Source organism: Myodes glareolus, chromosome 1 (genome assembly GCF_982192425.1).
Source record: "Myodes glareolus chromosome 1, mMyoGla1.1, whole genome shotgun sequence".
Lineage (NCBI taxonomy): Eukaryota > Metazoa > Chordata > Mammalia > Rodentia > Cricetidae > Myodes > Myodes glareolus.
Window position 1 is genome coordinate 29,128,820 of NC_142026.1, and position 287,285 is coordinate 29,416,104.

General features: G+C 43.4%; 5 protein-coding genes, 1 long non-coding RNA gene, 3 other non-coding genes and 1 pseudogene across 17 annotated transcripts in view; 5 read left to right on the forward strand and 5 right to left on the reverse strand.

Moving 5' to 3' along the window:
• The first annotated feature begins 506 nt into the window (after positions 1-506).
• LOC125396912 (U6 spliceosomal RNA) lies at positions 507-613 on the forward strand. The gene has a single exon (XR_007230939.1). It is a non-coding gene; the product is annotated as a U6 spliceosomal RNA (small nuclear RNA).
• Positions 614-14,589: 13,976 nt separating this feature from the next.
• On the forward strand, positions 14,590-61,868 carry Efhd1 (EF-hand domain family member D1). The gene is made up of 4 exons (XM_048428920.3): positions 14,590-14,990; positions 41,723-41,870; positions 49,961-50,095; positions 60,786-61,868. The coding sequence occupies exons 1-4, from the start codon at positions 14,686-14,688 to the stop codon at positions 60,918-60,920; spliced, it is 723 nt and encodes a 240-aa protein (XP_048284877.1). The 5' UTR covers positions 14,590-14,685; the 3' UTR covers positions 60,921-61,868.
• LOC125396854 (small ribosomal subunit protein eS26 pseudogene) lies at positions 22,576-40,680 on the reverse strand (annotated as a pseudogene).
• Positions 61,869-66,794: 4,926 nt separating the features above from the next.
• On the forward strand, positions 66,795-71,690 carry LOC125396896 (uncharacterized). The gene is made up of 4 exons (XR_015004284.1): positions 66,795-66,933; positions 68,171-68,234; positions 69,075-69,290; positions 71,098-71,690. It is a non-coding gene; the product is annotated as an uncharacterized LOC125396896 (long non-coding RNA).
• Positions 71,691-78,414: 6,724 nt separating this feature from the next.
• On the forward strand, positions 78,415-215,720 carry Gigyf2 (GRB10 interacting GYF protein 2). Of its 8 annotated transcripts, none has more exons than XM_085697113.2 (29): positions 78,415-78,530; positions 85,422-85,485; positions 107,590-107,672; positions 117,867-117,996; positions 118,990-119,085; positions 127,440-127,554; positions 132,804-132,915; positions 134,170-134,210; positions 159,021-159,200; positions 162,430-162,647; positions 162,734-162,896; positions 162,976-163,152; positions 167,464-167,660; positions 168,522-168,681; positions 172,946-173,112; positions 175,755-175,846; positions 176,951-177,058; positions 178,350-178,450; positions 180,628-180,728; positions 182,487-182,648; positions 185,222-185,380; positions 190,680-190,916; positions 197,528-197,650; positions 201,150-201,374; positions 201,498-201,703; positions 202,810-202,964; positions 204,382-204,572; positions 211,056-211,203; positions 213,941-215,720. In XM_085697113.2, the coding sequence occupies exons 3-29, from the start codon at positions 107,632-107,634 to the stop codon at positions 214,006-214,008; spliced, it is 3,873 nt and encodes a 1,290-aa protein (XP_085553239.2). In that variant the 5' UTR covers positions 78,415-78,530; positions 85,422-85,485; positions 107,590-107,631; the 3' UTR covers positions 214,009-215,720. The 8 variants fall into 8 exon arrangements, with proteins under 8 accessions (XP_085553239.2, XP_087761258.1, XP_085553251.2 ...); XM_087905132.1 differs by having other exon boundaries at positions 162,979-163,152; XM_085697125.2 differs by having other exon boundaries at positions 162,448-162,647.
• LOC125396906 (U6 spliceosomal RNA) lies at positions 124,544-124,650 on the reverse strand. Its single transcript, XR_007230934.1, has one exon. It is a non-coding gene; the product is annotated as a U6 spliceosomal RNA (small nuclear RNA).
• Positions 138,320-149,618, reverse strand: Kcnj13 (potassium inwardly rectifying channel subfamily J member 13). The gene is made up of 3 exons (XM_048428942.3): positions 149,473-149,618; positions 143,678-144,153; positions 138,320-141,658 (listed from the first exon to the last, which is right to left on the reverse strand). The coding sequence occupies exons 2-3, from the start codon at positions 144,135-144,137 to the stop codon at positions 141,036-141,038; spliced, it is 1,083 nt and encodes a 360-aa protein (XP_048284899.1). The 5' UTR covers positions 144,138-144,153; positions 149,473-149,618; the 3' UTR covers positions 138,320-141,035.
• Positions 171,452-171,561, reverse strand: LOC125396914 (U6 spliceosomal RNA). The gene has a single exon (XR_007230941.2). It is a non-coding gene; the product is annotated as a U6 spliceosomal RNA (small nuclear RNA).
• Positions 215,721-223,044: 7,324 nt separating the features above from the next.
• Snorc (secondary ossification center associated regulator of chondrocyte maturation) lies at positions 223,045-228,658 on the forward strand. Its single transcript, XM_087905163.1, has 3 exons — positions 223,045-223,214; positions 228,195-228,377; positions 228,505-228,658. Exons 1-3 carry the CDS (start codon positions 223,142-223,144, stop codon positions 228,612-228,614), a joined length of 366 nt encoding a protein of 121 aa, XP_087761289.1. The 5' UTR covers positions 223,045-223,141; the 3' UTR covers positions 228,615-228,658.
• Positions 228,659-230,104: 1,446 nt separating this feature from the next.
• Ngef (neuronal guanine nucleotide exchange factor) overlaps positions 230,105-287,285 on the reverse strand; it is a 95,698-nt gene continuing 38,517 nt past the window's right edge. Inside the window, exons 1-13 of one of the 2 annotated variants that reach the window (XM_048428974.3) lie at positions 266,810-267,038; positions 265,960-266,102; positions 260,196-260,494; positions 241,456-241,616; positions 239,832-239,984; positions 238,208-238,337; positions 237,708-237,782; positions 236,150-236,239; positions 234,570-234,733; positions 234,016-234,171; positions 233,123-233,202; positions 232,364-232,468; positions 230,105-231,011 (exon numbers count right to left, since the gene is read on the reverse strand). In XM_048428974.3, coding sequence (XP_048284931.1) covers positions 230,821-231,011; positions 232,364-232,468; positions 233,123-233,202; positions 234,016-234,171; positions 234,570-234,733; positions 236,150-236,239; positions 237,708-237,782; positions 238,208-238,337; positions 239,832-239,984; positions 241,456-241,616; positions 260,196-260,494; positions 265,960-266,102; positions 266,810-266,916 — 1,854 coding nt within the window. In that variant the 5' untranslated portion in view covers positions 266,917-267,038 and the 3' untranslated portion in view covers positions 230,105-230,820. Of the gene's footprint in view, positions 231,012-232,363; positions 232,469-233,122; positions 233,203-234,015; positions 234,172-234,569; positions 234,734-236,149; positions 236,240-237,707; positions 237,783-238,207; positions 238,338-239,831; positions 239,985-241,455; positions 241,617-260,195; positions 260,495-265,959; positions 266,103-266,809; positions 267,039-287,285 lie in introns of those variants that run through there. The other variant, XM_048428973.3, reaches the window with a different exon arrangement.

The window sequence follows — 287,285 nt, forward strand, 5'->3', positions numbered from 1 at the left end:
CAAGGTTAGCCTGTGTTACCAGAGATTTTATCACAGATAGATGAATGGATGGATGGATGGGTGGGTGGGTGGGTGGATGGATGGATGGATAGACAGACAGACAGACAGACAGATAGATAGATAGATAGATGATAGGTAGGCAGGTAGATAGATTGGTAGATGATGGATAGATGATAGATAGGCTGGTAGATAGATCAATAGGTAGGTAGATAAATAGACAGAGCCGTATGGAGAAATCCTGTGTTGAGGAAGGAGAATTTGAGGTCGCTTGGGTTTCATAGCAAGATACTCCCAGAAAAAAAGTGCTCTTTTCTGGGACTGAAGAGATAGATGGCTCAGAGGTTAAGAGCACTGATGTTCTTCCAGAGGTCCTGAATTCCCAGCAACCACATGGTGGCTCACAACCATCCGTAATGAGATCTGGTGCCCTCTTCTGGCGTGCGGGCGTACATGGAGGCAGAGTGTTGTCTACATAATAAATATATAAATAAATCTTTTTTTTAAAAGTGCTCTTATCTGCAGCACATTTACGAACATTGGAACAACACAGAGAAGATTAGCATGGCCCTTGTGCAAGGATAACACAAAAATTTGTGAAGTGGTCCATATTTTTAAAAAAAGAAAAGAGGCTAGGGGTGAGGCTCCGAGCACTTGCCTCGTATGAAAGCCCTGGGTTTGATCCTAAGACAAGCACAATGAGAACCTGAACCCTAACACCTCCACTTTGAATAGGTGCAAACTCTGAAAGTTTCATACATGGGCAAGTGGGGCTGTCTTAAAGCAGAATGTTCAGAACATTTGCTACCCTGCTCACAGTAACTAATGGAATGGAACATTTGTCCCCACAAAGTCACCATGTCACACAAAGTCACCATGTCACATGAAGTCACCATGTGTCCCCACAAAGTCACCATGTGTCCACACAAAGTCACCATTTGTCCACACAATGTCACCATGTCACACGAAGTCACCATGTCACATGAAGTCACCTGTGTCCACACAAAGACACCACGTCACACGAAGTCACCATGTGTCTCCACAAAGTCACCATGTGTCCCCACAAAGTCACCATGTGTCCACACAAAGTCACCATGTCACACAAAGTCACCTGTGTCCACATAATGTCACCATGTGTCCACACAAAGTCACCATTTGTCCACATAATGTCACCATGTCACACGAAGTCACCATGTGTCCACACGAAGTCACCATGTCACACAAAGTCACCATGTGTTCACACAAAGTCACCATGTGTCCACACAAAGTCACCATTTGTCCACATAATGTCACCATGTCACACGAAGTCACCATGTCACACGAAGTCACCTGTGTCCACACAAAGACACCACGTCACACGAAGTCACCATGTGTCCACACGAAGTCACCATGTCACACAAAGTCACCATGTGTCCACACAAAGTCACCATGTCACACAAAGTCACCTGTGTCCACACAAAGACACCATGTGTCCACATGAAGTTACCATGTCACACAAAGTCACCTGTGTCCACACAAAGTCACAAATACCAATTCTCAGCAGCTTATTAATCGCAGACCGAACTAAAAACAGCTCTGTGATCACCATGAACAATAAGCCATTGACAAGCTGTGATGTGTCCACCCCACAGGAAGCCATCGACTAGCTGTGGTATGTCCACCCCACAGGAAGCCATCGACTAGCTGTGGTGTGTCCACCCCACAGGAAGCCATCGACTAGCTGTGGTGTGTCCACCCCACAGGAAGCCATCGACTAGCTGTGGTGTGTCCACCCCACAGGAAGCCATCGACTAGCTGTGGTGTGTCCACCCCACGGGAAGCTGCTGCTCAGGGACAGGAAGGAATCAAGTGGGGCTCATACAGCCAGAGGCAGAGAAGTGCGTCTACCCTGACTGCTTTTGTAGGAGGTGGGAGACTCACTCTTGCCAACTCGTCAGTTCCAGGGTCCCTGTGTCCTCTGAGGCCTGACCTGGTCTTCCGCCCTGTGGCCCAGCAGAGAGTTCTCTCTCTCTCTCTCTCTCTCCCACACACACACACACACACACACACACACAGAGAGAGAGAGAGAGGAGAGAGAGAGAGAGAGAGAGAAGAGAGAGAGAGAGAGAGAGAAAGAGGAGAGAGAGAGAGAGAGAGAGAGAGAGAGAGAGCGAGAGAGCGAGAGAGAGTGCACCAAGGCCAGAGACATTGGATTCCCAGAGTTGGCGTCACAAGTGGTTGTGAGCTAACATGGATGATGGGAACCAGATTCTTGGCTTCTGCAAGAGTAGACAGCGCCCTTAACTGCTAAGCCATCTCTATTCCCTCCTTTGTTGTCTTAATTATTCAAAATAACAATTAACTCCGAGTGGTTCAGTAAGAGATACAGCTAAGTGGTTTTGTGCAATCTAAAGGAAGCTCTCAGCCTTATCCCAAGGGCCTGGTCTTCACCCTCTTCACGTCGAGGCAGAACTAGACTGTGTGCTGTGGTATTGCTACACACACAACAGATGTACACCCAGGCCTAGGCTGGTATCATGTGTATTCACCACAATACATCTGTTATAGTCCTTGTGGGTGTTTGTTGGTGTGTGTGTGTGCATGTGTGTGGGTGCATATGTGTTTGAGATAACCTCAGGTGGTCACATCCGTGGGCCACTACAGGCTTAGGCTTTGTATTTACATAGATGGTGTTTCTTGCTGCAGCTTGCCTGTGCCTGTCTGTCCATGCCCAATCCTGTTTGTCTGGATTTGTCCCTGGGTGGTGCTGTGACGGAAAATTCAGGTTGTTGTTTTTATTCTTGAGAAGAGGCTGTGGGGGGGGGGCTGCATTCTCTGGTAGTGTGTGTCCCCCGAGGCTTTGCAGCAATACTTCGCTGAATGGCACAGTTTCATTTAAGAGCATAGTCGTTTTCTTTTCATAAACTTTTACTGAGGCACAGTATTGTTCCAGGCAACTGTGGCTTAACACAAACACACAAGAGAGAGGGAGAGAGAGAGAGAGAGAGAGAGAGAGAGAGAGAGAGAGAGCACTCTGTAGCGAACCACTTTCTCAGCAGCCAACAGGAGAAGACACTCTGGGCAGATAGATGCCTGGACCAACAAAACACAGTCTGCATACACAGTGGCATCATCACCATCCTTAGAAACAAAGAGAGCCCTGACACAGGTTACAACGGGAAGAACTGTGATGACGTCAGCTCAGAAACTAGCCAGACACTCAAAGGACAGGTGCTGTGAAGTCTCCCTATGTGAGGAACTTAGATGAGCCAAATCCCTACAGACCATATGGAAAATCAGTTGCCAGGGCTGGGGAAGAGGGCAAGGAATTGTTGGTTTCAAAGGTACTTTTTTTGGGGAAGGGTCTCAGGGAGCCTAGGCTGGCTTCAAACGTGCTATGTATCCCAGAATAACCTTCAACTCCTGATCTTCCTGTTTCAGTCTCCCAGGTGCTGGGATTATAGGCCTGAGTCACAATGGCTGCTGCCTCAGATGGCTTAGATAGCGGCTTTACCACCATTAAAAACACAGACCATAAGCGTGGAAGCTCACACCTCAGAAGGCTGAGGCAGGAGGAACACAAGTTGGAGGCCATCTGGGCTATGTAATAAAACTCTGTATTTAAAAAGGAAGGAAGGGCCAGGTGGTGATGGTGCGCACCTTTAATCCCAGCACTTGGGAGACAGAGGCAGGTAGATCTCTGTGAGTTCAAGGCCAGCCTGGTCTACAGAGTAAGTTCCAGGACAGTCAGAGCAACACAGAGAAACCCTGTCTAAGAAAGGAAAAGAAAAAAAAAAAGGAAGGGAGGGAGGAAGAAAGGAAGGAGCTTTGCCGGAATCTCACACGCTCTCAACTTAGGTCTGCTCCATGCACATCTCCCAACGTGAACCATTCCCAACTTCTAACATGTTCTCTTGGGGTGAACTCTATACAAACATTTAGTATGCCCTTCTGGGCTCTTTTTTATCTGCCTTCCTCATCTTGACATGAAGATTATGAGAACTCTTCATGTTTTCATGTGTTCATTTTCAATGTGTAGGATTACACTGTATGAGTTTTATTATTAACAAGCATGTGGGCTGTTTCTAATTTGGTCATTTCTGAATAAAGCCATGGTGAGAGTCACTTGCCTGTCTTTCAGTATACGCCTTTCTGTTGGGCGTATACTGTTGGTGCGTGCTGGGAAATCTACCTCCTCCTTTTCTTCCTCCTGCTTCTCTTTCCCCCCCCCACACCACTTCTATTTATTTGTGTGTGTCTATGTGAATGGATCTCGTCATGTGTGTTGGGGGGTGGAGTTCAGGCAGTTGTGAGCTGGGAACTGAACTCAGGTCCTCTAAAAGAACAAGCAGTGCTCTTAGCCACTGAGACATCCCTCCAGCCCCAGCACTGGATTATTGACAGAGGTTTCTGTCCCACCTGGTCCCACAGCCATTCAGTCCCAAAGAAATACACAGAGGTCTACATTGTTCATAAACTGGTTGGCCTATTAGCTCAGGCTTCTTATTAAATAGCTCTTACATCGTACATTAACCCATAATTCTTGTCTGTGTTAGCCACGTGGCTTGGTACCTTTTGTCAGTGAGGCATTCTCATCTTGCTTCCTCTGCATCTGGGTGACCACTGCAAACTGTCTTTCCTCTTTCCAGAATTCTCCTGTTCTCATCACCCTGCCTCTACTTCCTGCCTGGCTACTGGCCAATCAGTTTATGATTAACTCTGTGTGTTTCTTTGGGACTGAACGGCTGTGGGAGCAGGCGGGACAGAAACTGCTGTCAACTAGATATTTTTTTATAAATATCTCCTCCTCTCCTTGTGAATCTGTGTGAAGTCCTAACTGTAGCAGGACTGCCGTTTCCAACAAGGGTAGCATCGTCTAGTCCCGAGGGTGGGGAAATACAAACTCCTCCTGTCTCAGTGAGATGTGCCATCTCCTCTCCTTGCCTCAGACTGAGGTTGACATCCTTAGCTCTCCTGCTCCTTGGGACAGATCCCCTCGTTGCCTGATCTTGTGGGAACCTTCAGCTTACAAACAGCAGGTCGGCACACCTCTCTGGCCCCACAACCTCCTGATCCTGTTGCTCTAGAGAACCACCACAGTACTGGGAAGCTGCCATGGAAACCAAACTGACAGTCCCCAAGACAGTTGAGCAAAGGAACACCATATTGCCTCACAATTCGTAGATCCACAAGAAACAAAACCAAATGTCTACATGGAAATGGACCATGAACTTCCATAGAATACTCACTGTATTTAGATGGTGGAAAAAACCCAGTGCCCACCAACTAATAAATGATGGCACACTCATCCAGTGGAACAGAATTCACGTGCACACACACACACACACACACACACACACACACATGAGTAGCAATGCATTCCACCTAGGTGGGCTGTCACTGCTCTAGAAGTGGTGGGACCTAAGACAATGGAGCCAAAACATGAGTTGAACTAAAGCTTCATGCAGTAGTCGACTTTATTCAGAGCGTGGGGCAAGTTATTCTGAGGGTTAAGCAGAATCTCACGAGTAAAGTGTACAATCCCAAGGACAAGTTGTTCATGGTGAGAACTGTGTTTTTCCGTAGAGACACAGAAGCACTATTTGAATAACAGGGGCAGGTGATGATGAGCAATCTGAAGTAAACTCACTCCTATCCACTACACCCGGAGGAGCATGAAAACACACTCTTGCTTTGAGGAAACTGAGATCACAAGACTCGTGCCTTGTTTTCTTGGAGTTTTCTCACAAGTACTCGGAATTCTCCCGACATAACTCCGTTCTTGAACTGTGTTTTAACAGTGAACCTTGGAAACAACTTTAAAAAAAGCGAAACAAGTCAAACCCAGGTTCATGTGTGGCACAGGACTTTTTGAATGAAATGCTTAGACTAATCAAATCTGTGGACATAGAAAACAAAGGGACTCTCACCAGGGGGCTAGAGGGATGTGGAATGGCTTCCTAAGAAGCGGGAGTATTTTTCTGGGTAAATTTTGAGACTACAGGGAAATGGTGATTGCACAATGCTGTGAGCACAGCAAATTCCAGTGAACAGTGCATCACCTAAAAGAAAGAAAAGGACGGAGGAAAAAGGTCAGTTGAAGTGGCACGTATCTGCCATCCCTGCACTTGGGAGAGAGAGGCAGGAGGAGCAAGAAGTTAAGTCGTCTTCTACTACATAGTAAGTTCGAAGCCATCCTGGGCTCCATGAGATACTGTTTAAAGGTAAGAAAGGAGGAAAAAAAGAAGAAGAAGAAGAAGAAGAAAAAAAGGCCAGGAGGGAGCTGGAGGTCAGCTCACTGGTGAAGGGCTTGCCTAGCTTCCCTGAAGCCACACACACACACACACACACACACACACACACACACACACATACACACACACACACACACACACACACACAGAGAGAGAGAGAGAGAGAGGCTGTTACTGAATACATATATTGAGCACGTGTATGTTAGTCTTCGTTCAATGAAGCAACCATCTGTGGCTGCAGGCAGGGTGAGTCGGCCCCATTGTTTTGGGGTCTGCAGCAAACCATGGCAGGAATGCTCATAACAGCCAGGAAAAAAGAGAGAGAATAAGGAGTTTGGATCCCACCTCCCCTTTGAGGGCATGCGGTCTCTCCGAGGGACCCAGCTTCTCCAATTGTCTCACACTGGGCCCTGCTGATTTGGTCTTTAACGGCAATCTTTCAAGTCACCGATTTAAGAGGGTTTCTGGGTTTTGTTTGTTGTATTTTGAGAGGTTCCCTTTGCAGTTCAGGCTTGAACTTGTTGTGTTGCCTAGGATGGTCTTGAACTCCTGATCCTCCCGGTTTATACGATTTATACGTCACTGGAGAATACATAAACCCTAGGGCTTTGTGCTTGCCCAGCACAAAGCAATTGAACTCCACCCCCAGACCTCCAGCATTGTTTGATGCTGATCTTAATGAGAGGCAAGAAAGCCAGGTAGGCTGTGACTCAGATCCTCGCCCCAGCACTCAGGATGCATAGTGGGTAAGGGCTCAAGCTTGATCCCATAGAGACAAGACCCTGTCTCAGAAACTAAACCAAAGCCTGTCTTTTTTCCTAAATTTGTTCGGAGGCTATTTTTCTTGATCACGTGATAACTAGACTATGGAGGAGGAGGATGTGTTAACGCAGGATCCAAACCTCTTTCAACACCATACTAGTCCACCAAAGAAAATTTAGGAATAACTGGGTAGCCAGACATGTTGTAAACTTTTAATCCCAGCTCTTGGGAGGCGGAGGCAGGAGGATCTCTGTGAGTTCAAGACCAACCTGGTCTACAGAGTGAGTTCGACGACAACCAGGGTCGGAAAAACTGGAAGAAAAGAAAAGTGAGACTCTTACAGTGGGGATGTGGCTTAACCCAGAGAGGTGTGGAGGGAAGCAAGAGTTGAGGGGCACAGCAACTTTGGAGCGAGTATAGACACTGCAAAGACCAAGGGTTTTCAAAACCCAACAGGCACGGAGATTCCCTGGTGTCTCCAAACCACCCTCCCTGCTTCCGGCTTTCGAAAGCCCAAGGGCTGAGCTGGCTCCTCTTCTGCGTGGCAGGAACATGGTGGGGATCCTAAGACTCTCCCCACCTTCAGCTTGATTCCGTGCCTACAGCAGAACGCAGAGAGCCCTGAGGCTGCAGCTGATTGTCCGCTCACCCCCTGCAAGCCCCTGTGGTCGTCCACAGCAGTGAGTCCTGTAGCGGACATCTGCCGGGTACTGTTCGGTCGCACTCCACCCTCAAAGGCCCCGGTATGATCGCTGTTGGACAGAGGAACAAACCGGACTTCAAAGAGTTCAAGCACTTATTCAAGGGCACAGGGCCACAAAGTGACAAGAGCTGAATTTATAGCAGGTCCCTTTCTCATGTGGCCACGAGGGAGAATTCCTTGTTCTGTTTCTAAAGGCTAGAAAGGAAGGGTAGAGGCAGAGAGAGATTGCAGGCGGTTCGCACTAGTTGGTTTTGTTTGCACTACATGGGCTTTTGCACATCCTAGACTAATGTTTACCACTGAGCGATAGTCCTTACATTTATTTTTGAGGCAAAGTCTCACTCAGAAAGGTATATATACACCTTGGACTCGTGGGACTCCTTCTTCATCCGCCTAAATTTTGGAATTACAGGCATAAATGACCACACCCTGCTAAGGCTTTCGTATTGTTAGGACTAAACAAAGGAGTCTGGCTTGTGCTTTATATAAAAACTGGCAGAGAATTTAGGGGTTTAAATGAAGTGTGTTATCCCCAAACCTATAAAAGAAATTAGGCATGTGCCTAGCACCACACAAACCTTTCAACTTCGGACTAGTCCACTCTGAAGGGAGAGGCAGCCCCACCCACTCTTATGAGCTTCCTGCAGCCGGGGCCCCAGTCTTCAATGGCACAGAATGTCAGGAGCAACAACACCACCCGATTTTTTTTTTTTAACTCAGGTCCAGCATCCACAGAACCCTGGGCACATTTGGGTGGATTTGCACATCGCTGGAGTGACAGGGTCCGGAGGATGCAGAGCTGTGAGCCTGAGTTCACAAGCCTGCCGCCTGTCCCACATGGATGCTGAGCCCTGGGAAATGGCTAGTGTCAACTGAAATATCCTTAATTGTAAAACACACTTTACCCCCCACCCCAAACCTGTTACTGGGGCTCAAACCCAGAGCCTTGTGCGTGTTCTCCATCTCTACCACCGAGACATTTTTTTAAGTTATTTTTATTTATAAATTATGTGTGTGTATGTGTGTCTGTGTGAGGGTGTCCTGCACAGCTGCTCTCGGAGGGCAGTGATTCCCCTGGAGGTGAGTGACGGGCAGTTCTGAGTCACCTGACATGGTCCCCTGGGAGAGCAGCCTGTGCTCTTCCCAGCTGTGTCCCCTCTCCAGCCCCCACTGAACTGATTTACAGCTTATAGTCCACATTTCATAGTCTTAGTGTGGAAGTAAGGTAATATAAAACAGCTTATTAATATTGTTAATATTGATCACATGTTGGGATGATACTATTGGCACATATTGGGTTAAATAAAATATATTAAAATTATTTTCATCTTTTTGTATGTGTGTGTGTGTGTGTGTGTGTGAGAGAGAGAGAGAGAGGGAAGGAGGGAGGGGGGAGTTGCTGGAGGTCTTGGAGGTCTGCTCACGGCCCTGTGTATACTAAGCAAGCACTTAGCTACTGACCACATTCAGACCTTCTTTTACATATTTCGTTTAAGATGACTACTAGAAAGTTTCAAATACTTTGCAAAGCATCATGGAACACATCTGTCATCCAAGCATTTAGAAAGTGAAGGAAGGGGCTGAAAAGATGGCTCAGAGGTTAAGAGCACTGGCTGCTATTCCAGAGGTCCTGAGTTCAATTCCCAGCAACCACATGGTGGCTCACAACCAGCTGTAATGAGATCTGGTGTCTTCCTCTGTCATGCAAAAGTACATACAGGCAGAACACTGCATACATAATAAATATATCTTTAAAAAAGATTAAAAAATAAAAAAAGAAAGCAAAGGCAAACAGCAAGAGTTCAAGGCCAGCTTTAAGCTATACAAGAAGTTCAAGGCGGGCTGGAGAGATGGCTCAGTGGTTAAGAACATTGCCTGCTCTTCCAAAGGTCCTGAGTTCAATTCCCAGCAACTACATGGTGGCTCACAACCATCTGTGATGAGGTCTGGTGTCCTCTTCTGGCCTGCAGACATACACACAGAATATTGTATACATAATAAATAAATAAATAAATAAGTAAGTTCAAGGCTCAGTCTGGGCTATATGAGATACTGTCTCAAAAAAAAAAGTAAAATAAGATAAATTATAAACAAAACAAAACAAAAAAACATGCCTTTTCTTTCTGTTGGATGGTCTGACCATCAGTGTTGTATGCAGGTGGGCAGAGGTCACCTGGGAAAGCCTGGTTCAGAGGAGGAATGGAGGTCGGGAGAACTGAGCCACTCCAGGTGCGGGAATGCAGACTTGATTAACAGGGTTGAGGATGGATACATGGGAGCCAGAGAGAAGGGTTCTGCGAAGTGGGGTAGGACCCTCCTGCAGCCACGCCTGGATCAGGTGAGGTACAAGAAAGGGCATTGTTTACCAACTGTCCTGGTTACTTCTTTGTGAACTTGACACAGGCTTGAGTTACCTGGGTGGAGGAACCTCAACTGAGAAAATGCTTCTAACAGATTGCTTATTGGGAAGCCTATAAGGCATTTTCTTGATTAATGATTGTCATGGAGAGCCCAGTTTACTGGGGTTGTGCCACTGATGAGCAGGTGTCCTTGGGGTGCGGGCCAATAGCAGCACCTCTCCATGGCCTCTGTCTGACTCAGTTCCTGCCTCCAGGTTCCTGCCTTAATTCAGTGCCTACCTTGATTTCCCTCAGTGATGGACTGTGGTCAGACATATAAACCAAATAAACCCTTTCCTTCCCAAACTGCTTTTGGTAGTGGTGTCTTCATCACAGCAGTAGAAACCTAAGACACCAGCTGTGGTGGTCCACATCTGTAATCTCCACACCTGGGAGACCAATCAGGTTTGAGGCCAGTCTATCTATGCCACACAGCAAGACCATGCCACAAATATATATAATATATATATATATACATATATATATAATATATATTATCCCATGTTTTTATTTTAGTAGCATGCTAGAGTCTCCTGGTTTTGTAAATCCCAGCACTCGGGAGGTAGAGGCAGCTAGATCTCTGTGAGTTCGAGGTCAGCCTGGTCTACAGAGTGAGAGGTGCCAGGACAGGCTCCGAAGCTACACAGAGAAATCTTGTCTCGGGGAAAAAAAAAGTCACAGACAGCTGACATCACCCAGATAGTCTAGGTCTGCCCTAGGCTGTGTCCTTGGCATGTCCTTGTGGTCCCTTGGGCCCTAGGCTCTGAGGGTGACCAGAGCCTAGAGATCCCAAGAGGGTTGCATCTCTGGGAGTTGGAACCTGCTGACCTGGCCTGAGAAGCCTGCGGCATCAGGACCCCCAAACTTTTGTTTCCACATTTGAATGTGGAGTTTTCAGAGGATTCCGCTGCTGCTGTGCCAGCCCTGGACCTCAGGAACTGTGCCAGGAACATCACAGGTGCAAGTTTGGCTAGTGGGCAGTGACAGGATGCAAGTGTGAGGAACGCTGTGCTGGCAGCAAGGGGGAGAAGTTGATGCCAACCACCTCCCAATGACTGGCGCTGTGAGCTCGCGGCTCAGTTAGGCCCCCTCACTTCCTGCTGCTCACTACTTAAATGTCACCTCGAAGGTGCCAGAGAATGCTCCCCTGGACCTTTGTTTATTTATTTTAACTTATTTTTATTATTTAAGAGTGTGCATGACTGTAACTTCCAGTGTGTGTGTGTGTGTGTGTGTGTGTGTGTGTGTGTGTGTGTGTGTACCTGAAGAGACCAGAAGGTGTCAGATTCCCTGGAACTGGAGTTACACCATGAGGGTGCTGGAAACTCAACTGTGATCCTCTGTAAGAGCAGCCACTGCTCCGGCTCCATCTTCTCTCTTCGTGTACGGTATATGTTGTGAAGGAGATTCGGGAAGAGCTTTCTCCATAGAGCTCTGCCCCAAGTGTAGATGTGTAAGCAAAATAAATGTTGTTTAAGGCCCCTGAGTTTGACAATGGTTTGTTACAGCAATGGAATTAGATCAGAAGCCTGGGGTCTAAAACAGCTTTATATGGTGCAGGCCGGTGTTCTTGAGGTAGAGGTAAGAAGATGAGGAGTTCAAGGCTATCCTTGGCTACATAGAAGGTTGAGACTAACCTGGGCTCCATGAGACCTTGTCCAAAAACAAAAGAGAAAGAAAAAAAAAACAAACCAATAAGAAACACAATTATTTGATTTTTCCCCTATGAAATGGAGAAACTTCTCAGTCACTCCAGATGACTATTAGCAAAAAAATGAGATGATGGGTGATACAATCAAGACGCTTCCAACTGTTCTAAGCAAAACCATCAACACTCCCTCCCTATATTTCTTCATGGTCAACATTATGTTTCTAGTTCTCTTTCTTTAGATTCATTTTTATCTATGAGTATGAGGGTGTGTCTGCATGTATGTGTGTGCATGTATGTATAGCTGCCCGCAAAAGCCAGAAGAGGGTGTTGGATCCCCTGGAACTGGAGTTATAGGTGGGTATGAACCCCTCGGCATGAGTGCTGGGAACTGGACCAGAGACCCCAGGAAGAGCAGCTAAGTGCTCTTAATCATGGGACTGTCTTTCTAGCCTTGCCTAGTAGCCTTTTGGTCATGGTGTTCACACTTTGATCCCAGTACTCAGGAGAGAGAGGCAGACAGCCTTCTGTGAGTTTGAGGCCAGCCTGGTCTACGTAGTGAGTTATAGGACAACCAGAACTACACAGTGAGACCTTGTCTCCAGATGAGTGTGTGCTTGTCGTGGTAGACATGTGGGAGGGTCAGAGGACAACCACAAGGTAAGAGTCCTACTCAGATTGTCAGACTTCACAGCAAACACCCCATCTTGCACAGGGAGCTCCTTGAGCGGGGGTGGGGGGGTGGGGGGGGTAGGGGGTGGGGGGTGGGGTGGGGGGGTGGGGGGGGTGTTAACAACAACAACAACAACAAAAGAGCTTCAGGAACTTCCTGAAATGGACTGGATTCACTAGGCCACTCCCTGGCAGAGTAAACAGAGCCAAGCTGCAAAGAAGACTCTCCTAGGAGACAAGCTGCAAAGAGGAGTCTGAGACCAGCTGAGCTGCCGCTGTGGGGAGGACACTCTCCAACCTGCTGAGCTGCCTGCAGGCTATTTGGTGTCCTTCAGGCTTCCCAGGTTTTGTGAGCTGTCACTCATGCTGGGGTGGGCCTTGGTGATGCAGTTGTCTTTGAGACACTTCTGCTCCTAAAAGTAATCCCTCACCCATATCCCTGTAAGTAAGCCCCAAAAAACTTGTTGGTTTACTAAGTTGGACTTTGGAGGTATTTGGTTGGTAGCGGATTCCATATCTGGGATGAGTAGACAAGTATGTTTTGTCTCCCCAGGAAAAGTTTTAGCACATAACAAACCTTTACCTACTAGGCCCATTGTGCTGGACCCCCTAATAGCATTTTACACACACACACACACACACACACACACACACACACATACACACACACACTCACTCACACTAACCCAGGTTCTCTTTCATGCCAAGTATAAAGGTCTGCTACTGAGCTGCACCTCTCGTGGTAACCACTCCATCCCCAATAATTGTTTTATTTTGATTTGGTTTGGTTTTTGAGGCAGAGGATCTTAACTGTGTAAGTATAGTATAGTATGCTATGATCCTCCTGCCTCCTCAACCTTCCAAGTGCTGGAATCACAGGCTTGAGTAACCATGCCCAGGAAAAGGATGTTTATTTTAATGACTTATTTTCTTGAATGGAATTTAAAGAACACTTATTTTACTTTGTGCTTGTGAGCTTAGAGATTGAACTCTGGTCCTCCTTCACGTTAAACACTGGGACTCTGTCATTGAGTCATACCTCCCTCCAGTAAATTTTTTTTGCTTTGTTTTGAAACAGAGGGTCTTGCTATGAACCCCAGGCTGGCTTCTGGCCCTGGAATTCTCTTGTCTGAGCCTCCGGAGTGCTGGGGTTATAGGCGTGTACCCCCCACACCCAGCTAATCGAATTACAATTTCATCAGAGCAGATGTAGGCTCTGAATTACCGCTCCCTCCCCCGGGTCCCGAAGATGCACCCGCTACCAGTAGTTCATCCCTTTCTGAGGCGCGCTGGACTCAGCACGGACACATCCCAGTCCTCAGAACACTAGGGTCGGAGCAGAGCTGGTCCCCAGTGCAACCACTACCGTGTTTACAAGCTGTTTCTCCGTGCTTGGCTGACGTAACCCCAACTTCACCATTCTTCCTTAGGGAGAATGACGGCTCTACTCCCTTGTTTTTACTTCAATCTCTTGTTTTAAAAGTTGCCTTATTTATTTTCAAGCCTTTTCTTTCCTCCACAGAGTTTTTTGTTTTTGTTTTTCAAAGCCATAAAACCAAGATACTTGCTGCATTGATCTCACTTCCCAGGAATCGGGAGGGGTTTTTTTTTTTTTCTTCTCGATTTGTTTATTATTTTGTTTAGTATTTTTAATTTCGTGTGCAAACATTTCAGTGCTACTTGAGAAGCAGCCCCGCACTGCCTGGGGCAGCTCATCCTCCAGGGCCTCAGCATGGTGACTGCCCCCTACCCACGTGGGGGCACGGAGGTGTCACTAGGCGTGCCCAGTTCTCCCGCTGCCCAGGCTATGAGCTCCCTGGTTGGAGCGCTTCTGGAGGAATGGAACTGCCTGACCGGTTGCCAAATTTAACTCCCTAGTCTTGGCTACCGGTCCCCTGGGGACCACGAAGTCCCTCAGTTCCCCGAGGGTGGATTCTGGAGACAAGATCAGTTGATTTTAGGGTCCATGCCTGGACTGAGGGACGGGTCAGCCTCCAGTCCCCAGCCTCAGGGAGGATTAGGCAGACGCGACCCCTAGGACGCACAGACACCCGCTTGTGCCCTATCAAACAGGCAACCCTGCTGCTCCCGCGCCTCCTTAAAGCCGCAGCTCCGCCCTGCCCGCCCCGCCCACCCGCGGTTCTACCCAACCGCCGGGTCCCGAGCGACTGCGCCGAGCGTCACAAAGCCACGAGCCGGCAAAGATCGCGCAGCCGTCGGCGTCCAGGTGCTGGATCGCGCGACCCAGCTCCACCACCATCACCCGTCACCATGTCTAGCGAGGAGCTGGCTCGCAAGCTACAGCGCCGGTTGAGACTAGAGGCGATGGCAGAGATCGACCAGGGCGTCCCCCAGCCTACACCCTGCGCTGCCCCAGCAGGGAACCGGGAGCCCGAACTGCCTGTCCAGGCACCCTTGGTCAACGCGGATTCTGAGCTGAGCGCCAAGCTGAGCCGCAGGCTGGACATCCACCAGGGCATAGTGCGGTCCCGCCGCAGCAAGGTCTTCAACCCCTACACCGAGTTCCCGGAGTTCAGCCGTCGCCTCCTCAAGGATCTGGAGAGCATGTTTAAAACGTGAGCGCTCGCTTTGCGCCCCCCGAGGAACGGGAGGCCTGGGACAGGGCGAGGGGCAGACACGCCGCGCATGGGATGGTGAGGGGTGGAGACACACGGGTCCAAGAGGTGCACTGAGCATCTTGTCCAGTACAGCCAGATCGTGCGCGCACGAGTCGATTGCGCGCCATTAGGGACTTAGCCATGCTAGGGATCTGAGAGTTAGGAGCCCTCTTTCCCAGGCAGAGCTCAGAAGTTCCCACTAAAGTTCACTCTCTGGAATCCCCTGCCCCCTCCACTCATTCCCCCCCCCCACACACACACACAGGTCCAGAGATTTGCTCTGAGCAACTTCTAGGAAGCGAGCCCCGGGGCGCACCTCACCTGCCAACCTTAACTTTATCCCTCAGGGAGAAATTAGCTGGATTGGCCTATTATCTTTTAAAACAAAGGCGAAAGTTAATCCTTGTCTCGCGCACCGTGTCTGAGGAATGAACCCAAGGCTGGGAACTTGGTTGATTTCAATTCGGGAAGAGACACGAGCGTCCCTAAGCCAGTGCGGGGCCGAGAGCCACCTGAGGTAGTCGCCTAGTCGGTTACCCCTTCCAGCCGGTTGGGTTGCAGATGCCGCTGGTTCAGAACTGGTTCCTGCTACCGGTCACTAGGATGGTGGCTGCTAGCGTCCGAATTACCCTTCAGAAGAGGAGAGAATACAGAGACCCAATGGGTGTCCTGTCATGTGAGAGGTCTTTTCTCTAGCCTCATTTCCCTACCTGAGGAGGGAGAGCAGTAAAGACCCTTGCCCGCCCCCACCCCCCGTTTTTAGGTTTGTTTTCTTTTCCAGCATTTTGATTTGGGAAGCAGAGGCTAACTATGGCTGCATAGTGACACCTTGTCTCAAAAAAAAAATCCATTTATTTATTTATTTTCGAGACAGGGTTTGCCTGCTTCTGTCTTCCAAGCGCTGGGATTAAAGACCTGTGCCATCGCCGCCTGGCACATTTATTTATTTACTGTGAGTGTGTATGCGTGAGAAAGTACCATGGCACACTCGGGAGTTTAAAGGACAACTTGATCTCTCCCTCCACCATACAGGTGGTCAGAGCAAGTGTCTTTACCGGCTGAGCCATCTCGCCAGCCCCACCTTTGCCTTTTAAGGCCACAAAGTAGTCTGTACACCGAAAATGTCTCACCAAGCTATTAATATGATTTCCAGAATTGGGTTGAGACCGAGAAAAAATGGCTGGGGGAGCGAAGGCCGCTGGCCAGGTCATGCTTGGGCGTCTTTAAAAGCGCTTGGAATGTGTTTGCCCTCCGCAAGGAGGCTCTATTTAAAGGCACTGTGGCGAGCACCGCCTCGCGCCCGACGGAGGTCTGCAGAGCCCGCACCTGCAAAACCCGCCTCTGACACCTTGATATCTCAGTCCCTGGCTCCCAGCCACTGTTTTCTGGGTTCAGTTTGGGCAACCCAGGAAGGTGGAGTTGGAACTAAAGAATGAGACTCGAGCGTAGGTGGTAAAGCCCGGGGACACACAGTATCTTGACAAGAGACCCCAGAGATTTACTTTGGGTTTTACATTTCATAGGGAGGACTACTCCAGCGTGGCCATCCCTCCAGTCCTGGCAGGTTCACTTCACCTTCCTCTGTGGTCTCTCCGTCTCTCTGAGGGCTTCATTTGTTTTTACTGGGAAACCACTCTTTGGAAGATTAAGTTGGTTAGTCGACTGCCTAAGAAGGGTTAAGTCCATCCAGTCGGGAGGTCTCTGGGGCCGGCAGTGTTAGAGCTGGCAAACACCAGGCACTGGCCCACCATCCAGCTAAGGGAGGGCAGCGTGTGAACTGGTCTCCCAGCAGAACCAACAGCCCAACAGTGCAGGGTATTTCTGCAGACCTTTGCCGTCCACCTGAATTCTAGGTTAGACCTTTTGTTACTTGCAATAAAATTTAACATGAACTAAGGGGAGTTATCCGGCTCCTACAGCAATGCCGGGACAGGCTTCAGGTGTGGCTGGATCTGGGAGACTCGGGTCATGCTTCATTGGTCTTTTCTTCCTCTCTCTCTTTCTCTCTCTCTCTCTCTCTCTCTCTCTCTCTCTCTCTCTCTCTCCCTCCCTCCCTTTCTTGGATTTTGAGTTAGGGTCTTATATTGTCCAAGCCAGCCTTATATTTACTATGTAGCTGAGACTAGCTAGGTCCTGGTCCTCGGTGATCTCCCCTCACCCCCTACAGAGGGCCTGGCTTTGTAGTCCAGGCTTCCAGCTGTTGAGGTTACCTACATACAAGTTCAGCACATTTCTTGTTTTCTAAAGCCACCCCTCCCCACACACACCTTATTTTTTTTCTTTTCTGTCCTTATTCTGGTGGCTCCTTCCAGTGGCAGACGTATGGCCACAACTGCTCTAGAAAAATCTGTGAGAAAGAGTAGTCACAGCAGCCTTTTAGTGCCCTTAAGTGTGAGTGTGTGTGTGTGTGTGTGTGTGTGTGAGAGAGAGAGAGAGAGAGAGAGAGACTTTACTATTGTTTATTATTGACTCTTAACCAGGAGTTGTGCTCAGAGTGAATTCCTTGCTCTTATTGGCTAGAACTGAGCCTTGTGCCTTCCCATCAGCTCTGCCTACCTTAGGCTCCCCATGCCTAATAGAAACAGGTTGTTGAGTTCAGACCTTCTAAATGTTCATGAGACTCAGTTGTGGAAGTCACTGTCCCCAACTGAGACCATTTTCCTATGGGTGCTTCTTCTGCGTCTTCTATATCTGAGGCAGCAGGAACTCTATCCTTTCTCCCCCACAGTCAGGTTCCCCCAGGCTGGGGATTTGCTGTCTAGACTCTCCTAATAAACTCTGGTTTTAGCTCTTATCTGACATGCTGTCCCAGGGAGACATGAAGCCCAAACCAGCAGCTGGTGAACACATTTTCTGAAGGGTTCAGCGGTGCCTGTGGTCAGATCTGCCCAGATGCCCTCCCTCCTTGCCAACTGCTTTCTTCCACCTTGAGCTGCCTCAGGGTGGCCAGCTGGCTCTTGGCCCTTTGTATATTCCATCAACTGGTGTTTGCACACACATACAGGTGTGTGTCTGTGCTCTGCCGACCTTGGCAAGGGCGGGCCCTGACTCCTTTTCCACCCTTCTGTCGAAGCCCCTGGGGCTTGGTGATTTGTAGATCTGCTCTGGCCTGGCCATGTCACCTGTCCTGTAAATTCGTTAGTGTTCCTTTTCCTCTGCCTACCATCCTGCATGACTTAATTTTATTTATTGAGAAGGGTTTTTACTATATAACCAGGCTGCCCTGGAACTTACCGCATTGCTCCTGCCTCAGCTTTCCGAGCGTTGAGATTAGAATGTGTGCCATTTGGACTCTGTAGTATTATTATTATTATTTTCTTTTCTCTGAGACAGGATTTCATATGTCTTAGGCTAGCCCTGAACTCGCCATGTAGCCTAGTTGGACTTTGTAGTCCTGCCTCTAGCTCTCAAATGCCAGGACTGCAGATTTGTACCACCCTATCCATTCACACAGTACTGGGGGTCAAACCCAGGGCTTTGTGTATGCCAGGCGAGCACTTCACCAACTAAACCACACCCCTGTCCTTCTACACGACTTTTTAAAGAAAATATAAAACTGCCCAGGTCCTCCTGAACACCCACGTGCCCTCTAAGCCCCACACTTTGGTCAGAGTGTGCTGTGTTGACGGTTAGCTCTGGGTCAGACAAGGAACCCTGCAGAAGGCCTGGGGCTTCTGCAACCCAGACTCCTAGAGACCAGTGCATTCGAATCAACTCTGTTTTCCTGACCCTGAGAGCCTGGTGGTCTGGGGCAAGTTCAGGTTCCCCTTACCACCCCTCTCTGCCCCCAAACATTGTACTAAACAAGCAGGCAAACACAGAGCCTATCAGCCTGTCTTCTATTGGACGGCTTTCTACCTCTCCCTCCTGGCTGACCAACCACTCTGGGAGGTCGCAAGGAGCATGACTACAAAGCAGGATTTCTGAGGTTCAAACCTGGCCTTATCTCTGCTCCCCAGGAGAGTTCCTCTGGGCAGCCAGCTTGAGTGCTCTTTGCTTTGGGGGTCCCCTTCTGCCAGCTGGGGCTGTCCTGTGGTGTGTGGGGAGCAGTTCACTGATGCTTTTTGGAAACACTTCCTGGGTCGGTTTCAGCCACTGACTTTCTATTATTATTATTATTATTATTATTATTATTATTATTATTATTATTTTGGCTTTTGGTAGTGTCTCACTCTGTATCCCAGACTAGCCTTGAACTGAAAGCAACCCTCCTGCCTCAGGATAAGTGCTGGGATTATGGAAAGGAGCTAACACATCTGGCTTTACTCAGAGTTTTAGATGATTACATGGCTGTCATTTCGTCCCCATGGACCTTTGCACTGCTCTTCTTGTTTAACGAGACCATGCTTCCCCAAGTCGAAGGTGACTGATCCTAAGGGGCTTTTGCTTGGTGGTTTGTCCTTCCTCTTCTCGTCATTAGTGGCAGGGTCTCACTGTAAGTGGACCACAGGTCCGCAGCACCACACCCAGAGGCAGCCTGCTCTTTGAGCTGTGTTGTGGTGGTCTGGTCCTTCTGGGGTCAGTAGGCAGATCTCTGGCTCAGTATCCCGCTTCCCTGAGGCTTCCAGAACTCAGTTCCATATCCTGGGTGGCTGAAGACAGGTATACTTTGTTCTTCATAGCTCTGGAAGCCGAAAGTCTGCAATGCAGGTGGGTGTTGGCCGTACCCTGCTTGCTCTGCCAGCTCCAGGCAGGCAGAATCTTTCTGCCCCCTATCTCTGTGTGTCTTTCTCTGTTCCTGTCATTTGTGCTTTCTCTCTCTCTCTCTCTCTCTCTCTCTCTCTCTCTCTCTCTCTCTCTCTCTGTGTGTGTGTGTGTGTGTGTGTGTGGTCTGTCTGTCCGTCTGTCTTCACATGGCTTTCTCATGAAGCTTCCAGTCACTGGATTCAGGGTTCCCTAATTCAGTATAACCTCGCCTTAATTGAATTTATTACTTCTGCAAAGACCCTATTTCCAGTCAAGACCACACTGTAAGGTTCTAGATGAACATGATGTGGTGGAAAGAGGGTTCAATTAACAAAGGAAAGTGAGTGAGACCAGCCATGCAGTCCTCAGAACGCTGTGGACCCGAGATTCAGGAAGGTGGGAATCAGTATGACGCCCCTGTAGCCCCAGCCCCCTCCCCGTGGACCAGCCCCCTCCCCGTGAACCAGCCTTCTCCCCGTGGACCAGCCTCCTCAGAACCTTCCTCTTGTAGGAAAGTGACCCAATGGAGCCCAGCCGCATCTGTGCTGAGAGCACTCTGGCTTCAGTCGGGCTTGCCAGAATTTCACTTTTCAGTAGTTTCTAGATGCTCGTTCTGATGTCGCCCTCTCTCCCTGGGCCCCTCGCAGGGTGTAACCTGATTAGACCAACGCACACAAAGCACACCCAGTCATTGTCAGCAGGCAAGGCTGGAGAGATTCACCCAGACACAGGAAAAATATCCTTTAGTCTTTTATATTTGATTTTCCTGTTTTAAATGGCTTGGCGTAGGGGTTCCTTCTATTTTTCAAAGCTTTCGAAGCCGGGAGAGAGGGAGGGGTTCCCAGCCTGGGAGCTTGCTGGGTTCTTGGAGTAGGGTGTCAAGTGTCCTGAGTTCTAAATGGAGTGCTGGAGAAGAAAGACAACTTTCTAATGAGTGTGGGAAGCCAGAGGCGTCGACAGCCTGGCCAGAGCTATTGCCTCTCTGTTTCCAAGCGTGTAAGTGTGTCACTGGATAGCTGGAGCCGGAATAGTGGCCTGGTTTTAAAGGAAGGGTGAGAAGGGCCCAGAAGAAACTGACCCTATAGTGTGTGTACATGGCTGAAATGCGATCGCAGTTGGCTGTCCCGTCGAGGTCAGACAGGAAGAGGCCCCCGGCGAAGGGAGGGAATGGGGACAGCCACTCGCAGGCAGGACCCAAGCACAGCAGCAGCTCCCGTGCAGCTGTGGTGCCTCTTCAGCACAGGGGTGAGAGCTCGTGTTCCAACTCCCCAAAGAGAGGGCGGGAAGGGGAATGCTAGCCGATAGGAACGCTGCTGGTTTATTAAGAATCTGAAATGCTGATGTCTTGATGCCCTGCCAAGGCCATGTTCCCCATTGCCAAGACACCACTGACGACTGAAAGTGTGAGCTTCCCTTCCCCTCTCCACGTTTCTCCCTCCTTAGTCTGCCTAGGAGGGGGAAGAAAGGAGGGTGGAGTGCGGGGGATTGGATTTTCTTTCTCTCTTAGTTTTGGTTCTGGGGCTAGATCTCATGGCATGTGCGTGTCGAGCTTACCCTCTGTCTATGCGGCCATACTCTCAACTCTTCTAGGCCGGCTGAGAATTTTTCATACAAGTGAAGTGTATCCTCTTACGGCAGGTGGAGGGAGGTGCCCACATGTAGGCATCTTAAGCTTCAGTGTGAATTGGTCCTTGCCATAGGGCAGATGGGAGCCAAGGCATGGGTCATTGGTAGAATGCTCACTGTCAGCATGCTTGAGGCTCTGGGTCACATCCTCAGTGCAAGCACACATACACACACACACACACACACACACACACACACACACACACGATAGGAAGAGTAGAATGGAGAAAAACAAATGGAAGCTAAGGGCTTTTCTGACCCCTGGACTGTAGCCCTCGCCAGAAGTGACTCCCCTTGGATTTGAAGTGTTCTCTCCTGCACTGGGTTTGTATAGTTAACCATCTTGACTTGAAGGAGAGGCAAGAGAACCCAGGACTGGCCCGAATTCCTGGTAAAGTGGCTCTGGACTGGTCCTCTGAGGGTCTTGGTCCCTAGCAGAAAGATGCATGAATGTTCCTCTCCTCCCAGTCCCTTACTTCCCACCTCACTCTCTCCTCTGCATCTCATAGTATGGGAAGTTGAAGGATGCTACCTTAAAGCAGAGTAATGAAAATGGTTTTTAAACCTAAAAGATTTCTGCGATAGGGAAAAAATAGCTGGACACAGTCACTGCTGTGCCCCTTATGCAGCCCCTTGTCATCTCAAAAGCTAGTGCTGAACCCTGGGTCCATCCAGGCCAGTGATCACCCAGGCAAAGGCAATATTATAATGGGTTTTGCCAAGCTGGAGCTAGCTACCCTAGCTACCCTTTCCTATGGCCTGCAATGGGGGTTCTGTTAGTGAGGAAAGAGACGTGGCCCCAACTGTGTATCTCTGGGTCTCTTTTGTGAGATAATGCACCATGATTCTTGTATGCCTACCTGTTTTTTTATGTGTGTGTTTCTTTCTTTTTTTAAAAATTAATTTATTTTTATTTCATGTGCATGTGTGTATTGCCTGCATGTATGTCTATACGAAGATATCAGATCCCCTGAAACTGGAGTCACAGGCAGCAATGAGCTGCCATGCGGGTGCTGGGAATTGAACCCGGATCCTCTGGAAGAGCAGCCAGTGCTTTAACCACTAAGCCAACTCTCCAGCCCCGTGTGTGTGTGTGTGTGTGTGTGTGTGCCCCGTGTGTGTGTGTGTGTGTGTTTCTGTTTATTTATTTATTTTGTTTTTTTTTTTAAGTATAAGTCCCATTTTATTTTTTCAAGATGTTTTCTTCTTCTGTCCTTATGAAGCCACCTCTTTACATGGACTTTGGTGGAGGTTGTGGTGCAGGACCAGCAGGTCTAAATCGTGGTGGGGGTGTTCGGTCCTTCCAAGCTTCACGAGATCGTTTCCTGACCACCTTGCTATGGATAACACAGCTCACACAGTAATGCAGCTTGACCTAGAGTTTAGGGAGCACATAAGCATCGAAGACACTTGCTTCGGACATGTCCCTGACGGCAGCGGCCTCTACAAAGTTCCGGATGACGAACCTCTTAATGGCCTTGTCCTTGGGCACGCAGTGGGTGCAGTTAGTGCAGCGAATTGGTTGCTCATGACCATGGCCCTTTTTGGCCCGACCATTGTTTCTCCTGTTTCTCCTTTTTTTTTTTTTTTTTTGGAGCCAAGTCCCGAAAGAGCTTATTTTGGCTTTTTGAGAGAGGTTTTCTCTGTGTAGCCCTTGCTGTCCTGGAACTCACTCTGTAGACCAGGCTGGCCTCGAACTCACAGAGATCCTCCTGCCTCTGCCTCCTGGGTGCTGGGATTAGAGACCACCACTGCCTGGCCCCTACCTGTGGGGTTTTGGATGGCAGGCCTGGAGGCCAACAGTGAGGCATGGAGAATCCCATCATGGAGGAGGGGTGCTTCTTAGAGTCCCTTCTCCTGGGACACTCATCTCTGTCTCTGCAATCCACATCTGTCCCCATGGTTTTCTTCTTGCCTATGGGTCTCCATAGACCTATCTATGGTTAGAGTACGGGCTACTGTGTGGGGCTGTGTGGGATGCTATGTCCGCTGTCTTCCCAACCTTCTCTCGGGTAGCCCTCCACTGCACCCCTCTGAGTCTGAAGGGCCCAGCTGGACGTGCTCGTCCTCTCCTGCCTGCCTTCTGTTCTTGAGAACGGCTTACCATTGCTCCCCTCCTTCCTTCCCCCCTCCCCCCCAGCCTCCTTTGTGTTCTCTACCAAGTGTGTCTTGGGGGTCATTCCTCTGACTTCCTCCCCTCTGAAAATCAGGCGTGTGTGGCATCAACTTGGCATTCATGGGCCTTGTCCCTTTAGTAGTGGCCTGTAGTTTTGTTGCTAAGGTCTCTAACCCTTGACTTAGAGGCTTTTTTGTAGGCAGTTTTTTTTTTGTTGTTGTTGTTGTTTTTTGTTTTGTTCTGTTTTTTTATTTTTGGATTTTCAAGACAGGGTTTCTCTGTAGTTTTTGGTGCCTGTCCTGGTAGCTCTTGTAGACCAGGCTGGCCTCGAACTCACAGAGATCCGCCTCCCTCTGCCTCCCAAGTGCTGGGATTAAAGGCGGGCACCACCACCGCCTGGCCCAGAGCTGTGTGCGTGGTAGGCATGTGTTTTACCGCTTGAGCTACACTCAGCCCTAGGCTATTTGATTTATTCTTTAATCAGAGCATCATTGTTGTATGTGCGATGCACATGTGTAGAGATCGGAAGACAACTCTGCGGAGTCTGTTTTCTCCTTTCACTTTTATGTGGGTCCCGGGGATCGAATTCAGGTCTTCAGTTCAGTTCTCTGGGCTCGCACAGCAAGTACTCCACCTGCTAAGGCTCCCCTCTTGGCTCCCTTGTTTGTTTGTTTCAGCCTGGCATCCCTTGCTTCTGAATGAAGGCTGGTGTTTTGGTTCAGACCTGGTTTGCTGGTGATCACAGCCGACCTCCTTCTTAGGCTAAGCAGGGCCTTGGGGACAGGGTGGGGATTGGGTGGAGACCCAATGGGGTGGCAGAGGGCTTCTCATTGCTGTGCTAGGGTCTGATTCCAGCCTAGTGACCCTCGTCGCGGGTGGGTGTGGTGGCTGTCTAGTCCCCCTCTCCAAGGCCAGCGGTAGGTCACAGACCCACCCTCGGCCTACTGCCAGCTTGGACTAGGATTGCAGGAAGCAGAGGAATAATGTTTAGGACTTACAGGCCGTTGTGTGCTGGTCCTTCCACCCCTTCCTGGTGGTAAAACACCCAGAGAACCTCCCCAAACCCCCCTCTAGTCTCTCCCTTCCCTCCTCCCTGCCGCAGTGCTTACTGAATACCCATTGTGCTTTGGGAGAGCTCTTGCCAAAAATAGCTCACTGCTGACAGCCCTAGTTCTTTGGCCATGGGGACCTGCTGAGTTCAGTCATGGCCTTGGGGAAGCTGGCCCTGGATCCTGCCCAGTTTGGTCTTGGCAGTGACTTTCTCTGCCCCTCCCTAAGTGCTTCAGACGCCCCTGCGCAGGGTAGCCAGTGAAACTGAGCAGTGCCCCCCGCAGCGGTGTTCTGTGGAGTCACACAGAGTGCCTACTGGATGCAGGCTCAGTTTTAGCCACGCACACACGAGACCTCCATCCTGCCTTTCTGTGCTCTGCATTGGGAGCCAGCAGCACGCTGATGGTACAGCAAGGCAGTGGAGTCACAGAGCAGCCGGACGACTGGCCCCCGTAAGTGGTGGACCTGGAGTCTGAACCCAGACGGCTTGCGCTCTGCTCTCCTGTGTCAAGAGTCTTCTCCATTAATGTCCCTTCTACTCCAAGCCCCAGGCTCTAAGTCGCAGCCACCCTTGACACGGATCACTGCACTTCTTGCCTCTGCAGCCTGCCTGAACTCCAGGTCCCACGACTCCCTCCCCCGCCCCATGTCACACTGGGCCTTGTCCATCTATCATATACGTTGTAGCCATAGGGACCTTGCCTGAGCCCAGATCTCATTACTCACCCCTTTTTCAGAAACCCTTGTGGATTAGAGGCAGCATAGAACATTCCCTGAAAAAAAGCCATAGACTCCTCGTTGCTGCCCCTTAAGGCCCACCCCTCCCTTCTCTCACTGGTCCTTCCAGCCTGTCTCACTGGTCTCTGCCACGCCCTCCAGTCACTTTCCAGCAGGTGATGCTTAGGTTTCTCAGTTACTGTCTCTTGTGTGGTCCCCTCCGCCCCCTGGGAAATCAGCCGTGTGTGTGTGTGTGTGTGTGTGTGTGTGTGTGTGTGTGTGTGTGTGTGTGTTTTGACACAGGATTTCTCTCTGTAGCCCTGGCTGTCCTAGAACTCACTCTGAAGACCATGCTGGCCTCGAACTCAGCCTCCTGCCTCTGACTCCCCAGAGCTGGGATGAAAGGTGTACGCCACCACACTCTGCCCAGAGCCAGATATTTTAAAAGAAAAAAAAATAAAGGCAGGATTTCATTCCTTTCAGGCTGGCTTCAGACTTGGCAGGTAGCCAAGGGTGACTTTGGATTTCTGATGCTCCTGTCTCTACCTCCAAGTGGAGGCGTTGGGCTATTATAGATGTATGCCACCATGCCTTCAGTCCCTAGGGCCACAGGGATGATGGCAAGCTAACTAAGCACTCTACCAACTCAACTGCGTCTCTAGAAAAGGATTCTTTACAGTTGAGGGTGACCAACATTTCTCTGTGGTCTTCCTGACCATCTCGGGGGCATGGACCTCCTACGGCGATTCTGGGCTCAGTCAAGCTGCAGTTGCGTGAAGGCCCTGTACACTGCCAGGCAGTGACTCAGGCCTGTGTGCAACTCCCTGGAGCAGAGCCACTGACCTTCTCGGGCACAAGCCTGTAAGTGAGATGTGGAAAAAGGTAAATGACCACTTCTCAGGTTGTGCCCAAGATCGCGTGACCACTGAGTGTACAGTTGGGGCCTTAATTAGGTCACTGGTTCTAGCTGGGTGCTCTAGACACTGAAGGCTGCTGGGTTTAAGGTGGTGCCAGCCTAGAAGAAGGCACAGGAAGGAGTCTGGTTGGTGGGGAGGAGCAGGGGCAGAGATGGATAGCTGAGGACGGAAGGGTGACAGCCTGTGTGTACTCTCTGCATATTGGAGTCATAAGTCAGTCCTCACCTTACACTAAAGCTGGGACGTGGCCTTTGGCTGTCTCCAAGCCCCCGCCCCAAGCTGGCTGCAGGACTAGCCTTCTCTTAGTGCCTCCCCCAGATCCTTTACTTCCTGACCTGGGAATCAGCAGGGGTGGGTGCTGCCTGACCAACCACCCACCAGCAGGACTGGTTCCAGGGGCACCTCTATCCTGAAGCCCAGCCCAGCCCCTCAGAACTTTTCAAGGCTGCAGCATGGCATGCTCCTTTGGCCATCTTGGTTGGAAGACCCCCTCCAGGTGTGGTAGACAGGCCTGTAAGCCCAGATCTTCTGAGGTGGAAGAAACTCTCAAGTTCAAAGTCCACTTGAGCTGCAAATTGAGGTCAAGACCAGCTCGAGATGTAGCTCAGTGATGGAGTATTGTTTAGCGTGAGAGACCCTGAGCTCAACCACTGGTCACCAACCAAAAGAGAAAAATAATCCCGGGACTTCCCCGTCCCCCCTCTCTCACACACACTGTCTTCGCCTGCTCCAAACTGGCATCCCACAGGCCACCAGAGCCTCTGCCTTCTCCATCTGCTCATTTCCCTCTCCTTTCTGAATGAACCACCTCCAAATTTTCTCACTCTGTTCCCTGTCCCAAATCACAGGCCAGCCTGCCTGTGCCAACTCAGACCCAGCAAAACCCAGACCCCTTTTGCAAAGCACCGTGGGATCATGAAGTGATAGTTGATCCTTAACCAGCTGAGTTCTTTTCTGTGTGCTGGTTGCAGCCGAGAACTTATTTGCCTGCAATCTTTTTTAAAGATTTTTGTTATTTTTAATTATCTGTGTGGGGTTTTTTTTTTTGGGGGGGGGTGGGAGCACAAGTACCCTCAGAGACCAGAAGAGAGAGGGCATTTGGGGCTGGAGTTGATGAGACATTTGATCCTGAAATGTCCCGAAATTTGAGTCCTGAAAACCAAAACTCAGGTCCTTTGGAAAAGAAGGAAGAGCCCTTAACTGCTGAGTCTTGCTTCCAGCCCCTCTCCTGGAAATGTTGGCAGCATCGGGAGAAAAGTAGGGTTTGGATGACCAGAGAAACAAGCCTGTGAAGTACCTGGGCTTTGGTCTGGTGATTCCAGGAGCCTGTGCCTTCCTCTGGAGGAGCCCATTGAGGCTGAATTGTCCCCAGTCACATTTGCATTGTTGGCATCCCAGGGCGGTTCCCTAGGCACCTCCTAGGTGCATGTGTGAGAGACAGTTCAAGTGATGAACTTGTTTGGTCATTTTCATGCCCCTTAGGGTGGCCTTGGAGGCCGCCAAATCTTGTTTCCACATAATATACCTGGCATCAGTGGGAGAATTCACACATAGGCTCCCCAGACTTTGTTAACTTCTTTCTCTTGAGCTGGTTCCACTCCCTGTTAACAGCTTTCTTTGGCAGGTATCCCATGGCTCTGGCATCTCCGACATCTTGGGGTCTTCAAAGTAGTCCAGGCTACAGCTTCACAACTTTATGCAAGGGCCTTTCCAGTCCTCCATTCAGAACACCACTGATACATGCCTGGCCTCAGTGCCTTGCCCTAGAGGAAGATTCTATAACCCCTTTCTTCTACTCTTGACTCAGAACCAGAACCATATGGCCGAAGCTGACAAGTTCTGCTGTTTACTGGGGCTGGAACATGGTTCCTTCATTCAATTACATGTTCATCAACTTTCTGTCTCTCGCTGTCTAAGCTTGCTTGTCCTGAGACTTGCTCTGTACACCAAGATTGCCTCAAACTCAGATCACCAGCCTCTGTCTTCCCAGTGCTGGGACTGAGGGTATGCTCCACCACACCTGGCTCTAAGCTTTTCTTCAGCCCCCCCCCCCAAGTTGGAAACAGCTGTGTGGGATCTTGCCCTGAGGTCACTACTCCCCTTATTCCATTTCTTAATCTGTTTATATCCTTGAACAGAAGATTTAGCTCCATTCCACTTTCTGGTGCCCTTTTCCTCCTCAGATATGTTTCCCTACTTAGCTTGCTCCTTTTCATTATATATCTTCATTAGAGTTTACCATTAATATCCACACAACAGAGTCTATACTAGACTACCTTGAAATTTCTTCTGCCAATGAAATTAATCCAAAATTCTTTACTTTAGCCTCAGGCAGACTCTTAGGACAAAGGCAAAAGGCAGCTACTTCACCAAATATCACCAGAACAATCTCTAGGCAACATACTAAAATTCTCTTCTGAAACCTCTTGAGTGAGCGCCCCCATAGTTCAAATAACTCTTAGCAGCACTGTCTTCCTTGCTTCTACTAGTATGGCCCATTAAGCCATGCTTAAAGCATTATAACACTTTCCAAACCCAAAGCACCAAAGTCCAAATTCCTCCAAACAAAAACATGGTCAGACCTGTAACAGCAATACCCCAGTCCCTGGTACCAACTTCTGTCTTAGCTAGGGTTTCTTATTGCTGTGAAAAGACACCATGACCATGGCACCTCTTATAAAGAAAACATTCAATTGGGGTGGCTTGCTTACAATTCCAGAGGTTCAGTCCATTATTATGATGGAGAGCATGGCGGCATGCAGGCTGATGTGGTGCTGGAGCTGAGACTGGTACATCTTGGCCAGAAGGCTGGAGGAAGTCAACTGACTGTCACCCTGAGGGAAGCTTGAGCAAAAGAGACCTCAAAGCCGGCCCCCACAGTGACATACTTCCTCCAACAAGGCCACAGCTCCTAATAGTACCAGCCTCGTTGGGGGCCATTTTCTTTCAAACCACCACAGCTGGTGTTCTACAGCCTTCAAAAGAAAAAAAATGTTCATCTTTTCCCAGAAAAGGAAGAGAATTTTCCATAAGTTCCCTAGGCACTGACTGTGTAAGAGCAGGTTAAGTAGGAGTTCAAACTTGCCTTGTTCTACTCCACATGCTGATCAACCTCCCCAGCTGTTCCATCCTTGGCTAAGGCTGCCATATACTCACCAGTTGGGTGGTGCCCTCCAAAAATCTATCCTGCGTTGGTACCCAGAGGAGAGGTTTTCCCGAGACAGATGCCTGATGTTGGCTCTAACTTCAACCTCACTCTGCTCCTGCTACCCTGATGAAGTCAGCGCTTCCAGAATGCCTCGTGTGAGTTGTCCTGCCTCTCCCTCTCCAGATTCTTCTGGCACCCCAAAACCATTTAGCAGCAGAAGTCCCCTTGCCGGGCTCTGCACGTTTGCCCCTCGTTGCCTCCTGTGCAGCAGGTGACTCTGCACTGCCTCCTCACAGTGCAGCACTTCCATTGTGTCTGCATCCCTTCTGGGACTGTCTTTGTGCTTCCTCCTGCCTGACAGAGGCCCCAGCACACGGGAGCCTAGCGAAGAGGGAGTGAACGAACGAACGGGAGCTCAAAGAAAGCCAAGAGCTGTGGAACAGAAGTGGCATGAGCAGGCTAGACACCAGAGGTGTTGAGTTAACTCTGTCATTGCGTTCGCCTGCCGAGAGCCAGGGCCGTCCAGAGCCGGAGTGAGCACTCTGACTTTGGGAGCGGTGATAGCACACTGAAGATCTGGTTTCCCAGCCTGCTGCAGTCGGGAAGATGGGAAGGACAGGTGCTACCATAGCTAGGGAGGACTTCAGGGAACTGGGTAGAGGGACTCCAGGACTGTGACCTCAGGAAATCCCTGAGGCTAATCTAGACAGGTACAGTTGGGGCCATCAGATTGGGCCTCTGAGTGGCCACCTGCTGGGGGCGGAATCTTAAGTGCCCTTCCCTGACTCAAAAGTGCCTGGGGTCCCACAGGAGCTGCTGACATGCTGACTCTAATCCAGCTGGATTGGGGCGAACCATGATTCTGACAATCCCACAATGTCCTTGCTCTGTGCTCCCAGCTCTGGTCCTTTGAAAAGATCTACATTTCCAACAAGGCCTTGCTATGTGAGCTTGCAGGTGTACAAGCCTGGGAGCTACATGCACCCGACGATAGCTATGAGTGTGCCCCAACCCAAAATCATAAAACTACTTAAAACAGATTTTTTAAATTTTTTTTTAATTTTTTTGAGGGAGGCAATTATTTTTGTAGCTCAATTGTGAGCTTCTCAAGCATAACTTTGTAGATGCCATTGTGTTACGGTGTCAAAGGATTGTCTTGGCTGAGGCACAGGCCCCACCTGTCTCCAGGCACCACCATCTTCCTGAGAAAGCCCTGAGGGGTCCCTGGAGAGTTTCTGATGGCAGAGCCTCTGCACAAAGGTTACCCGATTTCTTTCTTCATTAATGGCAGGATTATTCTGGTGAGGTGAAAGCCAAGAAAGCCCAGGGGCTCTGTTTGAAGCAAACAAAAGGAATGAGCAATTCATGGGGGCAGGGGGACAGGGCAGGCGTCCAAAATTGATTGTTCTTGTCCCCTTACTGCTATTTTTTTAAAAGCTAGGCCAGGTTGAGTGGGGGCTACCATGGCCAGGGACTTTACCTGCCTCTCCTCACATAGCCTTCATTGTTGCCCAACCAGGAAAGAGTGGAGAACATTTCCCAGTGGACCTGGGACCCTGACCTTGTCCCCAGTGGGCTGGCTCAGAGAGTCTCTTCTGACCCAGAACGGGGAGGCAAGTGGTGGGTTACATTTTCCTCAGATGTCAAAGATAGTGAAAACTGGGGCCAAGTTGATTCTGGGTAGATCTTTGGGGTAGAAGCCTGGAAGCCATTTACTTGTCTTGTCTGTGGACTGTGACTTGTCTGTGGGGAGCGACTCATCCATAAAAAGAGCCCCAGGCACCAGTCATAGTGCCTGCAGAGGATTAGCTCCTTTGGCAATGTCACAGAGCAGGTCAAATCTCTCCCAGGTACCCAGCAGGGTGGGGCATGTGCCCAGGTGCCCAGGTCTTCAGAGCCACCTGGGGGGCCAATGGCACTAGAATTCTCTCAATTAAATCCCATAGAACCTGAAGAGGGAAGGGGCAGAGAAAATGGGAAATATCGCATATCTCGATGAAAGCCTCTGGAAACTGTGGAAGAAGGGCTTGGGGCTGCGCTACTTTCCTCCTCCTCCTCTCCCTCTTCCTCCTCTTTCTCCTCCTCCACTTCCTCCACTCCTCCTCTCTTTAATTTTGTTAGGATTTATTTTCTTTTATATTTGAGTGTTCTGCCTGCATGCACGTGTGTGGAAGCCAGAAGAGGCATCAGATCCCCTGGAACTGGAGTTACAGTTGGTGACAGATGAGTTACCATGTGGGTGCTGGGACCTCAACCTATGTCCCCTTGGAGAGCAACCAGTGCTGCTAACCACTGAACCCCAGCCCTGATGCCTGTGCTGGGTCTTTGCTAGGTGAATCAGGTGAAAATTTTCTGAAACGCTCAGCCGGTGAGACCATTCCTCTGAATGATCATAACGATAGTGCTGTCTTGACCGGAAGTAAGTCATATGCAAGACTCATATGCTCTGAGTCTTGGGTCCCACGCTGTGGGGCCAAACTCAGAATCCACGCATTCCTAGACCTTACAGTTATAGCTCTTAGCTTTTCTGCTGCTCTTCAGATGTAAACTGCAAAAGACATAATTCTGCTAAAAGAAGTAGAATCATTCTTGGAACTGTGAGCAGGCCTTGTGCTTGTCCTAATCTCTTGCAAGTTGAGGGCTTCATAGTTTAAAAGAGGTCACCGGTGGTTCTTGCCTTCCCCGCTACCATAGAAAGCCTATAATCTGCTGCCTGAGGGTCTGGAGAGATGGCTCAGTGGTTAAGAGCACTAGCCATTCCTCCAAAGGACCCAGGTTCTATTCTTAGCAGCTCCATGATGGCCGGCCGACAACTAGCTCTAACTTCAGCTCCAGGGGAATCCAGTGCCATTTTCTGATCTCAGTCACTGCATGCACTTAGTGCATAGATATGCAGTCAAAACACCAATACACATTTAAAAAAAAAAAAACCTGCTTGAGAATCCTGTTAAAACTTGGCATGAGGCTAGTGAGATGGCTCAGCTGGTAGAGGCACTTGCCGCCAAGCCTGACAACCTTAGTTCTATCCCAGAGAAAGGAGATAGCCAACTCCAGCAAACTACCCTATGACCTCTACCCATTGCCATGAATGTGATAATAAATGAATAAGTAAATTATTCATGATGGCTTAAACCTTTGCAAGGCTAAGACACTTTGAGGCTAGCCTGGGCTAAACAGAAAGACTATCTAAAAGAGAGAAAAAGAGGAAGGTGAGAGAAAAGAAGAGAGGAGGAGAGACAAAAGAGGAGGGACGGAGAGAATACACCAGCTTAATTTAGATCCACCTGGCTGTTTTTATCATGCCTTGAGCGAGGCCACTAATTGTCTCCCTTAGTGAGGTAAGGCCCTCGGTAAGCTCTTAATTAACAGCGAGGGCAGGCAGCTATTATTAAGTTGTTGCAGGATTGACCCAAGACCGAAAGGCTGACATTGAGACAACACACGCACCACAGAGCAGTTGGAGTTGCCGTCTTAAGTCCTCTTTCTCTTCTTTTGTACCACTGCTGCGTAAATCACTTCCCGCCTTGTGGGGGCAGCTGGAATGGGAAAATGAAAGCAGGCCTATGAAGTTCTGCTCTCGCCTGCCTTGCAAGTCGAAGCCCTGAAGGAAGTGACTGCTCTTGGGAAGGCTTTTGTAAAGGGTCACTTTGAAGACAGGACCACGTGTCTGATTTTAAACCCCAGCTCCACGGGGGAGCAAGATGTCACTGATGTGGTCACTTTATAGTCCTGCCAGGACTTCAGTAGATGGCACTAGGCGGATGCTTCTAGCAGGAATCAAAGGAAGCAGCCTGACTGAGCACCGGGGCGGGGCTGTGGGGATGGGAAGCTGGTTGGGGCCTCTTTTCGTTCCTGCTCTCTGGACCTCAGAGGTGTCCCTTCGCGTCTATATGTGCTTTCCAGTGTCAATCAGGTGGCCTTCCACAGAATAGAGTCAGGGTTCTCTTGCCACTCTTGGCTCTGTTTCCCACCTGGGATTACAGCTTCTGGTGGGCTTCTGCTTCCCAGAAAATGCTTTTCTTTTTCTTTTTTCTTTTTTTTTTTTTAAGATTTTTATTTATTATGTATACAGGGTTCTTTCTGCATGTATCTTGCAGTACAGAAGAGGACACCAGATGTTATTACAGATGGTTGTGAGCCACCATGTGGTTGCTGGGAATTGAACTCAGGACCCCTGAAAGAGCAGCCAGTGCTCTTTACCCCTGAGCCATCTCTCCAGCCCCCTACCCCCCAGCAAATGCTTTTCAAAGAACCTGAACTCTAATCTCAGTCCCTCTTATCCCGTTTTAGAGTTTTATTGTCATTTTGATTTTGAGACAGGGTCTCTTTGTAGTTCAGTCTGGTTCCAAACTCTTGGTGTAGCCTCAGCCTTGTGTCTCTGCACCCCCAACTGTTGGGATTGTGGGCTTGCATCCCTGTGCCCTGCCTTCTTTATTTAGAAAGAATATTGAGAGGAGGAGGCCTAGAAAGATGGCTCAGTGGTTAGAGCAATGGCTGATCTAGAGGACCCAGATTGGGTTCCCAGTACCCACAAGGAGACTAGCAACTGTCTGGAACTCATGTCCCAGGGGATTTAATACCCTCTTCTGGCCTCTGCTGTGACTAAACACAATGTGACATACATACATGCAATGCAGGCAAAAGACCCATAATTATTTTTTAAACTATTAAAAAGTAATTTGGAAGCTGAGAAGAAGGGTTGGTTAGTGGTTGGTTAGTCACACAAATGCGAGGACCTAAATTCAGAACTCCAGAACCCACATAAAGTTGGACGCAAATAGCTTGTCTGTATTCCCAAGGCTTCCTACTGTGAGCTAGGAGGCAGAGACACAGGTGAGTCCCTGGAAACTCTGTCCACAGTGATAAATGTTAGTAACTCTGCCTCAGGAAGGCAAAGACTAACCCGTCATATTGTCTTCTAACATACACATCATACATACAGACATGTACACACATGCGCATGCACGTGCAAATATAAAAGAAATCAGAATTGTGTTAACCCAAGCCAAGTGCTTAATGGGTCCGTTCTGAACTCTGTGAGCTTTCTGTTAGCTCACCTCGAAGGTGTTTCAGACCTCGGGTCTGTTAGAAGGTTTTCCAGGTCAGAATCCCAGAGGGGACTCAAGGGTTGGTTTTCTGAACCAGTCTCTTGTGTCTAGAGGGGCGCCCCTGCTCAGACTGGCCTCATTGGCAGCGCTCTCTAGTGAGCATGGGGAAGGCTCCCTCCCCTCTAGTGTGGCTGAAGACAAATCTTTGCCTTGTTTATTGACCTTTACTTATCGCCCCCATCCTTACACCTAATCCTTTCAGCTGCTGCTCCCCCTCCTCTGATGGGGCAGCATCAGAACCCTCTGTTAATGCCTGGGCTGATTGTGTCTTGATTGCTCCATCCTCCATGGCTCCAGTCTTCTTTGTAAATGCTGGAATGGGCAGTGTGAACAGAGGACATTGTTCTGCATCTCAGCATCACAGTTACTTTTGTGGGCCCTAACTAGGCCACTCCCCTACCTTTTTGGTGTAGTGTTGGGCATGGAACCTAAGGTTTGGTGCATGCAAAGCAAGTGCCTTGCCCTTGAACCACAACCCCAGTCCCAAGGCCAACCCTTGAATACAGTGTTGCCACCTTCTCCCATGGAAAATTCCCAGATGTGGAAGATTGTGAGCTTGGGATCAGCCTGTGTGATCTGGTTCCCTCTTGTAAGTTTTGGACACATAACCTCGTAGGGATGGAGTTCTGGAAAGTTCCACATTGTAGAGACCTGTTGACTTTGACCAGGACTCTTGTAACAGGGACACCCCGTTCTAGCCTGTTTGTAAGAGCTTAGCTTTGCAGGGTCAGTTCTCAGTGGTTCCCAGAAAGCTCCTCTCTGCATTTGAAGCCATCTCTTGTCACCATGGGGCTCTGAGCAGCCTCGGCAGGCAGCTTTTTGCTCCCTTGTCAGAACCCCCTGGTGCTGTCTACCACTGTCTTTGAGTAGGATTACAGTACTTCCATCTTCCTAGGGTTCTCTCATTGACCAGTATCAACCTCCCTGCATAACATCACGGGAGTAGAGAGAGTGGCTGCCTTTGTGGGGCTTTGAGACTTTGCAGCCTGCCTGGCCATTATTGAGTGTTATCCCAGCCTCCTGGACCCCGCTATTCAAAAGATATCCCAAGTCACGCTGCTGAACTCTGTCTCTCCTGTAACCCAGGCTTGAGAAGTTGACCTGGAAGTGGAGGAAGTTTCAGGACCTTACTTCTTTTTTTAATTAAAAATTTTATATGTATGGGTGTGTTGTGTGTAAGTGTGTCTGCACCTTGTGTGTATGTGTATAATGCCTTCAGAAACTAGAAGAGAGTTCCCTAGGACTGAAGTGATAGATGATTGTGGACCACCACATGGGATCTGGGAATAGAACCCCAGGCCTCTGGAAGGGTAGCATTGCTTTTAACTGCTGAGCCGTCATCTCTCCAGTCGCAGGACCCTTGCTTTTGAAAGCTGTCGTAAGATAAAAGTCAAGAGAATTTTTATGAGTTCATCTGTGCCTGCTTGCAAAAGATCATCATCCCCAACTGGGCTTATAGACAGCATTCCCACCACCTCCATGAGGTCCCAGTGATAAACCAAAGTTTATCGTGGATAGCCAATGGGTTTTTTAGGGTTACTTACAGAGCATAGGTGAGGGCTTTCTGGGCAGAAGTGTGGGTGACCCACTTGGGAGGTCTGCAGCCAGCATGGATGATGACTTCCACATGGTTGTGTAGGTGGATGGCTGTCCTCCTAGTTCTTCCCTACCTGTGTGTTATAGCCCCTCTCGATTCCCAGGCTAGCAGAATAACAATATACAACTGGATATCCCAGTGAGGTCCCGTGTCTTAGTGTTTCATTGCTGTGAAGAGACACCATGACCGCACCAACTCTTTAAAAGGAAAGCATTTCATTGGGGCTGACTTAGAGTGCAGAGGTTTAGTCCATTGTCATGATGGGAAACGTGGAGGCATGCAGGCAGACATAGTACTGGAGAGGTAGACGTGAGAGTTCTACATCTGGATCAACAGGCAGCAGGAAGAGAGAGACACTGGGTCTGGCTTGAGCATTTGAAATTCCAAAGCCCACCCACAGTGACATACTTCCTCCAGCATGGCCACACCTCCTCCAGCAAGGCTGCACCTCCTGATTTCTGTCAAGTACAGTTTCCCAATGACCAAACAGTCAAGTCTATGAGCCTATGGGGGCTATCCTTATTTACACCACCATCTCCCATAGCCCTCCCACCCCTTTTCGATGAGGGAATAGTCCCCAAGCCCAACTAGGATGATATTTTGCAAGCAGGCATAGGTCTACTCATGAACACGGTAGCAGTTTGGCTCAGAGGCTAGTCCTGTACAACAGAAACACATGAAATTGAACCTCCCCTCAACTTAAAAAATGGTGCTTGGGATCAAATCCAGGGCCTTGTACACTCTCTGTAAGCATTCTGGCTTTAAGCATTCAGTATATTTGCACCGTGATGCAGACATCACCACCATGCGACCATGTGGTCCCAGAGCTTATTTTTCTTCAACACTGACAGGTCCCTTGCCCCTCCCCCAGTCTCTGGCTACCACCTCTGTACTTCTGTCCCTGTGACTTTAGCTACTCCAGGTGCCTCATAGAAGTGGAATCCTGCAATGTGTGTCCTATACCATGTTTCACTTAGCATGAGTTAATTCACTAACTTTGAGTTTATAAAAAGTTTATAAAGCTAACATGAGCTTTAGCATGTGCCAGAATTTCCCTTCCATTCTGTTGCATGCATTCACCCCGTTTTGTGCATCCAGTCACGAGCTGATAGATACTTGGGTTTCTTTCTTTTTTCTTTTTTTGGTTTTTTGAGACAGGGTTTCTCTGTAGCTTTGGGGCCCGTCCTGGAGCTAGCTCTTGTAGACCAGGCTGGCCTTGAACTCACAGAGATCTGCCTGCCTCTGCCTCCCAAGTGTTGGGATTAAAGGCATGTGCCACCACTGCCTGGCCTTTGGGTTTCTTTTATTTAACTAGTGTAGATATTGTGCTGAGCCTTAATGTACAAGTATCTAAGATCCTACTTCTATATCCATAGAAAGTAAGATAAATAAATTAAAAAAGAGGGATGAGAATGTGTCTTAGTGGTAGGGCGCTGTTTGGTATGTGTGAGGCCCTAGGTTCAATCTGCAATGGGGGGGGGAGTGTTCTGGGATATTTGATCACACTGTGATACCCCAAGACTGTTAATAAAGTTAACTTTGAATCGGGGTGGCGTAAATGACTAGCTGACTGGAATTAACCATAGAGATATTGGAGAACTTAGGATATGATAGAGAGCCACAGGAAGGAATAGGGAAGGGCTTGGAAAGATTTGCAAGTCTTTTCAATCTGGGAAGCATGGAAAGGAAGGGTCAGCTGGTATGTTTCTCCACTGCTTGCTTGATCTATCGGATTTTTACCCCAGTATCTGACTCCCGAATTTTTACTAATAGTAGAAAAATTTAGATAAATGCTTCATCAGTGGAATTGTTGGATTGTATGGTGACTCCGTTGAACCCCCTGCTGTGTTTTATTCCTGGCCTCAAGTCAATGTCCTTTTCTTCCCTAACTGTATCTTTTGCTTTATTAATGATGTGTGTATATACACATGCATGTGCCCACATACCATGGCGCTCATGTGGCGGTCAGAAAATACCTTGGAAGAGGTGACTGTCTCCTCCACCTCTGTGTAGGTTCTGAGATGCCAGGTTCTTTACCCACTGAGCCATCTCACCAGCCCCAACTCAGATGTTTTGGGCCTAGATCCTTCCCTGACAGATATGGCCCAGCAAGATCTGAGACCACCTTCCTTAGATGCTTATGAACAGACAGTTCCCCTTATTGTCTGGGAGAGTGTACCCTTGAGTCTCCCACAAGTGTCTAATGGAGAGCCTTGCTCACCTGAGCAGTGACATCAGGGTTAGCCTTGGTTTTCTGTCGGACCAGCTTAGCATCTGTATTTCAAAAGTAAATGAGTGTACACCATCCCAGCAGTTCACTTTGGACATATTACAAGCCAACTGAGACAGAACACTTGCACCCCAGCGTTCAAAGTGGGACCAGTTTTTATTAGGACAATGTTTTTTGATGATATTTACTCTCTCCCCTGGCTCCCTCCAGATCCACCTCCACTTCCTGCCCTCCCCTTTTTAAACCCACTGTGGCGGTTTGCATAGGAACGGCCCTCATAGACTCACGTGTATAAACACTTGGCCCATAGGGAGTGACACTGTTAGGAGGTGTGGCCTTGTTGGAGCAGGCGGGTGCTGGGAACTCGATCCTCTGCAAGAATAATAACACATGCTCTTAACCACTGTGCCACATCTCCACTCCCAAAGTGGCATCATCAAAAAAGGGAAATAAACATTTATTTTCCTGGCTCTGGGAGTGTAATTTGGAGCCCCACACAGTGTAGATAAGGGCTGTACCCCTGAGTTATATTCCTAGCCCTAGATCTTTGAATTTTAAGTGAAAAAGAAGGCAAATGAGGTCTATACCGAGTCAGTTTTGGCTAATCCATGGAAATCGTTGTTTGTTTGTTTTGAGGTAGTGTCCCAAGCTGTATAGCCCAGGCTGACCTTAAATTTGCTGAGATATTTCTGCCTCAGCTTTCTGGATGTTTGGGATTCCAGGCATGGGCCACCATACCTGGGTACTTGGCATTATTAAGTGATCACCCATCGTCCTTTGATGCCTTGGGGTCCTGGACTGGCCCATCTGGAACCTGAAGGCATCCTGTTATCGCCAGACATGGGGCACCTATAATATGGATTCTCAGAGGTCATCACCAGTCGCACAGAGATCTTAACTGTCTGCTTTGTAGAGTAACTCTTTCAACAAGACTCTGCCCAGTGGGGGCTCAGAGGGCTTGAGGAAGAAATGGCCAATAAGAGAGGGTGGTGAATTCTGGCACCAGAAAAGGACACACAATGAATGCTACTGGGGAGCAGGAAGGTCACGGAGGAGAGGCCTTGTGTTGGCAATGGGTGGAACAGCATGAATCAGTCACTGTGGCTAGAATGGAGGGAGTCAGTGTGTCAGGGAGTCCTGCCTGGACCCTTCTCCAGCATGACAATGTAGGCTTTAAATGCCACTGCCCACGGTTAGATTTTTAGTTGCCCACAGGCTGCATTTCTTTGTGAAGTGTGATGGTTCTCAACAGAGGTACTTTTTCATTCTGGGGGTGGGAACAGATGGATAGTGGAAAAGACTGAATATAATTTTTTAAAAAACATGGTAATAGGTGCATAACAAAAATGACTCCTTCAAGCTGGTGTAGTTGCACACAGCTGCAGTCCAGCTCTTGGGAGGTTCAGAGTGAGCTTGAAGCTGGTCTGAGCTACAGAGCGGAGCCCTGTCTAAACAGGCAGACACACACACACACACACACACATATATATATATACATACACGCACACACACACATATATATACATACACACACATGCATACACACACACACACACACACACATATATATATATATACACACACACACACACACAGGAGCGGGGAGTGGAATGGTGGATGGTTCAGTGGCTAAGAGTGAGCACTGCTCTTACAGATGACCCAAATTTGGTTCCAAGCACGCACATCAGGTAGTTCACAACTTCCTGTAGCTCCATCTCAGGTTGAAGTGAAGCCTCTGGCTTCTCTGGGTACCTGCACTCATGGGAACATACCCACACACAGATTCACATACATACACATAGTCTAAAATAATAAAAATAGCCGGTTGTCGTGGCGCATGCCAGTAGGATTTGCTGAAGGAGGCAGAGGCAGGAGGATTACGAATTCAAGGCCAGCCTGGGTTACACATTAAAATAAAATAATAATAATAATAATAATAATAATAATAATAATAATATAATATAGCCGGGCAGTGGTAGAGCATGCTTTTAATCCCATTACTCGGGAGGCAGAGGCAGGTGGATCTCTGTGAGTTTGAGGCCAGCCTGGTCTACAAGAGCTAGTTCCAGGACAGGCTCCAAAGCTGTAGAGAAACCTTGTCTCAAAAAACCAAAACAATCGTCATCATAATAATAAACAAAGGAAATAAAATGACCATTTTAACCATTCAAGTGAACACAGTTCGGGGCACTAAGCATGTGTAGTGTTGTGCCAGTAACTTGACCCTTTCCTTTTCACCCACTCAGCCACCTCTCCAGCCCCAGAAAACACCCTTCAACTTTCTGTCTCTAGGAGTTTGCCTACCGTCCTTCTGTGACTGACTGAATTCACTTATTGTGGCGTAGCCCAGGGTCACCTGTGCTGCAGCATGCAGCAAAGTCCTCTTCCTTTTTACCTCCGAAGACCATTCCATTCCGGAACCATTCCATCCTGCGCTGTGTGGGTGAGCGCATTGTGCTTATCAGTCCATCTGACCCCAGCTCTTGCCTGTGGAGACCTCATTGATTGATTCATTCTTTTTGTTTTGCTTTTGTTTTTCAAGACAGGGTTTCTCTGTGTAGCCCTGGCTGTCTTGGAATTCACTCTGTAGACCAGGCTGGCCTCAAACTCACAGAGATCCAGCTGCCTCTACCTCCCTGAGTGCTGGGATTAAAGGTGGGTGCCACCACCTTCTGGCCTCTTATTTGTTCTTTAAAGCAAAATGTTCAGAACCTGAGCAATAAGGGGTTTCTGGGAAGTAGGAAGTAACAGGAAATATAAGAAGTACTCGTTGGGAAGGAGCCACGGAGCCCTTGGGCAGTTCCATGAGGCCGTAGGTGTTGAGAAGGGACCTGGGTAAGAAAGGCTGGGAGGAGTTGCGGAGCAGGCTTTTGAGGACGGCTAGCCCACGGAGAAGGGGTCAAGGTAAAACTATCACTTCATGAAGCTGGTCTTATTTCCAGGCAGCCGTCCTTGGGCTAGAGTGTCAGCCAGGAGAGGGGCTGTCCTCCCCGCGAGGACAGCCACCCACACAGCCTTGAGGAATCAGTCCAGGAGATAAGTGACCCGGAAGTAGAAGCCCGGAAGACAAGCAGGAGAGTGAGGGGGCTGCCAGGAATGGCTGCTGCAGAAGCACCAGGATGGGCTGTCGCTGAGTGTAGCATCTGCTGGGTTTCAGAGTGTGCCCCACTGCACGCCCAGAGTCCAACATCTGGAGGTGATAGGTCTGTGTGGGTTGACTGAAAATGAAAGAGATGAAGGAGATAAAGTACATGAGAATCAAAATGGCGAACGAGGCCCGTTTTGAGCAGGCAAAGCACCAACAGTTCTTGCTAAAAGAGGGGTGTCTTCCGATGAGGTAGCCTTGAGGGGTCACTTACGGTGAAGTGGTCTCAAGAACCGTGCAAAGCAGGCGGCAGTTGAATTACTTTTCAGTGGCTAAAGCCGAAAGAGTCACATATCTGGAAAACCAGCGTGTATTGTTTTGCCCTAACCTTGCCTCCTCTGACCGTGCAGGTATGACGCTGGAAAGGATGGCTTTATCGACCTGATGGAACTGAAGCTCATGATGGAGAAGCTGGGGGCTCCCCAGACCCACCTGGGCCTGAAGAGTATGATCAAAGAGGTGGATGAGGACTTCGATGGCAAGCTCAGCTTCCGGGAGGTACCTATGGCCGGCTGAGCCTGAACAGACCCCCAGTCCTCCACAGCCCCTGAGTGCAAATGGGTTTGCCTCTTGAGAATGCTCTTTGAAAGGATATTTAATCTTCAGCTCGGCTTTTAAATATGTCTTTTGTAAACTGTGTGGGTGGCATGTTCCTATGATCCCAGCTCTTAGGAGATAGAGGAGGATCGTGGGTTGAAGGCTAGCCTAGCTTACATAGTGAATTACATGAGATCTGTCTCAAAAAAAAAAAAAACTTTCATGGTAGCTTATGTCTAGAGTCCCAGTACATGAAGACTGAGCCAGGAGGATCGCTATGAGTTTCTGCCTATGAGCCACTTTGCCTGACTGCTTATATAATGTTTTTCAGTGTGTATAGGCTTTATTGGAAGACTTAGTGATGTTTCAGTTGGACATGATGTCATATAACTAGTGACAGCATCCTAATGACAAGATGATAGAAATAGACCATTTTCCGCTTTCCCGTTGTAGGGTCTGAATCAGCCAGGCCCTTGGGATTGAGAGCAGTACTCTTTTATTTTTTCTTTGAATTCCAACACTGACTGATGACTTAGACATCTTTCTAGCAAGAGCAGTACTCTGAACCACTGAGCCACCTCTCCGGTTTCCTCTCTCCTGTTTCATTCCGAGGCCACCCATAGGTGATCCACCTGAATCTAAGCTGCTTGGCCATCTTTTGGTTAGCTACTGTGTCTCACAGACACGGACAGCCAGGGCTTAGAGATCACTAAAGCAGTTTTGTCAGCTTTTGACTCCTGTGAGAAGCTCCAATGACATTCACATCAATCCTTTGTGAGCTCCAAGCCCTGTCTTGGTCCCACGTCTAGATTGTCCTGCATCTGTGGGCTGTATAAGGACATATGACCATCTAGACCTCCCCCACAAGCTTTACCCTGCTCTGTGATTTGCTTTGCTCTGTATACAACAAGCCACCTGCAGGCAGATTTCAAGCTGTCAGAGCAGTGTGTGTTCCTTGAGAAAGTTCTTTTCTGGGAAGCAGAATCTATCCCAGGCTGGCTTCAGACATTTGATTCTGCTCCTTCAGCTCCCCAAGTGCTGAACCTATAGACTTGTACTACATGCCTGGTCACCTTGGAGTACTGTTTTTTTTTTTTTTTTTTTTGAGACAGAATCACACTCTGTAGTCTAGACTAGTCTAGAACTCACTGTGTAGCCCAGGCTGACTTTGAACACATAACAATCTCTCTATATTAGCCTCCTTAGTGTTAGAGGTTATAGGCATGTATCACCATAGTCCACTGGGGTGTGTGTGTGTGTGTGTGTGTGTGTGTGTGTGTGATATTAGGGGTGAGGAGAGTTAAGACAGGGTCTTAAAGACATTGTTTACAAATTGTTACATGAAGAGCCGGCTTGTTGGTGTATCTGTCTCGTCTGGCACCCCATAGCCGGCATACCCCAAAGAAAATCACACACAGGACTCCATAAGATTATAAACTGATTGGCCCATTAGCTCAGGCTTCTTATTAACTAATTTTTACATCTTACAGTAATTCATAATTCTTGTCTGTGTTAGCCATGTGGTTCAGTACCTTTTCCAGCGGGGCAAGTTACATCTTGCTTCTCTGTGGGTCTGGGCAGGAATGGTGGAATGGGCTTCCTCCTTCCTAGCCTTCTCCTGTTCTCATTGCCCCGCCTCTACTTCCTGTCTGGTTGACCCACCTATACTTCCTGCCTGGCCAATCAGCGTTTTATTAAAATATATGATTGACAGAATACAGATAATTCTCCCACATCACTTCCCCCTCCTTTTAAAAAAAAAAAACAAAGGAAAATATTCATAGTCCATTTGTTGGGAATGTGGGCATAGTATTCCAGGCTACTTCTGGCTGGTTGGGGGTGCTGATAATCTTATGGGGACCTAAAGAAAATTTAGAGTTATAATCAAGTCCTAACTGGAGTATCCTGTGAGACCTGATCATCTCAGGCAGCATCTTGAATCCGTTCTGGATGTAGAACTCAGACATCTGGGTCATCTGTTCCTACTGGAGATTCCTCAGGTGGTCTTTCTTGATCAAATTAGATTTTTCTTAACTCAGAATGAATCCATAGCCTCTCATTTTCTGTGGAAACAAAAGCAAAATCTCTTCTCCAAAGTAATATACCTTTTGACTTCAATTTTGACGTAAAGGTATTTTCAGAATACCTATCTTGAATTAATTCAGCAGCATTTTTTATAAACACATATCTTTTAGTAGCTGTTGTTCCTTCCTCATCTTTTCTGTGTATTTTTCATCTTTGTGTGGTTTTATTTTCCTCTTTTTTTATTTTCATTTTTATTTTTTGAGACAGGTTCTCTGTATGTCTTTGTCCTGGAATAATTCTGTAGACCAGGCTGTCCTTGAACTCATGGAGATCCATCTGTCTCTGCCTCCCCAGTGCTAAGATTAAAGGTGTGTGCTACCACACCTTGAACCTCACCTGGCCCGGACACAGACAGGATTGACCGATAAATAGCTCTTTCTCTATTCCGTGGGTGGTGGTACATGGCTGTTCTTAGTTGATGGAGCGATTTGTCTGGTTAATTCCAATAATGAACAAGACTCTGGCATGCTAACTAGTTATGCGACCCCCGAGCGGTCGGCGTCCCCCAACTTCTTAGAGGGACAAGTGGCATTCAGCCACCCAAGATTGAGCAATAACTTCTCAGAGGGACAAGTGGCATTCAGCCACCCGAGACTGTGATGCCCTTAGATATCCGGGGCTGCATGCGTGCTACACTGACTGGCTCAGCATGTTCTGTCTTCCCCACCTACCTATGTTCTGACCTATCAGGCCAGGCAGTTTTTTTATTAATTAATCAATGAAAGCAACAGATAGATAGAAGACTCTCCTACATCAACAAATTATTATTTTATGATGTCTATATGTACATCTGTATATCACGTGTGTGTCCTGTGCCTTGGAGGCCAACTCTCCCCCTTCTATTATGTCATCCCAGGGCTTGAACTCAGGTTGTCAGTCTTGGCAGCATGCACCTGCTGAACTATTTGGCCAGCCCACCCTTGGGGTCTCGCCATATCCTTTTTCTATAGTGCATTACCATCTTTGTCCTAAAATAGGTAATGTATGTCTGTCCCTTACAAATGAAGAGCGCTAACACGGGAAGTATTATTTGCACACCGCTAGCCACAGTCACGCAGTTCCACATTCCCTCAGTCTTAGGGCAGTGTCCACAGGCTTGTGGCCGAAAGAACTTCTGCACTGTGCTGCCTCCCTCTGCCCTCAGCCTTTGTTCTCCACCTCTCCTTCCCTCCCCCTTTTTCTCAGAGTCACAGCTCGGACATTTTCCAACTCGACACCATGCCAGCCTTTGTGGACTATAAATAGGAAAACAAACAAGGCTGGGCAGTGAAGGAGACCGCCAGGCAAGGCAGTGAGGGACTATAATGGCCGAAATGGGAGTGCCTGGTATGCTGGATGCTTTCGGGTTGAATTGGATTTTCTTTTTCTTTTCTTTTATGGCTGGCTGGCTTTAGAGACCCCCGAGTTAGGATGGGGATGCTGTGGTCATCTGGCAGAGTGAGCTTCCAGTGTCTGAATGTCTTGGACCTCAGGGCTCAGAGCAAACAGTGCCGGGAAAGGCCCAAGGGGTTCGCTAACGTTTCTGGTTCACGATGCCCTTCTGTGAATGTGACAGTGTCACCTCCGCTTACATTTAAAGTTTTTTGTTTTGTTTTGTTTTGTTTTTGTCTACTGTTTCGTGTAAGGGAAGGGGTACATGGGTGCCACAGCACACCCGTGGATGTTAGAGGACAACTTTCTTCACGTGGACCCTGGGGACCAAACTTAGATTGTCAGTCTTGATGGCAAATACTCTGAGCCATCTCACTGGCCCTGCCTCCACTTTCGAGATGGGAAACCTGAGTCTTGGGGAATGGAGAGTCTCTGGATGCTGAGCTAGGACAATGCTCCCTCCTTCCTGAGTCCTCTGCCTGAATCTCTGGGAAGTGTTGCTGTCGAAGGTAGCTCTCCTCCTGGAGACCTCCAGTAAGTGAAGTACTTTGAGGACAGTTAGGTGTTTGGCCTGGTTTCTTTTGTTGCTTAACAGATCAACCCAGCTTGGATTATTTAGGAAAAAAAAAGTTTGTCTGGGCCTGTAGTTCTGGGAGACCAAGGGCATGGATGGCACTGGCTTCTGCAAAGCTCGTGGCAGAGGCCATGTGCAGCTTGACCTCAGGGGGTCGGCACAGGGCAAGTGTGGAGGCAAGGTCATCATGGTGTGAGAACAGGAATGTACAGTCTAAGAAAAGCATCCTCCCTCTCAGTGGCCTATTGGCTTTCTTATGGCCACCACCTCTTCACACTGTTGGATTAGGGACCAAAGCACCACAGGAGCCAGGCGCTGAGGAGCAGGCGTTTACTCTCCCACTGCTCACAATGCTGAGGTCCCCATCTCTAAGGAGAGCAGAGAGAACCATGACAAACGCAGCAGTCGCGGCCATCCCCACCCGCCTGGCCTCCATCCCATTACTGGATGTTGCCTGGCCTCCTTTAGCAGACTTGCTTCCTCTCCAGCCCATGTGCTGGCTCTAAGAATCTGCCGCAGACTGAGTCTTTGCCGGCCTCTAGTGAGAGAGTTGGAAGCTGCAGGTGGGTGAATGAGGTGACATTTCTGTTCATCCTGAGAGCTCCAGGGAGTCCCCGCACATCTCACTTCACCTCTGGGGTTGGTCTTTACCAGTGTCCACAGCAGAGGGAGGACCGAGCAAGAAACGCAGGCTCAAGGCAGGCTTCCTAGCAAAGAGGATGTTGTAGCCCCGGGAGCCAAGACAGTGGAGTCGGGATTTAGGAAGCCTGTTGATGTGGTTGACTATCTTTCAATAAAGGCATTCTTTAGGGAAGAAGGCTGTATTTTCCCTCTGTACATGCTCTCGGTAGCATCTGAAAACCTGGAGAAACCGCTTTCAGTGATTTGGACCCATCCATTTATAAATGGGGGGTGATGGTATCCCTAGAAATTGCATGGTGCTTAGATAAATCTGTAGTTTTTAAAGATTTTTTTTTATTTTATGTGTGTAAACTTTTTTAAAAAGTTCATTTTATTATATATACAGTGTTCTGTCTGTCTGTATGCCTGTGGGCCAGAAGAGGGCACCAAATCTCATTGTAGATTGTTGATGGTTGCAAGCCACCATGTGGTTGCTGGAAATTGAACTCAGGACCTCTGGAAGAGCAGCCAGTGCTCTTACCCTTTGAGTCATCTCTCCAGCCCCATGTATAAATATTTTGCCTGCACGGCTATATGTGTACCTAGTGTTCACAGAGGCCAGAAGAGGGTCTCAGATCCCCTAGAATGGCGTTAGGGATGGTTGTGAGCCACTGTGTGGGTGCTGGGAAAGAGCCTGAGTGCCCTTAACCATGAATCCATGACTTTGTTGCTCCTCCCCAACTTGTAGATTTTTGTGGGGGCAAATCCTGACAACCTGAATTCAATCTTGGGGACACTCATGGTGGATAGAACAATAAAGTTGTCCTCTGACCTCCATGTATAATCCATGACATGCACATATACAAAACGAATAAAATGTAATAAAGTAATTTTTTTAATTTATTTATTTATTCATTTATTTATTATGTATACAATATTCTGTCTGTGTGTATGTCTGCAGGCCAGAAGAGGGCATCAGACCTCATTACAGATGGTTGTGAGCCACCATGTGGTTGCTGGGAATTGAACTCAGGACCTTTGGAAGAGCAGGCAATGCACTTAACCACTGAGCCATCTCTCCAGCCCATAAAGTAATTTTTTTAATTCATAGAGTTTTTGTTTTGTTTTGTTTGGGGCTAGAGTTTCATACTATAGCCCATGCTGGCCTGAAACTCTTGGCAATCCTCCTACCTCTACCTCCTGTTGTGTGTAAACCAGCACGCTAGCTTTATAAAAATACTTAAAGAAGGGAACTAAATAATTAGAAAGTAGCCCAGGTAGAGAGGGTCAGGTAGAGGAGAGACTGGTATTTAAGAATTTATCCTGAATACAGTTGCCCTCTAAGAGTTTCTTTGTTCGGACCACACATTTTGAATGTAGGGGAAGACAGCGGATTACACAATAAATGTGGGGCTTACTAAGTAACTATTTAGAAGAAAATAAGGTTAATGATTACCTTCGCAATAGAACAGAATACATTGCAGAGATTAAATATTTACATGTTTTTTTTTAAGCCATAAAAATACTAGACAGTAACATACCTGACTGTTTATGTAACCTTGGTGTTGGGGAAGGTTTTTCTAAACCTGTCTCTGGTAAGAGGAAAGAAAAACATTTGGCAAATTTTATGTAAAACTTTTCTGAGTTAGAAGATACCATAAAAAAGCCAGGAGCTGGACAGTGGTGGCATACGCCTTTAATCCCAGCACTCAGGGATGCAGAGGCAGGTGCGGCCAACCTGGTCTACAGAGTGAGTTTCAGGACAGCCAGGGCTACATAGAGAAACCCTGACTCGAAAAACAAACCAAAAGAAGCCAGGAATAGCGGCGGCACACACCTGTTGATCCACTCACTCCAGAAGCCAGCGCTGTAGTATCCGGTGAGACCAGCAACATAGTGGGATCCTCTCGTCTTAAAAAGATTGGTAAACAGAGCCAAGTGTGGTGTTGCACACCCTATCCTAGCATTCCAGAGGCCAAGGCAGGTGGATCTCTGTGAGCTTGAGACCAACCTGGTCTACAGAGTGAGTTCTAGGACTATGTAGAGGAACCCTGTCTCAAAACAAAACAAAGACTAAAAACAAATCAAAACAATGGACAGGGTTGGGGAGGTGGCTCAGTGGGTAGAGACACTTGCTGTCAAGCCTGCTGACCTGAGTTCGATCCCAGGGCCTCACACGGTGGAAGGCGAGAATTGACTTACAAATTATCCTCTGACCTCCACATATGTGTATAAACAAATGAAATAACCATAGGCACAGCCTACTTAGATGACAAGCGGCAGAACTAAAGCATTTAAAATAGACGAAGGCCTACAAAGCTCTCCTAGTAAGCCACAAGAAAGGTAGGCAGTCTCATGCAAAAACAGAGCAAGTGAGAAAAACAGAGGTGGCTAAGAGATATTAAAAAGATGGGGTGGGGAGGAACGGCAGTGAGATGGCTCGCGTGGGTAAAGGCCAGGCCTGATGACCTCTTGAGTCTCAGGGACTTACATGGTGGAAGAGAGCCAACTCCTGCAAACTGTCCTCTGACTTCCATCTGTGTACCATGGTACACACACACACACACACACACACACACTGAACAAATGAATGAATGAGAGGGAGAGAGCAAGTCAGGCATATGCCTTCAATCCCAGCACTTGGGAAACAGACAGACAAGTGGATTTCTATGACTTTGAGGCCTTCCTAGTATATAGATAGCCACTTCTAGGCCAGCCAAGTTTGCATAGTGAGACCTTGTCTCAAAGAAGTGAATAAACGCTAGGATTACAGGCCTATACTGCCATGTTCATGCAGTATTTACTAGGAATTGAACCCCGGGGCTTTCTACCACCTGGGCTAATCTGCAGCCTTATTATTTGGATTTTTGAGGTATAGATTCCCATCAGTGGCATTGCAGGATGGGTCAGAGAACAATATTTAATTCAATTAATTTATTTGGTTCTGGGGATTTACACATACTAACCATTGCTTTACCACTGAGCTATGCCCTTAGCCCCTCCCCCCTTTTTGGTTTTGATGATCTGGTAAGGGACAAAATAATTCTCCATGTATACATAGATATAAATGTCCTTCCCAGGAAGGGGAGATGACTAAGGGTGCTTGCTGCTCTGGCAAAGGATCCAAGTTTGGTTCCTAGTCCCCCTATCAGGCAGCTCACAACTTCCAGGAACCGCAGCTCCAGGGGGGCCAGCGCCCCTTCTGCAGTCTGTGGACACGTGCATCCATACATGCACACACACCCCATGTGCACAGAATTAAAAATAAATCTTTTAAAAAACCCCACCCTTTTCAAATGCTTGACAAGAATATCATTTGCTCAGGCCAGAGGGTGTATTGCACACGTGTTGGTGAGATATCTGGGGTAACAGTAACCCTCTGGGCCTCTCCCTTCCGCAGTTCCTGCTCATTTTTCACAAGGCTGCTGCCGGTGAGCTGCAGGAGGACAGTGGGCTGCTGGCACTGGCCAAGCTCTCTGAGATCAATGTTGCCCTGGAGGGTGTCCGAGGTGCCAAGAACTTCTTCGAAGCCAAGGTAAGTGTCTGTTCCTTTCCTACCCAGCCTCCACTCTTCCTTGACCCTGCCCTGGTGACAGGCACTTCCTGTCCCATTAGCTCATGCAGGACAAGATTGTACTAGGAAGTGAGAGTGTGTCCTCACAGAAGACACTGCTCACAGGCTCAGGAGGGTTTGTTGGTCCCAGGCTCCAAGGCAGACTCCCCATCTAGACCTTGATTAATTCCACAGCTCCCTTCTTTTCCATCTTTTTCCATCTGGGGTGGAGTACTGGATCGATGCTGCTCTAGAGGACTGGTGTTTGGTTGCCAGCACCTTTATTGAGCAGCTCACAGTTCTCCTAACCCCAGTTCCTGCAAGTTCACTGAACACTGAGGCACCTACCCAAAGCTAGCTGCTGCCGTCCTTGTCTCTGCAGGGCACACATGCAGACACACACACAGGAGAGCCCCTTTACATCTTCTGCCAAGCACAGCAGGGTGCAGTGAGATGGGCGCATGCCCCCTACCGGGTAGCCTAAGAGCAGCTCTGCCTCTGGTCCTCCTTGCTCCACTGGCATTGTTTCCATTTGTACTGCAGAGATACCAACAGGATTAAGTGAGCTTGCCTGTATAGTGTTATTTTTGCCTGGCTCGTGGGGCGCAGTCAGCATGTAGTCCGAAGTTGTCAGGATTGCAAGCTTCTCCTGTCATTTGCCAGCCTATGGGAGACTTTGAGTTTCTTCCATTAGCTTACCCAAGGACAGAGCAACCTTGGTGACATCCTGGCCTGCTTAGAGCTCTAAACAGAACTCCATTCTCACTTGTCGATGAGGCTGCTCGGAGATACTCTGTTGGCAAAGACCAGCCAGTGCATTGACTTCTGAAACCCAGGAGGAAGGGGACAGAACATTTGTTTGCCTTCCTTGGGGCCCACACAGTGTGGGGAAGAAGGCCATTTACTTGTTGACATGGGAGTAGGGCTGAGGAAGGGGTCCCTTCTACTGTGATGGAGCCTCTCCATCCGTTAGTGCCTTCACGTTTGCCATCTCTTGAGACTTCTTGGGAAAGGTCCTAGGACTGAGGCCCAAGAGTAGCAGGGCAGTTCACTGCCAAGATGCACCAGGCTAAGTGCTCTAGGTGAAGCCCACGGGTCCCTGGGACTCTCTCATCTGGGCACGCAGGACTTGTCATGACTTGCCTGTGATCCTTGTTCCAGCCCCATCCAGTCCTTCAGACCTTGCTGGGAATCTTCACAACCGATCCTCAGAATCTGTAGCTCCCTTTGCCCAGAGCAACCCCTCAAGGCCTCTGTTTGGAAAACTCTTGCTTCCTTTGAACCACCTTCGAGGGCAGCCCACGCCTGCCTATCCAAGCCTGGGAAGGCCCCTGTGCAGGCTGTCCAGCCACAGGTGGAACTGTTTTGTATCTGTTCAAGGTGCTCTTGGACACTTGCAGGGACAGTGTCAAGTTAATATGCTGCCTCTGGAATGTCCCCCCTGCTGAGGCACCTGCGCACTTGGTGGGGATTTATCTGTAACACTGCTGGGGATTTACACACACTGAACACAACCTAAGCCTCGGTTATTAGCAGTGAGTCCATCATGGCGTGACCGTATGTTTGCTTGCTCTGTAGCCATCAAAGGTGAGATGAGGCTGTGCAATATGCGTACACAGATGTCCAAAGGAAATCAAGCAAAATAATATGTGGACACCTGTCTTTAAATACCGAACACAGCCTAGATAATTACGTATGAAATTATTAGTAATAGTTACGTCAAGGGACTCACTTTATACTTCTGGAGTGTTGTAGCCTTGGTGCACATTATTTTTACAAGAAGAAAAGATGAAACGTACAAAACAATAAACCTTTTCCTACTTGCTGTGTTTATAGGTCTGCCTCCTCAACCACACTCAAAGGCAGAGTGGGCGTGTTATCTTTGTAATTACAGCGCCTGGCGTGTAATGGCCCTCAATAAACGTTTGCATGAATGACGAAGGGAGAGAAGCAGCACTTGGATTTGGGAGAGGCCGCAAGGGAGATGACACTGGTGACAGATGCTCTCAGATGAATAGGGATTCACCTTGTAATCAAGGGAGGGAGGCGTTCTGGTCACGGGAACTGCAAGCGAAGGCTCCGAGGCATGGAGGAGGACTGGGAGTCCCAGAGGCTGAGGAGAGAACGTGGAATTGTGTGAGGGGAAAGGGCTGGGGCCACAGCTGGGAAAGCAAGACAAGATGCAAGTATGGAGACCTAGGAACTGGGCCACCACGTCCTACCGTTTGTTATGAGGTAGCTGTCTCTGACTGAGAAGGTCCTTGGAAGTAACCCCCAGGCTGAGGGATACCTGCAGACTGGCTGCCCAGGCCCAACCCACATCTCTTTAAAACTTTTTTGGGTGTGTGGGGGTTGGGAGAGTTGTCAAGAAACAAGTGGTTGGTCCAGCACCGCAGGTGGCGTCAGGCACAGCCAGGCTGGGGTGGTGCAGCTACAGGGACTGGATGGAGAGCCCTCAGAGCTGTTTGGGCAGGTCTCACACTAGGAGGACCGTCGTCCTAGGAGAGGTTTCTACAGGTGCTTGGGGAGGAATATCAGTGTGTCCAGTGTTGTGACAATGGGGCCAGGAACCACATAAAGACACACACCTTTAAAACTTTGGTGCTCGTAACTGCCTTATTGGGAGTTTGGTGAAGACCAGCATGAGGTGTGCATTGAGGAGGGGAGCTGAGATATTTGTATCAAGAAAGCCCCTCCCCCAAGTTGGAGTGATATGAGGAGGAACTTTGAAGATAACTTCAGGCACAGTAAAGACATGGATGAGTTTGCTGGGTATGGTGACAGCTGCAAATGGTCCTCGACCAGTGGCCATATGGAGGCTGTAAAAATATCCATCTTTCTTGGAGGTCTGTGTGTCTTGCGGTGGATTATGAAGCAATTCTTCCACTTCCTATACCCACCGTTGACAATAGCTGAGATGTGGCTGTCCTCATAGCCCCTTCCTGGGGTCAGGAGTAGTGGGATCAGGCTCCACATGCCAGGTGAGCTTCCCATAGGAAGAAAGAAGGGGAAAAATAAGCTCTATGACACCCAGTAACGCAGAGGTCGGAGCCACCTTCACAAGTACATGTTGAAAAGAAGAGAATGGTCAATAGTGGATCCTAGTGGTGGCCGGACTGTGGGGAAGGCTTTGTATTATTTAGGTCTTCAGGAATAAGAAGGAGTCATCAGAGGCCCAAGGGAATACTGAAGAAAAATGTTCATTGCTGGACAGAAGCAGTTTGGGCTTTTAAAATTTTATTTCTGTTAATTATGTGCATGTATGAGTCTGTGACTATGACTGCAGTTGCCCAAAGAGTCAAGGAGGTGTCAGATGTCCCTAGACTTACAGATGGTTTAGAGCCTTCTGATGTGGGTGCCGGGAACCGAACACAGGTCCCTGTGGAAGAGCAGTGTGTGCTCCTGACCTCTGAGCCATCTCTGCAGCTCTAGCAGTTCTTTCCTCCCGCCCCATGGGTCCTACAGATTGAACTCAGATTGTCAAATCTGACAGCAAGCAATCTGGCCAGCCCTCAGTAAAGATGTGTAAGGGATCAGCTTCACCCTATTGAAGTGACTGCTTTAGGATGCACCTAGCAGGAGGAGCCCTGAGTCTCCATTACAGATGCCTGAGCAGGTGAGACGGTAGCTTGGGATTAGTAAGAACATTTTTGTTGACTTTGCAGCCTCAGAGAGAAGTCAGTATGTTTTCCTATCAGGGAGAAATTGTCTAGGAAACATGGAAATAAAAAGTAAGATGACTGAGCAGATAGGTCATGGGGTGGGGGTTTAGGGTCGGGGTGGGTTATAGAACCCAAAGGCAAGATTTGTGGTGGAGGGGATGATAGATTCCTGGGTGAAGAGATGGCAAGTTTCCCTCTTCTGCTGCCCTAGCTAGGAATGGTGGAGGGGGGTGTGTTGGTATTGGATTAGACCCCTCCAAATGCTTCAGGTTCATAGACCAACACCCTGGAGACAGGTGTTATTGTCCTGTTTTTGTGTTTGGCTTGCGACAGAGTCTCCCATAGTGTAGTGCAGGCTGACCCTTTTGATCTTCCTGTAGTCACCACCGTAGTGCTGGGAATACAAGCATTTGCCACTGGACCCAACTGTGGTCTCATCTTGAAGATAAGGATGCTGAAACTTAGACAGTAGTAGCTCCTTGGTAAACATTTAGCAACAAACTGTGTCTTGTAACCCTAGCATTCAGGAGGCAAAGGTAGGAAGGTTAAGAGTTCAAGTCCACTATGTACAGAGTTCCAGATTTGTCTGGGCTACAGGAGACCCCATGTTAAAAACACAAACTGCATATGTTTGTTATAAATTCTATAAATAACATATTTTACTTTATACATCATACTTTACATAAATATTGCTCCTCAGAGGTGCTCTTTCTGGATTCTTGCATCTGTTGTCTGTTGCCAAACTGTGGTTGCAATGGACAAAAGAAAGTAGTCTCTAGGACTGGAGAGATGGTTCAGTGCTTCAGAGCACTGGCTGCTTTCCCAAGGACCTGGGTTTGATTCCCAGCACCTCCATGGCCATTTACAACTGTCTGTAACTTCAATTCCAGGACTTCCAAAACCCTCTTTCAGCCTTTGCATGTGTGCGGAGCACAGACTTACATGCAGGCAAAATAACCTGAATATATAAAAATGGTTTTTTTAAAAAATTGTTTCTGTATGAACGTTGGTTCATAGCTTAAGGAAAAAATTCATAAAGAAAACATGTATACTGCAACTTCAGGCAGGGTTTGATGGTGCATGCCTAGAACCCCAGTCTTTGAGAAGCTGAGGCAGGTGGTTTGCTGCAAGTTTGAGGCTAACCTGAGCTACACAACAGGTACCAGGATTGCCAAAGCTACACAGTGAGGTTGTGTCTCAAGGGGGAAGGTGGGGTAAGTGTCGCAGCTCTGAGGGGAAAGGTATCCTAGCAGTCAGGAGCCAAGGAATGTCGTGAAGTCACACTGCACAGCAAACCTCTCACAAGAGGGTGACTCAGGTGAGGAGCAGCAGGCAACTGAGCAGGAGACAGGCTTATACTGGGTCTCTTGGGGGAGGAGTTTTCCAGGGTGGGGATTGGTGAGATTTCAAGTCCTGAGCTTGCAGCAAGCCCAGAGACAGGTAGGTTTTTGAGCTCAGAGATTGTTTTTTCTTTTGGGGGGGGTATTGAGACAGAATTTCCTTGTATAGCCCTGGCTGTCCTGGAATTCACTCTGTAGGCCATGCTGGCCTGGAGCTCAGCTTGATATTTAGTGCTGTAAAAAAATAGGCAATAATAAAGATTATAAATAATATACATAAATAAAAATGAGCGGATGCAAAAAGATCATGTCATGATTATTTTCTGAAGCTGCTGATTTTGAGAACAAAATCAGACAAGAATCACAGGTCGTGAAAAGTTTTATTTGTTTTGGTTTTGGTTTGGTTTTTCGAGACAGGATTTCTCTGTGTAGCCTTGGAGCCTATCCTGGAACTCACTCTGTAAACCAGGCTGGCCTTGAATTCAGAGATATCTGCCTGTCTCTGTCTCCTGAGTGCTAGGATTAAAGGCCTGTGGTGGCACAGGTGCATTTATTATGTGTACAGTGTTCTGCTTGCGCTCCAGAAGAGGGCACCAGATATCATTACAGATGGTTGTGAACCACTGCATGGTTGCTGGAAATTGAACTCGGGGCCTCTGGAAGAACAGCCAGTGCTCTTAACCGCTGAGCCATCTCTCCAGCCCTGTTTTTATTTTGAAACAGGTTCTCATTATGTAGTTCTGGCTGGCCTGGAACTCTCTGGGTAGAGCAGGTTATCCCCAGACTTACAGAGGTTTGCCTGCCTCTGCCTCTTGAGTGCTGGGATGAATAAGTTATGTGCCACTACAGCTAGCTAAGAAAAAAAAAATGTTCATATTAAGAATTGTAGCTGGGAGGGGAAAGAAGAGGGTCAAAATACATTGTATGAAAAAAGTTTTTAATTAATCAAAAAAGAGAAATGTAGCTGTGCAAATCTTAAATCAGGACCCTGTGTGATGGTGCATACCTATAATCCAGTACTTCAGAGATCTTAAAATAGCAAGAAATAGAATATAATGATAATATTTGGGGAGAGTCACTCTAGCTGTAAGTTTAATGTACAGTAATGAATTTAATAGTAAGAATTACTATTACTGTTGGGGTCTAAAGAGCTCTGTCAGTAAAGAGCAGGTACTGTTCTTCCAGAGATCTTGAGCTCAGTCTCTAGCACCAACATCAGGTGACTTACAATCATTTTCAGCTACCTCTCCAAAGGATCCAATGCCTTCTGACTTCCCACAGGCACCCCCCCCACACATACACACACATGCAACACACACAATTTAAAAATATTTTTTTAATTAAAAAAATTTTGTATATATTTCCTGATACTAGGATTTGAATTCATGGCCTTGTACATGCCGAGCACACAGCGACTTCTGAGTTCTACCTTATACCCAACACCAAACAATGCTTAAACTAGATCTCACATGATAGTAAATCCTGTGGATGGGCATTGGAGCGAGCCCAGCAGTCATTGAAATAGGATGGCTAATTAGAGATAGGACCAGGCGGTGGTGGTGCATGCTTTTAATCCCAGCACTCGGGAGGCAGAGGAAGGTGGATCTCTGTGAGTTTGAAGCCAGCCTGGTCTACAGAATGAGTTCCAAGATAAGATAGCCTCCAAAGCTACACAGAGAAACCCAGTCTCGAATTAACCCCCCCCCCAAAAAAAAAAGAAAGAAAGAAAAAGAAAAAAAGAGGGATAGATAGATGTCTTCCATGTGGGATTTCAGCACATGAGTAATATAGAAACATTAGTGAACTACCAACAAAAGATGCCGAGAACAGCTGGGCCTATGGGATGCCTCTCAAGCTTAACTACTTGGAAAGCTGAGGCTTCAGTTTGACCCTGTCTCAAAATTTGAAAAGAGGTCCAAGGATACAGGCCAAGGGGAGTTGCCCAGTCTTTGGGAGGCTCTAGGCTCAGTTCCAGGTACTGCCAAAATAAATTAATAATACATAAATATAAAAGAAACCTTAAAAGACAAAGAAGTTAAAAATAAATGTAAAAGACAGTTGACTAACCGCTTAGGTAGAATAATTTGAAATCCCTGCTTTACGTCCTCTCCTAAAATAAACGAGGCACTGGAGAGACTTATGGTTAAGAGCACTGGCTGCTCTTACAGAGGACCTCCCTGGCACCCACATGGTGGCTCACAAACATCTGGGACTCCAGTTCCAGGGGATCCGATGAACTCCACAGGCATCAGGAAGGCACGCATGCGGTGCACATATATGCATACATACATGCCGGCAAAGCACTCATACCCATAAAACGAAATTAAAAATCTAAAATAAAAGTGTGTATGTGTGCGCGTGCACACCAAAGAACCAAATTTTTAAAAGTCAGGTATGGTGTCATATATCTGTCATTCCAATATTTGTGAGGTGGAGGCAGGAGGATCAAAAGTCGAAGGCCAGTTTGGGCTACACAGTGAGTTTGAGAGCCTGGGCTACGTGAGCAAAATACAGAAGATCCACGTGAGAAAACCACAAAAGTATTAGAAAGAAATACAGAAAAACGGATTTAAAGTGTTGGATGTATTTAGAACATTGGAGGCCTGCTTAGATGTGATAGAAAAGGCAAGAGTAAACGGTTGATAAATTACATCAAGATTTTAAGCACTTGGGGGCCTGAGTTTGCTTAAAAGACCAGTCAAGGTAGGAAGAGACAACAGAAAGATTATCAGCAAAGAATTAATATTAAGTTATATAAAGAACCTCAAGTTGGAAGAGGAAAATGGCTGAGCGTGAAAGTGGGTAAGTGATCCAAGTGGGTGATTCTCCAGGAAGGAAATGAGAGGAGGCAACGTTTGCCTATCAGATTGGCAAGAAAGCGAGGATGATCGTGGCGAGCTCTGGCCAAGTGTGTATGAGACTGTTTCTGTCTGGTCCATGATGGTGGGGTGCAAACCGGAACAGCTGCCTTCAAGGGCTGCATGGTAGTCTTTGTTAAAATCACACACACACTCAGTGTGCCGTTGAGGGATGGTACCAAATATTTATACCACAGAAAAAAGTCAGTTCTAGAAGGGAGAATTTTGAAACAGTTGAAACATGTCTCGTGTGTCCTAGGCTCTCTTCAAACCGGGTATGTAGCCAGGGATGGCCAAACACTTCTGATCCTCTGCCTCTACTTCCTGAGGTCTGGAGTTATATAAGCTTTTGCCACTGCATACAGTTTTATGTAGCACTAGGGACTAATACGGGGCTTCATGCATGCTAGGCAAGCACTCTACCCACTGAACTCCTGATACGGTATTATTGAAGAGAAATCAAGTTTAAAAAAAAAATCACAGGGGCTGGAGAGATGGCTCAGTGGTTAAGAGCATTGCCTGCTCTTCCAGAGATCCTGAGTTCAATTCCCGGCAACCACATGGTGGCTCACAACCATCTGTAATGAAGCATACACACAGACAGAATACTGTATACATAATAAATACATAAATAAATAAATAAATAACTATTTAAAAAAAATCACAAAAATGTACTCACAACACAGCAAAACCCCGTAATGTTTATTTATTTGGAGATTGGATCTTACACTGTAGCTCTGACTGGCCTAGAACTCTGTATGTCCAGATTGGCTTTGAACTTAAACACTCTGCCTCCTGAATGTTAAGATTGCAAATGTGAGCCACCACACACATACCTAAATATGTAGTATTTTATAATATATGTTACCAAAGCAAGCAAAAAATGTAATATTTAAAAGTAAATTTGTTTTGTTTTGTTTTGTTTTGGAGACAGGGTTTTTCTGTGTAGCTTTGGAGTCTGTCCTGGAACTCGCTCTATTGACCTGGCTGGCCTCAAACTCACGGAGTTTCGCCTTTCTCTGTCTCCCAAGTGTTGAGATTAAAGGTGTGTGCCACCACCACCCAATTTAAAAGTAAATTTAGAATGTCTGACTGAGAGAGGCTTGAAATGTATTTTCTTTTTGTGGTTACTGAGGGTTGAACCCGGGACCTCATGCATGCCAGGTAAATCCCCAGTCATTGAATTATATTCCAGTCCAGAACTAAAATGTTGATGGGAACACAGAAACAGCATTTGAACAATAACTTATGCATGGGGCTGGAGAGATGGCTCAGTGGTTAAGAGTATGTACTCAGCTGGGCCGTGGTGATCTATACCTTTAATCTCAGCACCAGCCTGGTCTACAGAGCGAGTTCTAGGGCAGCCAGAACTCTTTTACAGAGAAAACCTGTCTTGAAAACCCAAAAAATTAATCGATTAACTAGAATTAATCGATTAATTAATTAAAAAAATGAAAGAAGGAAGGAGTGTGTACTGCTTTTCCCAAGTTTGCCTCCCAGCATCCATGTCGTTCAGAAAGCTATTATAAAGATTTCCCCTCGCAGCCCATTATCAGATGCAATTCCAATCAAGACTCCCAAGGCATTTACTTTTGTTCTTCCACCTAGACTGTATCAACGTTAAAAAAATATATTTATTAATTCTTTAAGAATTTTATACGATTTTTTTTTTTCTGAGACAGGGTTTCTCTGTAGCTTTAGAGCCTATCCTGGAGAATTTTATACAATAAATTTTGATCATATTTGCCCCCAATTCCCCCCCCCCTTAACTCTTCCCAAAACTACCTCTTCCCCTCTGCCCCACAACTTGCATCCCTTACAAAAATAAAATAAAATAAAAGGCGGGTGGCCCACACCTTTAATCTCAGTATTTGCCAGTGGATCGCTGTGAGTTCCAGGCCAGCCTGGTCTACAGAGCAAGTTCCAGGATAGCAAGGGCAACACAGAGAAACCCTGTCTCGAAAAACTTAAAAAACAAAACAAAACAAAACAAAAACCCAAAACTATTGACTCCAATTTGTGTTACCCATAATATACTTCTGGGTGTGGGGCCATCCACTGGAGCATGGTCAACCTGCCAGGAGTCACTCCCAGAAGCCATCAGCTGCCCATAGTTCCTCAAGAATGGGGGCACAAAAACCCCTGCTCACTCTACTCCGTGCCAGAACGGTGACGGGCCTGACCATGTGCAGACACAGCGGCCGTGAGCTCTTGAGCACAGCTGTCACCCTTGACCTTTGGTACCCCGACCTCCAGCTCTTCCGGTTTCCACCCACTCTCACGTGATTCTCCCTGAGACTTGGAGGGACCATGATACGGGTGTCCCGTTTGTGTCCGAGCACGCCATAGTCACTTGTTCCTGGCACCTTGGCCGGTGCTGAGTTTCTGTGTCAACTGCTCCTCTATCTGACGCGAAAGGACCTTCGCTGGGAGGTCTGATAGCAACACTGATCCTGGTTCAAGGCTGGCGCCCCAGAACATAGTGATGTTGTGAGACCAATGGAATGTAAATGTCCATTTACATGAGCAATGAGTTTGAGGCAAGAGTTTGAGGAAGTGGCTTCATAGTAGGGCTGGCCTACCGTCATGAAGTAGTGGATACTCAACAGTGCCCTGAAAAAGAATCGAGAACGAGCGAGTCCAGAAAATAGAAGCGGGCAGAAGTCAGTAAAGCAATGGTATGGGCACTTACCTGGACCTCAGCAGCGACAGCTCCATTTGTCCGAGGTTTGCGGGTCCACTGCAAAGGCTTGGGTGCCGGCACCCCGTACGCTTCCCTGCCCTTACTTTGTCCTCTGTTATTTCTCTGCAGGCCCAGGCCTTGTCATGCTCCAGTAAATTTGAAGCTGAGTTAAAAGCTGAGCAAGAAGAGCGGAAACGGGAGGAGGAGACCAGGAGGCTCCGCCAGGCGGCCTTCCAGGAGCTCAAGGCTGCTTTCAGCGCCTAGACCTGCTGACCTGACCTGTGACCATAGCTGTGCCTTACTGACGCCCTGGAGGAGATGACCAGAATTTTCACATTTTTACCCTGCTGCCCTCTGCGTGAATGACCTTCCCCCCACCCCTCAACACCCCAGGCCTGTTTCTTAGTGCCTCTGGATACCTGGAGACTGCTTTTGTCCTTCCCAGGGTCCTGGCCTCTTCCAAAAGACTTGCCAGCTGGTCTTTCCTGCCTTCTCTCCTCTGCCACTATCTGTAGCTGAGACTTGTTTCTTGGAAACCGTCCTTGTTCCTGCCTGGTTCTATGTCAGCGAGTCCTGTTTATCTATGGTTGCCCGATTCTCGGATGGTTTTTCCATTGACTTCTTTTTTAGCGTCTTCCAACCTAGTTGATGGTGGGATTTGAAAGAGGACTTATGGATCATTACCTGTGCCCTCTCTAACTAGGGACTAGCTTGCTGTCACATTGCCTGTCTCCTGGCCTTTAACAGTGCCCACCCTCTTGTTCCCCCTCATCCCTTTCTTTCTATTCCAGCCGTTTCCCCGCTCCTTGTTCCTTTGCTGTAAGAATGAAAGAATTGTTGGAAGTAATATTAATGAGCAGAAGGATATCTGTCACCTGACTCCATGCAAATCAGAGTGGATCCCTGAAATTCTCAAGTGACACACCAAGAGCTTTCGAAATCCCGGAAGTCGTGACCATCCTCCAGTGTCTGATGTCAGCTCCATGGAGCTGAGGGAAAGGTACTGTCATCCACGGGACAGAGTTTTATATATTGTGAGTTCTTGGGATTTCTCACAAACACCAGGGATTGTATTTTTTAACAAAAAATTCCTAATGTCATATTTATTACTTCTCTTTTGAAACTGTTGTCTTTACAATAAAGAAAACATCTGCCCTTCTATCTTACAGCTGTTTCCTTTTAAATAAAATGTGCAAATGATCTTTGCCTTCACACCAGTGTGCTTTTGGTTTTTTTTGAATTAGGAGATGGAAGAACATGGCACTGAGTTCCTAAAGTATGGGTATGGCTGGGCAGTGGTGCTGCACACCTTTAATCCCAGCACTTGGGAGGCAGAGGCAGGCGGATCTCTGTGAGTGTGAGGCCAGCCTGGTCATATATACTCATATATATATATATGAGTAGGAATAGAAGTAGGATGGGCTGGGGATGGAGGTAGCTCAATGGGTGGAGTACTTGCCTAGCATGCATGAAGCCCTGAGTTCAGTCCAAGCACCACATACAACCAGTCATGGCAGTGCATTCCTGTAACTCCAGTACTCGGGAGATAGATACAGAATTGAAGGTGATGGTCATGCTTGGCTATAGAGTAAGTCTGAGGCCAGGCTGAGCTCATGAGACCTTATTTTAAGAAGTCAAACGACAAAAGCAAAAGTAGGACCTAAGTGGGTCCCCGCTGATGACATCATTCTAACACTGTCACCTGCTCTCCTCTTCCCGGAACCAGTGAGAGGGCTTTCAGTGGCTGGTAAAATCTGTAGTTAGATTTGTTCTGCTTGTAGATCCCTTGAAACTCTTACTAGGGCCTGGCTTTAATTCCTAGTACATTGTACCTTGGCATGTCAAATTTAACAAATATTTCACACTAATAAAATGATGGGTAGGGGGCAGGAGGGATGGCTTGGCGGTTAAGAGCATCAATTCTTCTTCCAGAGGTTCTAAATTCAATTTCCAGCAGTCACATGGTGACTCACAACCATCTATAATGAGATCTGGTGCCCTCTTCTGGGGTGCAGGTACACATGCAGGCAGAATATTGCATGCATAATAAATTAATTTTTAAATAAATAAATTAATTAATTAAATAAAATGATGGGTAGTCAGGGCCAGAGTTGAAGAGGTATATAAGGTCCTGAATTTTTTTTCTCAATTTCTCTGTAAACCTAAACTTCTCTTTAAAATACCCTATTGATGAGCAACAAGATGGTCCACCACATACAGGTGCTCACTACCAAGCCTGAAGGCTTGAGTTCGATACCCAGCCCCACACTGTAGAGGGAGGGAAGCAACTCCTTCAGGTTATCCCCTTGGTTCATTTTTTAAAATTATTTTAATTTATTTCATGAGCATTGGTGTAAATGTGTCAGATCCCCTGGAACTGGAGATACAGTTTTAAGCTGCCACATGGGTGCTGGGAATTGAAATCAGGTCCTCTGGAAGAACAACCAGTGCTTTTAACACTGAGCCATCTCTCCAGTCCCAGGTCCTCTGGATTCTACATGCATGCTTTGGGACGTGAATGTCCATACCCACACCCACACTTTAAAAAAAAATTAGGGCTGATGAAAAGACTCAGCAGATAAAGGTGCTCGCTGCCAAACCTGATGACCTGAGTTTGATCCCCGGGTCCTACATGATTTAAGGAGAGAACCAACTCCACTCCCAAAGTTCTCCTGGACATAACTGGGAAGAGGAAATTTTTTTTTCTTCTTTTTTTTTTGGACAGAGTTTCCTGTGAAACAGTTCTGGCTGTCCTGGAATTCACTATGTAGACCAGGCTGGCCTCAAATCCACAGAGATCCGCCTGCCTCTGCCTCCCAAGTGCTGAGATTAAAAACGTGCGCCACCACTGCCTGGCGGAAGAGAAAAACCTTAATTGAGAAAAATGCCTCCATAGCATTTACCTGAGCAAGCCTGTGGAGCATTTTCTTAATTTGTGATCGATGTGGGAGGGCCCAGATCATTGTGGACGGTGCCACCCACCCCTGGGCAGTTGGTTCTGAGGTGTTTAAGAAAGCAGGCTAGGCAAACTATGTGGGAACAAGCCAGTAGGCAGCCATTTTTGATAACTTCTGCTTCAGCTCTTCCCTTGAGTTCCTGCCATGACTTTCCTCCACATTGCACAGTGACTGGACCCGTGAGCTGAAATAAACCCTTTTGTCCCCAGGTTGGTTTTGATCATGGCATTTTATCACAATAGGAACCCTAAGACAGTCAGTTTGAGGCATCGGGGCTACATAAGACACCATCTCAAAAAACCAAGCCAACCGAACAGCCAAACAACCAACCAAGAAAGAAAGAAAAAGAAAAAGCCAAACAGGTAACAGGAAAAAAAAAAAACAAACCAAAAAGCTTTCTCTACTAACAGGCCAAAGTTAGAGCTAAAACTCTCAAGGGATACAAAATGTCCCACAAGAGTTCTTAGGACAAAAGATGACAGACATTGGGCTAGGTGACCACAGAAAGCGGGGGGTATGACGTCTTTGTGTCCTTTTGGTCCATGCTCCATGTCCTACAGAAGCTGCTCCCTTCCTAGCTGTAACCTCTGGTTCCCAGGCTCCATCTTCAAACTCCAGGACCAAGGCCAAAACCCAGCCCTTCCTTTCCTGGTCCTTCCCTGGGGCTCTGCAGTGACCTGACTGGTTTTTCTACTCTCCTATTGCAGGATTGTCCACTGTTGAGCTGGAATAGTCTCTGAAGTGCAATCTGTTCCTAGCATCTCCAGGGCTTCCAGCGTTGACCCTGCTCACTTGTGTTCTGCCCTCCTCCCTCCCCTTTGGAAGGCCCAGAACTGTGAAGCTGTGAGCTGTTCGTGGGAGACAGCACACCTCCAGCCTTGGACAAGCTGTTTCTGCTGCTCATTTGCACTCCCTCCTCCCTCCCACTAGTGAGCTACTTCTCCTTGTTGGCTCAGCTCGGAGGATCTTCCAGAAGCCTTCTTGTTGCTCCTGGGAGGGCAAGGAACACCTTAGGATTCCTTTTTTACCTCGAGGCTTTTCTCTGTTGTAATCTTTAGGCACTTGGGCATTCTTCAGGATTTCTCACTCTCCTTCCCAACCATCCTGTTAGTACCATGACTTTCTAAAACACACATTTGTTTACTATTTATTTTGTGGTGTGTGTGTGTGTGTGTGTGTGTGTGTGAGAGAGAGAGAGAGAGAGAGAGAGAGAGAGAGAGAGATCAGAAGACAACACATTAGAGTCAGTTCTTTCTTTTCACCATGCCGATCCCTGAGATTGAACTCAAGTTGTTGAGCTTGGTAGCAAGCACCTTGCTTTGCTGAGCCATCAAGTTGGCTGAGGACTATGAACCTTTGGGAGGGCAGGAAGTCTGCCCTGTCTGCTGCTATAGGCTTAACAAGTAACTCACAGACTTGTATGTAAATTTCACAAAGAGATGCCAAGTTTGTTGAATAGATGGAGATACACAAGGTGGGATCCTCATCACTGATGTCAGAGAACTTCTAATTACCTATTGTTATAACAAGGAAATACCCGAAGCCAATGAGCTTTGTTAGACAAGTTCACGAGTACGGTGTTGACATCAGTTCACTCTGTTGATGGCTCTCAAAGGAGACCATCAGCCTAGCATGATGGAGTGTGGGTTAGAGGAACCATGGGGCCAGATAGGACTTCCAGAGTGAGGGGGAAGCTATTCTGACTATTCTTAATACTATTTTTATCATAGCCCTCTTAGGAGAACAAATTCATGGGTCCCTGGAGAAAAATATTCAGAAGGCTGTGTTCTCTGTGACCCAAGGACCTCCTATCACAGGGTCTCATGTAGATGTCTCCACCTGTGTACTAGGCTAGATTCCCTGCAAACTGGCCTGATTATAGAAGAACAGTAGTTGAGGGGTTGAGGGGTGCTAGGGGACCAGCTTAGGGTTCCATGATGGAGGTAGCTGGTGAAGATGGCTATTTCCATCCATCCATCCATCCATCATCTATCTATCTATCTATCTATCTATCTATCTATCTATCTATCTATCTATCTATCTTTCCTACCCATCCATCCATCCATCTATTCATCCACCTGTCTAATGAGATAGAGTCATATATTATAATCCATTCTGTCCTTGAACAATCATGGGAATCCTCCTATCTCAGTCTCCTAAGTGCTGAGATTACAGATGTGAGCTAGCACAACAGATGACAGGAGTTTATTAAGGGTCAGTTTCTCATCTTCTTTCAGGGACCAGTCAGTTTTACTGTGTGTTGCCAATGAGAGGGCACATTGCTATTGTCTCCTTTGCTCTCCTGTTTGGGATAGAGTCTCCTTGTATAGCCCAGACTGGCCTGGAACTCATGATCTTTCCTGCTTCGGTCTACCAAAAACTGGGGTTACCAGTGAGTAATCATCAGCTATTGTCTTTTTTTTTAATATTTATTTATTTATCATGTATACAATATTCTGTCTATGTGCAGGCCTGAAGAGGGCACCAGACCTCATTACAGATGGTTGTGAGCCACCATGTGGTTACTGGGAATTGAACTCAGGACCTCTGGAAGAGCAGGCAATGCTCTTAACCGCTGAGCCATCTCTCCAGCCCCCAGCTATTGTCTTTTTTAAAGATTTATTTTTATTTTTGTATTATTATTATTTTAAGACAGGGTTTCTCTATGGAGTCTTGGTTGTCCTGGAACTCACCATGTAAACCAAATATCCAGAGATCTACCTGCCTCTGTCTCTATTTTTACTATTTTAAAATCATGTGTATGTTTGTGAGTGCAGGTATCTACAGAATCCAGAAGAGGGTGTCAGATCCTTTGGAGATAACACGTGGTTTTGAGTCTTCCAACATGGGTGATGGGAACTAAACTCAGGTCCTCTGGAAGAGCATCACTCCTCAACGATGAGCCAGCTCTCCAGGTTTGCTGTTGTCTTTTTGGTGGATAATTTTCAACATTAAAATCTCTACCTGTATTACTTATTTCTGCATTAACAAACCATCTGATGACTTAAAGGCTTAAAATACTAATTAACATTTATCAGCTCCCTGAATATTTGAGGGCGAGGGATTCAGAAGCCGTTTAATTGGGCGAGTCTGACTCAAGGGCTCTCGTGTGGCGGCCATGTGCAGTGCCGTCATCTGAGGCTCCACCAGGGCTGCAGAATCTGTTTCTAATGTGACTCACGCCTGTGGTTTAAAGGTTGGTGCCGGCTGTTGGCAGAAGGCCTCAGTCGCCTGCCACGGAAACATCACTGGGCATCTTGAGCGTCTTCCCAATGTGGCGAAGCACTTGCTGCACCTCTGGCCTTTCCCCAAGGAAAAAGGTGCCTTTGGCTCTCAGTGTCGGTTTGTGTTGATGTGTAAGCCACCTGTGGACAGACTGCCTGGGTGCGGTCAAGGGTTTTATTGTTAGAAAGAACACAGGCTGGGGTGGATTTCAACCCAGCACAACTGCTTCAAGAGAGTACAGTGTAAGTCATTGCGGCCTTTTAAGTTGTCGCTTCAGAAAGCACACTGTCATTTCCCCAGTATCCCACTGATTACATAGGTTAGCTTTACTGAGAAGAATCGGCAGGAGTCATCTCGGAGCTAACCATTATAGAATCAGTCAGAGTTCTTAATCACCAGTAACAGAATCTGATTGAAACAGGAAAGGAATCGATTGAGAAGGCACCGATGAGCTCCCAGAATGACTAGCAGAGGGACAGAGTGGGTATCAAGCTAAGAAAATGGGCATGAGGCCAGGCAACTGGGACGCAGGCCAAGAACACACCCTGGGAAATGGCCAAGGATAGCGCCACTGTCCTAGCCGCTCAGAACTCTGTGGTGTTATGCTTCTTCGGGTCATTTCCTCTGGCTTCAAACTCTGGGGTTAAACTCAGTCATGTGCCAAACGAATTGGGGTTGAGGGATAGCATCTAGGTTTTTCTTTTCTAAAGGGAAGCAGGTGCTGCCAGGTGCTGCTTCACACCGACATTCTTACTTACCTCAAGCATGGGAAAGTATTCCAGGTGCGGAAGTCCCTCGAGAGTGGCGGGTGTTCACTGCAGAGGCATCCCTGGTTTTTTTGTGTTTGTTTTTTGACAGGGTCTCACTGGGTAACAAAGGCTGGCTGGGAACTCACAGTCTTCCTGCCCCAGCCTTCCTGGAGCTATGATAAGAATATCCATGGCTGCTCCCACCTTTCTTCATGACTTTGGACCTTGGAATATTTCCTGTAGGTAAAAGGTAAAAGTAGAGAAGGAAATGCATTTAAGAGAACATCCACAGTAGTCTTCCCTTCTTTAAAAAGATATATTATTTTTTAATTTATTCTTAGAGAGGGTCATGCGTGTATACAATGTATTGATCTTGTCCACTCCCCTGTTACCCATCTCCAGCTCCTCCCCAGCCTAGTATTCTTTCTAACAATAAAACCCTTGACTGCACTCAGGCAGTCTGTCTACAGGTGGATCACACAATCGACACACTGAAACCAAAAAGACATGTTGTTTCTTGGGAAAAAGTTAGGGGTACAGCAACAGGCCTAGTAATGTTGCGTATTTTGCTTGTCTGTTTTAGATGGGAGACATAAAACACTGTCTCTGTCCAAGAAGACCATACGTTTCACAAGAGCGGCAACCAGGTGGGTTTTGGAGTAGCTATTGTATCCCCAGAATGGAGTAGTGCTGAAGACACAGGGGTCCATTGTCCTTGTTCATATACGCAGAATTGGTACACATGAAACTGAGGGAAGGAGTCATGGTGCTATACGCCGGGGTGAAAAGATGTATCCAGTTTTTTTCCCTTTATTTTTTTTTTTGAGATTCATTTATTTTTATTTTATGTGTGTGTATGTTTATGTGAGGGTGCCAGAACCCCTAGAACAAGAGTTACAGACAGTTATGAGCTGTCATGTGGGTGCTGGTAATTGAGCCTGGGTCCTCTGGAAGAGTAGCCCATGCTTTTAGCCTCTGAGCCAACTCTCCAGCCCCCGTTTAGGTTTTGAATTTTAAAAGAATTGTAACTCTGTAAGTAGATATTGCTTTCATACTATAATAATTCCGACTACCATTGCTGCTATCTTTATTTTTCATAATAGAGTCTTTGTATTTCAGGTTGGCCTTGAGATTGACATGTAGCCAAGGATGACTTTTGACTTCTAATTCTCCTGCCTCCACATCTTGAAGGCTAGGATTAGAGACTTGTGACATCATGGTTTGTTTCTGCAGTGTTGGGGATCCAATCCAGAGCTTTGTGTATGGCAGGAAATCACTCTACTTGCTGAGCTACCTCTCCCACCAGCTGCTGGTGTTCTTAGTAATAATGACCCGGATCTGGTACTGGGCATGTTGGCTCATGACATTCAGTGGCAGGAGGATAGCTTCAAGTTCAAGGCCAGTGTTTGATGCAGAGTCCATGGAGGAACAATGCTTACTGACTTGTTTCTTTTAGTGCGTTCAGTTTGTTTTCTTGTACACCTCAGGACCACCTTGCCCAGGTTTGGCACCATCTACAATGGGCTGGGGCTGTTTCCATCAACCATCAATCAAGAAAAATGCCCGAAGACTAGGCTATATAGGCCAATCTTACGGAGGCATGTTCTCGATTAAGTTTCTTGCTTCTGGAGAGAACCAGTTTGGAAGGTATCCTCTGATCGCCACATGCATCATGGCATGAACCTCCTCCCTCAGCATACACAGTGAGTAAATAAATGTAATAAAAAATACTAAAAATAACTCCTTCTTTCCAGATAACTTTACCTTGTGTCAAGTTGACATAAAACTAGCCATCACACTAGCCTGTCTTATCTGGTGTGACAGAGTTTTACTGAGCAAACACAACACATACATGTCTATTCACCTCAGTCAGGGCTCCCACTACAATACAGATACAATGGGTTTTATTGGGGTTACTTACAGGAGCAGAAATTACTCCAAGATGGTTACTTAGGCTCAAAAGGGGTATTGCTGAGTTTTAAGGTAGATATTTGCTTAATTTTGAGAAATTGCCGAAAGCGGCCGTGCCAGTTTGTACTCCCGGCAGTAGAGTTTTCTCTTTACCCCATATTCTCTTAAGCATAAGTTGTTAACAGTATTTTTAATCTTAGTCATTTTTACAGAGATAAGATAAAACCTCAGAGTTTTAATTTGCATTTCTCTAATGGCTTAAGGATGTTATGTTTAAACATTTTTTAAGTTTCATTTCAGTCATTTTAAGTTCATCTGTTGAGAGTTTTCAGTTTAGGTCTATAACATACATTTTTATTGGTTTTTTTTTTTTGATGACTAATTTCCTGAGTTCTTCATAGGTTTTTAGAGTGGATTTATGATAAGTAAAGATCTTTACTTTACTTCTCAGTTCAAGAGGTCTCATTTATTAATTGTTTCTCCCAATGTTTGTGCCACTGAGGCTGTGTTTGAGATGTGCCAAAGTGTACTTCTAATTTTTCTTCTGTGAGGTTCAATGTAATTTTCTATGTTGAAGCCTTTGATTCATTTAGACTTGAGTTCTATACTTGGAGATGGATGTGGATCTATTTTCATTCTTCTACATGTTAATGTCTAATGAGTCCAGCATCCCTAGTTAAATATGCTTTCTTTTTCCATTTTCCTATCAGCTAGACAGACTTGCAACTTAAGAGGAAGATACTTTACAAACTTCTAATTAGATATACAATGGTTAAAGCCCTAGTTATAATATTCTTATGAGAGATATTGAGCCACTAGGTAAAATTCTTAAAGGGAACAATAAGCCAATATCCAATAGAGAGCTTATAGAAGCTGCCAGACAGGTACTCAAGCAGGTAAAGTATAGATCAACAGGTAAAATATACAATAATCAACAAGTACAGTATATTAATTATGATTCAGCTATGGCTAGTGTGTGTATTAAGTACAAAACTTATTCTACAGCAGTTTTATGAAAAAACAAAATGCTTTTTATGGCTACACCTTCCCAGTTTTGCCAGTTAAGATATTAAACTCTTAATTTAGAGCAGTAGCCTATCTGGTACAAAAGAGCAGGATGAAATCTGGAGATGGTCTGAGAGAATATTGACTACGATCAATATTTCTTATACTAAGCAATAGATTAATTAAGAATTTTTAAATAGTAATTGTTGGATAATTGTGTTTACTCAATTCAAGGGCCAAAATAATAATCTTTTCCCAGATGATCACTGCCACAATTCATACAACTATATTTTGCTAATGTTATAGCTAAAAATCCCTTCAAGGATGTTATGCTAAATTTTACACAAGGCTCTTCCAATGGAAGAATTGCATATATGGTTAATAATAAAAAAAAATTGTGAAGCGTACCATGGATTCCTTGAAAACAACTTGGAGGATAAAAGTTGCAGACAAATCTGATACAAACAGATCTGACATGATGGCACCAAGGTGACCTTTACTACAGCAAGGTTAAAAAATCCCTTGCAATGAATTATAAAAAGACCTGACCTATATATATTTGGGGTTGAGGATATGTTTGTACTTTTTTCACAGAAAGAAAATAAATCTGGACCTGATTACATCGTATCTGCAAACACCCCATAAAGGAGTTCCAGAAACAATTGGAGAGAAATCCTTGATCCAGTCTTCCCTGCCCCCACAGAGAGGAGGGCCTGACAGCAGGACCTGCTAAGCCACTCTACACTGCACGGCCATTCTGCCTCCAGAGAGTCTGCACAAAGAGACCCCGCTGAGATAATTGCCAAGATGTGCTTCAGGTAGCTGAATTCTGCTCACCTCACCCAGCAAGGCCACCTGCCCCGATGCTGAGCTGCTTCCAGACTTGGGACACAGACCCAGAGGCCCCGCTGTGACTACAATTTTCTGCGGTTTGAATCCTGTTTGCTTCCGAGATGCAGACTAAATATCTGACTGTTTTAATCTTTGGGACACAGAACTCATTTTGATTAAAATATTAACACCTCTTCACTTAAGAAGGGGGCAGACTGGGGGTTTGACTGTTGCTCAGAGACTGGAACTGGTGTTTGATAACAGCAATGTCTGTCACTGTACTGTTACTGGAATTGACCTAATGGTATTTGTAACTGCTGATAGATGTTGGAAAAAGTTTGACACACCCTGTAAAATGTTTGGGTTTAATGCATATGTTAAGAATTTTAGGTTTTGATCCCTTTGCGCTGCCCTAAAGAAAAATGTTGTTTTTATACTGATCACACCGGGATAGTCAGAGATAGCATGGCTAAGGTCAGAGAAGGATTAGAGCGTAGAAGAAAGCAGAGAGAGCAAGAGGAGGGGAGGTTCAAAACCTGGTTCTCCACCTCCCCCTGGGTCACCACCCTCTTACTTTCCCTTTTGGAACCCCTTTTAGGATTTTTATTATTGATGGCTTTTGAACCGTAGGCCCTTAATATGCTTACTAAGTTTGTTCACCAACAGGTGGACTCTCTAGCATCCAAGCCCATTCAGGTCCATTATTACCAGCTTGATCTGGCTGATCGAAGGCCAGAAGAAGCCCCTTGAGAGCGAGTCTCCTCTTGGAGCCACATAGAACCCAGAGATATGCGTGTCTGTCCACAACAGACATGAGCACCAGCCAAAGGGGTGCGAGGCAAAGCACTGCAGGGAGAAGACCACACATTCCATCTCTGGGTCTCCTGAGGAACATGCCTGATTGCATAGAGGTTGATGTCCAGAGGTATTGATATAAAAACCTAGACCCTCTCCTCCCCAAAAAGAAATTTGTAATTTTGAAAAGAAATTTCTTCTACCAAGTTGGAAAAAAAAATTTCCCCCACCAATTAAACTTAGGAGGATCAGGCCTCTGTTTCTCCCCACTGGTTAATGCCCACTCATCTACCAAGATGACCTTTAACACGCCTCATTCTAACACTTAAAAAAGGCAGACATGCTGGAAGCAAAGACGATCTGTATTTTGTTTACAGCCATCTTAAGTTCACAAGTAAAATATCCACCTATCCCGGACCTAGGAAATTAGTCTAGTGAGACCTGCAGGCTCCAGAAACAATTAGCATTTCCTTTGTCAGTGAACAGTCATAGACCCTCAGTGTTTCCTTATCAACTAGGGATGTCTCCAAACCTGAATTCCAGCAGACCCTACACCATCCCTTCCCCTCCCCTTTACCTGTTTGCTATATAACAGCTTCTGAGGAATAATAAAATTTGCGGCTTAATCAGAAATCCTGCCTTGCTCTCGTTTTCTTGTGTCTCTTGTCCCCTCCATTCCTCTTTCTCTTCTAGGTTTATCAGGGACTCTGTTCGTATCCCGATGGCTGGGATAATGGCCTACGCCAGCACAGATGACATCTCTTGGATGCTGGGGACCTGAAACAGACTACATAGCCTGCAGGCAGCTCAACAGGTTGGAAAGTATTCTTTCTAGGAACTCAGCTGCCTAAGCCTTGTACAGAGACCTCAGTTAGTTTCTGCTTCTTCCAGGAGGCCTGTCTGGTCTGAGAGTTCTTTGAAATTTGTCTTGACTGAGAGCGACTCTCTACAGTCCTTAGTGTTTACTCTTGGGAGGGAGGGACCTAGTGAAACTGCTCAGTTTTAGGGACTTCCTGAAGTTATTTTGAGTTCTTTTTTACGTTCTGTTTTAAGGAGCTTCCCTTAACTATTTTAGCCTTGGAGGAAACAGCTACAGAACACCTAGACTACATGAAACCATGTTTCAACCTTGCACCTTACCACAAAAGGGGAAAAAGAAGACCAGGGAGATGATTTAGTGGATGAATTGCCACCAAACCTGATGACCCGAGCTTTATCCCTAGAACCAACTCCTGATCTCCACACGTGGGTTGTGGCACACACACATGCACACACAGAGTAAGTGTAACACATTTCTTTCAGAAATAAAAAAACAGTCTGGAAGGAGTGATGTACACTTATAATGTTAGCACTCAGGAGATTGAGGTAGAAAGATCTTGAGTTGGAGGCCAGATTGGGCTATGGAGCTCCATGCCAGTGTAGGTTACACAGAAAGACCCTTCCTCCATCTCCTTCCTGAATAGACACACAAATAAAAAAGAGATGGTGTCTGTTTCATTTCCTCTTGCTTGGGATCGAATATCTTTAGGGAGAATTGTTTTCCTCACAGTTCAACACACAGACCATCATGGCTGGAAGTCAAAGCATCAGCTTGAAGCTGCTGCTCACATCAGGAGATGGGGATGAATGAACGCTGCTTCTTAGCTCCCTCTGTCCACTACACAGCCCAGAATCCTGGGCAGTGAATGGTGCTGCCCGCAGTAGGTCAGTCTTCCTATCAAGATAATCCTCTGTAGGCATCTGTAGAGGCCTATCTCCCCTGCCATTCTAGATTCTGGCAACAGTTAACACTAACAATCACAGATAGGAATGTATGACCAGAAATACAACGAGAGGAACATTTCAATTGTGTGTGAGAACTCTGGGATAGCAGAAACACGAACCCCTAAACATGTTTTTGGCAGTTTGAATATGACTGACCCCGTAATCTCATAGGGATTATGGCACTCATAGCTCTATAAGGAGGTGTGGCTTTGTTGGAGGAAGTGTGTCACTGTGGGAACAGGTTTTAAGGTTTCCTATGTTCATAATACTTCTGTGTTTCAGTCAACTTCCTGTCCCCTGCAAACCAAGATGTAGCCAGTACAATGTCTGCCCGCATGCTGCCATGCTCCCTGCCATGATGATAATGACTTGAACCTCTGAAACTGTAAGTGAGACACCCCAATTAAATATTTTCTTTATAAGAGCTGCCATGGTCATGGTGTCTTTTTACAGCAATAAAAACCCTAACTAAGACAATGTTAAAAATAGAGGAAATAGATACTATTGGGCCACACCAGGGAACATGAGGTGAAACAATGCATATCTTGTCAAGATTTTTTTATGGCTTAATTTTCTTGGGATGTTTTTGTTTTATTTTGTTTTTTTTTTTTTTTTTTTTTTTTTTTTCGAGACAGGGTTTCTCTGTAGCTTTGGAGCCTGTCCTAGAACTAGCTTTTGTAGACCAGGCTGGCCTCAAACTCACATAGTTCTTTCTGCCTGCCTGTTTGTCTTCTGAGTGCTGGGATTAAAGGCATGTGCCACCACTGCCCGGCTTTTCTTGGGCTTTCAAAGATTGAAAAAGAATTTTAAATGTCCAAGAAGTTTTATAGTAAAAGTATGCTTTTGTAAAATGTAAAAATGGATTTATTTCCATAGTTATCTGTATGGCCTCTCCTGCTGTTTCCTTAGATCTCTGGTTTGCAATCTTTAGACAATCTTCCTTGAGTTTTCCCTTTGTTTTCTATGTCAGCCCTTTAATAGTCCTGTATCAGCCCATTTCCTTCACTATAACAATATACTGAAGCTTGGTAAGTTTTTAAAGAGAAGAAGCTCACGTTCAGCTCACACTGACCCTGCTGCCTCATCCTTCTGAGTGCAGAGATTTTAGGCCTGGCTTTATTTCTCCATTTTTACAAGGGTGCCAGCCATATTGGATAACGGCCCATTCCAACTTAACTCATTTTATCTTGAGTAAGCTTTGAAGACCTGTCAGTAGATTGGTAAAGTCACATTCTGAGGTACTTGGTGGTTAGGATATCAGTATACCTTTTGGGGAGACACAATTGAATACATAATCATGATGCTCCAGATTCTGCTGCTACGAACAAATGAAGGCACAATGGCTTCAAAGGTCCATTTTATTATGCTGATGAAGTCAATGGATCAGGAATTCAGACAAACTGCCATGAAGGTGCTTGTCTCTCTTTCATGATGTCTTGGATTTAGATGCCCTGGGATGACCTGACTGGCAGGGCCAGATTCATCTAGTGGCTTTTTCCACTCTGACGTCTGGCTGTGGGCTGAGACTCCAGTTGGTGCTGTTGATGAAGAAGCCACACACATGGGCTTCTTGTGGTTTAATCTCAAGGCATGTTTTAATTAGCCTTCATTGTCAGTTTGACACAGCTTGGAGTCATTCTCAGAGGATCGGCTTTCCCACTGAGGAAGAGCCTAAATTAGATTGGCCTGTGGGCCTGTTGGTGGGTTCTTAATTGATGTAGAAGGCCTGGTCTACTGTAGGCAGCAAAATTTCCTGGGCAGGCAGTTCCAGGTTGTATAAGAATGCTAGCTAAGAATGGGCCTAGGAAGAGCCTAGCAAGCAACCCTTTCCATAGTTTCCGTCTTGAGTTCCTGCTTAAATTCCTACCATGACTTCCTTCAATGAAAGACTATGACCTGGAAGTGTAAGCCAAACAAATCCCTGAGTTGCTTTTGGTTAGTTATTTACATCCCCGTCAACAGGGTTTCTCTATATAGCCCTGGTTGTTCTTGAACTCAGAGATCCACCTGCCTCCAGTGCTGGGATTAAAGGTGTGCACCCCCACTACCTGATTAGTGTTTTATCACAAACAAAAATGAAACTATAACAAGTAGTCACAAGACGCTTGGACTTAGTGATAGCTTTGCTTCAAAAGAGACGGGTTAGGCAAACAGGATGAAGCTGTGTTACCCCCTCAAAACCTAGCCCTGGGGAGTCTGTCATCTTACTTCCTCTATCCCCTGTTCATATAGGGACTCAAAGGAAGGGAAGTTGACTCTGCTTCTAGAAAGATCAGGGAAGGTTTTAGAAGAATATGTTGAATGGAAGATTTGGTCAAGGCCATTTTAGAAAAATAGAGCTGGGTGGTGGTGGCACACGCCTTCAATCCCAGCACTTGGGAGGCAGAGGCAGGTGGATCTCAGTGAGTTCAAGGCCAGCCTGGTCTACAAAGTGAATTCCCAGATTGCCAGAGCTGTTACACAGAGAAACTCTGTCTTGAAAATAAAAAAAGAGAAAGAAAAAGAAAAATATAAACTGTCATAAACGCTGAGCCCAAGTTCATTACAAATTACACCCATTTTGGATTAAACTCCTTAACTCCACTGTCATTTATTTGCAAGTGATTTTTTATTACCAATGTCTTATTTCTAAGAATGATACAGTGAAGTGGAAGCTGCTAATTTTTTCTAACTAGAACACTTATCAGTCTACTGGCTGAGAAATGAGTCTGCTGTTGCTCTTTGGTGGACCCTCAGAGAGACAGTGTGGCTAAAAGAAGAAAGGAACATGCCCTTCCTAAGGAGTACATAACGGACAGTTTGGTTCTAAAGGCGTTTGTTGAGCATTTACCATGTGTAAATGTTGCCAAGATGCAGAGCTGAATAACGTAGTATGCACTGTGCATAAAAGCATGGGGTTTCGTCAGCTTTTATCACCAACACCATCACCATCATCACTCCCTAGATTTGGTTCTCGCTTTCTGTAAGCTTTTAAATTAGGAAGGAACATACAGCCCAGGCACTCTGCAAAAGTTTGGCTCCTTCTGATGACGTCAAGCTAACATGATACAGCTGTCCATCCCTTTCCAAGTGAGAGGAAAAAATACCATCTTTCATTGAGAGCCATACCCTTGCTCAGTAGGGTCAGCATTACCTGGAGGCTGGGAGTAATACGGCACTCCATTTGCTCTTTCAGACTGCTGTGTTGCTGAAAGCTATTCTCTGCTAGTCATATTTCCCCTTTCCTTTGTCCTTTCCCATTGTCTGAATTACCTTTCCTGTTGCTGTGATAAAGTATCCTGACAAAGGGCCTGGAGAGATGGTTCAGAGGTTAAGAGCACTGACTGTTCTTCCAGGTGCTGAGTTCAATTCCCAGCAACCACATGGTGGTTCAAAACTATCTGTAATGAGATCTAGTGCCCTCTTCTGGTGTACAGGTATATATGCACACAGAACACAATATAATAAATAAATAAATAAATCTTTAAAAAATTAACTTCTTAAGAGATAAAGGGCTAGCCCAGCATGGTGATGCATGCCTTTAGTTCTAGCCCTTGGGAGGCAGAGGCAGTCAGATCTCTGTGAGTTCGAGGCCAGCCTGGTGTACAAAATGAGTTCCAGAAAAACTCTGTCTTGAAAAACGAGAGGGGGGGAGAGGAGGGGGAAGAGGAGAGGAGAGGAGGAGAAATAGAGAATTTAAGAATATTTGAGAAATTTAATAATATTTGTAAAAAAGAAAAAGTTGGTGGGAAGAATCATGATAAAAGGGCTGGAGGATGTAGTTCACTGGTTGAGTAAAGCCCTGGGTTGATCCCAAGCTCCAAATGAGGTAGAGGGATACGAAAAGACTAATGGCGCCAGAAAGATTGTGATGATTTGAGATGGTAGCTGAACCAAGTTTAGTCACTAGAAGTAAAGTATGTGCAGCTAAACACAAGTTCCAGGACAGCGGATGATTTCTTGCCTTCTGTATTGCTGTGTTTCTCATCCATTATCTAGCAGCCCGAAAAAGGGAGTGCAGTATAAAAAGGGGTTGTAGGCCCGCATGTAGTGGGAGAGAGTCAGAACTTTAAAACCCTTCCCAGCTGTCACATTCCAACACTCCAGAACGAATTCCCCCTTCTACTAGAAGAGGAACTGTTTTGAATTTCAGCCTCACCATTTGCTCCATGATGGACAAACTGGCAGGAAAATGCTAGACCAAGGCTATAGAAAAGTTCTAGCTTGGAAAACCAGCTCCTAAGTGGTGCAGAGATTTCTGTATTGCAAACCGACCCTGGATTGGTTGCCTCGGATAGTGAGTCACGGGGCCTCCGGCCGGGACCCAACTCGGGACGCCTGCTCAACTCTATGGCGGGTAGAAACCTCAATCAAAGGCCCCCGAATGCGCCTGCGCCGCTGCTGCTCCGCCCATTCCCAGCTCTGCATCCGGGTCTTGAGAAGGGGCGTGCCCGACCGGAGGGGCGGTACTCTGAGGAAGAGAAAGCTGTCGTGGGAAGCTGGAGTGCAGGGAGGGAGCGAGGAGGGGGAAGTAGGCGGGCCGGAGGGCGGGGCGGCGCGCGCGATCACGTGATGTGCGTGGCGACGTGTCGGCCATCTTGTGTTGTTGAGGCTGAGGATTGACTTGGGTTCTGAGAGACTCCTGTCCCGGACCGCAGGTAACCAGTGGCTCGGTGTGTCTCCCCTGCCCGCGGCCATCCCGTGCCCAGGCCCTGCTGTGGCGCCCCGAGCCTGCGTGGCCCGGCGCCCACCGTCGCGTCCCCCGCCATTCCGGTCCGAAGCGGCCGCATGGACACACTTGAGGCTGCCCGGCAGCGGCTACGGCCGGCTGGGGGCGTCAGACGTGTGGACAGGGCAGGTGCGGGGTCGGCAGGAGCCTCCTCCAATACGAGGGCCGCCGCGGGGCCAGGGAGCGTTCTGGCCTAGGGCAGCCCCCTGCCTTTGCCCCCGTGGCATCGTGGGGGGAAGAAGCCGTGGCGAGGAGGCGGGAGGCGGGGTGGGCAGTGTCAGGCCGGAGGGCTCGCCTTCCGCTGCCCGCTCCTCGGGGCCGGCCGCCCGCGCAGCCTCGGGGTGCCCCGGCTAACAGCTGCTGCGAGCCGACAGCTGCTCCTGCCGGCGCTCCTGCCCGCACCTGCCCCGGGGAGGTGCGCCCTTGCCTTCTCCACCGAGCATCTGGACTGGCAAAGGCTGCTTCCCCGGCCGGAGGATGGGTCTGGAGCAGGCCCCAGGCGAGGTGGAGTCATGATCTGATCCTGGGACTGAGAGGCTTGGGAAAGTAGAGCCCGGGGCAGCTCCGGGCACCCGAATGTTCACACCGGGTTGCAATGGGCAAGCAGTTTCCCACGAAGCACTCTTGAACACTTCAGTTTTGTAGCTGAAAATAATCAGTCAGTCAAGTGAGCAGGGAAGGGAGGGCAGGAAAGAAGCAGGTTGTTTGACCGCGTTTGGGAAGCAGTAACGTTGCTTTGCAGTTATCAGCACTGTCTCCCCTCACCTCCCGTTTTCTTGAAAGTCAAAGCACTTTAACACACCTAGTGGCTCTATTAGGAAGGTAAAGAAATTAAGGGGCTTGAGGCCCTGATGGCTTTCTACCATATACCTTGGATTATAAGGAGTTTTAGCTCAGAGTTTTATTTAGGGACTAAAGTCTTAGGTAGTTTCTCCTGTTTCGTAACATTGACTTTCTAGATGATAAAATTTATCATCCTTTTTGTACATTTATTTTCATCCTAATTTTGCGACTCTGACTGGCAGAAATTGCCCATTTTGATTAGAACACATACTTTGACCTCAATGATGTTTCCCTAGTGTAGCAGCTTTTTACTTGCTTAAACTGTGATATATACTTTATTGTCACATTAGAAGACACTAAAAAACATTTAGAATTGATATGTATCTGGAAAATATCAACATTGAGGAGTTAACATAAACGAATGTTAGTGATTTACTAAGAAAGGAAAAGACCATACCTTTTTTTTTGGTACTTGACAAAAGACTTTGGGGTGGCTGGGAAAGAAGAGACTGTACTATTTCATTTTTTAAAAATTATTATTCCTTTTTGGACAAACTTCAAGTACGGTGGTGTCTGCTGAGGACAAAAATTTCTGTTTCTGTGGAGCTAATTTCTAAACATCTAAATACTTAAGTAAAAATACACACAAATGCTTCCTGATGTAATGATTGACTACATCCCTTAAACTTATTAAAAGTTGAAAGTTTTGTGAGTTGAAAATGGCATTTAATACAATCAGTCTCCTGCCCATTTTAACTGCAAAACCTCATGTAGAGTCTTGATTATTTCCCCCCTCATGATTGTATGACCAAATTGTGATTTTTGTGGCTCTCTGTTCCTAGCCAGCAATGCCAGGGAGTATTGTACCATATATTGCTAACTCAAGAAGAAAACAAAATTTGAAGAAATGGTTTCCACTGAGCCCATATTGTCTTTACATCATAGTGTGGAAAATCGTAAGTCAAACAATTCTGTGCAGGGAGGGACCATCTGTATAATGTAGGAGTAATTGATGTTGAAAAAAATGAGATAGGGAGACAGGATAATAGTTGTGGGCAGGGTTAATTTTTAAGTTTAGTTGCCTGAGGAGACTTCCAGGTAAACTCAAATTTGAGGAAACACCTCATAGGTAGAAGGCAGATTGCTTCAGTTTAAGAGGCAGAAAAGGCAAAGACCCTGAGACAAAGACATAACTTGGCGGCAGGACCTATTAAGGGCTTGCTGGGAAGAGCATGAGTCTATCTAGTTTGGAGAGACTAGGGTGAGGAAGAAACTGAGAGCAATGTGTCTACATACCTCTTCTTTTTCCCTTTTGACTTTGTGTGCGTGTATGAGAGAGAGAGAGAGAGAGAGAGAGAGAGAGAGAGAGAGAGAGAGAGAGAGAGAAACCCAGGTGCATGAGACTCTTTCCTTTGTGACTTTGTGTCTGTCTGTGTAACCCAGGTGAGTGTGTGTGTCTCTTGTTTTCCCTTCTGACTTTGTGTGTGTCTGTGTAACCCAGACTGTCCTCAAACTCTCCTGTCTCAACCTTCCAAGTGCTGAGATCTATAGAAAATCAGATACTATAGACTTGAGCCAAGATCCCTCCCTCCCATTCATTTGGAAAACTCAGAATGTTCATATATTTTAGGGAAGTCTAATGAATTATTTTAAAAGTAAGTTTTTAGCTGTGTTTTGGTGTTAAGGCTGCCTGGAAATACTTTTCAAAAGGCATGGCCTTTAGAGAAGGGTATCCTAGCTTGATTGAGGTAGAAGCACTACAAGCTCAGGGACTACCTGGTAACTTAGTGAGACACTAAGACTCAGAAGAACTCAATGGTAGACCACTTGCCTAACATGCACGATGACCAGATTCAGTCCTCTGTACTGCCAAAACAAACCAAAAAAAAAAGAATTGGACATTTTAGACTATTTGGAAATGAGTGTAGGGAAATGAGGAATTGCCCTTGGACACTAGTGATTAAGGAATATAATCAAATGAATCAGTATATTAGCTTAAATTGTCCATAATTGATACACACTAGTAAAGAGTATCTTGTAATTCTGTATAGCCCTGCCTGTTTTTAATTGGCTCAGGGACCTGCTCCCCTATTATGTATGGGTATCCCTTATATGATTTTGCTTCTGTTGAGTGTTTTCTATTTTTCCCTTTCAGACTAGTTCTCAAATTGATACGCTTAATAGATTGGGGAAATTTGTTTTTTTCCTGAGGGCCTTTCAGTTTATTTTTATATTCATAAATGGATTTATGTTTTTATAAATATAAATATAATTTATATTTATATTCATAAATAAAAAGATTTAATAATCTTTCATTTTAACTTACCTGATAAATTTAGTATTTTGACTTTTGAAGCCTTTTTTTCTTTTATTTTGCTGATGAATTGCCTGTATGAAAAATAATTTGTAGTAGACTTGCCTCAAAGTCAAGTGAAGATAGGAATTACAAGGTCAGAATAATGAATGGTGTTTTACAGCAACAGAGGACATAGTGATGATAGTGCTGAGGTGGTGTTTTAACTAATTACATCTACATTGTGTTCCCTTGTGAATTTTTGAAATGACATTTCCAAATTATAATATCTCTGATGTCATATCAGTTTATTCATTCTTAATGACTCTGCATTTTAATACTCTACATGTATTTTCTTTTTGTTGACCTTCATAAGGGAAGGTAGCAAGATAAATTTTATTCCTGGTTTTTCTAAAAGATCTATGGTTTGTGCCACTTCAAAAAGCACTATTTTTTTTTTCAGTTCTTCATTAGTCCCTACTTACTTAATTCAATGTACTTTCTGTTTTATTCTGTAGTTGGACCAGTCTCATAGATTGAGCTTGCATATATTAGAGGCAAGTTAAATGTCCTATTTTCCTTCAATAGTTTGAATTTTCTTAATGCTGCTTGTTCATTCTTGTATAAATCTGAACCTTTTAATTTCCCCTTGACCTGCATTAGCAGTTTTTGAAAATTACATGTGTGTGTGTGTGTGTGTATGTGCGTATGAATATGAAAGCATCTATACCATTGAGTGTCTGTGGAGGTCGGTGGATAACTTGTGGAAGTTCTCCTTCCACTCTGTGGGTTCCAGGGATTAAACTCAGGTTATCAGTCTTGGCAGCAGGGACTTTTACTCCCTGGTAGCCCTCTTGTTAGTGTTTTCTGGTGATGTTACAGAATTACCATTGATTTCTGAGGCCCTGAGGAACTGTATCTCTAAAATATAATTTTTTTTCTTTGTAAGTTTACTTTATTTCTTTTGTTTAAAAATATTTGCGAATCAGATGCCTTTAATCCCATACTTGGGAGGTGGATCTCTGTGACTTCAAGGCCAGCCTGTTCTACAGAGCTAGTTCCAGGATAGCTAGGGCTGTTACACAGAGAAATCCTGTCTCAAAAACCAAAAAAAAAAAAAAAAAAAGTTTGTGGGATCAGAGGACAAATTGTGGCATTGGCTCTTCCAACATACAGGCCACTGAAGTTGGGACCCAGGTCATTAGACTTAAGGTCCATACCCGCTGAACTGTTTTTGTAGTCTCCCCCGTCTCCCCTCCCCCATTCTCCCCAAACAAGAGGTCGTGTAGACCAAGCCAGCCTTGAACTGAAGTACGGAGCTGAGGATGACCTTGACCTCGAATATTTCTCTTTCTGTCTCTGTCTCTGTCTCTGTTTCTCTCTCTCTCTCTCTCTCTCTCTCTCTCTCTCTCTTGTGCGCGCGCGCGCGCGCGTGTGTGTGTGTGTGTGTGTGTGTGTGTGTGTGTTTCAAGACAGGGTTTCTTTGTAGCTATGGAGCCTGTCCTGGAACTTGATCTGTAGACCAGGCTGGCCTCGAACTCACAGAGGCCTGCCTCTGCCTTCTGAGTGCTGGGATTAAAGGTGTGCGCCACCACCACCACCGCTGACCTTGTATCTCTTGATCCTCTTGCCTCCACCAGAGTGATTGATTACTAGCCTGAGCTCTCACTCTTCCTCCCCACATGGATTGCTGGAAATCAAACCCAGAGCCTCATGCATGCCAAGCAAGTACTCTTCATTGAGTTAGTTATATATATCTTCAGCCCCAGAACTTAATATTATTGACTAGATTATTATTTGTTTTGTCATGTTCTTATAAGTGAGAAATACATTAATTTCATAGAAATATAAAATGATGCCATTGTTGTTTTGCCTTTAATTTTGTGTGAGGTCATGAGAAAAGGGACAAAATTAAGTTTGTCTCCAAACTTGGGTGGTACAGTCCAGTAATCCTAGCATTTGGGAGGAAGAGGCTAGAGGATCAGGAGTTCAAGGTCATCCTCTACCCTGGTGAGTTGGATGCCAGCCCGGGCTATGTGAAAGATTGTCTGAAAAAACAAGAAGACGAAACTGCACTTAAAGTTACCTCTCTATAGTAAGGAGCACAATTTATTATTTTTGTTGTTGTTAACTAAAGTATTTTATTAACTTGAGTTAAGGAGATACCTTGGATATTGAGTTAAGTCTGTAGGAGAGTTTGTTGTATAATCTAGCTCTACTCCTTATTCCTCCCTCTTTAAAAAATACAGTTTATGGTGCTGAAGTAATGGCTCAGCAGCTCAGAGCACTTGCTCTTCTTCAGGAGGACCTGGGGAGGGGTCAGTCAGTACTCAAATCTAGAGGCTCACAACTGCCAGCCCCAGTTCTGGCATTCTTCTTCTGGCCTTATCAGCAACCTTCCCACGTTATAAATAATAAATAGATAAATAAATAGAGTAAAGAATGAATCTTAAATATAGAAATCTAAGACTTGTTGGATGAACTTGAGGACATTGTAACATGTCTACTTTTGCAGAATTAAAAGTGGAGTGGGCTTTCTCAAGTTGTTTTCTTATAACTATTAAAATTGTCAACTTAATTAAAAAATGACTTTTTAAAAAAATTTTATGTGTAAGGTGTTTGACTTGCATATATTTCTGTATACCATGTGCATTCTTGGTGATTGCAGAGGCCAGAAGAGAATATTGGAGATGGTTTTGAGCTGCCGCGTGGATGCAGGGAATGGAACCTGTGTCCTCTGGAAAAGCAGCCAGTGCTCTTAACCACTGAGCCATCTCTCTAACCCTTTGAGACAAGCTCTTGCTGTGTAGTCCAGGCAAGCTTCAGTGCCATGATCCTCTTGCCTCTCTGCCTTCTCAGTGTTGGGATTACAGGTATGTGCCACCATACCCGATCTTTTGACAGTGTTCTCGTCATTTGACCTTAGCTAAGAAACTGCTTGAAGTTGTTGTACTTCAGAACACTTTTTATAACTACAAAGCCACTTGTGGATTTTAAGGTTCTGTCTCAGCACACCCTGAAAATTAGGCCATAGGCCAGGCCATAGTGATAGATGCCTTTAATACCAGCACTTGGGAGGCAGAGAGAGGTAGGTGGATATCTATGAATTTGCTAGGACTATGTAGTTGAGACCCTGTCTCAAAAACCAGCAGGTTGTGGTTTAGCAGCTGAAGACACATTGAAGGCTTTACTTCTTGGACTTTATGGTGACAGGCAGATCTTGGGGACTCAGATTCTTTGCACAGGAGTCACATTGTTGTGCAGCTGCTGATGTTTTCCTTTCCTTCCATCAGATGTGCTGTACAGGTCAGTACTTCTGACTGTAAAGCGGTTCTTAGTGGAAACCCCAAGTTAGTCACTTCCCTTGAGTCCCCAAATGGTCGTTGTCACTAAAACTACTTAAAACTTTTTTTTAAAGATTTGTAGTTTTCATTGCTCTGTAGAACTTGTGAGATTTTCTAGATGGAATCTAGTTTGTGACTGACTTTTTGTTTTTGTTTTCTGAGACAGTCTTGCTATACTGTTTTAAGTCTTGAATCCCTGTGCTCCAGTAATCCTCCTTCTCTCAGCCTCCCTAATACTCCAGGCACATGTTTCTGTGCTGGGCAAGGGGTCTGATTCACAAACATACCAGATGTTTTAGTATTTTTAATCGGTCTGTAAAATATATTCATGAGAAAAACTTGATTTTTAGTTTAATGAGATTGCTAGATGATTTACACGAATACTTTTTATTATTTGCAGTGTTAAAAAAGACCTGAAAATTTTCTGAAACCTCCTGCAGTGAGATAGCAGAACTTTTGAAGGGGTAAGTTTGAAGAGAAGCACTAAGTTGTGGGTTTTTGCCAGTAGTTCCCTATCCCCTAAGGATTCAAGCCAGGGCCTTGTGTATGCTAGGTAAGTGTTTTACCACTGACCTTTATCCATAGCCCCAAGTGGAGTTGACTTTTGCTTTTAGGTTTCAGGTTTTTTTTGTCCCAATATTTCTTCTAAGGTTACAGATAGAAGACATTTCTGGTACTGTTCAGATCCCTTATGAATCAGAATAATGTACCCTTTCTGGATTGGTCACAGTGTGACTTTATGTTTTAAACTGTTGTAATGCTTTTTTGATGACAAGAAGCAGGAAGAACAGTGTTTTGAGGGCAAATGTGCCGAGAGGTAAAGGTATTTTCAAAGAACCCAAGAGTTGTTGCTTCATGAGGGACTTGAACCAGAGATTGGGAAGCATTTGGGAGACTGCTTCATTCCTGGGGTAACAGATAAGCTTGAGTTCCAGTACCACCAGCAAACTGGTAATTAGCTTAGGGGTCTAGCTCCAGTGAAGGAAATAATAATGGATTGCATTTAGTTTAGTTTTCATTTAGTTGTGGCAAGGGTTGGGCTCTAGAAGGGTAAGAATGGTGAGCTGAAAGTCTTCCGTTTGCCTCCAAGACTAGTGGTAGATCTCAGAGAGTATATAGTGGCAGCCCTTCTAGGGTAGGGTCCAATGGAAACTTCTAGACATTTTTCTGTCCTAGCATTTTAGAACAATTTTTGTTTTTCTTGCTTTTTAGTTTTAACTTAGATGTCCTGAAGATGTAACCTATATGCATCTCTTTTTGGAGAACAAGGCCCAGTAATTATCATGTATCAGTGATGGAATCTTCTAGTTCATTTAAAAAGTTTTTTAATTAAAAGATTATATTTATTATATTGTATATGTATATGACTATGTGTGGGAGTGAATGCCATGGCACTTATGTGGAGTGGAAGTCAGAGGAAAGCTTTTGGGGATTGGTTTTCTCTTTTGACCATACTATGTCCAGGGATCATTGAACTTACTTCATCGGCTTGGCACCAAGCACCTTTTCTGACTGAGCTATCTTGCTAGCTCCAATTAAACCCTTTAATAAAGCTTTATTATTTAGAACTTTTAATAAAATTCTAGATTTGGGGGTGGGAAAGCTCAGGAAAAAGGTTTAAACAGGTGTCTTTTGTGGAAAAATTTGTTATTGATTTTTGAATTTTAATTGTTAATACTTTTTATAGTATTAAGCAACTCATGAAGCTGTATATTTTGAGAGTTCAAAATTTATACATGATCTTCGTTTTATTAACAAAGGTTAGTAGTACTAGAATAGTACTAGACCAACCAGGACTACGTAGTGAGACCCCCATCTACCAAAAACAAAGAAAAGAAACAAGAATAGAGAGTAGTAATAGAGACTTAGCTTTTGGGAAATATGAGTGACATAGTATAAACCTTGGAAATCGTGTATTTCTGTACTCTAGAATTATTAGGAAATATAGAAGTAAATTTGTTTTTAGTGTATTGTTGGGGTCTAGCCCAGGGCATTGGGTATGCCTAAGCACATGCTTTATTACTAAGCTATATCCTTTGCTCCTTAAGTAAATTCTGTATGTGTCTATATATGTTTATGTGTGAGACAGGGTCTCACTGTATAACCCAGGCTAGTTTTGAATTTATAGTCCCCCTTCCTCTGTCTCCTGAGTGTTGGAATTATAGGCATGCGCTATCACACTTGATTTTAAACTTTATTTGGGGATAGGGTGTCATGTAACCAAGACTGGCCTCAAATTTACTATGTAGCTGAGACTGGCTTTGAACTCCCAGTTTCCTGACTCTACCTCCCAAGTCCTGTGGTTACAGATGTGTGACACTGGAAACTTTATAGTCTTTGAACCCCTTCATTGCCTGGTCCTGTTTTTTTTTTTTTAAGACAATCTAATGCTGTAACCCTGCTGGCCTTAAACTTACTATGTAGAATTGCAGACTGGCCTGGGGCTCATGACTTGCCATTCCTCACAAATGTTGGAATTAGCAGGCATGCGATACCACACCCAGTTTATGGCAACTTTTTTCAGTGGAACATTTTGAAGTCTTTGTTGTTGTAACTTATATATTTGTTGACTTCTAATATATATTTTTTAAATTCTTTGTGCATTGGTGTTTTGCCATGGATGTCAGGCGCCCTGGAACTGGAGTTACAGACAGTTGTAAACTGCCATGTGGGTGCTGGGAATTGAATCTGGATCCTCTGGAAAAGCAGTCAGTGCTTTTAACTGCTGAGCTGTCTCTCCAGCCTCTGACTTCTAATTTTCAATAATTTTTTTTTTAATTGCTGGACTTGATTTTGTACACTTTTAATCCCAGCACTCGGGAGGCAGAGGCAATTTAATATCTTGAGTTCGAGGCTAGCCTGGTCTATATAGTGAGTTCCAGGATAGCTAGAGCTACATAGTGAGACCCTGTCTCAAAAAAAAAGTATTACACACACACACACACACACACACACACACACACACACACGAACGATCACCCGCACAAATAGATTAAAACCCTTTTTACATTTAGTTTGTATACATGTGTGTGTTTCACAGTGTGTACATGTAGGTCAGAGGAGAGGGCAACTTTTGGCAGTTGGTTCTTTTTTTTCATCATGTCGATCCTAGGGTTTGAACTCAAGATTTTAAGTGTGGTAGCAGATACTTTTACCTGCTGAGTCATCTCTCCAGTCCATATATATAGATTTTTTTTTTGATGTAAAGCCTAGGGATTACTAATAAAAATAATACTTTTATGTAATAATAGTCAACAGATCTGACTTCTCATCGTACTTTTCCTCAGCTGAAGATGTTTTGGAGGGAGAAAAAGGGAGGGAGGAAGGGAATGTGTATGTGTGTACATGTGTATTGATGCATGTTTACTCGTGTTTATGTGCATGTAGGAGCCAGAGGTTGACATTGGGTAGCTTCTCAATTGTTTTCTACTGTTATTTTTTGAGATAGGAACTCACTAAACCTGGAGCTCATCAATTTGGCTAGACTGGCATATTATAGGTATATCCACTGCCTGACTTTTTCTGTGGGTGCTGAAGATCCAGTCAGGTCTTTGTGCTTGCATAGCAGGTGCTTTACTGACATAGCCATCTCTTCAGGCCAAAGTCTTTTTTATCAAATTATAGCTGAATTTATTCTTAAGGTAGAAGAGTTGTCTCAAATGATCTGTTTTCTTTCAAATGATCTGTTTTCTTTATTTTGGACATTGAGTTAAGACATACTCAAAATTTTTTGAGTTTTTCTTTTTTTTAAAGATTTATTTATTTATTATGTATACAACATTTCTTCCATGTATGCTTGCATGCCAGAAGAGGGCACCAGATCTCATTATAGATGGCTGTGAGCCACCATGTGGTTGCTGGGAATTGAACTCTGGCCCTCTGGAAGAGTAGTCAGTGTTCTTAATCTCTGAGCCATCTCTCCAGCCCCAAGTTTTGTGAGTTTAACAACCACATGTTCTTTGTAAAACTTTTGGTAGTCCCTGTGTATTTCTTTTTGGAAGACCAGGGCTTAAGGTAAGATTAAGATGACATGACCATGTTGATGGCATCTTAGTTTTTCTTAGGATGATTTTTTTTTGTATTGTTTTTGAGACAAGGTCTGGCTGTGTAAGAATTAGCTGTGTAGACTAGAATGATCTCGAACTCAGAGATCTGTTCTCTGCCTCCCTCGGCTGGGCTTAATGATGTACGCCCCACAACTAGCTCTAGAATGCTAAATTTTTAACCTTTCATCAAAAGGAGGACAAAAAAATTGCATATTATTCCAAAGCAGTAGGGAAATGTTAGTAACAATAATGCTTTTTATTAGAGTCATCTTTAATGGCTAACATGTTCTTTTGAGATAAAGTTTTTTTTGTATTCAAGTAGTTCTTGGCCCGGAGGAAGTCTTAGGAGCTCTAGTGTCCAGCATTTTGTCCTTAGATTGTAGAGACTGACAATTATCTTACAGAAATATTCTTTTTTTAAAATATTTATTTATTTCTTATGTATACAACATTCCTTCCATGTATGCCCGCACGCCAGAAGAAGACACCAGATCTCATTACTGATGGTTGTGAGCCACCATGTGGTTGCTGGAAATTGAACTCAGGACCTCTGGAAGAGCAGCCAGTGCTCTTAACCCCTGAGCCATCTCTCCAGCCCCTTGTCTTGGAACTTTCTAATTGGTATATCATGACATAGTTGTGATAGAGGTAGCCAAATGCAAGAACTCTCAATATTTTCTGACTGACAATTGATGAAGCACTGGTCAAACCATGGCCATTGTGTAGATAGATGCAAAGCTATCCTGTAAAAACAATGGTCAGAGAGTCTTAATTTGTGTTTTGAAAACTGACAACTTTTTGGAAGACTTCCAAGCCCCTTACTCCTGTTTCTGAGTTTGAGAACATATTCCTTCTTAAAAGAGGGTTTACTATGGATGGAAAGGTGGGAGTTAGTAATGGGACAGAGTGAGGAATAGCGAGGAAAGGAGGGAAAAATTACTCTAAAAATTGCAAGGAGTTTGGCTGGTGTATTAGGCAGGGTTCTCTAAAAGAATAAAACTAATAGACTGAGTATGTATGTATGTATTAAAAGTGGCTTTGTTAGACTGGCTCATAGGATGTGGTCTGCATAGTCCAGCAATGGTTGTCTCTCACACTGGAGAGACTGAGAATAGAATTGTCCAGTCCACGAGGTTGGATGTCTCAGCAGTCCCAGTCTGGCCCTGAAAACTGAAGGGTTCCTGGAAAGCTGCTGCTCTTGAGTCTGCATTGGAATCCTGAAGAAGTTGATTCTGATCATGTGAAGGGATGCTGCAGCAGCAGGATAGATGAACTTGCCAGCGAGAGTGAGGGCAAGCAGGAAGAAAGCAGAGTTCCCTTCTTCTGTGTCCTTTTATGTGGACTGTCACCAGAAGATGCCACACACACATTTAAGGTGGGTCTTCCTGGTTCAAATAATCTGATCAAGAAACTCCCTCACAGGAGTGCCCAGCAGCTTGGGTTTTAGTTGATTCCAGATGCAGTCAAGATTAGCCATTGCTGTATTGAGGGCCATATCAGTAGATAATGAAAAGCAGAGAGATAATGTGCTTTAATTTTTTGTCACCTACCTACAGGTTACATAGTTAGCCAATTGGGACCTTATTTTCTTAGTTATTAGGTATATCCCAGGAAAATTGTGGGAATTACTGGCATGAAGTAGTCATTTAATGAATGATAGCTTTTATGATCTTTTATAATTATTATTACCATGTAAATAGGTAAATTTAAGCCTAAAATTTTATGTAATTTCTAGAAGTCTAGTGTTTCACATTTTTTTTGGAAAGATTGTGTTTTAAATGTTTTGCCTGCATGTATTTGTTTATACCACATATGTATCTAGTGCCTGTGGAGTTCAGAAGAGAGGGTTAGATTCCCTGAAATTGAGTCATGATTTGGGTTCTGGAATCTGAACCTAAGTCTTTTGCAAGAGTAGTAAGTTCCCTTAACTACTAAGGTGTTTCTCCAGCCCAGAGCTTTATCCAGTGATTGAGTTTGTGGATGTCTTCTAGCATCTTCTTCCTGAAGATGAGGATTAGATTACAGGCATGCGCCACCATTTTAAATTCTATTTTAAATTTGTTTTTTATTTTTATGTGTATGAATATTTGCCTGCATGTGTATGTATGTGCCCAGCACACATCCCTGGTACCTGAGGAAGCCAGAAGAAGGTATTAGAGCCCCTAGAACTGGAGTTATAGATTGTTGTGAACTGCTATGTGGGTGTTGGGAATAGAACCTGAACTCTTTACAAGAGCAAGTATTCTTTAACTGTTGAGCCATCTCTCCAGCCTCAAGCACCATTATTTGAAGTATCTTTTTGTTTTTGTTTTTGACAACTAGGTCACACTATGTATCCTAGGGCATGCTGAAAATTATCATATAGCTCAGTCTGGCCTCAGACTCATAACTGTCCTGCTTTACTTCCCATTAGTTTACTACTGTGTCCAGTATTAAAATTCCACCTTTATGCTGGGTGGTGGTTGAACCAACTCTCTAGCCTGAGAGTTTGATTATTAGGCCACGTTGATCTTTTACGCCCCTTGATAAGCTTTCCAAGGAATGTGTGTGTGCGTGTGCGTACCTGCATTTGTGTGTTTTAATTTATTTTTTGAAAATTAAGCTATGTAACTGTGGCTGACCGGGAACTCGGTGTGTAGCCCTGACTGAGCTGACACTTCCTATGTAGACCAAACTGTCCTTGAATCTGCTGAGCTCCTCCTGCCTCTTGAATACTGAGATTACAGATGTGTATCATCATATGTGACTGTTGGTTTTACATTTATTATGTTTATTTTTTAGGTTTTCCTTTTTCTCTGAGATATATACTAATTTTGCAGTGCTGGGGATTAAACTCAGGGCTTTGCCCTGTGTCCAATCCATTTTGATCTTAAGACCTGCCTTAGTTTGATTTCTGCTGTAGTAACAATAGGTGTGTACCACAATTTATTGGCTCTTGTTTTGCCCTAGGAAGTTCAAGAGCATGATACCAGCGTCTGCTTCAGCTTTTATTGAGGCTGCATCATCCCATGGTAGAAGGCAAGAGGGAGAGAGCAAGGGGAAGAGAGAGAGGGTTTTAAACTTGCTTTTATAATGACCTACATTAGTGATGACTAACCACATCCCTGGTTAATGTTATTAATCTGTTCATGAGAGCAGATTAATCACCTCTTGTGACTGTTGTGTTGGGGAAATTTCCAGTATATGAACTTTGGGTATGTAGTCAACTGTAGCAGGATCTGTTTACTTCCAGATATCACTGAATAATCTCTGTTTTTTCTTGTAGTGTTAGTCTCTGTTCTTCTCTTTGAAAAAACGAGCCAATTCTTTTAACTGTATTTGGCTGTTAGATTTTTTTTTTCCTAATTAAAATAATCTTCCTTGGACAAAAAAAGCATTTGAGTTGATCTCACAACTCTTGAGTACTTGAGTAGTATTTCTTGATGATACTGGTTTGCAGAAGGGGTTAGTGCTTTTCTGTTATTTCCTATTTCATCAAGCAGATTTAAAACATATACATGTTTTAATGGGCAGTGGTGGTGCTTGCCTTTAATCCCAGCACTCTGGAGGCAGAGGCAGGAGGATCTCTGTGAGTTTGAGGCTAGCCTGGTCTATAGAATGAGTTCTAGGACAGGTTCCAAAGATACACTGAGAAACCCTGTTGCGAAAAAACAAAACAAAGCAAACAACAAAAACCACCAAAAAACAAAAACATGATAGTTTTTTTTTTCTGATTTTTCAAATAAGACACTTTTTAAAAGGGTGCTATTTGTTTTGTGATACATGTTCTGGCAATGAAGAATAGACTGCTAGTGTAGTTTGTTGTTACTAATGTGAATGTTGTCAGTGTCAGTGATAGTACCATTATTGAATGGTTAGTACAAGGGCTGACATAGCGTAAAAGGCAAATAATATTTTAAACCTTGTGTTTCCATGTTTCATGTATGCATTAGTTACTGTGTGCTAGGGATTGAACCCAGGGTCTTATACAAGCTAACCATGCTATTATTACAGGTTACATCCCAGAGCCTTCATTGAAGGTTTTTAGGACTGAGTAGGTACAGATTGAGCTATGATTAGTTGATAATTCCTTTAAAAATATTTTCTAGCAAGCTGGGCAGTGGTGATGCATGCCTTTAATCCCAGCAGTTGGAAGGCAGAGGCAGGCGGGTCTACAAGAGCTAGTTCCAGGACAGGTTCCGAAGCTTCAAATAGACCTTGTCTTGAAAAACTGGAAAAAAAAAATTTAGTAAAAACTCTCTAGCACTGTTTAACCAAACTTGTGCTTTGATGGACTGCCCTTCAGTTATTGTTGACCAGTATTCTAGTTATACACAAGTATGCCCATTGAGTTTGGAGATGTGGCTAGTGTGATTGAAGAACTTTTATTTATTTACTTAATAGTAGTTGGTTGTTGAGATTCGTATGGAACTTGATGTGTAGCTTGGGTTGCCCTGAACTTACATCAATCTTTTTTTTTAAATCTTTATTTATTATGTATACAGTGTTCTGCCTTCATGTATGCTTGCACAACAGAAGAGGACACTAGATCTCTTTATAGATGGTTGTAAGCCAAAATGTGGTTGCTGGAAATTGAACTCAGGACCTCTGGAAGCACAGACAGTGCTCTTAACCTCTGGGCCATCTCTCCAGCCCCACTTACAGCAATCTTGTACCTACCTCTCGAGTGCTGAGATTGTCAGAGGGAATATGCTAATCACACCTATTTATTTAGTCATTCATTCATTCATTCATTCATTCATTTATCCATCCATCCATCCATTTATTTATTTATTCATTTGTTCATTCATTCATTTATTTATTGGTTTTTCAATTCAGGGTTTCTCTGTGTAGCTTTGGAGCCTGTCCTGGAACTTACTCTGTAGACCAGACTGGCCTTGAACTCACAGAGATCCACCTGCCTCTGCCTCCTGAGTGCTGTGATTAAAGACATGCACCACCACCTCCTGGCCATACCTATTCATTTTTAATTGTTAAAAAATGGCTGGAGATGTAGCTCAGTAGCAGGGTCAGTCTGGCACGCACAGATCCTGGATTGCATCCTTAACACCACCCAAAAAAAAAAAAAAATCTCCAAACCAAGAGCAGAATACAAAAGTAGTTAACTTTTACAGTTATAGCCTTAATTTCCCTTGTCTTTATGATAGGCTTTCATTTTAAGAACGGTTGTAGGCTTATAGAAATTTGAGAGGATAATATAGGGATTTCTCCCTATTATAGTTAGTAAGCCAGTATTGACACATTGTTAAAATCTATCATTTACACTTTTTAAAAATTTATTTATTTATTTATTTATTTATTTTGTGTACAATGTTCTTTCTGCGTATATTCCTGCAGGCCAGAAGAGGGCGCCAGACCTCATTACAGATGGTTGTGAGCCACCATGTGGTTGCCGGGAATTGAACTCAGGACCTTTAGAAGAGCAGGCAATGCTCTTAACCACTGAGCCATCTCTCCAGCCCCCTCATTTATACTTTTCCTGTTTAATTTTACCTATTTTTTTTTTTTTTTTGGTTGGAAGATAAGATTTGGAATGACATATGACATTTAATCTGTATTTTTATGCTTCTTTGGCTCTGATGCTTCTTTTGTTTTTGATATCCTTGATGAATTTAGTACTGGTCAGGTGTTTCTGTAAAATATCACTGTATTAGAGTTTGTCTTGTGTTTTCTTTACTATTTCTTTGGGGTTGTGGGTCTTTAGGTAGATTACAGAGTAGAGCATGCCATCTCTACCTTAATTATGAGAACACTTAGGAGGTAGAAGAGGCAGATGGATTGCTTAGCTTAGGGTTAGTCTGGTCTACAAAGAGAGTTTCAGGCTAGTTAAGGTATAGTGAGACCCTGTCTCCAAACAAACAAAACAAAACAAAACTCCATGATAGTATGGTTTATCAGTCTTGATGGTCATCTTGATAAATTTGTCCTTTGTAGTTATTTCTTCTATTTTAAATTAAACTGTAGTTACTTGGTTTTTCCTCTCCCCCAACCCTTCCCATACCCCCCACCCTCAAATTTATGGCTTCTGTCTCTTTGTTTTACACACACACACACAAACACACACACACACACACACACACACACACACACACACACAGAGTCTATATAATGTCACTTGTATACTTTCTTGAGGAACTGATTTTTAAATTAAATTTATTTTGGGAGCACTTATTCTAAGTTAAGTTTATTTATTTATTTTTTAAAAAATCAGCTTTTGTGGAAGGGACTGGTGAGATAGTTTAGCAGGTAAAGGTGCTTGCTGCAAAGCCTGATGATCTGAGTTCAATCCCAGGAATCCACATGATAGAATGAGAGAACCAAGTCCTGCAATTTGTTCTCTGACCTCTACACATGTGCCCAAGGTATGCATGTATCTACACACATATGTAATGCAAAATAAGTAAGATCTAATAAAAATTAACCTTTTTGATGGTTGGGGTAAAACCTCTGGCTGCTAAAGTGCTGAGAGTGGTGGTGTTATTTCCAGAACTCATGTTTAAAAAAAAAAAAAACACCAGGAGTGTAATCCTCTAATGCTGGTCAGCTAGCCTGGTAGCTTCCTTAAGCTTTAGGCTAGTAAGAAATCCCTTTTCAAAAGGTGAATTGTACCTGAGGAGCAATACCTGACACTTTTCTGTGACCTCCACATGCATGGTAGTACATGTATTCTCTGTCCCAAATTAAAAAAGCAATTTTTTTAGAGAAATGCTCATTTTTATTATTTTTAGTTATGTGTCTTTCTCTCCTCTGTCTCTGTGTATTTTTTTCCCTCTCTGTCTCTCTCATGTGTGCATGATAATGATCCCCTTGTCTCCATTTTCTGAGTACTGGGATTATTCAGCTAGTCCCTCTCTCTCTCTCTCTCTCTCTCTCTCTCTCTCTCTCTCTCTCTCTCTCTTTCTTTGTATCTGTGTGTGTGTATATGCGCGTTTGTCTAGAATTTGGCTATATAGCCTAGACTAACCTTGAAAATATAATCCATTTGTTTCATCCTTCTGATCCCTGAGATTAGAGATGCTTGTATCAGACTCAGCTTTTTTTTTCATTTAAATATTTGAAATGTTTGAGTACTACTTAAATTACAGTAGTACTCTTTATTTTTATTATTTTATGCTTAGGAGTGTTTTTCTTGTATGTATGTCTGTGTATTACATGTGTGCCTGGATCTCTTGGAACTGGAATTATAGACATGTCAGTCACCATTTGGGTGCCATCTCATCTCTTGTTTATAGCTTATACAAAGAATTAGATTTCAGCATGTTTTTGTGTGTATGTGTATGTGGCTGCATGTATGCTGTGGTATATCTGTGGAGGTTGTGTTCCTATCTGTTTTGAGGCCAGGGTCTCTCTGTAGCTTTTGTGCTTCAAGTGCCAGGCTAGTCAGCCTGCGAGCTTCTGGGAATTCTTTCTGTGCTTCATCTCACTTAAAGAACATGGGGTAGGTACTTTCATGTCCACCCTCTTTGTGTGATTGTCGCCAAGTCTGATAACCTAAAGTTCAATTACTGGGACTGGCATGCTGCCTCCTTCCCCCAACAGGTAAAGGCATGTGATTTCAAAACAAAAGTAAACATCAGTAGTTTTGGATATACACAGGTATGGTCTTTTACAATGTGTTGGATACAGTCTTTATTCTATGACTTCCCCTTAATCCTTATCATGCCTGTTTTTACTCAGTTGCTTTTGCTAGGCTGGAATCTTTACTAGGGACTGTCATTGTAGTCCTTATCCTTAATATGCTCAGATAATCTAGTTAGCTCTTACCAGATAATGTTGTCTGAATCCATTATATTTTTGTATTGTGCCAAAGAAAATACTTTATACATTTCCTGTAGAAAACCTAACCTTAAATATTTCTCTACAAGAATGTTATTCTCTGGAAGTTGGGTCTACTGGAAAAGTGGTAAGAGACTAGAAGAACTTGGGAGAGGGATATCCTGTCCCTTCAGTTAGTAATATGTTCCTTCTGATGGGAAAAATGACTTTCACTTTTTTGCAGTTAAGATGTTCCTTTTCTCCCAAAATAGATAACTTTTTATTGGAAATCAGAAAAGGTGCAAAGTAAAAGAAAAACAAAGTTGTCCCATAAATTTTGAAGATTTGGTATTTTAAAAGTTGTTGACTCAGGTGGGCAGTGGTGGATCTCTGGGAGTTCAAGATAAGCCTGGCCTACTGAGCAACCATTTCTTAAAAACAAACAAACAAAAAAGTAAACAAAAAAGAATTGTTTGCTCATAAGCAACATTTAAATTTTGGATATTTATATTTGCTTTTTAATTAGTGATTAGATGGGGTTTTATTAACTCTCTTTAAAAATATGACTGACTGACTCTCTATCTATCTATCTATCTATCTATCTATCTATCTATCTATCTATCTATCTATCTATCTATCTATCTATCTATCTCGTGAGTGCTCTATCTATACACATGCCTTATACCAGAAGAGAGCATAAGAGCATAAGATCACACTTATAGATAATTGTGGTTGTGAGGAATTGAACTCAGGACCTCTAGAAGAGCAGGCAGTGCTTTTAACCTAACTGAACTATCTCTACAGCCTGGAGTTTTATTAGCTTAAAATTCATATAAAAATATTTGTGACAGGACAGTACAAGAGATAGACCAATAACAAGCACATTAATTAATTAATTAATTAATTAATTAATTATTTTTGGAGCAAGATTTTGTTGTTACCCCAGGCTGGCCCAAAACTCCTGCTCCTCCTATGTTAGCCTAATGAGCTGTAGTTACAGACATGTACTACCATGCCCAGTGGGAAAATAGGTGTTGGGTATTCCCTACAGCCAGTCATTCTCCTCTGAGAACTATTGCTTATATTTCTTGTGTATTCTTTCAATTTGTGTGTATGTGTGTGTGTTGTTTTGAACATATGAACATACTTACTTCTCAGAAAAACTGTTTAATGTTTTTAAGTTAAAAAGAAACTCTTAGGTTAGTCTTCTGTTTTAAAAGCTTTAGTTGTAAGATTGGTCCTGATTCAAAAGAGTTAGAGTGCCACACATACATTAGATCTGCCTGTTATTACAATGTAAGACATTTGGCAACATATCTCATTATAAACTGTCAACTTTGAACATTCAGAACAGTTCAAATCCTGGCTTGTCAACATTGCAGCCCTCTATAGCATATCCTTTATGCAGCAGTTGTAGGATGAGCTACATGTATTGGTTAGTTTCTTAGCAAGGCTTCTCTCTTGCTGTGGCTACTTCATTTCCTGTTGCCACTGTTACTTTTCCTGGCCTCTCATTCACTGAATCTTGTGTTCTGCTGTTAAACTCTTGCTTCTTTTTTGAGAGCCAATGAGTTTCTTTATACACATACATACCTACATACACACACATACACACATTTATTTGGTGTGTATGTTTTGCCTTCATGAAAGTCTATGTACTATGTACATGTCTGGTGCCCACGGGGGCCTGCGATGGTATTGAATCCCTTGGGACAGGAGTTACAGATGATTGTGACCCATGTGAGTGTTGGGAATCAAACCCAGGTTTTCTAGAACACTCAGTGCTCTTAACTACTGAGCCATCTCTTCAGCCCCTTTAGTAGTTTCTTGAATATAGTGCTCCTCAATAATGCAGAACCCATTAGGGACTGGTATTTAGTAGGCATTTGATAATTTTGACTTTTGAATAATGTTGTCATATTGTAATGTATATGTCGTCTTTGTTTTAGATTTTACTAAGTTTCCATCTTTAAACTCTGTTAGCCCCCTTAAGACTTTGGATACTTGCAGATGAGTAGCACTGACTGTATTAACTTTTGGAAACTGATTTGTTTATGTTGACTTAGTGGTTGTTTAGCTATCTTTCGGGATGCCATTGTACTGATCAATAATGGTTCTTACCTTTTTTGTGTGCGTCCTGGAGATTAACTTAGGCCTTCCACATATTAAGACAGGCACTCTTCACCAATTTACATAGTCCTCTTCCTTCTAAAGTCATAATGTATTCATATAATTTAAGTTTGGATTTATTACATTTTTGTGTGAGTGTGGGTGTGTTTGTGTGTGTGTGCACACTAATGTGCCAGATTAATTTCTAGTGTTTACCCTGTTGCTTCTTTCCACTATGAATCTGAATATAGTTTGTCTTTATGTCTTGTCTTAATTCTTGTCTTTATGTCTGTCTGTGTATGCAGGTGCATATTTGTGTGCCATATATGTTTATATATGTGTACACTTACATGTAGATGCCAGAAGACAACCTCAGCTGATGCTTCTTAGGAACCAGTTGCATATTGTTTTAAAATTTATTTGTGTCTTTGTGTACATGTATACAAATGTGTATATATTATAGCACACATGTGGGAGTTAGAGGGCACCTTACAGGATTAAGTTCTTGTCTACTGTGTGGGTTCTAGGGATCAAAATCAGGCTCTTGGGCTTGGCAACAGTTGCCTTTACAAGCTGAGCCTAGCCCACCCTTTCTTCTTTCCCTCCCTCCTCCTCCTCCTCCTCCTCCTTTTCTTTCTTTCTTTCTTTCTTTCTTTCTTTCTTTCTTTCTTTCTTTCTTTCTTTCTTTCTTTCTTTCAGATTTATTTATTATGTATACAGTGTTCTGTCTGCAGTTGTGCCTGCATGCCAGAAGAGAGCTTCAGATCTCATTATTTATGGTTGTGATTCGCTGTGATTGCTGGGAATTGAACTCAGGTCCTCTAGAAGAACAGTCAGTGATCTTAACCTATGAGCCATCTCTCCAGCCCCCCCACCCCCACCCCCTTCTTTAAAGATGAGTTCTCTCATAGGCCTGAGTTCATTGATTAGGCTAGACTGGCTGGCCAGTGAGCCTCAGGATCCATTTGCCTCTGCCCACCCAACACTTGGATTACTAAAGTGCACCATTGATTCTTGACTTTTAAAGTGTGGATTCTAAGGTTTGAAATGAGGTCCTACTGCTTATAAGGCTGACTGTCATCTTACCCTTGTCTTTTATAAACTGATAAAGGTATAAGTGACTAGGCAGTGGTGGCACATGCCTTTAATTCCAGCCCTCGGGGAGGCAGAGGCCAGTCTGGTTTATAGAGTGAGTTCCAGGATGCCGGGACTGTTACACAAAGAAACCCTGTATTGAAAAAGGAAAAAAAAAGGTATTAAAAAAATAACAGTATAAGACTGGAAGGGAGCACCTAACATGCACAATGCCTTTGGGCTTTTGCTGAACACTGCCTCCCTCCCGCACCCCAGGACTTCATCACAAAAATGGCAACATGGAATCTTTATTGGCAGTTATATTTAGTGTATAGTATCTATAATGTTAAACTTACTGTAAAGAATTTGAAATGGGTCGGGCATTTGTGGTGCACGCCTTTAATCTCAGCACTCGGGGGACAGAGGCAGGTGGATGGATCTCTGTGAGTTCGAGGCCAGCCTAGTCTACACAGAGAGAGTTCCAGGACAGGCCACAAAGCTACAGAGAATACAGAGAAATCCTGTCTTGGAAAACAAAACAAAACAAAACAAAAGGAAGAGAGTCAGTGTATTTGCTGATCTTGGTAGTACGCTCCTGTGATTTCAGTACTTGAGAGATAGAGAATAATGAGTTCTGGACCAGCGTAGCCTGCTTGGTGAGATCTTGTCTCAAAACAAGAAATCATTATATTATATGCCATTTTTAAGAAGCAACTGATTTTTGGGAATCTTTTTAGTATTTAAAGCACTGTTCATTCCCGACAGCAAAAACTTGAAGTTACCTGTTTTATAAACATTATATAACTTTTACAAAACTATTACTTGGAGCTTGAGAGATGACTCAGTGATTAAGAGCAGTGTTACTCTTGCAGAGGACCCAGGTTTAGTTTCCAGCATCTACATAGTGGCTTACAAACATACGTAACTCCAGTTCCAGGAGATCTCACCTTCTTTTCTGCCCTTCTTGGACACCAGGAATGTCTATGGTATACATACATACATGCAGGCAAAATATTCATGCATAAAAAATAACATAATTCTAAAACTTCTTTAAAGGGCTAAAAAAATTTTGACTTTATTGTATTTATGTTAGAAATTTGTTTTTTCTTTTTTAAAGATTTATTTATTTATTATGTATACAACATTTTGTCTGGATGTTTGCCTACAGGCCAGAAGAGGGAACCAGATCTCATCATTATAGATGGTTGTCATCCATCATGTGGTTGCTGGGAATTGAACTCAGGACCTCTGGAAGAGCAGCCTGTACTCTTAACCGCTGAGCCATCTCTCCAGCCCAGAAATTTGTTCTTTAAGCTGTACTGAATGTTTCAAAATAGAGGATATAATAGGATTTTCTTTGGAGACACAGTCTTCTGTATCCCGGGGTATTCTCCAGCTTGCTATGTAGCTGAGGATTACTTTACTTCTGATTTTCTGCCTCCATCTCTCCAGTGCTGGGGATTGCAGCATGTTCCATTATGACGTGTTTATGAGACATCAAGGATAGAACCCAGGGCATATTCCATGTTAGGCATCCCTAGATATATAGTGTAATTCTAGTATGTAGAAAATAATAGTTAGTTCCCCCTTTTTACTACATACAGGTGAACATAAAAAGAGGTATGGAGGAACACTTTCTAAATTTTTAACATTTCAGGTGAGAGTAATCATTGGCTTACTGAAAATTATTGTGTTGTGGAAATGGTGAACATGATGACAGTTGTATCTCCAGGGGAAGGAGCTAGAGATGAATTAAGTGAAAGTTGTGAGTTGCAGATGTCTAACCATATGGTCTTTCTCTACTTGTAACCTTCTAGCACAGTGTATATATTGAGACATTTGCTTGACCCCCTCCATCCAGATTTTTTTTTTTTGACAAATGTTTGTGTATCTTAAGCTGGCCTCCAACTCACTTTGTAGCTGAGGCTGACTTTGACCTCCTGATTCTTCTACCGCCATCTCCACGAGAAGCCATAAGAGAGTGTCTAATTCTGCCAAACTGGAGTTATAGGTAGTTGTGTGTTGCTTTTTGTGGTTCCCGGAAATAAAACTTCGGTCCTCTGCAAGAGCAGTTTGTGCTTCTAATTGCTGAGCCATTCCTCTAGCTTTGCAAATTGGATTTCTAAAAATTTTAATTATTTTGAAGATAGGATCTGGTTACATAGTACATGCAGACTAACTATCCTTCAAAACATTTTTTCCTTTGCTTTTGTACTGTACATGCACTACCATATCTAGTTTAGAAATTTTATTCTAATTAGATATGAGTTAAAAGAATTCAGACTATTGAAAGGATGTAAGAAGACTCTTTAAGAGTTAGCAATAATTGAGAGAAAATGATAGGTGAAGGGTTTCAGGAGTTTCACATGATTGGCTTTTTCAGTGTGATTGACCAGCAGCCTTTCAAAACAGTGGTACCTTTATCAAAGCTCCCTGCTTTGAGGTAGGCTTATTTAATTAATTTAGAATGACATACAAAATAATACTATAGAAAAAAAATCAAATTTGTAATTTGGGGCAGAGTAGGTGGGTCTTTTCTCCCAAGCTCTCTTTCCCAGACTAGAAAATTTGTCTTCATTTGCTCGGTGCCCTTTTTGCCATTACACACTTTTGAGCATAGTTCTAGCCACAGGTACTTAGTAGAGACAGCACTCGAGAAATTTATAGTTAAATAAGCCATGATTATTTTTGGGAAAGTTAGGAAGGGAGATACAGAAAAGCTTGGGTCAAAATAGTCCCAGATAGTACTAATCATGGAAGAAAAATTAACTGGTGTGAAGAGAAGGCAATCTAGAGGAACTTGGCTGAGTAGAGTTCGGGGTCAGCTTCAGATCCCAAGTTTTACAAATTCAAAGATGTTCCCCAGAGGTCAGGAGGCTTTGTAGGGGTTTAAGTTGAAAACATTTAACTGTGTAGGGTTTGAAATGATGCCCTTGGGTGTGGTGGTGCATACAGAGCAGACTGATCTCTGTGAGTTTGAGGCCAGTCTGATCTACAGACTAAGATTCTCAGGGCAGCCAAGGCTATACAATGAGATCCTGTTCCCCCCAATCCCCACCCCCTAAAAAAAACAAAACAAAACAAAAGATGGGAAGACTATTCTCATTTTAGCACCCAGCTCTTAGTTTAGGAAAGACTATTCAGAGATAAGGCATAATTTCCATTTCAACTAATTTTTTATAATTCAGAGGAACTATGTAAGATAGTCCTTCCAGAAGTTTATTAAACTCACTCTATTAAATTGGTTGGGAAGAAGTAACTAGGGTCTGGAACTCAGGATTGAGTAAGGTGCTCAATGCTTAAGTTAGATTTTTCTCCTTTAATTCATAAGGAAAAGGATCAGAGCACTCTTCTGTTTGCTCTGTTGATGAGAATTAATTTACTTGGATTGTTCTTAGCGTTCTCCAGAAGTATTTGCACCAGGAAATAATTCTAGGGAACCATGTTATAATTAGTAGCTGGGTTCAAGCTTTGGGGCATTTGGTGTTTGTGAGGTTTTGCAGTACATATAGTGAGGATGATCAGTGTACCAGAACAGGATTTTTCTGCTCATTCATTTGTTTCCTAGATGCTCCCTGTGCTCGGGGCGGGCTCCTCTTACAGCTTAAGACTGCAGTCTGGAATTGAGTCCATACCCAACCCTAGGGGTTCTGTTTTTATTGTGTAACACCTGTGGAGTGTGGTGCTTTGACAACCTGGATGATCATATGTGTTGTAGTAAGTTAAAGAGGAAAATAAATTGCTATGTGATTTTTTAAAGTATTTTCAAGATACTAAGTAATTTTAAATTAGAATAAATCCATTCTAGTTCAATCCATGACTTGCTTTAAGAAATTTAGATCACCTTTGCAGTAGTCAGAGGTCCCCTCAAAGTTCATTTGAAAGCTTTAGGATAGGTAGAGTTTGAAATAGTGGTTTAAAAAGAATTAATATTAAAAAACAAATGGCACATCTTTAATCCCGGTGCTTGGGAAGAATAGGCATGTGGATCTCTGAGTTTGAGGCCAGCCTAATCTACATAGTGAGTTCCAGAATAGCCAGGACTGTGTAGAGACCGATCTGTGTGTGTGTGTGTGTGTAGGAACTCAAAAAGTTGGACAAATAATAACAAAAAGATTTTTAAAATGCATTTATTTTATTTGTTCTAGGCAAAACATGTATGTGTGTGCATGTACCACCATGTGGGTACTGGGAACTGAACCTGTGTCCTTTGCAAGAATAGCAAGTGTTCTTAACCACTGAGCCATCTTTCCAGACTCTAGATGTTTTGTATTACAAAAAAAAAAAAATCTTAACCTGATGCAGTCTATATAGTTCAATTTGGTACCAGGTGTTTTCATATACTTGTACAAAACATACTGAACTGATTGTGGCAATAAGGTAACAGGGCTGATTGGTATGTGGAATACTTGTTTTAACAGTTTCTTGGTCTTACCTAATTACTTAATTTGGGATGTACTGTGAGTTTAATTGGCTCCAATGCACATATCCATTGTAAAGCTCTTAACCTTATGCATTATTTAGAAGAAAACATGATCTGGATGTGTTGATACAAATTTGTAATCTCAGTACTTACGAGGCAGAGTTTGTGTCTAGCCTGGATTACATAGTCAGTCCTTATCTCCAAAAACAAGTAAACAAAAGAAATGATAATCATAGAAAGTCTGGCACAGATTTTTCATATTTTGTGTTTTAAAAAAGAGTTCTTTTAGAGAATTTGGGAGATGGCTCTGTGGTTAAAGTCTTTGCCATGCAAGCCTGAGGACTGGAGTTTGGATCCCCAGAACCTATATAAATATCAAGTGGATGTGGCAACTTGCCTTTAATTCTAGCTTCAGAATCCAGGGACAAGGGATCCTCAGATGAGTCTAGCTAAGGAGACTAGCAATGCTGGTGAGCTCTGGGTTCGATTGAGAGACTCTGCTATAATAAATAAGGTGGAAAAAGATATCAAGAATGATTTCTAATACCAACTAAGGACTTCCACATGAACATGCATTTCCCACAAATGCAGACATGCAAGCTCAAGTACACATACCACAAGAAAAATGAAAAAGAAAAAAAATCTCTTAATTAAGGGAGTTTTGATAGATTTGTATTACACAGTGTATCATTTTTGCACACCTGTTAAAAGGAAAAGAGGCCAGAGAAACCTCTTTTTTTTTTTTTGACCTCAGTTAGTAAAGTGTAAAGTACTTGCCATGCAAGCGTTGGGGTCCAGATGTGATCCCCTAGAATGCTCATTCAAAACCTGGGTATAGTGACACATGCCTATAATTTGAGCACTGGGGAAGCAGAAGCAGGATCCCTGATCTGGCTAATCTAACCAAATTGTCTTGTTAGTCTAACCAACTCAGTCAGCTCTAGCTTCTAGTCTCAAAAATTAAAGTAGAGATTGATTGATGAATATACCTGTTAGCCATCTCTGGTCTTCACATACACACATGTAAGAACACAGTAGTGTTCCACCTTTCTCTTTTTCCCAGCTGTGTAGTAGTAGCAGCATGTCACTCAAAATGTCTGAAACAGTTCCATTTCTATGTATTAGACGAGTCGTTTTGTAATCCAGGTTGACCTTGAACTCAGATCCTCTTGCTTTAGCCTCCAAGTGTTGGCATTGCAGGTATGCTGGGATTACAAATATTCTGGAACTATAGGTGTGTGAATGCCTGGTTCCACTATTATCTGTTTAAAATTTAGTGATGATTTGGTGCTCGTGACAACTTTAAAAATGATATAAGCAGTTTGGACTTTAAAATTTTTGGGGGGCATATTTGTTATACACTTAAGTGTATACTGTATACCCTTGTATGTTCTCTGTGCATGTGTGTGCATATGAATATGATGGCCAGAGGTGAATGTTTGGTGTCTTTTCTTAGTTGATTTCCACTTGTTTTGAGACAGGGTGTCACTGAAGAACCTTTTGCTTACTGGTTTGGATTGACTGGCCATCCAGCAAGTTTCAGGGGTTTTCCTGTCTGTGTACTTTTTTAAGTTGTCCATTTAGCAAAAACGATAGTAATAGGTTCCTCCCTGGTGCTTATGACCTTCTGGGCCACGGACTTCTGATCTAGTTCATAGTATTTGGCATAGATTCCTTTCTTCAGAGCAGGCCTCAAATCTAGTCAGAAAGTACCTGGTTACCTCCGTTACTTTCTTGCCACTATTGTACTAGTGAGCACATTATACCTGGCAGGTTGGCATTACAGCATTCAGGCTTCACTGCTGTATAATACATTGATGCTTTTCTTCTCCTGCATAGCACCTTCTGGCACTGTGAAAATTTCAGGTCGCTTCCACCTTGATTTATGTCCTATAACCAAATGTGTTGTGACTTCAGTAATAGAGTGTTACCATCTTATTCTGGTAGGTAATCAAGAACAATGGCAATAGCCAGTGTTATTTTGGGGGTTTGGGCCCCACTGATATTTTCATTTAATAATCCATGTCTTCTGGGGAAACATTATCTACTCACTCAGGGTTATCTGTGTTCCAAACCCCTGCTCCCCACCCCCCAATTTCACTTTTAAATTAGCTTACAGAGTAGTGGGTTTCTATTTGAATTTTTTTTGTTTGGTTTGGTTTGTCCCCCTCAACCCCCCCCCACCCCCCACCCCGAGTTTCTCTGTAGTTTTGGAGCCTGTCTTGGAACTAGCTCTTGTAGGACATCAAACTCTCAGGGATCCGCCTGCCTCTCTGCCTGGGATTAAAGGCATGTGCCACCACCGCCCCCCTTCTTTTTGATTTTCCTGAGACAGAGTTTCTTGGTGTAGCTTTGGAACCTGTCCTTGAACTTGGTTTGTAGTCTGACCTTGAACTCACAGAGATCTGCCTCCCAAGTTCTTGGATTAAAGGCATGTGTCACACCACCTGGTGGGTTTCTATAAGTATTTTTCTTTCTTTTTTTAAATTTTTAAAAAAAATTTATTTATTATGTATATAGTGTTCTGGGCACCAGCTCTCACTATAGATGGGTATGAGCCATCATGTGGTTGCTGGGAGTTGAACTCAGGACCTCCGGAACAGCAGTCAGTTCTTTTAACCTCTGAGCCATCTTTTCAGCTCTCTATAAGTATTTTTCATGTATTCTTTGTGTTGGTTACTACCTTCTACTCCCATCTTCATCCCCATTAAGCTTATTATTTGCTTCTTGTTACTATCTTCTTTTTTCTTTTCTTTTTTTTTTTTTTTTCTTTTTTGAGACTTTTTACATAGCTCTAGTTGTTTTAGAACTCACTATGTATACCAGACTCTTCAGGGATCCACCTGCTTCTGCGTCCTGAGTGCTTAGATTAAAGATGTTTGCCACTGTGATCAATGTCTGTCTGTCTGTCTGTCTATCTATTCTTATGAGACTTTTTTTTTTTTTACAGCAGTGCAGTTGGCTAAATGAAATGAGTAAATCTGTCCCTCCCTAGATTTACTCATTTCATTTTGCCAGCTGCATTGCTGTAAATAATCATTAAAAACTCTCATTCTTAGGAGATTATAAGCAGATCACACATTGTCTAGCTGTTTGTTCTGATCTGGTATACTTCACTTTTTCTTGAAATTGTTTGACAAAGATGTGTTTCTGTTTAACAGGTTTTTCCACATACAAAAATCTTTTTAAAAATACGGAGAAGAATGGCAGCAGAAACCCAGACACTAAACTTTGGGCCTGAATGGTGAGTTCAGTCTTGTCTTATTTGATATTGAATGACATAATCCACTAGTAAGAGTTATACAGGAGCTGGGTGGTGTATAAATGTGCATATTTCTGTTTCACGTGTATAGTTTAAAAATGTGACTAGCTTATAGTATCTTATATTTCATAAAGGACAACATTCTCTAATTGAATTTTTTCTTGGGTTCGTTAGGTATGGATAATGAAATTAAAACTCTATAGTTCTACCACCCTAGAAAATTATTTTTGAACCTTTGTGTATGTATAAACAATTTTACATAACTATAACAATAATACTTTAATATCTATTTTTCTACTCTTGATTTGCTTATTTAAAAATAGTTTTAATGGAAGCATTTGAAACTTTTTTATTGATGGGCTAAGCAGGTGGTCCAGAATTAATACTGGCTATTAGCAGTAGCCCATCTAGAGCTGAGTTAGCGTTTGCCATAATAACAATTAATTGACCTTTGAGTCTCTTACAGATATGTTTGGACCCCGAATATGGAATTCTCATGGAATTTTGAGATCCATCACATTATAGTGTGGCTTTCCCCCCTCTTCTTTCCCCCCCAAAGTTGGTGATTGAAGATCCTCTCTTCAGTGACGTGAATAATGATAGTTAATTTTCCATTCATACTTGGAACAAACCCCTTTGGTAATGTCAAAGGCAATATCTAAAGGAGGAATTGGATTAGCATCAGCATTCTTTATGTTTAGGTGGTGGTTTGTAAGACTTCTGTAGGAGTTCCTTGTTTGAAGAGTCTTACGAACTTACTCGATCATATACACTTTTTTTGATATGTAATTCCTAAATATTCTTAACCTTCATGGTTAGCATTTGGAGACTGAAGGAGAAAACATTTGAAGTTCTGTGAATTGACACATTGCCTATAGTTTGAGTTTATTTTGAAAATGTTGATCTAAACAATGCTGCACCTGTTTCAGATGTTTTATATTTAAAAAAGAGTTTTTCTTATTTCTAAATCACTGTTTCTAGAAAAATCAGAAATTATAAGTAAGCAAGGAAAAGGTATAAATACCTTAATTTGATCCTTAGTACCCACTGTAAATATCTTGGTGTATCTTTCCAGGTGGTTTTATGTATCTTATTTGTGTATATGTGTATTTATTTTCATAAAATAGGATCAAACTGTGCATTCAATCTTGTAACCTTAACAAAAAAAGCCTAAACCAAACAAAACCTTTTTCAATAAACGCTTTTTTGGTTCTATTAAGTAGTTTCATTGTATGAATGTACTATCATTTAATTCTCCAGATGTAGAGGCTGTTCTCAGCTGTTAGTATTATAAAAACATTTTAGCATTCTTAAGCTAAATCTTTATCCACACCATATTAACTTCTTTAATCAGGTAGATTTAAATTTATGTAGTTCACTTTGTAAACCGTTGTGTGTGCAGCTGTTCTGCTATTATTACTTTTCTTTTGTACTAATACATTCTCAAGTTTTTCTTTGTAAAATCATATTAAAATCACCGAGATACTTAAAGAGCTTTTTTCTTACAGCATCTTGCTAATAATATGTAGTGAAAATGAAGCCAGAAAATTTAACCAAAACCAAAGAATTAAAAAACAAAAACAATTCAATCAAACTGGTGATATTCTTGATTTTTTTTTTTTTAAACATCTTACATCTCTGGTTTGCACTGGAATCCTGTTGGAGTTCAAGTAAAGTTTTTGTGAATAAAGTTTCATTGGAAGACAGCCATGCTTTTTTTGTTTCCATGTTACCTTGATAGTTTTGTGCTAACTCTGGCAGGGATGAATAGTTGTATTAGAGGCTGCCTAGTTCTTAGAGCTTGTACATTTTCTCCTTGGCCCTTTGCAGAAAGTTTGCTGTTCTATGACATGTGTTACTGAACGTCAGATCATTTGCAGGTATCTCTATGCCATTGGCTCAATCTGTCAGGGGTGTTTTACTTGCTCTCCTTATTGTACCCTGAAGTATTTATAAGGTGTTTAATTTGAACTGAGTCAACTTTAGCAGATGGTAGTCATCAGTTCTGTCCTTAATCAGAAACTTCTCGTTGTTACCTAGGTTAATCCTGTATCATTGGTACTTAGGAACCGTTACTGAGGAGTGTAGAGCTGAGTAGGCACAGCCTTAATTATACCATCAGCCAAGGTAGTTTATGGAGACCTTAAACAGCCAAAACAACCCTGTACTAGAAAGTTACTTTGTTGTCACTGGAGACTTTTGGCATATTTTCTTCATGTAATATGTTCATAATAAATCTTGAGATGAGGAACTGTGTTATAATAGTTGAAAATCAAGGAACAGAGTGATTATGTTGAGTCATTTTGTAACTCTGAACCATGCAGAAACATTTAATGACTCTTTATACAGTGCTTATTTAACAAGTGATATATAAAATGACTTTTTTCTTTTAAAAGCTTTTCATCTTAGTTTTAAAAAATAAACTTGTTATTGAAAATTTTCTCCTCCCATCCTCCTCTCTAGACCTTATCTGGGGCAGTTGTGTTGATAGTAGAACATTAAGTCAGGAAGGACCATACCTATATAGCCTTACTAAACCCAACAGAATCATTAGGTTGTGGATTGTTTATTAGAATAAGAAAGTGAATTACAGATTCACCAAAATAGTGTAAAAGGATATGACAGAGTTAGTGAAGAAAATAATTTCTAGGTACAAAAACCACTCAATTTTAAATGCCTTTCTTCAAATGTTACTACTTTTGACTTTCTGACTGTACAGCTTGTATCCTCTCCTCATACTCCCTAACTCCTGTAGTGTGTATATCAAAATGTGATATACTAAATAATTCTTGCTCAGAATGCAGCCTCTAGCTCCCTAGACTGTGAGCTCCATTGTGAGCAGGCATTTGGTCTGGATTGTTGTATAGCTTGTTACTGCTGTAGTTCCAGTGCCTGGCTCGTAGGCACTCAATAAATGTCTATTAAATGAAAGAATGAAATTGCTGGAAAGTAAAGTTGTTTTCAATGTTTTGTTATTGTAAATGATATATGTATACTTCTGAATGATTTTGTTTCTATTCTGATCATTTTCTTTGGATTAATTCCCTTGAAGTAGAATTATTAAATCAAAAGTTTTACTTTTAATTTAAGGTTTAGATGACACCGTACAGATTGACCATCAGAAAGATAGTGATAACTTAATTCACTTCCTCTGTGTGTTTACGTTGTCTTTGACAAAACTTTTTCTATTTTTTTTTTTTTGAGACAAGGTTTCTCTATGTAGCTCTGGCTGTCTTAGAACTCACTCTGTAGATTGGGCTGGCCTCAAACTCACAGAGATCCACCTGCCCCGGCTTCTTGAGTGCTTAAAGTACTATCTTGATAAGTTGTTTTGGTGTTAATACTTTTGATTAAGATTAGGTCTTAATAGAATTTTTTTTGTTGGTTCTATTAACAAGAAAATTTGGAGAAAACAGTACAATGGGGAACAAAACACAGAAAAAGTCTAAATTATCCATAGTCCTACCACGAAAAGAATCTGTTGGTTTATGTCCTACTACTCTTTCATCTTTGCAAATGTGTACTTCAAGACATCTAAAAAAAAATCAGATTTTACTTGAGAAAAATTTAAGGACTGTAAATCTACTCAGATAATTTCAGAAGACTTTATTATAGCGAGAATAATTATAGACATCCTGCTTTCTGGGGAAGACACAAGCTCTCCTAGGGTCTCCTTTGTCTTCATTTTTGTGCTCTCAAGGAAGTCCCCGGTCTTTGTTTACAAAAGAGAGGGAGAGGGTTGCCGCCTCCCCTCCCCTCAGCACTTCCTCTGTTAATACAGTGAACCATTGAGGTATGTCTCTTTTCTCAACATGGTTGCCTTAGGAAAGAACTAATTCTACTATTAAGGACACTGTTATTTCTCAGTGTTGGCCAATCTTTTGAGTTAGTGCACCAGTGATTAGTTAGGCACTCCATAAAGTTTGGTTGAATAAAGGCATTCAGGCTTCATTGGCAAATGTGGCTAGAGGCACGAAAATGTAAGCCTGAGGCTGCTAGATGACTGTCCATACTCGGAGAAAAATACGAGTTCTGTCAGATGGAATGTGTTACTTTTTTCCAGTTCTCAAAAGGGGTTAAAGGGACAGTGAATGAGCTGCTGTCCAAAGGTACTTTAGAAGAGAATATTTGTTTAAAAAACAAATAAAAAACCAAAACCCAATTGTCAATTTCCTGCTGCAGTCTGTCATCATCCCCCCCGCCCCCCATGATCTTTCTGGCTATGTGTTGCTTCTCTTTCCTGTATTTGCCAGTTAACTTTTGTTGTTTCTGGTGTATTTCTTCTTCCCTGTTCCTGACAAAGGTTCAGAAAATATTTAAATATTTCTCATTGCATAAAGGCCATGTTTAAAGACAAGGATGCAAGAGTTTGCAGATTTAAGAAATAAACTTCAAGAGATTTTCCTTTAATGTGAAATGTGGGAAAGGAAGAGGTGAGCTTGGAGGCACTATTTCATGATACTTGTTAAGTTTGTTTGGCCATTGTGTACCAACAAAGAATTGGAGAGTTTTAGTCACATTTGCATTTGGAATGAGAATTGTGGAAGATAGAATAAGAGTAGTTATATTGTTCAAGATACTTACAAAAGTGTGGGAGAAAGAATTAGAAATGGTATGAGAGATTTAGAATTAAGTAAGACATCATAAATGGATATAGAAGATGGGAGAAGGTGAAGTGTGAGTTCTGAGTGTATGTGTGAGTGTATATATACAACTACATATATATATGTATATGTGTGTGTGTGTATATATATATATGGTGTGTGTGTATATGAAGACCCACCTCTGTGAGGGAGGTCAGAGCATGACTAGAAGAAAACCCAAAGCTTATGCAGAAGTAGTTTTTGATTCCCAGACTATCACACAAATACAGACATTCCAAATTGCTTTTTAAGTTGGAAGTGTGGATTTTGAATGGTAGTAAGTGAAAGTTTGGAGAATACAGTAGGGGATCCTTCTGGTCCCTGTCATTTCCAAGTGCTGAATGGTAGGACTTGACTCTGTTGTAGCCTGGGAGATGAAGGCCATGGGATTAGAACATTTCTCTTGTTTTTTTGCAGTGTTAAGGTTATTGATGAACTTTGTAGAACAATGCAGTGGTGAGGAGCCAGGTTGGTTTGGGTTTTGAATTTACAGCAAAGTAAGAAACTTCTGGAATGAGGAAAGTTGAATAGTACAGAGCTAGAAGTGAGATGGTATACTACTAAGTAGTAACTGATGTGTGTGTGTGTGTGTGTGTGTGTATCGTGAAGAACACAGGAGATCAGATTTCTAGAAAAGAGAATTGTGTGGAAGAAATTGTGTGGTGGCCTTTGGAAGGGAGATTACCCACATGCAGTGCAGCTTTTCCACATATCTAAGTGAGAGGGACTTAGAATTGACTATTGAGTCAGATCATAATGGTTATTCCAGCTCAGTGAACAACCCCCACCCCCCCTCCACCCCGCCCCAACCCTTGTAGACAGGGTTTCTCTGTGTAATAGTCCTAGCTGTTCTGGAGCTAGCTCTTGTAGACGAGGCTGGCCTCGAACTCAAAGAGATCCACCTGCCTCTGCCTCCCGAGTGCTGGGATTTAAGGTGTACGCCAATACCGCCTGGCCATTCAATAAACTATCTTAATTGCTTTAGTCTCTTCACAAATACTGGAGAGTAAACTCTCATTGTGTTATAATAGTAGATATGGTGCCTGTAAGAGGTGTTTGCTCCCTTTGGGAAGCCATTGAAGTCTATTGGAAGGGACAGAGTGGTAAATGAATTTGAAAACTTGATATGAGAGCTGTTTAAGAAATAAGGGCTTTGTGGTGGCGCACGCCTTTAATCCCAGCACTCGGGAGGCAGAGGCAGGCGGATCTCTGTGAGTTCGAGGCCAGCCTGGTCTACAAGAGCTAGTTCCAGGACAGGCACCAAAAACTACAGAGAAACCCTGTCTCAAAAAATCAAAAAATCAAAAAAAAAAAAAAAAAAAAGAAATAAGGGCTTTTAATTAGGCTATAAGGGAGTCTCTGGTAATACCAGGTGACTGTCACCGTGGTTTTTATACAAAATGGCTTAGGTGTGCCCTCTAGTGTTAGAAACTATTGGGAAGCATATTGACTTAGTATGACGTGGAAGATATTTAAAATAATTTCTGGTATTTTAAAATTAATACCTGGCAATTAAATTGGCTGTTTAAGATAAAAATTTGGGATCTCATTATTTATAGCATAATTACATTAGTCATAAAAATCCTAGCTTTGAATCTTAGTTCTGTGGTGACTGGTCAGATGCATTAGTCTCCAGTCTCCTTTCTTCCTCTTTTTTTTTTTCTTCTTCAGTGCTGGGGATGGAACCCAAGGCAGTGTCCTATCACTGAGTTTCACATTTCTTATATTTTATATTGTGTTTTTATGAAGCTTAAGTTGGATCAAGTGAACTAACATGTACACATTTTCCAGCTTCAGTTCTGGAGTTAAGTTACCTACTTTTCCAGGACAGGCTCAGTTTAATTTTTTTCTGTGCATTTATATGCGTGTGTGTGTGTGTGTGTGTATGTGTGTGTGTGTGTGTGTGTATGTGCACATGTTCATGTAGATGAGAGTGCACATAGAGAACAGAAGTCAACATTGATGGTTTTTTTCCTTTGCACTCCAGCCCTTTTGTTTGTTTGTTTGTTTGTTTGTTTTTGATACAGGGTTTTTCTGCATATCTTTGGAGCCTGTCCTGGCACTCACTCTGTAGACCTTGAACTCACAGAGATCCACCCGCCTCTGCCTCCCAAGTGGGCACTTCAGCTTATTTTTTGAAACAGGTTCTCTTATTGAACCTGAAACTCTTAGGCTGAACAAACAGACTGGCCAGTAAGCTTCTCCTACTTCTATTCTTCTGTGGAATTGCAGGCAGTTTTTACTACATCTGCTCTTTTAAAACATGGGTGAGCGGGGATCTGAATTCATGCCTTTGCACTTGCCTAGCAAGTTCTTTACACACTGAGCGATTTCCCCAACAGATAGAGCCCAACTTTTGAACTTCTAATGGGAAAGTTTCTTGAAGGCCTTTCATCAGTGGTTGGCTTATTCCTTTGAGGAGTGTTTTTCTGTCTTTAGTATGTCTTTTGGGCATTGAACCACATTCTCTGTCAAGAATTTGAAAAGAAACAAAGACCAACTCAGTAGTTGTGAGTACTCCTGGTACTTCCTTTGGAGAAATGGGGGAATCTGGGACTAATGCAAGAAGTTATATATGATAACCCTGGAACACTTAAAGATTTAGTAGGGGCATGTCCAAAGGACTCATCAGGAGCCATTCGGAGAGTATCTTACTAGTCAAAGATGAGAGAGATAGTGGGAATATTGTCAAAAATAGTTCCACTGTATTTAAATACATCAAGAAGTAATTCATTACTGTTGATTATTATTTTGAAAATAAGACTTTTTTTCTTTCCTGTGTAAACTGTTAACATTGAGTCACTGTTCTAAATAATATAAGAGATTAGTTTCTCTTTGCAGAAATGCTACAAGAAAAGAGGTTAGCGAAGTTAGGTATCTAAACATGGACCGTTAGTACTTGCTAGTAGTTCAGAAAACTTAAGTAGGCATTGTGTGTCTCATGATGGAATAGTATACTACCACAGGGGAGGGATTGCCAAAACAATATAACACATCTTATCAGCTATATCCACTTATTGATTTAAATGATAAGATCAGCAATTTCAGACTTGAAAAAAATCTTTTTGTGATAATTTACATATAAAATAATAGGCCAAAAATTTCCATCCGAATAGCATCAAAGACTTAGTGGCATGGTACAGAGAGCTAGGTTGGCCATGGATTGTTGTTTTGGGCTTGAGTGATTAGTACATTTGAGTTGGTTATATGCTTCTTAATATTTCTTTATATGTTCAGAGTTGTCCGTTATGTTTTTAAAGAGGATAAGAAGATAGAAACATTGGAAAGAACCATTCTCACCATAGTTTACTAGTAGTGTCTATTCTTTTTTTCTTCAGTATTCTGCATGTAAACATGTTTTTATGTTTACCAAGCATGTGCCCTTTTTTGAATAATAGGCAAATATTTATTCTGTTGGTCTTCATATTAATTTTTAATGCTTAGCAATTTTGAGGATATATTTTAGAATATCTGTTGAACTTGTCCATTAGGTTATATCACATGCATTAAAGTAACTTAGTCTATTTCATCCTTTGTATCTGTTACTGCACAAAATTTTGGGTAGCCCCACATTATCAACCAACCAACAGACCTATCTACAACCAATCTACTTTCCTTTATCCCAGGGTTTTTTGTTTGTTTTGTTTTTGTTTTTGTTTTTGTTTTTAGACAGGGTTCTCTGTGTAGTCCTGACTGCCTTGTAACTTGATAGTAGACCAGTCAGACTGGCCTTGAATTTATAGAGTTCTCCTGCTTTGGCTTCCCAAGTGCTGGGATTAAAGGCATGTACCATCGTGACTTGGTAGTAGCTTCTTTTTCCTAGTTTTGCTGAATATCCCCTTCTGTTCCTGGCTCTTTCTCTTTTTATAACATTACTTTGGGCTGGGGAACAGCTCAGTTGTGAGTGTGAATACAGTATCTGGGTTTGACAGATACTGCCTAAAACTGTGCCTGCTTTCAGGCCTGAATGCAAATGAAGGCAGGAGGATAGGAAGTTTAAGGTCATCCTTCGCTATATAGCGGTGAGTTCAAACCAGTCTGAGCTGTGTGAGACATTGTCTCAAAAACAAACAAACAAAAATGAAACCCCAAACGATTATTTTTGGTAGTACTGAGATTCAAACCTAGGAGCAAGCCTGATCTCTCAAGACATTTTTAGCTTACTGTTTAAGTTTCTGCATTTAGCCTTCTTTATGTTCCATACTCTGTTAAATGTTTTAACTGTTACCAACTATCCAAAGAGTTTTTAAATACTTGGCTATTTCAAAATCATTCTTGAAAGTGACTATTGCAATTTATAATTTTTACCCCTCTTCATCTCTCTTTTCAGTCTTGCATGGTAGTCAGAAAGTACAAGAACAGTTTCATACATTCATACACCTTATAATCCTTTAAAAATATTTTTAATTTTGTGTGCATGCACTTGAGCACTGGCTTTGGATCTTCTGGAGCTAGTTACAGGCCCTTGTAAGCTGCCTGATGAAGGTGCTGGGAACCAAACTCAAGTACTCTGCATGAACAGTGCATACTCTTAACTACTGAAACATCTTTATTTTTGTTTTAAAATATTTAATTATTTATTATGTATACAATATTCTGTCTGTGTATGTCTGCAGGCCAGAAGAGGGCACCCGACTTCATTACAGATGGTTGTGAGCATTCCAGATGTGGTTGCTGGGAATTGAACTCAGGACCTTTGGAAGAGCAGACAATGCTCTTAACCACTGAGCCATCTCTCCAGCCTCGCTGAAACATCTTTCTTTAAAAAAAAAAAATAATAATATATATTTTTTCCCCTGAGACAGTTTTCTGTGTAACCCTGGCTGCCTTGGAACTCACTTTATAGTCCTGGCTGGCCCCAAACTCAGAAATCCACCTATTTAATCCCAGCCTACAGAGTGTTGGGATTAAATGCTTATGTCACCATTCTTGGCTTACTTTAAAAATTAAAAAAAAAAAAGTGTGTGTGTGAGTGTGTGTGTGTATATACACACATGTGCATATGCAGAGATCAGAGGACAGCTTCAGAGTTGTTTCTCTTCACCTTTATCTGAGTTCCAGGGATTGAATTATTGTCTGCAGGCTTTTGTGCCCTTACCTGCTGAGCCTTCTTGCTGACCTGTGACTTAGGATCTTATGAGCTCTATTTGAGTGTTTCTGTTGTTTCACACCCTCACCAATACTTGTTATTAAGCTTAGTAATTTTTTTGTGAGTCTTATTGTCCCTGCTTTTGTATTTTGGTTAAAAAAGAAAGTCTCTTCTCTCCAAACTTGAAGCTTCTTAGAGACAACCGTGGCATCTTTAGGTGTTGGAATTGCTAAATTATCACTGATGGTCTAGTTAGCACTTAGTGGATTTCTCACTGTGCTGTGGTGGAGGCTTATATTAATCTCAAAAATCTTTGCTGTGTAAGATAATGAAGTTTTTGCTCTTTCTATGAATTGCAGTGTATCTTATACTGTATTATATAAAAAACATGCAGTGTCAGAATATCTGTCCTTCATTTTGTATTCTCCCTTTTTCCTATTTTAGGCTCCGTGCTCTGTCCAGTGGTGGGAGTATTACTTCCCCTCCTCTTTCTCCAGCCCTGCCAAAGTATAAATTAGCAGATTATCGTTACGGTAGAGAAGAAATGTTAGCACTTTTCCTTAAAGACTACAAGGTAAGAAAATACAAAGAGTTGAGAATTGTAGATGAGACTAGTATGGACGGTGAAACTGATCTGTGTCTAATAGACTCTTGGTTTTTCCATCTTACCCCTTACTTGTATTGAAACATAGAGTGATTAATAGTGACTGAGGGATGTGCTGTCCTTAGAGAAAACCCATGATGTCATTATGCATCAGGAGGCTTGGTGGCAGCAGAACAGTCAGCACTGTTGATACCTCCTCTTTTCTCCCTTCTCCATTTCTTTCCCTTCTCTCTGTGTACCTCTTACTTTCCCTCCCAATCAGGGTCCAGGATTGAGGGAAGACCAGCTTTCCTCTTCCTGCCCTTAAATAGAAAGGTGTAGTACAGAGAACTTTTAAAATTAACACTTGCTTCACTTAAAAAAGGACCAGGTTGAAACAGTGTAGACTTTTCTTATCTGACCAGGGAAGATAATATCTTTTGTTTTTCTCAATATGCTTTATTTTTAACTTATTAATGGATGGGGAATCACAAATTTTAGTTGCTAAGAATAGACACAATTGCTTTGGAATTTCCTTAGCATCTGCTTTAAGCTAAATGTGGAGATTTTTATTCCTCTACTCTGTTCTTTGGAATATCAGACTTAATACCAAGTCCAAAGGAAGTGACTTCATGGGTGGAGATGGTGGGTGACTGGAGTATTGTATTTTATTTATTGAGACAGGGTCTTACTATATAGCCTTGGATAGCCTAAAGGTCCCTGTGTAGACCAGGCTGACTCAGATCTGCCTCCCTCTACCTCCCTCTACCTCCCTCTGCCTCCCTCTGCTAAGATTAAAGGTATGTACCACCATGCCTGGTTGTAACTGGAATTTTCATGTTATAACTGCATAATTAATAGAAGTAAATTGTAATTGAATAACCTTTTTATATTTATATTAGTCATTGCTAGAAAATAGCAATGGTTTATCTTCTTGTAAAGTTGGAGAAATAACAACTTTATGGCCTTGTATTTATCACATAGATACCTTTTGACCTTCTGGAGAAAGAATTCCTGCCTATCCTACAGGAGGATCCCCTGCCACCATTGGCTCTAGTACCCTTTACAGAAGAAGAACAGGTTTGTACTTATCTCTGAGCCGCAGGTCCAACCTTTGTTTTTCTTTCTGTAGTATGGATCTTGAAAATCATTGTTAAGGATATACTAAGGATAGCTACATCAGCAAAGGTTAAACATTCTTACTAATGTTTGGAATGTTTAGGGCTTTGAGTTGCCAAAGTTTTGCTTCAGATTCTGAAAGTGATGAGTACTATGCAGACATCAGGAAATCTTCCTAGATCTTTTTTCTTTTTAATTAAAAAATTAGTTTTTATATGTATATGGATGTTTGCCTTTCATGTATTCTGCGTATCACATGTGTGCCTGGACCCCAAAGAGGCCAGAAGAGTACTTCAGAGTTATAAATAGTTGTATAAATAGTTATGAACCACCATGTGGATGCTGGGAATTGAACCCATGTCTTCTGGAAGATCAGCCAGTGCTCTTAACTGCTAATCTGTCTCTATAGTCCTGTTTCTAGAATTTTAAGGACAGTGGAAACTATCCTTTATAAAATACTCAGATTAAGGGGAGATGTCATTACTCTCCAAGAAGAAAGAGGAAGATCATCTTTGTAGAAAAGCATACTTTTTCACAGGTGAATGCTACCTGAATTCCTGCCAGTGAATTCATCTAACCACTAGAGAAAGAAATTTAAATCTTCAGCTTAGAACATTTCTGATGCCTTTCTGTCAGCACTGCTCTTGGTGGTTCCTTTTTTGTAGGTGTGGTGGTAATGTTGCAAGAAAGATTTTTGGTCTAGAAAGTGGCAGTTTTGTGTTGTGACCTTAATTGTATGTAGGTGAAAGATTGATTTCAAGGAGTTTATAGATAGTGCACTGCAGTGGAGAAAAGAAATTTTGTTGGAATTCTGTATTCCATGTTAAATGAAGAATCCTCTCAGCTTTTTTTTTTTTAAAAAAAGGTATAGTGCCTTTTGTAGCCCAGACTGATTTGAAATGTAGCCAGGGAAGACCTTGAACTCTTGATCCTCTTGTCTCTACCTCTGAGTGCTGCGATTATAGGCATTGAGCAATATGTCTGATTTCATATTTCATTGCATATGAGCAATATGCATTGGTGAGGATTATATTCCGGGCTTTGTACATGATAAGCAAGTGTTCTACTAGCTGAGCTATATCTCCTGCCATTTGACTCTTTTTAAAAAAAAATAACTTTGAGACAAAATCCCCATCATAAAATTGACCTTTTTAAATTTTGTGACAGGGTCTCATGTAGCCTAGCCTAATGTAGCCTTAAACTCACAGCTGAAGATAACCTTGAGCTTCTGAACCTGCCTCCACCTCTTAAGTGTTGGGATTGTCGATGTGCATCATCACATTCAGCAAAGTTTATCATTTTGTGTGTACAAATACACATGCATGTGCAGGTACATGTGGAGGCTAGAGAACAAACTCGGTTGCCATTCATTCCTCAGGTGCTTTGTTCCTTCTTTTTGTTAATTATTAATTTTTATTATTTTGTAATTGTACATATGAATGAATCCTTTGCATATTGACTATTCTGACCTCCCATCTCTCTACCACCTCGTCCACTCTGTCCCCATCTCACAAATCTTTCTTAGATGTTCATGTTTATGATCTGCTAAGATTAACCAGAGACACCTGTGTGACCATGGGTTGGAACTTGGTGGGTTAGAGGGCACACAACTAAAGACAGTGATTTTTCCCCACCTCCCAGAACCTATTAAAAACAATAGTTCAGAGGGAAAGGATAGGGCCCTGTGAGCCATTCCCCTTTACTTGACTGATTGTTGACAGAGCCAGCCTTGTATGGTTCCAGTGCAGTGATTATAGTTGATACATGTTAATGATTTAACATTACATTTTATTGAGTCTAGGGGATGGCAGTTCTTGGCCCTTCAGGCTCTTTTGTACTGGATAGCCCCTCTTCCTCAGTGTCTAAGATCTCTAGGACTTTTATTTTGAAGGCACATTGAGTTTTGTTAAATATCTTTTCTACATTGATTGAGATGTGATTGCTGTTAAGTTTCTTTATATGATGTATTACTTACTAGTTTGTATATGTTGAACCAACCTTGCATCTGTGGAATGAAGCTCACATGGTCTTGATGCTTGGTCTTCTTAATGTAGCTCCTGAATTCAGCTTCCAGGATTTGGTTTTTGTTTTGCAGCATTTAAAAAAATCTACACATTTGCATATTTTAGTAATGAGTAAGAAATCAAGTGACTTAAATGTAAAAATTTACAGGGCTGGGGAGATGGCACAGTGGGGACATTGATTCTCCAGCACTCATAAAAGTTGTATGCAGTGACACATGCCTGCAATCTCATCGTTTGGAGGTATAAAGAGGATCCTGGGGACTTGCTGGCTAGCCGGTTTAATCAGTCTGTGGGTTCAGTTAGAGATCTCAAAACAATAAATAAATAATAAGTAATTTGTAGGGGGAAGGAAGGAGAGCTGGCTCAGTTGATTAAGAGTGCTTCTACAGCAAGCTAGGATCTGAATTTAGATCCTAGTAGCCATGCAGAAGCTGGGCATGTACATGTCTATAATCTAGTGATTCTGAGAGCAGAGACAGGAGGATAACTGGGGCTTGCTGACTGACAGCTTAGCTTCAGTTTCAGTGGGAGATTGTCTCAAGGAGTACGTGGAAAAAGATAGATTGTGATGTCTTTTCTGGCCTCTGTACAAGTATATCCCTGAACATACATGTATGCATGCAACATACATACACAGTACTTGTTTGCAAGTTCTCTCTCTGTCCCCCCCCCCCCCCCACACACAGAGTAATAAAAAGAGAAAAGGAAATAAAACTCCCATGTGTTGACCCGGCTTCTACATGGGTGCACACACTCTACCCCCTTCATACACATTCACATGTGCACAAATACTTGTCTACTCATGCAATAATAATGGACCAGAAAGATGGCTCATCGGGTAAAAAAAAGCTCTTGCTTAACAAGCATGCAACCTGAGTTTGATTCCTGGCACATATGTTAAAAAAATACACATGCAGTGGCACACATCTGTAATCTCAGCTTTCCTAAGGCAGAATAAGAGGAAGAGACAGAACCATTGGGAAGCTCTCAGACCTGCTACTCTGGAATATGAAGCACAATAATAAAATCAAGAAGGCCTAGGAGATGACTCAGTGAGTAAAGGAATTTGCTGCCAGACCTGATAGCCCAAGTTTGATCCCTGGGACCCACGTGGTAGAAGTAAGAATTGAATCTTAGAGTTGTCTTTGCCCTGTAGGTGTTGGTGATGGCACAGGTGTACCTTTCACACGCACACAGTAACTAAAAGTATAATAATAATAATAATAATAATAATAATAATATAATATTAATAAAATAAGAGGGAACCTGTTTTAACAAGGTGGAATGCAAGATTTGGCTCCCTAAAGTTCTTTGACCTCCACACATGCACCATGGCACATGCTTTCCCTGCCCCACTAAATAAATGGATAAATAGTAAAAACATAACTCTATAAGAGATGCTTAAAAATAAAAAATGTACAAAACAGTGTATCATAATAATACAATAATAGAAAACTCTTCAGTCTCTTCCCCCTCTGTGTGTCCTCTTTCCCTGAAGGAAGGGAGTGATAGCAGTATATGTAGATACATGTGTATTTTTTTGGCTGGGTCTCTATATTGCCCAGGTAGTCTCAAACTTGTGGACTCAAAGTATATTTTCTCCCTGTGTAAGGATTACATGTGGACATCACCGTGCACAGTTCTTGTATTTTTTCCAAATAAACACATATTTTTCTTTTTATACAAATGGTACTATTTGCATCACACATTATTCTGCCTTTTTTACAAAAACTTTTATTGAAATAATTCTTTGTACATTTAGAAAAAGTTTCTGTGTGAGTTTGCTCTCTGTCTCTGGTGGTGAAATTGCAAGTCCTTACCATTTATATTTCTCTTACTGTTGTTCTCTGAATTTTTCTTTTATGTACTAGTCTTTCCTTCACTGGTTTGTACTGTTTGTATGCGCTCCTTATATTTTCAAGTCTGTTGGATAGTTGACCTTGATCAATTTTTGAAAATTCTTTCTACATTTGTGATTTTAATTACAGCTTCAGTTCTGGGCAGTGAGCCTAGGGCCTTCAGTGTGCTAGCCAAGCCCTTTACTATTAAGCTGTGTCCAGCCCTGTGCACTAATTTTTATATCCCTCATGTAGATTTTTTATTGTTTTTAATTGAGGTATACATTTTTTTCCCACTCTCCTTCCTTCCTCTCCTCTCTCATTCTACCCTTATGTAGTTTACTGGCATTATTTTGTGAACTTTCTTGTTTGGGGGGTATTTGTACTTATTTGTAATCATAATTTTTTTCTTACAATAATAGTTTTGAGATTTCTGGAGGTGACACTGGCCAGAAAAGCTTTTAAAACATATCGGGGGGGGGGGGGTCGCTGGAGAGATGACTCAGTGGTTAAGAGCATTGCCTGCTTTTCCAAAGGTCCTGAGTTCAATTCCCGGCAACCACATGGTGGCTCACAACCATCTGTAATGGGGTCTGGTGCCCTCTTCTGGCCTGCAAATTTACACACAGACAGAATATTGTATACATAATAAATAAATATTTTTTTTTAAAATATGCTGGCCTTTGAATCAAAAGAATGAGTTATAAATATCCTATAAAATTCCTTTTTCCCTCCCTCTGCCCCTCCCTCTCTCCCTCCTTTCCTCCTTCCTTTCCTCCTTCCTCCTTTCTCCTTTTTCTTCTTATTTGTCTCTTTCTCTTCTTATTTTTGAGACAGGGTTTCTCTATGTAGCCTGTGCTGCCCTGGAACTCACTCTGTAGATGAGACTGGCCTCTAAATCAGAGATCCACCTGCCTCTGCCTCCTGAGTGCTGGTATTAAAGACATGCACCACCACTCCCTGCCCCATAATATTTTCCTTCCTTCCTTCCTTCCTTCCTTCCTTCCTTCCTTCCTTCCTTCCTTCCTTCCTTCCTTCCTTCCTTCCTGTTTTATTTTTGCAATAAAATTCACATTGCACAAAAGTCACTCTTAGCTATTTTAAGTATACAGTTCATGGATTTTAATAGTTTCACGTTATGTTTTCCAGAATATTTTCACCATCCAAATAAGAAACACTATATTTATTTTATTTTTTTGTATTCCCTAGACAATTTTATTTCATAAAGTAAAAGTCAATTATATGCATTTATAAAATCAGCAGAGACCAAATGGGATGGTAGGATTTGATGCAATACAGTTTTTGTCTCCAGAGTAGTTTTTATTAGAATTCTCTAGTTAGACTTAGTGGATTATTATTATTTTTTTAAATTGTTTTTATTGAACTCTATTTTTTTTCTCTGCTCCCCTCCTCTCCTCTTCTACCCTTTCTCATGGTCCGTATGCTCCTGACTTACTCAGGAGATCTTGTCTTTTTCTACTTCCCATGTAGATTAGGTTTATTTTCTCTTTGTTGTCTAGGTTTTCTGGGGTTGTGAGATGTTAGGCTGGTTTTTTCAAAAATAAGGAACGCTTTATGAATTTGGGTGTTGTCCTTGCACAGGGACCATGCTAATCTTCTCTGTATCATTCCAATTTTAGTATATGTGCTGCCGAAGCGAGCACCCATAACATTTTTAAGAAGTCAGAATGCAGTAATTGGTTACATGAATCATTGGGGAAAATTATAAAGATTATTCAACAAATACTACTTTAAAATTGTTGATTAACATTGCCGAACCAGTTACTGGAAATGATTGATGTTGACTTTTTGAACTATGGTTTAAATTAAATACTGTCTCATTCTGTAGAACATTGTAGAGGAGAATTCCAAGCCTCTGTTACTTAAATTAGCCATTATTGGTTAATGTTTAGGTAGCTTTTAGGTTTTGCTTTTTAAAACAGTACTGCCTTTAGTGATCTATTTACTTACGTTATTTTTTACATATGTAAGTAGTAGAATTTTTATGTTAAAAATATATGAGCTCTTAAATATACATTGAGAATTTGCCTTTTAAAGAGATTAAACTAGTTTGTACTTTAGCAGTAATACTTGAAAATACATGATTTTCTCTGTTTTTCCACATGATATATTTGGCTTTATACAGAGGTGTTGCATGGGATCCTAGTATACAAAATGCAGTTGGCATTTATCTTTCCTTTTAGAAAATATTATTTTAATTATATGTGTGTTTTGCTTACGTCTGTGCATCATGTGTACGCCTTGTGCCTACAAAGGTCTGAAGAGGGCACCTGATCCCTGAAACTGGTGGTGAGCTGCCATATGGGTTCTTGCCAGGTCCTCTGCCAAGAGCAGCCTATGCTGTTAACCTCTGAGCATCTCTCTAGCCTTGACCTCTTTTATTTATTTATTTATTTTTTTAACCTCTAAAGTATTGCAACAAATTAATTAAGATTGGGGCTTCATAGATTTGTTTAATTTTAATAATGCCAAGCGGCAAATTTAGTAGTCCACTGATTACTTTATAACAAAAGGTAAGTTAATGTGTTTCAACCATGGTTTATTAAATTTTACTAAATAATAGCTTGAAATTAATGCTTTTTGAGTGAGGTATTTCTTCTTAACTTCTGGTTTTAGTTTTAGTAATGGGCTTTTGTTTTGAAGTTACCTTACTACATGATCAAAGAAAATTTTGTTTACATAGTTCTAAAAGTTACTTGGGTAAATCACAGTGAATAAAATTGAGAGAAAGATAAATGAGAGGAAAAATGGTACACATATTTAAAATTCAGTAATAAAAACAGAATTTTAATCAATTTCATGCTCTTTAAAAGAATATAGTATAGATGCCATTTTAGTAATTTTGGAATTTAAGAACACTGAAGAGTGAAGTAGATTGAAGTTCATAACTTTCTTTCACCTACACATTTTTGTTTTGGATGGTACTGGGACTTGAACCCAAGACTTATGCATGGTAGCCAAACACTGTATCATTGGCCGTTCTCATTCTTTTTTTTTTTTTAAACCTTTGGAGATAGGATCTTATCAAGTTAATCAAGCTGACCTGTAACTTAAAGCAACCTATGCAGGCTTCCTCCTGGGGATCCTTCTGTCCTAGCCTCCTGAGTTCTGAGATTACTGGCATATACTACTTCACCCAGCCTAAAGTTCACATCTTACTCCCTTGCCAAAGGGTTTGGTGACTTTATCCATATCTGTGGTTCATTTCCTTGTTGTGTCATACCCATATACATCTGTGCAAATGGGTACTAGGTTTTAGGTGTACATGATCATTTAATCTTTTGCAGTATTTTTGTTTAAACTCTTTTGCAGAACTTTCTGTTAAATTTCCAGGTTTTTCTATTTTATAGTTTATTTAAAGACTTAACATTTCTTGTTACCTTTTCCTAATTCTTCTTCATTTAATTTAACCAGGTGTGTCAATAGACATATTTTTAACTCCCTGTCCTCCCCCTTTCTCATGTGGATACCCACTTCCTACTCTAATTGTACTTGATTATATTCCAGAGTGGCTCTGGGTACAGTTGCAGGTTTGTACTTAACATGATTTGTGTTTGTACTTATGTGTACTTATGTGTGATCACATACTCACACATACCCACACATAAATTCTTTACATGATTAGCAGATAAATGCATGCACATCACGTGATTGTCCTCATGTAGGTTTTTACTTGACCATTTCTCATTCACTGCTGATTTCTGTGACTCTAGCAAATGCGACTTGGAGTTGCTACCCCACATTTTTGAGTACAATCAGGTTGAAAGGATTATCTTTTTATCATGTTTCCTTTGCTTCAGACCTTTTAATGATAGTCTTTTCTCCTCTCATAAGATGAAGACATTTCAGTACCATTTAAAAAAATGAAATGTAATCACTTTATTATAATGAACTCACAGAAGCATCACACAGATTTTGATAGCCACACAAACAGACATTTGTCCAGTCCTAAACTCCATGGATCTCAGTAAATTTCTGTATTGTTAGAATGTAACTCTAAAAGTACCAATTTAACCTAGCCTCCTTTTACAAAACTTTCTCTGCTGTCTGTTTTGTCTGCATCTGAATAAGAAGAGCACATTTACTTTGCTTTCTTATGTATAGTATTTCCTCAACAAATCTATCTTTATGTAAGGCATTGGTGTCAACTTTGCTGATCTGAAAGGTTAATTTGAAATTGTTTCAAGACTAGCCTGGTCTATAAAGCAAATTTTAGGCCAGCTAGGACTACATAGTGAGACTCTGTTTCAAAGACAGAAAGTAAGAAATTGTTTGGTAACTAGATTTGAATGCTCTTTATATGCCATGAAATTATAATTTTCCATTGCTTATAGTACTTGGATATCATTACATTTTAGATGCGGTGGGAGACAGGGAGAAACAATATGTAGTTTTGTGTGTTTTATCCATTTTTATTTTTATTTTTTGGCAGAGAAACTTTTCCATGTCTGTAAATAGTGCTGCTGTCCTGCGATTGACAGGACGAGGAGGAGGAGGAGGAACAGTGGTGGGGGCTCCTAGAGGTCGAAGTTCTTCAAGAGGGCGAGGTGAGCTATATGAAAAAAATAATCATGGAAGAGGAGGAGGAGGCTGGGGAAATCACTAAATACTTTATTGTCTAATTGAAAATCAAGCTAACTGCTCTTTGATGTTGACTGCAAATGCTTGAACATTTATTTTCTGCAACATTTCTGAAATGCCTTCTCTACAGCCTCTGCTTTGAAGAGAAATATGTTTCTAGCTATATAGGTTGAAGCAGGAGGGAAACTACACAGTCCTGGTTAACTTCTTAAGAGTAATTATTGTTCACATTCTTTATCCCTTGAGCTTCACATTTTGAGAACTAGAGCATCCTGAAGGGTTTTGGTTGCCACACTGAAGTCCCTGTGGACCTGCCTACAATATAGCAGTTCTTTACAAGGGCCATGTGCAGATATTACCATAGCCAGGAGGAGTTTAGTAAGAAACACTTTGACACCTTTCAAGGGCTAGACCTTGTAGTGGGCAGAGCAAAATATAACCAGGTAGTGTCCACCGGTATGTGTAGTTTTATGAATTTATCCTTTTTCTTAGAATGTTTCTGATTTTTTCCCTATTTTGCATTCATTGGTTTTCTGTTAAAACCTTTCTTGATGTTTATAATAGGTATTCTTCCTTCACCATGAGGATTGAATCATATATTAGTCCAAATGTATTGTAATTTTTCTCTAAGAGATGCTTTAGACGTAGAATTGGGTGTCAGCAATGGCCAAAGCCATTGCATCCACATTATGTGTGGGCACAATTATGGATATACCTACAGTTTTTTTGAATTTTATTTCAAAAGATTTTGAACATTATGTATTTCTTGTGAATGATTCATGCACTTTTTAAAATGGAGAATGTATTGTTGGAATACAACTTCCGTGAAGGTTTGTGAACGATGAAGAGGCTAATTAAAATTTCATGTTTTTTCACTAGGTACAATCTATTTTTTTTCTCTGTAGTTTGTCTTAGTGTGTAACAGTAGTTTTTTGCCTGAGTTTTGATGATAGACTCATCTGTAGAACTTAGTAAGAAACAGCTTTACCACAGACATTGAGGTGATGAGAGTTAGGCATGTCTGTTTCACAAGTTATGCCCAAATCATCATCATCTGGGATCTGTGCATATTGGTGTATGGTGATATTTTGAGTTGGAACTGACTTATAATGATTCTGGCCTCTCCATGGGCATTTCCCATGCTTTTGTCCTGTGGGAGGCAGTAAGAAAAAGTTTCATTCTGGCAGCTTTCCCTCCTGTGCTCTTCAGGTTAATTAAACCAGAGAAAAATTTCCTTAATCAAGAGTACAGACCACACACATTCTCCACCTGGTCTCTGTAGGCCTTAGAAAAACCTTACATGTTAAGAAAAGAGCAGAATCTGGGTGTGGTATTGCATGCCTGCAATCCCAGCACTGGGGGGGGGGGGGGTATTATCAGGAGGGTCAGGAGTTTAAGCCCAAATTTCAGCTATGTTGAGAGTTTAAGGCTAGCCTGAGCCACAGTAGATTCTCCTCATTAGATTCTCCTATAGCAATAAAATCAAACTGCCCCCCTACACTCAACAAATGCAGTGTGCCAAAGTAACAACAAATAGAAATAAGTGAAGGAATGGTGAGTTTTCCTGTTTTTTTTTTTTTTTTTTTTTTGATCAGAACTTACCTAAAACCCATATAAAGTACATATGCTGTGACACACAGTAGTAAATTAACATGTTAGTGTTGAAGGGTACAAAATTAGTTAAATGGATATACTCAGCTTTGTGAAAATACTTGGGATGTTATGGTCACAGTGATCTGTGATCTTGTTTAATTTTCGTTTAATTTTAACTTATGATTAAATAATGATTATTGTGGCTTTTCTAAGCTCAAGGAAAAACTCATATGCAAATCTACTGGCTTCTAAACTTCCTGTCTAGAATATCCTGTCATAGTAAAATTTAAGTGAACAAATGGTTAGTGGAAACAATGTAATATTCTTATCTTTTTAAAAATCTTGTCTGGATGCTTAAAAAAATTCATAAACTGTAAATTGCTGCATTAGAATTGTTAAAAGGAAGCCTATTTCAATCTTTTAAAAAGATTAGAACGAAATTTCAGGTAAAAGGATGGCCCTTAAAATTTAGTTAAAGATTGGTTACAGTATGTTTTTCTTGCTTGTTCTTGTGTGTGGGAACTACATTTTACAGATAATTTCAATGTAACAAGTTGGAGCTCTGGAATCTGATCTCTTTCCTCTAATAGTGACTCATTAGTAAAGCTTTAGTCACATGAGCAGAGTCAGTCACCACTGCAGATAATATTTGTGTATGTTTCCACTAATTTTTTTTAAAAGATTTATTTATTTATTATGTATACAATATTCTTTCTGTGTGTATACCTGCAGGCCCGAAGAGGGCACCAGACCTTACTACAGATGGTTGTGAGCCACCATGTGGTTGCTGGGAATTGAACTCAGGACCTTTGGAAGAGCAGGCAATGCTCTTAACCGCTGAGCCATCTTTCCAGCCCCTCCACTAGTTTTTTTTTTTTTTTAATCATTATCTATTTCAAGACTAAACTTTTTTTCTTCTTCCTTCTTTCCTTTCTTTTTTGGGTTTTTGAGATAGTTTCTCTCTGTAGCCTTGGCTGTCCTGGAACTCACTCGGTAGGCCAGGCTGTCTTTGAACTCATAGAGATCTGCCTGCCTTTGCCTTCTTGTATACAGGTGTTCTCAGAGGCAAGAAGAGAGTGCTGGATCCCCTGTAGCTGTAATTAAACAATTGTGAGCCAGGCAATGTGGTTCCATGGTGCAGAACTCAGTTCACTCATGAGCTGTTAACTGCTGGGCCATCTTTCCAGCCTTAACAAAATTATTCTTGAAAAGGAGAGGGAATTTTTTTTTCTCATCCTAAAACCACTGTTGTGGAGGAATATTCTTGTGTTAGAATAGATTATTTTAGGATTTTAAATAAATCTATATATTCTGAATGTGGGGCAGAGGAGAAGCTTCTTCAAGTGATAGTGATGAAACTGGAAGTTAACTTGGAGATTGTTATAGTTGAACTGTGGTTTTGACTTCTACTTTATAGATGTAGTGGACTAATGAAGCGAATATCCATTGTGCCTAAGATTAACTCTGTACAGTTCTGCAGTGTTTAGTGTTTTGTAAGAGTCACAGAAGTATATTTGTTATCTGAGTCAGTTATTGATAGATTATGGTGTACATGGATGCTTGAAATTATTTGCTTCATTGTATACCTTATTTAGAATCTATTCTTTTAGGGTAGGGGATGTATTTTTGTGACAGAGTGACTAGCATTTGCACTCTGCTGGATTTGATACCCAGCACTATACACAAAATAAAGCTCCATCATTTTCTTCTGATCATTTTGCTCTATGGGAGAAATTATGCTAGGGACAGTTGCTAAGGTATTTTTAGTTATAAATAGACCCTAGACTCCCAAGCTGTCTCCAGTTTTCTCATCTGTGTAGAGTACAGCTGATATGTTAATTGAGAAAACTGTACAGAATGTGTACAGCTGAAAGTGCATGCTGCTTGCATATCTGGTACTCAGCTTGTATCCTTGTCTCTTAACTGTGCAGCAGTGTGGACAAATACTAACACACACACACACGCACATTGTTCTTGAGTATGCTTTTGTCATTTAGTAGCAAAGGTTTGAATTTATATCAGTGCCTTATTCTGTAACTTCATATTGTTCTAGGATATTTTGTCAGAATTTATTTAGCCAAACATTATTAGGTTATTTCTAGTGTTTTGAAATTGAATTTTTCATTCTCATATGCGTGTGTATTTATGCCTTATTTAACAGAATACAGGCTAATAAATGCCTCATTTGGTGATTTATTTTTATTTTATTTTTGTTTTTTCAAGACAAGGTTTCTATGTAGTTTTGGAGCCTGTCCTGGAACTAGCTCTTGTAGATCAGGCTGGCCTCAAACTAACAGAGATTCACCTGCCTCTGCCTCCTGAGTGCTGGGATTAAAGACAGCGCCACCACTGCCCAGCAGGTGATTTTATTTTCATTGATCTGTGAGTATTATAACTTACAAAATTTTAGATGGTGTAGGTTAATCACTTGGCTTGGCCTCTTGATGCAGTTAAGAGACAATAATTACAAGATATATGCTGCTAATAGGATATTGTTTTACAGTAAATTTAAAATAAGTACACTTTAAAATATACTATAGATAGTGTTGTAAATCTGCAAATCAGTTACATAGCTGTTCATTGTCACAGTCACATACTGTGTACTACATGTTGTCAAATGCGTCATTTTTTTATATGACTGGCAGAACAGTGAATTTCTTCAGACCGGCATTACCACAAATACTTGAATAACATAAGAAGTTATGTTATTACAGAGTTTTCAGCTCCATTATAATCTGGTTGAACTATAATTCCAGTAATTAATCTATCACTGTTTGAAACTATATGTAGTGCGTGATCGTTTACATACTTGTGAATGCCTCTCCTTTTTTCCTCTTTCCCCTTCTCCCTTTTCTTTTCCCTTTCTGTCCTTTCCATCTTTCTCAGGGTTTTTGAGTCATTCTTGATGTAGTGCAGGTTGGCTTTTGAAATTTTGATCCTCTGCTAAGTTAATAGATATGCTCCACCACACTTGACTCTGCAAAGATATTTCTACTGGGATAAATTATGGTAGAGTCATAGGTAGATATTTAACCAAATGGTCTTCATTAGAAGTGTATTTACATTTGAATTGCAAGGCCTCTAAATCCCTACACAACCTGCTCTGTGGTTTGATTTTAGTGTTGCAATTTTCCTTACTTCAAGATTTGATTCAAGTATGTAGGATGCCTTTTATCCTTTAAGAATGCAGTTCACAATTCTAAAATTGTACAATTCACTTCCACTATTCTTCTGTGATTAGATAAAAGTATTTTCCTGTGCTTGACATTTTCCACTATAGTTTCTCTTTACAAATTCTCCTTATCAAGACTTTTCCAGTAGTTACTGAAAATAATCAGCTAAAACATTCAATTTACAATGGTTTATTGAACTTAGATTTTTTCATTGAAGAGATTCATGTTGATGGTGCTAATTGTTCGGGACTGGGATTCCCTCAGAAGTATTTTGTTTGTTTTGTTTTTCAACCCATATAGAGCCATGAGAGACCTTGCTAAGTACTTAAATGTAGAATCTTGCTTTGTACAGGAACAGACAGAACTTCGCAGAGATTAGCCTTTGATTTTGAACATGTACTGGATGTTGGTTTTGACTATTTCCTCTCCCCCTGTTTTCTTATTTTCAGGCAGAGGTAGAGGTGAATGTGGTTTCTACCAAAGAAGCTTTGATGAAGTAGAGGGTGTGTTTGGGCGAGGAGGTGGCAGGGAAATGCATAGATCACAGAGCTGGGAAGAAAGGTAACTGAAGTGTTCAGATTGTAATATAAGGATTTGTCATTCTAAAACTCACTCCAGTGGGATTCTATAGTGTACTTTTCTGCAATTCCAGTTACTTGGCAGGCTGAGGGAGGAGATTTTGGAGCTTCCAATTTGGAGATCCTTCACAATTTAGCGAACTCCTGACTCAAAATAAAAATGGAAAAACGGGCTAGGATTATGACCCATTGGTAGCTCTCTGGGGAGATTCAGCCCTTAGTACTCCAAACAAAACAAAGCACACTGTGTTCCTTTTGTGACCGGTACAGGGTTGCATGTTCCTGTGATCCCAACACTTGGGAGGCTAAGGCAGAAGAATCATGAGTTCCAGACCAAAATGGGCTACATAGTGAGATCTAGAGAATTACAAAGATTAGGTAGGAAGCTTATCTCCTCTCCATCCCCCCTTTCCTAAGAAAGAACATTCTGGAAACACAGAACTTACCCATTTCTTTCTTTTTAGAGGGCTGAAGCCTCTGTACAATTACAGAATTTCATTCAAAAGTATTAACTATTAAAGAGTTACCGTGGTTAGAAAATTTTAGATGATCCTTATTTAAAGCTATAAGCATGAATAGGTAAATAAATTATTATTGTAAGCATGGATAATTGGTTTGTTGTTTCATTAGCAGTCATTTTGTTGGTATGAAGAATGTATCTTCTCAGGGCTTTTGACTTTGTACGAAGTCTGGCAAGATTTATGAGGGCAGTTGCACAATAAAGGAATAAAAAGGAATGCAAAGGAATAGCCGTTGTAGTATCTATAATATAAAAAATGGAAACTGCCCAAACAGATAATAGTACCATTAAATACTGAAATTTCCACGCAATAGAATATATCGTATAATTAAAGCTGTGGATGAGTCCTGATCTCAAAATAAGGGTAGAAGAGTTAGGGTTATAACAGTGGTAACTGTCTTGTGCAGCACCCGAGACTCTGAACTTAGTACACAGAACCACAAAGGAAATTTAATGACATGGAAGAACATTGCCAAACTAGTATATATAATAGTCTTACCATGTTTCTAACTAAAATGAATAATATTCTAGTCATTAGAAGCTAATTTTTGGTAGGTGGTGTTGTGGAGTGTTTGTTTTCATCATTTTGCTTTCCTATATTTTCTAAACATTAGGTAGCAGAACTACTGTTAAAGGGAGTACAGGAAAGTGAGTATCATGATAGGAAATCTTTGTTGCTTTCCAAGCCTTTTTTGAAATTTATTTTGTTTCTTTTAGGGGTGACAGGCGCTTTGAAAAACCAGGAAGAAAAGATGTAGGTAAGGTTCTTACTGTTTTGAAATATATCCTGGACTCCCTTGTTATTAGTACCTCACAAGGCCCATACAGAAAGATATAAACTTAGTGCAGATTAACTGTTACCTGCACAGATCCAGGAGATGGAGCTGTAACACTGTTGGTCTTGTAGATCGTTAAGGCCTTCCTTCCATGGGTGAAACCAGGAGTGGTGAATGCAATTTTTAAGATTTCCTTGATTTGATATTTTAGGGTTGTGTGTTTTCTACAAATGACGCCCGGTTGGACTGAAATGCTAAATCAGGAACTAATCTGGTTACCCCCTATTAGCATAGAGAATATCTCATGGGTTAGAACAGGAAAGCTGTTGGAACTGTGGCTTTTGTGTGAGAAGGCAAAGGCTAAAACAGTATTCTTACTTTAATCAAGTATTGGACTATTTTTCTTTTATTGTGTATGGTATGTATAATATGTATATGTGGAGCTGAGGGACATATATCACACCATGCATGTCAAGCTTGTGGAGTTGGTTCTGTCCTACCTTCATGTGGATTCTGGGGCTCAAACTCAACAGCACCTTTACCTGCAAGCCATCTTGCTGGCCTAACTTCATTTACTCAGTATGGTTTTTTTTTTCTTGTGAGATGTCAGCTGCCAGATGAATTACATAATAAAGGTATTTATGCAAGAGCAAACTTAATAAGGAAAGATAATTTAATGTTTATGATGATTTAGTTAATTAGTAATGTTAAGATGGGTTTTCTGACTGGTAAATTGATGGTCTGCGTTAATATGTGGTGAGAAAAAGTGCAAAATCACAGTATCAGTACAGATTTGAAAAGTTTCAATTTCTGTATTCCTTTTAATACCAAAAATGTTCCACAGAGTATGATTGTATTTGATAGTGATTAATTTTTTTCATAAGCATGCTAACTATAAGACTGTTCATAGACTGAATTGAATGAAAATGGTTTGTAAACAAGAAAGTTAAGATGACCAGTTTCATTTCACTGTTTCCATGTAAAGCTCATCTAAACATTTTTGAAATTTAGTTTTAGTCATTAATGTGGCATTGGGAATTCTTGGTTCTCATTAATGAAATGACATTAAATGAGTGTAGCATGATGAAGTTTAGGTTTGACTGGGTAACTTACTGTCACACTTCACCCATATTGTAGACAGACCTTTTTGTGGATGCTGTCTGGAGAGATTAGGTAGGACATTTGTTCCTATCTTTTTCTGATTCATTACTTTAAAAGCATTTTTATGTCTATATATGTCTCTTTGTGTGTATATTGTGTGTGCAGGTGCCCACAGAGGCCAGAAGAGGTTGTTGGATTCCTTGGACCTTGAGTTACAAGTCATTGTAAACCACTCTATATTGATGTGGGGAACTGAACTCAGGACTTTTGGAAGAACAGCAAGCAGTATTAACTGCTGAACCGTCTCTTTAGGCCCTGACTCAGTACTTTTACCCTTGATTGTGGAGAGGTGATGAAGGATAGTACAGGATTTGAAATCAGAAGGGCATGTTTATTCTAAACTCTCATATTCCTTATTCTCAAAGTAAAATGTGAGAAGAGTATTTGAAATCATTTATTCATTTAACAAGCATTGTCTTCCTAAATATGTTACAGGCCTTGTGCAGGTGCTAATGTTTTCTCTAGAAGATACTTGCTGGTCAGATTTTCAGATCAGTGTTCAGAGGGAAGTAGTCTATGGAGTAGGAATTTGAACTTCATAACAAAGGCCAAATTTAATGAAATGGAAATTTGACAGCAGAAAATGCAGTCTTACGTAAATAAGCTACAGAATTTAAAGAATGGAGTAGCTCCTTGGCAAAACACTTAGCTTTATTTGAGCTGACCTCAACTTCATGTTAATCAGGGCAGTATTTACTAGATCTAAATTACTACCAGTGAGCCAGAAGATGGAAAGCTCATTGCCTTTTATTAGTTTCAAATTTTTTGTTTATGTGTATGTTTGTGTGAATGCATGTGCCCTCATGTGTGTGCCTATGGAGGCTAGAAGAGGATGTTAAATCACAGAGAACTGGAGTTGCAGATAATTTTAAGCCCCCTGATGTGGGTGCTGGGAAACTGTTCTGCTGCAAGAACAGTGAGTCATCTTTTCAGCAAACACCCCAAACCTCATTGCCTTTTGTAATATTAGATAGTCTAAGCTTTGTGTTCACTTTGGGATCACATCTTGAAAGAAAGGGGTTGTGCCTTGCTGTTGGAGGCCAAGCCACTTGAAGCCTTGTGATTGCAGCTACATCAAGGAAATGGGTTGTGTGGATAGGAGACAAAACTGTGGGCAAGATGGAGCAGGGTTACTACAAACACTGGCTTACAGATCATATGAGTAAGAAATAGGGCTTGACCTGCTTGAATTTAGAAAGTCTAATGTAAGGTTCAAGGAGGCAGGTGTTAAATAGATGCACTTTTAAAATGATTTAATGGTTTCTGAAATTGTTGGGTACTTTGGGGAAGTAGTGAGTTTTCTTGGTGAGATTAGCTTGATTTTTTATTTATTTATTTTTTAAAGGCAGAGTTTTGCTATTTTTTTTCTGGCTGACCTGGAATGCACTATGTAGACAGAGCTAGTTTCAAACCTAGATCTGTATGCCTCTGCTTAAGTTTTGGAATTAAAGGTTAAAGGTGTGTACCACCATGCTCATCCCCTGTATAACTTGATTTTTAACTTTTACATTTCAGTTGCAGGAATAGATAAGTAAAAGTTTCATTGTTATCATTATTTGTAATTACTACATGAATCTAATTAATTTTTCTAAACTGCCTCTATTTTAAACAGTAAAGGTATTTTGTACTCTATGTGGTGTGGTGAATCCCAATTAGGCATAGTGTTGAGTTTAATCATAGCTCTCTGGGAGAAAAAGGGTAGCAGATCACTTTTAAGTCCAAGGCTAGCCTGATCTTAAAAGGTTCCGTCCCTTCTAAAGCTCAACAACAACAAAAAAGAAAAGTTGAACCATAAAAATGTAGTTGTGAAATGTCAGAAGGATATGGTTAAGGAAGGTAGTATGCTGGTTGCATGTATGTTAGACTATAATACAGTGCTTCATACACATCTAATAGAATGCTTTGGTAAGGTGAGTTCAGAATAGCTGTTCAGGATTCTGATCTTTCTACTTTTGTTAGTAATTGACATTTGTTGAAAGTGATGCAGATTAGAATTTGTTAATGATAATTGCAGCACCCTCCAGGGATAGTGGTACTAATTTGTTGAGACAAATTGATATATTGATCAATTGTGACATGTTCTATGATATCAAATTAAGATAATTCAATTACTGAAGATACCAGAATGACTTGTTCTTTTTATTTAGAAATTATTGTTACTTTTGTGTATGTATGAATTGTGCATCTGAGCATGTCTGTGTCTATACCCCTAGAAATGTATGTGGAGGCCAGAGAAGGATGATGTGATTTCCTTATCGTTTTCTACCTTATTTACTTGAGTCAGAGTCTGTCATTGAGCCTGAAGTTGTTTTGGTTAGCCTGGTTAGCCAGAAAATTCCTAGAATCTGCCTGTCCTGTCCCCTACCATCCCTAATTCTGGGGTTACAGGCCAATGAAGACATCTTTTGCTTTTTTTTTTTTTTTTAAAACATGGATTCTAGGATTTGAACTAAGGTCTGTGTGTTTATATTGCAGGCACTCTTACCCGCTGAACTATCTCCCCAGCCTCAGCTTGTTCCTTTTAAAATTAGAAAAGGGCCATACTATATACCCACTCCAATTAATTAATTAATTCATCTATTTATTTATTTTGATGCCAGGGATCAAACCCAGGGTCTTGTGAAGACTAGGAAAGTACTCTGCCACTGAGCTACAGACCTAGCATATGTGTTAGCTTTATATGTGAAGATAAATGGGCAGAATTACAAACATCTGGATAAGAAACATGACTTACCCCTGTGAATACCCCTGGGAGAATAAATAGGTGGGCAAAGGCCTGTAACATTAGATTTGTAAATCCTATTTAACAGGAATTTATTGCTGCACAGGAAAGATTAGTTCCTGTAATCATCTTGTAGTTTCTGTAAGAGTGAAATGAAGATTATCATTAAAGACAAATGATCCTCATGACATCAGTAGGCTCAGTCAAGTATGATACATTATACATTTTTATGTGAAGTATCTGGAAATAGTACAGTACTCTTTGTAAGTCCACCAACATGGATACCTATCAGGTTGAATTTCAAGATACAATATGCATTTTGGTATGAAGTACTTGGAAACACAGTGATTTTGGTTGTTGTTACACTTTTTAAGCATAAATCTAAGTTGAAGATTTTTGGTAACGACTTCTCTCCAGTTTTTTAGAACTTCATACTTTGTTATTGGTTTCCAAGAGTAACTTTACTTGGCTGTTAAGTTGTCTTCATTGTTGAGTACATGAGTTTCCATTGATTTCCTCCTTTCTTCAACTTATATTTCATATTCATGAGGGGATAATGCTCTCTCTGAAGAAAACCTAATCCTCGGAACTCTGATTCTTTGAAATAAATGAAAGAATTTTGGACAATGCTACCAGAATCTTTCTAGTCCTTGAACAATGATTTTTTAAAAAATTAAGTTACTTATTATATATACACTTGCTAGGAGAGGGCGCCATATCTCATTACAGATGGTTGTGAGCCACCATGTAGTTTCTGCAATTGAACTAAGGACCTCTGGAAGAACAGCCAGTGCTCTTAACGTCTGAGCCATCTCTCCAGCCCTCTGAACAATAATTTTGAATTACATTTTTTTTGTAAAATTATTTTTATACATCTGAGTGTTTTGCTTGCATGAATGTCTGTGTACTGTGTGTATGTGTGCACCTAGTGCTTGGGGAGGCCAGAAGAGGGTGTCAGATCTGAAATTGGAGTTAAAGAGATGATTGTAAACTGCCTTATGGGTTCTAGGAATCAGTTTGGGGTCCTCTGAAGAGCAGCTAATATTCTTAATCACAGAGCTATCTTTCAGTCCCTACCAACCAAACCTTTTATTGGGGGGGTGGGGATGAGGAAGTCACTTTTAATTTTCAGATGTTGATTTTCCCTGACTAATAACTATGGAATGAGATTTATCTGACTTAATTGGGGAACATGAAGTGTCTGTAGGAATATTTGAGTTTCAAATGTCTTAATGTATTCATTATCTAATCAGGCAGTTTGATAAAGATGAAATCTGTGTAAATGATGTAGTATTCTTTAGGACGAAACATTCAGGGAGTCTCAGAAGGTTTTCTTTTCACAGGTCAGGTTAATCTTGATAAGGAATTCTGCTATCTTCATCAGCAATCTTAAGTTGATCTGCCTCCCATGGATGAGTATATGCCTGCGATTTTTAAACAGCAAAGCTTCAAAATAAATAGGTTCTGTGTTCTTAAGAGTCCTCTGCTATTATCAGTCTTAGCACACTCCAAAGTTGTTCTTTATTTTCTTTTCCTTTTGTTAAAGAGTAGAAAAATGTGACTTGCTGTTCTCTGTAACATTACTGTTACTTAGTATGTATTTCGAGATGATCCTGTCTGGGTCATCCACCACAGTGAAATTTAATCTTGTACTTTTCCCACTTAATCCCAAATAAGGGAAATGGAAGAGGAGGCATGCAGTTACAGATCTCTTTGAAACCTGATAGTATGTTTTTTTTTTTTTTTTATTTTGCTGGAGGACAACTCATGGTTTCAGTTGAAACGAAGATTGTTTAAAGAAGTATCTTAAGCATGATATTTTAAAAAAGGGTTCATCTTAGTATATATAAAATAAAACCAGGCAGAGACAGCATAATTTTCATGGAATATTAGACTTGGGAAGAAACAATAGAGATCATCTAGTCCAGCCTCCTACTGGTGAATAAACACTCATTTTGTGTTTATAGAAAAAACTATTTGATGTTGGAAACAGGAATTTGGGTTTGAAAATACTTTGTTACCTAATTTTCTGCTTTGTCTATTGGAGATTTTTTTTCCTAGTTTCATTATATCTTAATTAAAGTTTTGTATATATAAAATCTTAAATTCATATTTGTGTTTAGGAAGGTTGTACGACTTTTTTATGTCATTGAATGGGTCATGCATACGAAGATAATGCTTTCAGATGCAAGTAAGAGTTTAAAGTAGTAGAAACACACAGTTTTGCATCTCTTGCCAGAAATACCACCCTGCAGGTTCTGTCTGGGTCAGAGCTTTTCTTACTTGTTTTGAATATTCTACCAAAAATACATGAATATATATACATGTGTTTGGGTAATCAAATGCTTTTGGGGTTATCTATAAATTTATATTGTTACTTTTCTTTTGTATTTTTGTTTCTAACTGTTAAAATTTGGGCGATAGTATCCTAGTTTTGTAGTTTAAAGAATCAAAGGAATGATGTTTGCTGTCTTGAAAAAATAAAAGTCGTAAAAGGCTGTTCACTAAATATTGTGAAATCAGCTTTCCACCCAGGGAGCTAGGCTTGAAATTAGACTGTTGCTTCAGTTTATAAATGAAAATGAGAGCTGATTTTCTTAGAGTTCAGCTGTGTTAGCTTTCACTGTCCATTTTATCTTCCTTATTGATACCATGCTACATCTTTGCAGCTTTGTTCACATGGGTACCTATCAGATTGAGTTGCCTTGGTTTGAGCAGATTACCACTGATAGAAACTTGGTAGCATAGACTGTTTTTGTTTTAAGTAATATCTATAGTTAGCTTAGCCATTTTTTTTTTGTGAGCATAGACATGATGTAATCAGCATTGAGGAAAAGGAAACATGAGATACAGTGAAGGAAAATAGCTGCATAATTGGCTGGATATATTTAATACATTAAGAAGTGGAATGGAATAGGTGAGTCTTATTCTGTCAGCCCTGTTTCAGAGATTTGAAAATTGTCAATGCTTTGTCCATTGATATGAATATCTAGGTCAGTCCTGTGTGGACTCTTAGAGACCACAGGAGTTGGATGTTCAGGAACAGTCTTGTCAAAATTCTCCATCTTGACTTGATACTCACCTTTGGAACCTCGAGTTATCAGAGCTGCAAAATGGTGATGTAACATGATCTCAGAGGGTAGGTAGGATGTCCTTCTTTGGCAGATTTCCCCAGTGCCTTCTTGCATTGCTGATAGGAACACAACTAATTCAAAGTGTTGAGGGTTCTCATGCTGGAGCAGGGTACCTAGAGGACTTGCTGGTGTGATGGTATGGTAGTAGGTCAGTGGGAAGATGAAGAATGGACATTCCTCAGAACTGATGCCATCAAGGTGGAAGTCCACACTGGTCTGGTAGAGTTCACCATTTTCTCTTTCCTGGTATAGTACAGCTGAGACCCGAACACTGGTCAAAGGGCTGGGCCGAGTGTTGGCCACTTGGAAGATAAGATTAGGTTTGCCATCTTTGTGAGCTACTACTGCTAAGTCAGTGAAGCGAATTGAGAAAGCTCTGTTTTTTGGCCGTGCAATCTTCGCCACAAAGGCACCTAAATTAAAAAACATTGAGATATTTTTGTTTTGTTTTGTTGTTTTAAAGAACGGAAAATTTTAAATCTCAATACCTTTTCTGAATGGGAAGAGTATGCCAAGTAGTTACATATTTCTCACTCATTCCACTCAGTCTGCTGAGTAAGGAATTTATACCATTGTTAGTTTAGATAATCTTACTTAGCTGAATTTTTGAGAGTATATGTAACATTTCTGTTAAGAACCAACAAAGAGCCCATGATTTCAAAACAGCTGTAAGAAAAATTTGATTTGTTAGGAAGAAATGTAGAACTTTATCTTGTAAATTACAAAGAGCAAGAACTGATCATTTTCTATATTCGTGTTCTTACTTAGAAAAAAGTAATAGAAAATAAATTCAGTGTGGTAACAATTGTACAACTTTGAGTAAAGAACAGATTCAGAGCTAAGTGATTAGAAAAGAAGAGGGCTGGAGGAAGGGTGATGTATTAAAGAATGTTTAACTTTGAAGTTCCTACTAGGCTGTTTTTGGGAAGCTGACCATCAAGTGATTCAATATATCTTTTAAGTGCATACTTATTGTGTACCACTCACAGCTATAGATTAGGGTTTCCTTAATCGTTCCTGTGCCTCAGAGCCTGTTACCTGGCTGGTGAGACATATTCAATCCTTATAATTATGATAATTATATATATGTGTACATGTATATACATATATCTGTATATAGTTTATATATGTATATAATTTATTTTATGCATAATGAGTGTTTTGCTTGCATGTTTGGTATTTGTTCACTATATGTGTTCCTTGGTGCCCGAGGAGGCCAGAAGAAGGCATTGTTGTAAGCTGCGTATGTTTTCTGGGAACTGAGCTTACGTCCTTCGTAAAAAGAGCAACAGATGCTTTTAACCACTGAGCTATTTCTACAGACCCCATAATTATGTTGTAAGCGCTTAATTGTTAAATGCAAACAGAGGAAGTCAAATATATTGAAATTCAGTTAACATTTGTAGAAAGTTACAGTATTGCATATACTGTATCAGTACATTAACAACATCTAGCAGTGGGTTATACTGTAATTCCGAAGTATTGTAGTTAACTTGAAATACCTGATTCTGTTTATACTACAGTTACTGGTAGTGTGTGAGTATCCATCCACCCATCTAACAATCTATCCATCATCTATCCATCTATTTGTCTCTCTATAACTTAAAATGCATATCATACATATTTATGTACAACTTCATAATTGAAGGAAATGGCAGATTTAGTTAGGGGTTAAGTGCAAAAATTTAAAACATTTCCCATCTAAACACATAGGTTATCTTAAATTTATCTAAGAAAGGAGCCAATGTGAATATACTTAAAGAAGTTAAAAGATTTGTTACAAACATGTAGAGCCAGTTGGTAGCACAGTGGGTCATTTTTCATGATGTTCTGTGCTTATCTACTAGTCTATTAGTGTGCTTTTTTGTGTATGTTACAAAAAAAAACCCAGCATGGTTAGAGGGAAAAGTCTTGTGTGTTACCAGACATATAGGTAAATATTTATGGTCATATTCCCATTGCATTTTGTGTATATATGTAACTTTAAAACATGGTGCTGAATGTGTTGCTGCCGGCTTGTGTTGAGTACCTATTGAGTAGGTGATCTCAGAGGAGAACGTTCTACCATGAGAAAGAAGATTAAGAAATCAGCTTCTTTTGTCAGGTAGCATGACTGTTAAAATTTGTGTTTAATATACTTACTCACATACTTAGCAAGCAAAGTAGCTTCTGTGCGAATTTCTTGTAGGCTTTTTGTTATTAGTTTTGCATAGTATATTTCTGCAAGTTAATGACATGGTCCTTTTTTTCTTACATAGTTCTAGTATTCTTTATATATTTCTGTTGTTTGCCCATAGATTCTTTTCTTTCTCTCTCATTACCTACTTATAATAATACAAATAAATTGTTTATAGCAGACCTGCCTATAACTAACTATATACTTTATAAAAGGCATGTAGTATTTTTTTTTCTTTAAAAACAAAAATAATTACCTGTGATAAAAGCCTCTAGCATGAGGCCTAGGAGCATTTGTATGGCGAGTAAGGCGATTGCACTTGGACAGTCACCACTGGGGAACATGGTACCGTAACCAATTGTAAGTTGCGTCTCCAGGGAGAAGGAGAATGCAGCTGTGAAACTGGTGATGTACTTCACACAGATAGTGTGGTTTTCAGGTGGGTCATCGTGATCTATTTCCAGATCACCATTCATCTCAGCTAGAACGTACCAGAGTACTGCAAAGACAAGCCAGTGGACAACAAAAGAAGCAGAAAATACCAGCATCATCCAGCGCCAGCGCATGTCCATTAGGATTCCCCATGCATCCCGAAGATAAGCAAGACCTCTTTGAGCACCATCCATTTGAAGTGTGCTGTGACCATCTTTTGTGACCATCCTCCGGTATCTTTGACTTAGAAGAGGAGCATTAACTTTACAATTACTGCTATCCATCTCAGACTGCACTTCTCTGAAACAAGAGTAAAGTAGTTAGTCCTTAATTGACTTAGAGTTCATGTTCATGAGTTCTGAAGCTTTCTTATAGTGTTTATGTAAGAGGGTAATTACTGGCCAAACCATTTATTTATTAACTGGTTATGTATTATTTTAGGATATTTCTTCCATTTTCCTTGAGTGACTAAAAATATCATTTGATGCTTTGTTTTCTAAATATATATTTGAATTCCAGAAGATGAGGCATGATTTATGCTTTTTTAATATCTACATTCATCTTTGTACAAAGGGAGACATTAAGTATTTATTAACTAAATATTATTTCTAAATAATTTTTTTAAAAATTTGCTGATAATTATGAATAATAGTCAAACAGATTAAATTTAAATTTATAAGTATTCTATTCTTTAAATAAGTACAATATCATTGAAAGTTAGGTTTAGACTGTCTACAAATACTTTGTTTTCTTGCAGTTGCTGGTAATCCAGAACTCAGGACCTTGGGCTTGCTAGACAAGGACTCTATATTGATCTAGGTCCCCAGCACTCTGCATATGATTTGATGTCAGATTTAGTACCAGGTCAAGATTTATTTATGTTAATCTTTTAGGGATTCACAGGTTCTTTCATCCATCCATCCATCCATCCATCCATCCATCCACCCACCCACCCATCCACCCATCCACCCATCCACCCATCCACCCATCCACCCATCCACCCATCCATCCATCCATCCATCCATCCATCCATCCATCCATCCATCCATCCATCCGTCTGTGTTGTGTGGTTTATATTTGTTATGGGGTAATATGTTTCATGGTGTTCTTTTGAAGGGCAGGAGACAATCTGACAATCAGTTCTCTCCTTCTACCTTGTGGGTTCAAGCTCAGTTCATAGTCTTAATGACACTCGCTTTACCCACTACACTGTTTCACTGGCCCTAGATACACAATTTTAATGTATTCCTTAGAATTAGCCTGTTCAAAACTTTGTGAGTAAGTTTTATTTTGCTTTTATGGATATATTGATATAGCCTTTCTGTCCTGGTTGATGGATGGATAGCTGTGGGGCACACACATTCTTGGTTCATACTAAATCATTACAAAATATGAAATTCCTGCCTGGAACTCATTGGTAAAACACCCATCTAACATATATAAGGCCTTTGGTTCAACCCCAGTATAACTCCTACACCTCAGTAAAAGTCATTCCAACTTGATGTATCCAGATAACACCCTTTACCCCTGGTACTAGGAATGGACTCTGGGGCCTTGTGCATGCTAGGTAACCTCTTTCCTACTGAGCCCTCCTTTCAGCCTTAATAATGGTAGCTTTGAGAATAAGTAAACCGGAAGAAAAAATTTTAAACGTTTAACAAGCAAAAATAAATGATAAAAATTCAGATGACCATTTTTGTGAACAGTTTTCATGATGGGATAGGCTTTCCCCTGTGTTGTTAATAGATATCTAATGTATGACCAACCTTGGACAAAGTAAATATATATATATCTATATCAAGACTTCTTTTAAGTGACTCTCAGGAACAAATCAAGAAAGATGGCCTCTCTCTCGCTAAAGGTGCTTCTTCTGAAGTAGATACCTTGAGAGTGCTGCATCCCCAGTTTGTTCCCCTTCCCCCCATTTTTGTTTCCTTAGGTAGCATAAGTTGGCAAACTCTGGATTCTCCTGCTTTAGTTTTCTCATTTCTAGAATTACAACATTTGCTATCATGCCTTGGTGCTTTCTTCCTTTTGATTCCTAAGAAGGTGGAGTAAGGTTACTTGGGATTTGCTGGATTGGTCTGTCTAGGGACTCTGGGGTTTTAGAGACTTTTTCCGTTATTGGGTTTGGACGTTGGACAGCTTGGCATGTGTGACTTTGTCTTTTGTCCTGAGGCTATTGTAATCTTTATTGGTAAAACCTTGGCTATTTTTCTTCCATATTTTTCTCAGATTTAAGCTACAACTAATTGAACACTGGATAGTTAATCCATTTAAAGAAGCGCTCATTTCAGTTTCATGTGATAGAGTTTAAAAAACAAAACTGTTCATGTTGTATCACTTATTGCCCTATCAAGTTGTCATATCATTGAGTGTATTTTTTTGTTGTTTGGCAAGTGCTGACAAGTGAGCCATACCTCAGCCCATATTTAATGCTCCTTATTTTGCTAGATTCTTAAAATATTTTAGAAGACCTGTCTTCTTACCTTTTAGAAACAACAAAACTTTTATAGACACTGTGCTTGGTGCTTCATACTGTCTACCCCTCTCTGTTTCTTTATAGAAGTCACAAAAGTATATAGCAAGGCAAGAAATTATACACATTACATGAGAGCTTTGGATTATTTGCCTAGTCTGGTTAACAACAGTTAATTTACATTTAATTTTTTCCATAAGAAGCTGTATATTCAGCATTCATGCTATATTATATTCTAAAGCTGATCTTTGATTGTTGCTAACACATTTAGCAGGTGTTCTTCTTGCTTCTGTTACTGAAGTAACTAGTTTAAACCATGTTTGCTCTATACATGATTCTTAATGGTGGTAATGATTTATAATGGTAGCTGATATATATTGTTTATTCTGTGCTAGGTACCATTCCAATTTCATGGGAGGCTAAAAGGCAATGCGTAGTGTAAGGTAAATTCAGTATTAGTTGCTTTATTGTCACTGATAATGCTTCTTAAGTTTTATAGTAATAACTACTGATACCATTCCCATTATGTAATGAAAGTGAGGCACAATAAAATTTCCAAAATCATACATTTAGCAGTTATTGAGTGATATTCTCAAGCACACCAAAATCCAGAATTATTGCTAAAAGCTAAGACATTTGACTCTGGTTAGCCTTTGTGAGCAATACTGTGTTCAAGAATCAACATAGGGGCTAGGAGTGGCAGCACATGCCTTTGCTCTCAGCATTCTGGAGGTAGAAGCAAGAGAATCTCCAGTCTCATCTGCATAGGCCAGCCAAGGCTACATAGTGAATAAAAAAAAAAAGGCAAAAAGAAAACAAACAAACAGAAAAACAGGAGCCACTAGATAGTGGTACTCCAGGAATCCTTATTATGTATAAGAAATAGATCTTTAGTTAAGGAAGACTTCTATTTTAAGACTTAAAAATAAGCCCAATCAGAATTATTGTAAAATACAGTAAAATAAAACAATCTGAAGAGGGGCATCTTATGCAACATTGTCTTGAACATACTTTAGCAGATAAGAAGATAAAAATTATACTGTTAACATATTTTTTTATAAAAGAAATGGTTTTGACACGAGGAAGGCTACAATAGTGGAGCTGTCAGACTTAGTTGTTCTTTCTTGTGTCTGTGGAAATGCCTCTTGTGGGTCTGGACACTGGTAATTGAGCCTTTGGAGCCATTGTTCTAATGAAGTACACTAAGGGCTCCCTACTTTACAGAAGCAGAGCAGATCAAGTTCACCTTTGCTTAAGTCTGACTGCTATAGAGCCCTGTAACTGGAAGGAGAGCCTTTCTACGCACACATTATGCTTCAACATTATTTTCACTTGGGTCTTTATATGATTGCTTTTAGTTATTTCAGGTTTTGTAGCAACATTATCTAGGCTCTCTACAATTTCATTTTTCTCCCTCCAGCAACCAAATAACATGGAAAAAGTCATGGGCAGGGAAGTCAAAAGGCCAGTATCAAAACAGTGAAGCATTTTTAGTTTTGTTTTCCCCCATGAAACATTGTTGACTTTTGTTTGGATCATGTTGGGAAGTAGTTGAGAGAAGTAAAATTTTGATCCTCAGTGGATTACCTTGATGCATTCATATAGTCAAGTCACTGCCGTGTAGTGCAAAGAATAGGGATACACGTAGGGAGGATGGCCTGAAGGTACTGGCTCTGTTTATGCAGAGCTCTGTCATTTTGGGTAAGCTACCATGTCCCCTTGGTCAGATATCTTAAATTAAAGCAAAGAATGTGGTTAAAAAAGATTAAATAACATGTTCCCTTAAAGTCTACCTGCTAGTTTTTAAGTTTATGTCTCGTTTCTCAACTGATATGTGTTTCCTTACGATTCCTTCTGATTTTCTGTGTACTTATATGGTTTAAAATTTTCATTGCTGTTGGTTGATATTTATAGGTTTTTTTCCCCCTTCTTCTAATGTAAATGTCTGACTTGTTGACATATTTCCAAATGATTTTTACATTCTCACAGGCACATGGGGCATAAATATCTCCCTGTCTCCTTCCCTTCTTCCTTCCTCCTTCCCTCCCTCCTCCACCCTTCTCTTTTTGTGACTGGTTTCATAGAGCCCAGGCTGCTCTAGCCTCAGCAAGTGTAGCCAGATGTCTTTGAACTGATGGCTACTGCTTCTGTCTCCGAAGTCCTAGGATTACAGGTATATGTTGCTGTACTTGACTATGAGTGCATTTTAAGTGCATTTGTCTTGATTTTGATTTTTATGTGATTTTCATGAACTGATCACAACAGGAAGTAGAATAGACAAGTTGAAAGTTCATGCGTGTATCTGTGTGGGTGCTGTAAAATACTTATGCATTTATAAATTGTTTGATGGGGAAAATACTTATTTTTAGAAATGGTAGTTTGATAGGTTCATTATTGAAATAACACAGTTACTCTGTCTATTAATTGGTAGCCCTTAAACTTAGCTTTTTCTGTTGCTGTGCTTCTAGAGGAGTGCTGTAATTCCTGTTAGACAGTTAAGATAGAGACTGCACTTAGAAATGTTAAATGAGTACAGTGTTTGCTCATGCCTTATGCAAACACTTTAAAGGCTGTATTGAAAGTCTCATAAGCACCTTTCCTGGCCTCTATAATTAGAGCAAACAATGTGAATTTTAACCCCATTATGTAAGCTCAGAGAATAGTTCATATTTTAATTTCTTATATACAGAATCTATTTCAATTATAATTCCCTGCTTCAAAAGAAATTTTAAATTAGGACACAGATCTTTTTTGGATTAAGACAATTAAAAACATGTTTATTCTTCTGGCATTTATTTCCATATGCTTATATTGAGTTTTTCTAAATCTCTTTAAAAAAACACATTATTTTCTTTTAAAGCCACTGAGTTTTATCTGGTATTCTTTCCTACTTATTTATGTATTATAGCAAGGCATTAGTATGTATGAGAGCTAAACTTTCACTAACGTTTTAACAGTATGGCTCTTTGCCAGTTCTAAAATTGAAGAAAAAAGAACAAACCTTAGCTATGACTGCCTAGGTAATGTCTCTGCTGTAAAACTCTATTGTTAGCAGTCTTACTTTGTCCCTATTTACTGTCAGTATCCTTGCCTATTCCCTAAAAGAAAGAATAAAAATGAAGGTTACTTCATGTACTCACCAGTTCTTTTGTGGGGTCAGCCTACCAAGGTAGGTCTCAGTGAAGTTAGTAGTCTTGTTTATTTGATCAGGTGGTTTTAACCTACAGTGTAGTTTGTAGGCTCTCTTCTTAGACTGGCTTTGCAGCTTACATTCCTGTGTTTATAATGTCGTGAGGGCTGGTTTCAGCTGAAGCTGATGTGATTGGTCACTTAGTCTGCAGGGGGGCCAATTAGCTTTGATCATGTGGAAAAGAATGCTGGTTTGTTAGGAGGTCTTTCTTTACCCAACACAAACCTTAACAACTCTGGAGAAAGCCTCCAGAACTGAAGTGGAGAAGGGGTGCATTTTTTTCCTCTAATCAGGACCGGTTTTTAGTAAGTTTGCATAATCTTATTTAAGAGTTTATTTGAAAGTTCAAAGGGATAAAATTCCCTGCAAGATTTTCTTTCAGCCCTCTCTCCTTATATTGCCTGTTAAAGTGTGAGGTATCTCTTTCAGTAATCTTTTTTCCACCATTTCTTGAGGGGAGATTTAGTTGGGTAAGGATGTTTAGGCATAATTGATGAGTTGATTTTTTTTTTTAACTTTCTTATCAGATCTCACCTCATCAGCATGGCTCCAATTAGTTTCCAAACGAGTAGGTATAGATCATTTAATTACCTAAACAGTGCACACGTCCTCCTTCCTAATGGCAAGGGAACAGACTTTGTTTTTTGTTTGGTTTTCAAGTTGTATAGTAAAAGCTTGACTAGGAATATGATTGTTTGATGCCTTGTCCTTTTCTTTACAGCACCCTGGTGAAAGGAGGAAGGGGTTTTCTTAAGGCTTGCTTTAGTGAACCTTAGCGGGTTTTTTTTTCTCCCCCCCCCCCTCTCTCTCTGTCTCTCTGTCTCTCTCTGTATGTGTGATGAAGTAGAATAAAACAGTATTCATGGTACAGGAACTGTAACTCAGTACTGAAATTGCGTTTTACCTGGAAAATGTCAGCAATCCAGGTTGTAGCAGCCTCCATGTGAGCTGAAAGTATGGCCTTGTGTAATACCTAGTGAGCAGTATTTTCTCCTCCTCTGTTAGCTGCCAATTTTAAAACTTTGATAAAATGTTACACATAAGAGGATCTGGGAAACAAAGACACTGCTTGTTTGAAGTAAAAGCTTGGAAAGGCCTGCTGGGAAAGTTATGAATGCAGACCAATCTAATGCTACTTAGGAAGGGAAATCCGACTTTGTGGATTTCTCTCCTGCCCTCCACAATTTAAAAAATACATTAATTCCTTCTTAGTTTTATTAATGCCAGACATTTCGATACAAGTTTAGGCATAGCCCTAGTAACTTTGACCACCAGAACCAAGGAAAGTAATCAAGGTGAGATTCACATGTAAGATTTATTCCCTGCATTTGTTAGTAGGAACACATTGGGTCATTTTCCAGCTAGCTGATTGAGGAAAAGACCTAACTGAAGCAATAGAAACACTAGAGCAAGTAGTGGGTCATCCCCCCCCCCCAAAGCAGGGCATTAGCATATTTGCCACTATCTTGAAAAGTAGGTAAGACAGAAAAGAGTGTCATTCAATTTAGGAAACCTCTCCCACCTTAAATAAAAAAATTTTTTGGCTCTATAGTCTACTGTGCTTCAACTTACAATTTCCTTGCCTCAGCCTGAGATTATAGACATGTACCACTGTGCCTGACAAGACTTTTCAAAAATACATTCTAGTTTAGTCTGTATTGATACAAAGATGAAATCAATGTCTTTACTAGGTGTGGTGGCTCATATCTGTAATGTCAGCCATTGGTCAACCGAGACAGTAGGATTGCTGCGAGTTTGAAGCCAGCCTCAGCTACACACTGACACCCACACATACACACACGAACGTGCACCCACACATTGACTTATATGAAGTAATTTTCTGTTTCTGGGATACTTCCAACTTGAGAGCCTGCCGTGGACAGTGACCACTGATGGCTGACTTTAGAGTGAGACTTTGACTCTGGGGAACTCAGTATTTTCATGACAGTCACTCAAGTATCTAAATCATTGGAAGATGGTACTATCAGCTTGGCTTAGGTGACATTGGTAATGGCACATGAGATATGCCACCTTCACCTTAAAAGACATAGTAGGTATGTCACAGTAAGGTAATTGGAGTAGAATCTAAAGGATCTCTTCTTTGTATGAACATAAATGTTACTGTTCCATTGATTTTTTTTTTGTTAAGAATTGTAATGATTATGTCTAGTATCACAAACAAGTAAATTAGTGTTTATTAGATCCAAATCTCTGTCCCTAAAGGTACTAATACCTATTTTAGCTGAAGTAGCTTAGTAAATAGTCTACAGATACACTACAGTTTTCTTTAAAATGACAAAGGATTTGTTGGAGTGCAGTATTTTGCCCACTCTCGTATCTGATCTGTCTGACTGATTGCATGTATTCTTAACTTATATAACTATGTTAAAGATACCTAGACTCCAGTTTTGCATGGTGAAAGTTGACAGTCAGTTTCTAGGTGTGCTGTCAACACACTGTGAGCGTGAGAGTTCTGGGGATGGGGACACATGCCCATTGTTTGAGGTAGTTTTTCAGAGACATTCTTACATACTGCAGCTCCCCTAGTTGTCCAGCCAGAAGGCGCTGAGCTTTCAGGACTGTGCTCACCAGCTGAGCAGAGATTAGGCTGCAAAAGTTTAGAGACTTCTAGAGTAGACTTTAAACTCCTATTTTCACCTCTCTGAAATTATAAGTAACTATTGAGAACAAGGGGAAGTAAGTGTCTCTACTTGCATGGGCTTCCCTTTCACTACTTAATAGAGAAATACAAAGTTCATTGCTACAAAAATTTGCACATAAACAAGCTTCAAAAGTCTGTCCCATAATTCCGCTTTTGCTTTTGGAGTTTGGGTACTTGGAAGCTCCAAGTTTCACAGCTGTAGATTTTGTTGGCTGAATGCCTCTGTGCTCCATCTGAAGTTTTCCATAAACACCATTTTTGGCTGTGAGTCAAACATGCACACAGGTGCCCTTTTACCACTCCTTCTCCTTAGGAAGTCCACCCAGAAGACCAGGCAGAAGTCAGCACTCAGTTTTCATTTAATTTGTAGACGACTCGTATTCTGCCTTGATACGTTAAGGGAGAAACAAGTATGTATTGTCATTGGGGGAATACTACTTGTACATAATATACTACATATGTATTTAACAGCTTTTATATGCCTTAAATGACTATGATAAGAGCATAAAATTCTATAGGTAATATTATTTTTTGATACAGCAGTTCTATTTACTATATTGAGCAGAAAAAAATTGAGTTTTCTTTCTTTCTCTTTCTTATATTTACCTTTTGAAGATCTTAGACAGCATTAAGGTTCTGAAAGTCTTAGACTGTTTTTCCTGAAAAACAAAGTATCCTTGGTCACAGCATACTTCCAGTGTAGGGACTCTCAGCCCCAAGCTCATCTTCAATTGTAGCTTGGCAATAGCTGCTTTATCTAGTCTCTCTTTCCAGTGACTGCCTTCATCAGATATTCCAGGCAGTTTTTAGGTGTGTACCAGCAGACAGCAAGCATGAGGGCTGTAGGGGTGGGGGCATATTCCTATTCCCTGAGATATTTTTAAAAAGAAAATTCTGATCTGTGTCTTTCTAATCGGTCTCTAGCCAGGAACTGTACAGTTTACAGACATGCATTTGCAGAGTATTATATTAGAGTTAGATTCACTTTTAAATCATCTTGTTTATAAATTGAATTTTAAAAAGTTACCAGAGTTCTTTACTCAACTTTGTCACAGTTCTGATATATTGCAGAGAGAAGAGTTTGAGTTTGAGTGCTGGGAAGGGCCCATGTGGGTGGCCCTCATTGTAGCTCTAGCCACCATAGAACACTGCAATTATTAGACACAAAAAGAGCATAAGATAGCATCTTTTAAACTGTCTGTGAATAACTTTGATGTTTGTCATTTAAGTTTCATCAAGAATACACAAATGTACCAGGCGTGATGGCACATGCCATTTATCCTAGCACTTGGAAGGCAGAAGCAGGCAGATCTTTGTCCTGAAAATTAATCAAAACAAAAAGAGTATACAAATCTATATTACTTTTAAACTAGATTATACAAGTGAATCTTTTTGTCATTTCTTCTTGTTGACTAAAACTTATACAACAGATACCTACTAATTAGAAAGAATTCCAAACTATTAGGGTAGTTCTTCATTCGATGTCATTTTTAGCTGTTAGGGACAATTGGAAATATATTTTTTTATATTGTTTGAAGCCACATTTCTTTAATTTCTAGAACAAAACTTTTCTATTGGAGAAGTTAACCAATTTTTTTCAGAAATAAATATTTTGAAATTATTTTGGTGGAAATATTGAAATAAAGGTAGTTTCTGCCTATGGATGTTGACATCTCCTAAGTTTTACCAACTGTCGTCCTTTTGGAGCTTGACAGTCTTAAATCCTAGATCTTCCTTTTCCTACCTCAATTTTACTAGAATTTCCGGCCGCTTCCAATGGGCGTAGTTGTGAGTAACCCACTGAGAGTAATGTAGTAGAGATAGGTTAGGAGGTTGCAGGCCTAGGTTCTATTTCTGATTCATGACTCAGCTATGTGATCTTGGGAAACCACCCACAGGTATCCCTTTCCGCACAGGAACAATAGAGATGGTGAGGTTTAACTTAATCTCCTGTGGTTATTAAGACGATCAGGTGAACTATATCAGGACATTGTATCAACTATAATGTATCAGGTCCTTTATTTCCATGTGTATCCCTGGTCTGTGGCCTAGAGAGCAGGCGCTATGTTCAAGTCTGTCTTTGTGATCCTACTTGTGTAATTGTGTCTGTGTATGGAAGAGACATCCTGTTAACTTTTACTCTATGTTTGAGTAAAACAGTCAAATAGCAAAGTAATACCATTTCTTTGGGAAAATATATGATAGTAATCACAAAAGCTGAATATGATGTGTACCCAAAGAAACATATCTCTTTGCTCACTAAAATTTGTGTATAAGAATGCTCATAAATGTACAGTTTATAATAACAAAAAGCAAGAAACAACCTAAATATCAACAATTCAAGAGCAATGCATTGAAACTGTTCATACAGTGAAATCTTGTATATCAGTGTAAAAGAACAAGCTATTTTTCAGGGGTATATTAATATTCCATTTATATAAAGAAGTTATATGTATATTTATATATGGTGATATAGCTCAGTGAGTATGATATTTGCTGTACAAGCCTGATGACTTTAAAATTTAATCTCTGGAATCCATGTAAAGATAGAAGAGAACTAGCCTCACCAAGTTCTCTGTCTTCCACATGTGGATTTTGGTGTGTATGCACCCAACATGCCAAATAAAGCTCCTTAAAATCAATCATCCATCCATCCATCCATCCATCCATCCATCCATCCATCCATCCATCCATCCATCCATCACTCATCCCGGTCAGTTTAGCCTCCCCCAAATAAAGTTTTTTTTTTTTTAAAGTTTTAAAGGGCAAAATTAAGAAATAAGGATATTGTATAGCTTTGAAAAGACTGATGGGGGACTATGTGGAGATTTTTGAGAATTTTTTTTAAAACAAACAGCTAAGATGTTAATTTTGTACAATTGTTTGATTAAAAACTCAGTGAATTGCACATTTTTATGTGTCCACCCAAGAACGTTGAGCTTTAAAGGTTTTTGAAGAGGAGAGTAGGAGAGAGTGAAGTCTATTTACAAGTCCCTGAGTCTTTTTTACCCTTTTCTATGGAAAATGACTATGCGTCCTAAAGGTTAGATGTGGGATTATAAGGACTGTTGTCATATAGGTTTCCTTGCTTTACCAGTAATTCATAATTGAAACCTTTCTATTGTTGATATTCATATGTAATATTTAGTATATATGTATATTAGTGAAAAAGTATATGACAGTTCTTAGAAATTGTTTCATAGTAATAGATATTTAGTAACTCAAGTTTGAATTCTGTTAACTGATTTACTAGAGTTCAGGTAAATTCAGGCTGCTCCATATCAGACCCACTCCTCTCAAATGAAAATGTCAGGATGTAACTGACTTACTGGCCTTACTAGGCGATGAATAATCATAGAGAAATATTTGCTTTCAGAAGTGGAAAATGGGACTATAAGGCAGCAGGACTGTAGATTCCAGTGAGAGTGTTACCTAGGCTCGGCTCTCTGGTGATGATCTATACCCAGTCACTTGAAAAGCAAAAGCAGAAGGGTTATGTGAACCCAACTATTGAAAGCCTGTCTACAACATAGTGAAGGGAGGGGAGAACACTCATCTTGTTTCTATGTATGTTTGTTTGTATGTATGCATTAAATTGTGGCCTAGTTACGTTCCCAGTTCACTTGCTCTTGCTCTCTCTCTCACGTGCTGTCTCCATGCTCACTCCTGTGTGCTCATGCCCTCTCACTTTCACTCTCCTCTCACTATAGTATAGCTCAGGTTGCCTTGAACTTTTTGGCAGTCTTGTTTTAGCCTTCCAGTTTAAGACTGTAACATCATTAATACTTCGGTGATTTTAATTTTTATTTAATAAAGCCTCTAATAGTTTATTCTTTTAGGAAAAGTGATAATCCGTGTTTGGTGAGTTCTGCATTTTGCCATTAGTACTATATTGCTTTCTTTAATGTGCTCACTACTCCCAAGGTTCCATGTGGAAAAGCAGATGATGAAAATGAGTGGCTAGATTAGTTTAGCCTTCTGTAATTAGCACTTTCTGTTTTCACAGCTCACTAGCATTTGTGACCATTTCTCTTTGTTTTTATATTCAAATACATTAAAGGTTTCTTCTAAATTTCTCTTCTGTGAGGATAGCTACATTTTTCATGAAGCCATATAGCAAAAATAGTATTTTATAAAGTATATTAACCCCTCAATCTAAGCAGGAGAGCCTGGGAGGTCCTTTAGTTCAAGGAATGCGTGTGTCTGTACTTTTTTTTTTTTTTTGGTTATTTATTGAGCCTCAATGTTCTCAGTCATAAAATGGGAAAAATTAACTTCCTATAAGAAGAATTGGAAATGAAAAAATCAGTTAAGCGATTATTTTGGTCTTTGTGTAATATTGATGATCCTAGAACTTAGCTGAATCACTTTTGAATTAAGGTCTTATTTGGCCCAGCTGGTTTCAGACTCCTATATGAACTTGTGATGCACTGTCTATCTCCTGATTGCTGGGATTATAGACTGACTTAGGCTACCATGCCATGCATGTTTATTTCTCTGCTTCATTTATTGGCTAGGTGTCTTGGGCTCTAGTGACTCTTGAGAAAGCAGTAGGGGCTGGAGAGAAGGCTCAGAGGTTAAGAGCACTGCCTGCTCTTCCAAAGGTCCTGAGTTCAATTCCCAGCAACAACATGGTGGCTCACAACCATCTGTAATGGGGTCTGGTGCCCTCTTCTGCCCTGCAGGCATACACGCAGACAGAATATTGCATACAAAATTTAAAAAAAAAGAGAGAGAGAGAGAAAGCAGTATAATTTGTCTGCCTATTCTTTAGTCATTTTAAGGTTCTTTTGGGATTGGAACCACTTTAAATCTTACGTTTCTATAAGTGAAGAGCCTCAAGGCTTTGTAGTATGAGCTTCACTACAGTTACCATGGGGTAGCTGACTTTTTTCAGAGAACGATTCTGAGATGCTTGAAGAGAGAGGCCTTTTAAATTTTAGAATCAGAGCTGGGCATGGTGATACTCAACTTTAATCCCAGTACTCAAAAAGGTAGAGGCAGTCCAGCTTGGTCTATATAGTAGACTTCCAGACCAGCGAGGGTTACACAGTGAGACCCTGTCTCCAAAAAGCAACCACCACCACCACCACCACCAACAACAACAACTAAAACAACTTTAGATTCAGAAAGTGACATTATTTTAGGTATATTCTATTTTTTGGCAGTAAGTTCAGCTCACCCTTAAGGGAAAATTACTATATGGATACCAAAGCTAGGGATTATTGGGGGGCTCATGGAAGCTGTGGACCACAGCAGAAAACAAATAGTGTTTTTCCTAGCAGACGATGTCTTTTCTCCCTTCTAAGAGTTTTTTTAATTACATTTTAAGTCAGTTTCTCTCTCTCTCTCTCTCTCTCTCTCTCTCTCTCTCTCTCTCTCTCCTCTCTCTCTCTCTCTCTCTCTCTTCCCTTCTCCCCTCCCCTTCCCCCTCCCTCCCTCCCTCCCTCCCTTCCTTTCCTGTGTGTGTAGTGGGGTGCATGTGTGTGAAGGTCAGATGACAACTTTGGAAGTCACCTTCTACCATTTGGTTGCCAGAGGTTAAACTCAGGTTGTTAAGTTTGATAGCAAGTACTGTTACCCACTGAGCTGTCTAGCTACCCTGATTTTATTATTAGTTGGAATAATTTTTATTATTTAGTTGAAATAATACCTGCTAACAATGAAAAACTGTGTGAACAAACAGAATGGTAAATCTTAGTATATATAAAATGTAATATAACTAGAAACAAGGATTTCCTCATTGAATTCCCTCTTCTTTAAAACTTTCATTTTGGATTAATTGAAAGGATTTGTCACCAAGAGAACCTGTAACTTGCAGATTGAGGGTTTCAGTGTTCTTCATTTTCAACTAGTGTGAGATTTTGTAGGACATTACATATCAGCATATCAGTTTGGCTTACCTTGCCTACATTTTTTTTAAATCAGTAACTCTTGAGACATTGTTAGATAGCATAGCTTTGAATTATGTCCAAAAATCAATTTGTCATATTCCTCTATTGCTGAGTAAATGAGTCTTTACAATACACTGCCTTCACTTTTGAATTTCCAATCTTTTTTAGTAAAACTGGTTGAAATGTATACGTTTTCTGATCTTGGAGATTTAAACCCATGCCAGTTGGTTATATAAGTTAAGGTAATATAATTAAAAATGTCTTTTAAAAAAGTGTATGCTGATAGGGAAAGACTGGCAAAATGCACCATTGGATGAAAATAATAATATTACAAAAGAGTATGTTATCCTCAGGGAATGTGTTTGTAGGAATTATACATGACTAAATGTACACATGGACAGTGTTTGGAAGATTTTATAGGAAACTAATGGTTTCTTTTTAGTTTTGGAGACTAAATCTCTGGAGTTCTTATGTAGAAGGAAAATTAGTTGAATTTTCAGTGTATGTCCTTTTTGGTAAAGGATTTATTTTATTTTATGTGTATGAGTGTTTTGATTCCATGTATGCAGGTTCACCACATTCATGTCTGGTGTCAGCAGGGGCCAGAAGAGGGTTTTGAACTACTGTATGGGTGTTGGGAACAGAACCAGGATTCTCTGCAAGAGCATCAAGTGCTCTTAACTGTGAGCCATCATTCTAGCTCCTCATTGTATGCCTTTTAAAAATTGCACATACTATTTTGTTTATTATTTTTAATTGCTGAATCTTGGAACATTCAGCTTTAAGAGAAGTGTAATATTTATGTATATATGCAGTTAGTTTATTAACATTTTTGAACATTGAAAGGAACAGATACGGAGAAAGTTTGAAATATTACTTGTTTTTCAAAATCTTTACTGGTAAAAGCCTGTATTAACTTACCATATTTTCTTATCTTTATAGGGAGACCAAATTTTGAGGAAAGTGGACCAACATCTATGGGGAGAAAGCATGAATTTATACGGTCAGAAAGTGAAAACTGGCGAATCTTTAGAGAGGAACAAAATGGAGAAGAGGAAGATGGAGGTTGGCGGTTAGCTGGGTCAAGAAGGGATGGAGAGAGGTGGCGCCCTCACAGCCCTGGTAAGAGTTGTGTTGTATAAAGCACAAAGGAACTGAAATGAGAGCTTGCTAAAAATGTTTGGGATTTAATGGAAAAGAAAAATAGTTTGTTTCTTTTTAAAAAAGAAATCATTTATACTGTCACAGCTCAGTCTTTTCTACTACAAAAATATTTCAACAAAATAATTCACCAGCACATCTACTCAGTTGATTGAAATCACTTTTCTATTTTCCTGGGGCAAATAGTGTGGTTTAATAGGAAGCACCTGCCTGCATTTGCAAGCATGGGGAAGGATTTCATTCAATTTGTCTACCTCTTAATCTTTAATCTGTCTGTAGCATTCTTAAAAACTTAATAGGGAATATTAAAAAAAATACTTACAAATGTATAACTGTATGTTTGGAATGTGTATTCTCTTCATGGGTACTTTTTCTAAACAAGAAAGGATTATTCTTCCCCTTTTCTCTCCCTTGAAAATGTGATTGGGGGAGGAGGAGACTTTATTTGAAGAATAAACTTTAAACTTAGGTCAGGAATAATCACAAGTTTATTCATTTGTACTCCTGACCTTAGAAAAGAGAACAAGAATAGTAATGATCAGTAAATTGCAAAGTTGTTTTTTTGGACTCTTAATGTTCCAAGCCATTCTTGGGCATTAGCTATGCCAATAATTGAAGACACTGGTGCTTTGTGAAGCTCCTTTGCTTCAATCCTCATGATGCTCAGATGTACTGTAGTTGGTCACATAAACAGAATGTGTGTCAGCCCTGTGAAGCATAATAATACCAGCTGTATGCCAGAGAAGGTTACCTAAGTAGTGGGTACTATAACACTGTTAGTATTTTTCTCATTTTAAAGTCAAGTTGTTAGCCAAACCTTTAACCTAGCTGACACACTGTAGCAGGCATTTAGTTTGTTACCGAGTGGTATGTAGATAAAAACATAATAAAATTAACCTTTTGATAAAAGTCTGATGGTTATATCAGTTCTTTACAGCTGCCTCTTGGGGCAGATTTTCTGTCATGAGTGGGCATTGTTTATATCATAGGATCCGGGCAGTTCTCATCAGTTTGTATCCTAGGCAACCACGTGTCATAGTTCTGTTCAAGGCATTGCAGCATTTTGTGCTGATCTTGCCTGTAAGGAGAGGGGTTGTAGACTTATGTTCCCAATAAGCATTCAGTGAAGAATGGACAGAATCTGGGCTGAAGGAGAAGAGAAATTCCAGCTGGTCAAAAACAAACAAGGTGAATGTTTTGAAAGATGTACAGTGCCTCTGAGCCCAAGTGTGTGATGTTGAGACTATTAAAGGGAGTTAGGTCAACACTTAGTGGTCGTCTTCTACTGTTGTCCTTGTCCAGCAGCTTAGAATTTGGTCATACAATGTTTTCCCTGTTTTCTAAATCGTTCTTCATTTGTTTTATTGTCAGCCTCCCAATCTACTTCTGCCCCACCTTGTTCATGTATTTTTAAAAGATGTTTTCTGGGATAAAGATAAAAGAGATCTGGAGAAAACTCCTTTTTTTTTTTTTGTGAATATGTTTTACTTTTGAACCTGACATATTTGAAAATCTAGCCTTATTAGTTAGTTGTTATAAGTTAATTTCCACCTCTTAGATTATAATCTTTTATTAGAATTAGAGTAATTTTCAGTATAATATTTTAGATTGATTTATCTTCTGAAAATTTCTCACTTTATTCTAGATGTAAATCCCATATAAAGCTATGGTCAGCCTTAGTAAGTTGTCTGCCTCACTTGCTACATTTAGTTTCATGAGTAAAATTTTACTAACTCTTGGTAAGACAACGTATGGGATGTAGTTTTATTAGAGCGGGTCTCACAGCTGGATATAGCTGGAGATAGGGCTCAGAGGACAGGGAAGCCTCCACTCTGGGAGATGAACTTAGGAAACTCAGTAAGAGGGAAACAGGAGCTGAGTGCCTAGAAGGATAGATTCCTATCAGTGTGCATACTTAGACTGTTTAGACATGATAGCAGTGGACAGCCGACTCTGGAATCTAACATTTGATCATGAAGACTCCTTTTGAGTGATGGCTCTAGCCTTACATTTAAACAAAGCATATGTAAAATTCTGTACTCTCAGCAGGTAATAAATGTTTTACCTATGGAAGTATCTGTTCTTTTTTGAACTTAAGTTCTGTATTTAATGTCTTGTTTTTGACATCTTAATTTTTTCCACAGTATTTTCCCCCCTCCATTCCCATTCCACAGTATTTTTTAGATTGTTTTCTTTTAGCAAATTTGGCCTCAGGAGTAAGAGCATTTCATTTTGGCCTCGTTTTTTCCCTGAGAGTCAAGACAGAACATTCATAAAAACCACCTTTCTTTTGGGACTCTTAGATGTGGATTGGACAGATGTAGCAAGAAGTTCCCTTTTCCTCTTAAAAGAGTACTTTTGTTTTAGAAAAGTACCTTGACTGGGCAGGCTTTTTTTCTTTTGGAAAGTAGATTCAGTAAAAAGTATGCTGGGGTGGATTCAGGAATGCCCCTGGGGCTGTTAGACAGGGAGAAGTAAGAACAGAGCAAAGCTGAAGGGAGGAAGTACGCTGCTGTGGGTAAGCAACCGAGGATGCAGAGCTGGGCAACTCTGCTCTGCCCCTGTGCTGGGAGATTTGCCATATAAAATCTCAGGCATCATTACCTACCAGTGCCGAAATTTCATGAATTTGTTGTTGTTGTTGTTGTTGTAGTAAGTCAGAATTATAAGCAAGAAATTTAACACTAGTAATTAGGTACAGTGAGTTTGATATTATGAGTTGACACAGGAGTTGTTATAATTCAGAATAATATTTTTCTAAGAGGAAAGGTTCAGCTTTAATACCTACCAAAGAGAGGACATGAACTTTAATTCAGAAAGACAGCCAGTGCTCTAAGTGCTCTAAGTCTTGGCTAGGAGTGGGCCATACAAGTAATTAATCAGTGCTCACTGGATTACCTAATTATTCAGAGTGCATATTTTGAATATAGTATCCTTTCAGTGTGCTTTGTTCTAAATTTATTTTTTAAAGCTTTGCTTTGTAATATGCCACAAACTTTGAAGGTAAATACTGTTGCCACTTAGTGATGGTAAATGATCTGAGCTCAGTTCTCCTGATTTTTTTCTTTAGAAGGATGATCTATTAGAATTTGTTCTTAGTTGTCATTGTCTTCTTTATTTCATAACCATTATTTTCTTTTTCAAATACTGTCATAAACCTTTCCTAAGGTTTCTGTCCTTCTCAACTCAGATGGCCCTCGTTCTACAGGCTGGAGGGAACACATGGAACGTCGCCGGAGGTTTGAGTTTGATTTTCGAGATCGAGATGATGAGCGGGGTTACCGAAGGGTGCGCTCTGGTAGTGGGAGCATAGATGATGACAGGGATAGCTTGCCGGAATGGTGTTTAGAGGACGCTGAAGAAGAAATGGGCACATTTGACTCCTCTGGAGCATTCCTCTCTCTAAAAGTAAGAAATTTGTTTTAAATACCATGACAGGCCTTACACCAAAGCCAGATATGCTGTTAACCTTTGAATTTACTTTCTTGCTACAGAAAGTGCAGAAAGAACCTATTCCTGAAGAGCAGGAAATGGAATTTAGGCCTGTGGAGGAGGGAGAAGAGCGCTCTGACTCTGACAGCAGCCATAATGAAGAGGCCAAAGAACCTGATAAGGCAAATCGGAAAGAGGGAGAAAAAACAGACAGAGCAGGAGCTGGTAAGGCCCATTTTGTCTTACTGAATTCCACTTACACAAAAACTTCCCCGAATTCACTTACTATGGCTTTGTGTCCCAGAAGCTAACGAGGAAGCACCTCAAACATTGGCTAGACCAGGTACCCCTTCAGATCATGAGCCTCAAGAAGCACCACAGGTGGAGAGGAAAGATGAACCCAAAGCTGAACAAATGGAAAAACCTGATGAAGAGAGGACAGAAACTATTCTCCCAGTTAAGGTGCCCAGCAGTGGGGATGGTATGTATTTGTGAAAGTAGACCTAAAATGTGATTTTGCTGAGACCAATGGTAACTGGTGTGACACCTTTTACTTAAGTGGTGTGGGAAGTTCTTCTGTGTGTTGCTTTTATTGGTTAACGAATAAAGCTGTTTCAGCCAGTGGCCTAGCAGAATAGGGTAAGGCGGGAGGGAGTTCCAAGCAGATAGAGGAGAAGAAAGTATGCAGAGTCAGTGAGAAGTCATGCTGCCAGAGGAGAAAGATGCCAAGCTGTTGGCTGGAACCTTGCCGGTAGGCCACAACCTTCATGATAAAATGTAAAATAATAGGAATGGGTTAGCTTAGGATGTAAGAACTAGCCAATAAGAAGTTAAAGCTAAAAGGCTAAGCAGTGATTTAATTAATACAGTTTCTGTGTGTTACTTGGGGATTCTGGGCAGCCGGGAAACGAATGAACAGCCTCCACCAACACCATGGAACTGTTTTTAGGGGATCAGTGATTGGAATAAGTATCATTGCCAGTAAATGCAGTCAGATGTTACTTTCCTCATGTCTCCAGATCTCAAAATTTATGGAAACAGGGCTAAAGTTTGTAAGAATGGAGATGAGCACCTCAGTTCCTAAGGTGATGTAGCTATCTTGACTCCATTTGTACATTTGTTTGGTATCCTCTATATTTGTTGGATTCCCATAGCAGATGGTTGCCTTCCATCTAGTGTCATATATTCAACCTCACAGAAAAATACCATTGTCACAAGGAAGCAGGAGGAGGACCTGGGTCAGTGTGGAAGTTGATCTTCACCTTTGCTAGAAAACAAGTCTTTACACATCATCTATAGTGTTAACTATATTTATTTGAATCACTCATACATCTTAAAAACACTATTGTGTATTTCTTTGATTATCCGTGCAAATACTTAAATATTGTATTGCAATGGCTGATATTGAAGGACTCTGTCACAAGAGTCTGCCCTTGGTAACATGGCCTGCTAGACATGGACCTATCTATCATATGACTCCCTTGTAGTTTCAACATCAGCTCTTTTATCTCCCCCACATTGTGCTCACCATCCTAAAAGTGTTTTTGGCCTTGATTTGTGCTGTTTTGTTTTGTTTTTTCTGTTTGTGCTTCTCTGTATAGCTGAAACTTTATTCCCTCCTAGTTAGGTTGTTGTCTTCTGTTTCGTAGAAAGCAGTACTGTTATGTGGTTAAGATAACAATGTTATATGGTATACACCTAACAAAATTATATTGTAAAGATTGAGTTGTATTTCTATCCTCCCACCCCGAGACTAATGTATTGAAGATCTGAACCAAAAATTTACTTTCAGGCTGGGTGGCAGTGATATATGCCTTTAATGCCAGCACTGGGAGACAGAGGCAGTTGGATCTAGGCCAGGCTGCTTTACAGAGTGAGTTCCAGGACAGCCAGAGCTACACAGAGAAAGCCTGTCTTGAAAAACAAAAATAATTTTTTTCAGTCTTTTGTGTCTTGAACAAATTGAGAAACACTTGCATCTGTGTATCTGTGCTGTGGGACTTCGACCTCTTTTTTTTTTTCTTAAATATTTTCTTTGACAATTTCATACACACACACACACACACACACACACACAAATGTATTTTGATCCTGTGTAAATCTCTTGCCCTCCAACCCACTCCAATTTTCTCTGGACCTTCCTAACACATCTCCCTCTCTGCCATACCACAAGCCTCTCCTCCCTCCCCGTCCCCCCTTTAAATAACTCACTAAGACCAGATAGGTCTGCCCATCTGCATAGGTATGTGAAGCCATCCTCTGGAGCATGCACAGTCTGAGTAGTCACATCCCTAAAGAAAAATGAGCAGCTGTCTGCTCATAACTTTTCATCTGGGAGAAAGATTTTCGTCTCTTGAGACCTCTTTGATTCATAATAGTTGTTTCTTGGTGTTTTGTGCCTAAGAGTAGATCAAAAATCTTATTCAAGAAATTCGCAGAGTCTTGATATGTATATTTTGAGAATTCTTACTAAGTGTGTATTAAAGGTTATCATTCTAGAATTTTTTTTGGGGGGGGATCTGGAGTTAAATTGTGTGCCTATTAAGACCTAGAGCAAAAATAAAACTTTACTGTTCGCAGGCTCTTGGGATGGTTTAGGAGCTAGGTAGTCTTAAAAGACGACCTTGAAATAGAATGTAGAATTTGGAGGTATAGATAAAGCTGGATCAATTGAGAGAATGTTGTAGTACCAGGACTACATTGTAGAACAATGAAAGTACAGTGAGAAAATAAGACTGATTGTATAATTGGGCAAGAAACAGTTTTATTTATTACATTTATTCCCTCCCACCCCCACATTGGTATGTTTACATGTTGCATGCACATATGTACCTACAAGTAGAATTTAGAAACCAGCTTCTAAGAGTTTCTTCTCCTGTTCTACCTTAGAGGTTCTGGAAATTGAGCTCAGTCTGTCAAGTTTACTTAGCATGTACCCCCAAACCACTGAGCCATTTTGCTCAGGTCACCCGCTCTCCCTTTAAAAAAAAAAATAGGTACCATGTGTGCTTAAGGTTGGTAGAAAACATGGTTGGAACTTAGATTTGATAGCTTTATGTAGGGTGTCCAGACACATGGGCTACTATGTGATTCGAACTTCTGACTAGACACAGTGAGGTAGTAGGCAGTGCACTTGTAGATTGAGGTAGTGGCAGATGAGATTTTAGTCAAAAATTGACAAACTTAGTTATTGATTATCCATCATGGTAGCTCAGACATTTAGTTACCAGAAAAAAAAAATAGAAGTCGAAGAGCTCATTTGAGAGAGGAATGTTTAAATTCTGTTTAGAACATTCGCTGTGAAGCATGAAGAAGAATGAGAGTTGACCTGAAAAAGTTGTAAATGAGAGGACTATAGCTGGATGGGAGCAGTTTAGAGCCAGGGAGATAGTAAGGATCTAAAGTTCTAGCTGGGTCCATTGTCGTGACACAGGCCTGTAATCCCAGCAGTTGGTAATTAGGAGGATGGAGAGATAGAGGCCATAAAATGAAGAGCACAATGACAAAACCATACAATTTGTAGGGGCGAGGAAAAGAGAGAACCGAAAACAGAAGCTTGAGTAATTCTTAGTTTTAGGTGTGAGAGCCAGAGAATTTCTTGAGAGGCAAAAGTATAGCCTACAAGTACAGGAAGGAGATGGATTGTTCAAGCCTCGAATTGGGATCAATAATGTCTGTTGCTCCATATTATCTAATGATGGCAAGGGAAAATCATTGAACCTAGCAGTTTTGTGTCACTGTGTGTCTTTGACAGGGTGCTTTACTGATGAGAAGGGGTAAATAGAAGTCCTGTCTATCAGGTGTAGGTGGTGGTCACACAAGAGAGGCAGCATGTATAGCCTGAACTTAAGAAAAATTTGGCAATGCTTGAGGGGAGCAAGCATTTGAAGAGGCTCTTTGTAATTGAACAGCCAAGGTTTTAAAGGAGAAACTGCAATTTGACCTAGTTATACCGTCTTCCACATTTGTTTTAGGAGCCTCCATACTGAGAGGTTTTAACTAGCAATCTTGGCAAGGGCTAGAGAGATGGCTTAGCCACTCAAAGCACTGGCTGCTCTTCCAGAGGACCTGGGCTCAAATCCCAGTACCCATATGGTAGCTCACAACTGTTTGTAACTCCACTTCCAGGGCATCTGACACCTTCGCACAGAACATGCAAGCAGAACACCAGTGCATATAAAATTAAAGGGGGGGAGTGGGTGAGAGAGAGAGAAAAGAAATATATTTAAACCGCAGTGGTAGCTCACTCTTTTAATTTCAGCATCCTGGCAACTCAGGAGGTAGAGAGAGGTGGATGTCTGAGTTAAGCCCAGCCTAGTCTACAGAGTGAGTTCCAAAAAGCTCCCCTCCGCCTCCGCCCCCTTCCCCCCCAAAAAAGAGGAAACAAAGTAGTAAGACTCTTAAAACCTACACTATATTACCACTTGAGACAGGTACTTAAGATTATTACAGGGGTTTTCCTTACACATTTTGATGAGATGACATGTCTTTGAAAAGCTTAGAGTATCTTAATCTTTACTATTTAGAGGCCTGCTCTTTCTGAATGGAGTAGATTGATTGATACCACTAATTATTGGCTAGATGTTATAGTGACATTGCGAGAGAGAAGCTTTATGGACTTTTAAACGTCATTCTAGGGACATATACTACATTTTTCCATAGGAAGTAGCTTCAGAGTCGACAAATCAGTCAGGCCTGTACAGTAGACTGTTCCACTTTTTAATGTAGAATTAACCTTAAGATGTCTCCACATTTATAAGAACATTCATTATTCTACATTCTTTCCCTTTAGAAACAGTGCCTGCCTCCCAGCAACCCTCAACACAGCTTCCTCCAGATACAGCCTCTCCTCTCGTCATTCTTCCACCTCCTGTTCCCACTCCTACTTCTGCCTCACGGCCAGTTGAGACAGCAGCCATTGAGGCTCCTGGTATGGGCAGTGTTTCCACAGAGCCAGATGATGAAGAGGGGCTCAAACACTTGGAACAGGTGAAATCAGGTTACTTTATCCTCTCCTCTCAAACTTCCATGTATATCCCAATGCAGAAGTTTTATACACTAGGTCTTAAGTACTGGAAAAGTTGTTTGGTTATTTAATGTTTGTGTGAGTAATTGTCTTTCAGATCATTTCATGCTTTTAAGTTTCTGCTATGTAGTAGTCATTATGTCAGGTTATTTTTTGCTCTTCTGCGATTGCCCTTAGCTGTTTTCTTTTCTTTTCTTTTTGGACATTAATGGAATGCTAAAAATGGTGAATACAAGCAGCTGTGGATGGTTCCTGTGTGTTTTGTGTTCTTTACTTCAAGTACAGCAGGAATAATGGTTAAAAGCCGCAGGATTTTAGTTAACATTCTTATTCACGTCCGTGTTTCCTGAAGATTGTGTATAACAACACATGAGTTGATTTTCTGTAGAAGAACTTCTCTTTCCTTCAGGTTGGTGTGGTTAGAGACAGGCAATGTAGAAGGAAGGGTTAGTTGATGTGTTAGTGAAACTTGTAATTTATTTGTAATTGTATTAATTGAGCCTTTTATTCTCTTAACATCTCTACACAGACATGAAGGTTTGTGAAAACAATCTAGAATGGGACAACAGCTTATTTTAAACCTTTATTTGAAGCGTAGGCTTTGATCCATACCAGTTTGTATTTCAATCTAGTTGGTTTATTTTGTATCTTTGATCTATATATTTTTTTCTTTTCTAAGATGGGCTTAGGTTGTTAATGGTTTTTTTCGTTGCATAATGTCTTTCATAAATTAAGTAGTTCAAAAACAATGATCATTATTACTAGCCTTATAATATTAATTCGAGATCATTTGTTCCCTGAATCCTTTTATCTTCTGTTACTAGCAAGCTGAGAAGATGGTGGCTTATCTCCAAGACAGTGCACTAGATGATGAAAGATTGACATCAAAACTGCAAGAGCACAGAGCTAAAGGAGTGTCGATTCCACTGATCCACGAAGCAATGCAAAAGTGGTATTACAAAGACCCTCAGGGGGAAATCCAAGGTAAACAGCCCATTTTCACTTTAAGTACTGAAGTATCTATGTCACTTTCAGAACCTCCTGAGAAGGGGTATTTGTTTAATGTTTGTTTGCATAATAGAAAAGAAAGTCAACAGAGTTTCTTTCTAAATACAAAGAAAATCACATAGGAAAATAAACACAAGTAGAGAGTGATGACCAAAATGACAACATTGTCAGCATATGCTTTGTGCATTATCTGAGCTCCACACATCCCAGCTGGGTAAGAGGCAGGTAATGATTCTCTGTGCTTTGATACCTAGACCAACAGAAAATGATGGCAGCAGTTTTGGAGAACCTTGACTGATTTGTTGATGTAGACCTGCCATATATAAACAACAGAGAATTACTAAAATGACTAAGAAAAGATTGCATGTATTACAAATGAATCCCTTAAACGATTTGAATGAGTTAGATAAGAGGAGAGAATGCTGTGAAAAGTCTATATAGATTTATTTCTGTTTTTAAAATTGTTAGAGCCTGAGTTGGTTGTTGGTATGTTAATGTCAGTTTTAGCACAACACTTACTGAATATGTCCTTTGAGGCCTCCAGCATGTTAACATCTCCTACTTCTAGTTCTCTTTCCCTGCCTTATTCTCTTCCATAGGAGTTACTCTGTTTATATTTGTTCATTGTTAACATCCAAGTATAATGTTAAGATACCTCAGAACAGCACTTTGTACATACGTGCATTTTAATAAATTCGTTTTATTTGGGATAATTGTAGTTTCACATGAAATTGTACTTCATCCAATTTTTCTCAGTGGCAGAACATCTGGGTGTTGACAGTTGAGATTCAGAATCTTTGCATTTTAGCAGCATTGTTTCCCTTTTATAGCAAAGCATACTTCGTTTCCACACTGCTTTGTTAATATGTGGTAAGCACCAATCTGTTTTACATTTTTATGTTTTATCATTTTAGGAATGTTATGTAAGTAGACTCATACAGCATAGAATGGTGGTGATGGCGCTGTTTAGTATAATCCCTGGAGATTCATGCAGGTGGCTTGGAAAGTCATACTTTGTTTCCTTGTATTACTGAGTCATAGTGAATGATGTCAATTTATGATAGTTTGTTTAGCCATTCATCTGAGGAAGGACATTTGGGTGGTTCAATTTTTTTGACTGCTTCAAATAAAACTGCTGTAAACATTTATGTGCAGTATGTGAAAGTATATCATACCTTCAGTATAAGTGATCAGAAATGCAAGTACTATGGCAGTTGCATCTTAAGTTTTTTAATTCCAGAGTGACTAAACAATTCTATATGCCCTCTAATGACATTATTGTTTCCTTGTATCTGTACCAGAGTTTGATAATAAATTTTGTGGGTTTTTCTTTGTTTTAAAATCATTCTAGCAAGTGTATGATACTTTACTGTTGTTCAGGGTCTCCATGTGTAGCTCAGATAAATCCTGGGAGCTGCTATCTCTCGGCCTCCTGAATGTTAGCATTTTAGACATGTTCTACCACACCTGCTTCTAGATTATATGGAAATGAGTTTTAACTGTTTCCACAGCTTCTGTACTATTTTATGTTCTTTTTTGGTTCTTCTTGTTAGGGTTTCTCTGTGTAGCTTTGGTGCCTGTCCTGAACCCATTCTGCAGACCAGGCTGGCCATCTGCCTGTCTCTGCCTCCCAAGTGCTGTTTTATGTTCTAACCAAAGGTACACAGATTCTAATTTGTCTACATCATTGCTAGCTTTTATTATTATTTTTGTAGTTACTAGGATATTCAGTTGTATGTAAGGTTTTTGTTGTTTGTTTTTTTGACAGAAGGTGTCTTGTTGTATAACCCAGGGTGTCCTCCAATTCTTAATTCTCCTGACTTAGCTTTAAGAGTTCTGGGATTTTGAATGTCCTCCCCCAGACCTGGATTGTTTTGTAGTTCTGATTGCTTTGTTGAGCATCTTTACCTGTGCTTTTGTGTCTAATAGAGATTTCCTCTTTTTCAGCCTCCTTCATCCTCTTTGAGATAATGTCTTGTTGTGTTACACATAGTGATTTCACACTTCTGGGCTGAAGGCCCCTGCCCCAGTCTTCCCAAGTAGCTAGAAATAATAAAGCCAATTGACAAAAATCATTCTATTAGGCATGGTTGTGTATATCTGGGGGTAGATCCTTATCTTTTATAAAGCTTATTATTTATTCTCACTGATTATATATTTGCACGATGTGTGAGGTCAGAGAACAACTCTGTAGAGTTGGTTCTCTCATTCCACCTTTTCATGGGTTCCTAGGGTAGAACTCATGTCACTAGGTTTATGTGGTAGGTGCCTGTGTTTACTGAGCCATCTTGCTTGCCCTAGTCATCTTACATATCTTGTAATTTTTTTCTTTTTATTATTTTTAATTGTGTGTGTGTGTGTGTGTGTGTGTGCACGCACGCAGAGTGGGGTCTATATGCACATCTATGCAGGTGCCTACAGAGGCCAGAGGTGTCAATCCTCGCTGCCTCTATGGAGGTACAGGTGTTTGTAAGCTGCCGTGTGGGTTCTGTTGCCAGAACAGTGAGTGCTTTTTAACTGCTGAACCTATGTGTGTGTAGATGTATAGACATACATACATGTGGTATGTAAGTCAGAGACAACTTGCAAGCATTGTGTCTTTTCCAGTTTTAGTTCCCAGAAATCTTATTCAGATTGTTAGACTTAGTGGTAAGCATGTTTACCAGGCTCTCCCCTCCCCCCTCTTAAAATCTTTTTCTTTTTGGTGCTGTTTATTTCAATTATTTTGGCATATATGAAAGCCAGAATAAATATAGAACACTTTACAAATTTGGGTGCCATCATTGTGCAGGGACTGTGCTAGTCATCTTGGTATCATTGCAGTTGTTTTAGTTTATGCACTGCCGAAACATGTACCCACCCTCCTTAATATTAAAGGGTGTTAAACATTTCTGGACGAGCTGAAATAATTATATGCCACACGTAATGTGGTATAAAATACTGGCATTCCCTTCCTACCAAGTATTGAGATGAAAGACATGCACCACTATATTCAGCTTATTGGTGAATTTTCATAATTTGAATGAATCAACTTTGTATTCCAGGAATTAATTTAGTTATGATTTATACTTAAGAGTATGTGGAATGTACATGCTCTCACGCATACCGTTTTTGCCCATGAATTATTTGGAAGTGTTTTTAGCTTTTAAGCTAGGAATTTTTCTGTTAGTATTGTATTGTTGATTTATATCTTGGTTCTGTGGTGGTTAAAGAACATATATACATGATTTTAATTAACAGTTTAGAGATGACTACTAGATAAATGACTCATAGTTAAGAGTACTCACTACTCTTCCAGAGGATCCAAGCTTGACTTAAGTTCTAGGGGATCTCACACCCTCTTCTGGCCTCTATGGACACCTGGCCACAGGTGGTGCACAGACATTTGTGCAAGGAAAACACCCATTCACGTTTAAAAAAACATTTCTTAATGCGTAATTCAAACATTGAATTGGTATATATGTTCTGTAAATTTTTTAAAATATTTATTTATTTATTTTGTATACAATATTCTGTCTGTGTGTATGTCTGCAGGCCAGAAGAGGGCACCAGACTCCATTACCGATGGTTGTGAGCCACCATGTGGTTGCTGGGAATTGAACTCAGGACCTTTGGAAGAGCAGGCAGTGCTCTTAACCTCTGAGCCATCTCTCCAGCCCCTGCTCTGTAAATTTTTATGTTTAAAGTACTCGATTAAAGAATGCAATTTTTTTTCTCAAGGCCAGATTTAGTCTTGTTGGGTAAATAAGTTATAATTTGCCCTAATTCAGTTGATTATTGCTTATATTTTATATTATTTTTTATCCTGCAATCACTAATCTCCAGCAGAACATAACAAAAATTTGAGACTGTGTTTAGCACTGAACATTTATATTCTCTACACCTCAGTGATGCAAAGTCCACAAGTGTTTATCTGCTCTTCTGTATACATTTCTCAGTTTTCTGATGAAGGAATATTTCAGAGGGTGAGACAGTTGTGCTGCTTACAGTCATTAAAGCATTGATGACAATTTAGGATGTGTAAAAGTGAAGCTTGGTCAAGGATGAAGCTCAGCAGCAGAGCATTTGCTGTGAAATAGACAAAGCACTGTGTATTTCAAAATTTTATTTTTGCTGTATTGAATACAAAACTATTTGTCACTTTCTGAAGTAAGCTACTATAAAAGTTTGTATGAACATGAGACTCAGGGAATATATTTTTCTTTGAACCTGACCAGATTCTTACTGCTCTTGTGTTTAGGTCCCTTTAACAATCAGGAGATGGCTGAATGGTTTCAGGCAGGCTATTTTACTATGTCTTTGCTTGTGAAGAGAGCATGTGATGAAAGCTTCCAGCCTCTTGGTGATATCATGAAAATGTGGGGAAGGGTTCCTTTCTCTCCAGGCCCAGCTCCTCCTCCTCATATGGTGAGTATCTTCCTGATGGCCTGGGATACATAATAGATTCAGAAGTACTTGTTTCTCTTTGAATGACAACCCAGGGTTGCGGTGAAGGAGATAAAAATGGTAGTTTTCTCTTTCTCTTTTCTTTTGAGACAGGGTCTTGCTACAGGCTGGCCTGGAACTTGTTTTGCAGACCAGGTTGGCCTCAAACTTGGTGGTCTTCCTGGTTCTGTTGAGTTGCTATGATTATAGGCATGAGCTGTTATACCCAACCTAGTATTTTCATAGAAGGAAATTGAAATGATAATGGCCACTTTTGAATGGGAGAGTTATATCCTGAACAGTAATGACCATTTCAGCACTTATTGTGCATTTGTGTACGTGCATTATATACACTATACAAAATCTATCTGTGGTTTTTCTAGCCAGTAAAGAATGAGACTACTCTCTTATCCTGACTACTAGGCCCTTTATGATCTGGCTGCTTCCCTTTCAAAACTCATTTCAGAGCTTTTATCTTCTGCGTTTCATTGTGGTTGGCCTCTGTGAATTCCTTAATATCTTTTTTCAGAATGCACATTCTTTTCCTCTCACCTCTGTAACATAAAGGGGCCTGCTTGTTGGGGTTTATGTTCTGCCCAGTTCCCCACAGCCAGCAAGCCCCAAAGAAAATCACACAGAGATCTCCATAAGTTATAAAACTGATTGGCCCATTAGCTCAGGATACTTATTAGCTCTTGTAGCTTATATTGACCCATTATTCTTATCTGTGTTAGCCACATGGCTTGGTACCTTTCTCAGCGGGGCAGCTCACAACTTGCTTCTGGTGGTCTGGGCAGAACTGCTGAGGGAGCTTTCTGCTTCCCAGAACACGCCTGTTCTCATCACCCCACCTCTACTTCCTGTCTGGTTGACCCACCTATACTTCCTGCCTGGCCAATCAGTGTTTATTTAAAACATGATTGACAGAATACAGACAATTCTTCCACACCACACCTCCATTTTTTTTTTAAATTTTATTTATTTATTATGTGTACAGCATTCTGCCTCCATGTATCTCACCTCCATTTCTGTCTTATTTTCATACAACTTCTTACATTTGAGGCTTATCCTAAAATAAGAGCCACTGGTGTGTTAGGAAATTTTGAGGGCCTAAACCTTTAGCTGGGAAATATTTTCTCTTGAGCCTGGCCTTTGCTAGTGGAGGTCTTTAGGTGTTTGTTTATGTAGGCTTTATATGTCTTAAATTAGAGTGAATAGTGGCTGTCCATTGATAAAAATGATCATATTCAATTTAGTGTGAATACTGAATGTCTACAGTAACCTACCATTGATTTATTGAACTATATTGAGGGCTACTGGTCACACCTTCATGGTAGGCTTTTGAGAGGTGAAGATGAATGTGATACAGCCTCTGTCATTAAAGAATTATCTAGGCAGACCATCACTGGCCATCAGCTTTCTCTTCCATGATCCATATGTCATGTTTGAGTCTTGTTTCTTTTAAATCCGAAGAACAATTGTAGTATATCATTACTTAATTTACACGGCAAGGTTTGAGTCTTAATTTTGTGTTTTGAAGTTGAGATGTGTCTTTCATGTATCAGGAGATAAAAGTTGCTCACTTTGTTCTTGGCATGCTCTTATTCCTTGTCTGTTTCCCAACACAGTCTGTTGGGAGTCACAATCTCTTCCTATTCAGATGAGGCTATTCTTAAGCCTCTCTCTGTACCCATTCAGCAGGAACCTTTGGGAAACTCTGCCTCCTTGTTAGCTGTTACCTTTGCCTCAAGTAGCACTGATAAGAGAGCTGACTTCATAAAGCAGTGTTCTTAAAACCCGGGTTCCACGTGAAATGTTGACTAGTACCTAACTCCTGATGTCTCTGAATTTAGGGTGCTTCCTGCCCTAACACATTGTGTATCAGATACTTTATTTCAGGCTATAATCCGTATGTAAGAAAAATACAACTTCATATATGATTTGCCTAGGTTTAGTCTGTTATCATAGGTTTTTATTCTTATTATTATAGATCTTACATTTTTTTATCTCTTTTTAACTTTATAAAACTATAAAATTTTAGCCATCTTACTGGAATTGTCTGCCTGTATTGTCTAACTTTCAGTGTATTCATAACACCTAATTTGAAGGAGTAGTTGCTCAGAGGTTTTTTTTCCCCACATATTTTCAACATTTTAGGATAGTTATACCTTAGTTTTATGAACTGATCATGTGGCTACTGAGAATTTCCTTTCCATCCCATCAACTGTTAGGTTATTTTACTCTTTTCCTTAATGTCCTTATTCTCTGATTTCTATATGACCTTTAAAGCAAGCCACTAAGATTTGGAGTGCTGGGTAATTTCTCAGTTACAATAACAGTTCTGTATAACACTGTTCGGCATTCAGCTTGAAGTAGTGGTGGACAGTGCTGAATAAGGACCTTATGTGACTTATGCTGGAAACCACCTTATTCCACTAGGTGGCAGTGTTTAGTTTTTAAAGATGGTAGGTTTTTTTGTTTGTTTGTTTGTTTTTAAGGTGTTTGAAGGGCAAAAGGTTGGAGTAGGAAGTTAAAGGTCTGGGGTTTACTGTGCTATTAGGTGTGTATACTCAGTGACACCGTCTCAATGCTGTTTATTTCATGGTTCTTTTTTCTACACTCAGGGAGAATTGGACCAGGAACGCCTGACCAGACAGCAGGAACTCACTGCCTTATACCAAATGCAGCACCTCCAGTACCAGCAGTTCTTAATACAGTAAGAGCAGTGATGCAGTAGGATGCACTGAAGCACCAAAGGAGCCTGAGATAGAATCTGCTCCCAAGTCTCACCTTTTATAGTGAGAGCTCAAGGCTTCTGTGATACTTGAGTAGCCTGCTTAGTGGCATGTGTCCCACTGTCCATCTAATTTCAGTCTTACCCTTTTAAGTGCTGGAAGATTGCAGAAAATAATATTTAATTATGATTTTCAGGGTCTTTAGTTGCTGAGGAAAGAGTCAACAAACATTCTAAGAACTAAGTACTTTGTTAGGGACACAAAGAAAAAACAGAGGAGAAGGTGGGAAGAAGTAAAAATCACGCCATTAAGAATGGTGTAGAGTGATGACCAGTTCACTAAAGTTGTTATCTCTCTTTATTTTGTTGTCGTTGAGATAGGATTTAGCTGGGTAGCCCTAAGTGCCCCAAAACTCATGTTTTGCAGCCTTAGTCTCCTGAGCACTGGACTCTGGGGAAAGAAATAACATTTGTGCTGGTATATGGGTTGGTTGGCACTGTCTTCTTGGTGGCCTGCTGCCTCTTTTAAGCCAAATATTATTGGACCACTGACTTAACCTGCTTATAGATTGTCTGTGACTCCTATTAAATCATAAAGGCAGAAGTGAGGAGTTGCAGCTGCAAGCCTGAAGATATTTACTGTTTGTAACTTTGAGAGTTGGTGGAAGACATTACCTAAAAATTTCCAAGCTGTAACATAAAATTTGAGACTTTGTAGAAGTGATTTTATTTTGCAGAGTTCTTCATTTGGAAATAGGTGTTCAGGTTTGCTTATTGTCACAATTTGGGAAAGGATTGGTACTGATCATATTGACATTTGTGATATATGGTATGCATATATTACATCATTTGTTTCGTGTGTGTGTGTGTGTGTGTGTGTGTGTATCTCCTTCAGAAACATCATGTGTGAGTTTTCTCTGGAGTGAATTAGAAAATTTCTTGTGGTTATTAGCACATAGAATTATAAAATATATTTAATTGTTATTTCTAATTGTGGTTTAGGGAAGAGATGAGTTGGATTTTGTCTTTCAGAATTTTATATATGGGGTAGATAAGTCTATTTAATTTTTTCTTTTAATTTTAAAGGCAACAGTATGCACAGGTTTTGGCTCAACAGCAGAAAGCAGCTTTATCATCTCAACAGCAACAGCAGTTGGCTGTTCTTCTCCAGCAATTCCAAGCTCTGAAGATGAGGTTGGTGGTCATTCCATTTGTCACATTCTCTCTCTCTCTCTCTCTCTCTCTCTCTCTCTCTCTCTCTCTCTCTCTCTCTCTGTGTGTGTGTGTGTGTGTGTGTGCTATATAAACTATAGCATACATAGTATATAATATATTATATATAATATAGTATATAATATATATAAAATGTATATATAAAATATAAAAATAGTGTGACTTGAAAATTACTTTGCTAGAAGGGTTTACATATGTTAAAAAGCATTTACCTATAGAGTATGCAATCTTTTGAATCGTAATCTAAGAGTGATGATAACACTTGGAACCTGTAACAAAAGGTCATATACCCTGGGATTTTAATTTCACTTTTACCCATGGTATCGGAAAAAAAAATTTGATCACAGGTTCATGATTTACTGAATTCCTAAATCATTAAGCCATTAATCTGTGGACAAAGCAATTATGAAGGCATTCTTAAATTCCTTCTACTACAGATTTTCATTCAGGGTGCTTGCCTCAGCTCCTGAAGTTGTCTCAGCAGTTGCTGTTCCAAAGTTGTACTGTTTGTCTTAATCAGTCCTTCACATATCTCATGTGAACCTTAGCCGATGCTGTGAGGTAAGCAGGTTAACAGTCAGGCTTCTATTACGTATGTATGTATGCATGCATGCATGCATGCATGCATGTATTCAAGACATTGTCTCTCTGTGTAGCCCTGGCTGTTCTGGAACTCTTTCTGTAAGACCAGGATAGCCTTAGACTCAAAGGTCTGCCTGCCTCTGTTTCCCAAGTGCTGGAATTAAAGACATGTGCCACACCACGCCTGGCTTGGTCTCTATTTTAATGGTAAGCAAAATGTACCCTTGAGATACTGAGGGCTTGATTAACCTGATATATAGAAGACCTTAGAGACAAGTGAGATGCAGTTCTTGGGTGTTGCTATTATTTCAAGACAGGGTCTCACTATATATAGACCAGGCTACCTTAGAGATCTGCTTGTCTTCCAAGAACTAGGATTGAAGGCATGTACCACCACACCCAGTTTTCATCCTTTTAAAATAGGGCCTAATACTAACAAAGCAGAAGCAGATCCATCTCTGAGGCCAGTCTGGTCTATATAGTAAGTTCTAGGTCATCCAGTGCTACATCGTGGAACTCTGTCTCAGTAAAACAAAACAAGACAACAGCAACAAAATGATGGTGTTTCCTAGCCTGACAACTCAGAAACCTACTAGTAATCTAAAAATCCCTCTTTATCTTATTTTTTTAAGTGACAGGAACACATTGACGTTTTATTTCCCTTTTGCAGAATATCTGATCAGAACATCATTCCCTCAGTAACTAGGTCTGTGTCAGTGCCAGATACTGGCTCTATCTGGGAGCTTCAGCCAGCAGCCTCACAGCCCACAGGTAAAAATTGAGCTTTGCTTATAGTGTAACATAAGGGATTTAGAGTGTAATAGTTATTTATAGTTAATTTTTAAATGTCATATATGTCTATTATTACTGATTTTTTTTTAAAGAAGCTTCATAATGTGGTAGATCCAGGAAAGGCTTTCTAGGAAGTGTTTAGTATGTAAACTGTTTGAATTATATGAGTCAGTTTCTGTTTTTATTGTTCTAACTAATGTAGGTTGTTTTGTTTTGTCTTGCTGAAACAGTCTCCAGACCCTTCTGTGGCAGGCAAGGGCTATGTTAATTTTCCATATCTCCAGCCTTGAAAAGTATTTTGTTTTTGATACCTCCGCTGGAGTGTGTGTCGGGGTTTGTGTGCGTAAAGTAATGATGTTCTCTTTGTTGCAACTAAAGATGTCTAACCTTACAGGTGCTGCCAAATTTTAGCATGAGAAATACCCACTTTAAATGAACACCTTCTCTTGTTCTGTGATACTTTGTGTGTCAAATTAGAAAACTTGGTAGTTGAGATTTTTAAAATCTTGGTAATTGGTGGAATAAGCTTGTTTTGTTGCTAAGGTATAATACACACAAAAATGGAGAGTTTGACTGACCAATAATGCTTATAGGCAAGAGTAATTAGCTGATAAATTCTTAAGAACCAACTTTTTTAGAGTTGGTGAGCCATCAAGTGATAGTTTTAGAACTGACCCTACAGAGTAGGCAGTAGAGGGCCTAGTGTCTTCCTTCTGAAATCTTCCCAAAGAGATTAAAGGAAAACTTTCCTACTGTGTATATATTATTCTTATTTATTTATTAGTTTGTTTGTTTGTTTATTTGTGTATGGTGTGTGTCTGTGGGCACAGGTGCCACAGTGCACTCATGAAGGTGAGGACAACTTGTGCCAGTTGGTTCTCTACTACCTTGTCAGCCCTAGGGGTCAAACTCTGGTTATCAGACTTGATGGCAATGAATCACCAATGAATCACCCTGCCAGCCCACATTATTCTTTTTTTTTTGGTATTCATTTATATTTAGGTTTTTGGAGCTTCTAAGTAGCTCAAACAGTTTACATGTAGTCAGGTCCTTTTAAGTACTCAATTGGTTTTATACACACAGTATTTAATTTGCACAGATATATTATAATAGGTATGCAGAAAAATGATGTCTAGGGTTGTAAGTTCAGTGGTAAAATACTTGTCTAGTATGTGCAACACTATTAAATCTCTAGTACCACAAAAAGGAAAATAAGAGAATTAGTGTCAACAAGTTTAACTAACAGTAAAATAATAGACTCCGAAGCCTTAATTTTGTTGTTTTATTTTTCTTTGAGGTAAGGTTTCATGTAGCTTTGATTTAATATGTTTCCAAGACTGACCTTGAACTTAGGATCCTCCTGCGAGCTCTACTTCCAGAGTGCTGGTATTATAGAAATGTATCCCCATCCTTGGCTTGAAAACCCTTATATTTGCTTCTACATTTGGCCATATACTTTGTTTGCCAGGTGTAGAAGTAAATAATAAGGGGTTCCTACTCAAGACTAAGTGTAATTTGTAAGACCTGTCCAGGCTCTCTCCAAAGAGATGTAGCTCACATTACCACCTTAAGATGACCAGCTGAGTGACATTTAGTGTGTGTGTGTATATATAGTGTGTACCCACCTGCTTCTCTACTTGGTGTGCAGTAGGAGATTGTATGGCTACTAGAAATCTCTCCTCTGTGTAATTTGGTATTGGAATTACCATGCCATTTTTGCCCTGTTCCTTTTGAAGTTTTAAAATTAGTTCATCTCTAAAGATGGGGACATATCATCAGGTACTTGTACAGAGCATTACAAGGATGAAATTGGTTCTTCAGTAAATGTCTCATACTTCCTTATCTTCATTATGTATTGAAGAGTATTTATAAGAACGTGCTGGCTCAGTTTCTTTTAAAACAAAACAGCAAAACATGGTGGCATATGCTTTTAATCTCAGCATTTGGGAGACTGACAAGGGAGGAACTCACATTCAGGGTTATTTTGGACTGTATAGCAAGACAGCCCCGCACACTCCTCCCAAAGACAGAACAGTTGTATATGATAGAGTTCATTTCAGGTTCAGGGAACATCTCTTCATTATTACCTCTTCATCTGCGATTATGTGACGACACTATACTCTAGTACCTTCCTCATTTTTGTCTTTGTCTTACAGTTTGGGAAGGTGGTAGTGTATGGGATCTTCCCTTGGACACAGCAACACCAGGCCCTTCCCTGGAACAGCTTCAGCAACTAGAGAAGGCCAAAGCTGCAAAGGTCTGGAACTTACTCTTCATAACTGTGTACCTTCCAGCTGTAGGATGCAAGATTTTATTTCTTTTCTTCTAGCTACTATTTTATTTTTAGTTTATTTATACTTAGCTGGAATAAGTACATTTGTATTCTTGTCTTTTGGTGCCCTCTTTCCCCTCAAAAAACTAAAGACCTCAATTAAAATTGGTTAGTATTAAGTTCCTTAATGATGATCATGGTCAGATGTATATTTTACTTACATTATTCTTGGTATGATTATTCATCATGAATACTGTTAGGAAATATCTGCTACATTGTTATAGTTTCTTGATCTGTGGCTTGCATTCCTCGTATCCTCGGGCATGAAGCTGAAATGTTCAGCATGATCTTTAGAATCTAGAGGAACTAACAATCTTGAATTTTGGTTTAGAACTTGCCAAAACAGGATATCTATGCCAGAGCATGCTATGATTCTAATTGTTCTATTCTCACACCCAAGGAGAGTCACACTTAATGCATCTTATATCCCAAGGGGGTTATGGTCTCTTTATAGAACCCAGAGTATGAAAAGGTCCATGATGAGAGCTGTCTCCATAAATGAGAGAGTGAGTTCTTTACAGTTCTTGAGTTTAGTCTCTTATAGTTCCTCAGTGCTTTTTGCTGAGGATATGTAGGTAAGAATAATATATTTCAAGTAGTTTGCCAGTTCTCAGGTGGGTAGGGAGATGTAGACAAGCGGCAGTTAAACTTACAGGGTGTTCCAGAGTGTATCAGAGAGCTTAGAGAGGTGGGTAATATTTTTGATAGTTAGCAATTCATAAATTACTTTGCATTTCAAGATTTATAGGAGTTTGGTTTTGTTTGTGACATGATCTCACTATTGTAACCCTGACTGTCTTGGAAGTTACTCGGTAGACCAAGTTGGCCTCAAACTTGAGGTGGTTCTACTGCCTCTGCTTTCCAAATACTGGGATGTGTCACCATGCCTCAGCGTGGGTTTTCAGATATGAAAATTAAATTGCAGTTAAAGGAAATAGTGCTGACTAGATGGATTTGAGAACATTCAGGAATCAGGAAATAGTTTAAGTAATGTCATCTGACTTGGAGCCAAGGGACAGTCTGAGGAGTTAAGACGAGCAGGGCTGTCATGAGTGTCTTGAACACTTCATGATAGAATTTATTTTCATGGCAAGAAACGCTGCCAAGTAAGCCTGGCTTCCCCAATCCCTAACCCCCTTTACTGATTAGGTTTTGAGTCGAAGAGACAGAATTTGGGGTGAGAGAATTGGGTGAGACTCTTAGAATATAGGTGAGAAAAGAGAAAACCTGAAGTGTTGTTGATGTTAAACTTTTCATTCATTCCTAACAGCCATGCTGGTAGTTGTTGAAACCTTATAGTCACACTGTTAGATCCCAGTCAGAGGTGTTCTGTAGAGACAAGTAAAGAAATACCATAGATACACTTGAGGATACTTCTGATGTTACTCTCATGTTGGCTACTTTGTGTCCCACATCTTAAAGATGTGGTGTAATGTCATGTTAAGGGAAGAGGTGATCAAAGTGGGAAGAACATTCATGTAGTTTAGAAGAGCAGAAAAGTGATTACTATGCCATCTTGGAGCTTAAGAGATTCGGAGTTTTATCCACACACTGCAGCACAGCAGGGTGCTACTAAGTGTGTATGGCAACATCAACCTCTCACCTCTGAAATTACTAAATGCTTTGCTTCAAATTACCCTATGCTTGCTGTCAAATCAATGGAAATTCTGTTTCATCATCCAGCTAGAGCAGGAGAGAAGAGAGGCAGAAATGAGGGCAAAAAGGGAAGAGGAGGAGCGAAAGAGGCAAGAAGAACTCCGTAGACAACAGGAGGAAATTCTTCGGAGGCAGCAGGAGGAAGAAAGGAAAAGACGGGAAGAGGAGGAGCTGGCTAGAAGGAAGCAGGTATGTCTCTGGGAGCTCTGCACATAAGAGAAGCTTTTGGCTCCTTGGTGAGGGGCTTTGGTGATGTGTTCCCTTCCATATCAAGAGCAGTGGGGAGAGAAGGCTATAATGATGGGACTAGAAAACTCACTCACCTTCAGAAAGAACTTGTTTTCTATCAGTGTCCACTAAAGGGCTAGTGGTCAGTCTTAACTTTTCATAATTTATTCATAACCTAATTAGATTTCAGCTATTCTGAACTTGCTGGTAAAAACATGAAGTATTTTGCTGCACAACATTACTATTTTGTTTTAAAGTCAAATGTGCTTTCAAATTAACCCTTGTGATGACATACATATAAAATTTGAAGTGTACAGTCAGTGGCATCATATATGTTCTTACTGTGGTGATGACTCATTACTGTCCAGTTGAAGAATAGCTCATCTTCCCAAAGTAAACATTCCTTTTTTTAAATATTTAATTATTTATTATGTATACAATATTCTGTCTGTGTGTATGCCTGCTGGCCAGAAGAGGGCACCAGACCTCATTACAGATGGTTGTGAGCCGCCATGTGGTTGCTGGGAATTGAACTTGGGACCTTTGGAAGAGCAGGCAATGCTCTTAACCTCTGAGCCATCTCTCCAGCCAGCAAAGTGAACATTCTTGACCTTTGAAGCAGTGATTTCCATTTCTTTTTCCCCTGCTGTTTACATTCTTCATTCTGTCTCTATGATTTTGACTACTCTGGGTACCTCATGTAGTCAAACAATGCCTACCTATCTCATGAAGAGCTCTGTGTGTACAAGCTGGGTCACTCCTGAGTACCTCTTGTCTAGATTACTTAACTAATCTACAGTATAGATTTTCATGTGTTTTCATTGTTTAATTTCGAGTAATTAGTTGACCTTAACTTGTTTGGTCTGTATTTCTAGTGGAGTACTTATAGACTCCAATGGAAGACTCTCTTCTGGTTGCCTAAAACATAGCTTTTAGTCACAAGTTTGTACTTATTTGCTCTAAGTTGATCTCTGTGAAGAACAGAAGGACCCATGGTAAAATAAAAATGTTAATGTAAGATAACAGTGAAGGACTAGAAACATGATTAAGCACTGGCTACTCTTCCAGAGGAACTGGGATTAGATGCCGATCACCCACATAATGGCTCATAACCATCTATAACTCATGTTCTATGTCAGTGGTTCTTAACCTTCCTAATGCTGCAACCCTTTAATACAATTTCTCATATTGTGATGACCCCAACCATAAAATTATTTTGTTGCTATTTCATAGCTGTAATGTTACTACTGTTATGAATTGTAATATAAAATTTGATATATAGGATGTCTGATATGTGACCCCCCCCCCCAAAGGAATTGCAACCCATAGGTTGAGAACCACAATTCCAAAGCATCCGGTGTTCTATTTTGCCCCCTAAGGCTATCAGGCACTCATGTGGTACACAAGGCAGGTATACATTCAGGTAAAACACCCATACCACATAAAAATAAATAAATCTTTTAAAAATAAGAGACTATGAATTTGAGAGAGAATGAGATGCGACATCAAGAAAGATGATGTAAATATAGTACACATATATGAAATTTTTAAAGATTCAAAAAAGAAGCCAGGCAGTAGTGGCATAAGCCTTTAAACCCAGCTTGGGAGGCAGAGGGAGCTAGATCTCTGAGTGTAAGGCCAGCTTGGTCTACATAGAGGAACCCTGTCTCAGGGGTGGGGTTGGGATTGGGTTAAAAAAGATATGCATTTAATTCTGCAGCACTCAGTGTTCCTTTCCTACATGATTCTATGTTGTACTTATTGGTGGAATTGTTATCCTGCAGAAGATGTTCTCATGACTTTTCTTCACTAGGTTTTGATGTGTATGTAGATTTAGCCTCTTTATCCTTTTTGTCTTTTAGGTGATAAAAAAATAAGGGCTAAAGAGTACCAACAGAGAAAGTAGCACCTGCGTTCCAATATTCTGTCTAGGGTTAGCAGTAAACATGGGTCATGTGTCCAAGCCAGAGTAGACTTATTACTGTTTTGCAGTGTACTGATGTTTTAAATAGTTGGCTTTTTGTTCATTTTATTTCTTTTGAAGACAGCATCTTGCCATATAGATCAGGCTGGCGTTAGAGTTACAGAGGTCTTCCTGCCTCTGTATCTGAGTGCTGGGATTCAAATTCTGCACCACCATGTCCAGCTTCATTATGTTTTTTGTTGTTGTTATTGTTGTTTGTTTGTTTTTGTGTTTTGTTTGTTTGTTTTTGTTTTTATCTGCCGCTCTTCTCCACCCCAACGGAGTTTCTCTGTATAGCCTTGACTGTCCTGAAACTCAGTCTGTTGTCCAGGCTAGCCTTGAACTCAGAGGTCTGCCTGCCTCTCCCTCCTGAGTGCTTGATTAGAGGTATGCATCACCACTGCCTGACTGACCTTTTTTTTTTTTTAAATCATAATACGTGATTACTTCTCAACTTACGTGTACTTTTCACTCCGGATCCTGTTCTATACTTACAGAGACTTAGTTCCTCTTTGAATACTGGCAAGCCAGAGCTTCACACACATTCTACCCACCCTGCTGTTCTCTTTAGGAGGAGGCTCTGCGGCGCCAGCGGGAGCAAGAGATTGCACTAAGGCGGCAGCGAGAAGAGGAGGAAAGGCAGCAGCAGGAAGAAGCGCTTAGAAGGCTGGAGGAGAGGAGGAGAGAAGAAGAAGAAAGGAGGAAGCAGGAAGAACTACTACGCAAGCAGGTGACAAGATACTTACTGTGCTGATTGGTTTTGAAGCTAGGAGTTTGTAGTAGGACGCAGCTCCTCTGAGGTTTCTCAGTTTGCTGACTGTTACCAAGAGAAACCTGAGTGTTCTGAGACTTGTTACTTCAGTCTATATTCTTTACCTCTTCAAATGAACACTTGTTCTCTGAGGGAAACAGAAATTGGTCTTTCTCATTTTCTTCATCTCTTTGTTAAAAGTACAAAAGGTGTAGGGTTTTCAAAATTTATTCTTATTTTTGAGAAGGGGACGGGTCTCACTGTGTAGCTTTCTCTGTTCTGGAGCTCACTACATAATCACTATGTAGATTAGATTACCTCCAATCTCACAGAGCTCTGCCCATTTCTGCTTTCTAAGTGCTGAAATTAAAGGTATACACCACCATTAAAAAATAAAATCCATAATAGCATGGATTTTGGGGCTATTTTCTATGCTTTTTTGGTGGCGTGATTGAAACACTTAGGTTTTGATTTGGTAATTTTTAGGTTTCCCCCACCAATTTAAAGTTTTAGTTCTCTTAGATGTGTAATCTTTATATTCTGAAAATATATTCTTTGTTAAATAAATGTTTTTACCTGTATGCTCCTTTAGACTGTGGTTTGCCTATATCCTTTGTTCTTAATAGTATCTTTGAAATGTTTTTGAGAATTTCAAAAATGAGTATACTCTGTTTACATTATTTCCAGCTCTGTCTATCCTGCTTCCAAATCCTTCTTTCCCTTATTGAATTCATGACCTCTTGTCCTATAACTATTTGTATATGTACACACACAAACACACCTTCCAGAGTCCACTTGTTGCCCATAGATACATTTGTTTAGGGATGACCACTTAGGATTGGGAAACCTGTTGGGGGCTTGTCCCTGGATAAAACTGATTCATTGAGTGCCTATAGCTCTTTATATAGAGGTGAGACTGTGTTGAGATTTTTCTTTATGTTGTTATATTGACTGATGTGATCTTTTCAAGTCTAATTCAATCAACCATACTGTTGATGGGTTCAGCATCTGTGCCATGTCTTTAAGACACTATCTCACAGTAGCTGTCCTAATCTTATGATCCTCCGTGATGTTCCCTGCATCTTAGTTGCAGGAGTTGTGTTGTAGATAACCCTTTTGAAACTGGGTATGTCTTACAGTCAGTAATTTCTCTGCTGCAAAAAGAAATTGCTTTGACAAAGGGTGAGAACTGTACTTATCTATGTCTAAGGATACAGTTGGAAGCTATAATGGTTTAGGAAAATGGCAGTAGTAGGTTCTCCCAGTAATAGGGTTTGACCATTCTGGCCATAGGTTCTTCACTAGGCTTACAATACCAGGTATGAGGTCTATATTATTGAGCAGCCTTAAGTCCAGTTAGACATCTGTTGGTTACTCCCAGAATGTAAGTGCCACTGTTGCACCATTGGGAGTATCTTTCTCAGCTTGTCATTTTTGTGATTTACATATTTTACAGCTGGGTAGGATTGTTGATTACTTTTTTCATCTGGCAGTCTGTGTGGCACCTTCTGGTACTATGAGAGCTTAGTCATTACGGAGGAGGCTTCTAGATTGATCTCTTATTTCTATATTCAGAGTGTGTCATGTCTTTAGCAACAGGGTCTCACCTTCAGAAGGCAGCCAAGGATAATGGTAGTAGTTTATATTACTTTAGGGGGTCTCTTGTGGTCTCCTGACTAACTTGAAGGAAATGTTTCTTGCCTGGAACTTGGGTTTTTGTTAGATTGTGTTGGATAATTCCACTGCTTGTCTGTCTGTCACCCTACCTGTTATCTGTCTAATCTATTGTTTCCTTGTGGCTTTTTCAAGCATGTTCTTCCCTCCCTCTCCTTCTGTATTGCCCTCCCTTCCCCTACTCTAGTTAAGTCCTTCCCCTTTAAGTCCCTCCCTAGTTAAGTTTTTTTTTTCTCGCTTTCCCCCTTCATATCTGTGTCCTACTATCCCCTTTTCTAGAGTTCATTCTTCCCCACTTCCCACATTGTCCTTTTCTACCTTCTGCTTCTGTAATGTAATATGAGTTTTTGGTGTATGATGTGAATGCAAGCACCATGTGTACCACCAAACAAATAATGGAGATCAGAGGACAACTCCCTTAGGAATTGGTTCTCTCGTTCCGTCATGGGTTCCAGGGATCAAGCTCAGGCTATCAACCTTAAATCACTGGTGCCGAGCCATCTTGGCTTTCTGGAGTTTTTAAACATAGCCTCTAAGTTCTCCATGATGGTGTGTCTTGGTGTACATACCATGTATATTTTCAGGCTATCTACTCCTCAGCAATTGAGTATAATCCTGCAAATGATATCAAGGTGATTAATACATTCAGTATTTTATTTTCTTTATGTCCAGTTTTGTCACTGCTAAGAGAGGCATATAAGATTTTATTTGTTCATCTCTCTCTTTAGTTCTGTCCTTTTGCCCTTGTGTTTTAAATTCTGTTACTAGTTGCATACAAATCTACTATAGTTCTATCCTAAGACCTTGTTTGTAAGTTTAGTGGGGAGGTTCAGCTCCCCTTAATGGAATGTTTATGAGAAACACACTGGAACACTGAGGGTGAAAGGAGACACAGCCTAAAATACCCAGATTAGCGAAGCAGCTCTGTTGATTCGTGGGATTACAGATGCTGAGCCAGATTGCCCTCAGGTCCTCATGCATCTCACCTAGCCCTTGTGGAATTTTTGAGAAAATATATAATAAACATTGTGGTTATAAAGCTTATGAATTCTTGCTGTCTTGGAAGGCTTTGTTTTGGTAGGCATTTACCTTGTTGAAGACAATTGTTGAAGCTGTCTTCTTAGTACTAGCCTGTCGTAGAGCAATTGAACACTCTTTCCAGTCTTCCAGCAGTTCCACTTTGGTTCAGTCCCTTAGCACTACCTCATGCAGGTTGGGTCAGCAGCTTTGAGGGCTCATCTCTTACGTGGTTCCTTCCATCATCCCTCTTTGCAGATCTGCCTTCTAAATGTAAATCCATAGGCTGTCCCAGAAATCACACTTTAACCATCTCATGTTACTTAGACTCTGTGAAATCAGATAGTGTCTTCAGGAGAAAAGTTGCAAATTTGCAAATACTATATTTGGTTATTTGTTTTGCAGTGCTGGGGATTAAATCTGGAGCACTGCTGTACTAGAAAAATGCTTTCTCTGACCACTGATAGATTTGTTTCACTTTGGTGTTCTGTTTGTTACTATTATTGTTGTTGTATTACTAATTGGATTGGTTTTGTGTTTGTTTTTGATTCCTTAAATTTTATTTAATGCTTTTAAATTACAGACTTTGGTATAGTCATGGCATTCTACCACTGGGGGAAACCAAACCGCCAAAGCGTTGCATTCTAATATTTAAGATTTTATTTTTAGAATAATTTTAGATTTTCAGATAACTTGGGAAAATAGAAGGCACCCATATATGTTCTGCATATAGTTTCCTCTGCTATTAATATTTTATATTAGTATGGTACATTATAACTGTTAACAGTTATAAGGCCAGTTATTAAAACTCCATTGTTTACTCAGATTGTCTGAAAGCTCTCTAAGCATCCTTTTGAGCTACAGAATTGCATTCTTACTAATCACATTACATTTAGCTGTCATGCTTCCTATGTTCTTGGCTATGATAGTTTTTTATACGTAATTTTTTAAAAAATATGTTTTAAATTAAAATAGAATTATATCACTTTTCCTCCTACCTTTCCTCTTTCTAGCCCCTCCCAGGTACCCTCCTTTGTACCTCTTCCATGCCTCCCACATGCATACAAGTATGTATGCACAAACATTATGTACGTATGTATGTTTCATACAACTTGCTGAATCTGGTATTGTTGTTTATATATATAATTTCAAGGCAGCTCACCGAATCTGTAGGTGATGAAATAAATGGCAGAGATAGTATACTTTTTTGTTTGTTTGTTTGTATTTGTTTTTTTCAAAATAGGGTTTCTCTGTGTCCTAACTGCTCTGGAACTAGCTCTTGTAGGCAAGGCTGGCCTTGAACTCACAGAGATCCACCTACCTGCCTCTGCATTCTGGGATTAAAGGCATGCAGTGTGCCACCACCAAGTTAGTATGCTTTAAAATACAAACACTGAAATACCCATCTTAAAGTGGCTCAAACAGTATAGCCTCTTATGTCATGGAGATCTGACTCCAAGTCCACTGGACACTAACTCAGTAATGCTGGTGGAATTCAGATCATTCGCACACTCTTCGAGCTCTTGGTGGGTTGATTTCTGCTTTTATGTTCTTTATCTCAGGTTGTGACTTTTGGGTGTGACAGTCTTGTACAGCCTCTGTCCAATAAAGGAGTTACATTTCTCTATATTATTTTTGTTGAGAAAGGGTATCTCATAGAATTCTCCAAGCAGATGTCTCATTGAACTAAATCATGATTGTCCAAATGTAACTAGGAAGCTTTAAAGCAAAATGTGTCATTTTTAAGTATCTGAGGTGGCAGGCAGTGTTATTTGCAAGAAAGATGACTGCATCCTTGTTAGGTTGAAACAGGTTTTATTTGTAACAGACTTAGGAATATGTCCTGGACGGAGGCAGGGAGAGGATGTTAGTATGAATGAGGAGTCTCTGAAAGAAAGGATAGAGAGGAAAGCCACCTCCCAGAGGTTCGCAACCAACCTTAGCTTAGGACAGTGTGTTATCTGGACAAGATAGAGCATTGCAGGCATAGCAAACCAACTCTGCAAAGGTGAGGACATGCTGAGCACTGAAGCGAATGAACCAGAGGACATAGTAAACTCAAAGAAAATGAATGCAGGTAAGGGGGAAAGTGTAGACAGGAAGGAATTAATTAGGGAGAGATGTTTTGAAAAGACCCTAGGGCCTATGGGTCATATAGTGGAATTTAGTGATTTTTGAGGAGTCACTCTGGTTCCAGGCCTGGCTGAGGCTTGTTTAAACTATTGTTTTTGCCAGGCCTTAAGACTTCTTGTGAAGAATCCTGGAAAACTTGCTCAACCTGTAGTACTGAAATGCCATTTCTAGGAGATTTTGTCACAGCAGGTGATAAACTACTTTTGAGGTTGGCATTTTCACCATAGACCCAGTGACAATTCTATAATAATCTGTTAGAGTTGGATCCTTGAGCACACTAGGCCTTTGCGACCCCTGTAAAACCTGCTTTTCACTAATGTCATCCTAAGCAGGGTTTTTGCTTTATCTTTTCTTTATAATTCATGATGGAAGCCTTTAAAAGCAATATGGATTATCCTCCCTACAATTAATTTAAAAAAATTTTTTTTTCTCTTTAATTTTTCCTTCTGGAAAGGAAGAGGAGGCTGCCAAATGGGCCCGGGAAGAGGAGGAAGCACAGCGCCGACTGGAGGAGAACCGGCTGCGCATGGAAGAGGAAGCAGCCAGACTTAGGCACGAAGAAGAGGAACGAAAACGGAAGGAGCTGGAGCTGCAGCGGCAGAAGGAACTGATGCGCCAGAGGCAGCAGCAGCAGGAAGCCCTTCGAAGGCTGCAGCAACAGCAGCAGCAGCAGCAGCTTGCACAGATGAAGGTATAATCCTAGACCTAAGAGGAGCTACTTGTGTTAAATATTATGTTGGCTATTTGGTTCATCAAAAATGTATGTGTGTCTGCGTATGTTTTTAATTGAAAGGGACACATATGTGATAAGGATGGAGCAAGCAGTGGCACGGGCACAACACAAGCCAGTTTTTTTTTTATTATTGAGTGGTGCTCCGTGACAATTGAAGTGCCTCCTCTTTACCATCTCAGCACTGCTGACAGGAAAATCAAAGAGATTTGATTTTTGGGTGGAACCCACAACACAGCACTCAAACACAGTTGCCTTTGGGGTCCTACTAAAAATTGCTTAAAGACAGGCCAAGGATGGTGGCACAAACCTTTAATCCCAGAACTCCAGTGACAGAGACAGGCAGACCTCTTAAGTTACAGGTCATTGTGGTTTACATAGCAAGTTCTAGGCCAGCTAGGGCTTCACAAGAAGTATAAAGGGGGTGGAAGTTTTAAAATAACTTTTTGAAGTTGAAAATTAATATTAAAAGTCAGCTTTAAAAGGGGGGCATGGTGATGTTGAGGGTGAATAGGAAGGACCAGTGGGAAAGAACTGCCTTGATACAGTTGGCAAGCCCTAATTTGTTGATTGCCCAGATTTGAAGGTCATAGGTAGAAGAAGCTGGGTGTGGCGGAGCAGGGGATAAGTATTGCTCATGGAGTCAAGTGAATGGAAAGGTTGAGAGCAGCTTGGTAGGTATGCTCTGCAAACTTCATGTTGAGTCTGGAATTAAGTTTAGTCTCCCTTGTCTATAAGGAACTCACAGGATAAAGATGTGTAGTGGGACTTGGAATTCAGTGATGTGAACAGAGAAGAGGAGGTGGTATTAATAAGGCAGTAGTTCTCAGTGATGTCACCTGGATCTTGTAAGACATGCAGATTATGAGTGGAACCCAGCAAGCTTGTGTTTAAATAAACTCTTCAAGGGACTGGTAAAATGAGTCACCATCCCTCCAGGCTACTTGCTGAGGTAAGTCAGCTTCCAAACAGTCTTTTTAGGGATGAAAAGAGTTTTCAAGTTGAACTGTTTGCTGAATGAGGTTTATGAGAGAAGCGTTACAGTGAACAAGGCTTGAAGGTTAGAGATACTCCAGATTCTCTACGGGAAATCTTGAAAGCTGGAGAAATGACTTGTTGGTTAAGAGTGCTTGCTAGCTACTTTTCCAGAGGATTCCCATTGACCACATTACATGGCTCCCAGACACCTATTAACTCTAGCTCCAGAAGCTCCTATGCCTTTTTCTGGAGCCTGTACTCACATGCACACAACATACACACATACACATAATTTTAAAATAAATATTTAAATAATTTTTTAATTTTATGTACATTGCTGTTTTACTTGTATATATTTCTGTGTGATGGTGTCGAATCCGTTGGAACAGGAGTTATAGACAGTTGTGAGCTGCCATGTAGGTGCTGGGAATTGAACCCAGGTCCTCTGGAAGAGCACCCAATGCTTTTACCTGCTGAACCATCTCTTCAGCCTCCTAAAATAAATCTTTTAAAAGTAAATTTAAAAGCTAGTCCAGGGCTGGAGAGATGACTCAGCAGTTAAGAGGACTAGCCACTCATCTAGAGGTCCTGAGTTCAATTCCCAGCAACCACATCGTGGTTCACAGCCATCCATAATGAGATCTGGTAGAACACTGTATACATAATAAATAAATCCTTTTTTTTTTTTTAAAAAAAAAAAGCATGTCCAGAATGAGGAATGAGATAAATATGGACAGGGCCCCTAATGTCATAGCTGTATATACTCTAGCAAAGGGTTCGAACTTAAAGGTATGCAGAACATGGAATAACACTCTCAGATTTGCACGAGAGATAAATGGAGGATGAACTTGAAGGAAACAAGCTGTAGGTTAGCAGACTAACAGATACGAGACAGATGTCCTAATTGAAGCCTGTTTAGTTGGGAAGGAGGAGTTACTGGCAATACCATTAGTTATTGAGTACTTCTTTCTTAGGTACCATACCAACAATTTTCCATGTGTCATATCTCTTCATCTTCAGAGTGTTTTCTCACAAAGCTTAGATGTTGATAGCCTGTATTTTCTGAAAAAAAAGAATGTTAAGAAGCTGAGCCTCCCAGGATTTATCCCTACTGCTCGTTCTGACTTTTTGGAACCCATTCTCTTTGGAGGGATACCTTGCTCAGCCTAGCTAGATATGTTGGGGAGGGCCTTGGTCCTGCCTCAAAGTAATGTGCTAGACTTTGTTGACTCCCAATGGGAAGCCTTATCCTCTCGAAGAAGTGGATGGGGGTGGGGAGGGGAGGTAAGGTGGAGGAAGCAGGAGGAGAGGAGGAAGTGGGAATTGGATTTGGCATGTAAAATGAGAAAAGATTTTCCTAATTAATTAATTTTTAAAAAAGAAGCCGAGTCTTTTGTTGAGCCAACCAAGAGTTGGTAGCAGAGCCTTGTAAAGTTAATCCAGATGCCTTTAAAATAGTTTGAAACTATAATTTGGTTAATTTACAGAGAAGAACAAAGAATTCTCTTTAGAAAACCAGACTTTGAAAGTTCAGGTTTTCAGGACTGAAAGACTCCCGTGGGCGTCTTCCTTCAGGAGAGACCCCGTGCCCAAAGATCAGTCGAAAACACGCAGCCGGATGCAAACAGCAGGAGGTTTATTGGATACACAGGTACCTGGGGGCGACAAGTCTCTCGGAGGACTTGCGCGCCTGCAGGTTGGGGGTGAGGGGTTTTTATAGGAGAGCAAAAAGCAAGGTTTACAGAAGCGAGATGCAGGGTGGTAAATTCTTAACCTAAATAACAATGAGGGGACTACCCAGCGGTTTACAGCCTCTGACTCGTGACGGGCCCCGCGTGACTCAGGCCTTGCCTCGCAATCCTCTCTTTCTTTGTTTCTATGGCTAGTCCATAAATCTCCTGTCTCGCAGCCAGATAAGGCTGTCCTTGCCCTAACTTCAAGTATCTTTGCTCAGCATTCCGGAGGCCCTGAATTCCGGAGGCCTTTAATGGAGCTTGTTATCCGCTCAGCATTCCGGAGGCCCTGAACTCCGGAGGCCCTTAATTAAGCTTGCTATCTGAAAACCTTTGCAAAACGTTATAACTGTGGTTAAAACGAGTTGGGGTCCTTCATTCCCCCATTTTTTTTTTTTTAGTGTCTAGTTCTAATCATAGAACTAGATTTCTTGACCTTACTTGCTCTTTTTCTAATGAAGGTAATATCAGTAGCAGAAGCAAAATTAGGAGTGGTCCCATAAGGGAGGATATCAAAGTAGTCATCCAGGGAGATGTATTTGCATAATCCTCCATCCTTTAAGAATAACAAATCTAATCCCCTTTTCTTTTGTAAGACCATTTCTGAGAGGGAAGTCAATGACCCTTCGAGTTTGGAAACAGATTGTTCTAAAGCCCTCAAATCTTAATACATTGAAGTACTGAGGGGCCTGTATTAGGGCAGCAGTACCTGCCCCAACATCGGCAGCTTCTCTAAGGCCCAGGATTACTGCTAGTGTCAGAGAAATGGGTTCTCGTCGAAAGCGAGATGAGTGCCTGTCAAACTCATACCAGTTGTGCAAGCACACAGTAATCTTTGGTATCATCAAAAATAAGCATTGACATGTAAGGCATCAAGCCTGTATTACAAACCCATCATCTACCTAAACCAGGAACCAAGTACCAGGTGTCAGGAGTCTTAGGGCCCTTAGAGTCTCATTATATAACCTCAGTAAGAGTCCGTCTATGATTAGTCCTCTAAACCCAAGCCTTTTGACTGGTAGCGTTGTCAAAAGCCTCGGATACTGTAGTTTGGGTAGTTCAGGAGCTCGCTTCCTGTGGGAGGCGTGGATCCAGGCAGAGATGCATACTTCTTTTAGTTGTTTTCAGATCTGGTGTCTCTCCATTTCAAGGGCCTTTAGACGGGGAAAATAAGGATCTAGAAAGAATAACATCAGGATTATACATTTTATCCGACTCAGTGAGCAGTGGTGGTTCTCTACATAGGATCTCATAAGGGATGAGTTTAAATCGCCCTGGGGTATTCCAAACCTGGAACAGGGCAAAAGGGAAGGAGGGCTGTCCAGTCATTTCCGCAGGTCTCTTTTAGAATTTTATTTATCCTTTCTATCTGTCCTGACTCTGGGGTCGGTAAGCACAATGTAATTTTCAATTGATCCCCAGTTGGGCGGCCAGTCCCTGACTTATGGGCAACAAAGGCAGGTCCATTATCAGACCCAATTACCTTGGGTATCCCAAACCTTGGGAAGATTTCTTCTTTGATCTTCTTAGTCACCGCATTAGCTGTCTCAGTCCTGGTAGGAAAAGCTTCTACCCAGCCTGAAAAGGTATCTATAAAAACTAATAAGTACTTGTTGCCATATCTGGCTGGCTTAATTTCTGTAAAATATACTTCCCAGTAGGCTCCAGGCCAATCGCCCCTGAGCCTCTTCCCAGGAGCATATATGGAGTGTCCTGCATTAATCATAGCACAAGCCTTGCAGTTTCTGACTACTTCTTCTGCCAAGACAGAGAGTCTGCCATCTGATTTCCTTCAGCCACAGCATCTCAAGCTTTTTGGTGTCTTGGACAAGTATATGTCTTTTCCTGCAGATGTTGAGGCTTTTTCCTCTGCCACTCGTAGAGCTGGTATCAAAGCCGCAAGTCCGGCTTTTTGTGCCAACGTCCTTCAGGGAGGCTATGCCCAGGCCATTTGCTTCCAATCCACCACTGCTGTCCCCGCCTTCCGCTTACCTTCGATCACGAAACAGCTGCCATCCGTACACCAGCTCGGACTTTCAGGCCAAGGCTGATTCTTCAGATCATTTCTGGTGCCAGCTTCTCAGCGCATTGATGAGTAGACGAGATGTCATCAGCCTCAGGCAGTAGGGTAGCGGGATGGAGGACAGCAGGGGGAGCAAAGGTCACTGGTTCAGTCAACAAAAGGCTTTAATCATCTCCAGCCTGGTTCGAGTAAACCGGATCTGGGCCTTCAGCTTTGTTAGCAAGTCTCTTTCTAATAAAGATAGGACACTCGGGGATAACCAGGAAGGAATGAGTCACTTGTCCTCTCCCCAAATCTACAGTTCGTGAGGTGGTCCACAGATATTGTTTCTGTCCAGTTGTTCCAATTATTAAAGTCTTTTATTCTCTCCCCTCAAATCATCCTCTGCTAGGGCCAGTACCTTAAAGTCCCTTCCTTTCTTCTTTGGGCATTTTCTTGCCCAATGTTCTTTTTCTTTGCAATAAGCACATCGTCCTTTGTCCATGGGGTGCCTGTCCATGTTCATCTTTGGTCTTCTGTTGCCCAGGTTCCCTATCTGTCTAGGTTCTATCTTTTCTTTCTCTCCTATCATTGCGGCCAAAATTCTATCAAATTTTTCTTTTGTCTATGATCCCTCCAGTCCTCTTTCTTTCTGCCTCCATCTCTCTCTCTCTCTCTCTCTCTCTCTCGCCAGATAAGGCTGTCCTTGCCTTAACTTCAAGTATCTTTGCTCAGCATTCCGGAGGCCCTGAATTCCGGAGGCCTTTAATGGAGCTTGTTATCCGCTCAGCATTCCGGAGGCCCTGAACTCCGGAGGCCCTTAATTAAGCTTGCTATCTGAAAACCTTTGCAAAACGTTATAACTGTGATTAAAACGAGTTGGGGTCCTTCAAGGACCATGTGTTTATATTCTGTTTTGCTCATTAATGTAAAGGATATATAAAATGGATTGTTGGGTTTTTGTTTGTTTTTTGCTCCAAACCAACTTAATTTTCATGACTAGGGCTAGGACTGCATTGTAGCCTGGTTCTTAGCAGCTGCTCTTCTTCATGAGACTTGGGATGAAAACTGCTTGGCCCCTTCATTCGCTATCTAACTCAGCTTAGAAATCCTGGGCTTTAAATTCACTCACTAGGTCCTTACATCATGTCCTTTGTGGTCTTTATCAATTAAAAATCATGTTTTGGTTTTGGTTTTTTGAGACATGGTATCTCTTTGTAACCTTGGCTGTCCTAGAACACTGTAGAACAAGTTGGTTTTGAACTCAGAGAGATCCACCTGCCTCTGCCTCCTGAGTGCTGGTGTTAAAGTTGTGTGCCACCACTGCTCAATGGATTAAAAAAAAGGTCTTAAACTCTGTTTAGTCACTCTTTGCTACTACCTTATGATTTTGATTCTGTATTACTAGTTGCTTCAATGCTCAGTGTAACAAATTTCCACCCAAATGGGAGAGCAAGCATTAATCATGTGTGTATTTTTTAGTTGTTTTAAAATAAACATAGGTTGGGAGAAATGAACAAAAGAAGCAAGCCAACTTGCTTGTGGCTTATTATTGTGGAAAAGGAATTTTTAAGTGAATTTTGGTTTTTTGTTTGGTTGGTTTGGTTTTTCGAGACAGGTTTTCTCTGTGTTAACAGTCCTAGCTGTCCTGGAACTAACTAGCTCTTATAGACCAGGCTGACCTTGACTCACAGAGATCTGCCTGCCTCTGCCTCCCAAGTGCTGGGATTTTTAAAGTGTGTGCTACCACCCCCCGGCTCAATTGAATTTTGTAAAGATGAGGAAAAATAGAGGCTCTGACTGTAAGTGCTGTCCTTCTTCCTTGTTTGCTGATGCTCTGTCATGTGTATTGTTTTTAGCTTCCCTCTTCTTCAACCTGGGGTCAGCAGTCTAACACAACACCATGTCAGTCCCAAGCCACACTGTCATTGGCTGAAATCCAGAAGCTGGAAGAAGAACGAGAACGGCAGCTTCGAGAAGAGGTAAACAGTAAAGGCAGCCTGGTTCAGTATTCCAGGCAGCTTAGTGTGCACTCTGGGCTAATGACTCTTGATGATGGGTACTGTAAGAATTGCTGTGTGCCTAAATTTGACTCATTGTTTCTAAAACCTGCAGCTTGTGACTTGAAACCTTTGGTATAAATGGATTTAATAGGAATAACATTAAAGTTGGGTGACATAATTGTTTCCTAGAACTTTTTACTCTAGCTTTTCAACTTTTATTTAATTCATAAATAAAAGTAGATAGCCTTATACCTGTGTCTACAGAACTAATAAACTCAGTGAGTTGTTTTTAATAAAAGAAAGGGATGAGATTGCGTTGGCATGGGTGGAGGGAGGTAGATATTACCAAAGTACAGTTTATATGTATGTATGGCGTTCTCAAAGAATAATGAAAACTATTATTAAAAATACATAGTTTGTGCATATTAATAAATATATAGTATTTGATACACTAAAAAAAATACATAGTTTGTTGAGAATTGTGGGTAATTTTGCTCACCCTGTCTTAATTCTTTTATTCTGTTCTCATGTTAAACTACACTTGACAGAAACAACTTAAGGGAGAAAGAGAAGTCATGGCAGAAGGAACATTGTGTCCACAGTCAGGGGGCTCTGCTATTGTGAACTTGCCTTCTAGCTTAGAGATGGGCCATAAAAATTAAGTAAACTATATATATGGTACTTTAGAGAGTGAGAAGTGTCAGAGAAAGAGAATTGCTAGCAGGAACGAAAGAGGGCATGGGAGTTGAGGGTGGCTAGGGATAGAATGGTAGTGTGTCCTGCAAAGGCCTTTAGACACATGAGGTAGTGTATCCATCCTGAAGAACAGGCCTTATGTAGCTAGTGCTTGAGCAGAGTAGTCAATTTGTTGGGGGAATGGAAGCTGTCATGTTTGGGTCTGGATTGTACCATTCACTGAACTAGGCAGCTGCCGGTACACTGAGAGAGATGGGAGTTGTCGCTGTGTATGTGTGCGCACGCAGTGTATGTACTAGCCATCATCTATCTATAATTATATATATGTATGTATTTACATATACATATATATATAGTTTAAAATAATGCATATATTTTAAATAGTGGACATCATCCAGTAGGTTAAAGCATTTCTCTACCTTAAAATTTCTTTCTCACTTTAGTGTAAAAACAAAAGAAAGTATTAAACTTTACTTCTGGGATTACCTTTCTCCAAAAGGTTATCAACAGATAGGTGTCTCAGAGCAAATTATTTGTTTTCAAGGCTAGAAATTGTAATGATTTTAGTCTCTAGTGGAAAGTGAAAAGTTAATGTGAACAAGATTTTATTTATTTATTTTTTGCAGTTCCTGTTGATTGCCTAGATAGATTTTGATTTCTTCTCTTTCCATTGTTTTTTGTATCATTATTGGTGGACACATTTCCTCAGTTTTATCTTTTAGTTCTTCTGTTGAACTTTTAGCTTATACTATCATGCTTTAAATTTCTGAGTTTTTTGGGCTTTAGTAGGTAGTAGCCTTTTATTTTTATTTTTGTAACTGTACCTCCAACTTTCTAGGGCAGCAGTTCTCGATGCTTCCACCCTTTAATACAGTTTCTCATGTTGTCGTGACCCAAAACCATAAAATTATTTTTCTTTTTTTATTATTATTATTTTTTTTGCTCCCCCTCCGCAATTCCCCTAAAAATTATTTTTCTTAGTACTTCATAACTGTAATTTTGCTACTGTTATGGATTGTGATGTAATATCTGATATGCAGCCTATCAAAAAAAATAAAGTCGTTTGACACCCCCCCAAAGCAGTTGAGATTCACAGGTTAAGAACTTGCTGATACATTTAAAAAAAAAAAAAAATAGTAGTAATTCAGACCTAGAGAGATTGCTCAACAGTTAAGAGTGCTTGCTGCTCTTGCAGAGGCCCCAGGTTCAATTCCTAACTCCGACATGGAAGCTCATAACCATCTTAACTTCAGTTCCAGGGTATCCAGTGCCCTTCAGGCCCTGCTGGCACTGTACAAACATGGTGCACATACGTGCATGCAGAAAAAATCTTCATACATGTTAATTAATTTTTTAAAAGATGGTTTCTAGTCAAGCAGTGGTGGTGCACGCCTTTAATCTCAGCACTCAAGAGCCAGAGGCAGGCATATCTCATTGTGAGTTCAAGGTCTGCTTAGTCTACAGAGTGAGTTCCAGGACAGTCAAGGCTGCACAGAGAAACCTTGTCTCAAAACTGTGTGTGTGTGGAGAGGGGAGTATCCTATTTTCTCTTGTTTGTTTTTATTGAATTTTATGTATTTATTTTGGTGCTTGCCTTTTATCTCAGAAGCACATGCTAAATGTCTAGCAATTTGTTAAGGCTCTCAAAAGCTCATCAAAGGTTCTGCTATACATGTCACATTGGTGCTAGTGGTCATTTTCTTGGCTGTTTTGTTGTGGGGAGTGCCTCCGCCTATTGGTGTTCAGTCAATATTAACTACTAATCAGTTTACAATAGAATAGTCTATTAATCTGTGTTGGCCTTTCCAAATGGAAAACTTGTTTTCTGCTTGGGTGAAAGAGACTGTTGCTCAACTGAACAGGGCAAAGGAGGCAGTTTAGGTCTTGCGCTTCTATTTGTAGTCAGCCCTCCTGAGATCCCACGTAAGCACCTGCAGTCCCTGAGCTTTCTGTCTAAATGTGCCTATTTATCAGCTTCCTTCATTAGCTTTTCAGTTGTGCTGCTCTGCTTTCCAGCTTTATTTCTTTCTACCTAAGTAGTTATTTTTATATGTGCATGGAAAGATCAAAGGACAACATCAGGTTCTTTGTTTCCTTTTTTTAGTTTTTATTTTGTTTTTGAAGACAGTATATATCACATCCTGCAGCTTACCAAATAGGCTGCACTAGTTGGCCAGTGACACCCAGGGTTCCGCCTATCTCTGCCTCTGCAATACTGACATTATAGGTGTCTGCCAGCATAATTTTCTCACAGGCTATTCAGGGACCAAGCTCAGGTCCTCAAGCTTGCAGAGCAAGCACTTCACCAACTTAGCTATCTTCCCTAGTCTTACTTTCTGTATTGAAAAATCTTTTCTGCCTTTGTTGCCCTTTACTGGTTTATACTTTTTAAGAAGTCCATGCATATGATCATATGTGAATACCTGCAGTCTGTCTTGGGAAGCTGTGGACCTAGTTGGACTCTGTATAGTGAAACCCCATCTCAAAGTCACACACAAATAAACCAACAAAAATTTATTCTTTGATTGTGGTGGGACTTTGGGAATTAAACATTTACTTCATTTCTGTGCTTAACCAAAAGGACTTCATCATTTGTAAGAAGCATTTCTGTGTTTGGTCTCCTGGTTTTCCCCTAAGTGCCACTTGTATTTTCATCTTAATTTAGCCAAATAATTAGTCCCATTTGGCTTTGTTTAGCTGTTGTGTATTAGTATTATGTAGTGTCCTGTTGCTTGTAACTGATGTAAAAACAAATCCTGAGTTTGCTGTTCTTATCCAACAGCAAAGGCGTCAGCAGAGGGAATTGATGAAGGCTCTCCAGCAGCAGCAACAGCAGCAGCAGCAGCAGAAACTCTCAGGTTGGGGGAATGTCAGCAAACCTGCAGGTACCACCAAGTCTCTTCTGGAGATCCAGCAGGAAGAGGCCAGGCAGATGCAGCAGCAGCAGCAACAGCAACAACAGCAGCAACAGCAGCACCAGCAAACAAACAGAGCCCGGAACAGCACAGTGGGTTCCTGTTACGAAGTACAGTCCTGGGCACTGCTTTTTGTTTATCTTGTCAAGCTTTTCAAACTATTTTTTAAATGGCGCTAACTTATTTTTTATTTTTTATTTTTGTCTTTTTAACAGCATTCCAACCTGCACACCAGCATTGGGAATTCTGTATGGGGCTCTATAAACACGGGTCCTCCTAACCAGTGGGCATCTGATCTAGTCAGTAGTATCTGGAGTAATGCAGACACTAAAAACTCCAACATGGGATTTTGGGATGATGCAGTCAAAGAGGTGGGACCTAGAAATTCAACAAATAAAAATAAAAACAACGCCAGTCTCAGGTAGGGCTTGTAATGATTATACCCGTGTACCTTGATTGGTGGGAGTTGAGGGCAGTGGAAGGGATGTTAGATACAGTGTTTATTTACAGTTTCATTTACAGCATGTAAGTCATAATTGTGGTGATTGCTCTCTACCCAGTGAAACACACTTGATTGTTCCTTGGGCTTATTCTCCTGCTGAGCATGTAACCCCTTTCTCCTACGCGATGACAGCCTGATAATAATAATAATAATAATAATAATAATAATAATAGAATATTTTTGATGCTAATATTTCTCCAATGTTTTCTCTAGGTAACTTAGAGTTTTTTGTTAGCTTGTATTTTTCAACTATATTTATACTAGAATGGACATTCCGAACAGGCTTCTGTAATGGCCTTAAAATTACTTTTAACAAATTCTGTTTTCATCTTCATCTTTCTTTCCTCAGTAGCCACTGTTGTTGATTGAGCATGGGTTTGTTGTTATATTCATGAACTCAGATCCCAGCACTTCCACTTATTAGCTGTGTGACCTTGGGCAAGAGAGAACCTCTTTTGGGCCTCAGTTCCCTCACCGGTAAAATGAAGATAATAACTTTATGAGTATAGTTGTAAGGAGTAACGAAATACACATGAAATAGTAAAGTGCCTGGCGTATAGTAAGTACTTAATAAATGGTAGTATTGTCAGATTCTTTCTGATTGAAGACCTAAAGAAAGTAAACATATTAGTTTCGTGAGCTGCTTTGCCAGGCACTGTTATGCTCCAGACCTTTGTGAGATTGTCTTCATTCTTTATTATAATCCAAAGAAGTGTTGGCACCATTTTGCATATGAGGAAACTGAGGCTTAGTAAATTGAACAACTTACCTAAAGAACATGTAGGAAGAATTTAATTATTTTTTCAAAATAGTAGCCTTATAAACTAGATTATTAGCTGAGGATAGTTACTAAGGAAGTGTCCAATCAAAATATTTGAATTTGAATATTTTTTTCTTGTATAGGACTAAGAATTGGCTTACTGGACAGCTATCCAGTGTTACCTCCACAGTATTTATGGTATTGTAGTATAATCACATAGTAACAGTTTCTGGGAATATAATATCGCCCTATTGTTTTGCTTTAGTAAATCTGTAGGTGTGTCTAACCGGCAGAATAAGAAAGTAGAAGAAGAAGAAAAGTTGCTGAAGCTCTTTCAGGGAGTAAATAAAGCCCAAGATGGATTTACCCAGTGGTGTGAACAGATGCTTCATGCCCTTAATACGGCAAATAACTTGGATGGTAAGAATTGGGGAGGGAATCCCAGCATGTGGATTGACAGAGCAGGACCTAAAAGAGGTTGACAGGTTGGAACAGTAAGCCATGAAATCCCCGGGGGCCAAGTCCTTCCATTAAAAAATTGACTCCCGTAATATTACTTATGAAAAAAGTAAAACTATGCTCAAAAAGATAATGAGCAGTTCTAAAAATTAAATGCTAGCTCAGGCTGCCTTAATGATGTACAGGACAAAGGAAGTCGTAGTTTCCCATTACCCTTTTCATGGGAAACATTTCCCAGCTGCATTATCATGTCTAAGAGAAAGTTAAATGTCATAGTCAGGACCAAGGTCTACTAGGCCAGTAGAGTACCAAAGCCATATGACATTTTCCTTCCTGCCTCGGGAGGTGATGGAAATTGTGATAGAGTAAATAGACTTGCTTTGTATGGGCTGCGACTGTGCAGAAATAAAGGTTTCAGCACAATTTCAAGAAAAGCATGATTGTAACAAGCCATTTACAGAGAGCTAGCTCCTTAGATGAAAGTGAATTTCCAACAGTGACTGTTGATAATACTATAGAAGGGATTGTCTTAGCTGATAGTCCAAGGTGATAACTGGCCTAAAGCCAACAATCTTTAACACTTAACAGTCAAGAATTAACAGGCTCCCTGTTAATTAGCTAAGAGTCTGAAGGCCTTCAGAGGAAATAGATTTTCATAGTAGTGATGACTGCCATCCATTAAGTACCTACGATGTGCTAGGCACTAGCTGGGCTAACATAGTATTATCCCAGTTATTTCTTTTTTACAGTAAATTTTGAAGATACCTTTACAAGGTAGGTGATATTATCCCCATTTTATAAATTAGGAAACAGAGGCTCAGAATGGTTAAGTAACTCATCAAGGTCACACAGCCAGCAAACTTCAGAATTGAATTTTAAACCCATGCCTGTCTAACTCTGGTGTTTGTGCTTTTTTTTCCCCCTGAAACCACACAATTTGCATTTTCCACTAGGTGCTCTCTAAAACACATAATACCCTAATTAATTACAAGTTCCAATAACTGCCATGGTATAACTGGTGTCCATCATAGCACTTAATAAATTGAATTAAAGGAAAAAAGGTATGAATTTTCCAAATTACTTTAGTCTTAGGCAAATAACTGTCAGTCATTGTAACATCTAGTTTCCACTGACATGAGTTAGTGACGTTCGGCATGTGTCGGTGTGTCTTTGTTTGACACTGCTGTTCTGGGTGATTTCAGCACTGTGATGAGGCTCTTTCATCTGTATTAGGCAGGTGCAAGTATCTACCACAGAAGCTGCATAGCTTTCACTTTTATTGCCTGTGTTGGTGTGCTGATATATTAAAACTTGGTGCTTTGTATATGTTTTTATTTCATTGTTACTGTCTTACGTCCTCTTCCCTCTTGTATTGCAGTTCCCACATTTGTTTCTTTCTTGAAAGAAGTTGAATCTCCTTATGAAGTCCACGACTATATCAGGGCCTATTTAGGAGATACTTCTGAGGCCAAGGAGTTTGCCAAGCAGTTCCTTGAGCGCCGTGCCAAACAGAAAGCCAACCAACAGCGGCAGCAGCAGCAGCAGCAACAGCAGCAGCAGCAGCAGCAGGTATAAAGCAACACAGTGTGTGCAGTACATGTGAATAGGAATGCCTATGAATGTTGAGTAGCCAGAGGAATTAAAAGGAATATTTCATTTTTATGCATTCATTCAGTGACCAAAGCTTTTTAAATTTTGTGTGGCCTTCATCTTTTCAAAGTAAATGTCTGTAAATGTCCCAATAGCAAATAGCAGAAAGTGTGTTCAGGGTACCTTAGACTGTTTTCCTGATTCATCTATACGTTTTATTCAGACTGCAGGTCCCAACATGACCCATAAATTTCATATATTTTGAAAACTTGGCATCTCCTGTGTCTTGCAGTGTTACTGCATATGTGGCATGGCAGGTATTTCATGGGGGTATGAAGATTCAGTTGCCTTCTGTTTCTCATTGCAGCTCTGTTCTATAACAGTATTCTGCAACCCTTTCTTACAGTTCCTCAGGTTGTGGTGAACCCCAACCATAAAATTATTTTTGTTACTACTTCACAACTGTAATTTTGTTTGTTATGAATTGTAAATATCTGATATGTGACTCCTGTGAAAGAGTCATTTGATTACCCCTCCAAGGGTCATGACCCACAGGTTGAGAGCCACTGTTCTATAGTTTGAGTGACTAGAAAATTTACAGTACAGTCGTCACCTCTATGGATTATATCCAGTTGAGTTCTCTGAGCCTCTCGTTTACAGTATCTAATCAGTATATAATTTTGTCTTAAGATTTTGTTTAGAGCCATTCTTTATATGTTGATTCTTTAGCATTGATCCTCTCCAGTGCAGCTAGCATTGTCACTAGTACACAACTCACCTGCACATCTTCTTCCTAAGATGTAACAGTTTTCCTGTGCTCAGGAGCATCTATCTGATGGCACCTAAGCGCTGGACTCAGAGGTCGTAACAGTGAAATCACTCACAAGAACAAAAAGATGTGAAAACATTGTGCTAGATGACTAACTAGAAAAACCACCTGCCTAACAGGGTGTGAACTGTAGGAAGTAGGAAGGTGGGATAATCCTTTTTCCCTCTTTAGCGGAAAGTGTATCTCTTGGGTGCTAAAGATTCTTTTGCCTGTCTGAGCATATGTGTGTCCAGAATGACCATTTACCAAACAAACAAATCAAACAATTCATTGAAATTTACAGAAGTGAGGTCTTTGAGGGTTGATAGTTTACATTTTCTGAAAGATGGGTTGGCAGGGTCCATAAAAAGGCATAAACATAGAGATGATAACTGTTAGAGATCTCTTCTAGAGATGTAGAAGATACATTGTAGCACAAAATATTTGAGTTCTAATTGTCTAGAGAAGACAGATAAATTAGGAGGAAATGGCCGGTGTCTGTACTTAGCATAGTAGAACAGATGTGTCAGGGCATTGCAGGAGCACATGGCATGAATGGTGCAGGAAAAATGGGATGGTCTTCTCTATGGGCTAAAAGAGCAAGAAAATGCCCCATATCGTATGTGCTCACAGACCCTAGGCATATTCTTCCACAATGCTTTCTGCACTTCTCCCTTCATTGCTACCACCTGATCTTTGAGCTGACTTCTGAAAGAAGTTTCTCTAATAAAGACAACGGTTAAAAAAACAAAGGTTAGAGTACTGTTTTGTACTCTAACCAGTTGGCAGAAATATGGGGGCAATATTTTGGTAATAAATCCCTTCTGGGATTGCCAGTGTGAATAACGTGTATGACTTCAACCTTTGTTGGTGAACTGCCAGCTGGTTCTCAGCTTGTCCTCTGACTTGTATACTAGAGAACAAAGATAGTTTCTGCTGTCAATCAGTCAGTTGCTTGTATTGTCATAATGCTGAGGCTTGTTGAAGTCAGATGCTGTATATTCCTTTTCTTAATGGATGACACAGACACTCTCTCTGCTAGAAAATTTAGAACAGCCATTCTGGTATAGTTGGAATGAAAGCCGAAGTTCCAGGAGGAACTTTGTAGAGATGCCAGGCATCAAGTGGAGTTTTGTAAATGAGAACTTAAAAATAGTTCAGTGGCCCTCTCTCCGTTTCTGTATTGCCGGTACCGGTGTAGGCTTTTTTTTTTCTTAAGATTTATTTTTAAAATAACTTTAAATTATGTATACTTGTGTGTTAGTGAGTATGTGTACATGAATGCATTTCAAGGAAGCGTGAGATACCCCTGAAACTGGAGTTATAGGCAGTTGTAAGCTACCTGATGTGACTACCAGGAATCAGACTCAGGTGATTATCCTGGGTTTTTTGCTTTTCCGTATGAAGTGGAGTACTGTTCTTTTGAAGTCTGTGAAGGTTTTGCTGGGATTTTGATGGGCATTGCATTGAATCTGTAGATTGTTTTTGGTCATACTGCTATTTTTATTATGTTAATTCTACCTACCCAAGAGCATGGGAGATCTTTCCATTTTCTGGTGTCTTCTTCAGTTTCTTTCTTCAAAGATTTAAAGTTCTTGTCATACTGGTCTTCCACTTGTTTGGTTAGAGTTACTCTGAGGTATTTTATGCTACTTGTGGCTGTTGTGAAAGGTGATGTTTCTTTGATTTCTTTCTCAGCCCACTTATCATCTATGTAAAGGAGAGTCACCGATTTTTATTTTTTTAAGTTAATCTTGTAGCCTGCTACATTACTGAAGGCGTTTATGAGTTGTAGAAGTTCCTTGTAGAGTTTTGGGGTCGCTTATGTAAACTGTCATACCATCAGCAAATAGTAAGAGTTTGACTTCTTTTCCAGTTTGTATCTTCTTGATCTCCTTTTGTTGTCTTAATTGCTCTAGCTAGAACCTCAAGAACTATATTGAATAGATATGGAGAGAGTGGACAACCTTGTCTTTTTCCTGATTTCAGTGGAATCACTTTGAGTTTCTTTCCATTTAGTTTGATGTTGGCTGTTGGCTTGCTGTATATAGCCTTTATTATGTTTTAAGTATTTTCCTTGTATCCTTGCTCTCTCCAAGACCTTTATTATGAAGGGATGTTGTATTTTGTCAAAGACTTTTTTTTTTTAAGCATCTAATGAGATGATCATGTGTTTTGGTTTTTTTTTGTTTGTTTTTCTTCAGTTTGTTTATATGGTGGATTGCTTTGACAGATGTTGAACCATCCCTGCATCTCTGGGAAGACGCCAACTTGATCATGGCAGATGATGTTTCTGATGTGTTCTTGGATTCGGTTTGCCAGTTTTTTATTGAGTATTTTTGCACCAATGTTCATGAGTGAGAATGGTCTGTAATTCTCTTTCTTAGTGATGTCTTTGTGTGATTTGGGTATCAGGGTAATTGTAGCATCATAAAAAGAGTTTGGCAATGTTTTTTCTGTTTCTGTTGTATAGAACAATTTGAGGAGTATTGGTATTAGTTCTTCTTTGAAAATCTTGTAGTTTTCTGTGCTAAAACAATCTGGTCCTGGACTTTTTTTTTTTTTTTTGGTTGGATGACTTTTGATGACTGTTTCCATTTCTTTAGCAGTTATAGGTCTATTTAATTTGTTTAACCGGTCTTGATTTAATTTTGGTAAATGATACTTAACCAGATAATGTCCATTTCCTTTCAATTTAACAATTTTGTGGAGTATAGGTTTAAAAATACGACCCAATGATTTTCTGAATTTCCTCCATATATGTTGTTATGTCCCCCTTTTTATTTCTGATTTTGTTAATTTGGATATTCTCTCTCTGCCTTTTGGTTAGTTTGGATAAAGGTGTGTCTATTTTGTTGATTTTTTTTTTCTCTCTCCTCAAAGAACCAACTCTTTGTTTCATTGATTCTTTGTATCGTTTTGTTTCTATTTTGTTGATTTCAGCTCTCAAGTTGATTATTCAGCTCTCCTAGTCCTTCTGAGTGAGTTTTCTTCTTTTTGTCTAGAGCTTTCAGGTGTTCTGTTAATTCACTAGTGTGGGATTTTTCCAGCTTCTTTATGTAGGCATTTAGTGCTATGAACTTTCCTCTTAACACTGCTTTCATTGTGTTCCATAAATTTGGGTATGTTGTGCAGTCATTTTCATTGAATTTTAGGAAGTCTTTAATTTCTCCCTTTATTTCTTCTTTGACTTATTAATGATTCAGGTGAGCATTGTTTAATTTCCATGTGTTTGTGGGCTTTCTGGAATTAATATTGCTGTTGACTTATAGTTTTAAACCATGGTGATCTGATAAAATATATGGTGTTATTCCATTTTTTTTTAATCTGTGGAAGTTTGCTTTGTTATCTAGTATGTGTTCAGTTTTTGAGAAGGTTCCATGAGGTGCTGAGAAAAGGTATATTCTTTTATGTTTGGATGGAATGTTCTATAGATGTCCACTTGAATCATAACATCTGTTAGTTCCCTTATTTCTCTGATAATTTTCTGTCTGACTGATCTGCCCAGTGGTGAGAGTCGGGTGTTGAAGTCTCCCACTAATAGTGTGTGGGGTTTAATGTATGATTTAAGCTTTAGAAGTGTTTCTTTTACATATGAAGATGCCCTTGTATTTGGGGCATAGATGTTCAGTATTGAGATTTCCTCTTGATGGATTTTTCCTGTGACTAATATGAAATGTCCTTCTTTGTCTCTTTTGATTGATTTTAGTTTGAAGCTTATTTTGTTAGATATTAGGAGAGCTACACAAGCTTTTTCTTAGGTCCATTTGATTGGAAAATTTTTTTCCCCAACCCTTTACTCTGAGGCAGTCTGTCTTTGAGGCTGAGGTTGTTTCTTGTATGCGGCAGAAGGATGGATTCTGTTTTCGTATCCAATCTGTGTCTTTTTATAGGTGAATTGAGTTCATTTATATTAAGGAATAGTAATGACCAGTGATTGCTAGCTCCTGTTATTTTATTTTTTGTTGTCAGTAATGTTATTATGTGTGCTTTTTCCCTTCTTTAGGATTTGCTGCTGTGAGATCATCTATTGTCTCTGTTTTTGTGGATGTAGCCAACTTCCGTGGGTTGGAGTTTTCCTTCTAGTACTTTGTGTAGGGCTGGGTTTTAGGTTAAATCTGGTTCTGTCTTGGATATCTTTTGTTGTCCATCTATGGTGATTGAAAGTTTTGCTGAGTATAGTAGTCTGGTCTGGCATCCGTGGTCTCTTAATGTCTGCATAACGCTTGACCAGGGCCTTCTGGCTTTCATTGTTTCCTTTAAGAAGTCAGGTGTAATTCTGATAGGTCTACCTTTATATGTTACTTGGCCTTTTTCCTTTGCAGCTCTTAATATTCTTTCTTTTTTCTGAACACTTAGTGTTTTGATTATTATGTGGCGAGGGAACTTTTTTTTTTTTGATTCAGTCTTGGTGTTCTGTAAGTTTCTTGTATCTTCTTATGTGTATCTTTCTTTAGGTTAGGGAAGTTTTCTTCTGTGATTTTGTTGAATAATTTTCTGTGCTTTTGAGTTGGACTTCTCCTTTCTCTATCCCTATTATTCTTAGGTTTGGTCTTTTAATGGTGTCCCATATTTCCTGGATATTTTGTGTTAAGCTTTTTCTTTGACTGTTGAGTCTATTTCCTCTATTGTATTTTCAGCACTTGAGATTCTCTCTCCCATCTCTTGTATTCTGCTGTTAATGCTTGCATTTGTGGTTCCTGATTGTTTTCTCATAATTTCCATTTCTATAATTCCCTCGGTTTCTGTTTTCTTTATTGTCTCTATTTTGGTTTTCAAGTCTTGAATAGTTTCCTTCATTTGTTTGAATACTTTTTCTTGGTTTTCTTTAAGGGATTTGTTGATTTCTTCCAAATTTTTGTTTGTCTTTTCTTCCATTTCTTTGAGGGAATTTTTCATTTCCTCTTTAAGGGCCTCAAGCATTCTCCTAAAGTTATTTTTATGTAATTTTCTTCTGCTTCATTTATATTTGGTTTTTCAAGTCTTGCTGTTGTAGGGCCACTAGTTTTTATTGGTGTCATGTCGCTCTTTGTGTGTTGAATGTGTTCTTACCTTGTCTACCCATCTTTTCCACTGATTAGTGTAGTTGGGGCTGTGTCTCTGGTGATCCATCTTCCAGGTGCTAGTGGGGTCCAAGGCTTAGATGGTTGTTACTTGTGGCATAGTTAGGGCCACAGTTCCAAGTCACCCTGGAGGTCACTCAGTGTTCCTGGAGGAACACCACTTAGTGCTCTGGGGGGGTTTTCTGGCCTGCTCCCTCAGTGGTGGTGAATCCCTTGTACCTGCTCCTGTGGAGGTCATTATCTGTGTCCTGTTGCAGCTAAGGCCACTGGCTCAAGCCTGCTCCTGTGGAAGTTGCTTTCTTTGGCCTGCTCTGTTGGAGGTCCCTGACTCAGACCTCTTTATCTTAACTTTTATTAGCACTTCCCAGCCAGTAAGAGAATAAATACTTTTTGGAGTTGGTTCTCTCCTTTCCCTGGGTTCTGGGGATGAACTCAGGCCTTCAGACTTCTGTGATAATGCTGTGGGCTATCTCACCAGGATTTTTCTTTACAGACTCATCACTTGATAAGGCAAAAGCAAGCCTCCCTTTCTTAGAGCAGTCCACACCCATATGCACTGTGTAACTGTAGTTATGCTGTTTTGTTTCACAGGACTCTGTCTGGGGCATGAACCATAGTACACTCCATTCGGTGTTTCAGACCAATCAAAGCAACAACCAACAATCCAGTTTTGAGGCTGTGCAAAGTGGCAAGAAGAAGAAAAAACAGAAGATGGTTCGAGCAGATCCTAGTTTATTAGGTGAGGATAAGCCTGGAGTCTCAGCCTGGGTGAGAGGAAGGTTCTGGTGATGCTAGCAACTAGATAACTTGCTACAGTCTTTCATGTAAGGATTCATTTTATTTACTGGCCTTAAGAGAAGTAGCCAGTATTTTCTGGGCATGTAGATGCAGGAGGTGTGCCTCATGTGCTGGGACTAGTAGTGTTATGGTCCTTCAAATTTTAAAGCATTACTTAGCATTTCATACAGAAATAATGATAATGGACAACAGTAGTAGTTCAGAAGTTCTGCTGCTGATTCGTGCTGGAAGCAGATATTTAAAGAAGCAGTGTTTGTTACATCTACTTATATGGGTACTGGGTGATTGCACTGCTAGGACACCCTGTTCTCTCGGCTCCTGAACTAGGGCTCAGGCTTCCTCTACTCTTCTGTAGTAGATACCTCCTTGGCTGTAATGAGGACTCTTGTCCTCATACGAACAGCTTCCTAGGACGGCAGGCTCCTAAATTAGGTTTAAAAGACTGATAGGAATGGTGTTTCATAAACAATGAATTTAAGTTGCTGTGTTTCTTAAATTGGCCTAACAACCCACAAGTAGTGATAAAAATGAAATTATTTTCTATTTTTTAATATGAAGTTAATTTACTTGTCATAGAGTCCTTTAGAGTGTTAATATCAAACATGGGTTAAAAAGTATAAAACTCTGACAGAACTAGGTGACCAGGTTTTTTTCTTTCTTTCTCTCTCTCTCTCTTTCTTCCTTCCTTTCTTTCTTTTCTTTTGGTTTTTCGAGACAGGGTTTTCTGTGTTACAGTCTTAGCTATCCTGGAACTAGCTCTTGTAGATCAGGTTGGCCTTGAACTCACAGAGTTCTGCCTGCTTCTGCCTCCTAAGTGCTGGGATTAAAGGTGTACACCATCACCACCACCTGACTGTGAACTCTAAATAGCTCTAAGAAGTCCTTGGGATTTAGTTTACAGGTGTGTGAGGCTGCTCTATAGATGTGACCCACGTTGGTCCAGCTGTTCATGTTTGTTCTATGCAGTATGCTCTTGGTCTTCTCCCATAGACTCCAGAAGACATCCCTGGCTTAATGGCTCCATTGTCCTAAAAGACAAATACTGAGAAGGCTGAGGGGCCTCACTTGAGCAAATGAGCTGTTCTTGTGAAAAATCATTGCCTACTTTAAGCCTCTTTCTAGGAATTCCTGTGTTTATTCATTTTCACTTTTCAATGTGTATATTCCCTGTTAGAGACCAGGAAATTTTTTTTCCATGCACATACTAGAAAAATAGGTTTCAACTGGATTTGTAAGTACTCATTAAAAGAACAGATTGAAAGGGAACGTTCATTCTGAAGCAGACCAACAGAGGGAGCCCCAGCCTTGTTTCACTTCCAGGTATTCTTCATTCTACTCTAATCATAATAATTTTAAGGGTTCCCAAGTGGCCAGTGTGAACCATTTGGGGGTGATAAAATATACCCTGCAGTGTCCTCCCAGTCAGTCTTTCCTTTCCTACAGAGAATGTCATAAAGAAGCAATGCAAAGGAGTGTTCTAGACCTCGTAGAAAGTGGTCTGAGGAGCTGTAGAGTAGGCAAATTCCCCTTTCTGTTGCCTTGCCTTTTATGGCACACACAAGCCTGTTGTGTTTGTGAAGTTGGGAGGCTGAGTTTATATTTGAGCTTTTAAATCAGTTAAGGTAGATCATGTCTTCTAAAAAGCCTCGCATGGTAATCAGGACATTATAACATCAAATAATCTTTCTCCACAGGTTTCTTTTCCTGTCTTGATTGAAATTAGTTGATTTTAAAAGTACATTTCTTCTCCTGTTTCATGCAACTCTTTGTTTCTGCCTCATTTCATTTGTTGGTGACATGAAATCAGATAAACCTGCTTCAGAATAGAGTTGATAGATCATAGGCTATTGGTCTTTAGGTTTTTAGGCTTACCAAATAAAACCTCATCTCAAAGATACAAACACTAAGCCTTTCAGTATTTCCAAGGGAAAAAAGCTTTTGCGGGCAGGTTATGGGTACACAGTTGCTGGTTGGGACTTTGGATGAGTTTTGCGTCCTTGCCTCTTCCTGTATTCAGCTTTGTCAGACATAAGCTTCTCCCACAGCCTTCTTGGTTAGTAAACATGCTTGTCTATTTTTTTTTCAAATCTTATTTTTGAATCTGTTAATTAAGCTATTTTATTATGTAAGGCATTTTTGTTTGTTATTGGAACATTTCAAATGTGTGCTTATTTGAAAATTTGACCACTGAAGTACAAAACTGAAGGTGTGAAAAAGCCACCCAATACCAACAACCTTGTTGGAGTGGAGGGCGTTGCCTGTTTGCTTTTGGTTTTCACACAGCAGCTGAAACAGTTGAGGATTCATCTAGGGCAGAGGAACTGGAAAGCTTTCTGGGAGTCATTCACTCCCAAGAGGTCTGTTCATTAAACTTTGTATCAACTTGTGACTATGGATTTTCTTTAAAAAGTTCCTTCATGTGACCACTAGCATTAGGTCTTGTAGCATTGCAGTGTTTGTGAACCATGTCAGTGATATTTCTCCTAGGCTGATTCCATTCCAGTCTGATCAGAGACCCCATCCTGCGTAGGTCTACTTGCTTGCCTTCCTTTCTTCTGTCTTCCCTCAGTGCCTAGTTTAGTGTGAATCTTAAGCATAAGAGACTTAAATTCCAGCCAGCTGCTTGATGTTGAGCCTCTTGGCAGAACAGTCACTCATAAACTTACTTTTTCTTGTAGGGTTTTCAGTCAATGCGTCATCAGAGCGACTCAACATGGGTGAGATTGAGACTCTAGATGACTACTGAGTACCTGCCGCTGTGCCAGCCCTCCCTCCTGCCTAGTGACCATGGATTTTCTTCGTTGGACACAACATGCATCCACCATTTGCTCTCTGTCACTCTGCAACAAATCACAGAACCAATCATCTCAGGCTTTTTTTTTTCTAACCCCCTGTGTCCAAGATTATTTTAAGTCACTGTTGGTGAGCATCTCAGACTGTATCTGAGTGGACCAGACCCTTGTCTTGGGGGTGGCAGTTGGGATTGCTCCCCAGCAGGGCTGATATTGGCAGCGCAGCACACATTCACTGTGCATTGGTTTCATCTGCTGTCTCCTGGAAGTGTGTTGGAATCTGCCAATAGGTTACTTTCTCTTGTCACTTTTTTTTGTTGTTGTTGTTTTGTTCTCTCTCCCCACCTCTCTACCCTGCCCCCAATACAGGCAAAAGGTCTTAACTATGGCGGTCATGAAGAGAGTTAATGGTTAATAGACATTGGCCAGGAGCAAATGCTCCCCTGGACGGTGACTTCACTTTTGCCAGAGCCAGGCAGAACTCTGCCTAGAGGTTGCACGACCATTGCTAACTTCAGGATTGCATCAGAGGCCCTGAGGGGGTGGTTTGTAGACTGGCTTGTTTGATGTTGCACACCCCTTACTTGTTCTTTCTGAATATCTTTCCAGAGAAAGGATTTATGTTTTCTTCATTAGATAGTGACTTTCCAAGCAAGCTGTGCTCTTCCCTGACATACTCCAACCTTACTGGACGAAGGAAACCCTATGGCCTGGGACAGGGACTTCTAATTTTCTTTTCATATAAAAACTGATCCCCTCCCCATAAATATTTTTACTTCAAAAGACTAGGACCAGTTTATTTTGGGCCCTTCTGTGAAAATTTGTCTCGTTTAAGAGGCACCTTTACCATATGTATGAATTTATGTAATTTCAACTTGGATAGGGATAAACTTTTGGCTTCTGATAAAAGTTGGGAATTTCACCTGTTCCTCAGAGCACCATGTGTGTTTTGTCGTGGCCCCGAAAGGTTCTATGTAAAGATTCTGGGATGGCAGGTTGTTTGCCTTTTCTAAGAAGAGAATGTACAAACCTGACCATCTTTAAGATCTTCATCCATGGAAACCACTATGCAGGAGGATGCAGTGGGATGGAGGGCATGGGCAAGAATGGAGCAAGAGATCTGCTCCTACCCATTCACATCAAATAGAAATGTACTCAAGCTCTATTTATAAGCAAACTGACTGCCTGCACCAAACGCCTGTAGAACATCACCTGGGATGGTCAGTCATACCTCATGGGAGCTGTGGGCCTGCTGTGCCTGTGCAAGAGGTGCTGTGGTGGGCAGCTTATAGGGGAAGCACCTACCCTTTCATCATCAGTGCCTGGAAAAGGCTGGAGTCGCTCTGAGGGCAGTTGGTTTTGGAGGATATATTTGGTTTCTATTTTTATGATTTTTGGATCATCTTTCTCCCTATCCCTTCTTGCCTCTCTCCCTCCTAAACGTGTACAATAACTATACAGAGACTGCTACAAACTTGTAAATAGTTTTTGGATCAAATAGCATAAGGAGATGGGGGACCATTAAAAAGTAAGACTCCTATTCTCCTTTGCTTTGTAAATTCAAAAGGGGGGTGGGGAAGAGGGATAGTTAAAATGTTTACAAAACTTTAAGCTCCCTCGGAACTTTTGCCAGTGTGGAGGAAAATAAAAAAGAACTTAAATAAAATGTGGTTGTGGTCTCTCTTGTACTCACCTCTCTTGAGACTGAGCTTGGCCTGAAACTCTTGCTCTTGGTGGCATAGACCAAGGCACTGGCAATGAGAAAGCAGCTGGGGCCCTCTGCCAGGGATGGACTGCTGACTGGGTCTGTGTTTACCAGATGAATGCGGTAAGTCTTGGTAAGTCTTCCTTTGTGCTGAGCTGTAGACTGGAGGTAGCCTTTGAACCACAGACCCTCAAAATGTCCTTCCCTGAATTTATCCAACTCTTCTAAATCAAACTCTGCCTTTTGTTCCAGTAAGATAAAAAGAAATCTAAAACAAAATTGGGAGTCAGTTAGTAGAGAATACCACTCTTCTGGAGACATTTTTCATCTTTCGATCATGCTTTTTCATACTCTCTTTGCTCACTCTTACGATCACCACTCAACTATCTAATATCCTTTGTTATTCCTTCATGGGTTTTGGGCTGGGGATTATGCAGTAAAGGAAGGTACTAGGAATGGAACTCCGGGCATGGTGTATGTTAAGCTTACATTCTACCACTAGGCGACACATCCAGCCTCTTACTAAGTTTTAAAGTTCTTTAGAAATTTAGAGATTGGGTGAGAATTTAGAGATTGGGTGTTGCATATAACAAAATCTTAACTCTCAAATTCAAAGAGGTACTAGTGCATATAATCTACATACATCTTCCACTATACTTTTAAATCACCTCTAGGTGACTTGAAATGCCTCAGTTCATGTAAATGTTATGTAAGAAAATAGTGGCTCAAAAAGTGTGTATTCATTACTGGTGTTACTTTTCTCTGAATATTTCCCATCCTAGATGAGTTTAACGTGACAGTGCAGAGCCTTCAGGTGCTGAGAACCAGAAGTATGTGTTTTGTATAATGTTTTTTGTTTGTGTGTGTGTGTGTGCATATGTTTAAAGCAAACCAGTTTGAAGAGAATGTCCTCAAGGTATGTCCTGTTTTGGTCACTGTTGCTCTATAGAAAAAAAAAAGTCAACAAATTGTCTTATAACAGGTACCTCATTATGCTGGCTGAGAATTGTAATTATCTGGTTGTGAATTAGGGAAGGAGTCATTATGTAGTCTCATGACTTCAGATGTCAGATGGGGCTGCTTGCCTTTTGACGTCTTAATGAGGTAGACATTTCTGGGTTGGCTCTCAAGTAACTCAGTTGGTGGCAGCAGGTTAGACCTCAGCTGATAGTTGCAGAAACTGTTAACAATGGCTTTAGTGTGGGGGAGTGTACTTGGAAGATTAGGGTAGGTGTCCCTCTACTTGGGTTGCCTACTGTGATACTGTATTTGATTCCAGGGGCAGGAGCATGGCCTCTGTCCCACCCACTTTGATGGAAAGAGTGGCAAGGCCACATTGCCAAAGATTATATAGTCATTTGGGGAGAGACTAGCATAAAGCGAGTTTGTTTCCTCAAGGACTGTTTTCATGTTGTGTTGGGGTGGGGATTTGTGCTTTAAATTTCTGGATCATGAGGCTTCTGTCTTTCAATTTTTAAAACCAATGGATTTGTGTGTACATGTGTCTGCCACTGTACATGTGTGGAAGTCAGATACTCTGGTCCTCAAAGCTTGCAGCAGGTCCCTCAACTCAGCTGAGGTATTTTACCATCCTCTAAATTTTTAGTGCAACCTTTTTATGTATGGTGTATCTAATGCATACACATAAACAACACATACCATGTATAGACTTGCCTCCAGGCCAGTCTGATGGAGTCATTTTCTCAATCTCATTTTTTCTTTCCAAATGACTCAGGCTTGTATCAAGTTGAGAAAACTAACATGATCTACAGGCCAGTTTACAATTGACAGGCTTGGGTACGTAGGTACAGCATCTCAAGTAAGGGGTAACCACTATTTTAGATGTCTTTAAGTTGATGCAGAGAAATGTAGCATGGCTTCCAGAAGGCTTTGTTTCAGTATTAACCTCTTATTAACCATTTCCTAACTTGTCTCTGAGACTGCAGTACTTGCTTGGAATCCTGGGTTACTGTCGGAGACTCTTAAAGTAGTCAGATATGTAATACTCATGTTCAGATGTTTGTTTCCCTAGGAATGGTGATCAGATACAGCTTTTTGTAATGTTAAGTTATGAAGAAAGCCTAAAGCCTGTTCAATGGGAATTTCAGTCATGATTTTGTCAGTTTCCCCTGCTGGGAAGTCTATCTCCAAGGCAGTCTGGCACGGCTTCCAGAAGGCTCCATGTCAGCATTAGCCTCATTAACCATTCTTATCTTTGGAGCTCAGTGTCCTCACCTGTTCGATTGTTTGGGAGTAGGGTCATCTGGGAAACTTAAAACAGAACTAGAACCCCTGCAAGCCTCACAACTGGTAGGGAGAGATCCATATAGTGATTTATTATTTGTGTTTAATAAAGCTTTCCTGAAGATCAGAGCACAAAGCAGCCACACTAGTTAACCACACAGGCCAGGGAGTGGTGGCACACACCTTTAATCTCAGAACTCGGGAGACTGAGACAGATGGATCTCTGTGAGTTCAGTGCCACCCCGGGCTACACAAGATTGAATCTGTCTAAGAGGAACAGAGCTCATACAAAGGTGATCCTAGCATTTGAGATCACAAGGCTTTAATCCCGGCACTAGGGAAGTGGAGTTCTGTGGCTGGCCAGAGAGAGGAATATAAAGGGGAAGAGACAGGAACTCATTGGAGTGTGAAGGCTGTGGATTCATGGAGACAGGATCTCTCGCTTTTTCGGCCTAAAGATTTGGTAGAGGTAAAAGGTCTCTTGTGGTTGGCTATTTTGCTTTTCAGATCTTCAGCTTGAACAATATTTGTGTCTGAGTTTTTACTATTCATGCTACATTTAGCGCCCATTGTTTGGGGTATAAATTGACGAGAGTTGCCAATGTGGTAGCCTCTTCACATTGCTTACAACAAGCTAAAGTGCTGGAAACATCCATTAGCACTATGTGGCTGGGCTCTCGGGAGGCAGAGGCAGGCAGATACCTGTTTGAGGCTAGCCTGGTGTACAGAGCAAGTTGCAGGACAGCCAAGACTATGGAAAGAAACCCTGTCTTTAAGGGGGAAAAAAAGGTACTGTGTGACACAAATCATCCTTACAGAATAGTTACCTCTCTAGTCAGTTGCAGATGCCAGTAAAACAATCTCTTACAGTCCTCTTGATTTTTCTGCTAGCTATAATACACATTAAAAATAGGCTGCTGGATTGTTACCAGTTCAGTTTCAGATTGCAGCAGGCTATTAGTAGTTATGTTTTGGGGAAACAAGTGTCAGTACCCCTAACTTCAGTATTGTTGAAGAGTCAATTATATCTTCTCAGTTGTTCCCTAATGATATGCCATAGTAGTTTTGTAATTGATAATCTGTGCCCCTGTGAAAGACAACTTTGCAACTTGAGGTCAATAGACTTTTGCTCCCTGACAATGCTTTGGTCTTCAAAGAACTGTAGTCCTGTAAGATCAAACAACCGAGTGATGTGGTAGCCATCATAGTGCATACTCTCTGGTACTTGTCCAATGATAAAGTTGCCCAATGATGAGTATTTCAAATGATAATCCTATTAAGTGATGTATTGCTGTACTTAGAAAAATAACTCCAAAGTGAGTAGCAGTTTTAGGTGGGAGGTTGGGGAGAGTGTGAAAATGAATGAGTGACTTTATTCTGTTCAGGGAGGTGTAGAGCCTATCTCAGAGGAGAACAGTTAGCTCCTGCCTAGCAGAGGGTCCCTTTCTAATCCACAGGCTAGTGATACGTGGCAGCTCCATTGTAAAGCTAGGACGAGGAAGTGGGTGGGTGTTGGCTTCTATCGTGGAGGGCAAATGTGGGTCTAGACTCAGCTAAAGCAGTTCAGCTGCTGAAACAGCCACAGGAGGCAGTTTCCTAGTCCCGTCTTATCCTGGTTAGCCACACCTTCATGGATGTGACCATCTGGAACTCAGCCGCAGATGTTACCATGGGAGAAGGTGAGTCAGTAGCTCATGATACTCAGTTGATCAAAATCTTTCTGATCCAGAATTCTGAGACGTAGGCCCAGACATCTCCAGAGGATTGTCTTAAATATACTGAGGGGGCCAGTTTGGAATGTGGACACAGTGAGATCACTAGATATTGAAGGTATTAGTGTCTAGATGTGCATCTTAGCAGGACAGGACTCTCGGGGACAGTGATTGAATGTTCACTGCTATGGGACTGTAGTATGGAGATGCCATCTAGGTGACTCAGTGTGGAGGCAAGTGGACTTTGAGAAGTATCACAGTAGCAGTCACGCTCTGAAATGGAGTCCAGATCAGCCTCATTGAAAGATAGGACACTTGACCCATTAGCCTCCCCGACAAAGCATCAAAAATTAGATGAAAATGGGAGGCCCCGGGGGTCCTAATTCAGCTTGATCAACATGCTCCATGAGACAGAGGGAGCTTGGTCGGTTTTCCTTCCAGCACTCACACAGATTCGTAAGCATATCTAAACGGGCCATTAAATGCTTAACAGCATTTGAGGGCTCTTCAAACCCTAAGTCCTAAATGCTCAGTAGTCCTTCTGCAAGCCAGTTCCAAAGGTTGAAGACCTACACAGTCAAGTTTCTCAGAGTGATAGCCCCATTTCTCAGAACTGATTCACTTCTGCTGTGATGAAATGCTGTGGCAGAACCAACTTATGGGAGAAAGGACTTTATTTTGCTCACCATTCGAGCTTGCCATGGCCAGGAAGACATAGCATGTTCTCTAGGTGGCTTGTCACATTGCCTCTAGAGTCAGGAAGGAGGGAGAGATGACTGACAACACTCCTCCCTCTCCTATGTGTTTATCTGGCAGGGTAGATCATCATCCTTAGTTAACCTACTCTGGATCCCTTCCAGGCATGCCCTCAGGCTTGTCTTCTGACTCTGCATCCTGTCTAGGTGACAGTCAACATTAACCCTCACACATTGCTTTGCTAAGTCTGTGGCATCTGTTGTCTTCTCACTTTCAATGCCTCTGGCCTAGAATGAGTTTGGCCATTCAACCCACGAGACTGGAGCAGCTATTGGTGCCCTGGCTTCTGAATTTCGCGCTAAGCACCCCATCAATACATGTTACTGACCATAGTCCTAGCCACATCCTGTCCACTCTACCATCTGAGAACTCTGACACCTCCAGGTTTCTAGTAATAAAAGTAGCAAACTTCCTGAAAAGTACTTATGCTTTTGTCGCTAGTGTACATTAATAGTAGAGGTTTGTCCTCGACTCTTTCTGAGTCAGGCTCCGGGCTTGTCCTCTGGGAATGCTGGCATCTGGCTTCACGTGGACAGGGAGAGAATAGTTAACAGGGCAGATCTTGAGGACAGGCATCCTCTTGAGAGGGAATTTAGCAGATGAGGTAATGTAAACAAGAATAGGTTGCTACCACTGCCAGGGAGGCCTGCACATTTGGTGGTACACTCTTAGATTTGTCTGTTCTTCTCTAGTATCCCCACTCAACTCTCAAGGTCTCAGTGGTTTAAAGGTTGGTCGCCTATGAGAACTGACAAGGCTGTGATCCAATTTGACCATTATGCAATATGCCCAACTAGATTTTGGGCCTGATTTACAGTCAAGGAAACTATTAGAAATAAGAGATTCTTGTATCAACTCTCTAGTTCTCTGCTTGGCCTTGAAAGTAAGTCCTGAGCTTGTTTCTGTGAGCATTCAGTCGTGGCATTGTCCTTCTGATCATGCCACCATAAATGTCTGTATACAATTGGCTTTAAATTGTCTTCAGTGGGTGTAGTGGCTCATGTCTGTAATCCCAGCACTTAGATGAGGCAGAAGGATTGCCATGAGTTTGAGGCCAGCCTTGTCTATATAGCAAGATCTTGTCTCAACTTTCTCTCTCTCCATAAACCTTATCCTCAATAGCACTTTATAATAAATGAACTATAAGTCTACATATGATATGCATGCCACCAGCATCTCACTTCCACTGGCAATGAGGTCTTCACTGCACTCGAGATCAAAGGACAAGCAAACCCAGCCAAAAATAGACCTCTGGGTGTCTCTTTCCTGGGACAGTCCCAGATACCTGTTTTGGTTAGAGTCTCTAGGTATCCCAAGCAGAAAAGGTTCAGCTAGAAGTATGCTATGAGAGCAGCAGCCTCCTCTGTCACTGCCACCACCTCTTCGTAGGCTCACAGCAATGGGGCAGGCTGGCCAGGACCATAACTCCGGATACCATGCTCCAACGTAAGCCTGTGCTCTTTCTCAACAGCTTCCTCCCTCGGGTGGTTGGTCATGGTGACAAATGGTTGATTGACACACCTAGTATGAATGTTTTTCCTCAGAAAACAGACACAAAAGGACGAAGAACATGAAAATTCATAAAAATTGAAGTGCTACGACGAAGAAATTCGAAGAGATACGATGAAAGGACGCGGACTGACTGAGCAAGTCGAGGCCTGAGGGAAATGAGGTGCAGTCTGAGAAGTGTAGGTGCTACCTTGTGGCCAAGGAGTGCAAAGGCCCTTGGGCAATATCCAGTCTAGTGTCATGGAGCTGAAACACAGCGAGGTAGCAGGGGAGCGGAGGGAAGCCTGGCTAGGGGAAGCTCTTAATCTAGCTTTTTGTTTGGAGATGTATGAAGTAGAATTAGCAGGCCCATGGGGACTTGGAAGTGGGTACAGGGGAAAGAAACTTTGGGGACTTTCATGGTGAGCACACCTGAAAGGCAAGAGGGCTGGAAGTCCATCTATGGGTGTGGGCAGAAGCCATGGAGGCCAGTGTGCTTGGTCGTGAGTGGAGGCTCAGCAGCTGCCTGACAGAGCAGTTCTCCCAAGCCAGCTGAGAACTCAAGTGGGAGGCAACCAAGCTGAGTCTCCCATGCAGGCTGCTGGGCCACTCAAGAGTCCTGGGCACAGAGGCCCCAAGGCAGTGGTCGTACTCAAGGTCCCTGGGTGAGGTTTCTGTCTTGGAAACCTGGATAGTTCACACGTCCAGTGACCTGGTGTGTGTGTTTGTGTGTGTGTGTGTGTGTGTGTGTGTGTGTGTGTGTTAGACAGAAGAGAAAGAAAGGGGATGGGGCAGAGACAGAGGAAAGGAAGAAGAGAGAAATAGAGAGGTAAAGAGAAATAAAAAACAATTTCCTCCGTTCCTTTCCAGGGTCCAGCTGTTTGCTCGTTCAGGACTACAGGTCTGCTGAGCTTTCCCTCTCTCTCTCTCTCTCTCTCTCTCTCTCTCTCTCTCTCTCTCTCTCTGTCTCTCTCTCTCTCTCTGTGTGTGTGTGTGTGTGTGTGTGTGTGTGCATGCGCGCGTGTGCTTGTATGTGTGGGGGGCGGGCACGCTGTCCCAGGAGGACAGAGTTTGCATTGATGAAAACCCTTCCCAGTTCTTTGAAGCTCCTTTCCCTGCTGCCCGAGCCCAGCCGCTAGTCCTCTGTGTCCCACACACACACACTGCTCACTCCCAGCCAGGATGGCGTCTTGTCTGACCCTGCACATGGTGCTGCTGCTCATCTCTGGGGTCCTAGCCCCTGCGGTGCTCACAGGTAAGGGGCGCAGGCCCTGCTGCCACCAACTTCTCAGGGCCAGCAATTACCAGTGGGGATAGATTCTGCAGTATCTACAGGGCACAAGCCTCTCACAAGAGGCAGGGTGCCCACATGTGGCGATTCTGGGGGTGAGGGGGTCTCCACAATGCTGTCTGGTAGAAGTGGAATAAGATGATGTTTCAGGAAACTGTTAGCAGCCGGGATGGGTGACATTGACTTAGGAGGGCGACCAGGGTATCCGAGTCGAGGACATTCGGTTGTCTGGAGTTCTAGGGGATATTTTGTCACTAGGACAGCTGGATGTTTCTGGATCTGGGAGGCAGGAGGCCTCATCAGACAAAGGGCAAAAAGCTAAGAGGCCAGAGCCCCGGATGCTGAGCAGAAAAACTAGCGACTTGGAATTCCTTTAAAACCTGCAAACCCTTCCATGCTGGCTTACGACCTAGGTTCTGTTCCCATAGAGGTAAATAGCTCTCAGAGTCCTTTGCAGTACGGTGAGGGCATTGCACGGAGACCCAGATGGCTGCGTTGGGGGTCTGACGAGAGAGGCTGCATTGGCAGGGCTGTTCCAGGTCACCTTCAGAGCAGGGACTTAGGCACAGGTAGGCTTTGCTCTACATGGGAATAAATTGTCTGCAGTGGTTCAGTAGTCGGCGGACGGGCAGCCTGCCTCTGGGTTCCCCAACGGTTTCACAACATTGCAGCCTGAACTTCAGGGGTGTTTGTGGATCTCCAAAGGAGCGCAGTCACCTCCGTTGTGAAAACAGGGCCTGGGAACTCCCAGCCACAACCCAGGAGGCGCAGGTGATGGTGTTCTGGGGGCCTTTCTCTCCTCCTCACACCCTAGGAAGCAGCCTAAGGCCTGCTGGTCTCATACCTCTCCTGGCCCTTTTCCCATCTGCAGGGGTGGGGGGTGACACTCACTGCACTGCCTCCCTCACAGGGGCGTGGTGAGACCTCACCAGGTCTGATGTACAGGACTCTCAGGGTGGCCAAGCGCCAGCCTACAATCTGTCTTCAGAGTTTGAACAGGGTTCCCAGCCCCTCAGCTAAGCCCAAAGGGATCTTAGGGAAAGGCATCTCTTCTCACCGATTAGGACACACCTAGTTTTTTGGGGAGTGGATGCAGTGCCCAGGGCCGTGCCTGAGATACCCCTGATGTTGGGAGATGTGACTTACAGTGCCGGGAGGTATTTTCCATCACCTCGGACCCAGGGCTGAGACCCGTGCGTGCAGCTTCCTGCCACAGTGAGGCAGTTGCTTGGCAAAGCCCTGCAGCTCGGGCCGTCCTAGGGGCTCCTGCCCAGGTTCCCGCTGCCTCTTCCAGCTCAGACTTCTAGCCAGAGCCCCCGTCAGGCTGTGCTCACACAACTTTGGTAGGTGGGTTTTCTGCTCCCACAGAAGCTTTGGGAATCGTCAGGACCTCAGCTGACCTCACCTCCTTCTTCCTTCCACGGGTGCCCACCTCCAAGAAGAGGTAGGCCCACAGCAAGCATGGGAACGCCAATTGAGTCTTGGGGTTCTGACTGTTCTGGCAGCAGGGAGATAGGAGCCCTAGACCCACAGGTCTGAGCAGGTAATGTACAAGGTCCATAGCCCGTCTCTCTCTCCTGGGCTGTAGTCCTGGATCAGGAAAGAGGAGACGGCGTAGTCCTGGGGTTGAGGCCCAGGCCAGCCTGCCATCCTCCCTGCCTCAGCCGGTGGCCACAGCCACTAAGGTAGAGGAGCAGGCCAGGTTGAGCAGGCAGGAGGCCAGAGTGAGGATGAAAAGGTTCTTCATGGCTGCACAAAGGCCGTCTGTGAGCACGGGCGCCTGGCCTCAGGGCCTGTGGTCAGACTAACCGTTGAACAAACTTATTTACCGAAAAGTAGAGCAGCCTGGGATGGTGGGGCTAGGGGACAGCCTGAGATGTCCAAGCTTGTGGCGCTGACACCGTGCCTCCTCTGCCAGAACGGAAAGTCCTGTGGCATTGCTCACTCTTCTATGGTAGGTCTTCTTGTAGCCAAGATGGACAGACCCTCAGGAGTCTCCTGCCATGTCTCCCTTCCTTTATCCTCACTTGCTGTCACTCAGTCTACTCCCTCCACATCCTGCTCCTAGAGCCCAGGACTGGCCCCCCTCTTCTTCTCCTCATCGCCCCTCTCCTGCTGGCACATTGACCCCAGAGGTCCTGGCTTCCCTGGAGGACTTGGAGGGAGCCAGCTTGTTGCTCTCCCTTGCTGTTCCAAGTCTGGGGAACACCGAGTGTGTAGGAAAACAAGATAAAGCCTGGGTTATGGCCCACAGAAGGATCTCCTTCTTTGGTGGGCTAGGGCAAGCGCAGTCCCTGGCCAGGGAACAGGCACCACTTAGGCAAACTCGGCCTGATTGAAAGTCACAATCCTTGGGTAGCTTTCCTGGCATTGGTGGTAAGCTTTGGCCAGGATTGATGGGATAGAGAGAGGCCTGCCTGGCTGTTTGGGGTGTGTCCTGAGGAGTCTCAGGTCAGACTGGCTGTCTACAAGGGCCAGACCTCAGGGCTTGCCATAGGGCAGGCATCCTCAGGGCTTTTCTCTGTTCAGCCCTGGGAGTCTGAGGCTAGACTGCTTTAGGCTTTTCAAGAGTTCTTTCAGGCCGTAAACACTGCCTTCTCTGACCAGGTCACTTTGCCCTCTTCACAGAGGGCTCTTCATGGTTAGTCGGGGGCTGGCCTGGGCACCAGACCTGAACTCTATGAGAGGGAAGCAGTCTTCGGAGGCCTTTCACCGGTCTTTATTCTGTGGTAGCCCTGGGGCACGTGACAGTACTCATTGCCTCCAAGTTGAGTCTTGAGATTGGCCCAGGCTTATGAGAGGTTTCGGGGTAGAACCTAGGGAGTCTGGGGTCTGCCAAAATCTTATAGTAAAAAGATTTCAAAACGATTCCAATTTTACAAAAAAAAAAAGTTGTAAAATTATCTAAGGAACTCCAACACAGCCTTTACCAGTTACCAACATCTGCCACGCTACTCCTTGACCAAGTTACCAGGTACCGACACCTGCCACGCTGCTCCTTGACCTAGTTACCAGGTACCAACATCTGCCACGCTGCTCCTTGACCTAGTTACCAGGTACCAACATCTGCCACGCTGCTCCTTGACCTAGTTACCAGGTACCAACATCTGCCACGCTGCTCCTTGACCTAGTTACCAGGTACCAACATCTGCCACGCTGCTCCTTGACCTAGTTACCAGGTACCAACATCTGCCACGCTGCTCCTTGACCTAGTTACCAGGTACCAACATCTGCCACGCTGCTCCTTGACCTAGTTACCAGGTACCAACATCTGCCACGCTACTCCTTGACCTAGTTACCAGGTACCGACACCTGCCACGCTGCTCCTTGACCTAGTTACCAGGTACCAACATCTGCCACGCTGCTCCTTGACCTAGTTACCAGGTACCAACATCTGCCACGCTACTCCTTGACCTAGTTACCAGGTACTAACATCTGCCACGCTGCTCCTTGACCCCAAATGCAGAAGCAGTCCAAAGTTGCCGACATCATTTATCCTGAGTTGTTCAGTTAAGAACAAAGACACTCTCTTTCCCAACATGGCATCAAACTGGCGCAGGAACCCTGGCATGGTCCTTACCAGCCTCACCGGGAGTCTCTGACAGGACATCTGACTCCTCCCTTGTCCTGGTCACAGATCCTTCTCATTCCCAGACCTTGGCGGTTTTGAGGATTGGTTATTTTGAGGCTGACTGGAGTGAGGCTTTGGCTGTGTGTTCTGTTTGCCCCAGATGGGCACCATGGGCAGAAACACACAAGTCCCTTGGGTCTACCCTGAGCAGTCCCTATTCTGAACCTGTCCATGGGGGGTGGGAGTGGGGAATCACCCAAAGATGAAACCCTTGGCTCAAAGGAGTCTCAGGGACCTGCAGGTTGTGACTGGGCTGGTAACAGAAGTGCAGCTTTCCTGGAGTTTTATCAGATGATACAGCTATCCCCATCCTGCCCAGAGCTCTGGACCACCCCGCCCTGGCCCTCTTGTGTCTAATTAGAGATAAAATGTTCCCCATGCCACAAGCAGCTAGAATTAATAGAATGAGATCCTCTGGGCCTGTATGAGGGACCTGTTTGGGGAGTGAATGTTCCTGGATCACTTGCCTTCCCAGATGAGATCAGGGCATGGGCAGGGACCAGCTGAGATGCTGGGGGACAGGCCAAGGAGAAATCTCAGAGCCTTTGACCAGCCTGGTCTTGAACTTCTGTCTGGGGAAGGAGGTTGGTGTGTGCTGGTCTGGGCTCCACAGGCTATGCTCTTTACAGTGGTGGGTGTTAGGCGGAGGGAGGGCTGTGGCAGGTGGAAGCATCCCTTGACTCCCGTAACCCTGTGTTTCCTGTCTCCTTCCTTCCCTCTGGGATCCCTTGGGTGCCCCAAACCATGCTGACTCCCAGCAGAGGACTCTTGGTGTAAATGCCACTCAGGGACCCATGCTCTGACTGAGACTGACTTAGTGTGAGAACTTCCTTTTGCTGGCCACCTTCTCTTCATGGGCCCTCTTTCCTGTAGGCAGCAATGTGCTTGTCTTGGGTTGAGGGAGGGGCTGTTAGATGCCCACGGTTGGCCTCCTGATATGAGGCTGTGGCTTAGGTGGGCTTCTCCTGGTCTTGCACCCTCAAAGGTTGCTGACTCTCAGCTTTTGCCCCAGGTCAAGACTGAGCCGTGTCTGCCCCGAGGGACAGAGGAATCCCCATTTTGCAACTGCCCCTGTCTCCCCCCGACCCCCAGTCAGTCTGTCCTCCTGTGACCTTAATGCTCAGCGGGTGTTCTGGGTCACATGTGGATGGTCTCTCAAACTTAGGAGTGAATTTCCCAGCCAGGTGCCCCACCCTATGGAATATAGGGGCTGGTGTACCCCTAAGCATGAGTTCTCAGTTGTTCTGGTGGGGAGGGTCGGTATCCCTGCCAGCAGGCCACCCAAGTCCCACTACTTGTCCTTGGCTTTGCAGCAGAGGGTCCCCAGGTGCCCAGTCCCACCCTGTGGAACGAGCCCATTGAATTGCCATCCGGTGAGGGTCCTTTGGAGAGCACCAGCCACAGCCAGGAATTTGCAGCCTCAGGCCCACCGTTCCCCACCTCTGCCCCAGGACCAGAGGACAACAGCCCTCCTGCAGGGGTGGACCAGGAGGCAGGTAAAGTGTGAGCCGAACAGGGAGAGGGGAGGGAGGAGAATGAGAGGGAGGGGAGGGAGGAAGAACAGCATGAAGGGTCAGGCTTTGGCTGGACCTCTGAGGTGACAAGTTCCTCTGTTCTCCACAGGATCGCTTGGGCCTGGAGCCATTGCAGCCATCGTGATCGCCGCCCTTTTGGCCACCTGCGTAGTGCTGGCACTCGTGGTCGTTGCGCTGAGAAAGTTTTCTGCTTCTTGAAGCCAATAAAGAGCTGCGCAGGCCCGCCCGCGGCGACTCTGCAACCTGTGCTCTCCTTTGTCCCCCTCCGCGTCCCCGGTGTCCCCGCGTGTGCGAGCCCGCGTGCAGGTGTAGCGGCATGTGAACGGGACGGGGGCGTGTTGCTGGGCCTCGCCGCGTGCCTGGAGCCGTGGGTGGAAAACTCCAGGCGGGGAACATGTGCACGCGTGGCCACGGGTGTGTGTGTGTGTGTGTGTGTGTGTGTGTGTGTGTGTGTGTGCGCGCGCGCGCGCGTTGTATGTTCCTGGAGTGCACACAGAGCGCGGGGAACTCCGGTGTCCACGCTCTAAGGACCACTCGCAGCGTGATTTAGGGCCACCGAACTCCTAGTCCCTTGTGCTTCAGCCTGGCAAGACTGGGGGCGGGGAAGCAGAACTGGAGAGCTTGACCCAGGTTCATTCTGTTTCTTGAGACCAACTGGCAAATGGTGGAGGACTGACATTGGGTGGGCTAGTAAAGGCTTTTAACTGACTCAGGCAGGAGGGGCCATCTCCTAATTCAGAACCCCAACCCTTGTGTCTTCACCCCTCCTCCCAAGGCTGCGAATTTTCCCATTTCCAACCACACACTCTTTGGGGCCTGGGTCTCGTGTATGTTCTCCCTGGAGAGCACTCTGGGACAGAATGAAGAGGGGAGTGGAGACGAGCCAGCCTAGAAGGACAGGGTAGGAGCTGCGGCCCTCTGGTCGCACCGTGGCAAGGGGTCATCTCCTCCCAGGAATGCTCAGGGGTCTGAGGTCTCAAGATCACCAAGAACTGGGCACGATCAGTGGGAAGACACTGCAAAGTCCAGCGGCTCAAACTCAAGGCCTGTTCTGGGTCAGGCATGGTGGCACATGCCTGCAATGGCAGTACTTTGGAGGCTGAGGCGGGAGGATGAATTTTGAGGCCAATCTGGGCTATATTGGGTCACAGTCTCAGGAGACTAAACAAACAAAAGGCCTGTTTTGATGTAGAGCATCTCTCTGGCGGAATTGCAGCGCGCTGGACACTTTCCTGACACTCTGGAACAGAAACAGGGTAGGGGTGGCTGTGCAGGCCTGGGTAGGCGCAGCCACTCGGGGAGCCAGCTGCCACTGAAGGCACAGAGGGACATCTGACGCCAGTGTCTGGACCAGGGAGGAAGTCCGGGTCCCAGGGCTGGTGTCAGATCCCCTAATGGCCACTGCTGACTGATACCTGAGGGTCCCTGTGACCTTGTATGTGTGCACTTATGCAGTAGCAGGAGTCTCCCATTCCCTCAGAGAGCCCTTTCTTGAGTCCCCCTGCCATAAGCAGACCCCCAAGCCCATTCTCACTCTGAGACCTGATGTTAGCTGTTCCCTTTGAAGTGTTTGCAGGGCCCCTCCTCTGGGAGAGGTTTCTCCTACCGGCTCCCCTCTCCCAACCCAGAACCAAATGCTTCATTGCTGTGCGCACATGGGGTGATAAAGAATAGGCTCCACCCCTTGCTTTATACAGGATGCTTCTTTTAATGCAGCCAAAAAAAAAAATGATATTTGCTTTTCTCAAAACCATGACCATAAAGGATGCAGTGACCAATTCATTCTGCAAAAAACACCTGGGCTCCTTCAGGGGCCAGGAGACACAAGCGGCATCTAGCCCTTCAAGGAGCCAGAGACAAGAACCCTTCAGCCAAGCTCTGGGAGGCCTGCTGAGGGCAGGGCTTGGCCGTGCAAGAGAGGCTGGCAGAGGCGCAGGGAGGGGCGGGCAGCTTCAGCACTGCTCACAAGCTCCCTCAGGCAGGGGCGGCCCATTGCTGTGCCCGGTGGACTCTTCCAAAGTAGGGAAGGACACGTGCAGTTCAGGGGACCTGACAGTAGTCACCTCCTGCCTGCCTTGGCCAGGAACCCCTGCGTGGGCCTCTCCAGGCACTGGAAGGTCTCCGGAACATGCCTACCCTCTTCTAGCTCGGAGAGACTGGAGAGGTGGTGGTGTAAATCTGCTAAAGTACTTAGCCATCGCTGCCAGTGTGTAAGCAAGGGAGTGACCAGGACGCTAGTGCCCCCTACAGTGTAGGTAGGGACAGTGCAGGCCCAAGCCATTCCTGCTTCCTGGGAAGGCACTGACCTTTGCTCCCTAAGATCCTCTGTATCTGTTGGGGTTCTCTGCTGGGTCTGCACCCCCCTGCCCACACCCCTCCCTCAGGCTGGTGCCTAAGCTGGGGTTCATTGTCTATTCCGGCTGCCCAACTTCCTGCGGTCCTTATTCTGGCTGCGCTGAGGGTCCTCCATCTTATGTACTCGGAAACATTCCTTGAGGTTCTGGGAGCGGATCTTGGGGTTCAGGATCTCCTCCGTCATGGAACTGGGAAACCAGCCTCTCTCCTGGTCATGCAGGCGCTCGCCAAATATCCACCCTGCAAAGGAGGCAGTAGGGTCAGGATGAGACAAGGCTGGGCCTTCCTTAGCTTGGTTTCCCCTCTGTCTGGGAAGCAAGGACTGAGCCACACTCAGGAGTTCAGCATTTCCCACAGGGCAGTGGCTGGGCACCCCACCTAAGCTTGGATTGCTCCTATGATGTGCTAGGAAACACATGGAATGTGAAAAACCAGGCGTCAGGCTCTCCCACGGGTGGCAGCCTATTTCTGAAGGTTCCAAGGCTGCCCCATACCAGGACAGGAGGAGACCTGGAGGGCCACCCCTAACAGAGGCATCCAGGGGGCCAGTGTAGGAGACAGCTGATCACTGGACAGTGAGCTTACCCACTCATTGGGCACATTTTCTCAGAATCTCACTTGGAGGACCAAGTGGTTGCTGGTGGGGGATGGGGGTGGCCATTATAAACTTTGGGGACACGCTGAGTTCCCAAGCGCCCTCACCTTTTCTCTGTTGCCTCTTCTCTCCTAGAAGTCTTTTGCCAGGCTTGTTGCTAAATAGCCTGTCTCTACCGGGGTCAGAGGTGTGCCTTCTGCAGGCCACCTTGGGAGGAGTGTGAGGCAGCAGATTATGCTGGGGAAAGGGCAGAGAGGTCCCTGGGACCCCCAGAGGTATACTGTAGAGATCACTTTGTTTCCCAGTCAAGGCCTGGGACAAAGGAGGGGATAGGAAGGGGTCTTTGTTCTCTTCGGGTATTTTGATGGCCTCTGTTGCAATGGCATCTGGTTCACACTCTGTGGCCAGGCCACATATGAAATTTCAGGGATTTTTTTTTTCCTGCCTCTGCCTCCCAAATGGTGGAATTACAGGTGTGTGCTCCTGGGATCTTGATCAAGAACATTTCATATACAAAAGTCGGGATTACTACATGGGTTACTTTGGGGTTAAATTGGGCAGGGGCCACAGGAAAACTCTGGAGCTAATCCTGCCTGCCACCCACAGGGTGGGCAAGAACAGGGATTCATGGCCCAGTGGTCTCAGGTGACCCCAGAAGCTTTTGACCAAACAGGTTGAGGTCAGGGTCAAGCTTCCTCCTAGGGGAAGGCTGAGGCCATAGGCAAGGCTGGTGAGAGACAGAGGAACACCTGCCAGGCCTGCAGGAAGGGGAAGGAGCACGGCAGCTCACAGGATGGAAGAAAGTCTGAGGAAAGCCAAGGATGCTGGGCCCAGTGCTCAGGCAGGATGTCCTGGGCAGTACCAGCACCAGCAAGGATGCCGGGCTGTGCCTGCCCACCTGCCAACTGTGCCATCGTGTCCTACACCCAAGCTATAGTTCTTCATCCCCTTCGAGGGGCATGGTGGACCGGGATGCAGGGTCCCCTGGGAGCCTCACCATCCTCCGTCTTCTCCAGGATGTTCAGGATGTCTGCCAGTTCCAGCGTCAGCTCATCAGGCTGCTGGGCCACGTACGGGTGTACACACTGGACCTGGGGACAGTCTGCAGGATGGGAGAGTGGAATGGTCTGTCCCCACCACAGGTTCCACCTTGCCCCACATCCAGACAAGCAAGGACGACAGGCAGTGGCCCAGGGGACAACGCTGTTAGCGGCGGGTGGCTAAGTCCTATCTTAAACAGGACCTTGGGACAGCACATCAGTGAGGAAGGTCCCCTCTGGGAGGGAAGAGCTCACATCCTAGGGAGGCCTCATTAGACTACCAGGAATTCTGGGAAGACAGAGGAAAGGATTTGCTGGCTATAATGGGGTTCTCAGCCTAGAAGGCAGGAAGAACCTCTTGTTCTCAGGTGTGACCCAGTGAGCAGCTGGGGGTGAGGACAGGCCAGCAGGCTGGGACAGTAACTTTCTTCACAAGCCAGGCTCATGCTCCCTTGGGTCTTCCATGAGTTTTAGACAACTGAAAAATCCAGAAGAACAATGGAGTTTGGGTCTAAAATATCCTGCCACCTGACTCTTAAGACTCAGGGACTTCCATTTCTTCCTTAACCATCCAATTTGAACGAAGCTGAGGCAACCAGTGTACACAGGCACCGAGCTTCCGGTTGGTACCAGACAGTCAAGGTACCCTGGAACTGAGGCCCAGTGAGTCTTAGCCAAAGCCCACCGAGAGCCCCCGTTCTAAGTCAGGGACTCACCCAGCAGCCGGGACGTGAAGGACACGAACTTGGTCCTCCTGTTGGGGGCCAGTGAGGTCATCCAGCGCTTCATTTCACTCCTGCATAGGAAGGGGACAGACAGCGCCCCCACTTCAGAGCCAACAAACTCCTCCCTATTGCATGCGCTTGGGCCCTCAGATCAACGACATTCTGAGCCTGGCGCCAGGACAGCTCAGTTGGCTGCCCAGGGAACCCATGCCCGCCAGTGTGAGGAGCCGCCACCCGAGCGAGGTCCTCAAAGCTAGCCCTCAAAGACGTGCTATAGTGAGCTCTCTCAGCTGTGACAAAGGTGGGAGTGTGATCACCACTTCCTGTCAGTCACTCCTGTGACCTAGAGCTCAGGGTGTCAGCAGGGCAGGAGGCAATTCCTGGTGGGGTATGGTTCGGGGCAGCTGAGTCCAGAGGAGAGAGCTGAGGCCACCTGGGTAGGTCCAAGAGAAAGCTGGGGCTCTGTGGTCCACCAAGCAGTTCCTACGGTCTTATGTAACCCCCAAGGGCTTGGGACTGTAAAGCAGCTGCTCTGATCGCTCAGACGGGGAGAGAGCGAAGGACCGGAGGTCACACAGAGGGTGAACAAGAAGAGGAGGAGGGGGGATAGTGGCTCACTGGCATGTCAGCTGTAAGCCTCCCATTTGACAAGATGAAACTTGCTCTTCTGTGCACAAGCAAAGCCAGGAACGTGCAGCCATCCCCTGCCACCCACACCCCAACAAGAAGAGCCTGCAAAAGCCCTCTATACAGGGTCCCCATGCGAAGGATGGATGCTGAGTACTGAGAGACAAGCCTCCTACAGATGTGTGTGGAGGCCTGTTTTACCTGGGAAAGACTGACCTACGAGTTACTGGGTGTGGCTCATAGCACTGGATACTCACTGGGAGGATGCCTTCAACATGTAGGTGGCCTCCCGGTCATCTGCGTTTTCCAGCAGTCGCAGGATGAACACATTAGCCAATGTTTGGCCCTGGTCCTCCAGTTCCTCTACTCGCAGCAGGCCCCTTGGGGCTGAGTCAAATACCTGGTACTTGTCTCTGGGGAGCAAGGGAGCCAGGGTGAATCAGTTGGTCTCAGGGAAACCTTCTGGCTGGTTGGAAGAGCCAGCATATAGCCCTAAGCCATTCTTTACCACTCCCATCTAAAGACTCCCAGCGTGCCTGTCCCCTGCTCCCTAGAAGAGCTCCCATCCTGGGGTGTGGCAGAGCAGTGGCCACTTTATTGAGCTCAGTGTTAGATACAATGCAGGCTTTCCACACTGGCAGGAAGGAAACTGAGGTTCAGGGAGGTTTCATCGTGGCCCAAAGCTGGGTGAGAGCAGAGCAGACCTTTGAAAACCTGACCCTAAAGACTGCTTCACCACTGCCCCACTACCCTGTAACTGTGACCAAACCAAGGTTGGGTCCTCTCCAGTGCTCGTCAGGGGCAGGCTCACCCAGGGATCTGCCGGCAGATCACCAGCAGGTCGTTGAAGAGGAAGAGGTAAATTTCTCTGAAGAGCTTCTTGGTCCGCAGTGTGCGGGAGGTCTTGGGGCCGGACATCTGCTGCAGCTCACCCTGCTTCAGCAGCCACCGGGAGTGTGAGATGATGGGCACTGACTGGGAGGGAAGGGAGTGTCAGGTGGCATCACCTTTGCACCCTTCTAAGGGCCCTACAAACACCACAGCTGGAACAAAGCTTTAGGATACGGTGTACAAGGGCCGCATGGGTCATTGTACTACTCACCACTAGCCAGAGTCCTGGCAGCAAAACAGCAGCAAATTTGCTTCTGAAGACATGTATTTCTCGTGTGTGTAGTGTGCATTTCTGCACATGTGCTGCTGTGCATGTGTGCTGTGTTTCTTTGTGTATTATGATGTCCAGTACTTACATTTGGGCTTCTGTGCTCATGTCTGTGCTTTGGTGTGTGTGTGTCTGTGTGTGCTAGTGCATGCATGCCTGTGTGTGTGTGTGTGTGTGAGAGAGAGAGAGAGAGAGAGCGCACATATGCATGCCTGTGTGTGTGTGTGTGTGTGTGTGTGTGTGTGAGAGAGAGAGAGAGAGAGAGAGAGAGAGAGAGCACATCATACCACTAGGGACTGACAAACTGCCAATATAGGTGGAACTGTCTTTGAAATTTCCTCCTTCATGGAAGAGTCTATCGGACACTATGGGCCCGGAGGCTGAAGATGGATGCCCCAACAGTACAGAACAACTTTGGGTGACTGTTCAGGCAGTGAGATGTCTCTGTTATTTCTAGAATTTTGAAAGTTGCTTACAATACACTTCCTCTTTACTTAGGTAACATTATAATCTTCTGAGGTCTTTGATGTAGTTGAAGAATAGATAGTTATAGTTTTCCTTAGTTATGATAAAAGATAAAGTAGATATAAATATTGTAACTGTACTTCTTGCATGATACCTGTTTTGTTATATGTAATCTTGTTATGTTAAAGCTAAAACCTTCCTTTTTTATTTAAACAGAAAGGGGATATGGTGTGGGAAGTCCTTCTGTATATGTGTTACCTTTATTGGCTAATGAATAAAGAAGCTGTTTCAGCCAGTGGTGTAGCAGAATAGACCTAGGCAGGGAAAACTAAACTGAATGCTGGGAGAAAGAAGGCGGAGTCAGGGAGCTGACATGGAGTTACCAGAGGAGAAAGAAGTGAGCTGCCAGCCAGAACCTTGCTGGTAGGCTACGAGCCTCATGATAAAATATAAAATAATGGAAATGGGTTAATTCGTGATGTAAGAGCTAGCTAACAATACGCTTAAGCTATTGGTCAAACAATATTGCAAATAATATAGTTTCTGTGTGTTTTTTGTGGGACTGGGTGGGACAGAAACCTTTGCAAACACAGGCAGGAAGCTGTGCCCTGCCCAGCTCTGAGAGGGTAAACCTAGGCAGATAGTGCATGATGACTGGCTTCCACCACTAGGGAGGGTGGTGGGGTGCAGACTGGACCACCTGTGCTTCAGAGTAGGGTGTGACCATCATGGCTGGGCAGAGGCTGACCCAGATCTTGCAGACTTACCTTGATCTTAAACTCCATCTTCTTCTGGATGCTAATCATCTGTTCGGTGCGGCTCATCTTCCGGACGCCCTCGTTGCATGCCTTTACCACCTGGGACAGGGAGGACACATCAGGTCAGCCTGCCAAGTATTTCCAGCTACCACTGTGACCAGTACGTCCAGCCACATAGAGGTTCTAGTTCTTTCTTCAACACAGTCTGGAACCAAGTGGGACACATCCCAGACCAAGAGGAAGTGGCCTTTCTTTTCAGCTAGACTGGAAAAGGAAAGGTTCCTCCAGGTTGACCTCTCACACACTGGGGATGCACAGGCTCTCTACCTCCCTGGAAGGCAGTCAGGAACCAATAATGCTGCCATTCCCTAGACTTCTGGGCCTCCAGCTAGGGAAGAGCCTGGTCTGCTGCAGGTGCTTGGTCAGTATTTGTGAATAAGTGCAGAGCCCAAAGAAGCAACTACAAGGAGGTTCCTTGCAGTGTTGCTTAGAAAAGAAAATCTGTCAACTTAAATTGTCCTTGAAATAGCAATGACTGAAGCACAATATATCTGTGTACTCAAGGGCTCTGAAATCATTTACATGTTCTCAACTGAAGAGCAAAGGCTGTACTTTAGAGACAGCATGTGTTTGTAAAGAGCATGGTGGCAGTATGTATGTGCATGCTTGTGTGTGCATGTGTGTGTGTGTGTGTGTGCGTGTGTGTGTGCGTGCATGTGTGTGATGTATCTGTATGGATGTATATGTGCATGCTTGTGTGTGTGTGTGCGCATGCGTGCATGTGTGCGTGCATGTGTGTGTGCATGTGTGCGTGTGATGTATCCATATGGATGTATACGTGTATGCTTGTATGTGCATGTATGCGTGCATGCATGCATGTGTGCATGTGTGTGCGCGTGCGTGTGTGCGCATGTGTGTGATATAACTGTATGGATGTGTATGTGCATGCAGGCATCTGCTCAGGAGTGCTGGTCAAAGCATTGTTGGCAGGGAGTATGGGCAGTCAGACAGTTTTGCTATCTTTATTTTGCTTACGCTCATTTTCTGAAAGAATGCATGTGGATCATTGATATGAGCCAAATGCCCAGGACAGCACTTGAAGGGCACCCAAGGCTAGAGAAAGCTGCTGATGTCCACACAACCTATCCCTACCAAGGAATCTTCTCCAAGGACCAGGGATGGGGTGACGCTCCTGGGCAGGGCTCTGGGTCAGGGTCTACACCAGTACATGCTGGATCCTGGAGGATGGTTTGACACAGTGGACCGTGACAGGCATGGGGATTACAACAGAGTTCTATGTTGGTAAAGAGTGCCAGGAAGTGCCTCCATAGCCACCCTGGGCACATGAACAGAGAGAGCAGTGAAGGGGTAGGGTGGTGTAGAGAAGGATCTGATGGAGCCACATTGGGTGTGATTTTTTTTCCCAGCCCCAGTGACTCTTCAGGATTGCAGAAGTCAATCTCAGAATAAATAGAATGCCAAGAGGACACAGTGATAGAGGAAGCCACTAGGGACGGTGGTTTAGAGGGGAAATGGTCCCTGGGACACACAGGAGGGAACAACTCACCATCTCTAGCTCCTTGTGGGCATCCAAGGCAGTGCCTTCGCGGTCAGATCTTTCTTCTACTCTCTTCAGTATGTTCTGAAGGCAGGGTGGAGCTTCATTACTCCCGTCCCGTCACACTTCCCCTCCTACTCCCTCCCTGGCAGCGGTTTCTCAAGCACAGTTTTAACAGAGGCAACACACACAACCCTGCACCGAATGGACCGAGGGCACAGGACCCTCAGCCAGGCCAGGGATGGATGTCTTGGCCCAGGATGATAACAGGCAGTTCAAGCCTCATAGGATGGGGTCCTGAGGGCCTATAGATACTCTCTGCCAACACAGAGCCACCGGCCCATTAAGAGCAAATCACAGAGGCAGTGAGAAGCAGCAGGGGACCCTGGTCAATCAGGCAGGTCTAAGTTTAACAAATAGATTCCCCAAAATACTAGCAGGGAGCTGGAAGGAGTGAAGGCCTGGGCAGGGGAGGGCTGCAGAGCCCAGGGCACTGTTAGGGGTCACACCTGGACCAGCAGCTTGAGTCTTGTGATCCTCTGGAAGGGCAAGATGAGGAAGGAGGAAAAGGGCAGGCCCTTGCACTTGGGGTCCAGCTCCAGCTGTGCGATCAGCTCCCGGAAAGCTGCCTTCTCCTGTCTGAAGATCCAGACACAGGGGACTGTCTCTGAGCTCAGGCCCTGGAGGTATGAATAGGAGATGCTCCCCTTCCCCACATACAGCCTCCCAGAGACCAGACAAACCACAGGCACATGCTGAGATCTATCTCCCTCTTCTTCTCTCCACCCCCTCCACCTCATTTCTTTTTAATGGAAAATAAACCGTTCATGTAAACGTCAAATAACAATAGTGGCTTCATATGCCAGGCCATGAAGACTTGGCAAAACATGATTTGTGTGGGAGGGGTAAGAATCCCATTGTAGTCAAGGTTATGAATCAGACATACAATTAGATGACTTCACCCGGCAGGAAGCCGTGGCAAGGTAAACCCACGTAGTGATGCAGAGATGGAAACCGCACCAGGCACGAGGCACCTGCCAGGAGAGCCTGGGCTATTTTTGACAGGTGGGCTTGGGCACGTGGCACAGTGCTGCTGAAGGCCAGGAGGATGACTGCCAGAGACTCACTGCAGGGCAGCAGCAGACATCAGGGCAGCACACGGTACCTGCTTCTAGTGGGGCCGGGGGAACTGCACTCACAGGGTAACGTGACATAGTGACCAGCTAACTTGGGGATTTTTGGGAACTGCAAGACGCGAACCCCTATTCTGCTTGTCTTTTGACCTGAGAAGTAGCACTGATTCCCTCCACTCTCCAAACAGTTGCTGGAAAGCACCCAAATGCCTGGATACTCAGACATTAAAATGTCCGCTTTAACCGTGTGATTTGGTAGAAAAGTCATCAAAACCTAGATGCTGTGTGAACAGTGGGCACACAGCACACAGAAACCTTCCTGGCACAGCAGCTCCAACAGATCCTAGAAGCCATAGGGATCTCTCTGTCACAAATGACTGCCCTAAAAACTCTCCCGTGGGGCCGCTGCAGTACTGTTTCTTAGTGACTTCTCAACATAGTAGCTGCCGCCACGTGACAAGCAGAGCTTGCCAGGCCCCTCGGGCAACTTGTATAGATTTGGCTGTCCCAATGAGGTCCCCAACCTTGTCTTTGTTCTCAGGACATTCCAGAGACCCCTATGCCTGTGACTGGAACTGCAAACCCGGTCTTGCTTCCCCCGTGCCCTTACTAGAGAGTCTTTTATTTCTAACATGGGTGGGTACCACAAGGGAAGCCCTTCACCGTGGTGCAGAGCAAGCTCATGAAATGGGAGACTGGCTCCCAGTTCCCAGGTATCACTAGCCTTCCTGTCCACTTTTGCCTTTCCCACGGCTTCACACACACATTTCCAATGTTCTGGACCTTGGATCACTTCTGGGGCTACATATTCTTTCCTACAAGGCTTTACTGGCTGTTCTAGACACAGGTACTGGGGACTTCAGATGACTCTCCCGGAGTACAGGTGGACCTGAGGTTTTCTAGTGATACCGTGATGCACAGAGATTTGGATGCCATCACCAGCCTGGCCAAATTCTGGTGAGTTCCCAGACAAGGATGGCTGAGCCCCAGCAACACTCACAGGAGTTGCTTGTACGTCCTCTCCTGGTAGGTCTGGTTACTGACATAGGTGATATAGACTGAGAAGTGGTCAGCCGCATAGCGGTACACGATGTCGCACACGTCCGAGATGACAATGTTCTCCTCCATGCGGTGTTCCAGCTCCAGCAAAAACCTGCAAGAGGCAGATCCTGGGCTGAAGGCACCTGCAAATCAGCCTGTCTGGATAAACAAACCAGCACGCTCGCTGACAAGGTGAGTGGGTCTCTGCGTCCTGGTGGCGCACCTGAGCACAGTCGGGAACAGACTGTGTTTTTAGGTGGATAACGCCATCAGGAGCACATGGAGAGGGAGGAGGCACGAGGCTCATCATTAGCTCCTACACGTGTACCAGTGTGTCCTGAGGTAACAGAACAGAAGTCAAGCTGGTGCCTCACAACGGTCCCCTGGGTACTGGGAAAGGCAGGGATCGGATGACCCTAGGCTGACCTCATGCCCATCACTAATTAAGCCAGCAGCCAACACGTGGTGTCTCTACTTCTGTATTCTGGGATTTTTCAAGTTAAAATTCGAATTGATAAGTAAACAGCAAGCTCAGAGACCTCTGAGCCTTGTAACCTCTGGGTTACTCTGGCCTCACCGAGCCATAGGATGAGCCATAGGATGGCCACCAGCAGGGGCAGACTACAAAGAAAAGGCAGGTGTCAGTGCAAAGGGGGTAACAGCCCCCCCTCCCCGCAGACAACAAGAACAGCTGGGCTTTCACATGTGACATGGAGGGACCTTCCCCTCCCCCCCCCCCCCACAGGGGAAGGCCGCCTCTGCCATTTCTTGCCTCATCTGAACGGGAAAGTTGGCTGCCCAGGTTACTGGGGTATTGCCAAGTGAGTCCTTCATCTTAATTTTTCTCCTCCTCCACAGGAAACACAGATCTCACATCCTTTCCTGGATGGCTGATGCCTCATGGGAGGGGAAAGGGAAGTAGCAATCTGGGCTTCATTGACATTGGCCTGCAGGGGGATTTAGGCTTTGGCACTTCTGGGTAAGCAGCCACTCCCAGATGACCTTGGACATTGTCCTGAGACCCTACAGACTTGCCTGCGGGTTTCCTGCCTAAGATTTAACTCAACATCACTCCAACTAGTGTGGGAGAGTCCTCTAACTCACAGCATCTTAAGGAGGCACAGGTCCCTGAGGCTGAGGGGATGAGACCAGGGGAGGAGGTACCACTAGCCAACCTGAATGGTTGAATGGTGGGCCTTTGGGCTTACATCTGGGTGTGTGCAGACTTGTGTGAGGAGGTCAGAGGTCACTCCTCAGGAGCCATCTGCCTAGTTTTTTGGAGACAATCGCTCATTGAACCTGGAAGCTCACCAATTAGGCTAGACTGGCTAGTTGATCAGCCAGACCCAGTGACTCTCCCGACTCCACATAACTAACACTGGAATTACAAATGTATCCCACTGCACCCACGTGGGCTCTGGGGATCAAACTTGTACTTTCAAGACAAGCACTTTACCCAATGAGCCATCGTCTCAGTGCCTAGATTTACAACTTTATCCTATTTCTTTACATAAAATCCAAAGCCTTCAAAACACGCCCTGGCATGGGGGAGAGATGGAGGGAGGTGGCCCTCCAGGGCTTACCGCTCACTGACAGCCATGACATCCAGGACATTGGAGAAGAGGATGTGAGCCTCGGACGGGTGCAGGATCTTCTTCAGCCGCTCATTCTCCATGAAGTGTGACACCAGCAGGTTCAGGCTCTTGTAGTAGGAAGCCTCGGAGGTAACCAGCTCAAACATGGCCTGTGCAGACACAGGAGAGACCTTGTGGTTGCTGCTAAGACGAGCTGAGGATGCTCTTAGCTGCAGAGCTACTGAGGCCCGCGGTGGCCGATGTGTGGCAGAAGCCAACCCACGCCAGTGCAAAGGAGAAAGCCCTCCATCCGTGGGAAGCACGGTGTCATAGCCTGCCACCAGGACACTTAGTAACAAGCTATGACAGAGCCAGACAGTGGCAAAGATGGCTCTTGCCCGTGATCGTTGGTGTAGAGACGGGTGGGACAATCAGCAGGTAGCAGGACCCTGCCTGCCCCCGTTCTACAGAAAACAGACCAAGATGCCAATCAGGAAGGGTGTGATTTGGGGTAACTTTTTCACTTTTTTTTTTAAATTACCTGAAAAATCCTAAATAAGCCTCTATTATTTCTTTTAGCATCTGATTTTATAGTGTAATCAAGAAAACCATTTTCATTTTGAAAAAGAGAAAAAGAAACACAAAATCTCCTTCACCTTTCAGGGGCACCTATCAGCACTATTATTGTCCTACTGAAGTGATAGATTCAAAACTCCCCAGCAGCAGGCCTGGATAGCTTGTCTTTAGTCCTTACAAACAACCTCCCCTGAAACCAATGGGAGCCAGGCCCACCGTCTCTCCTAATCGCTCTCCCAGGACTGGTTCAGATGCCTGAAGGGACAGGTGGCAGGTAAAGCTGTTGACCCCTGAAAAATCTCTGTTCACACCCTGTTCTCTGGGATCAGCACCTGGGCCCTGGAGTGAAATGGGTCTTGGCAGCTGTGCTTAAGTTGAATGTCTTGCGGTGAGACCTTTCCGGAGTCAGGGTGGGTCCTACCCCCAATGCTAGGTGTTCAGTTTGGTTTCTGTCGCTGTGATGGAACATCCCAACCAAAGTAACTTTAAGAAAAGTGTAGTCAGCTCACACTTCCAGGTTCACCCCATCATTTAGAGTTAAGTCGTGGCAGGAACCTGAAGCAGCCAGTCACCCCCACAGTCAAGGGCAGAGAGAATGAATCACATCCGCTTACTCAGCTCACTCCTCTTTTATACAGCCTGGGACCCAAGCTCAGGCTATGGGAGCATCAGCTTTTAGTCTGGATCTTCCTGTGTTGATAGGCAATAAAACAAACCCTCACAGACAGACCAACAGGCCAGCCTGATCTAGACAATCCAGATAAAACAAACCCTCACAGACAGACCAACAGGCCAACCTGATCTAGACAATCCAGATAAAACAAACCCTCACAGACAGACCAACAGGCCAACCTGATCTAGACAATCCAGATAAAACAACCCCCCACAGACAGACCAACAGGCCAACTTGATCTAGACAATCCAGATAAAACAACCCCCCACAGGCAGACCAACAGACCAACCTGATTTAGACAATCCAGATAAAACAACCCCCCCCTCAAGGCAGACCAACAGGCCAACCTGATCTAGATTATATCAACTGACATTAAAAACTAACCATCATTCTAGACACCTTCATGTCTAGAAAGGAAAAGGAGAAAAATGGAGACACAGATACATGAAGGATGGGTACTTCTCTCCCTCTCTCCTTCTCTTCCTCTCTCCCTCTCTCCCTCAGCCTCCCTCTTCTCTTCTGCCTCTCCTGTCCCCAGAGACTGGTCTCTCCTTTCCCTTCCCCCCTTTCCTATTCACTTTCCCTCAATAAGAAAACCTCCCCACCTGAGCTCTATCACATGGCATCTTGCTTTTGTGTGCTGCTTTAAAAAAAATTACAACAGTGGGGACCGGGCTGTATCCAGAGACTGGAAGAGGAAGGAAGGCTCTCCTTGGAGCTCAGGAGGGAGAACGGCCCTGCTGACAGCTCTGCTTCATTTCTTGGGTGGGTGTGGGGTAAATTCCATCATTTCATGTCAGCTAGTAAGCAATAGCCGTCCTCAGAGACAAATCCATCAGACGGAGGACAGAGAGCAGCAATGGTCAGGGGTCCGGCAGTGCAGGTTCCAGCTTCAGGAATTGGTGGAAGGGAGGGAGGGGCTGCTGTCTGTCCCCAGAACATGCACACCTGGGTGTGGCTGAGGTGGGCGATGGGTTTCCCGCGCTGTCTTCTTAATCCTCAGGGTCTTCCAGAAGGGAGATGTAGAAACTCCTGTCTCACCAGAAGAGCACAGATGCAGAGTGGTGACCAACACCCTCAAAGTCATGTGACTTGATGATGAGACAACCCAGATTCAATCAAAGGGTTTCCCATGTCCTGGGCTCTGGTATGGCTCCTGCCAAGCTGGGTCCCAGCAAAGCAGGGTTAACTGGGTGTTTCCAGCCACTTCTCCCTGTGAAGCCCTTTCAGTCAGTAGGTGTGGTGAGGCCCTTTGAGACAGGGGATGCATTTGTAAGCTGGAGATGTTCTGCAGCAACAATAAAAAATCTACAGAGATATCACAGCCACACCAGACCCCAGGTCCCCGGTCTACATCTGACTCGAGACAGTGCCGATAGGGTTGAGATGCCATGAGTTGCGGCCCTGGGACCAAATGCTGGCTGAAAATTCATCTTTGGTTTTTGTAACTGCCTGTATGCAGCTCAGACCAAAAGGTCACATTGGACATGACGTTTTCTGGAAGCTTCTCTGCTACAAACGCATTAGTAACTCACCTTCCTGCTGTTAAGTTTAATTTCTCAAAAGAATGCCGAGATAACTGAGCAGCCAAGCTCCAAGCTCACATGTGTAACTGACCCAACTGACTGCAGACAACCCTATCACAGACTGAGGGATCCACCCCCCGACAGTAACACAAGAGGCACGTCCTTCAGATGGCATGGCTCTAAGGACACTGTCCGAGACACCGGGGACTATGTTCGCAAGTGCACCCTGCTGATAACAGCTTTTGTCCCAGTGACAATGAGGACCAGGGTTTGGGGACACTTCGCGACTGGCTATGCTGTGGTTGACACCCAGCAAGCCTTGTCCTGAATCACTACTGATGCTGGCTGAGCCCATTCACTCACCCTTCCCCGCCTTATCCATTTATAGGTGGTTAGTCATCTGTGAATTTTCCTTGGCCAGGATGTTTATTTTTATTTAGCAGGCTGCATTACTTGCTACATTAATGCAGCTGTCTTTTCCTCATCAATCTTCCTTTGACTCTCAGACACTCAAGCCTTTACATGGTTACACAGGAGAGACAAGGGGTTCGGGCACGTGCATCCGTGGTAGGGGTTTTGCCCACCATGTGAAAGGTCCTCAATTTGATCCCCAGTGCAAACAAAACCCCTTCAAAGAAATGAGAGATGAAGGACCCAGGCCCCGTGTGTTCCTCACTTAGGCATTCAGCCATCCATCGGTGCCACACACTCACTGGGCACCTGCTGCGTTGGTGCAGCACCAGGCACTAGGGGTGATTATCACACCACGGATGCAGCTGCATCCCAAGGGAGCAGAGAAGGGCACACTGGGTGGCACCTCTCAGGCAACATCAGGTAGTAAGGTGTGCCTGAATGTGGGTTTAAAGAGTGTATGTAGGCCAGGCGGTGGTGGCACCTTGGGAGGGAAAGGCAGGTGACTCTGAGTTCAAGACCAGCCTGGTCTACAGAGGGAGTTCCAGGACAGTCAGGGCTACACAGAGAAACCCTGTTTCCAAAAACCAAAACACACACACACACACACACACACACACACACACACACACACACGAGTATATATAGATGTGGTTTGAATATGAGATTTCCACTCCACCCCCAGGCTCCCATGTTGAAAGCCTGGTCCCCAGCTGCTATTTGGTAGAAACTTCAGGACATGGGCTTAGCTGGAGGAAGTAGGTCACTGGGGGTGGTAGCTCCTGTCCTAGACTCTTCCTGTGTCTCCCTGCTTTCTGTGATGAGGTGAGCTGCTTCCTGCCATGGGATTCAGTCTGATGCCTAGTTCATAGCAACAGAGCCAGTGGAGTATGGGCCAGAACCTCTGAAACAGAGTCAAAATAAATCCCTCCTCCTCCTCTTTGAGACAGGACCTCTCTCTATAGCACTGGCCGTTCTGGAAGTTTCTCTGTAGACCAGGCTGGCTTCAAACTCAGAGACATCCTCCTGCCTCTTCTTCCCAAGTGCTGGGACTAAAGGCACGCGCCACTAAGCTGGATTCTTTAGTCTCAGCTATCCCAACGCATTGAAGAAAAAATGACTCCGTGTGTGCATGTTTGTTCACACACACGCACACATGAATGTGTGTTCATGTGAATGTGTGAGAATGTGTATGAGTGAGTAGCTGAGTCTGAGTGTGTGAATGAGTATATGTATGGATGTGTTTATGAGTATGTATAATGTGTGTGTGTGAGAGAAAGAGAGAGTGAGAAAGGGTGGGAGGGAGGGAGGGAAGGAGAGATGAAGGGAGGGAGGGAGGAAAGGAGGGAGGGAGGAAGGGAATGAAGGAGAGAGGGAGGGAAACTACAAAACTTTTTAGCGGCCATTGCTATACTTCATGAGTTAGCAACACGGTAGCTTCCTCCCTGGCAGCTGCTCTGTGGACCTGACCGCGGATGGGATGCTCAGTCACTCAATTAGACTGACCCCAGTTTTATGAATCACAGCTCGGTCTGCCAGTGGTGCTCTTAGATCTCAACTCTTCCATTTGTTAGCTGCCAAGAACCATGAGAATCACAGGACGCCCTGCCTGGATTCTTTGTGCAAGCTAAGAGCTGGCTCACAGTTGCTGTTTGCTGGAAGGCCAGTGCAGGTAGCCTGCCATTGGTGACGACTATGACAAGTCTGCTTGTTGTGAGCAGCTGGGCTGCCAATAATGCACTGGCTTTGGGAGGTCGGCGATAACTGCCTAATCTTCCGAAGTGAGAATGGCAGGTTGGGCTCCTCGGGTGGCTGTGAGGAGGGAGGCTCAGGAAGAAAGCATGGCTCAGGGTCCAGCGTGCCACAGAGCAGCGGACAGACAACCCGGGCATAACTGCCCACTACCTGGGCACTGCCTTACCTCGGGTAGAAAGGCACTCTGGCCAGAATGGCAAGGTGGGTCTGTCCCAGGAGGTGAAGTTGGCGCTGGGGGGCAAAGGATAACAAGAAGTCCCCGTTCTCAGGGATGCCGATGCCCGACACTGGGCACGCGGGACAGGGAGGGGGTAGGATGGCGCTGAAGGAGGGTCAGGACATAGGAAGGTGGTGACTCTCCAAGTGCTAGGGCCCCTCTGAAGAGATTCCTGGAGAGAGTGAAGGAAAGTGTGCACCTGTTCTGGAGAGCGCGCGCGCACGCGCGCACGCGCGCACACACACACACACACACACACACACACACACTCACTCACACACACCAGCTTTCCCTGCCAGGCTGTGAGGAGCAGCCATGCCCTGAGTCCTCTGAAGCATGTTCACCACCCCGTAGCATAGATGTAGACTTTTCTTTGTCCTCCAGGGAAAGGAGACGCCGAGTCAGCACTGCACCCCTCAGGACACCTGTGGACGTGCTCAGAGTCGACTTGCCTCAGGGAGAGGTGGTAGGACCAGGGCCAGAGGCCAAGGGTGGTGGTTCATGTCACCAACTTGACAGAATCTAGAATCGCCTAGGGACAAATCTGTGGCAAAATTCCTAACTGGGTTGATTGAAACAGAAAGAGTCATCCTGATGGGGCTAGGGTTACTCCAGGGTTGGAGGGCTGAACTGAATAAAAGGGTGAGAAACAATCTGAACCCCAGCCTCCATCTTTCTCTGCTGCCTGACTGTGGACACACTGTGGCCAGCCACTTTATTTTCCTGCCATTGTGCCTTCCCTACCACATGAAATATATATTTTCACACTGTAATCCAAATTAAACTCTTTCGTTTGCTTGTTTGTTTTTTGAGAAAGGATCCCTCTACATAGCCCTGGCTGTCCTGGAACTTGCTTTGTAGAATAGACTGGTCTCGAACTCACAGAGATCCGACTGCCTCTGCATCCCAAGTGCTGGGATTAAAGCCACCACGACCCTGTTAGTTCTTCTTACATTGCTTTTATTGCAAGACTCCCCACTAATGCAGCGTGGCTGCAGTCCTGCCTACAGAACTGCATGTGGCCTCGCGACTGGCTGAGCGTTAGGTGAGGTCTATTGGGACTGCCTTGATTAAGCAGTTTCAGAAGCAGAGGAACCCCTAACCATCAACACGGGGATATGAAAAAGAACCAGAGACACTTAGAGAAGGGGCAAGAAACAGGGGAGGCAGGTGGAGGAACAGAGCCTAGAGTCTTAGACACTTGTGGCGGCTATTCTTGGTGGTCAACTTGACTACATCTGGAATTACCTAAAACCTAAATGGTTGGGCACTGTGAGGGAATTTCTCATAATTAAAGGAGGAAGACCCACTTCTAATCTGGATCTTTGAGGTGGGAGAGACACCTTTAATCGACCATATCTTCGGCTGGCAGCTACATAAAGGACACGAGAGAAGGAAGTGTCCGCTCTTTGCCTGCTTGCTCTTGCTCTCACTAGCAAGTCCGTTCTTTCGTGGGCATTTGAGCCTACTTCTTTGGGATGCTGGTATATACTGAAGACAAGACAAGCGGAGACACCCAGCCTTGTGGACTGAATAGCCACTGGATTCTTGGACCTTCCATTGGTAGGTCAATTAATAATTATAATAATAATCCCACATATATTCATTCTGTAAGTTCTGTTTCTCTGATGAGGCTCACTAATGCACTTGTCCCGTCAGAGAGGGTCCTTGCTACCTCACTGCCCTCCATGTCTGCTCCTACTCTCCCTGTGAGATCTGTCTCCTTTGTCAGCAGACTCAAGGCTGAGCCATTTCTCTGCAGCTGTTACCTTACTTGTCTTAAAACTCAGACTCTGCACTTCACCCAGATCTGGTTGTCAGGTTGGCTCCTCAAGCTCCCTGACTCTTTGATGCTCGAATCTCCAGGGTGACCTCTGTGGGATTCAGCACCAGGGGCCTACAGACCAGAGACTGAAGATAGAAATCTTCTTCCCGCCTCCTACCTCCCTCACATGAAACAAAAGCCCCACCTCAGGGTTCCGGAAGGTCCCTTTCACGCCTCTCAAGGGAGAGCTGGGTTTTCTCCGACAAAGGATCATCTCAGGGGTCTGTGCTGAGTCTGCATCTGAACCCCACAGGGGAGAGCAGCCTGTGTTTCTCCACTGGTTAGAGACTGAATCACCTCCCTCTGTCTTAGTGGGGGTTTCTATTGCTGTGATAAAAACACCATGACCAAAAAACAACCTGGGGAGGAAAGGATTTATTTCACTTCCACTCCCACATCACGGCCCATCATTAAGGGAAGTCAGGGCAGGAACTCAAGTGGGAATACAGAGGCAGAAGATTTCTAATGGTTCTGCCACTGGAGGTCCAAGGTCAACATGCTGCTGCCTGGGAAGAGCCAGGGGCATGTTCACCTGCACCAGAGAAGCGGGGTCTGTCTCATTTGGAAGACAGAATCCCCTCTATTGATAATGAACCCATCCCCACCATAGCAACAGAGTCCTCAAGGCCTAGCGCCCCCCCTTAAAACTCCTCTCAACATTTTACTTGGGGATTAACTTTCTAGTCCCCAACTCGGGACACATTGAAGCTCTAACCATGGTTTTGCTGTTAGCCCATTTGCTTATGTCTGGAGGCAGGTGCAGGACAGAGAAACCATGAACCATAGCATCAGAGGCCTTGGGGTGTCCTTAGCTTTGGGTGTCCTTAGAGGCTGTGGGAACCTTACCCACTGATGCCATCGTTCAGACCCACCAGCCAGTCTCCATGTATATGGAGTATACCATATACATGGTATACTCAGTATATACCATCAGGGGTTACAGGGCCTCTGAACACTGCCAAGGATTAGCCTGAGCTTCAAGTGCCAAGCACTTGGCTCCCCAGACACTCTGAGGGCCTGTGGGTACTGTCTTGGGTCAGGGCAGTGGCTTGGGTGAGTGACTGTATCGGGACAACTCCACAGCTCCTCTCAGCAGGGTGTCACAGGAACAGAGAAGTCCCTCAGAGCAGCCACACAGGGCAGCCAGGGGTGTGGGATGGTCCACACCTCACTCTGCCAGACATTCCTCATCTCTAGGGTAACTGGCCTGAAGAGCCAGAGCCTGTGACTGGCACACACCATAGGCTTGAGAGTGTATACAGGGTTTGGAGAGCCTCCTCTAGTCAAGCAGAACCTCTGGCAGGAGGAAGGTGTTAAGGGGAATCCAGGCTCAAGACTGAGCCCCCGTGGCTGAAATCTTGTGAGCACGGGGCCTGCCAAAAGAGCTGGACCCAGCAGGGGCACCACTGACAGCTGCCTGGGCCACAGTGCCTTCCCACGTAGCAGCCATACTGTGCAAGAGCCGAGGGTCTGAGGTTCCCTGGTCCAGAACACCAAACCCAACCCTCAACAAGTGTCCCGTGTCACAGAGCCACTGACCAAGTATCTGCAAGATCTGGCTAACAGAACAGCTCACAAAGGCTTTCAGGTTACAGGACCATGAAAAGACCCGGCTGTCAGAAGTGTATAGACAGAAGCTGTAAGGAGAAGCCATTTCCACCCCACTCGCAAGTCAGGAGAAGCAGCGAGATAATGAGGAGCTGGTGCACTCACACGTGGCTGAGGTGGGGGAGTATCGTCCACAAACTTTAAGATCCCTCAGCTGTAACCAGGAATTCTACAGAGCAGCCACGACACCCTCGGGACTGAGATGCGCACATGTGCTATTTCTCATGATACACGGCGTATACAACAACGTCCAGTGCAGTCGTTCATCCCCAGGGACTGGCCACGCTATGGGACAGCTGCACAGTAAGTCCCATAAATCCGGGGCAGGGAGAAGAGTCAATACGGAGCGAAGTGATAAACAGCCTGCTAAGTGACAAGAAACGAGAGGTGCAGAATGATCGTCTACCATTTACACTGCAACCCTGTCCCCATCCCTCCTCACTTCCTTCCACTTTGAACATGTGTCTCAGGGGACACAGGAACCTGTGATGTTCAGGAGTAAGAGATACTTGATACTTTGCTTTATTTTGTTTGAGACCTTATTTTTAGCTCATGTGTATGAGTGTTTGCCTGAATGTTTGTCTGTGTACCACATACACACAATGCTTGTGAAGGCCAGGAGAAGACATCAGATGCCCTAGGACTGGAGTTACACATGGTTGTGAGCCATCACGTGGGTACCGGGGATTGAATCTTGGTCCTCTGTAAGAGTGGCCACTGTTCTTAATTTCTGAGTCATCTCTCCGGAGCAGAGATAATTTTGTCATTTTGGGGCTCTATATTAAATACACAAACTGCTTTGCTGGAGCCTTTTCTGCCTGCTTTCTGTAGCAAACAGACCAGAAATGTGATGTTTTAGGTGATAGCTACTGCCTACCTTAGAGCAAGGGGCCAAACTTCCCACCCCTCTCCATTTATTTAGGACTTATTTGCAGTGTTGATAAGGTTTTCTTGATTCAGGGATCTGATAAGATGATATCATATGGTATCATGACTAAGAAAACTTGCTGCTCACAACTGACTATAACTTTAGTTCTGGGATATCTGACACCCTCTTCTGTCCTTCAAGGCATACACACACACACACACACACACACACACACACGCACGCACGCACGCACGCACATATAATTAAAAACCAAACAAGTCTTTAAAGCTCCAAGTAATTCAACTGGGGTTGGGAAATAACCTAATAATCATAATTTAAGTGTATGTTTGTAGTACTAGGAATCCAACCCAACACTTCTCATGTCCTAGGTAAGCGCTTTATCATTGAGCTACACATAGTCAATAATTTGAGTTTTTGTTAGAAGTCTGCCATACAATAACAGGAAGTACTTTCCTTCTAAAATAGTTTCACTGTTTGCGGGGGTGGTGGTGGAAATGGCTGCTCTGAGGTATAAAAAGAGGGTGAAAACAATAAATTACAAGTCTTATTTCAGCCTCAGTAGACTCAGACTGTGGTTGACTGTAGGGTTCCCTCCCATCTCCTTCCCCTGAAAAACGAGGCCCATTCCTGTCTGGGCATGCTGGGCCTTGCTGCCAGTCCCATTGCCAGCCTGTTGGCCACTCCACCTGTGTGCTTGCGTGTCTCTGTGCCCTGGAGATGCTCAAACACCACTACCTGTTCATGTCCCCAGTTCTGTCTGGCCTGACCCCTAGATCAAAGAAGCTCCTTTGCAGAGGTAGGGTCCTGAACAGAGTTGGGACACAGGCCACCGCAGCCAAATCAACAGCCATTCCAGGACTCTGGCTTCTTTATTTCTTTTCGTGCCAGCTGGCAGGCATGCATTGTCAAGCAGGTTGAGGTTTTGCTGGGTGGAGAGCCCCACCCTCCCTGTCCATGCCTCCTTCCTGATCTGTAGTCTCCTTCCATTCCTTCCTGCCACCTTCTAGATAAGCCCCCTGCCCTCCCTGTAAAGATATCCCACAACTTTTTTCTTTTGAACCTCAAGGACAGTTTTATTTGAGTTTAAAGGAAAAACCCTCGGGCAATAAACTATAAGTCTCTGAAGGTGCTGGGAGAAAAAAGATGGAGATAAAAGAGGGGGGTGAGGAGACACGCCAATTCAGCTAGGTCAGCGTGAGGCACAGGCCACACTGTAGGCAAGACATTACATGGTGGGGAGGGAGCTTTAAAGAAAGAGTGAGAAAGCCTAGAGCACCGGAAGTATACGGAGGCTCTGGACATCTGAAAGAAAGAGGCAGGGAAGCAAAAAGGCAGTTCTGTCTTCTGAGTCAGGGCTCAGCAGGACGGACAGACCCAGATGAACCTCATAGCAGCTTGGAGCCACCACCTCCAGACACCTTTTATACACACCTTCCTTCTGGTCTTTTAATTTGAATCAGTTCTAATGATTTTTTTTCAAACTGCCCTGCTTTTAAACAGTGACTCAAAAACCAAGGGCTTCTGAGCAAGCTAGCAACTAAAAACGAATGGAGAAATCCCCCCACGGTAGCTGTACTTAAAGTAGAGGGAAGCACACACCTTTACTTTAAATACTGATTCTTCTAGAACCAAGTCAGACTCAGGCTTACCCAAGGTTGTCACAGGGATGAAGAGGGTCACAGACACTTGCCACTTATGTAGCTAAGGGGCCAGAGATGCTCTGGCTGCACGCTGACTTGGTGGGACCCTGAGGCTGCCTGTCTCACAGCAATATAGACTGAAAAAGAGGTCTTAGGGGCCTGGAGTGATGGCTTAGTGGGGAAGAGTGTTTACTACAAAATCATGAGTACCTGAATTGAAATCCCAGCAGCCACATAAATATAGATCTTTGTCACTGATTCAAAGAATAAAACCTGAACATCTCAGGGTCCATTGTCAAAATAGAAATCACACATTAAAATTTTTAAAATCAATCTGTAAAGCCAGGCTCTTGTGTGTGTGTGTGTGTGTGTGTGTGTGTGTGTGTGTGTGTGCTGCTGAATACAGTGCATATCAGCTTGGACTCATCGAGTTTTAGATATATCATTCTGATCCATGGGAAATTGCAAAAATGTGTAAAAGAAGTATTTTCTTTTTAAAAATTACATTTTATTAATTTGTGTGTGGGTTTGTGTATGTTGCACATGTGTGAGGCAGGCAGAGGATGATCCTGAAGTTGGTCCTTTCCTTCCACCACATGGAAGTCAGGTTGTCAGGCTTGGCAGCAAGCATCTTTACCCGCACTGGGCCATCTCAGCTGACAGTCTGCTATACTGCTATCGATGTGATGCTCGACTCTTTGGAAACACTGTAGGTTGTGAATATCCACTACTTAATTCTTTTTTTATATAAAGTTTCTTTTTTTAAAGATTTATTTATTATGTGTACAGTATTCTCAGTATCCTGACTGCATGTATGCCTGCAGGCCAGAAGAAGGCACCAGATCTCATTACAGATGGTTGTGAGCCACCATGTGGTTGCTGGGAATTGAACTCAGGATCTTTGGAAGAGCAGGCAGTGCTTTTAACCGCGGAGCCATCTCTCCAGCCCTCCACTACTTAATTCTTTGAAAACCTGTTTTTAACTCTCTCTCTCTCTCTCTCTCTCTCTCTCTCTCTCTCTCTCTCTCTCTGCTGAGGATAGGACCCAGGGGCCTTGCACATACTCTGCAAGTCCTCCATATTGAACAGCACCCTGGTTGTTGAAAACACATTTTTAACTATCTGCAGTTCAATCTTACTAGACAATTCCTTCATCTTTGAGCATTTAGGCTTCTCCCCTCACTTTTCTAATTTTTATGGGGCTAGACACCCTAATAAGCAGATACTTGTGCACGTGCCTGATTATTCTACAATGCAGAGTTCCAGGTTAAGAAAGACTGGGAACCATGCAAATATATTCTTTCTTGGTCTCGGTAAAAATATTGCCCTATCCTTATTGCCGGTGCTGGCAATGCTCATATAAGTATTCTCCCAAACTAAATTTTAGGTGTAAATACATGGCTGGAGCAGAGGATGTAGCTTCGGTGGCAGAGGACTTGCCTGCATGCACGACGTCCTGGGTTTAACCCCCAGCATTCTGTAAACTGCCAGGGGTGAACAAGCCTATAACCCCAGGATTTTAGAAGTGGAAGCAGAAGGAAAAGAAATTCAAGGTCTTCCTATATCACTCTGAAGTGCAGAAAACAATCTGGATGCCACTTTGGTTCGGATTTTTTTTTTTTTTTTGGATTATCAGTAAATTTGACTTTCACTTCTCCCATTTACTTAGTGGCCATTTGTAGTGTTTTTAAAAATCATGTGTGTTTGTGTGTTTGTATATATGTGTGTGCGCATGTGTATGTGTGTTTGTGTCTGTGTATATGTGCACATATGAGTGGGTACCCACAGAAGTCAGAGGCATTGGATGCCCCTGGAGCTAACGTTATAGGCAGTTGTGAGCTATCTGATATGGATGCTGAGACCCAAACTCAGGTCCTCTTCAACGGGAATGCACACTCCTAACCCTTGAGCCCCCTCTCCAGCCCTGTTCTTCTAGGTGAACGCTTTGGTCATTTTTCTCTTGAGTGGCTCATCTTATCACTGTTGATGGAGCTCCATAGCTGACTGGAATCTGGGTTCACCAACCCATATGAAAATAGGACATTTTTTTAAAACTTCACTTCCCATCCAACCTCTTGTTTAAGATAGGGTCTCTCAATGGCCTGGAACTTAGGCCAGCTTATCAGAGGGCTTCCAGGGATCTGCTTGTCTCTACCTCCCCTCTCACTGTTGATGGTATGACAGCTATACCACTGTGTCTGGCCTTTATGTGGGTTCTGGGGGCCCGAAGTCAGGTTCTCACACTCGAGAAGTAAGTATGTTACCCTGTGAACCATTGCTCCAGCCCTCCACTGTTTGACAGTAGACTATGGGGTGTTGTGAGTGCTCCCCGAATGCAGCTCAGGCACCATGAGTTCACAGGACTCTCAGTGTAGCGCCCTCACCACTGCCAGTGAAATAGAAATAGACTGAAGTTATTAAGCTAGCTCATACACAGTATATGCCCACAGCTGGCCTTGAGCTGGGGAGTCTCTTGCCTCAGACTCCTGGATGCTGGGATACAGATTTACAGATGTGTACTGCCACACCTGGCTCCATTTGAAGTCTGTGATAGACTGTGTAGCAAGATGTTATGATTTGTACAATTTCAGTAGATAATAGTAACAAATATAATAAATTCACTGATAATCAAAAAAATCCAAACCAAAGTGGCATCATTTTTTTTTAAAATTAAAGTTTTATTATGTGTGTGTGTGTGTGTGTGTGTGTGTGTGTGTTTTGATTGCATGCATGTCCGTGCACTATGTGTGTGCCAGAAGATTGAGTTGGATCCCCTGAAACTGGGGCTGCTGATGGCTGTGCATTGCCATTGCCATGCAGGTGTCAAGAATTGAACTCGGGTCCCCTGGAATGAGAAGCCAGTGCTCTGACCCACTGAGGCATTTTTGGTGGTATTTATGGTCCCTGGAAATAAACGCCACTTCCCTTTAGGGCGGAAATAGGAGTCCTTGCGGCATAAGCCTGTGACTTGAGTGTGATCCCCAGAACTCTTGCAGAGGTGGAAGGAAAGGAAAGAAGTAATGCTACAAAGTTGTCCTTTGACCTCCTTATGACTAGGTGGCATACACACCCACACACATGCCGAGTATGCATGTACACACAACAATAGTAAACTTGAAACTATGTTTTAAAAAAAGATACACAAGTCTCCAGCAATTCTCCTTCCTCAGCCTCTTGAGTGCTGGGATTACAGGCACAAACCACCATACTGGCTCTAAAGATTTTGAAGGAAGTGGCTTACATTCTCTTTCAGTGCGCCATCTTTGGACTACGGTGTTTGGCACAAAATACCCTAGGATTCTTCTTCAGGCTCCTGTGTCCCCGTTGTCTCTTTCCTACAGCACGGCATGGTGTGCAGCATCCTACCGGAACCCTAGGGCCAGATTCACCGTGGCTCCACCCACTGAAGCCTGCCTCTCTTCCTCCTCACCCACCACCACCATCACCACACACAGACAAAGAGGAAGAAACACCTAAGCAGGCCAGAAGATTTTCTAAGAATAGGAAGAGAGGAATTCCATGAAGGAGGACAGCTGTCACAGAGGAAGAAACCCGGGGACGATGATCTTGAACTTGGAAATTCTCTTGATCTGCGCAGAGCAATGGCAGCAACCAGGAGAACCCTGCTATGACCTGTGTCCCCCTAAAGCTCACATGAGGCCTGACTCTCAGTGCAGGAGATGCTTGGGTTGCAGAGAAGGTGCCCTTGTGAGTTGGTGATGCTTTCCTCTTGGGAACAGGGAAGCTACTGGGGGATTCCGCACCTCTAGCTCTCCTTGTACAGGCCTGATAGCATTTGGCCTCCCACTGTGAGTGGAAGCAGCATGGCGCCTTCCATCAGTCAAAGCTCCTTCATTTGACCTCCTCAATTCCAGAAGCTCAAGCTGAACACACATCTGTTCTTTATAAATGACCCAGTCTCTGTACTAGTATGGCAATAGAAAGTAGATCCAGATATTGACATTTTACGGAGAAGCCAGTGTTGCCCAGCTAAGAAGGAACAGAGTGGAGAATCAAAACCCAGGCAAGTGGGTGTCGGCACAGGTGCGAGTTCTATCCCTTCCTCCCTGCTATACTGTGGGGAAGACACTAAAAGTGTCAGCAGAATTAATATCCAGAATATATAAAAAGCTGCTAATCGATCAAGAACCTTAATACAGAAACCTGACAGAAAAGGGGGGCAATGAGGCTGGAATACATACAGTTCAGTGGGTAGAGTGTTTGTCTAGTATGTGTCCTGAATTCCATCCTCAGTACCAGCTAAATATGGCACAGTGGCATATGCCTGAAATCCCAGTACTCAGGAAGTAGAGGCAGGAGGATCGAAAACACAAGGCTGGGGCTTGAGAGGTGGCTCAGTAGTTAAGAGCACATACAGTCCCTGCAGAGGATGTGGTTTGGGGTCCCACCACCCATGTGGCAACTCACAGTCACCCAACTACAGTCCCATGGGACCTAAACACCTTATTCAGATACACGAGGTGCACAGACATACACACAAGCAAAAATATAAACATAAAACAAATATTTACAGATAAATAAGAAAAAGACACTATTTTTAAAATGACCAAGGCCATTCTCGGATACCTAGTGAGTTTGAGGCCAACCTGGGCTACATGAAACCTAGAAGAAAGAAGAAGAAAAAAAGAAGAGGAGGAGGAGGAAAGAAAAGAAGAGAAAAGAGGGCAAGAATAAGACACACTCTTCATTCAATAGATCAAAGAGCAAGTGGTGGTTTGGGACTGGGGCTAGAGATGTGGGTGACAACAGCCTTTTCCACAGTTGGTAACAAGATGAAATTCTAGTATCTTTACCCCAACACTTGCGACCAGCAGAGTTTCTGACTTCAGATTTTCATTTTTGGGTTTGAGGCTATTTGCACAAAATTAATGAGCAATGTTGGAAGCAAGACCTGGTTTAACTATGGAACTCATTTATCTTATAAGCATTTTATGTGCACAACTTAAAAGTAATTTAAATGGAATGTGTGTGTGTGTGTGTGTGTGTGTGTGTGTACACAGAGGACAGAGAGTGTGTTGATCCCCTGGAGCTGGAGTTTGCAAGTGGTTGTGAGCGGATCACCATGGGCGATGAGAGCCAAATTCCAGTTCTTTAGAAGAGCAGCGAGCACTCTTAACCTCTGAGCCATCTTTCCAGTTCCCTAAAAGTAATTTTACATAAAACATTTCCGACAGTTTTACATGTGAAATAGCTGACTGGTGTAGAGTTGTCGGCCTGTGGCATCACATCTATACTAAAAAATTTCTGGGTTTTGAGCGTTTTATTTTAGGTTTAGTGTTTTTCAGACTGGGGCTGCTAAGCCTATACTGCCTGATGAATGCCCTGTGTTGGGATCTGGTGTGAGATTTCTTTCACTGCTGCGAGGTGCCCACAGTCTTGCAAGAGTAAAAGGGTGGACCACACATGACTGAGTTCTCTTGAGCCCACACTGCCCAATGCCACCCCTGCACCGTGTCCACAGAGCACCCTGGCCAGCCAGCGAGCACTGCTGACCCCATGGTCATTTGTGCGCCCCCATCCTCATTCAACGCATTATTTGACGCAGTTGTGTCTAACACTAAGAAGCAAGCAGGTGCAGATGCTGAGGGAAGGGGGTTGTTGTCTTGAGACAAGGTTTCCATGTGCAGTCTGGAAGTCTGCCTTCTAGCTGGGAAGGGATCAGTGGCCTGTGCTCTCAGGCCTAACAGAGCAGAGATTATTTTCATAAAAACTCAGCTGAAGGCTACGAGGGGCCCATGAAGGCTCTGGTATTGTCTGCTTTTGAAAACATAATGAAAGGGTGGCTGGTGGGCTACTTATGGAATTTCAAAACATTTAGAAGTGAGTGGCACCTTTATCCACCCGAAGGGCCTTCGACAGTGCTTTCTATGTCTGATAATACAGTTTGTGTGGGAAGTCCTTCTGTATATGTGTTGCTTTCATTGGTTAATGAATAAAGAAGTGGCTTGGCCTGTCATAGGGCAGAGTACAGCTAGGCAGGGAAAACTAAACTGAATGCTGGGAGAAAGAAGGCAGAGTCGCGAGATGCCCTGTAGCCGCCAGAGGGGGAATATGCGAGTTCCAGCTTGAACCTTGTTGGTCGGCCACGAGCCTCATGGTAAAATATAAAATAATGGAAACAGGTTAATACTAGAGGTAAGAGCCAGCTAGCAATATGCTTAAGGGATTGGCCAAGCGGTGATTTAAATAATACAGTTTCTGAGTGGTTATTTGGAGTCTGGACAGCCGGAAACAAACAAGTAACCTCCTACTACATATGGTGGCTTGGTTTCTAACACACTAGAGAGCTCCCCAGTGTTCATTTACCTTCATAGCTGAGGTGTGTGTGAGTGCGGCCACCATATGGTATTTAGTTTTTGCTTCTGTTTTAGTTTTCGCAGCAGGCTGTCATGTAGCCTAGATTGGCTTCTAATTGCCAGTGTGGGTGAGGATGACTCTGAACTCCCAATCTTCCTGCCTCTGGCCATGGTGCACTGGAATTACAGGCATGCACCATACATCCAGCCCCTCTTCTTCTTTGCTTGTTCCTTCCTGTGTGATATATAAAGGGCACACTCCTCTGTGTGTAGCTCCATTCCAAAGTGCTGGAAAAGGTTTATACTGTGTTTCAAAGTTTTAAATATATGAATTGATCTCTAAGTTTTACTTAATGACAACAACCACCACCCAAATAAGGTCTTGATGTAGTCCCATGCTAGGTAGGATGTCAAAGTTTAAATATATTTCTACTTGATTCTGCCAGACAGGACACACCTGTGGAACCTAGATGATCCTTCAAAACTGCTTCCTTCCCCAGTAGCACAGCCTGAATTGAACTGGGTGACACGGGCAGGAGCTGGGCTCTGTGTTGGGCATTAGCCCTTTAGGCATTGTGACATTATTGCTTTCTTCTACAAAGTTCATACAAACAACCACACAAGCAAGTTGCAAATCTCTCTCTCTCTCTCTCTCTCTCTCTCTCTCTCTCTCTCTCTCTCTCTCTCTCTTTCTCTCTCTCTCTGTTTCCATTGACCACCCTTTCTCCCATGGACTATCCTCTCCTCTCTAACATACTTTCCGGGCCCTTAAAAGATAGATCACAAAAACAAACACTTGTTACATGTTTCTGTTACTGATACTTTCCCATTGATTTTTGCTCACTGCTAGCAACCAACCATTGTACCACTCACAGGCTGCCTCTACGTCCTTGACCTCTGGGAGACTGTCCAGGACCATCACACCAAGGGTCTCTTGGACCCTCACCCATCCAGAATCCACACAGCCCCCAAATGTGAAAAGAAGCATGGCTGATTGTCACCTGCAGAGGACAGGAGCCATTTCGCAGACATCCGTTCTGTACTACCAAGGGTTTCAATGTCGCCATACAGAAAGGCAGTCACCCTGTCTAGCAAAAAAAAAAATCAGGGCTTGTAACCTTCAGCACGGGCACTGAGCCAGACCAGAAAGTGGCTGGGTGGTCTGTGACCTGTGAAATGTTTCTTTTCCTATCTGTGGTAGATAGACACATTCAGCCCTGAATGCTTTAGCGAGCCAACTGGGAACCTCAGCTCTGCAGAGGATCCCACAGACTCCCTGTACCTCCAGACTGGCTCTGGAAACCTTCCTTACCTCCTGCAGCTTGACCTCCTCAGGCTGGAGAATGTCCAGTATGCCGCTGCTCTGAATCTCAGGGAGGTCTTGCCAGAGGTTGAACCTGGAGTGGGGGTTGCTGAGCAGGCAGATCTGAGGCAGAGCCCTCCTCTCAGGTGGACTGGCCAGTTCCTCCTCCTCCTCTTCCTCTTCCTCCTCTGGTGTATCTTCCCCAGCCTGGGACTCATCTGAGTTGCTTTGTATTTCTGCATCCTGTTGCCTCCGGGTTTCGATTTCTTGGAGGGTCGATTTGTCTCTATACTCCTGGTACAGGAGCCCTGAAATCAGAGTTACAACAAAGACAAGAACAGGAGGTCAGGGAAGGTCCTTTCGAAGCCCTAGGCACACACAGAGGAAGGTAGCACTCCCTAGGCCCCAGCAGCAGCTCTGGCCCTGTAGGAGAGACCACCCATCGCCTTCATCTCCGTGGAAGAGCAGCATATGTAGGTTTCCTCTGACAAGTAAAGAAATCCCTGAGTAGACTCAAAATCGCTTTTCCCACGCATGCTGGAAAAAAAAACCATAAGAATACAGACCTTGATGTGTTAATAAGTAGGCATACAAAATTGATGGAAATGTCCCAATTATGTTTCAGTCTCCCACCAGGTTCCTTTCTCCAGCTTTAAGTGTTTCAGTATTAAGACGTGCAGTCTGTACATCCTCTGAACCAGGAGTGGCTATGAGTTTTCATGTTGAATCAATGTCTCATCAACTGAGCCCAAAGTCAACTGCTGTCTCCGCTACTCACCCTTGAGGCGTATTCCCTGACCAACCACATTTAAAAACAAATGTGACCCAAATCTCAGGGAGGATGCTAGGGGTGTTGACGGATCAGTGTAAACTCAGCACCTCACGGAGAAGAAATGAGATGAACATTTGGGATATTCTGGCTACAGAACAAAGTGATAGTCCCTCCTCACAGGCTGGCAGGGACAAGGTGTGGGATACTGCCTGCCAAGAGGCAGTAGGAGGGGTTTACTCCAAGAGTCTTGTGGGTCATGCTACAGAGACAGAACTCTGCCTTGAGAGCCTGCGCAGACCCCAGACAGGCATGTTGATGTATCTGCATGCGCGGCAGGGAGGAGAGGGCCCATGGCACCTCCCAGGACTATAAGGACAAGGGCATCAATTAAGCGGGGGCAGGGCAGAGTCACGGCAAGGTTACAAGGTAGAAGATGAGCCCTGGCAGTTAGCTGGCACTGGATCATGAACAATATTAAAGTCACCAGTTTGGCATGAGGTCTGATAGCTTCATTGGTGGAGGCAGGGGGCAGAGGGCTAAGGTGACAGAGAGATGCAGGTATATTTGGTGTGCCCTGGAAAAGGTAAGACCCAGTAAGTCAGACACTTGGAAAGTCCTTGCCATGGAGGACTTCTACACGTGGCTCGGAATTACGTCTAAACAGCAGAAAGGGGAAAATGAGAAGTGGCTCACCGTGGGAATCCTGACAGCAGCGGGATAAATAGCATTCACTAGCAGGGGTGAGTCGGGCATAAATCCATTCTGTGAATTAAATTATTTGCTTCTGACACTTGGTGACTCTGTGGCTGCACATTATGAAGCCTCTACAACAAGGCAGGACAGCTCTGATTTCAGAGGATTAAGATCCCGTGATTTTACGGTTCTCCTAGTCGCAGAATTCAACATGGAGTTCATTGGCCAGAGGGATGCTAAGGAGCAGCAAAGTCCATGCTGAACCCCCCTTAGGTTATGCTCTCCAAGGACGGTCTGATGTCACCTCAGAAACCAGCTTAACATACGCACACCATACACACATGTGTGCTGGTTTTGTGAATGCTGGGATGCACATGTATGTGCATGTATATATATGTATGCATGCATGTAGGAGGCATGCATCATTCTTCAGGTTCTGAGAACCTTGAATTATTTTTCTTTTGAGACAGGGTCTTTTAATGGCCGGGGCTCATCCAGTGAACCCCAGGGGTACCCTTTAGCGGTCTCTCAGCACTACGATTACAAACATGTGCTGGCATGCCTGCCTTTCAGTGTGTCCTGGAGGTTGAACCCGAGTCCTCATAGTTGTCTGGCCAGTGTTTTATTTCTCTCTCAGCCCTCCACACTAACCATCACGCAGAGATTCTGACCATGTTTGCTGGGACTACCTCCAGATGACTTAGCAGAGGGGGTGCTTAGTCATGGCTGAACACCTTTCGAAATCACCATTTCTAAGCTTCCGGAAAGCATCTAGCTTAGCATGTTTTAAAGACTCAAAAAACACACGCCACAGCCAGCACACTGCGGGCAAACACTACCCCAGACTTCTCGGTGGCGCATGTACTGACAGGAGACAAAAATACCAGCACTGTGGGTAGCTGTGTTGAAAATGGCATTTCTGAAAGAGCTTCACAGTGGACGCCGCCTCTTCCCGGTCCCTCCCACCGCTGCTTTCCACTGGAGAGGGGAGGGCTGGTCTGGACATTCTGTGCTCAGGGAAGTGGATGGGGACTGATGGAGGCTCTCACCTCCATCACCAGTGGGTCTCAGTATCTGCATTTGCACCACTGGAGGACTGAGGTCTAAGTCCTGCTGCTTCTCCCCCCTCCCAACCCGGTCCCCACCTCCCTCCCCGCTCCATGCCTATGCTGGGATCTGGAGCCCAGTGTAATCGTTTTTAGGAGGAAGGGCCTTTTGGGAAATGGGTCCCCTGGGTAGAGCTCCAGGCTGGAGGGTGCCACACTGTTCCTTCTGCCATGTGGGGCTCTTAGATGATCCACAAAACAGAGAAAGCAGCCCTCACCAGACACAGTCTCCTGGGGGCCGGGGTGACTGACTTGCAGCAGAACTCTGAGGGAAAGCATCTAAAACATTATAAATTACCCCCGAGCTAAGATTTGGATGTAGCATTTCCCCCCACAGGCTCATTCATGTGCTCCTGCTTGTCTAATTGGTCTCCATTGTAGCAATGGTGAAGACTCGCTGAAGGTAATTAAGTAACACAGGCATCTCCCCTGGAAGGGTCCATCTGAACTTTAGATCAAGAGCTGGTCCTTCTACAATCGACTGTCTGGCCCTGGACCTCTCCAGCTTCCCTCTCATAATCTCGCCTTGCTACCATTTCCTGCGTGTGCCATGGCCCTCACCAGGGCCAAGGGAAACTGGTGCCCTAAATGGTGCCTAAAAAAGCGGATAAGGGTCCTAGCCTCAAGAATTTTGTCAGAGCAACACAAAATATACCAAGACAACCAGTCTAAGGTATGAATTAACAATCTAGCCAATGAGACAGAAAAAGGGAATATCTTCTAAGAGTTCTTTAAAATACCACCTGTCGTCCTTGAATAAGAATGGTCCCCATAGGCTCATATATTTGAAAGCTTTGTTATCAGTTGGTGGACTGTTGGGAAGGATTAGGAGGTGTGGCTTTACTGGAGTAGGTGCGTCCCTATTGGAGAAGGTGTGTCACTTTCAAAAGCCCACGCCAGGCCCAGTCTCTCTCTCTCTCTCTCTCTCTCTCTCTCTCTCTCTCTCTCTCTCGCCTGCCTGCCTGCCTGCCTGCCTGCCTGCCTGCCTGCCTGCAATGCACCTCTAAGCTATTCCTACAGCTCCATGCCATGCTCCCCACCATGTTGATACTGGCCCTCTGAAACTTTAAGGAAGCCCCAATTAAACGCTTTCCTTTATAAAGTGGCGTCTCTTCACAGCAACAGCACACTGACTAAGACAGTCTCCACCCCCAGTAGGCACGTGAAGACAAACTGCCCTCCCTGACATTACACACCTTGGTTTAAGGGTGTGGTTCCTAGAGTTGGAACAGCCACTTCCTAACAAAGACCCAAATAAAGGAGGGGATGTAGACAGCACAGCTGGGTGACCGTGTGAGGTGAAGAAACAACTATTGAACCTTTCACCTCCCGACTCATTAAACGAGATAGGCCACCTCCATGGCTGAAAACCCTTTGCTTCTGGTTATTGTTACTTCCAGCCAAACACTCAATACAAGTCTCGTGTGTTTCAGAGGGCTCCACACTTTTCCGAGGTGCACTCCAGCTCCCGCCTTTCTGGGGTTACCGTGATTACTATTGTCTCGAACACACCATTTTTCATAATCTTTCATTTTTACCTTAAAGTCTTTCTCTTAAATTCTAATTTCCACATAAATAGAACTGGTTTCTCTCGTACAACCTTTGTCCTCGATGTACTGTTAATGCTTTGTGGTTTGGTTTTCCCTGTTTGTGCCTCCCGTAAGTGTCCCCTTGGGTGTTAACTTTCCCTGTCAAAGCTCAGACTTACATGATCTGCAGGCAGAGCAGAAAGGCTTCACTCCCGTCTCTTACTGAAATGGTCTGTACTGGGTTGGCCATGTTCTGCTAGAGGGGAGTCCCCAGTTCTCCTGACCAAAATACCCCACCCCACCCCACCATTCAAAAATCTCTCTTCCTGAAGAGAAAGCATTTTTTTTTCCTTCAAAGCTTCCAAGCCTACTTTTAAAGGGCAAGCTACTCACTCATTATTTAACATGTAATGTCTACATGCCAAGCACCATGTTCAGTGCCAGAGACAATGCGCAAACACACTCGCATCCCCGGTACCCTCCGCCTGACTGGTAGAGAACCACAGAGATAAAACCAGGGTTGGTGTGGTTTACCCTCAGGCAGCAATCCCTCTAGCCTGCTGCTCGCTCCTCCCAGGGCCCTGGTAGGAAGCTCTGAGCACAAAAGAGTAGCGGCCTCCCTAAGAAGTCTTCTACAGCTGGATTTGCTCCCCATCCTTCCTGGAGACCTCCCAGGGTTTGGCAATGGAAGATAATCATTACATTTCCTATATATGATATATATTGAGTATAAGAATATTCAAAATATAAAAAGTATATTTAAGAGAATAGACAGTTGATGGCTTTGACAACATCCCAGACTATTTTCAAAGCATCGTTTTCTGATTCATGGGAACCATTCACAGGTGACCCTGGTGGTAACAGAAGAATCAGTAGCTTTTTTTTTTTTTCAGTAGCATTGTTACTACGTTTGTTTTTTTTTCAAGTGCAAATGCTTCAGCTCTTGGGACACCTCAATTCTCTGAGCACTCCCAGGGCTCCCTCCCATCTCTGAGGAGTAGGACCCCCAAAAGCGCTGTTCCCTTGGGTCCATCCTGGGCAACCTTCTGGAAAGAGTCTCTTTGTCTTCTGGGAGCCAGTGGTACCCCTGCCTCTATCATTTCCCCTCGTGCAAAGAGGGCACCGCCAGCCTGGCTCTTCCCAGAGCTCCTGAGTACAACTTCAACTCATGACCACCTTGCCACGTCCTCTCAGAACCTCCCTGATGAGGCCAAGAACGGCTCCATCCTCTCTCTTCAGCCAGGCTACTCCATTCCCTGACTGGGGGCAGAAGTGACCAGAAACAGCGTTTACTGCAGGAAAGGGCTGCAAGAAAGGGTTCTCTAAGAGACACCAGGATCAAAACCCACTGCTACAGTCCAGCGTCTCAAGCTTGGAACCCTAGCACTCAAGCTCTTGAGGCAGGGGCCCTGCTCGAGGTCCAGGCTAGACTGACCTACTGAGTAAATTCCAGGCCAGCCAGGGCTGCCATGTGAAACAGTCTCACAAATAAAGCGCAATCCCCGACTAAATTAACTCAGTGGTGCAGCACTAATAAAACACAGCAGTTCTGCCTAGGAAACCATTAGAACAACTCATGTCAAAAGCCGCGTGCCTGCCTGGCAACCAGGGACGCCCAGAATCCCCCAGACTCTCATGGCCCAAATGAGCTGCTGCCGGCCCGGGACTCTCACCTATTTGTTCAATAAGGTTTCTCCAGGAGTCGGCGGGAATGGGATGGATCATCTGCAGGGCCTCAGTGAGCGTGGTGGGGCTGTCGGTGAGGGCCGGGCACTCCTCGGGCGTGGTCCCATTTCCAGGGGTGGAGGATGACTCGCTGTAAGAGAGGGAGGAGAACGAGGGCCGTTTATTTTCAAGCAACGACACACCTTGGCTAGATCGCAAGAGGCGACTCTCCGTGGGCACAAGCGGCTGCTAGCCAGGGGTACTGCCCTGAGCGCGTCCAAGTCGAGGGGGCCACAGTGGCCGCCACGTGTCTGGGGCCGGGCGAGCCCTACAAACCCTTTTTGTCACCATACCAGGTTGCGACGGGGTGATTCACTCCCACACCAGTCCGCCCAAACCTTCATGTTTTTCGAGCTCGCGGGCAGGCATCGGAAACTTGGCGTACCCTGGCCGCCGGCAGCGCGGAAGACCGCCCCAACGGGTCCTGCTAGCCGGCTGCCACCCTACGCCCTTATCCGTCGCGCGCCCCCTGGTCCCACTCGGGGCTCTGATCCTCCACTCCCAGAGACTCGGAGCGCAGAGAAGGGCGCAGGGCAGGATACGCGCGCTCTGGGCGTCCAGGGAGAGGGTGCAGGAGGCCGCCCCACGCAGAAGCTGGGTGCTAGTAACCTGGACCAGGACGCACTGCTCTTCTTGGGGGAATGCAGGTCCGACGGGTTAGAGTTACTGGGGGACAGCAGGAGCCCGGGGGCCAGGAACCCGAATAGGCCATAGGGGTCCGTGAACATCGCCCGGGACGCGAGTGGGAGGAAGTACGCAGGGAAGACGTGAGGGGGCCGGGATGCTACCGGTCCTCACCTGCCGGGCAGGTGTCCCGCCACCGAGTCGCGAGTGTCGCTCTCCGAAGTGGAGCTGTCGTGGTCCACGGCGCAGGCAGCGCTGAAGGCTGCAGCCAGCAGCTCCATGGGGACAGGCGACGGGACAGGTGTAGAGGCCAGTGGGGGGCCACGCGGGAGGCCCAGGACCCGGCCGGAGGCAACGCGCGGGCTCCGGAGAGAGGTCGCAGCGCGCGCGGCTCGAGCCGGAGCTGCCGCCGCCGCCGCCACTGTCGAGCGCTCCCGTGGACGAGAACGCGCCTGGAGGCTCCCAGAGTTGCCACGGCAACGGGGGAGGCGGGCCGGGCGCGCGCGGCGGGGGCGAGGCCAGCGGCGGCGGGGTGGGGGCGCTGGAGCCCAATGCACCCGGACCAGGGGGCGGTGACTCCCCACATGGACCGGAGCCCCGCGGCGCCTGCCTCCCCCGCGGCCTCTGGGTGCCGGGAGACGCGGGGACAGAGGGACTGCGAGCTGCTTCCTCCAGTCTCCTACTCTTACCATGCCGGTGTTGCGGCAGCTCCGCCCGGGTTCCTGGAAGGCGCGGGCAAGGCGACCCTTGGTCCCATCCCTAGATCTGCGCGCCTTGCCCACAGCGGGGACCCTTGGCAGTTCCCATTACAGCTGAGTCTCTGTCTCTCGGCCTAGAGAAGGCATACTCTCTAATCCCAGTTGGAGGAGAAACAGTGGTGCTCCCTGCGCTCCTGCTCTTGACCCTCACGGTGTGTGTGTGTGGGGGGGGGGGGGCTACAGGGGGACCCCAGTGCAGAAGTCTCTCTTGAATGAGTCTGTCTGCTGGAGCAATCTCTCCCAGCGACCCCAGAGGATGGCAGACCGTAATTAAAGAAAAAGACTGAAGTTCCCTGAAACCGCTTGTAGGATTTCCTGCCCCTTGGTCTTTAAGATCTGCTCCTACTGTATGTGAGCTAGTGCGGGGCTCAGAAAGCGCAGATAAGTGAGAGAAGTAGATGAGCGGCGGCGGTGTAGCACAAGCTCAGATCCACTCAGAGAGAAGGGGAGCGGGGGCCAAGGCACGGCTGCCAGGTCTGGTGTGACATGGGAATCTGGAGGGCCTGCTGCCTGGTCTCCTTAGCGGGAGGCCAGCCTACTCCTCTTGGTCGGTGTCCAGACGACAGCTGCCTTTCTTTGTCTGAAGCAGTTCTGTAGGTACCTGAGAGTGAGGGTGGGGTCTAGTCTTCCTATACGTGGCTTTACCGAACCGGTTCCTGAGGGTTTGGGGCAAACATACTAATGGCTGCTTTGCCCCCTTTTGTGTGTGAGTATTTTGCCTGAATGCATATATGTGACTAACGTGTTTGCCTGGTGTGCTTGGAAATTAGAAAGGGGCATTGGATCCCCTGGGACTGGAATTACAGATGATTTTGAGCCACCACGTAGAGCCTGGGAACCCAAGCCCCGGTCCTCTGCCAGAGTAACAAGTCCTCTTAACCACTGAGTTGCTCCAGCCCCAAGCTTTGCTCAGTCTTGGATAAGCGAATGGGAGGCAGGGCTGGACAAGCAAGAGAAACAGGGACATTTAAGTGAGGGGAAGGCTATTTTGCTGGGGGGGGTGGTGGTTAATTTTCATTGTCGTTTGACACAGCCTCGCACCAGCAGGCAGAGTCTGAGTGAGGGATTAACTACTCAGCCATGTCTGTGGAGGGATGGTCTTGTTAGGTTAACAGAAGTGGGCAACCCCAGTCTACCTTTGACTGTACCATTCCCTGTTTGGGTCATGGACTGTGTAAGAGTGGAAAACAAACAAACAAACAAACAAACAAACAAACCTAAGCTAAGTGGTCCAAGCGCGCAGGCATCCGCATCTCTCTGCTGTTGACCTTGGGTGTGATGTGACGAGCTGCATCAAGTTCCTGCCTTGACCTGAATCAAATAAACCCTTTCTCTCCTTGGTTACTCTTGGTCTGAGTGTTCCAGCACAGCAGCAACAACAACAACAACAACAACAACAAAAATATGACGGCTCGGCAGGAGGGCTCTGCCCTTCCCAGGTTGCAGGAGTCCAGAAGACCCTGTTTCTCCCTGACACAGTGAAGGGGGATTAGAGGTGGCACGAAGCTCCCTGAATCTTGAAGCTGCAACTCATCCCTAATTCCCTGTGATTCATGGTTCTCCCAAGGCCTTATGGGAGTTGAGAGACAACCTCCGGGTCTTCTTCCCCAGTCCTGTACCTGCCTTCATGATTCTGCCTCCTGGACACTGCTCATTCAGCCTCTTCCTTCTACAATCCTATTTGCTCCATGGCCGGCCCCATCACTTCCATCCCAGGCTCTGCTCTGGCTGCCATGAGCCATCAGAGACAGAGAGCAGCTTCTGTACAGTGCGAGTCTTTACAGCTCTGGAGGCTGATGTCTGAGGTTGGGAACGGGTAGGCTCTGGTACTGCGGAGCTCTGCTTTCTCACTGCATTCTGGCAGAAAGAGAGGGAGGGTGTTCTCCGGGGATTTAAAATCCCGTTTATGAGGGATCCACCCTCATGTGGTAGCTTCCCAAAGGCCACATGTCCTAATAACACCATATTTTGGGGATTATTTCAACACGTGAATTTGGAGAATATATTCAGTCCATAGTATTCTTCCACTGGAACTTCCTACCCCGAACTTATTTCCACATACTCAAACTACATTTCATTCATCCAAATAACACAACAATCCTAACTTCTTGCAGCAACAGTCCTAAAGAATCACCAGAATCAAGTGGGCAGGATGATTCCGTGGTATAGTGCAAGAACCTGGGTCGGATGCCCATTCCCCAGGAAAAAGAAAACCCAACAATAACAAGTTAACTATGGCTCAGACCCAAGGTCTGATTTACCCTCAGGTAACATTTCTCGCCAGTTGTGAACATTCAAAATCAAACATGAAAATGCCCTCCTAAATACAGTATTTGAACAGGTAGGTGTTGGGGGCTGTAAACCCCCAGACCCTGAATTTCTTGTAAACAACTTGCTTGCAGCTGCTCTGAGCAAAACAACTTGTTTTCCTGTGTTTGCTCTGAGCACGAGACAGGGGAGTGGTTTTTGGTGACTGCAGCTGAAAAATTGGATCAGGAGAGCTGGGGCGTGGCCAGGGCACTATAGAAGCTGCCCCTGAACACAATAAAGTTGGCACTCTTGGCATTCTTGTTTCAAGAATGACCTGTGTCTCTGTCTGTGTGTCTTTGTGTGTTTGTGTGTCTCCAGGCCCCTTTCCTGGCTTGTGAACATCCCGTAGCGCAGGCACCACACTACAGGCATAATACATAGTAGCACAGACGTTACAGGTGGGAATTGATGTTGCAGTTCTAGATGGGAGTAATAAGATTGAAGAAAGAGGTGACAGGTCCCAAGGAAGAATCCTGGTGTGATGATCCATCTTCATTGTCACCTTGACTAGGTCTAGAATCATCATGAGCACACACCTTTGGGCTTCCAGAAATGAAGTAGACCCACCCTGAGTATGGGTAGCACCATCGATGAACTGAAGTCCCAGGCTCAGTGAAAAGAAAAAGCTAGGTGAGGAGTTTCATTCATCCATGTTTCCAGCCTGTGGGTGATCAACTGCTCCATTCTCCTGTCAGTGCTGTGACTTCGCTCGATGGACGGCACCCTCCAACTCTGAGGCAAATAGAGTAAAGCCTTTCTTCCCAAAGTTGTATTTGCGGGGAATTTTGTTTTGGAAGCAAGAGCGGCAGCTAAAACACCTGCTCAAGCAAATTCCATGCGGCTTGGGCATGGATCTCTCAGGACTGTGGCCCTGCCTTGCATATCACTGGAGAGGTGGTCCAGTCCTGCTGCGGGAGTACCTTCTGCTCCTTCAGCCAATAGTCGCTGAAGTACGAGCCCACGGTGCTGCGGGAGGGCCTTAAGAGATCACCTAGTGGGCAATGTTGCCTTGCTGCTTGTTGGGTTGGCTCATGCTGCAGCTCTCTATGGTCTGCGCTGGTGCCCAACCAGGGTTTGCAATGTCCGGGCCACAACTCTATCTGTGGTCCTTAAAGGTGAGAAGAGGCCAGTAGTTCTCAACCTTCCTAATACTGCAACCCTTTAATACAGTTCCTCATGTGTGGTGACCCCAGCCATAAAATTGTTCATTGCTAGTTTGTAATTGTAAATTTGCTACTGTTATTAGTTGTAGTGTAAATATCTGATCACAGAACATCTGACCCAAAGGGGTTGCAACCCACAGGTTGAGAAACCCTGGAGTAGAGGCAGCTCTGCCCCAGCCTGGACACTCTGTTGTCACTAGTCCAGGGTCAGCCTGAGGGCTAGCCTCGACTCCTGTGCCTTCTAGCACATGCTAAGTTCTTACTAAGCTCCATAGATCTGCCCAAACCCCTCAGAGCAATCTCTTTTTCCTTGCTATCTGAACTTTCCTCTCAGGATTTTTGGGCCTTGCTATTTGCCTGCCTAACTCCAGGTTCAGCAAGAGACCTGTCTCAAAGGAACGGAGCAGAAGAAAGTGATACAGCTGGACCCCCATGTCCTCCTTTGATCTCCATGTACAGGTGCACAGGCATGATCACTCCCCCATATACATACAACGCACGCACATACCACTTATTCACATACATACATAAAAATACGTTTAAACTATCTTTTCTCAATTAGTCTTCCCTTTCTGCCCTCTTCCTAAGCTGTGGGCTTGATTTTAAGCACTGCCCTTGGAGCTCGGCGACATGAAGGCAAAGCCCAGCGCCCTCCTGCAGTCCGAACCTCCCGAGCCTCCCAGCGTCCCCAGCTCTCTCCAGGCAGAAGGATACATCCCCTCCCTCTACTGAGGTTTTGACCTGTGCTTACTTTCCTAGGCTTTCTAAGAACCATTAACTCTTCTAGGACCTTGCTGCCTTGGTGATATCTTCCGTCTGGAAAGTGGTCCCCACCCAGCCCCCTTCCCTTTATCCCCAGCAGCGGCCACTTGGCACTGGGATGCTCTGTGAACCAGGCATTCCTGGGAAGAGCATTTCACGGGCAGTGAGCAGAGCCTGCTGGTTTGCATGGCTCTGTCCCTTAAAGCTGATGTGGCACTAAATGGAAGCTGTCACCTTCACACTCTCCCGCACCGAAGAATAAAAACCCAAAAATACCACGGTGAAATTACATACATTAACATGAATATAATAAAATCTTCCAGTTGAAAAATAAGCTAAAAATATGCTCCTAATTATAAAATCAGTTTAGAGACTCACTGAGTTCTGAGACATGTAACCTTAAGCTAAATTCCCCATGTTCTAATTCCCGTCATATTTAGGGCTTATTAGGCAGGCTATTATTAAAATCTCTGCTTCCCTGACATTTTTCTCTGAATCATTCAGAAAGTAAAATGCTAGGAGATATTTCTACCTGGCTGACACACAGTAGGCTCTCTATACACATATATGAATAATCTAATAATGTTTTTTAAAAACAACATTTTTTTCTGATAGTTTGTCTAAGGATTATGTTTTCTTTTAGGTCATAAGTATTGGCCTTTTCTTTGTATGGCAAACCCCAGTCTTTAGGTATCTTTGTTTATGCTTCTTGAGCCCTAGGTCTTGTAGGCGACTCGTGGCACATTTGGATGCAGATTGTGAGGGCTAGTGTCCTAATTGTCAACTTGACACAACCTGGAGTCCTCTGAGAGGAAAATCCTCAACTGAGGAATTGCCTCCAACAGGCTTGTCTGTGGGCAGATCTGTGGGAAACTGTATTGATTATAAATTGATGGAGGAGGGCCCAGCCCACTGTGGTCAGTAGGGTTTCTCAGGCAGGTGGTTCTGGTCCTTAGAAACTAGTTAAGTATGAGGGAGGGAGGGAGATAGAGAGCCAGTTAGCAAGCAGCGTTCCTTCATGGATTCTTGTCATCAGTGATGGAGCATTACTTGGATGTGTAAGCAAAATAATAATAATAATAATAATAATGAATCCTCTCTCCCTCGAGTTACTTTTGTTGGAGTTTTATCACAGCAACTGAGATGAATCTAGAGCAGTTAGATGAACTCTCAACTCGACCCAGCTGAGAATCACCCAGAAAGAGCATCTTAAGCAGGGATGGTCTAGAAGGGTTTGGCCTGTGGGCACATCTTGGGGGGCAGGGTTGATTGACTAATCGGTGTGGGATAAGCCAGCCTGAAAGTGGATGCCCTACTCTTTGGTTTGGATCTTGAGTTGTATAAAAGTAGAGAAAGCTGGCTGAGTGCTGAGCCTGGTGGGTTCCTCTGCTCTTGGCTGTGGATGTGCTGTGGCCACTGTTTCAAGCTGCTAATGCTCACACATTCCCACAGTGATGGACCGTGAATAAACCCCTTCTCCCCTAAGTTGCTCTTTGTCAGAGTGTTTAACATGGCAACAGAAAGGTAACTGTGCCACACAGCATAGTCACTATGACTTTTGTGGATAAGGAACCACAGTTTACTTTTCTAAATAGGGGATTAAGCCCAGAGTCCTTTGCGTGGTAAGCAAGTAAGCCCTGTACCCCTGACCTATGCTTTCTACCTACCCATTCTATTTTCAGAATCACATTGTATGCTGTCAGGCTAGCCTATCTCATAGGAAAAATTTCTTATGTGTGTGTGTTTATATAAAAGATAAAGATATGTTTTTAAATATAATTGTATTCCTCTATGGTAGTTTGAACGTAATTGGCCTCCATAATCCCATACAGAGTGGGTATGACCCTGTTGGAAGAAGTGTGCCACTGTGGGGGCGGGCTTTGAGGCTTCCTATGCTCAAGATACTGCCCAGTGTCTCAGTTGACTTCCTGTTGCCTATGAAATGTAGGACTCTCAACTACTCCTCCAGCACCACATCTGTCTGCACGCTGCCATGCTCCCACCACGATGATAATGGACTGAATCTCTGAAACAGTAAACTTCCCATCAATTAAATGTTTTCCTTATAAAGGTTGCTGGGGTCATAGTGTCTCTTTACAGCAGCAGAAACCCTAAGACATCCTTCATTATACATTGCAAACCTCCAAACTCCCCAGAGCATTTGTCTGTATCCTTCATCTATAAGCACAATTGTTTATTTCTGTTGCTTCATGGGATAGCCTGTACATTTGAGATTGTCATGTGTCACAGAAGTGGTCTAAACAAAATCCAGGTTCTGTGGAGAGAATTCAGTGGACCTCAAAAGAGGTCTAGCCTTCGCCTGACTCCTCTGGGAAGTGAATTCTTAGCTGCGGGAGGGCGTGGCTAAGGAGTATGCTTGCTTCCTTGGGGGCTTTGGAGCACAAGGTATGGGCTCAGACTTCAGAGCTGACGACCAAGATCAGCTGAGTAGCTATCAAGTTCCCATGAACCCTCCCTACTCAAAAACTGAACACCGAGGATCAGGTGAGGTCCTCTGGTTGGCTGTTTCCTTCCTTCCTTCCTTCCTTCCTTCCTTCCTTCCTTCCTTCCTTCCTTCCTTCCTTCCTTCCTCTCTTCCTCCCTTCCTTCCTCTCTCCCTCCCTCCCTCTCTCTCTCCCTTCCTCCCTCCCTCCCTCTCCCTTCCTTCCTCTCTCCCTCCCTCCCTCTCTCTCTTCCTTCCTCCCTCCCTCCCTCTCTCTCTTCCTTCCTTCCTCCTTCCCTCTCTCTCTCCCTTCCTCCCTCCCTCCCTCTCCCTTCCTTCCTCTCTCCCTCCCTCCCTCCCTCCCTTCCTCCCTTCCTCCCTCCCTTCTGTATGCACATTGCCACTCTGGGCCTAAGAAAGCACTGTCCCAGGGTTCATGGGAGAGGAGAAGACCTTGGGTGTTTATCTCTATGTGGAAGTCCCTTGGCTCCGCCCTGCTCACTCCATCCCTCTGTTGATTTGAATGTCCTTTCCTGGTAACCACTACAGTGGGAGTTTAATAGCCATCTGTGGAGTCTATGAGTACTCCCAGCAGATTGTTCGAGCTGAGGGTGACCTCACAGACCCCCGATAGGCTTGTGGTTGTCCCTCAGTTTGTATTAAAGCACAAAGCACGGCAGCCACCCCTGCCTCCCAGCCTCCTCTGCTGTTCTTTCCTCTCCTATCACCCACCAGGTGGGTTTCCCCCAGCTCGCTCTTCCCACACACCTGTTACCCTCAGCGCCTTCCTGGCAATTCACTGTGTGTTGGTGTCAATGCCCAGGGAGGCTAAGGGCAGTGGGGTAATGTCTGACAGCTCCCATAGCTGGGCCTTTACCTCTGTCACCCCTGACTTCTTGGGTATCATTGTGAGCTGTGACTATGCCACTTATCTCCTCAATCCCAGCCTCCTGCACATCTTGGGGCCCCTGAGGGAGACTGTCAGTAAATACAAGAAACACCACTAGGCATGTACTGTAGAGCCTGGCTTTAGATGTTCCTCTTCGGTGGCACAGCAGCAGTGGTACTCGCATTGCATCTTGGGTATTCTTTGTCTAAAGCCTCCTTCAGTTGACTTTCCTGGGAGGGAGTTCGCAGCTCCTGCAATGAGAGCCCCCAGCTAAAAGGAGGTAGACCCACACTGCTGAGAGTACTCCGCAAGCTACCTCCCAGTACACGTCGCTCAGTGGGAGAACGCATAATTCGCTGAGAAGGAGATGGTGTTACCAGAAAGATTCACATAGTACAGGAAAACATGCTATTTTCTTAACTGGACAAAGACGTGTTACATTTGTTTATGCTGTAGAATATTACTTTCACTGTGTAAAGGTGTGTTACTTTCATTTATGACTGCAACTGTTTAACGATGTAAGAATGCCTGTTTAATTATGTAAAGATGTGTTGTATCTGTTTCACCTTGCCTGTCTAAGGCTCCTGATTGGTCTAATAAGGAGTTGAACAGCCAATATCTAGGCAGAGAAAGGGTAGGTAGGGCTGCCAGGTAGAGAGAATAAATAGAAATACAGACTCAAGAAGGAAAAAGAAATGAGAGAACGAGAGACACACCCGGGGCAAGAAGCCAGGCATCCACCAGCTGGGCAGACATAGAGAAACAGTAATCTATACAGAAGGAAGAAAGGTAATAAGTCCTGAGGCAAAGGTAGATAAAGAGAAACAGGCTAATTTAAGTTTAAAAAGCTAGCCAGAAATATGCCTATGCTAGGCTAAGTATACAAAACTAATAATAATAAGGCTCCATGCCATGATATCAGAGCTGGTTGGTGACCCAAAAGAAAAAGCCTGGTACATGGGTCTCTGGGCCTCCAACTTGCTATGTAGTCAAGGAGGACCTTGAATTCCCAATCCTTCTGCCTCCACACTCCAAATATTGGGATCCCAGGCGTGTACCACCACATTTGAGTTTTATTTGGTGCTGTGATTTAAGCCCAGCGCTTCATGCTCGCTAAGTAAGCACTATATATACCGAGCTACACTCTAACATGTAAGACATGAAAGAAAAAATTGTGCATCCATAAAGTAAACCATAAAGTAAACTTGAAAGGATGGCATGTAGTTAAGAAAATTAATCATTAGGAAAGAAAATTAATCATTAGGAATCATAACTGAATTTTAGAAAACGGGCCATAAGCTCTGGGGTAGCTTTTAATTTCATTTGGAAACAACCACCTTGCCCTTACTGTCTTGTTGGCCTTGGCTTATTAGCAGTGGCTGCCTAAGGGCTGAGGATCTCGCAGAAAGATTAGTATGGTTTTGAAGGAAATGAGCCATGTTAGAGACACAGTGAGGTGTGCCATCAAAATGCCCAGTCCCAAGTCCTTGCCTGTCTCTCATGAGGCTTAGAAAATGGTTTTCTTTCCTGGAATGCAAAGCTTTGTAGGCAGATGTTTCAAAGGAAAAGTGTGACAGCTCAAAACAAAAATCAGAAACCCAACAAAGGTTTTTTAAATGCAGAGCAGGTGGTCACCTGGGCTGCATGAAGACCCAGAAGGGTCCGGCCCCTGAGAGGGTGGGAGTGTGGACTGGTCTAGCTTTCCTGAGGGCATCCTGGTAACTCTGTGATTGTTCCTGCTCTCCAGAGAAGACAATCTACTTCTAGGAATCTATCCAGCCAACTATTATGTCTGTGCAGAAAGAAATCGCTGCAAGGATGCACTATTTATAACTGTAGCACTTAGAGTCATGTAAATATCCAGTTACTGAAGATTGACTGTGTGTGCACGTGTGTGTGCATGTGCATGCATGAGCCCATCCATGTGTGTGTGAAAGCTAGAAGTCAGTGACAGGTGTCTTCTTGAATTGCTCTCTCTCTCTCTCTCTCTCTCTCTCTCTCTCTCTCTCTCTCTGACAGTCTCTTTGAACCTGGAACTTGCAGATTAGGCTGCACTGGATGGGTGAGCCAGGCCTAGGGATCCTATTGTCTGCTCAGTGCTGCCGAAGTCAGTTTTCACATGGCTGCTGAGGATCAGAACCCACATCCCCATGCTTGTGTGGCAAGCACTTTACCCACTGTCCTCTGCCCCAGTTGACTTTAAACAGTGACATATTTCTCCCATGGGATACTGAACTGTTAGAATGCTTTTAGAATAATATTTAAGAATCTGAAAATATGCCTATGTAGCTTAATAAATTATATAGATGTCTATATGATTTTATAGTTTAAAAACAAATATTATGACATCTGGCTTGGTTTAATTTTTGTTTTCAGAGATAGGCTCGTACTCTGTTGCCCGTGCTGGCCTGGAATTCACTATGTAGTTCCTGCTGGACTTGAACTTGGGGTTTTTCTGCTTCAACCCCCAAGTGCTGGATTATAAGCACAAACCACTACATCCAATTTATTTTGCTTATAAGTCAACTTTTAAGCGTGGAATTTTAAGTTTTTAAGTTAAAGGACTGGTAGAGGGGTCAAGGAGATGTCTCAGTGGGTAAGGGCACTTCCTGCAGGAGCCTAAAGACAGAGTATGAATGGTGAAGGAGAGGACCAGCTCCCCACTAGTGCTGTGGCATGTGGCCCTTCCCCTGCACGTGACATGTGCACACATGTGATAATAAAGAAATAACTGGGGAGGGGGGAGGGGAAAGCTACAAGAACAATTACCAAAAGTATTGTACTGTACTTGTAGCTGGCTGGCTGGGTTCTGCGGGAACTTTCTTCTTTGTACTCATGTGTTTAATTTTTTTCTACAATAAATGTGTCACTTACATAATAAGGGGGAAAGTTACTTTAAAAACAACATCAATCTTTTGATGTGCATAAATTTAGAGCCTGAGTTGAAAGTGCGCTGTAACTATGGGAGATCACGATGAACCGGGAAAGGGTGGGGCTGCTTCTGCAGTCTCTCAATTTACCTGGGGAAAATATCTCAATCTGTCACATCTATCAATCTCTGGGGGGCGGGGGGAACCCTTCAGTTTCCAGAGAATCCTGAAGTCAAAGTTGACAGTGCTATTTCCTGGCACCGTTAGCATTAAGGCACTTAGCAGATACTCTGATCTGTCCGTTAAAAAATAAATAGTCCCTTTTCCAGAAATTGCCCTTTTCTTTCCAAAAATTACGGCGTAGGCGTTGTAATCAGAATGCTGCTTCCATTTCAGCCAGAGCTGTAGTTATGGGCACTCACTACCTCTCATTGGAGGTGGGATCCTCCAGCACCCCTGGCTCAGCTCTATGCCACCCACTTGGCAGATGCCTCCCCTCTTAGAAAGCCCCTGTCTCCTGCTCAGAGCTGGGGGCCTCTTAGGATCTGATCTCCCTTGATTCGAGAGTTGATTTGCTAGCCTACTGCACTCTGCTTAGAGAGGAAGAATGGCCGGACTGGTTCTGCTTCCTTCCTGGGCTTCCAAGCAGGGTGTCTGGCACACGCCTGAGGTTCCTTGTACATCTGCTGATCGAAACAAACCGGGACGGGGAGCGTGGGGGGGCACGACCCTCCTAGCACCCTTCAGCAAAACGCAGCCACGAATGCCATCAAACCCATTTTCTTCTAGCCTATTCATATGAATCTCTCTTTCCAGCTCCCTTGAAAGAAGAGTCCCCTCAGCTTACACGCTATTATTTTGCAGGGACGAGGTCTGTTTGCCAGCAAGAGCTGTTACTTCACTCCTGTTTTTCTCCCTGCTGCCTGTTCGTGCCTTCCTGGGACTGACCAGTGGCTGCCGCTTTTTGTACTTTTAAAGTCATGCCTCATTTTTTCCATGCAGCATGTTACACTTCCCCCCCCTTTTTTTTTTTTTTTTTTTGCTGTTTCTAAAATGCTGTTCAGCCCATGGAGTGGCTTTGATTTGTCACAGTGAGTGGGCTCTCCTGGCCTGGCCACTCTCTCTGCTTAGCTCAGGCTAAAACGATGACCCATAGAGAGCTCCTTTCCCTTCGTTTTTTGTGGGGGTCTCAGAGGAGGGTCCTTGACTTGGGAGCAGCACAGGCTTCCAAATGGAATTGACATCTGTTCCCGAGAAAGGGACCTCAGTTGTCAGTAGCTATTGTCCTCTAAGAAGTGATGGGCTCTTCCCAGGAGACGGGCAAGTCTGCTCCATGGGTGTGAGTCAGAAGAATGACAGCATAGAATGGAAAATTCCCTTCCCTGGAAGAGCACCTTGGAGCATGCCTGTCCCCTCTCCAGCCAAGCCCTGGATCCAGCCACACCCCATGCTCCTTGTGGGTGGCCATCACTCCCGTCTCTTAAAGATGATAAAACAATATGGATTTTCTTCATTAAAATCTGTTGTGATTATAAAACCTAAGTCAGAGAAGTATTCAATGACACACGCTTCTGTTGGGAGGACAAAGTCATTCCAGCCCCTCTGGAGGGGAATCAAGCAAAAACTTCCAAATGCACGCTTGCATGCATGCAAACAGCAGTTCTAGTCTAGAATGTGCCCTAGAATACGGAACAAGACACACACAAAGTTAGTTAATCGTGGCACCATTTCTCAGAGTTCTCTGTCGGAAACAACCTGTATCCCCACCGAAGAAGACTGGCTGGACACGTCACAATAGCTTTATACCAGTCAGTGAGAGGCAGCTGTGGGAATAAGCTTGAGAGAGGGGGCACCAAACTCAAGTGATGTCAGGGCTGAGCTGAAGACGCAAGGTTGGAAGGAGTGTGCAGCTGCTATTGCCACAGAACGGAGACAGAAGATTTTAAGTGACAAGATGGTGTAGTAGTAAACGCACTTGCTGACAAGACTAAGGATCTGAGTTCAATCCCCAGACCCACACTGTAGAAGGTGATAACTGAGCCATGCATGTTGTCCCTCTGACCTCCACATGCACACTGACATATGCATGTACACACACATAAGCAAATGTTGGCTACACCTTTTAGACACGTATATCTTCACTGACTCCCCCAAACGGTATAACTAATAAAACAACTACTTCCAGAGCAGGGACAGGGACTAAGATTTTCCTGAGTATACTTTTTGACTTGCAAGTATTTTGAATATTCACACAGAGAGGGAGGGAGGGAGGCAGGGAAGAAAGGAGGAAGGGAGGGGGTGAGGAAGAGACTTGGTTACATCTCAAATCACAATCCCAGCTGTGAAGAACTGGGCCATCAGAAGCATTTGTGCAGAGCCAGGCATTGGCCTTACTACGGAGGGGAGCATGGTGGATCTCCGCCTATGTGTGGAACCTCCTTGTTCTTAGGAGCTGCGTACCAGGTATTTCGGGGTGAAGACTTGAGAGTCTTGTTCACTTTCACACAACTCAGGAAACAGAGAATGGAGATAGAATCCAAATATGCAAGGAGCTGCCATCTTTTGAGTCTGAACTGAGAACACACAAGAGTTCCATGTGCCATGTTTAATACATCCCTCCTTCCCTTTCTTCCTTCAGAACTGGGGGTTATATTCAAGGTTTCGTACACAGTATACGGGTGGTCCTCTGTGGTCCACTGCTGAGCTAACAGCCCCAGACTTTTTTTTTTTGCCACTATTTATTTTGAAACAGGGTTTCTCTAAGCTATCTAGTCTGGCCTTGAACTTGCTTGTAGCCCGCTCAGGTCTTGAATTTGTGATATGAGATTGCAGGTCTGTATTACCAAACCCATTCTTCTTAAAAACTCTTCTTTATAAAGTCTGGAGAAGCTTGACATGGTGATTAAAGGGCCCTAGCAAGCCTGAGCACAGAAAGCACAGGCTGAGCTTGACAAACATGGCACAGACAGGTTTTGCTCTTCACTTTCCCTTCTCCCTTTCTAAAAATCGTTAGATTACCTTTCTAAAGCAGCCCCCAAAGACCATTCTCTTATTGGGCCACTGGCTCATCCCTGAGAATAAACATCAAGACCCAGCAACCAAAATTATTTGGCTAATATGTCCAACCAGGATTTTACCAACTCGCCCTAGCACAGACACACACACCCCTTTTCTCTTTAAAAACCCACTTCTGCAGAAAACGCTTGCTGCCGCTGTCACCACCGCCACCACCACATTTGCAGGCTTCCCTCCACTCCACTTGCCCCTCTAGGGTAGTAAATCTCTTTTATGCTGAGAATTTGGTGTCTGGGTGTGCCCTGGACCAATTCCAAGAGGGCTGCCTTCCTTTGCAGTGATATATTTCTGTAGCCCGAGCATTTAGAAATCATAAGTTTGAAGCCAGACTGAGCTATATAGTTGACACCCAGTGATAAAAATAGACCAATAGGGGTCAGTGAGTGTGCTCAGTGAGTAAAGCGGCTTACTGCCAGCCTAATGTCTTGAGTTCGATCCCTGAGATACATATATGTATGCATGCATGAACACGCGCGCGCGCACGCGCGCACACACACACACACACAAATAAAATATAACATTTTTGAAAGGTCAAGGAAGGGCATGGAGTGTGGCTCAGTGGGTTCTTCCATTCCATCACCTCAAAACTCAAATTTGGGGGTTGGAGGTGTGATGTAGAGAAATGGCACCTTTGATGTAGAGACCCAATTTCCAGGTGCGGTGATTTGAAGGGTGAAGATGCTGAGTCTAGACAGTACAGGGATGAGGGGTGAAGATGCTGAGTCTAGACAATACAGGGATGAGGGGTGAAGAGCTTTGCCAGTTCCCCAGAGTAACTCATAAACTCTGGGTACCAATGCCAGCTGCAACATGAGCCCCTCAAAGCGGGGCTCTCTGTCTCGTTGAGTCCCTGCTATGTCTGCAGTGTTCTACAAAGCTGGGATCACAATGGCTGCTCAAGGCGAATGGCTGGGCCAACTGGAGCATCTCAGGGCTGAGCCTCCACATCTGGCTTCTTTTAGTTGAGGATTAGGAGCAGTTTTTATTGTGTTTCTATGTTCGGATGTCAGGGAAGTCAAGTCAGTTTGTACTCAGTCGCCAGTGTCTCCTCAGTGCTCTTTCCAATATCAGAGATTTGTTTCTGAAGTGTCAATTTTCTCAGTGAAATCAATGTCTTTTTTCTTTTATTTGTGAGTTGGTTTTTAAGTGGCTTTGTAGTCTGGTGAATAATCTTTTCATGTCTTTTTCTGCTTCCAAGTTTTGGATGTTTATGGTTTTTCTAATGGGTTTGTAAACATAGCGTTGTTTCCATGAATATTTTACATATATATTTTTAACATGACCCATTTCCATGAAAGGAACTAGCATCTAAGGCTGTGTGAATCAAGACAGCAAAGAGGGCCAGGGATGGTGGCCCATGGCTGTTCTGCCAGCACTTGGGAGGCTGAGGCAGGCACATCACAAAGTCAGGGCCAGCCTGGGCTTCATAGTCAATTCAAGTCTAGCTGAGATGCACAGGCAAACAAGGAGAAGGCAGTGCTGGGAGCTGCTGTGTGCTGAGCATAGGCTGCAGGCCAGCGATGAAACATCTGTCCTTCATGGCTCCCGCTCTTCCTGAAGGTGAAGATTGGGAGAAGTGAGCCTCACAGGTCTTGTGGTCCAGCCCTTGCCTATGTCCTGGCAGGACAGTTGAGTTCCAGAGAGCTCTGCTCACTGTGGCAGGTCCAGTGGCTAGGGTTGGGGGAGGGAACTCACATCATCCCTGCCTCTCTCCCGGACTCAGAGACCATGTGACCTGCAACTGTTGCTAAGAAGCCTCGACCTTGTCTGTCAGCTCAGCCTCGTTTTCATGAATATGTGATTAACTCCACAAGCTTCAGAGAAACAAGAAAGGGGCAACAGCTGACGGATTTGTATTGCTAGCTGCTCGGCGATGAAGTTATTATTAACCAAGTGGCCGTCACCCATCCTCTGTGAAGCCCCAGCAGAAGGCCAGGCTCCAAGCCCCACATGTGACTATGGCTGACGTCAGAGGCCCGCTATACAGTAGGCCCTAAGAGTCTGATTCGGAGAGAGGCTGATGGTCCTGCCAGGTCCTTCTGGAAAGGTCTCTAAAGAATTTGCTTTGTAGACACTCCTGTCTGTGCCCTGGCAAATGCTTTTGAAAAGTCATTAGATCAATCACATGTTTGAATTTATCTGCTTCTATTTTCTTGGTTTAAGAATCATCTTTGTTGATTATGGGAATGGAAGAAGGTCTTTTAGAACCTGATGATGCTTTTTTTTTTAATTTGAAGGTAGCAGAGTTCAATATGGGTGTCTTGATTCAAGTTCCTGGGAGAGCCAGGCATAAGAGAGTAAGGCAAGCTCTGAGAAGCCCATGAGGGTGCTGAAGCAGGCATGGGATAAGGAAGAAGCCAGGCTTCTTGCATGTCATCTTGATGTCCTGGTCTTAGCTGCCCTCAGGAGAACACAGACTCTCCATCAGAGTTCATCCCTGCCTTCTTCGAAGATGTAGACAGCAAGCTAGCTCCTCTCTAAGGGCTGTGAGGAACTGGGCCAGAAAAGTCAGCTGCAGGATCCCATTGACAGGGACCAGGAGAAAGCGGTCTCTGAGAGACACGGTGCCGGAATTCTACCCAGCATCATCGGCATGTAAGGAATTACCTTCTATTTCTCATTTCTAGAAAATGCTAATCTTATATTGCTTATTGGTTGCCGTGTAAAAATAGCCCGAAGACTTACATTTATTCTTTCCGTTAGCTTCTATGGACGATGAAGCTGGTGGTTCTGGGCTGGCGGTTCAAGCTTGCGGGCAAGCACTGGCTAGGTCTGCAGGCTCATCTTCCAAGTTCATGGCTCCTGCCACTGGCAGGAAGTCTCTGCTGCCTCAGCCTTCCTCACCACCAAGCAAGCCCTGCCCTGGACTGCCACGGGAGCACACACATTGCCTTGCTGTGTTGGCAATCTGTGCAGGATTGATAGATTTCAGATCTTTCTGTTATCAGAACACTAAGCTCCGTCCACTCTTATGGTCAGCTGCTCTTGGGTGTAAATACTGGGCTGGGAGGTGCTTGGGAGCCAATCTGTGCTGGGCTCCTGCATGATTCTTTAGTTTTAGCCAGAAAAGTAATGAAGGCCACAGAGTTAACACTCCCGGGAGCAGGCTGTCTCTTTACCCCACTTGGAGGAGGTGTGAGCTTTGCTGCCAGGTTCCTCCTAGGGTCCTCTGCTACTTGATGGTCTGTCTTGAGCGAGTCCCAACTCATTTCTTTTTCTTATACACAATTAGCTCTCTCCAAGCCAGAGCAAGGCCGATTTTCTAGCACACACGTGACCTTGCAACCTGGCAAGACTTGGATCCTGGCACAGTCATTACACTGGGTCAAAATAGAGCATGCTATTATTCTACACCGCAGAGTCCAGGTCTTAATTTAGAGGTTCAACGATGGCATGACCGGCAGGGCCGGGATCCAGCACTGACGGCACCAATTACCCGACTCAGAGGAGACAAACAAAAGCAGAAGAGTTCCTATTTCCTCCCAGGGCTCAGGGTGCAGGCTGAACTCTGGAACCACCAGGATGCCAAGGACCACATTTGGTGCCCCTTTTGGTTTCTAAAGCACTTCCCCGACTCTCTAACACAGGATGGCAATCCCGAGACATTGTTCAAGGGTGAAGGAAGGAATTCTCCCATAGGTTCTTACGCAGGAAGACTGCGACTTTTGGTGCATTGCTGCAGCCAACGCAACAGGGAACTCTTGAGTGGCAGTGTTTCAATGAGTTTCTCACCACAGGCCCAGGGCACAAGCTAGAAACGCAGCTCCTTGTCCACACTTCCACAAGGGGAGACGGCTTGTGGGAAAGAGCAAAGGATCGGGTCTGTATATGTAGCCCAGATGTGGTGCAGCATGGGAAGAGAATCCAAGTTCTCCAAGATGTAGGCTATGAAGCCTTGAAGGATAGCAGGGTTCTGGTGCAGGGAGGGGAAATGGAGGGATAGGGCGTGGGGGGGGGTGCAGAGGTGATGAGATGTGGCTGAAGCCTCAGGATTGCTTGCCTGGTGATTAGGGGAGATCTTTAAAAATATGACTAGTAGCTGGTTGTGGTGGTGCACACCTTCAATTCCAGATAAAAGCAAGCAGACATCTATGAGTTCAAGGCCAACCTGGTCTATGTAGGGAGTTCCAGATAAACCAAGGCCAAACAGTGAGACCTTATTTTAAGTTGTAAACAAAGCCAACAGTAAGTAGTGCTGACCGGTGTCTTAGGTGCTTGCTGAGCAAGTATGAGGACTTGAGTTCAAACCTCCAGACCCCCCTAAAAGAGTTGGGTATGCCAGCACATGCCTAAAATCCCAGTGTTGGGGAGACGGTGACAGGAGGATTTCCGGAGTCTAGCTGAGTCAGTCAGCTCCACTTCAAAGAGAGTCGATAGAGAGAGATTAAGGAAGATGATACAGATATGAATAATTTGCATTGGTATGGATCTTGGTTTATTGATACAAATTTAAGATCAATTTTGTTATATGTATATGTATTTCTAATCTTGATTAAGATATTGTGTTTGTGTAGCTCATTTAAAAATGTAATGTATAAATAAGAAATATAGGTTAATAGGCATTCATCTTAGATTTTTCTAGATGTATAGATAGATGTTTCAGTTAGATAGGTATTATTCAAATCTTTCAGAGACCTTCAGAATATGGCATTTAAAATGTTCAAAAATTTAGGACTTTTCATGACAATGAGACACATCTGCTCCTTGCAGCACCAAGCTACTTCAAGATCGAAGAGGCTCCTCATGGAGTTGGTTAACCATTTGGGCAAGAAACTGCTCTTGCCTGAACTGCTTCACTGGACTTGCAGAACCCACAGAGAAATGGCTGCTGAACTTGCCTAAAGGTGAGACAGTCCTTCAGGATTCCTGCTTCATGAAAGAGTCTGCTAAACATTCTGCAGGACACAGAAGAAAATGACTGACAAACTGCCAGTATAGGCAAAACTGTCTTTGAAAAGTCCTGCTTCGTGAAAAAGTCTGCTGGATGCTATGGGCCTGTAGGCTAAAGATGGATGCCCCAATGGTACAAAAGAACTTTGGGTGACTGTCCAGGTAGCGCGATGTCTCTGTCAATTCTAGAACTTTGGAAGTTGCTTACAATATACTTCCTGTTTATTTAGGTAATATTATGTCCTTCTGGAGTCTTTGATGGAGTTGAAAAATAGATATAGTTTTCCTTAGTTATGACAAAAGATAAAATAGATATAAATATCGTAACTGTAATTCTTGCTTGATAACTGTTTTGTTGTATGTAATTTTACTATGTTAAAGTTAAAGCCTTCCTTTTTGTTTAAAAGGAAAAGGGGAAATGGCGTAGGAGGTCCTTCTGTCTTTGTGTTGCTTTCATTAGTTAATCAATAAAGAAACTGCTTTGGCCCTTTTACTCTTTACCCTCACAAGACCACCTCCCGGCTCAAGCTTTTCTTTTTGAAAGGGGAATCTTGCTGTAGCTGAGGTCAGCTTCTTCCCAACACACTAGGTAGTCTGTCAAGGATGGCCTTGAACTCTTGCCCACCCCTCTACCTCTGGTGTGCTAGGACTGCAGGGTTGCTCCAGCAGGCCCGGTTTATGCAGTATTTTTGCTTGCCAGACAAATTCTCTACCACTTAGCTTCTACCAGACCTGTATAATTATTACTAAACGTCAAAGGAATAAGTAAGCCTATGGCCTGGGCCCTCCAGCCTTTTCCATTAGAGCCGTTGCTGCTCTCGGCCCCTGTCTGTTTACCTGCCATGCCTGTCTTAAGGTAGAGACAGTCAGAGAGCCTCGTTCATCCCCGGGGTCACATCTCAGAGATGTGTATGACGTTCTGAAGAGGACAAGCTTGTCTCTTCAGCATCAGGAAGAGGGGGAAAGATTAGAAATTCTGTAAAGAAGACACAGCTGTCAAAGGCTTGAGAGCTGTAAGATGGAAGTCACAGACTGTCTAAAAATAGGAAAATGTTCAGAGGTGACACCCAGCCTCCCCAGAGACTGCACAGCCGAGGGCCTGGAATCTTCTGACGCTCTGGTCCCTTCACTGAAGGCCACAGAATGGGACAGTCCATCTGGACGCCTGGCGTGGAGAAGACTGATTTGTGTGCCTCTTGCTGGGCATGTTTTCTTCACCTCAGCTGGCAGTAGAAGCACGGGCTATTAGAGGCCAGGACGTCCTGTGTGCCGGATAGTTTATGACAGCTTGACACACGCTAAATTCATCTGAAAGGCAGGAACCTCAATTTTTTTTTTTTTTAAAAAAATGCCTTCATAAGATCTGACTGTGAGCAAGCTTGTATGTAGGACATTTCCTGAGTGGTTTATGGGTAAGGACCCAGCCCATTGTAGGTGGTGCCATCCCTAGACTGGTGGTCCTGGGTTCTTTAAGAAAGCAGGCAAGAGAG

Coding starts and splice junctions, on each gene's coding strand:
- Snorc (XM_087905163.1), top strand. CDS start 223,142: ATGGCGTCTTGTCTGACCCTGCACATGGTGCTGCTGCTCATCTCTGGG. Junction 223,215..228,194: donor AGCCCCTGCGGTGCTCACAG/GTAAGGGGCGCA, acceptor TTGGCTTTGCAG/CAGAGGGTCCCCAGGTGCCC. Junction 228,378..228,504: donor AGGGGTGGACCAGGAGGCAG/GTAAAGTGTGAG, acceptor TGTTCTCCACAG/GATCGCTTGGGCCTGGAGCC.
- Gigyf2 (XM_085697113.2), top strand. CDS start 107,632: ATGGCAGCAGAAACCCAGACACTAAACTTTGGGCCTGAATG. Junction 180,729..182,486: donor AGAAGGCCAAAGCTGCAAAG/GTCTGGAACTTA, acceptor TTCATCATCCAG/CTAGAGCAGGAGAGAAGAGA. Junction 211,204..213,940: donor AGCAGATCCTAGTTTATTAG/GTGAGGATAAGC, acceptor TTTTTCTTGTAG/GGTTTTCAGTCAATGCGTCA.
- Efhd1 (XM_048428920.3), top strand. CDS start 14,686: ATGTCTAGCGAGGAGCTGGCTCGCAAGCTACAGCGCCGGTTGAGACTA. Junction 41,871..49,960: donor GCAAGCTCAGCTTCCGGGAG/GTACCTATGGCC, acceptor TCCCTTCCGCAG/TTCCTGCTCATTTTTCACAA. Junction 50,096..60,785: donor AGAACTTCTTCGAAGCCAAG/GTAAGTGTCTGT, acceptor ATTTCTCTGCAG/GCCCAGGCCTTGTCATGCTC.
- Kcnj13 (XM_048428942.3), bottom strand. CDS start 144,137: ATGGATAGCAGTAATTGTAAAGTTAATGCTCCTCTTCTAAGTCAAAGA. Junction 141,659..143,677: donor GCTAGAGGCTTTTATCACAG/GTAATTATTTTT, acceptor TTTTTAATTTAG/GTGCCTTTGTGGCGAAGATT.